The 243,988-nt window shown below is 46.2% G+C and overlaps 2 protein-coding genes across 2 annotated transcripts; both read left to right on the top strand.

Moving 5' to 3' along the window:
* The first annotated feature begins 14,846 nt into the window (after positions 1-14,846).
* On the top strand, positions 14,847-62,141 carry ARHGEF9 (Cdc42 guanine nucleotide exchange factor 9). Its single transcript, XM_034063619.1, is given in 9 exon segments — positions 14,847-15,038; positions 22,435-22,614; positions 24,560-24,792; positions 28,808-28,879; positions 28,881-28,939; positions 36,558-36,685; positions 47,794-48,037; positions 48,717-48,785; positions 58,219-62,141. Coding segments are annotated over 9 exon segments (1,242 nt in total). The 5' UTR covers positions 14,847-14,963; the 3' UTR covers positions 58,401-62,141.
* Positions 62,142-113,320: 51,179 nt separating this feature from the next.
* On the top strand, positions 113,321-237,327 carry LOC101878900 (vascular endothelial growth factor receptor kdr-like). The gene is made up of 30 exons (XM_005144879.3): positions 113,321-113,589; positions 146,210-146,306; positions 150,069-150,280; positions 160,972-161,099; positions 165,015-165,174; positions 166,567-166,703; positions 168,083-168,242; positions 169,623-169,740; positions 171,450-171,625; positions 182,475-182,625; positions 185,639-185,744; positions 194,406-194,514; positions 201,398-201,691; positions 203,634-203,780; positions 205,357-205,482; positions 205,593-205,699; positions 206,873-207,008; positions 208,326-208,430; positions 210,726-210,839; positions 212,952-213,040; positions 213,664-213,829; positions 214,372-214,469; positions 215,371-215,493; positions 215,602-215,713; positions 219,348-219,447; positions 220,030-220,135; positions 221,754-221,878; positions 222,122-222,200; positions 225,193-225,287; positions 232,184-237,327. Exons 1-30 carry the CDS (start codon positions 113,526-113,528, stop codon positions 232,386-232,388), a joined length of 3,945 nt encoding a protein of 1,314 aa, XP_005144936.2. The 5' UTR covers positions 113,321-113,525; the 3' UTR covers positions 232,389-237,327.
* Positions 237,328-243,988: the final 6,661 nt, after the last annotated feature.

Here is a 243,988-nt window from a genome sequence, read left to right as displayed (position 1 = left end):
CATGGCCAGGAAAGAAATAATCATGAATTCCAGAGTAGAACGACTACTTTTGCGCTCTTCCCTTATATTCCTTGGAAGCCCCCCTGTGACTTTAATGACAATCCCTCCCTTTGCTGAAGTCTTTGGAAAGCACAAGGCAAGGAGGAGACAGTCAGGTTCATTGGTTGGATGGGCATTTCTGAGCTTTCCCCACACTGGTGAGGACCATCGCAATGAGGTGAGCTCAGCAGAGGTTTTGCATTGATGTACCACGATGTGTTTGCTGTGGTGCATCCTTCAGCATCCCTGCCACAGCATCCATGGTGCACCAGAGGCAAGGGCTCTGGGCTGACAGACACTGATGGCTCTGCATTCGTGAGGTTGTGACTTGCAGAGTACTTTGAAACCCTTTTGTACTGGTTGTTGCTGTTGTCATTTTACTTTGACAGCACCCCTCATGTTATTCAGTATTTCCTGTTGCCATGTTTCATCCTGGAAATAACACCAGACTTGAAGAGAAGGGAAAATCCAGCCAGACCTTAAGTAGGAATGATTTAATTCCTTTCCACTAACTTGGCTTGCTCTTGTGAAGGCATTTACCCATTGTACATGAGTGTTAGGAGTATCTAAAATAAGCATCTTTAGAGTGAGGGTTTGTGACTGAATTATTGGAGGTTTACAGAGTGCTTTGGAAACCTTCAGTGGAAATCCCTGAAAGGCTGATGTGTGTGGTCCTGGGATCCAGTGATAATGCCCATGTTCTTAGTGTGTGTTCCAGAAATGTCAGTATAATGAGAGAGCACCATCTTTTTTCCTTTTCTTTTTTCCTCATTAAATCAATTTATTTATGGTGCTGGGACATAGAAGTGGTCCCTCATCTGTCTGTCCTGGTTCTTCCCTTTGGCCATGACCACGTGTTTGCTAGGAGGTGAAGAGGACCTGTGAGGAGCAGTGACTCTCGTCCCTAGACCATGGGCAACATCCCAGTAGTTCTTCTTACTTCCTGCCTACCGAGAGAGCTTTTCCTTCTCCCGAGAGTGGCTGGCAGTGCTCTGAGGTCTCCCATCAAACAGTACACATTATTCTCAGGTCTGTTGTTAAGAAATGCTCGTGGGCATTTCTTCTGCTCTGATGTTCCATGGTGAAAGCATCGAGGAACTTTCCTCTTTGCGCTCTTTAGTTTGAACAAACAACTGACAAGAATAATGGATTTTAATGGGAACTAGGACTCCCACCTGCAAGACAAGCAGCGTTCAGGGTATGTCAAAGCCAAATGTACATTATCACCTATTGCACTTTTCCTGTCTGCCTCCCTCTCCTCCTAAGACACTTTTTGCAAACCCTCATTGTTGTAAATTTACAAGGCTGTGATTTTGTGACTTGGGGTGAGCACAAAGAACATGATATTATTTACAGCAACCTTCGCATACTGAGAAACTGCTGTGTCTGGGAGGATGTGATTTAAGCTTGGACTATTCCTATTGTGATTATTATTGTTCAACCCAGCTCTTTGTTACCTCTTTTTAATGATGGCCAAATTGTAGCTGGGCTGAATGTGAGATGGTGGAATGTAAACTCCTGCATCACCTAATTAAACACAGAGAAATAGTCATTTCTGGGGCATGATTCACCTCACTTGAAGGTAGACAACTGAAATAGCCGAGGTGAATCATACTCCAGATGTGTCTCTTTCTCTTCACTGGTGATAAAGGAGTCCAGATGCTGTGTGGTACACATTTAATATTACAGGAGGCAAGTCCCTTTTGTGGTCTTTGTCTGAGTGTGTCTGACCACAGCGCTGAGGTGCAGATTTGAATCCAAGAGATGTGAACTTTCGGAGTGAAAAGCTCCTATCTTCAATTTGCTCAGAAATAATATTTCATCCTGACCTTTCTTAGCTGCTCATCTCTGGCTGCTGCCAGATGTCAGGTTCTGTCTCTCGTAACCCTGCCCTGCACGAGGCAGACGGCTCCACAGATGCTCAAGATGTCTTTGCAAACTAAATTAAACTGGATCTTTTATTTTAGGCTCTGACATTCTCTTCAATGGACCCAGCACGTGCAGTGGCTGGAACTCAGATTCTGCCATCCCACTGTCCTCCTTTCACAGGCTGAACTGTGTCTTTTGGAAGGCCAAGGCTTGCCTGCAGGCTTCTGGCATGTGGATCCCTTCCTTGGACTAAGAATGGACCAGCTGGAAAAGGCACTGGCTGAAGGGGCCTTTCTTCCTCTGCTGGCACTAGACAGTGAAAGCCAAGGACTTAGAGCCTTTTCTCCTTGAGTACCAAAAAGCATCTTGCAAAGCAAAGCCACTTCAGCTTCTGACCTCCATGGAGAGCATCTCCCAGGCCTCTGCTTTCCTGACTCTGTGAGTCCCTGCCAGCCCTTGCTGCTGGCTGAGCTGGGGTTTTGTGGCCTCAGGCTCGAAATGTGCTTTTGCAAAGTAGGCTCTGAAACACAGTCCCTCTGAAGCTGGGTCCCAGTGACGTTTCTGTGGCAGCTCGTCCCAGAACTGCCTGTGTGTGAAGTGACAGCAAAGTCTTATGTCAGCTGTGAAGCAGAAAACGTTAAATGTGGGCTTCTGCGTAATAGTGCTGTTCCTGGTTCATCACACTGGAAAATGGGCTAAAATGCCCCATGACATTAACAAAAGGACGAAGGTCAGCCCAACCTGATCTATTTTTTGACAGGAGCACTGATTTTCCAGACAAAGACTCTACCTCCTTTATTTAAATAAGCTAAATGCAAGATCACGTGAGCCACTGGTGGAGGTAGCTATGGGAAAAGGAAGGAGATGTTATGTATTACTGCAGGATTTCTGTGACACTGTAATACTACTTCACACTATCACAAATCTGTGGTAAGGTCTCTTTGGGAATAGCATTTGCTGTTCTGGTCATCTGTGTTCAAGCAAGATGCAGGTAAAATAACCAGCTGCTGAAAAGGGCGGTGAAATGCTCAGGGGAGGGAAGAGCTATCTGATGAGAGAGTGGCTGAAAGAGCAGGAGCTTGGTCACCCTGGGAAACCACAGGCTGGACCATGGCCATAAATACAGCAAGGGGAAACACTGGTGAAGGAGAAGAGCTCAGGTCTGGCCACAGAACAGATGACTGTTATCTGGTCTTGAATATATTTAAAGGTTTTTCTTCAGCTGTGGAATCTTTGTCCTTCAGATCCATCTTTGGGTTCTTTGTGGTTTAAACTGATTCTTTTTAATGAAAGCATCTAGAAACCTTGATTTAGAGCAATGGAATGTGCGAGGAAGCACACTGAACATCTCACAATATAAGGGGGGTCCCACACCATCTGACTTCAACTGCCACTGGTTTAGATGGGATCTTCTTGCACCCAGCTCCTTGCAGCTCTGTTTCAGAAGCCCGAACACGAGATAACCCCACAGTAGCTGCCATCTGCGATAAGTTTAGCTCATCAATCAGGTCCATTGCTTGACTCTTCAATGAGAGGTTGTTATTAACACGTGCCTCTGTTTTCTGTCTGCTGTTTGGTGATCTTGTGAGGCAAGAAGCCCTCCATATGATCCACAAAGAAGCCATGTTTCTTTTACAGCTCGTTTTGAATCAGAAAGATACTTGCAAAAATGGAAGTAGGAAACATGGTTTTACTTTACTGCAGGAGACAGAGTGGTCCATTTGAACTAGATAACATCTTGGCTTTGAGGATGAAAGTGGCACAAAGTGTCAAGTTAGGCTCTCTTAGATCTTGCTGCTTTATGTATAAACTGACTCTTCTGATTGAAGAGCTGAAACTGCAGCTGTAATTGTCACATAACCTGAGGAGCTTTGAGTTTCTTAAAGAAAACCCAGTTCAAGGGGAACAGTGAATCATGTCCTTTAATCTGTTGACTGAATTGCCTGTAGGGACTGAATGTTCTCACATGTTTATGCTCCAACCCTGCAGCAGTGCTAGAAGGTTTCCTGCAAGTTCTTACTGTGCAGGTAGCTATTAGCAGGCACTTCAGTAAACCAAGTCTTATAAAAGAGCTGTTAAGAGCTCTCTAACCATTCCCGCGCTTTTACACTTGCAAAACTGCTGTGATGGGTTATTGTCTTTATGCTTTGTATTGCTTGCCTAAATTGAATGGATTATCTGTGCTGTTAAAGTCTTGCCATGTGGAGGGTCTGTAATGGTTGCAGCGCTGAGCTCTTTCTTTGTGAGCTGAAATTTGGATTTGGAGGCGAGCCCAAGCACATATTCAGTGCGTCTCAGCAGAATTAATGAACAAGGTTCAGGATGGCTCTGACAAGCTCATAAGCATATGGGTAAAGTCTCTATTTGCTCGGGCAGTCTCACTGTTGAGTGCAGAATTCCTGTGGATGAATCACAAACACAGCTTATTATTCTGTGACAAACTATGTGCCTGTCATTCTGAGGAGCAGTGGGTGGCCTAGCACGGGTGGATGCTTTGTCCTGGGGATGCACAAGCACCAGTGTTTGGATGGGTCCTTCCTGCCAGTGTTAAGTGTGAGTTTGATGGATAGCAAACTGATGGCTCACAATGAAATGAGAACTGGTGAGGTCGTGCCATGGTGCTGGCCCAGCAATAAGGTGACCATATGCGTGGAGAGACGTTCAGGAGGTCCTGTCAGACACAGGTCTGAACTCAGTCATTTCTCGTGGGCAGGAATCTGCCCCTGGAACACTGTCAGGACAGCCAGTGCTGGAGGGTTTTGTGTGGGCAGAGTGATGTTTGAGCGTGCCACAGAGCTGGGCTGTGCTCCAGGTTGGGTCTGGAACAGGTCAGTGAGTGCCATGGGGACCTTTGTATCTGCTGGGTAGCTTGAAGGTTTCAGAAGCGAGGGATGTCAGTACATCACATCACCAGCACTGAATAAATATACAACTTCCAGTTTTAGAGAAAAATATTCTATATGTTGACAAACTTTGCTTGGATTTGCATGGAAACCCTTCTGAGCCTCGAGCTGAGATCTGAACCTTTAACTGAGCAACTTGTTCTGCATGAGAGATTCCCTTCCAGGACTCTGTCACTTGGTTTTGCCATGTTTGGGACCTCCCAGCTACCCATTACACTAACCAAATTGCATCTTAAAGCTGTGTGCTCTGGTAGATGTGCATGCTCATGACTGGTGGTGGCATTGGGGGGGGGGGCGTGCTGCTGTTCCCATGCATGGGGCAGGGGCCTGAGAGATCCCGAGCATCCACCTGCAATACTCACTTGTGTGGCATGGTTAGGAGCAGAACATAGGTCTGTAGATACTGTCACAGCCTGAATTCCATCACATGAGGGTGAAATGGTTCTGGATTGGAATGGAGGAATATTGTTTTCCTTTGGCTGAGCGCTCTTTCTGTGCTGCTGTTGTGCATGTGCTTGCTTTGGGGAACCGAGCTCTTACTGACTGCCGGTTTCTGTTTCCAAAGCTGATCAGTGGTGGTTCTATTGTAAGTGGCTGAGGCAGTATAGGGATCACGTCACCATGGCCAACAGGGGAGTTGGCGGTTTAAAGCAGGAGACGTTATCAAGGTCCTGGATGCTTCCAACAAGGACTGGTGGTGGGGTCAGATCGTGATGAAGAAGGATGGTTTCCCGCCAGCTTCGTGAGGGTGAGTGACTTTCTTCTTCTTACCACTACAGTGAATCATTGCTGAGGCTGCTCAGAACTGTCAGTGAATTGAACTGGTTCCTGTGCTTGTTATCACTGATGCTTGTTCCCAGTGTGTCTGTTTCCTGTGCAAAAATGGGGAGCAAAGGTTTCAGAAGTAATGGGTGTGGGGTAGAGGGGGATGGAATAGGTATTGGTGCAGCTTTTCATGCTGGTGGGATATGGAGTGGCTTTTGCTTTCTGTTGTAGCCTCTCTCCTTAAGCAGTTGTTTGGGGGAACAGTTTAATGTTGTGTGGATTATGAGTAGATCATTTGGTGGGGCCTACAAGTTCACATCAGCTCTCAGTGACCTGCATTTGGAAGAGCTTTAGCACAGGGATATGTGAGCCCCCCCCCTTGCCAAAAGCAGTGCTGCTTTCTGACGCTTCAGCACTTTGGGATATAAAATCACTTCACTGATTAATCCATGACCAGCTCTGGTTATTTTTGAAGGAGACAAGGCACCATTTGGCCGGGCTGTGTTTTCCTGCTGAAGCAGGTTTTGCTGTGCCCAGCCACCTCCAGTGGTGATCACAAATCACAAGGGTTTGAGCACTTGACTTCCTTTGCTCAGTTTGTGTTAAAAAGCCAAGGGATAAGAAGATGTCCTTTTTGCTGTCATCAGCTCCTGCCACATGATTTGGGCACTCTTGAGCCTTCCTCGGGCTTTGACCACGTGCATTTCCTTCTCCTTTCCCTTCTGTGCAGGATTTGATAGGTGGGATCAGAGGTTTAATTCCTTCTGTGCTGTGGAATAAGAAAATGACAATTTCTTTTGCCTTGTGAAACTGTGAAAGATGACTCTTTCCTCTGAGCCTTCCAGGCAGTTTGACAGGCTTCATAGTGTGAAGAGGAAGACTGTTCTCTCTGAAACACACACTGAAGACCGTGCTGCATCTCAAGGCGATGCTGTGTTTGCTTTGGGTCTCTGCCTGTCACTCGCCTTGTGTTGGGCAGCCCTGCGTCATCGGCATCCCTGTTTGGTTACATCATTTCATCTGGGAAACAGCCATAAGGATTAGTAAAATTGGGTTAAAATGCATCCCCCATGGTACCATGATGCAGCTCTTGTCTCTGTCCTAGATCTGACCAGAACTAAGAGTGATTCATCAGTGATTGGAACTGGAACCTGGGTTGCCTGTATGAAAAAGCTACGTAGTTATTCTGGCCCAGAATAACAAAGTGTATTTAGTGTTTAGTTGAATAGGACACTGTGAGTCTGACCCTGCAGCCAGTGGAGGCAACAAGTTTGGAAATGGATTTGTATCAGGTGTGATGCAGATGATAATCTCATTGCAGGAAATGCTCTCCCCAGTGTCTCTAGCACATCTCTGTGCTGCTGGCTGCAAAGGCTGAACTGGAAATGTCTGTGTCTTTATTTTTGCTTGATTTAAAAGCTGAAATATTCTGGGCCAGTTTAACTTTCCAGTGCATTGACCAGTGCTGTTTTGTTTGTGATTCTGGGGAAAAGATGTAGTATCCTTATTGTGTGATGTTGTAAACGTACTGTTCATGGTAGGTGATAACAGCTTTGTTTTGCACTGTCCTGTTTGCTAAATCCCCTACCAAACACCTAAACAAACAAGCCTGTTCACTGTGAGGCCCCAGACTGTGCATCATTCGTTTGGCTGAACTTCCCATCTCTCCCTACACTTTTCAAAGGCTGGGAGGAGGATTTTAGAAACTGGGGAAAACAAAGGAGAGGGATCAATGAATTTCAGATGTTTGTACACAAACATCTGAACAACATCCTGGAACAAACCTTGCTGCTTAGGATCATCAAGTTTCTTGCCCATTTTGTCTAATGCCACAATCCTGTGGCTTGACTTCATTCCAACAAAATCAGTCCTTCCATCAGCTCTGCAAGAGGCCAGCTTGGTTATTCCATCTCCCTCTGCCCTGGCACCAACTGATGCACTCCCAAAGGGGCAACCACATGGTTTTGATGCCATGAATGATAGTTAATACCTAACATTAAGTCCCAGGCATTGCAGCTGTCATGCAAGCAGAGTTCTGGCACCATTTGTCCACTGCTCTGCAAGGAAGGCTGAAGGGGACAATTTGCCACTAAGGTTTACACAGCAGAGCTGCTTTCCCCCCACAGCACTTGTGTGCTGCAGCCCACTCACTGGTTGTCCTGTGCTGAGAAAACAACTGCCATTTGGGCTGTCATGTTCTCCTCCCCTTGCTGGCTGAGGTCGTTTGCTTGCCTCTTCACTTCTATTCTTGCATATCCCCCCCTCACTGTCTGTCTTTCTCAGTAAGTTATTTGAACCAGATGCCTGCAGAGCCTTTAGGGAAGGTGCCTTTGACCCTTCTTTTACTTGCAGGACCATTGCTGCAGGTTTATGCTCCTTCAGGGTCCAGTCAAAGACCTTTTAACCTAAACCCTTTCCCTTTACTCTTCTCTGCAGTTTTCTCCCTTGTAGTACTTCTGCAGCTGATCACTCCTTCATAATGAGGAGGCTGGTTTGTTCTCTGTTGTACTTTGAGCCCTGCCTTTTTAAGACGATGCCAGAAAACTGCCTGATTTAGCCTGGGTGGTTCTAGTTTTACTTGCAAAAGAATTGCTTTCCTTTATATCTGTATTTCTCTTATGCAAGTACAGGAGGGAAGGGAACAACGTGTTACGTAGCAGAGGATGAAAAGCAGTTCAAGTGAGGGATGACAGGACAGACCAGGCTGGTATAGAATCAAACAGGATTCATTTCAGGCTGTTTTACACTCCAGGCCTCATGTAGGTCCGAACAGGGACCTAACAGAGCATGTCCCTGCTAACAGCAGCAGGTCACTGCAAAGTCAGATTCCTCTAAAAGTCATTTGGATCACTTCTAAGGACAAACCTGGGCTGGAAACCTACTTTGCACTGAGACGTCTGACGCTTCTTGCTCTCCAGCCAGATCATATGAAAATGTTTGGCAAAGCATTTGGCACTCACAAAATCTCATAGCAGGAAAAATTCACATTTGCAAGTGCAGAGGAAAACAGGAACCTGCTGATTCCCTTGGCCTCCTTTACACGCATGGTTGGGAAGGCTGCAAACAAAAACCATACTCGAGTTGCCTGCACGTACAGGAGCTGTTGTCTTTACGCGTGACACCTGCAGTTATCCTCTTAGTAGCTTGAGACTTGGCTAGAATAGTGGGGAGAGGGGAAAGCGATAGAGTTTGGGAGCATAGGAACTTTCACTGGATGATAGAACGATGCTTTCAGGGGAAGAGAAAAGGCACAACATAGGAGGAGTAGAATTAAGAGCTAGTAAGTGATGGGGAATGGTTTTCTGCTGGAAGCTGCTGCACTCAGTGAGAAAGTTACAAAAAGCCTGGTCATTAGAGAGGTGAATGAGAACCCCAGAACTAGGTTTAAGGCTGAATGATGAGCTGGGTTTAGGACAGATGAAGGTGTCTTGTATTTTAGCCCATGTTATCAAGTGAGCATGCTGGGCAGCCACAGGGTGCACCCATCAGTGTTGTGCTGCACAGTGTCTTTGAATGTCCTGTCAACTTCTAGGGGTCTGAGAGGGTGGGAGGTACAACTGGGGGAAGGAAATTAGCAGGGAATTTTAAAGAGGATTTACATATTCCGTAAGTAGTGAGTGCGATGCTTGTTTGCTCTTCTCTCCTTTGTGGATGGTACAGCCTTGGGCTGTCTTTACACGATAGAGTACAAATTCATTGGTGCATACCAGTGCTTTCCACATCCACTCAAAAACTACACTTAGTATTTGTAAGGATGAATTTAGAGCCCAGGATAATAGCCCAGTGCTGCACATGCATCGATTGTTGTACCTTAAGGTTTCCTTTAGAAAATACAGTAAGTCTTAAAAACAAAGTTTTGATTGCAGAGCCAGCATCACATCTCCAAATAGCGAGGCCCAAGTGAGATTCAAGCACTCCAAACAAAGGAAATCAAATGGCATCATGTTTGGGCTCTGGCATGTTTCCACTGAGAAAGAAATAAAACCATGAAAGCTTATGGATGTTTAGTGCTATGGAATCTTCCCCCAAAGACGTGGCAGAATGCACCCACCCTGGGCAGAGCAAGGGATTGATTTTGTTATAAAGCTCTCCTTAATCTCTTTGGATACCATGAGGCAGACAGAGTTCACCAGAATATATTTCTTCTCACCTCAACCTCCTCCTGCCTTATATTACTGAGCTAAGCTAACGGGCAGAGCTGGGGTTGAGAAGGTTTTCTGCAACTTCATGTGTTGCCCTTTGACTTGGTTGGCCATGAGAATGAAGGGCAATGATTCCCCTAAAAGCCTGAGTAAGATGGTGTATAATTCTATGCTCCATGCCTCTTACATAGGAGGAACTGCAGGGGTGGATCAGTGCAGCAATGCTCCTTGTTCTCTCTCATCGTTGCCAAGCTTTCCCCAAGTGTTGTAATTTTAGATTGATTTTCCTGCTGAAAAAGCTGCCTTTGACCCACTTTATTTTCTGATGCTGAAGGAGAAGTGCTAGATGGATTGGTGTAAGCTTTTAAGGCACTGTTCAGAAGCAGACTCTAACCCCAGGGTCTTGTCTTAGTGCCCAGCAGCTCATGCATTTTATTGGATAGGTGGGATTACCTTTTGTTTGTAGGAGTTGGCTACTCTGTATTGCAGGGGTAGCTCTGAGAACCAGCCACATCTTGCTGCCCATCAGCAAGGCAAAAAAAGGCCCTTTTTTTTTGCTTTTAAATCTCACTGCGTGCATAGGGAACTTGATACAACAGCACATCACTCACCTGCTTGTCCATCACTGCATCTACTGAGTGCCAATGGCAGCGGCATCAAGATGAGGTTTTCCAAAGAGAGGATGGGCTGAAGTGGCTGTTACCTGTGGGACAAGCAGGACAGTGTGTGCTGCAGTGTCTGCTGCAGTCACTGCCTTCCAAAGGAGATTTTATTCTCTCGTGGCAAATCCGGCATAAAAATAGCTGCTGGTAGAGGTATCATCCGCAGCGGAGCAGCAATCCAGGATGCGCTGCAGACAAACAGGGGCTTGTGTTGGGGTTTTAAAGTCAAGCAGCATTTTAGCATCCAAATGGGCTGATTGCAGATACCATTATCATGACAGCTCATGTCAGTCAGCTCAGCAGGCACCAGATCCCCAAAGGTTCAAGTGCTGGCACTGGGGCCCTTCCCCATATGGGCTGACTGCAGGTACAGAACCAATGTTTTGAGGCCATTCTTTGAAGCAGGCAAACTGGTCACAAATCTTCACAGCCCCATCCCTGTCCTCTGCCAAACTGGTCATGAATGAAGATCCAGCCTCTGGTGAGGTTCTGCAGGAGCTGCTGAGCTTCTGCTTGTCCCTGTTTTGCATCATACGTAGCATCACACAGTGAGGACTTTTGGGATTTAGGAAATAGGGCCCTAGCTCAGGTATTTTGGTGGTCATAGTGTATCCAGTTTATTGCAAGCAAGTTTTGCTACATGGTGGAACTCCAGCCCATGGGAGTCTGTACATTTAAACTGGAGGAAACAGGGAGCAAACACAGGTCAAGTTCTTTGGAGCTGTGTTCACCTTTCACAGATACAGAATGTGAAGCTGTCCCTATAGAGTCCCTGTTTTCTCCTTTTCCAGAAAGGAGTGAAGGGTATTTCTCATCTCAGATAAAGGGAACTTCTGAGGCTAGGAGCGAGGAGTTTTAGAGAGGAGAAGAGCTGGAAGTGGGTTTGCCTGAAGCTGGGGAGTTGTGGGAAGAGCAGAGAAGGTACCAAAGACCCTGTGAACTGGAGGGAAGTGAAGGATGGTGAGGCTGGAGCCAGATTACAGAGGAAGAAATTCAGGATGTTGGAGAAAACAGTGGTAGCACCACAGGAGGGAAAATCTACTTGCTTCAGCTTTCTTTCCTTCTGCTGCCAGATGTCCTGTTCCTTGTCCTGCAAGAGGGTACAGGGATTTTCTGTGTTTCACACCAAATGGAATCCCAGCCACAGTCCCACTCTTCCTCATGGAAAGGGCACACAGAAGGGCAGTGAGGCTGGGACTGGTCAGGGCAGGAGGACAGGCAGCATCCCCATGTGCCAGGTTCTCACCTCCTCTCTGATGACAGTGAAGGGAGAAGCATCTGCCCTTGGGCATTTGTAAAGCCCAGGACAGCCTGTGCTTCCTCCTGAGGGCAGAGAGAGGCTGTGCTGGATCACTGGAGAGACATGCGGAGACGGATGATGTTTTACTTATGCAAAGCTCTGCACCATGAGCCCTACTTGATTGCAAATAAGCAAGTGATCTTTTTAATCCAGTGCAGAGTCCAACAGAGCATGCATATAAAACAGTGCACGTGGCTGAAAGCAAGGGCACAGCACTAGAGAACCACCAGAAGAAGGGAGGGGATAAACCCTGCAGCTCATGGGGTGGCTCTGCTGAGCAGGAGTGGTTTGGTGGGTGAACCAGTCCCAAGGCAGAGTTATGGGAGTGACCACTGTTTGATAGCAGGTTCTGGTGAAGTTTGAGCTGCTCACATTGATATCTGTTATAAAGTCAATGGTGAGCAGAGATTCAGGGGAATGGCAGCAGCTCTGGAAGGATCTGCCAGTATCATTAATCTGCCACAGGATTTAATTGTGAGCTAGAATCCGGGATGGCACATTATCTGCTAGTTTTGTCCTTGTGAATATCCAATGGAAGGAGATTAATAATCCAGATGGCTGGTAAAATGTTTGTTTTATCATGCTTTGTGATTATTATGAGACTGTCAGCCCTCAGAGCCTATTCAAGTAAAATGTCCTCTATATACAGTGTGTGCATTCAGCAGTCTAAATATATAATAATTACAGGTCAGCTCATGTTGGAACGGTGCCATTTGGTGATTTTATGCACCATTTGGGGATAGCTGCAAGTTGATAAATCACATTTCTATAGCTTTTATATCATAGAATGGATGGGTTGGATGGGACCTTAAAGCTCATCCAGTTCCAACCCCTGCCACAGGCAGATACCTTCCACTAGAGTAGGTTGCTCCAAGCCCCATCCAATGTAGTGAACACCCTACTTAGAGGTGACTGTGGACTGGGCACCTAGGAACCTTTGCAGCATTGTCTGAATCAACTAAATATGACATTTAATGTTACTGGGAAAAACCAGTGTCACCCCCAGTTTGCCTCTTCCACCTTCCTGTCGCCTGCAGCATACCACCCTTGTGGTTTGAGCAAGCAGGTCAGTGAAGCAGAGAGGATCTGGCCTGGGGTGCTGGTGTTGGGTCAGGGGACACATTAACACTTCAGGTGCAGCCTTCCCTTGGCCCAAAGCAGCCCAGCTCCTTCTCAGCACAGGCACAAGAGGATTTGAGAGCTTGAAGCTGGAAAACCAACTATACTGTGTCACACCAAAGGTCTGTCTGGCCAAATTGTTGTTTATGGATCATGGAGTTATGGAATGGCTTAGGTTGGAAGGGACCTCAAAGCTCATCCAGTTCCAACCCCTACCACAGACAGGGACCCCTTCCACTAGAGCAGCTTTCTCCAAGCTCCTGTGTCCAACCTGGCCTTGAACACTGCCAGGGATGGGGCAGCCACAGCTTCTCTGGGCACCCTGTGCCAGCGCCTCAGCACCCTCACAGGGAAGAGCTTCCTGATATGAGTGCAGGAGTTTGGTGAGTTCAAAGTTATTCATGTAAGGCCATTTTTCAGGGTATGCATGAGCTTTCTGAGCCCTCCACTTGAACATAAAGTCTGCCAGGCTCAAAAATATTGATGACAAATGTCACTGTAAGGTGGATTATCCCCTTTAGAGATGCAGAGAACCTCCACCAGTTGAAGTGATTGGCCCAGGGTCAGCAGTGTTGCTGCCAAGATACCTCATCTCTGTGAGTCATGATCCAGACTTCAAGTGATCCCCTGAAGAATGATCCTCGCTTGAATTAGGTGGAATTTCAGAGGTTAAGACAGAAAGCAGGAGTGTTTGAGCAGCACAGTGGGATTAATCCTTTCAGCGGCTGAGGCTGCAGAGCATGGGGATGAAGCACGTTCAGCTTCTTCTGTTGCTGATAAAATTGCTGCGTTTGTTTTTAATCTAAAGTAGAAGTCATCTCGATTAGAACTGTGGGTTGGGAACATGAATCCTAGCAGGAAGGAGCGAAGATTTCATTAAGGAAATAAGCAGGTCTCCCGAGATTCCCAGATGTGGCAGTGGGGAGTGTTCCTGCAGTGCACGAAAGGCAAAAGAACTGAGGGTTTCAGAAATCATGACGTTTGTAAGCTTGCTGTTTGCCTTCAGGTTCCCAAGCCTGTAGGATTCCTGCTCTTGGGCATTTCCCTCTACTGTTCTTAGATCTGTCCTGCCTTATTTTGTAAATGAAAATGGAATTTTCTGTCATGATCACTTGACTCCAGGAGGTTAAGCTTTAAAAATCCCAGTTTTCTCTTAGTTTACAAGTTCATGTATGGTTTTTGTTTCATGATGGAAACTCAGTGTGCTGAAAATGCAGTGGTCCTTTTCAGGTATGTGGGGGGAATTTGTTCCAGTTTGGAGTGTTTGGTGCTTAGAGGTGCTTGGCACCCCATCCACAGCTGCCCTCAGCCCCCAGGTTTGAGGACACGTGTTCAGCCGCTCTGATCTCTGCGTGGTTCAGGGATCAGCACCTGAGGATGCTGAGATTGGGCATTTGCCCGAGTGGAAAGGCTCTTCATGTGAAATGATGAGGAAAGCTGCTGTGAAATGAAAATCAATGCTCATTCACAAATCCTGGCCTGGGAGGTTTACAGAAACAGCAGTGCCACAACCCAGTCAGCCTGGGCTGCCAATCACATTCCTGCAGGTTCTGAACCTTCTGAGATCAGTCACCTGCAAAGAGCTTATCCCTCCTCCCAGAGGTTTCCTCCTGGTTGGACAGACCCCAGCTGATGGTGTGTGGGAACTGGCCAAGCAGAGCTGTACCCCAGTAACTGCCATTTCCTTTTGGTTGCTCTGGTTTATGTGTGTACATCCTGGTTCAGACCACCTGACAGCATCCAACAGTCCAGTTACATTTCACATGATTATTTTACGTTTGGGGTCAAAACTGCCAATACTTGAAATCCACTTGCTTAGGAGAGGAGCTTGGCAGTGTGCAGGGAACCATTTGGGGCTGGTTGCACCAGTGTGAATGAAAAGGGACTGCCTGGGCTGAAGGCTACTGAGGACACCACTGGCAAGAGCATCGCTGTTGCTGTAAGGAGGAAGTTGGTCCAGTATCTCCCCGTGTCCTGCAGCCCAAGCCTTTCACTTGTTTGCTTCCTGATGCTTTAAGCCTGTTTCTCTCCCCTCTTCCCCTCACAGCTATGGGTAAACCAAGAAGATGGTGTGGAGGAGGGAACCAGCGACGTGCAGAATGGCCACTTGGATCCAAGCGCCGACTGTCTGTGTCTCGGCAGGACCGTCCAGAACCGAGACCAGATGAGAGCCAATGTCATCAATGAAATCATGAGTACGGAGCGCCACTACATCAAGCACCTCAAGGACATCTGTGAGGTACAGTGGGGGTTGTGGAGCTGGGGTCCTGCAGCAGGATGTGAGGTGGGCTGTTGAAAGCTTGAGGTCTGGGTTTGTCTTTGGGTGATGGGGGAAAAAGATGCAGTGGGTTTGAGTCCTGTGTCTAACAGAGAAGCAGCATCTGTCAGTATTGGTACACTGGATCTGATCATTACCTTGAGTTTGTGTTAACTGAAAGTACAATTTTCTGACCAGTTTTCCATACCTCTTTGACTAAACAATGATGAGGTTGACATCATTCAAGCGGTCTTCTTAATTAAAACCCAATGCTTTTGAACTTGTGATTGAGGAAATGAGGCTGTAATTAGACCAACCAGTTACCCATTTCTTCTGTGTCTTTCATACTGGGCTCAGTATGGGTTCAGTATTTCACCTGCCTCAGGATGGCCCCCACTTGCCTTTTATTATGGTGAGACTGAGAGCAAAATGTTCTCACCATGGGAAATGAAGTATGTTTTATCCAGTGTAGGGGGACCAGCAAGCAAATGGACTTTGGTGACTGACCCTCAACTTGGTTCTTCTTCATGATGTTACAATTAACCTCTACTACCCTTTACAGTCCTGCAGTATACAGAATTAGATCTGTGAGCTGAGCCCAAAGGACAGTGCATGTGGTGCTGGGTTTTCAGGAAGGGGAATGCATGGTGTTGCAGGACAGCTTGGGCTTCATGTGCAGGGGCTATACTTATCACTAAAGACAGAAGTTTGTTAGCACTAAAACTAAAGCCCGTGGCTTTCAGCTCATCCCTCTGAATGTCTGGGATTTAGTGAGGCTGTGCCTAGTCTTTGCAGAGTCAATGTGGTGAAGCCTCCTGGGAATTCTGCTTAGAAACATGTCTTCCTCCCTTCATACTGCTGCTTCCCTACTGACGAGGCAAAGCCATCCAAAACGCATCTGTGACGCTTTTCAAAGATGGAAGAGTCTTGGGATTTCAGTTTGGAAACAAATGAGCTTAATTTCACTGTGCTATTTCCGTCAGAGGGCTTTGCACTGAGGAAGGGAAGAACTGCAGGAACTTTTCCACATGTCATTTCTTTTCCTGTGTTTGCATTTTTCTGATGAAATAGAATCATAGAATCATAGAATAGTTAGGATTGGAAAGGACCTCAAGATCATCCAGTTCCAACCCCCCTGCCATGGGCAGGGACACCTCACACTAAACCATATCACCCAAGGCTTCATCCAACCTGGTCTGAAACTGCTAGGGATGAAGCATTCACAACTCCCTGGGCAACCCATTCCAGTACCTCACCACCCTACAGTAAAAGAATTTCTTCCTTATATCCAGTCTAAACCTCTGCTGTTTAAGTTTCAACCTATTACCCCCTTCCTATCACTACAGTCCCTAATGAATAGTCCTCCCCAGCATCCCTGTAGGCCCCCTTCAGATACTGGAAGGCTGCTATGAGGTCTCTACGCAGCCTTCTCTTCTCCAGGCTGAACAGCCCCAACTTTCTCAGCCTGTCTTCATACGGGAGGTGCTCCAGTCCCTGATCATCCTCGTGGCCTCCTCTGGACTTGTTTTAACAGTTCCATGTCCTTTTTATGTTGAGGACACCAGAACTACACACAATGCTCCAGGTGAGGTCTCCTGAGAGCAGAGTAGAGGGGCAGGATCACCTCCTTTGACCTGCTGGTCACGCTGCTGTTGATGCAGCCCAGGATACGGTTGCTTTCTGGGCTGTAAGCACACACTGCAGCCGGCTCATGTTCATTTTCTCATTGACCAACACCCCCAAGTCCTTCTCCACAGGACTACCATGAATTTCCTTTTTGCCCAACCTGTAGCTGTGCCTGGGATTGCTCCGACCCAGGTGTAGGACCTTGCACTTGGCATGGTTAAACTTCATGAGGTTGGCATCAGCCCACATCACAAGTGTGTCAAGGTCCCTCTGAATGGCATTCCTTCCCTCTAGCATATCAACATAACCACACAGCTTGGTGTCATCGGCACACTAAACAAGGTCCCTTCAAATTCTAACCATTGTATGATAAATAAACTTTAACATGCATTTCTGGCCATGTCAATCTGATTTTGCCAAATCAGATTCTCAGAAGGCACAGGTAGGTGTATCTGCAGTGATGTGTGTGGGGTAGCACTGGTTTACAGCACCTAATGATACGTCCCAGATAGGAAAGAGATCTCTTAAGGCTTGTTCTTTACTCTCTATGATGCAAAATAATGTTGAGGGGATAAATCTTACCTCCAGGTAGAGCACCAGGAAATGATTCAGCTGCTTCTCTTAAAGAAGGAAAAGGACTGACATGGGCATTCTCATCTGCAAAGTGATGGGCTGTCCCTTGCTGAAGAGAGCCTCATTGTGCTCAGTTTAATCAGAGCAATCCGTTTGCCTCGAGAAGGCTGGGAGACAGCTCAGTCATCTCAGGCACTTCAGCATTGCATGACATGACTGTTTCTGTTTGTGCTTGAGAGGAGGGGGGCTAGAGGTGGAGAGACAGGGGCTGGTTTGAGCTCCTCCCCCCACACTGCTGGCGGGATGTGTTGGAGGTGTTATTTGTGCTGAGGAAGAAGTGGACCGCTGACAGCCGCTGATGAACACAAGGGCTGGTGACAGTGCAAATTCCCGCTTCCCTTTGCTTTTTTATTATAAAGTTGTCAGGACAAACAGCAGCAGTATGACGTATTAGAGGGGATGAAAGAGGAGTTGTGGCTGGGTGGTGAAGGCTGAGCCTGATTTAGTGCTGAGTTTAGCAGTGAGCAGTTATGTTCTTGCTGCTGAGCTGTAATGAATAACAAATCCCAATACCATTGAGGCACCTTAAGATGTTGTCAGAGGACGCAGCCCTTGCTAGGTGATTAAGAGCCCTCCAATTGCTCTTTTCTGCTTCAAGATGTATTTCCACTATCTGCTACTATATTATTATAGACCATGTTATTATTCATAATACCCATAGTTCTCTGCCAAGTGAGGAGCTCATGAGCTTGCCAGCACCAGAATGAAATGACCTGTGCAAGCCAAGACCTGCATGAAGCAGCTGGCTTGGAGGGGACCTCCCTGTCACACAGAACGTCTGCCCTGAACAATGCTGCTGTGTCCTGGCTTCGAGTACAAAGGCCTGACTGCTGCTTGGTGAAAGATTCCCATGAAGATTCTTACTAGGGGTAAAAAGTGGGGTGTTTCCCAGGTTGCATTACTAGGAGTGGATGGATCAATGTTCTGAAATACAACCAAGAAGAAAAGAAAGAAAAAAGGATTTGGCCTTAAGGAAATATCCAGTAATAGGAGTTTTAGGCTTAGAGCTTAGGAAAATCATAGAATCCTAGAATGGTTGGGGACTGCAGAAAGCTCTTTGGATCAGTGGGGATAGACACACTCCATAGATCTATTCCTCAGTGTGCAATTTGTAGGTATCTCTCACTGCCTGTTTGTGCACACCCTGCTTTTGTGTTCTGAAGCTGCCTGCTTCTTGCCCTTTAGAGGACCAGGCTTGTGTTCCTGCTGGACTTGAGTTTACATTTTAGGTGAGCCCCAGGGCAATCACAGCGCCTGACATTCAGTGCTTGCTCTAGACCACTATTTGAACAAGTGCTTTAGAGTCCTGACAGCCCAGGACCAGACATGGCTGTAGTTTGCTTTTTCAATCCAAACAGATTCAGCTTTGTTCTTCTGCTTATTTCTGTTATGTGCATATCAGCACAGTGCTCACCTTGCTGCTGTGAGCACTGCTCTAGAGAGCAGTGTTTTTATAGCCCAGATGGTGCTGGTCCAAACCAAGGGGTGATCTACAGGACAGTATAAACAGCCCCAAATTGGCTCAGAGATGGCAACAAACTGGAGTATCATCACAGCTACCTTTGAAGGTAGAACCTGCAGTGGCTGTCTCCTTATTCTCTCCTTCACCTTGCTCTCAGCTGGACAAGAAGAAGATGGTTGGATTGGCCACCTCTCCTGACTGTCTCTAAACCCACTGTGCGGTGAAGAAAACTTAGCACTTAACCTCCTGCAAATACTTTCCAACTTTGGCCTGTACTTCAGGGACTACATGGAAAAGTACTTTAAAGAGAGACGGTTTGACAGCTATTTTTAGGTTTTCATTGAGCAAAATGCTCTCCAACATCTGCTCATCAGTCAGTTATCCCTTCTCTGAGCAAACCTGACGGGATGAGCAGAAGGAAGATGACATTGTTTTATGTAACAGAAGTAAATTTACTGGAAAAACTCTGCAGCAGCCTTCTAGCTGGCTCTTGCTGCCTGTTCTATATAAATCTTCAGTCTCCCCTTTGCTGGCTTGTGCTGGAAACCAGCCTTCCAAATGCACAAGCTGGATAGAGGATAAGACTTGGGAACTCTGTGAGTTTTCTTTTCCCTGTGGCTTTATAGGTGCCTGTTTGAAAATGTGCTTCTTCAGCTTCTCCAAAGCACATGGCTCGGATGGAGCAATGAACCAGCACAGGAGAATAGGGAATGTTCAAGGCAGTAGCTGCAGCCAATAGCAACCCCAGGGCTGAAAGATGTTCCCCTAAACCGTGCAGTGAGTGAGTTCACAGAGCAGCATGTGAGGGGGGAAGCTGCCTTGCAGGCAGCCTGCAGCAGGGCAAAGGTCCAACACAAACACCTCTGGAGGCACTCACTTAGTGTGCTGAGACACCAAAGCCAGTGTCAGAAAGAGCCTGGCCTCATGGGCAGGTGAACATCTGCTTTCTTTGTGTTTTATCTGTGATAAGCAGGTAAACATGAAAAACTGCATAGAAAAGATACTCTGCATTATTCCTTGCTATTTTGAATTTGTATTTGTCCTGCAACATGGGAACCAGCCTGCTCCCATTCCTCCTGGCCTTGAAAAATGAGAGGGAAACCCAGGAAAATGAGTCATCAAGGAGGGCTCCTGGAAGAAGAGAGACCTAGATTTAGTACATGCAGAATGTATTCCATAACCCAAGCTTCTCAGCTGAAAAAGCCAGGAATTTCAGGGTAGTGGCATTCCTTCTAGCAAAGCTGGACATCACAGAGGTTGGGTCTTTGCCAGGTCGGCTACAGTTGTATTTCTCATTCATCTCTGTGAGTTCTCCCTCCCAGGACCCACATGGTGAGACTGAAGGACAGTTTATTATAGCGTTCCAATAGTTTGCATTGTGGACCAGCAGCTGCATGTCACCAGCTGGCAGTTCCTCTGTGTGACTAAGCATCTAGAGTGCCCAAATATAGCCTTTTAACTGGAGCTGCTGGCATTTTTTTCTGCCTTTGTTTTCTTTTTCTCTTCCTATATAATAAAGGCAGCCAAAGTCATCTCATGATGCCTGCCTTGTTATTTCTCTTCAGTCAGAGGCACAGTCCTGACCAGGCCAACATCAGATACTTGCCTTGCAAAATCTGTAGTCTGAATGATGCAGGCAGGTGAAGCACAAGGGGGATAAGTGATGTGCTCCGTGTCACAGATGGTGGCAGAGCCACAAATTCAGCCCAGACACCAGAGCCTCCATGTATCACCCTCTGTGCTCAACCACTTGTGCTTCAGGCAAAGTGTGTTTGAAAAAGTCTCATGATTGAAGTCCTCAAAGGTGCTCCAAGGGCTGGAGCAGCTCTGCTCTGGAGCCAGGCTGGGAGAGCTGGGCTGGTTCAGCCTGGAGAAGAGAAGGCTCCTGAAGGGGAGACCTGAGAGCAGCTCCAGTGCCTAAAGGGGCTGCAGGAAACCTGGTGAGGGGCTTTGGACAAGGGCCTGTAGGGACAGGACAAGGGGAATGGCTTTAACCTGCCCGAGGGGAGACTGAGATGAGCTCTTAGACAGAAGCTCTTCCCTGTGAGGGTGCTGAGGAGCTGGCACAGGGTGCCCAGAGAAGCTGTGGCTGCCCCATCCCTGGCAGTGTTCAAGGCCAGGTTGGATAAGGGGGCTTGGAGCAGCTGCTCCAGTGGAAGGTGTCCCTGCCTGTGGCAGGGGTTGGAGCTGGATGAAATTTTAGCTGAAGCAAGGATGGTGAGTTCATGGATAAGGCAGGGTCAGCACAACAGGAGGCAGACACAACTTGCTGTGTTACCCTTTTTGCCAGAACATTGATCCCTTTGGTCTTTTTAGGTCAGGAAGTCTTCAGAGCAGTGCTCGCCTACCAGTTTGTGTTTGTGTGCTGTCCAGCTAAGCTCAGTCTCAGTGGGCATCGTGGGCTGTTGAAGAAGCAGCAAGGAGGATGTTTATTATTGCTCTGGACACTCTCTCCATGCAGGAGATCTGAATTGTTTCCAAACCTCCTGCAGGTTCATTCTGTGATTCTGGAGACTTTATTTAAACTCTCCACATCCTGGTTCTTTCTCTTTCTTTCTCCACTTGACTTTAATGTGTGTAGACTCAAGGGAGCCTGCTGTTTGTACAGAGAAGGGTACAAAGCCTTCTGTCCTACTGAAAAAGGGAAGAAAAGCAGTGAAAGATGATTTTTGAGAAAACAGGAGAAAAAAAACCTGCTTGTTTTGCATTGTTTGAAATAGCACATCTGCACTAAGGGAATAGAGGGTACAGAAAAATGCTGTTGCTTTCTTCTAGATGGCATTGATCATCAGCTCGGGCTGCTCCCCCTGGGCTCCCTTGCTTGGGCAAGCCAGAACTTCTACCCTCCTACTGCATCGCCTTTGGGGTTCCCAACCATCATAGGACAAAAGCCTTCCTGCTTTCATCTTGGACTCGGGAAGATGAATAATGTGGTGGGATAGTCCATGTTGGAATCAACAAGTCAAGTCAGGGAACACTTGAAGAGCATTTGCCTTCAGTATTTCACTTGGTGCTGAAGCAATGAGGATGGTGGCACCCTCCATACCTGCTTCCTAGACCAAGGGACATTAATAGACAGTCACACATTAACAGAATCCCAGCCTGGTTTGGTTGAAGGGACCTTAAAGCTCATCCAGTTCCAATCCCCTGCACTGGGCAGGGACACCTTCCACTAGACCAGGTTGCTCCAAGCCCCGTCCAACCTGGCCTTGAACACTGCCAGGCATGGGGCAGCCACAGCTTCTCTGGGCAATAGAGTGTTTCTCAGTGTGATCACAGAATCATAGAACTGTTTAGGTTGGAAAAGACCCCCAAGATCATGAAGTCCAACCACAGGCTATGAAGCCCTGGGTGTACTGGGTCTGGTGTGTCCTTAGCAAGAGCAGTGCTGTTGGTGTACTGTAGGATGCAGTAGGAACTTGCAAAGGAGATGCTGTCTATCAAAAACAGTACTCGTAGTGTCTCAAGGCAGGTTCTGTTTATTGCATGCTTACTGATAGAGAGGAGTTGATGGAGACTGTCATGTCATAGCAGTGGATTTTGTTTTCAGAGGCATCTTCTTGTGTTTAGTTGTTCCTTCCTCAAGAATAGTTTGGGAGCAGCCTCAGTGTGAATGTTTGGGCTATTTTATGGATTGTTCTTTCTTACTCCTTACAGGGTTACTTAAAGCAGTGCCGGAAGAGGAGGGATATGTTCAGTGATGAACAGCTAAAAATCATCTTTGGCAACATTGAAGATATCTACAGATTCCAGATGGGTTTTGTCCGGGACTTGGAGAAACAGTACAACAACGAGGACCCCCATCTCAGTGAAATTGGACCATGTTTCCTTGAACACGTGAGTGAATTGGGCATGTCTGTGGGGGAGTTTTGGGGTTGGTTTGGGGGGTTGGAAGGTGTAAGGGGGGAGTAACAGAAAAAGTCAGGAGGCAGGATCCACTCAGAATAACTTGTGCATCAATGCTGTTCTGGTTACATATCAGGGATTACTCCATGGCCCTCCATCTACTTCATGAGATGCAGAGGAGGGAAAATATGAAGTGAAGCAGTTGGATAACCCCCTAGAATATTTGAATCCCAGCACCTTTTAATATCCACCCTTAATCATGTCATGTAGGTGCTGTGTCCCTCACTCCCCACCCTCTTTTGCTCTTCAGAATATGACTTAAACCCACTCACAGGCCAGCCTAATCAGGTCATGGATGGCCAGAAGGTTGGAAGAGGTAAGAGAGTTCAGAGGAGTAAAAAGAGACCTTAGCTGTGCATTACACAGAAAAAGGAGAGGAGAGCAAACATCTGGGCTGTTCACTGTGGCACTGAGATGCACTTTCAAGGGCTGAAAACCCCATAGAGCTTCAGTTGCCTTCCCCTGCAAAGCTGTTGGGCTGGGTGGGGAGGTGCAGCTCAGGCTAAGTTCACACTGAACAGGATGTTTTAACTGACTATATAGCCCCGGAGGCTTGTGCCCAGCCCATTGTACTGTTCCATAGCCACATGCTACAGGAGCTGCTAAACTGACCAGTGCTGTAAATATGCCAGGAAATGTCAAGAAAATTACAGTTATGCAGTTCCAGACTTTCCTTTAGGGAGAATGAAGTGCTGTTACCAGAGCTCAGCTATGAGGTGCTCCAGCCCAGGAGGCAAGCCCTGCACTGTGCTACCTCATTACCTGCAGCCAGAGCTCAACTGGCAACAGTTTGCTTCTTATCAGAGAAATTTCTGATAGACATTCATGAAACTTCAGCAGGGCATCCCTGAACCTGCTCACAGCATCTCTTAAACATTGTTGATCTTCCAGTTGAAAAGCAGGTTTCTTGTTGAGAAGTTGCATGATGACATTAATATTGCTCATTGTTATCAGAGCCTGCCATCCCTGCTGCTTGCCTCCAAAGCAGTATCACATTCCATCTCTGTGCAAAAAAGATGCAGGGAATCTTGGTGAGAATCAGTAGCTGAAATTTCATGTCTTGAGGCTGTGCTGTCAATTTATGTAGAGTGACAATAGCAAGAATTACTGTGGTTATTCAGAGCAATATCTGACATTCCTCTGTCATCAAATATGGGCTGGAAGCTGGCTAATGAATTCCTGATAAATGAACCCTGTTTAGCCATTTGGGGGAACTGAGGGATGAGGACATTAAGATCCTGTTATGTGGATCTGCAAAGCATCTTGCTCCTTATCTCCTTCAGGAGGAGAAAAGTGTCAGCTCTTGGTCAGCTGTGGGGATGGGAAAGAAACCAGGCTCTGTTATTCCCAGGGAAGGCCCTCATGGGACTTAGAAATAAGAATTGCTGATCAGGTGCAACACAGTGGAACTTGAGTTCCCTGTTGGTAAAGGGAATTTCAAATATACCCAGCTCCTGAACACTTGCTAGTTGGAAAGGGCTCTAGAACTAACAAGGTTCTGGTCCTGTATTATCAAAGGCCAGAGCTCTGCTCTGTTCTACCTTAACCTTTTATAAGGTTGTCTTCTAGAAAGACAACCCCACTACACAATTTAACACTGAGAGCACCAACAACACTGCACAGGGCTTCACTTGAACACAGCCATTACAGAGACCTCAGCCACACGTCAATACACAGGTCCCTCTCTGCTTCCCTTTTTTACCAGTGCAAGCATGCAGCAGGAAAAGTCCTTCCTTTAGGATCATCACTTCCTCCTCCTGCTTAGGGTATTCTTTCTTCTTTAGTTGTAACATGTTCTTGTTGGCAATCTGGGTGATTGACTGCTCACAGCACTTGTCTGACATGTGCCCCCCTCTGTGTGTGTCCCTCTTCACAGCAAGATGGCTTCTGGATCTATTCGGAGTACTGTAACAACCATTTGGATGCATGCATGGAGCTTTCCAAGCTGATGAAAGACAGCAGGTACCAGCATTTCTTCGAAGCGTGTCGTCTGTTGCAGCAGATGATTGATATTGCCATAGATGGTTTCCTTCTGACACCAGTGCAGAAGATCTGCAAATACCCCCTGCAGCTCGCAGAGCTACTCAAGTACACTGCACAGGATCACAGGTATGCTGGTCTCCTGCTACACCAAAGGGTTCTGCTCACTGCTGCTTCATGTGGCCTCTGCGCACACACAGGGCTGGGTTTTTGCTGTCCAGCTCTTCTCCTCATGACATCTATTATAAATTGAAGCAGGGCAAAGGTTCAGCAGACAGTTAGAAAGCTTCTCAAAGCGCTGATTCTCAATGGAGCCAAACTCATCTCTGTTATAATCAGACATGTGAACTAATTACCCTTGGATGTACTTTCTGATGCTACCAGTTACACTTGAAAAATTGCCTAATTAGCATTCAGTGGTGAAAGGCTCCTTCCTTTGTCCTGAAGAGGACCTCAGCACACAGCAAATAGAGGGCCAGCACTCACAGCTCAAACCTGATTATGCTCAGATTTGGGGGGAATCCAGAACTTGCTCTGCCTTCAGCCTGACTCCACCTCTGGTTTTGCCACTGGGTTTAGGTTCAGAGGAGCACCAGCAGTTTGATTACTTCCCAACATTCCCAGGGTCTCTTGCTGCTGCTGAGGGCAATCAGGCTGACCCCCTGACTTAGTGTAAATCAGGAATAGTACCTGTGATATCACTTGAGATATACTGCTAAGAAAACAAAGTGAAAGAAGAATCAGGACCCCTAAGAGTGAATTTTCTCCTGCCTTTCCAATTAGCTTTCTTTTTTCCAAAATCCATTTAAAAGGAAGTGCTTTAGAGAACAAAAACAACCACGGATGTTTCAGAAACTTCTGCAACTATTTGGTTGGGTTTGTTTTTCCCCAAACTCAGCTCTGAAAGTGCAGAGAGATGTGATATAAGCGAAGAGATGCATTTGCTTTGACCTGATTCATGAGTTCGACTGATTCATGCTAGCTGAATACTCAGTTCAAAATCACCAACTTGGACAAGCATTTGGCCCCAGATCCAAATTCTGGTTTTTCTCTTCATAACAAGATCAAATCAGTCTTGGAGTGGATTCATGGGAACAAGGGTCTAAGAAAGCAGCTCTAGGATCCCAAATGTTGTGGCTTTTTGTCCTTACCAGCTATGTGATGTCCCCAACAGTATTTAGAGTGTGAATTCAGATGCGGCTTTACAATGAGAAGACATAAGGAGCCTCAGAGAGAAGAGATCTGTGTTTAAAGTGACTTTCTCTGAGCTATTTGGCAGCAATGCCAAAGGGGATGTGGACAGTGTGATTACACAGGGTTGAATTATTTGGAGAGTACATTCCTTTTTCCTTTGGGATGTTTTAAAAATGAAATGGGGTGGGTTGTACCACACTTCCCTGTGGTCTACCTCCTCCAATTCAAGTGTTCAAAGAGCCTGGGAGGGACTGATCCTTCAGGAAACCTATTTCACATCCCAGACAAGCTGAATGCAACAAAGAAGGAGAGTGAGACACACAGAATGTGTGATTCTGCACTGGGGCTGTGCAGAGAACCCAGGCTGCAGTGGTTGTCTGCTTGACATACAACTGTTTTTTGCTTTGGGACTGGGGCTAAGATAAGCAAAGCCTGAGGTGGGAAAAGCAAATAATCTTGGGGAGCATCATGATGTGACAATGTAAGACACTGGGAAAGCCATGTACCTGCAGGATGGGATACCATCAGGGTCAGCTATGAACAAAAGAAACTGAGAAGCCTCCCAGGGAGCTCAGGGGCCCGTTAACCAGGTGGTAAAATTGCCTTCATGCACTTGTAGTGTGACAGTGCTCATGGTGAGATTGAGAGTGGGAAACAGAAGCTAGAAAATTACAGATTAATACCATGAAGTCAGGCTCATCATTGGCTGAATTGGGAGTCTCTCAGGCATTCTGATTAGAATTTAGTGTGTAGAAAATACTGTTTGAATCAGTAAAACCATTTATGGAGTAAGGCAAAACTTGGAAAGGACGAGGAATTCTAATGAAAGCAAAGATGTCGGCTTCATCTGAGAGTGGGATATTGCATTCTGTTTCTTTTCTCTTTTCTTCTTCACTAACATCATACTTGGTAGAGCTGTGGATCTTCCCTGCACCAGTTCAGGACAGCAGAGCTGAAACAGGAAACCTGACCACTCTCCCCAACATTAGCATGTGATGTTTGGCAAGAGTCTAGGCTTGCATCCTGATTGAGCACTGGGAAGTGGTCATTCCAGCCCCAGTATAATTAACAGACCATGTCTACACCTTCATTTCATACTTAACGGCATCCCATCATTATTTCACTTGCTTCTGTTATTTTTCCTCTGAGTTTTTGCCACCTCTGCCACAAGCAGGGGCTAGGAGCCCAAAAAGTTCAGTCATGACTCTTCCTTCATTACTGCATGGGGTTTGCTCTTCAAACATAACATTAGAGTTAGTGAATTAGCATTACCAAGAAGAAAACCAGCTTGGCTGGCACTGACCCACCTCATGTGGAGGCAGGCACGGGGGTGTTTCAGAGCCTGGCTCCCTTCAGTTGCTGTTGTTTTGAGACTGGTTCATTGGAATGTTTCACAAAGCTGCATCTGTTCACCTCTTAGAGATTCACTCCAGCTTAATAGGAATTAAATATACGAAGGTCCGAAGTGCAGCTTCCTGGTGTCCTGAGCATCCCTACTGCAGAACTGAGCTGGAGTTAAGTGTGAGTGAACATGAGTGAGAAGGAGGAGATGCTGCTAAGGAGTGGACTGGCATTAACCTCCCTTCTCTGAAGGAGCATAATTGCTAGGAGATAATTAGTGACTGTCTTTAAGTCCTGCACATCTCCCTACCTCTACAGATCCTTTCTGACCATAGTGACTTACCTGTTCCCTACAAGAGCTCACAGACATTTTGAAGACCAGACTGATGTTTCTCTGGCATAGCTCTATTTCTCTGTTACACAACCAGGCACTCACTTCATACAGGTGGCCTTGCAAAGGAAGGCACAAGACAGCCCATCCTTTGTTCTTCTTTACTTTATTGAAGGACCAGTCCTGATGTTCTGGAATTTGTAGGAAGCTTTTTAAACCTCAGCTGGAATTTTGATGTGGGAATTGAATAAAAATTGAAAATGCATCTCCAGATTTCATCCAAGAAAGGGCAGCAAAATAGCAAATCATACTCTGTTGTATATCAGCTTGTGATTGTTTCTTAGTATTTATCCTGTTTGATTCACATGAGGAAAGGGATGTAATTGACAGCACTCACCCATTTGAGCTGTCACCAGCAATAATCAATAAAGCCATTCCCCCTGCAGCTGCCCAGGATGGCAGCTTTTCTCATTAGTCAGCAATCAATATCAACCCTTAAGTTAATAAATATTATGGTGGCATTATGGCAGCTGGCCTTGGCTGTTTCTTTCCAATTGAAACTAACATTAAGGTCCTTGGAATGGAAAAGAAGGCAGAGGGTGGAAATCAATAGCATTGATTTCAGTATCACTTTTTGAAAAGACTGATCATCATCTTTGCTGGCCCTGGCAGGAGGCTGGTTTCACTCTCCGTTATTACACTCACAGGCCCATCCAGGAATGAAAAAGAAAGAACTGCTTTGATTTGCTCACCTAAAGTCTGCACTAAGGCTGAAGGCTGTGGGATAAATGCCCTGTGGCACTCTTGGAGTTTTCCTATGGCTTGGAAGGTGCTTTGGCCTTGTGTCTGATTGAAAAGTAGTTCCTAATGTTCAATTCAAAGTGGAAAAGACCAGGTGCAAATGCAGAGGCTATAAAAATGTCCAGACTTTCCTTTAGGATGCTCTTTAGCTGAGGATCTGAAGACTTTAGAGAGCAATATTCATAACTGTCATACATTGTAGAGGCTCGACTGTACTCATTGAATGAGCTGAGGGGCTGGCTAGCTTCTCTGTCTTCTACACACCCAACTTCAGTTTCAAGCTGCTCTTTGTGGTGATCCAGAAAGACACTGTTGGTGGAAAAAGTACAGTAGCAATGATAGCAATGAGAAGCAAGTCCTACCTGCATTCCTTTCTGAAAGGATGGTGAGACTATGCTGCTGCTAATGCTAGGCCTGTGTGCACTTCCACTGCCCCTCACTGTGGAATTTCATGGACTTCCCTTTTGTGTTTGACAGTGACTACAGGTATGTGGCTGCTGCTCTCGCCGTCATGAGGAACGTGACTCTGCAGATCAACGAGCGGAAGCGAGGTGGAGAACATTGACAAGATAGCTCAGTGGCAGGCCTCTGTTCTGGACTGGAGGTACAGTAAATGCTCAGCCCTCATTTTGGTGCTATACGCCTGAAGAAGTGAATTCCAGCAGCTGGTGAATATCAAGACAGTGTAGTCATTTCACAAAACCTAGATTGGGATTAAGCTTGGGACAGAGAAGATGTTATATTAGGGACTTTAGAGATGGTACTTAACGTGTAAAACATGCATAGTACTCTGAAGAAAAATCTAGGGTCCAATTCCAATTTCATCAATAGAAATCTGGAGTAAGTTGGCAATTGTAATGCTGTTGTCTGGGAATTAAGTGAGATTTGGATCAAACTAGTGCATTCTGGCTCTGTGCTTTGTTTTTAGGGAAGAAGAAGGGAAAGGGATAGCAAAAAAAGCCTAGGAATTGTGACAGGGTTAAGAAAATAGAGGAAAACTCTTCTTGAAGCTGCTTTATGATTACAAGGCAAAACATGCTGAAGTTAGAGCTGCTATTTGCACATTTAAAATGAGTACCCACTCAAAGATATTTCTGAAGCAACCCTGTATGTACTGATCATGTATTAAGGAGCTGAGAAACACAGGCAAGGCAAAGTCAGCAGAGGATTCCTCACCAGCAGCCTCCAGTCTCTGGCATTTTTTGCCATGTGTTAACAAAAAAGGCATCCTAAAATTATGTTCTTTTGGTTTTTTCATCCTGATTTTGTAAAAGTCATTGTATGAATGTGATCTGTAAATAGGGCTTTGAAGCAGAGCAAGGACAAATGCTTTTGTAAATCCCTCTCTGTGTTATCACTCTATGTGTCTAGTAAGTAGATATTTAGAGTGATGAAACAACCTTTTTTCTTCCTCACAGTCATGAAGAACTCCCTATTCAGGTCAATGAGCTCATATTATGTAGATTAGTTTATGGGAAAGATGGATTAGTCCTTTAATTAGTATTTTTCCAGAAAAGACCTAGGAAGGCTGGAAGGAGAGGCAGGGAGATGCAGGTGGATCACCTTCTGATTGCATATCCTCCTTGACTGGATTAATTTAGTTGCTGTAATGAAGGTTGGATTCAGGCTGGGATCTCTTGCCGAAACCCATAAATGCAGCAGTCAGAGCTGTTTGTTAAGTCATGACTGGCTCTGGGAGCAGAGAATGAAGATGATTTGCGTGATTGTTTTATTGTTGTTTACCATGAAAAAACCTCTCGTATGCATGCAGGGTCATTTTCAGCATTAGAACTGCTCTCAAGGAGGCACGGGACCATCACATAAATATTCAGCCTTCAGAGTAGTCCATGTGATGAGCTGATGTGTGTCATTTGTAAGAAATACTGAGACCCTCATTGTAAATAAACCTAGATTAAGGATGGATCAATTCCAAGTCAGTGAATATTCATGTGTGAATGCAAAGCCAAGGTGGACCTCCACATGGATCTATGGAATAGCAGTTTCTTTTTCTATTCCATTAGTGAGTTGATAATTCATTTTTATTTTAGCCAATCCTCGATAATTCATTCAGCTTAGCAGTACCCATTCTTTAATCTCTATCATATCCTCAGGAACTTGCCAAATCATTCCTCCAGGCTTTTTTCAACTACTCCAAGTTTTAAGCACAATATTACAGCAACGTCTTCAGTCTCTCATAATCTAGAAAACACATTAGAGATCTGATGGGAATACAGCTACTGACCCTCATTCAAAGGAAAACAACCTTTTTTGCCATTTCTATTCTGATTTTGGATCAAGAAGAGTATAGAGTTGTGATGAGACTACTAAAGGAGAGAGCTGGTTCCAGCAGAGGACTTCACTGCTTCATTCTTTCTCCTCTAAAGTAACTTCTTGAATCATCACACACAGCCCCTACTTCACAGCTTCTGTGTAATGGTCAGAGGATGCACAAACCCCAAAATACTCAAGAGTTAACTGGTCTAATGTGGGGAGAAATCAAAAGCAGTGCCAGATGCTTAGATCTGTTCCTAGAATATGTCCTAGGACCTTTAGGCATTGCCAACCCAAGTGGCTAACTCCAGAAACTCCACTCAGCTGATGTTTATATATAGGACACGTTGTACCAGGACATAAACCATCAAGAATTGATATTTTATCCAGCCTGTAAGGGTTTGAAGCCCTTAATCTTCTACACATAGGCAGTTATGGAGTAGAAGGGATTTCCTGGTATGTCTCCCTGGCTTCTTCCAGTCTGTGGGGAAATCCTTTATTATCTGGGTCTAAGGGTAGAACCCACAGCATTTACTCTCCCCTCCTTTTGTGGCCTTATTCCTCTGATTAGAGTCTGTGCCCAAAAGTGCTCCTTTTCTGTTCCTTCTGTTTCAGTGAGCACTTAATAATACACAGGATGAGCATTTGCAGAAGCACAAAGCTGATGGCAGGTCACTTTGAATGGTGCCTCCAGCAAAGATGACCTGGGAATCGTGGCTTCTACTCTCTGATGGTGCACTTGGTGAATTATTTCAGCAGCAGAGACTAAAGGCATTAAGCACATTGAGATGTTTCACTCGTGCAATGTCTGGTTTTCCTCAATATCTCCAGACCAATTGTGTTGATTCTCTGATTAGAAAATGCATTTTCAACTCTAATTCACCTGTGTTTTGTGATGAGATGTTGGGAAAAGGCTTTTAAAGAAGAAAACCCCCAAAGACCAGGTTGGATGAAGCCTTGGGTGATATCTAGTGTGAGGTGTCCCTGCCCATGGCAGGGGGGTTGGAACTGGATGATCTTAAGGTCCTTTCCACCCCTAACTATTTATGATTCTATAAACCAAAAACAAATATGTAGTGATGGATATTGAGATGTCCTTGTATACAAAATGTGTGCACGCATTTTTTTGCAAGGAGAGGGTGTTATTGAGCTGTGTAAATATTGCTGATCTGAAATGAAACAAAGAGAAAAAGCAGGGGGAGGGGCATGTCCTAGCTAATTTAAGCAGAAGGGATTTTCCTGAATCCCATGGAGTTGTGCCTGTGTGTTTCAGGATTCATTTTTATCCCTCAAGATTTTCTGCATGGCCTCATGAAGGTGAATTTCAGGGTCAGTGTTTGAAAAATGTGAATATCCTTGAGTTAACCAAGGCCTGGGGGTGTGGGGGGGAGTCCCCAGAATGTCATATAGGCAGTGGCTGAAGGTTTAACTTGCCAATGGGACCCTGACTCTCATGGCACCCGATAAGCTGTGGCAGTCAGGGCATGAAGTCTTAAGGAATTATTGGCAGCTTTGGCAGCTTTATACAAGTAATGACTGAGCAGATTCTTAAGGGAAGATTCTGATCTCACTGACAGCTGTAAATGAGAAATAATCCCCATCACTTTGAAATGTGTTCCTGTATAATTCTTAGGAGCATGGTCCTGACCGAAAAGCCTGGCTTGGCCTGTTGCCACCTATGACTCACTTCTTGATTTTCTAACCTGAATTTCCAACACATAAACAGCCCTGGAGAGGTGCTCTCCCTGCCTACACTGAATTCTGTAGTGCCTTTTGTCCTTTCAGTTGTTAATGGCACAGAATGTAGGGCTTCCACCACCTCCCGCAGAGACCTTTCAGTGTCTGAGAGCTCTCCTTGTTATGAAGTGTTTCCTGATGTTCAACATCTATTTCCCTTCGCTCAGCATCATCCCCTTCCTTGTAGTTAAATACCCTCAGATCAAACCAGTGACATTTAAAGGCAGGCAGGCAAAACCAGCTCAAGAAGTTAGCTGGAATGGGTTCAGAACAGCCCACAAAGTCTCCTCTGGATCAGACTTCAAACAGGCCAGACAGAGCCCATCCTGGGCAGCCTTTACACACTCAGTCCCTCCTTGTGCTCTTGCCCTCTAAGAGAGAGTTACAGATCTCAAAGGTTACTGGGTAATATCTACATATGTATGCACACAACAGTTCTATAAAGAGGTGATTTCCACAAAGCCCATCATCATTTTGATGTTTGGCACAGGAGAAAGAGCCTTGTTCATTTTAACTTGCCATTAAAACGGCTTACTTTGGCTTATGTAGATACCCAGATATCTCTACTTGGAGATTCCCATGGGTTTCCACTGTGGCAGGTTTCAAGAGAATTGAATTTACATGGAGGGAAAAATACATATAATTGAGAACTACAGTGAACACTGTCCTTTTAAATGTCTTCCCATTCTTGTTATTTGTGGGGCTTTTCAATCAAGACTTGGTGCCCTTAATTACGTAATACATAACTGTGGGCCTCAGCCTAATGTTACGTTATTGAATCCAAGAATGACATGAGAGAAAGAGATACATGCAACCAAAGTAGTATTTTCAAAGGGAGGGCAGCCCGATGAGAAACCCTCCTGGGGAAAAATCACATCAGGGACTGAAACACATCCTTCTTTGCGTATCCTTCTTTTCTTTTTCCTTTCCCTCAGCAACAGAAGGTATCAAAAATGAGCCTGTTGAAAAGGACAACATTTCTCTTGCTTTCTCTGATCTTTGTGTAGCCCAGAGTGTTAATCAGCCTGTCAATCTCTAATTAAAGAACAGCAGTGGCAGGCAGAAGAGAGCCCCGCTTGCTGAATGTTAACTAGGAAAAGGGACTTTGTGCCCAGTGGTGACAGCACAGAGCCATGTCAGGAGGTGGGCTCAGGCACAGGAGAGCAGGTCCTGTGGCTGATGAGCATTTCTGAGCCTGGGACAGCATCTGCTCAGGGATTGCTCTTGGGAATGAGCAGAGCAGGTTGGGAAGTGCAGCCTGCTCCAGCTTGCAGGGCTGTGCCCTTCCTTGTTCGGTTGGTGCTCCCAACAGCCTTTTTTTTCATAACACCAGTAAAAACCCCTTTGATTCCCCCCAGTTCCTTGTTGCAGAAAGTGGAGGTCACCTATATCATAAACTGGGGAGCTGATGATGGGCAAATTCCATAGCAACAGAAGAGCCTGACCCTCTGCTTCAAGTTGTGATCAGCCCTCGGACTTTATGTGTCAAGCTCGAGGGAGCAGGAAGCATCCATCCAGCCTGTATCTAGATGACCTGTTCCCATTACTGCTCACTAAGTAGTTGGACTCTGCCTGTGACTGCATGAAGAAAAGAGGAGTCAGCTTTCTTTTTGCTGCCCTTCATATGTAGCAGGATGCAGAGTGAAACCCTTGATGCAGGCTTAGGATTTTTATTACAGGCTTATGCAAAAGAGACCTCAGGAGGCCATCTAGTCTTGGCCATTTTGCGGCTCTGCTCTGATGAAGCCAGGACATCTGCCAGTTCAGAGTAACTGAAAGTTCAGTCTCTTCCTTTTCCAGCAGTGTTTCTCTGAAATACAAGAGAATACAGATGATCCTTGCTAGGAGCTGGTTGGAAAACAAATGGAAAAGATTTTTCTTTTCCCTGTTTTGTATAGGATTGGAGGGATCCAGGCCCAGGCCTGTCTTTAGAGGAGGACTGGAGAGGCAGTGTGGAAAGCCTGCCTCAAGTCAGGACCCACTATTGAGGCATGCTGGGGTAGCCAGGATAGCAGTGGGACAGAAAAGCACTCCTCACCTTGCCCATCACCCTGCAACTGACCCTATGAGCTCCCTGGTAGGACCACTCCACCAGCAGCAGACAGTTCCTGCTGTTCAAAGAGGGGCTAGAACTGTGTTGAGGGGGAGAAAAATGCCTTTTGAGGTTCACTGCATCTTCTCTGGGAGGCTCCAGTGGCACAACCATGCTGGTGAATTGCTCTAGCAGCCAAGGGCTTGAGGAGCAGGCCAGGGAGATGCTACTGTCATGGGCTGCAGGCTGGCCAGCGTGTGCTATCCAAAACTGTTTGCAGTATCTCTTCCGGAATTTGCTAACCCAGAGTTGGAAATCATCTCTTTCCAGCCTACAGACTGTACATATAAACTGTTTTCCCAACATAAAAAATGCAATACAAATCCTATCGTTTCAGATCCGAGTTTTGTTGGGTTATATTGCTTGCAGGGACTACACAGTTTGGACTCAGCTAATCAAGTAGAAGTGTTTACAGAGCCCTCTGTCTGTCCTCGGGCTTGAGATGCTACCACAGGAGTAAAAGACAAAACTGGCTTTTCTATTTTTAGCATCCAGCCTCTTCTAGGGTCACCCCCTCTCATAAAAGCTCCCATCCATAGGCTTGTATGAATCTTCTTCACATAAGCTCATATTTAGCTCACAGTTTCTGGTGTGTTTCCTTCAGAGGCTCCTTATCTATGGATTAGCACATACCTGAGCTGTTGCAGCAGCACTCAGGTCTGCAGTTTCTGGCCAGGAGGCTGAAATCAGACCCTCACTCTTGAGACACTGCATGATGCACAGCCAGTCCCTTCTGGGAACGACCCTCCGTGTTCCCGGGAAGTTATCCCTAATGAGGCCATCAGATACCCGAGCCATAGAAGTGAGATAAATACCTCACTAAGGCGATTTGAAAGCCTGTGCTGCAGCGTGATGATGCAGAGACTTAATGAAGTTGCTGTTGTCACAGGGCCCAGGGACTCAGGCAGTCGCTTCCAATCAATGCTCAGAGGTTAATTACACATTCACCTGAGCAGCAGCCTGAAATCCTCACCAAGAAATTAGGAGTGGGGGTGACTCTGGGTTGCTTTGGCACCTACAAGTGTAAGCTCCACCAGAGAAGCTGATCTACATACCCTATAGCTGCTGAACCTTTACAAGCTGTTTGCTGAGATTTGGGGATGGTCTGGTCCCAGAAACTGGTTCTAGTTTGGCATCAAAGCCAGAACTGCAATAGTTTCAGAGCCAAAAAGGAGGGAAGAAAGATTTTCTCTCCCTTGCTCCTGCATCCTGCTCCTTACCTTTCAGCTGAAGTCACCCTGATTGTTCTGTGGTGGTTCAGAGCCACTGAGATGCCCACAGGGCCAGTGGGGGTGAATTCACCCTTTTTAATCCATACCTTTTAATTAACTTTTTAAGTAGTCCAGCTCATCCCAATTAGTGGAGGGTGAGTGCATTTGTTCCCTTGCAGAGTGGGAGAGCGGGCGCTGTGTTTGCAGGACCATCTGCTCATGAATCCTTAAAAAAACCTGGGAGAGGAAAACAAGTGTTAGCTGGAGGCAGAGGAAGGGTGAGGGCATCCTGGCAGCCGGCTGCGGGAGCCAGGCTGGTCCTCACAGCTTCTGGGAGATGGGGAGCTCTAATGAGCTATGGGAGAAGGGACTGGAGGAGCCTGAACGAGTGGGAAGAGGCAGCAATCTGGAGGGATGAGTTCTGGCAGCCACATGGCTGAGGGAATTGATAGCCCAGTGTCGATGACTTTGGGATTTCAGGAGGGGACGTGCCCTGGGATGCTGTTCTAAAGGGAGCAGGTGCCAGGGAATTTGCTACCCTGAGTACAAAGTGGCTCTGTTGTGGGCAGGAGGAAGGGGCTTTGCTCTCAAGATGCCACCAGCATCTGCAGTAACTGCCAGGGTCTGGGGTAGCTGGAGAGGAGGGAGCAGGGACAGTATCTGGAGCAGCAATTTCATCATTGCACTGTGAACCATAATGACCATGCTTTGAGTGTCTACGCTTCCCTTCCTTCAGAATTATCCCTCATCTCCAGTTTCTGGCCTGAAGTCAGATGGGGGATGGCTTTGAGAGCTTCAGAAGGGCCAAAATCTCACTTAATTGTTGCTTCTCCCCATGCTGCAAAGAGAACCGTGTCCTCTGCCCCAGCTGGGAGCAGAGGTTCACTCGGCCTCCTTCTCTGTGCCCTCCAGGGAGACGATATCTTGGACCGCAGCTCAGAGTTGATCTACACGGGGGAGATGTCCTGGATTTACCAGCCTTATGGACGGAACCAGCAGCGTGTTTTCTTTCTCTTTGATCACCAGTTGGTTCTCTGCAAGAAGGTAAGGACATCCAGGGGGAAGCAGCACGGCTAAGGACATACTGTGGGCAGGCTTTCCAGTCCAAAGTGGTTTGTAGGGCAAACTGGCTGCTTGCTTCATGTGCAGAAGAGGACATGGATGGCACTGAGGAAGGGCAAACCACATGCTAGAGGTACTGAGTTAGAGGATGGTGAGTATACTGTGACAGAGAGATGTTTATGCTCGTAGCAAATCCAGCCTCCACTTGTTCATTTCATGCCTTTTTCTCATGCATCCCTTGTTTGGCTTATTGCTTTACTTCTAGTTTGGAGTTTTGGTTGCTGTATATGATCTGGGAGTCGATAGTCCTGGAATTTCTGTATGAACTATGAAGCCTGGCTCTTGGGCAGACAGCTCAATTACTGCATCAAATGGTAATTGCTGTCTCTCAAAGAAGTCTCTCTCAGGCAGCAGCCTGGTCTGTGGCAGGGTGTGTGTGCTGTCACTTGGTGAGATGCATTTTAAAGCTCTGTAGCTGCTGTGTTGGATTTTACAGGGCATATCTCTGTCATGAAGGCAGAGGAAGGTAGTGAGGAGTGCTGATGCTAATGTGGTGTAGTATTAATAGCATCAGGTGAACTGTTTGGGAGCAGCTGTGTTAAACAGCAGCATCACAGCTGTACTGCTGTAGTCCTGCTAAGGTGATCCCAGCTCATTACTATCACAAGTGTATGACGTGAAGTGACAGAGCCCATAAGCCCTGGGTGCCTCTGACCAGGATTCACTGACATTCCCACTGCAGCCTTACAGATAACAGTGCTGAGGGAGTCCCCTGGCCGGGCTTCAAGTGGGAGCGAGGATGAGCTGCAGCCAAACGCACCGGGGCTGTGTTCCCGTCACATCTCATCTGCTAAGGACAGGTTGAGACCCAGCCAGGCGCATGGCAGCCCCTGGAGAAGAGCCGTGTCCCGCAGGAAGCGGCGTGGGCCGGGATGTGGGAGGCTCCTGAGTCACGGCAGCATCACTGCCCGCTGCCGCGGTGTGCAGCGCCGCGGCCAGTGCGCTTCAGTGGGTGGCACTTTCTGCTCCTGAGTCATGCTTGACTGAAATCTCGCCTTCTGGAATGCGGGTGCTTGTTTTTCCCTTCCTCGTTGCCTTTTGCTTCTTTCCTGGCTCTGTAAAAACAAAACCAGCCATAGAGCAACACTGGCCAAGTCAGATGTTCAGAGCACTGTCACAATGAGCCTGGCAGCATGCAGCTGGGGTGAGTTTTTAATCTTGACCTCCTACACTTTATTTGTCACCCTGAATTTCCAATTCCTAAGGTAGCATCCAGTTTGGCTTGTGCTGGGTCTGATCCAGAGAGGTATTGAATGTTCCCTTACCTCCCACTAAAATCAGAGCTGGGATTTCCATGGTCATCAGTATGACTGGAGAGCGTTCAGCAAGTCCCAGCAGCCTGCTCGGGCTCCAGGGGTTCTGTCTGTATGCAAACGGTTTTGGGGTAACACTCTCCTCTTCCCTTATTCAAAAGGCATGTGGCAGGGTGTGTGTGACAGGGCAGAGTGTGGTGACCCATCTGGTGAGCCTGACATGAGGGCACATGGTTCATACTTTGTAGTAGGTTCTCCTGCATCTCTTTTTCCAGCATCGAACTGCAGTTGTTACTTTTCAGTGTTGGGGTATGAGGGAGATGGGGTTGCAGCTGGATTTTCCCATCTTGATAATGTTTTCCATGGACATTATTAAGGGAGATTGAGCATGGAAACCAGAGGAGTGTGAGCTGACATTTTGGGATCACACACCCTGTATAAAATATATCTGAATGATTTATAGCCACTTCTGTCTTGACCCTTGTGTCAGACTTTGCTGTTACAGATCCCAGCAGGCAGCCATCTAGCAGGATAACCTCTGCTTTAGAGCCAGAGCACTGTATCCTGGGGCTATCTTTGGGAAGCACTTTTTATATCATGGTGCAGGAAGCTTTCCTTACCCCATGCTTTAAAGTTACTCTGAAGGATATGAAATATGCCCTGCACATCCCCAGGGACCAGGTCGACAGGGATCCTGGCCAAGGATGGGCAGAGCACCATGTCCTGGGATGTTTGCAGCACAGCCTGGTGCCAGGCACAGGACTTCAGGTGCTTGTGCAGGGCCTGTGCTCAGTGCTTTGATGTCCCACTTCAGCAAACCCTCAGGGAGTTGGAGTTGTCTGAATCCAGAAGGGAATGTCTGAGATTTCCAGGTCTCAGAGCTCAGACTGGCCCAGGGCCACCCCCTCCCCTGCCTCCTGTACAGGGAGAATTAAATCCTTTAGAGGTTTCCAAAGCAGGATCCGACCTTGGCATAGGCAGTGAGAAATTCATGGACAACCTGACCTGTTTTGCATGAGGTTTGTTTAGTCAATGAGCCTGATCAACATACCCAGCTTTGGGACCACTTAGAATGGACATTTCAGTGAATCTTCCTCTTCAGAACATCTGCATGTGTGGGTTTGCTTCAGATACAGTAAATTAATAGGTGTGATAACATCCTCAATCATGACACAGTCTCTTTGAGAATAAGTTTGGTTTTGAAGTATAAATGCTTGAATTTTACCTGTTTGTTGGTCTAAAGAGATTTTTAATAGAAATAAGGAACTAAACCTAGATCCTTAGTTAAATATATCACAGATAATTTAGTTTGATGGGAGTGTGTTAGATACCCTGAGAGCATCTAGAAGAAAAGCGTTTATTTCAAACACCTCCCACTCCTCCATCTCTTCATTGCAGTTACCTGCACATCATCCTCACCCCCATGACCTGTTGTCTCCCTGCTACGTGTCTGCACTGCAGCAGCTCTGTGCTGTTGAATCCCCTAGTAACACACATGGATTCTGTGGCAGACACTGATTTCATGAGTTGCTGGTGGACCAGATCCTGATCTTTGCATACCCCTTGTATCCTATTGCTCATTCATCTCCTAAAGGTGATCTAGACGCAGCAGATGGGTGGGATGGACTGAGAGCTACTGGTGGAGCAGCTTCTCCAACGTGTCCATGTTTTCTTTCCACTGGCTGCTACTCCTAGGATTTTGCCAAGGGTTTTTGCAGTGTGAGCTGAGCCAAGGGCCTGTCTTTGCCAATGGACGTACGGGCAGCTGGTGGTTACTGGGTTCATGGTTTGTTTGCATGCAGAGGGCTGGATATTAGGATAGTCATTAACATGTGATTGTCTTGAACTTTATGACTGTATTAATCTATGATGAACTAGTCCTTAATACAGTTCAGCTGTCAGGAAGGGTGTGATGGCACCGCTCGGATCCAGCCATCCCTGGTTGCAAGTGGAAGTTCTGCTGCCTCAGACTGAGAAATTCCAAATGCATTTCCATGGCCACCACGTCTGGGAGAGCTGACAGGACTTCAGACCTAGTTTGTGAAAATGAGTAATTATAAAGGGCCGCATTCAAATGTGCTGACAGATGTTACTGCTGCCAGAAAAGGTATATTTATGTCTCTCTTCCAAGCAGGAAACTTGCACTGAGGTTTATGAGGGCTGCATGAAGAGCAGTGGCAGCAGGTGGGGAAGCTGATATTACAGAAGCAGCTCTCCTCAGTGGCAGCCAGCTTCTAGGGGGAGAATTTCATGCATCAAAATGGATTTCTGAGCTTTACAGATCTCTTTGGTTAGACTTTGCCATTGGAGACAGCACTGGTTCCCTCTCAGTGTCACCACCAAGTGAGAAGTTTAATAACATGAAATGGTCATGTCGACCATTTCAGTCTTTAATAAAGTGAATGCTGAAATAGCAGAAGGTGCAGGTAGGTGCTGCAGAGCATTCCCAGACCCTGGCTCAGAAGGGGAGCACTGAGCTGGTTTGGATGTCTGCAGTCCCTGATAAAGAGCCACTGGGAGAGCTCATGATTTAGATCTTTGCAAAGCTGGGGAACTTTTAGCTATTGGATTAATGTCAGGCTCTGCTAATGAATTTTCTGCCTGTGTTTCCTGAACCAGAGCTGGGACATTGCAGTGTGCCTGAGGACAGAGTGGTGCTCTCTTCAAGAAAGGCTGTCACTTGGTTACCCTAATGCAAAAATGCCTCTTGGAAAGGAAGGGAATAAACTGTGTAGGAAGCAAGCACTGGCCTCAGCTTGACTTAACCATATGTCTGTAATCAGGAAAGAAGAATACATATTCCAGTATGCTAACCATAATTACCAAGAAATGAAGTCAAACCCTGATGATGGTAGCATTAAAAGCTGTTGCCTTAAAGCAACGGGGTCTACTTTTCTTATCACCCTCAAGTTGAGAGAGTTTGACACAGGCATGCTTTAAATTAGCAAATCACAGTACTTTACTTCCAGGCCTGTGACACACAGCATTAATTCTGATCATGGCTTGTTATGCTGGGGGATGCTCAAGGTGCACATTATGGAATAGATGAGGATCTTCCTTTTTCTCTTCTTGGATAATAATTCGGATTTTCCAATGGCTCAAGAGCGCTGTGGCACTGAGGCTGGAAATGATGGTATGAAGCATGGGGAGTTAACAGAGTTTCTGCATCAAATGATGCTTTTCGTTCACCAGTAGTGCAACAGCCCTTGATGGAGCTCTGTGTTTAGTGTTTTCTGACAGCGCAGGAAGATCAGTGACTATGAAACACATTTAGTTTTCATTTTCAGTTTTTATGTGTCTCTTGTAATCAAAAGGCAATGCAAACTCCAGCTTGTGGTTTATTGCTATTGCTGTCTTCCCTTGAGCTCTCAGAGCAAAGCAGGTTGGATGAGAAGCAAAATGAGAGCAGTTTAATAGCAATCGCCAGACAGTCAGCCAGAAATAGCACTGCTATAGGAGAGGGAGTAAATAAAATAATCCTGTCAAACCCCACTGCAGTTCAGGTTTCCAAATGGGAAGATAAAAGAGACATTTCTGAACCCTTTTAGTCTACTTCCCATATTGTTTCTGTTCAAAATATCGGGGATCTTTGCACCAAAACAAGGCCCTGCTTTTAGTACAGGCTAAATAGGTCTCTTGGGGCCAGCTGAGAGTCTTGTTTGCAAACACTGAGCAGCACGAGGACAATTCCTGTTACTTGAAGTGTTTTCTTGACCCACAAGGCACACTGGTTGACTCGTATAGCACATCCCACCCCTTCCCTTTCCCTACCAGTAGCACAGATCTCCACAAGCTGCCCTGGTTTGGGTCAGGCCTGGTTCCAGCCTGCAGCAGGGTGAGAATGGGCAAGGTATGAAAGCAAGTTTGTAGAGAACAGTGTCCCCACAGCCTGGGATGAGGCTTCCCACAACCTATTGATGATGGTGGCTGCAAACAAGGTTTGTGCGGGTGCAGACCATAGAGCACAGCAAACGTTTGATCTTCCCATTAGTCTCCTTGGCTAGCAGATAGCAGAACACAAAGGATGAATTCCAGCAATTGACAGGATATGTATTAGAAAAAGCACTTTAGCTTTCAGATACGGCATATTCAAGGAAAGAAGACATTCCTTTTCATGGGCAAAACAGCCCTGTGTGCTTTGCTCAGTGACCCTCAGTGGTGAAATCCAGAAAGGGTTGGATTTAGAGTCCTGCGCAGCCTGTGTTTTCTGGGTAGGGAACAGGTTCAGCCTACCCACAGAGCCACGCAAGAGGCAAGATGGTGTACAATACACTCTGTGCCTAGTTCATCGCTCCTGGGATTGCAGTGGGTGTCAGTTTGGCTCCCAAACCCAACCTCCAGAGCTGAATTTCTAACCCCTTCCTGCTGTGGCCTTGCAGCAGCACAAGTTGAAGCCCTGGGAGCAAACTGGCGAGACCAGAAGAGCTGAGTGGCTGCAGGAGGGTTCCCATCTCCTGTGATTAGTTCTTTGGGAACACACTTGACCTCACCAATGGGACTGAGCTTGAGGTGGAACAAGGCACCAAATGCCACTGATGTTCTACTAAATACATCGAGCAAAAATAGCATTTCCCCAGCAATGCTTTCAGCTCCAGTCCTCCCCCTCTGATCCCACACTGCAGCTTCATGGAGCTGGCAGGAATGAATCAAACATCTCTGCCCGGCTCAGGAGACAGACATTGCTGAATATTCCATCAGGAATGTGCCCAGCTCCCCCAGCACAGCTGTGCTTGGGTAAGGAGGAGTTACCTGAACAGCTATCACAGAGGTCTCAGGTCCCCTAGCCCCATGGCAGCCCTGGGGGTCTTGTACCAATGTGGCCTATCCTAGGAAGCTTGTGGTAGGAGGCAAGTGGCTGAGGTGGTGTCTGGGAGGTGTTGCTACATTCCCCGATCAAATAGGATCCATCCCTCAACCCATTTTTCTGGTTGTGCTGTGCAGACCCCATTTCCCTGCTCCTAAAGGCAGACTCATCCCAAACTGCTGTGTCCAGCAGTGATAGCAAAGCTCAGTTTGTGCCATCCAGACACAGCAGGGCTTAGATTTATTTCTGGTATCAGAAATGCAGCCTCTGAATCTGATGCTCTTGTGCATCAAAGGCTTCCAACGGGTCTTTCACTAAGGACTTATTTGCAGCTCCTATCTGCACTGTAAAATTAACCAGCATCATTATCCCATTACAGAGATGGGGAGGGACTGAGGGGGAAATTCCATTTCACCCAGAGACCTGCAGCCAGTCCCAGCCAACCTCAGGAGCTGTGCTGCAGAGCCTGGGACCCAGGGACTCGAGTGTGGAATTCCCCCCCAGGTCACTTTGAAACCACTCTGCCATGGGAATGCGTAGGATTTGATAACCAGGACCAATAACCTACATATGCAATGAGGAGCTTGTGTCAGATCATTCTGTGGTTGGCATCTTTTATATTGTCAGCTCGTAAAAGGGATCTGGTGACTCATGGCTGGAAACTGCTTTCTCCACTTGTGTTTTACAGATGGTTTGTTTCATGCATGAGAAGCAGTGTGTGACCCAGGATAGAGTAAACCACAGCCCTTGCAAAAATGTGTCATCCTAAGATCAAAGCCCTTGGATGAGGCCTCCCCATCCATCCTCACACATCACCCCCAGGAATAAATAGGAGCTGTTTCTGAAATGGGTGATGATGGCTGCACACAAAGCTAATGAGAACAAACTACCTGGGACCATCCTCTCCAGAACTTACCTGTGCCCCTTATGGAGGTGAAATTCCCTCCTCATGTGCTGTGTAAGCCATTAAATAGCTTTTAATTCTACTGCCATTTTGCACTAGCAGTTGGCTGCACAGGCACATTGCTGTCCTTGTGGTTAGTATCTAATTACCTCTGCAGCATCACGGGAGGGTTTGGCTCTTACAGGGACTCACACAACCACAGCCTGCAAGGAGGTGCCTGTGGCAGAAAGAGGGAATTGATTAAAGCTAGAGAGCAGGAGGAGAAAGCAGTGCTGAAGTCCAAGTCAATTTAATTGAACAGCCTGATTTACAGGGTAATCCTTTCTACAGATATCAATACCCACTGCAATAGTTTGGGGGTAGGTGCATAATTTATTGTGGAAGGCACACGCAGCTTCAGGTTTCCCAATGGAAGTTCAATCTTGGTTTCCTTCCAATGGGCACAAAGGAGATTTCTTTCTTCTAAGAACAGCTAGAAAAGGTCTCCCCCCTGCCCTGCCCTTCAGAGAAGGGACAATGAAATGGGGGTAGTTAAGCTGGAGTGAGAGCAGTAAATACCCCAAGCAGGTCATCCAGGCAAGTCCATCCCAGAGCACAGGCACTGCCTCAGCACCAGCACTTCAGCTGTAAGCCCCCAGCGCATGCAGGGAGCAGAGTGTGGTAGGTTTATATAATGTGTCAAACTTTGTTCTGTGCTCCCATCAAATTTGTCTTCATTGTTTCCTTATGAACCCTTCGTACCTATTACGTGAGCAGACTGCAGAGCTTTGTTCACAAGAGCTTAATTAACCTCAGCTAGGGAAAGAAAAGGAACTCACAGAAGCTGTAGGGTAAAAGAAGATCCTGTTTAGACAGATCAGTGCAGATGACCCAGATGCATCCATTTCCTTCCTGTGGATGCTGCCTGCACAGGCAGCAGGTCCATGTCGCTGCTCCTCGTGTCCTGCTCTGTGCCTCGTGGCTGCATCCCCAGGTCCCTCCAACCCCACCTGCTCTCACCCTGTGGTCTGCTCCATCTGTCACCTTTGCCAGAGACATCACCAAGGTGCAGCACTGGGAAGGCCCCAGGAGATCAGCCATTCCCTTTGCAGGGTTAAGTACACTCGGATCATCTCTGATGGATGCTTGTCTAACCTCATGTTTGACAGTCAGCTTGGAATGCCAGCCCAGGGCTGCCCTGTTTTGCCTGTTCTGGTGCGGAAGGACTCTTACAGCTTGAAACATCCTTTTCCAAGTATCTCATTCTCTCTCCCTTGTGGTAAATTAAACCAAGCCACAATTAAAATGGGGAATAATTGATCACCAGCCTCTGTAGAAGAGAAGCAGCTTTCACGTATTGGAATATCAATAGCACATTCCTTTTATTTATGGCCTTTCTAGATTAAACAACTCCATTTCTTTGGTCTTTCCCCACTGAGGAGGTTTGGAAAGTCTTTTTTTGTCTTTTTTATATTTTCTTGCTCTTATCTGCTTTAACTACAATAATTAATGTTGTGTGACACATTAGAACTGGCCAGTGTAAACCAGCCACTCGTGAGCCTGGCTTAGGTATGGGCAGGGTAAGATATAATGCTGTACTAACAGAGCCAGTATATAAAGGAGGGTGAATTTTATAGCTTAGTAACTTCTTCCTCATTCTCTTGTACATTATCCCTGGTAGCAGCAGCAGAGCTTGTTTGCTGTGTACCTCTCATGCAGCCTAGATGAATTCCTAAATGTAATTGAAAGCCAAGCACATTTGAAGATGCTTTGCTGAGGAGCTAAGCAGAGTCATAGAATCATGGAATGGTTTGGGTTGAGAAGGACCTTAAAGCTCATCCAGTTCCAACCTGTGCCACAGGCAGGGACACCTTCCACTAGACCAGGTTGCTTCAAGCTCCATCCAGCCTGGCCTTGTCATGTGTAAGTATGTAAATGTAATAATGTTACTTTTTAAGAGCTCTTGGAACATAAATGATAAAATACGGACCAAACAGTTATTATGCTTCCCACATTATGGGTTTCAAAATGTAGTCAGTTGGAAAATAATATCAATTCATTGAGCAGTAGGGAGAAGGGAATAGTGAGGCCACTAAGGGAATAGTGAGGCCACTAAGAAGGACATGGCCTGGGTACAGTTATTAGTCTGTGACATGGACTGAACTGTCTGGAAGCCAGGGAGCAGAGGGTGTCCCCATGTGCAGACATGTGCTGCTCACCCCACAGCCTGGTCAGGGGGTGGTCTGGGGGTGAGCAGCAGTGGGCAGAACAGTTTTAGAGGCCCAGAGTCTGTCTCATGGTGGTTCATGTTCTCTGGTAGATCCATGAGCAGCTTGGCTAAAAAATGATGATGTACCATTTAGTTTGCAAGCTTAATGTTTTGTTTAAACCAGTACCTGCAGCTTGGCTTTAGGAAACCTCACTGCTGCGTCTTACTTGAGTAAATAAAGACTATACATTGATTTTATGTTTCCCCTTAAATTAAATCTTTGACCTGGCATTTACCTTCAGGGCACCCACAAAAATAAAAAGGTATTTAAGTTAAACTAATGTAACAACCCTGAATTTTGAGAGTGGGCAGGACAAGGAAATCCTGATGGTGTGTTGCTAAAGTTGGCTTTTTAAAGCTGTGTAAGCCTTGTAACTTGGATCACCTGTGGCCATCCTGTGCTGTTAGTGTTAAATTTGTGATGATTGTTTTATATTAACTGTTCCTATAAAGACACAGGGATCTTTATAAGGACCAGGGCTCCTCCTACACCAGTATGGTAGCAATAGTCAATTGGGAGAGGAGATGGGGTTGAGAGGGTTTGGTTGTAAAGGTTGTGAACATCAAGAGAGGGAAAAGAAAAAATGTCAGCTGGATCAAGAGGTTAAATCCAGGAATAATGGGACAGAGACAGGTTGGGGGCTCTTTGACCTGAGAATCAGGGTGATTTGCTTGCCAGTGAGTTGTATATGAATGGGGAATGGTTCCAAGGGGAAGGGACCTGACTCTGTGAGAATGTGTTTGGAAAGCAGAGATGATCACTGCTCACTCTGCCAAAACAGGCCCCAGCTGGTTCCTCAGGATCTCCGCTTCTCTTCAACCTGGTTTGCAGCACAGGAACCCCATCAGGCCCTGTACTTCCTGGTGGCTCATCCTATGAAATAAGACTTCCCATTGTGGAACATGATGGAAGGACATTACCTGCTCAAAGACATGCAGAGAAGGACTTGGGGGTGTTGGTCGATGAGAAAATGAACATGAGCCGGCTGCAGTGTGTGCTTACAGCCCAGAAAGCAACTGTATCCTGGGCTGCATCAAAAGGAGCATGACCAGCAGGTCAAAGGAGGTGATCCTGCCCCTCTACTCTGCTCTCGTCAGACCTCACCTGGAGCATTGTGTGCAGTTCTGGTGTCCTCAACATAAAAAGGACATGGAACTGTTGGAACAAGTCCAGAGGAGGCCACGAGGATGGTCAGGGGCTGGAGCACCTCCTGTATGAAGACAGGCTGAGAAAGTTGGGGCTGTTCAGCCTGGAGAAGAGAAGGCTGCGTGGAGACCTCATAGCAGCCTTCCAGTGTCTGAAGGGAGCCTACAGGGATGCTGGTGAGGGACTGTTCATTAGGGACTGTAGTGACAGGACAAGGGGTAACGGGTTGAAACTTAAACAGCAGAGGTTTAGATTGGATATAAGGAAGAAATTGTTTACTGTGAGGGTGGTGAGGCACTGGAATGGGTTGCCCAGGGAGGTTGTGAATGCTCCATCCCTGGCAGTGTTCAAGGCCAGGCTGGACAGAGCCTTGGGTGATATGGTTTAGTGTGAGGTGTCCCTGCCCATGGCAGGGAGTTGGAACTGGATGATCTTAAGGTCCTTTCCAACCCTAACTGTTCTATGATTCTATGCCTGTGAGCAAAATTTGAAGTATGAGGATTTGTATTTTATTCCTCTGTGCCCATGATCTACCCTGTTTGTTTAGCCAGTAAGAAACATCATCACAGCAGGTGAGGCTTGAAGAATCTGACCAGGATTTGCCATGGATTCCCTGCTGAGTTCAAGCTCTGTAAGTATCTTATGATCAACCATCTCTCCTTTTCTCTTTGTAGGACCTGATAAGAAGAGATATTCTGTATTACAAAGGTCGCATAGACTTGGATAAATACGAAGTGGTGGATACAGAAGATGGGAGAGATGATGACTTCAATGTCAGCATGAAGAATGCCTTCAAGCTTCATAACAAGGAGACTGAGGAAATGCACTTATTCTTTACCAAGAAACTGGAGGATAAGTTACGATGGATTAGAGCTTTCAGAGAAGAAAGGAAGATGGTAAAAGAAGATGAAAAGATAGGTGAGGAATATAAAATGAATCTGAAAGGAGATTGTTGGTATTGCTTAGTTTAGCCCCAGCTGTTGGAGAAGCCCAATTTCTGGTACTAGAGTTACAGTTCAACCTTGTTCAGATGTCCTTGGTTGCTCTCACAGTCATCAGTAGGTCTCTTCCAGTTAGTTTTGGCCCTCAATAACACCCATAGCTTCAAGCCTGGACCACTGTGGGCAGTTTGGGAGGAGGAAATCCTTGGCCATCTGACCGTAGAGTCTCCTGGCTGCATCACTTCTACTTTTGTTAAGCACATCTCACACAGAGTAGGAGGGTGGCGATATCGGTGGTGTACCAGCCATGCCCTTCCTTCAGCATCAGCCCATGAGTTGACTGTAACCAGAGCCAGTTCAGGATCCATTTGTGCTGCTAAGCTGTAAAGCACTCGGCCTATTTATGATACTTCATAAAGAATAATGGGTCTCATCTTACTTTTCACACAGCCCCTGCACAAGTGAGGTTAGAAAGAGGCCTCTCCCTGCAAGGAAGATTTGCTGTTCAGACAAATGCACACAGCTCTGGGGGGCTGCTTGTCCTCCCTGGGCATTGTGTGTTTGCCAAAGAGTGCAGATCCTTTCCTCCCCTCCCCAAAGGACAGGGGCTTTATGAGCAACCTTCTGAATTGTGTTTGCCGTGTTCCCTCTTCCAGGCTTTGAGATTTCTGAGAATCAAAAGCGGCAAGCGGCAATGACAGTAAAGAAAGTCAGTAAGCAAAAAGGTAACCGGCAACACGCACCCTGCCTGGTGATGTGAGGGTGGAGCGGGCTGGGCTGAGTCCTGCTGGGTTAGGAGCCAGCATCCCCCTGAACTTCCCCCTCCCCGTTCTCTCTTTTTATATATCAAACACCGTTTGTGCTTTGTATCCTTTCTTAATGTATCTGTGGACCAAATTCATCTCTGGTCTGATGTGGCTGAAGCCAGTGGGATTGCAGCAGAGATGAATTTGATCTTGTGTCTCCAGTCTGGTGTCCAGAAGCTGTCCCTGGGGGCAGAAATCTCTCTCGGTTGTTTCTCTCAGGCTGCAATGGGAGTGAGTGTGGAGATGTGTAGGGGTTCTGCTAATTCCCAATGCCTCCTATTAGCAGGGAAAGAAGGATGGCTAAAATACTGGAGAAGGTGAGGGATCTACCCATGTCCTGCTTTTGGAAGGGGAAACTCATGTTTCCTTAGGCTACCTGTAACCTTTTAAGAACAGCACAATAGCATCAGCTCTAGGAAATAAAGTTTCTCAGTAAAGGCTTCATCTCTTTAATGTCAGATTCACCTTCCCACCCAGGCAGGCTACAGACAACTAATAAATGCCATGCTGGATACCACATAGAGAGTCTCAACCAGTGAAACAGCCAGTGTTCATGATCTCTGACAATAACTTGCAGGGTTTGGAATGCTAAATACAGAGGGGAAGTCAGGGGGGTCATTTTTCAGGTTGTCCAAAGCTTCACAAATCATAGACACATCAGTTCGTTACCAAATTCTCATGGCACACCTAAGCCTGCAAATGGGGTTTGAGGCAGCTCATCACTTCTTGGCTATAGGCAGTTCCAGACAGAGTTGTCCCTGCTCTGTCCAGGCAGTGGGATGGTTTTTGCAGGAGTTGTAGGAGCTCTTTGCTTTCTGCCTTGCCTTGTTGTTGTCTACAGGCTTTGCTGGTCCAGTAGTGGTTTGCTAGGCCAGCTGTGACCTCCTTGGTTTGCTGTGTCTCTCCATTGTCATGAGTCTTCTCCTCTCTACTGACTTCCTGTGTTGTGTTCTGAGGTGTCCTCCTGGCCAGATTCCCTGAGCTCCGAGCGTGCAGACGGGCACAGGGACAGTGTTGGGCAGTGCTCAGGGACCTGGGGCCGGAGCAGGCGCGGGCACAAACTTGGGTTTGCAGGTTCACCCCTCACCACTTGTGTGCTCATCCCTCAGCATGGCGGCAGCCACAGGGATGGTGGCAGCTGGAAAACAGAGTGTGATGTGCATGGTGACAAAACTAGATTACATTATTATTTGCTGTCAATTAATTATACTGTTAAGGTATTAATTAATAATTGTACTGTTCAGTCATTAAGGGACACAGTTCAGAGGTGCCTGAGCATGCCTACCAGTACTCCCACTTGAATCACTGGACTTGCATCGTAACAAGGACAATATGCCCAACTGTATTTACATCTTGTACAGCAATTGCTCTCTTGTTTTCTCTCTTTCTCTTTCTCTCTCTTTCTCTCTGAGATGAAAAGGAGGGGCTGTTATAGACTTCTCTGGCTATAAAATTAATTACCTCCTATAACATCAGTCAGCATTTCCTTTATGAAGAACAAGCTTATGCTGTAACACTGGCAGTTCTTTTCATGAGATTAAAACCTCAAGTCAGACAAGTTCCATCAGAACCCAAGCACCGAAGGAAGGGAAACCGGGTGGGTTTATGTACAAAGTGAAATCTGAAAACCAACCAATAGGGTCATTAGGTTAGTAGCTCTGTTGTCCTACACTGTGGTGATCATGGCCTGCTCTCACATTAATTAAAGTACAGGCACTGAATGTGTTGCTGCAAACTCAGTTTTCTTACTCTGTGGTTTGTCTTGAACCCAGACCCAGCTTGAGGCACGAGGCTACAGAGCAAGGGAGCTGGTGGTGTTGCTCAGAAGAGGGAGGTAGGAGGAAATTCCTCAGAGCTGGCTTTTAGTGGCTGAGGGTTTGAATCTCACCATCCATGGTACTTGCACTGCCAGCAGCTTTTTGCCAAGGATCTTGGCAGGCCCTTGGGGTTGCTGCTGAGGCTGAGGCGCAGCCATGGGGTGGGAGCAGGCTGATGGCTGAGCCTGTGCCAGGAGATCACTGCCTTTGCCCTCACCACACAGCCTCCAGCAGCAGGACAGTAGTGTTGGAAGGGGCTTTAAGTTGTTTTTGGAGCATCAGTTATACCTGGAGAGCACGGAAGCCCTTTAGGAGTAGGGATGCTCCCCTCTGTGTTCAGCGGAACTGTTTATTCATGGACTTTGCAGGAAGGTCTCTGGCTACAGCAGGGCTTGACAGCTCAACAGCTCAACCTGACACGGTGAGAGCCCTGCTCTGTGTCCAGGGATCCCTGTTATAGCCTTGTTTTTACATTATCTCAGTTGTTCCCTCCACCTCTTATGTGGGAAGCCATGGTAATTTCCCTGTCACAGGTACTTAAGGAGGAGAGAAAAGCTGTGAAGGAGGTGAAACGGAAAATGCAATCAACTTTGTTGGAGGTGAAGCAGAAAAACAGTTTTCAAATAGTATAAACTGCTGCTGATATCATGTGCTGTTGTACCACAGCTCCCAGAAGGATCGCTCAGGAGCTGCCTGGTGTGTGCTTGGAAAGGAAGCGAGTGAACTACCAAAGCTGCAGCAGGATAGGGAGAGGGGAGAGATCAGCTGATAGCAGGGAAGAAACCTTAGAACTGTGCTCTGTAAATCATGGGAACTATCAGGTGGTGAAGAGGGAACACAGCTCTCAGCGTGCTGAGAAGTTTTGATCCCAAATCACAGAATCACAGACTGGTTTGGAGCTGGAAGGGACCTTAAAGCTCATCCCGTTCCAAACCTCTGCCCTGGGCAGGGACACCTTCCACTAGAGCAGGTCTGGAGGGTCCTCTATGGGGCACAGGTAGCCTCTCCTCGTGCTCAGGTCTGTGCAGCTCCAGGCTCTCCTCCAGGGCAATATAATGATGCACAAGGTGAAGTTTCAGCATTACAGAAGGATTTGCACTCCTTATTGGATTGGGCAAAATGTAATGATATTAGAGCAGGTGCCTTAAGACAGCATTAAACCAATTTTTGCCTTTAAGTCCATTAAAGTAAAGGGGTAGTGCTGGCTCTGCACCTCACCAGCAGAGAGGGACAGGGGCTGGTGGTTGTGGGTGTTCTCTTTTTGCATTGATTGTTTCGGATGTTGCCTCTCGGTGACTGCCCTTTAGCTCCTCCCAGTGTCGGTGTGGTAACGGAGCAGAGCTCAGTGTGATGTCTCCTAGAGATAGTAAAGAAACAGAGGAATGTATTTGTCTTGACTTGCAGAAACGGCAATAGCCCCAGAGCCCCTGTAGGTGACAGCCGGTGGTGTCAGGGGTGGAGGCTCCAGTGCCAGGAAGCAGACCCTGTTCTGAAAGCACCGTTTCTCACTAACATTTCCTCTTGGAAGATGTAAAGAAGTGACCCTAGTGGGAGGTGGGAGGGTTTCCCACCCCAGGAGAGCTCTCCAGCCCTTTACCATGAGCCAGCTCCTTCTTGCCTTCTCTGTTATGTGCACTGTGCCACAGCTTCATCAAAGCAGATGCCCTCAGCCTAGATGAGTCTTTAGCCTCGTGGTCTGGGACTCACACGTTCAGTCAGCATCACCCCCAGCCCTCAGCTTAGAAGTTTGCAGTCCTTAAATCTGCCTGTGAACACTTGGCTATGCAAACCCAGCAGGGGTTAACTCATCAGCCAGCACAAGTGCTTTGGCCTGCAGTAAACCACCCTCTGAATCACTGCGTTTTCCTGCTGATTTCTTCCTTTCTGATCACTTGAGCTCACAGTGAGCTGTCATAAAGCCCTGACCCAAACACCCAGCAGCTTTTCTCTGACTTCTCACGCTCTGCGCTGCAAGCTCTGCCCCAGCAAGGCTGCAGAGGCCAATGAGATGAGTGTTAGTGTACTTGTGCTGGCTCCAGCCAGCTGGCCAGGGCAGGTCTTAGCAGGTAAATGGAGCGTGTAGGTGCCTCCCATGGTTCTCCTGAGTGCTGAAGCCTATTTATTGCATCTTCCTTGCTAACCTGATTGATGTGGCTCTGACAGTTTCCCTGTCCTCTTCCCACATGTAGGCATAGCCTCATGGAGATCAAAAGAGACTGAGCAACACAGGGACTAACCACTTTAAAACAGGGGCAGTTGCATCTTCAGATAATATGGGTCACTTCCCTTTGACAGAGAGCTTTGGGCCCACGGGCACTAGTCTCACTGGTGGTATCTCATAGGTAGATGGCTTCTCACTCAAGGCATTAGTAGCCCAACTGGAGCCTGTAGTATCATCTGGGATCCAGTCAGATACACTATGGGCTAGGGCAAATTGTGAATAAGTTCTTGTCTGTAAGACCTCCCAGGATGGTACCAGTGCCTGGACAAGGGGCACTGGGAGAGTTTGTTGGCAGGATGTGAAATGAGCCTCTTGGGTTTTCCACTGGCCCTCGTTGGAAGAGCCAAGTTTGTCAGCCCAGGTCCTCCTGCACTTTTATCCTGGGGACGTGTTTGAGGTGAGGGGCTGCATCCCAGGGCAGCCATGGATGAACTGATCTCTTCTGTCAGTGGAAGCAGCACAGCATGATCTTTGCTGTCAGTGCATGGTGCTGGAGGCGATGGGATACATTAGTTCTCACCTGGCTGTGATTGATAAAGCCCTGGTATCATTTATTCATCTTGCCTCGCTTAGCTTTTGCTTATCATAGGAGGGATCATTATCTCAATGTCTGGGCTAATGACATCAGGCTGCAGGAACAGACTTGATAAATAGGCTCAGGAAGGTCGAGTTACCTCAGTGTTTGTGGCTCCTGTGCCTGGCTGTGGAGGAGCCAGGACACAAGATAAGTCGTTTTCCTGTGCTGCATTTCTCAAGCTGTCTCCTGTCTACCCGCTGCCACCCCACCTCGTGCTGCACAAAGAAAGCCTGTAGTCAGGGAGCAGAACTAAGATCAGACCCAGCACAGTTTGCTACCTGGAAACAGAGCAGCAACCCAGTGACCAGCAGTGAGGTGCTTTGAGATCCTCTGTTGAAATGTGCTGAAGAAGGGCAAAGGGCTGTACCCGCTCAGTCATTACTGCTGATTTCTGGAACCAAAACTTGTTGCTATTGCAGGAGTTACAACAATTAATGTCCTTGAGGAATGGTCCCGGCTACCCTGTATTGTGTATGGGTTGGGATATTCAGGAGGAAATGGGATTTATGGGATTTCTGAGCATGGCTCCTGAAGGATGCAGGTTGTCTTAGGTGCTGCTGGGCTCAGAGACAGATGGAGGCTCAGAGCACAGTGCTGCTTCCCTTCCTACAGGCACCTCCAGAGAAAGCAGGTGTTGAGATCCAATTGTCTCCCACTCAGCTCTGGCTAATGACAGCACTGGTATCTAGACAGCTCGGTGGAAGAAAAGCCTATGAAATAAATAGCTCCTGATCAAGTATAAGCTAAAGTCTTAAAGGTTGAGGGTGGAGTAAACAGGTTGTAAGGCAAGTTCCTGTGGTTATATATAGGGAACTCTGAGTGTGTTCTCTGTGTGCTGTGTACTGACCCTGGAAAGGTGCAGTGTTACCGTGTGTCCCGCTGTGTCCTGCCTGGGTCTGTCTGCACGTGTCCATGTGGACTGCCTGTGTGCTCATAGTGTGCTCCCAAAGCTCCCAGTGCTACTGGAGACATGCGGTAGCCTCAGATAAAACACCTGAAAGGGATAAAAGAGACAGGTTTAAATCCTGGTAATTGTTTTCCTCCGAGCTGAGAGATCCGGAAGGTTCCCGATGATGTTGCCCAGTGCTAAAAGCCGCAGTGACTGAACTGACAGCGCAGCATCTCTCACTTCTGTCACACCAAATTATAAACCCTGGAGTCTTCTTGTTCTCATTGTGAGCATTTCCACAGCCCCACCCTGCTGAAGGATCTGTCAGTGCAGAGTTAGGCAGGAGCCAGCAGAAGGAGCTCCAAGGCTGGTCTTCCCAAGGCCTTGGGAAGGCAGCGGCAGCTGTGCCTAGAAACCATTGCATCTCTATCGATCCTTCCCCTTGGCACTTCAAATGCCGTTCCCCAAGCAGCCCACGGCAGCATTGGATAACAGCTTTGCTGGAATTGTACTGGAGTTATGGCTTTGCATATTAAAACTAATCCCTCGAGAGACAACTTTGCACCACGGCCCTGAGTTCTGATGAGGGAGCAAATGGCTCCAGAGCAGAACAGCAAAATACCTGCCATGCTTCTTCCCAGAAATGCCATTTCTTGGGGTTTGAAGATGTGTGAATTAGGTGAATTCCCCCCATCCCATTCCTGTGTTGCACCTTGTCTAGAATGTGGGTATGTCCCTCCATAAAAGCCATTCTTGAGGCACCTGAAGCTATTACTAAGTGCTGTATCCCAGTTTCACACAAAGATGTATCCTATGGAATGCTCAGCCTTACTTGCCAGAGCACAGACATATCTCTCTGCATGCCCACAAGCACCTGGTCATTGCACACCACTGGGAGCCTCAGTTTGTGTCGCTAAGGCCAGGGAGGCACTTGACAAATAGGATGGATATGATAAATATGCACAAACCTTCAGCTACTTGCTCATGTAGAACCAGGCAGGAGCTTGGGATACGGGTCCAGCTCAGATGTTAATGCCAATGGCCCAGTGGGCAGACATTTCCTTAGGAGTCTGGACCAAAAAGGCTGTTTTAGGAGAGAACAGGAGGGGGTTGCTGGTGATCTGGCCAGGGGAGTCTGCCTTGTTCTCTTTTGGAGAAGACAGGCTATGGATTGCATTCTTTGCAGTGGCAGTGGACCTGAGCCAGACTGTGCTTTCTCTACTTCCTTAGGTTTCCAAATGCATAACATTTTGCTGATCCAGACTTATTAGCATTTCTGCATCATGATTAGAATACATCAGTTCACCTTCACAAATTGGTTTAGAGACAGGAAAGAGCTTGACTGGTGCATCACAAGGCTGGTGGCTACTCTGCAGCCACAGGATGCGAAAGACTTTGGGCTGTGTCATTAAAGCAGTGTGGGTTTAGACCTCCAAAGCTAGGAACAACTGCTCTATGTCCCTTAACAGCAGCTTTAGGGTCACAGCTCTTCTGTGGTTAGTGATTTTGTGTGGTTAGTAATCCTGGTGGCACAAGGACTTACTGCCTTTGAAGTAATTCCTATAGATCCTAAAGCTCCTCACCAGTCTCTGTTGGGAAAAGTGGCCAAGGCACTAAAGGCTGGTGGCCTCCAGGAGAATGTGTGTGCTCCTGTACAGGTTCAGGGCTGGAGTTTGCCCTCCAGAACAGACTGCCCACACACTGACGTGCTTTCCAGCCAGGTGCCCTGGAGCAGGACAGTGGGAGAAGGGATGGAAGTGGTAGGGCAGGGATGAGCTCAAGGCCATGCTCTGCCCTTATGGAATGTCGCTGGCTTAAGTCACAGAGTGTGATAAGTTTGACAGCTGGGGCCTGTCAATGAGGATGCTATAGAAGCTGTGTCAGGTATCCTAGAACTGACCCTGTCCACGTTTGACACAAGGGCTCTGGGGCCGTATCCTGCTCTGCAGGTTTCCTGTGGGAGAGAGGAGCTTGGGAAAGAGGAGAAAGCTTGTTGATCAGTAACCCTACTCCAGCATGCAGATGCAAACACAGAACATCTCCAGGTTGTGCTTTTCAAATGAGTTTGAAGTACTAACTATGGTGAGCGTGTTAGCTGATAGGTATGAATCATGGAACTGGTTTTGTCCAGTGTAAGGGAAGATCTTGGTTGCTCCCTGCAGTGGACACAGCTGCATGATTTGATGGTATTTGCTGTGAAGGAGAAATCGGTTAGACATAGTCAAGGTGGTGTCTCCATTTGGCCTGAACCTTTTGCTGACTAAACCCTTGAGATTGGTAAATTCTATAGCAGGGGAAGTGAATTAATCATCTTTCCTACACCCATACTAAAACCTTAGCTTCGTATACAAAAGAGATCCTGAATTAGAATGCAGTAAGGTATAGAAGCTGTCCAATGAGCTCCATGAGTGCACTTTGTGAGGCTTTTTCCCTTGTCTGTAAGTACCCAACTGTGTGCAGCCTCCCCGTGCCGGGCTGGTCCCATGAAGCATGTGTCTGTGTGTGGGCAGGAACCATGAACTGAATGCAAAGTCGCATTTCTTTGACACACGTTGCTGTGGTACCTGGGTGCTAATGACCATATTTTGCCTTCTCTAGCACCTTCCCAGCCGAGGATCTCAAAGTGTTTTACAATCATTAATTAATTTAGCTTCACAACCCTCGTGTGAGGTAGGTGGGTGATGCCATCCCGCTTTCCAGATGAGGACACCGATCTGCTCGGTGGCTAAAGCCAGGGGAGGCCATGGCCTGGCGATGGCCCTGGGAAGCCTCCACCCGCAGAAGGAAGAGCAGTTCTGCGTGCGGCAGAGGGGATCCAGAGATGGCCAGAGCTTACAGCAACTGCTCCAGAGCCCTGCTCCTCCCTCCTTCCTGCCCTTCTCTGGACTTGTGGTTCCAGCCCATCACGCTGCCCTGAGGCTGAAGGAGGGATTCTCCCTCATCAGTGGTGCTGTGGGAAGGGAATACAGAAGTAGCTGTAATGCTGTTCCCTGTAGCCTACACTGGTGGTGACATGCACCCCTTCTGCTCCGCTTCATTCACCCTTTCTACACCATCCTTTACAGCAGGGTGTGTAGGTCCCAGCTTGCTGAAGCTCCCCTTTTCCCCAATCCTGTGCAGGAGCTGTGCCGCACAGACGTGGGAATTGCGTGTCTAGAACCTGGAAGTGTAGCCTTGCCAGTTTGGATTGAGCAGAATCAGCCTTTTCTGTGTTGCAGCCAGTTTTTGCTGAACCCAAACTGGGAAATTTAAAACTAACCCTATGGAAAAGTCCTACAGACTCCTACAGGGAACAGTGAATTGCCCATTGTGTAGGCAGACAGCGCTGGGCAGTGCAGGTCCTGCAGGACAGCACTTCCTCCAAAGCAGCTCCGCTCCATCCTGGAGCAGGAACCAGTGGGTGCTCCTGAAGGTCACTGGTTGGGACAGAACCACTCTGGAAGCACAGCAGGGTGGGAGGGTAAAGCCACACTTGGAAACAGCCAGTGTTAGATGTGAGCGGGGTGAAGGATGCGATTGTCTGCCTCTGTCTGACCAGACTGATGCTGCATGTGGCCTGGCTGGGTCTGGGCCTCCTTATGTCACACAGGACTTTTCCATGAGGGCAGCAATACAAAAGTAACGGACCTTTTCCAAGCCTTCAACACATGGTCTAGTGTAGGGAACCTCCGAGCTGAGCTTGAGGCAGCCACTGCCTTCCTCTGTAGGTTTGCCGTCTCTAGCACGTCTCCCTGGTGTTTGGAACCCTGTTATTAAGCGATAAGAAGCGATAGCATGACGAAGAAAGACTACTGACCCAATTGCACTTTGACTGATCTGTTTCTTTTTCCCCCCAATCATCGATGCAGGTGTGAGCTACTCCAAGTCGGTTCCTCCAGCCTACCCACCACCCCAGGATCCATTAAATCAGGGACAATACATGGTGACAGATGGCATATCCCAGTCCCAGGTCTTCGAGTTCACCGAACCCAGACGCAGCCAGGCACCATTCTGGCAAAACTTCAGCAGGTTAACACCATTCAAAAAATAATACCTAGAGAGATGGAGAATTTTAACTTAAAAGAACTAAAACTTAAAAAATAAAAATAAATAAAATTATATTTATAGATGGACCTTTTTTCGGAGAAGCACTGTTGCAACTAAATATATATACATATATATATATGTACCCCCGTTTTAAAAATAATAATATATATACATATATGTATATATATAGAAGGACCAAAAACTTTTTTTGTTGTTTTTGGGAAGCAATCTGCTACTAGATACTAGGAAGCACCAATGATTTCTGACCATGTGACCTGTTTTATTTTACTCCATTGGTTGGACATGTTTTGTTTTGTTTCTTTTTCTCTTCTTCATTCCCATCCGAGTCGTCACTGGCATCCCAGAATGCTTTCTCGCTTGTGTGAATTCCTCATGGAAGTTCCTCATGGACTACATTGGTGTATATTTCATTTGATTTTATTTATGGGGGGTTGTTTGGTTTTTGGAGTGCCGGGAGGTCTCCGCTCCCTCTCCCTCCCTCTCCGTCCCTTCCTTGGCTGTCCCCGGAGTTGCCATTTCAGCGATGAGCATCGACCCGCTCCCCGTCCCGTCCTGCATCCTCTGGTCTGCCTCGTGCCTGTCTGGATGTGCTCCCTTGTGCACCATGCTCTGCTGCGCAGTATTTCTCTGGCTTTAACTGTTGTGTTGTGGCAGGTGAAAACCAGCAGAAAGGGTTTCAGCTCTTTAGGAAGCGAGAGATGGGTTTTCCTCAGTGAGTTTTTGCATTCTTTTTAAGCACTCTCTTTTTCTCGATTCAGTGTGATCTGGTCACACTCAGAGCAAGACTGAGAAAAGAATATCAGGGGCTTTTATTGATTTCTTTTGCATTCAGCTTCCTTTCTTTGGGGTTTGATTTGTTTTCCTTTTAAGCTGAGACACGACTCTGAAAAGCCCACTCCTATCTTTGTTCTCCCTGCAAAGATAAAAGCTGAACAACTGATGGCTTCACGCCCTCCATCCAGCTGAGGAAAATTGGCTATTGGGCTCCAGCAAATGGCCAGTTTTCTTTCTTTCTTCAGGAACTAAGGTCCCATCCTGTTGGCCACAGTCTCACCCACATTAATTAGTGTTAATGAACCGCTGATTGCCATTTCCAGGAGCAGTGATCCCACCAGTGAGGAGGACTATGGCTGCACTCATTGCCTGCTCCCCTCTGTTGCATACAAGATCCCTGGCTTTGTTTGGGCACTGACCTAAACCCCAAGCTGCCAGCAGTGACCTGGTAGCAGAAGGATCATTGCCCAAGTCATTGGAAGTACTTACTGATGCCGAGTTGAGAACTGCCTGTCAGGAAAGAGATGGATGTGACTTGAGGAGTTCAGCAAGGTTTAACCTATGCCCGTGATTATGTGGCCTAATTTAAATCAGAGATCAGTTCAATCTAACCCCATCAGTGGCTCAGCAGAGGGGTATCCCTGTCAGTGGCTCTGGAGGGATTAGCTGAACTCTCCAGGTCCCTTTCCATCTTTTTCTCCCTCTGGAGGTTCATAGCTCTATTCTCAAAGACACTTCCTACAGTTTCAGCCTTAAGTACGTTTGTTTGCAAGCACAAAGCTTGTGTTTAAGCTTGTAAAACAAATCCTTGTGCACTAGGATGATTTTTTTCTCCTAGTGCAAATGAGTCTGTTTAACCAGATTTAGAAGAGGAAGCTAAAACCTTTGCAGAGCTGTTCTGCAAGCTCCTTTGTAATGTGGGATGAAGTGATTGATCACAGAATATACCATTTTCTTTTGAACCTGATACACCACAGAAGCACCCCAGGCCATGCAGGGAGCTAGAGGTGTTTTCTCCCCTAGTACAAGTGAATGGGAAGAGCAGAGGTGATTTCATTATTTCCACGGAGCCTGTTTTATTTCAGGGCATATTCCAAGGCAGTGGCTATGGGGTTTATTTTAAGTACAAAACTAATCTCTCTTGCACTTTTTAGTCATTTAGAAACTCTGGAGAACCAGCAAAGGCAGGTCAGTGTTTGGGAGAGGAAAAGCAACCCCTCTGTGCCAGTGGGAAGGGAATCACAAGTAGGAAGCAACGCAATTTTGTATCAGAAGTTATTTTTGTGCTCTTTTGTATCTGCATTTTGATGGTCAGGTTTGGATATTGAATATGCAGCAAATCTTATTTAGTTTAATTGAGAGGATGGGTTTTTAAAGGCACGGATGAGGTGGGTTCTCAGGAGTTAAATGTACTATTTCTGAGTGGCTGGAGAGATGCGCAGAGAGAGAGAGAAAGAGAGAGATGATTACAAGCTGTTGTCAACGTGATGAAAATTTCACTTATTCCTTTTGCCTTTTTAATTGCTTAGGGGGAAAAAAAAGTAACAAGCACATTAGTTAAGCCTGTTCATTTACTGTTTTGTGCCTCAGAGAGTGAGAATGAGACATCCATAATTTTTATGAGAAGATGCTTCCTAAATATTCAGCACTAGGAAAAACGAAACACCACCGCCACACCATTATTTGCATCATAAATCAAGACTCGCTTGATCTGACAAGGCCACTTGTTGGACTCGCAGCTTCTTTCTTAACTGGAAAGCCAAACCAAACTCGCATTGCTCGTGCTTGCCGAGGCCGGCGGCAGGCAAAGCACATGCGGGCCTTTGTTCCAGAGGGAAGAGGGGCTTGGCTCTCAGGCAATGGCGTGCAAGAAAGCTCTTCCCCTCCATAAATTGCCACGGTGCTGCAAGAGATGGAGCATTGTCACAAAGAAGAACCAGCACTGGGTCCCACTGTCACTGCCTGCTGTGGCCTCCCCATAGGGAGCAGGGTCGGGCTGCTCGTGTGCCCGGGAGCAGCGCAGACGCAGATTTGGGGTGATTTTGACTGAGCATCCGATAGAGACTTTCATTTCAATGCCAGACAGGAGGAACCCACTTCCCATTCCATGTGCAGGAACGAGAGTTGTAACAAACTGACATGTTTACGGTATTTCTCTGGCTGAACCTATATATATATATAAAGAATAAAAATACCCTCTTCCCTAGGTAAATGACATGCATTACCCCTTGACCTAGACACTAGAACAGAGGATCTAAATTCAAGCCTTCCGCCTCCCCACCCTCTCCAAAAAGCTCAAACAAGAACCAACCTAGGTGCATCTAACAGTTGTAAATAGAAAAATACTACATAGAGAAATATATTTGAAATCTGTTTCAGTTTCTGGATGGTCACTGGCTGTCCCCTGCAATGTTATTGATAGTACACTGTGGTGCTTTGGGTTTCTGGTTTTGTTCTCTTTATGCTCTGTCATCTTTTCATTGCAGCTACATTTCAGGGAACATGTATATTTAGTAGCTATTGTAAGTTCTGCATGGCATCACCAAGCTTATTTTTCCTTAAGAAGAACAGAAGAGGCTGTAGGAGTTTCAAGGCACTATTGACGACAGGGACTTGTAGCAGAGAATTTAACACAAAAAAAATATATAAAAAAAAAGGTTTTTAAAATTCTAGTTTGAAGCCAAATACCTGATATTTTAGTGCTTTTGGGGTTTTATCAGTAAGAGCAAAAAATATAAAAAAAAAGGAAAAAAAAAAGGATTTTGGTAACGCAGCTGAATCCGCACTTGCCAGTTTTATTATTTTGTTTCTATTGGACTGTTTGACCCTGTCAAACAAGTGTCAAAGTTGTGTGTATAAAACAAAAGAAAAAGTGTTTAAAGAAGTGTTGTAAAGACACTGAGCCTTATGAAAATATTTATGGAATTAAATAAAAAGAAGTGAAAAGGCATCTGAAGGCATTTTACATCATTTCCCTCAGAGCGGGCTCCCTTCTCCTGCAGGCTGGGGGGGCTCCGGCAGAGCAGCCACTAAGACATTGGTCTGCACCCAAGACATAGGTTTGTTGGGGGCTTACCCTGCTTTGTGTCTCCATCTGAACCCAGTGCAGTGATTAATGAGTAGCTGGAGGTCCAGCCCTGGCAGAGCATCGCTGAGTGCTGGCAGGGGTTGCTCTAAGTGCAGCTCAGAGCAAGGCTGCTGCAAACGTGGCTTGAAAGCACTTTTTGTTCCTGCACTTTGCTCAGTTCCAGCCCAAGCATGAAGAGAGCTGCATCCTCCATAGACAGCTGATCCCAAACACGTTGTGAGCCGTTTCAGAGCATGTGGAGGTAGAGCAGGGGGTGGGCTTTGGAGGGGAGGGAGCCTGACCCTGTGCTGTTCCATTGGACCTGGGGAGAGAGGAGCAGGTTCCTGCCCTGGTTTTTGCCTTGGCAAGTGCCTGCAGGGAGGAGCTGGGTTCTTCACCCCTGAAAGGTAAAGTGCTCTCTGCAGAAACCCAGTGGCCTTTTCCAGGTAAGACAGTCCTGTATTTCTAGGTAGCCTGAAATACAGTTACACCCAAGAAAACAGGTTACAGCATCACAGTATCCGGACCCAGCAGTGCTTGGGAACAATGCCTTGGTGTTGTGTGGAGAAGCACAGGCACACGTACCGAGTTACAGTCAATGACTGCAGCCAAAGAGGTAGGTTTCCCTGACTTTCTGCTTGTTCCTACCTGTCCTGCAGGTGCCTGCCTGGGTGAGCAATGCCACTTTGCTGGCACGTGGACTGACCACATTGAAGCTAGATTAGGAAACAAGTCAGACAAGGAAACAAAACCCAAGGCAGCTCTGCTGTGGGGGAGAGAGAGTAGAGGGGCAAAGACACGAGCACGAGGGCTTCTGTGGGGCCAGAGTTAGAGCAGGTTCAGGCACCGGCTCACCCAAACCTCAAACATCTCAGCTTCACATTTGCCTCCTGCTTCAGCAATACCCCAAGCTGTTTTGCTTACCTTATTGCTTGCAGTGGAGAGCTGGTGCTGTGCTGTCCAGATGATCCTGGTCCTTTTGTCACTTGGGAGGTTCCAAAGTGTGCTGCCGGGAGAGCAGACCCAAAATGTGGTTATGTACAAAACCTCCCTTGAAGAAGCCCTCTCCTACCCCCACCACCTTCTTTGCAGGCCAAAAGAGTTGTGTGCCAGAATTGCTCCACGTTTGCAAATGGGAGCTGTGGGGAAGGAGGGATTGCAGGCAGGGAGCTGTACACATTGCCCAAGATGTGTAATGGACCAAGAAAAGCCCTCACAGGGAATGGGGAAGAAACCTGATCACTCAGCATGTGTGCTGGGAGCAAAAGCAGCACCGAAGCTGGCTCAAGCAATAACTGAACTCCGTGCCTGTGCCCTGGCTTGCTTTGCTGGTGGTGGCTGGAGAGAAGAGCGCTCCATGGCCACAAAGGCCTTGTAGGTGACAGCACCTTAGGTATGTCATTTAATAACAGTGTTTGGTTGGTTTTAACCCTCTCCAGCCACCCAGCATTCAGCTACTAAGAACTCTGGCTGCATGAAACCAAAACCAAAGGAACCCAGTTTCAAATCCATTTGTCTCAGGGCACTAAGTTCATCAGGCCATTAATTTTGGGTAACAGCCCAAAACAACCAAGAAGGTAGCAGCAGGGACTCACCAGCTGGTGCCTGAGCCCTCGGTTAGAAACTCACTTCAATACATGCTCAAGTCCACCATTTTGCACCAAAGATGTTACTCCATTCACAGCAAAGTGCAGAATTCAGCCCTCGGTGAATGGTGATGGGTAGGGAAATGACTTTAACTTACCATGTGTGTTACTGTGCCTGTTGTTGGTCTGTCGTGGTGCTTCACCTGCTGCCTGTGTGGTTGTGTAGCTATTGTGCAGCATCCATGGGAAAGCCTCCATGGGCAGAGCCAGGCCTTGGCTCTGCTTGGGAACTGCAATAGAAGGGGTAAAGCTTTTAGGCTGGTATGTCCGTGACATGACTGGAATGTTGTATGAATGACTCTGTACGTCAAAGCCATCTCTGTGTTATCCGTGTGTGTATATCTGTGGTATCCCAGCTGAGCTTCTGCTTTTTAAGGAATCAGGCTTTCAATCTGACTGATGGTGCTGGGATTACAGATCCCAGTCTTCCCAAACAATACATTTTCTTGCTATTCTGTAGCTAAGAAGCACACAGGTTTTGCACTAAGTACAGCAGGAGGTCAGCATCCTCCAAAGCGTGTAATGCACCATCTGTGCTGGGGTTCTAAAGAGCAAACTGGAATTGCACATTGCTGGGGATGCAGCAGGAATAACTGGCATTTTCAAGAGCATTTCTAAGTGCTGTCCGTCGAGGGTTTCACAATCCTTCCCTGCCAAGGAAGGACAGGAGCTGTTGAACTGCAAGTATAACCCCCCAAAACTGAACTGTGCTCATTTGTTTGAACCTCTTTGCTATGGAAACGAGCTACATGGTATTTCTTAAATGCTTTTAATGTTCACATCCTTTTTTTTTCCAGCTCCCTCCAGGCAAAATGCATCCTGGTGAAGATTTGCACCTTTCTCATTTCAGAGCCACAGTAATTTGTCACCTCTTGCAGGTTTGACAGGGCCTCTGTGCTCGGCCCTTTCCGCACACTGGGCTGAGCAGCAGCAATGGCTCAAAACTGTTCCCCCCATTCCAACCATTCCCAAACCTCCCCCCAGCACCTCACTGGCCACACACCAGCCAAAGCCGGTCTGCATATTGTCTGAGAGCCACAGAGCACTTTCTTCTTTCATTATTGGTTACAGCAGCAACAAATGGTCCCCAAGCACAACCACTGTGGGGATTGTGTTTTTCATTTAGGAGAGGATGTAAAGAAGTGAAACCCTTGCAGAGACGTTTGCCTCATAAAGACAACATCAGTGCTTTCAGAAGTGCTTGGGCCGAGGCACTGTCAGTGCAGCTGCCTCTGCTGGTAACCACGTTCTGAGTGGAGATGGGGCTGTGCACACACAGGGCTACACTCGCCTGTTCTCCTGCCCTTCTGCTGTAATAGCAGAGAGCTGTAGCAGTGTGGCTGGAGCCTGCCTGGCTGTTGCACCCATTGTACAGCTGGAGGGGAACACGCACACGGTTCTGCTTGGATCTGGCTTTTCCAGAACAAACCCTGGTACTAAATTGCTTCATAAATTACCTCTGAGAATTGAGGCTCCAAGGGGCTTCCTGACTGCTCCTGGAAGGCAGGAGAAGCTCTCTCCGGGAGAGGTTTGTTGTGGTTTTCCATGTGGAGAAGCAATAAGAGGATATGTTGGTACATTCGCTTCTCTTCTCAGCTCACTTTCATGCAGCAGTGACCTGGAGGGTGTGCAGGTTTGCATTCAAGCCTTTGCAGGTTTACAGGACATCAGAGAGCAGGAGGCCCTTACTCACAGCATGATGGGGGTGATGCCAAAAGAGTAATGGCCATTATCCAAGCACAGGGTCAGGGCTCCTCTTACCTGTACAGAAACCATGAGAGACTCCTTTGAACCAGTGGGTTTTTTCCCTAGAGCTGTGTAACTGAGGTGAATAAGAATAAGAATCCCATTCCTAACTGTTGTCTGCACTGATACAAACTGGAACAACCTCAGTGACCTATCACAGACTTACTTCTTGCAGGTGTAACTGAAAGCAGGGCTTGATCCAAGAGGTTAGTGACTGGACTGATCCAGACTGGAAATGCTTGGCAATAGTTTACCCTTTCCTCCTAAAGACAGGTTTTATCTAGGCTGGGCTGATACCAAATCACATTCACTGCAGAACACTCCCGAAGTGTGAAGAGTGCAGCAGGTTTGAACAAATAAGTCATTTACAGAATGAAGTCCCTGCTGTTATCTCAGCAAGTCCTTTGTCATTGGCTCTTTCTCCACCCAGGCAAGCGCTGGCCTGTCAGGATGAATGGGCTTTGTTGAGCCATATTGCCCAGGTTGGTTTAATACCCCTTTGGTGCCAGCTGACCTGGCCATAGGAAAGCTTTGCCACCATCAATCACTCCTGTGCAGGGCTTCTTTGGAGTCTTAAGGTATTTTAGCCCATCTTAAAGTGGAATTTAGCTTTCAGTTTGGCTGAAACACTGTGGTGTTGGTGTCCATGACCAGCTGTCCCCCTGCACTCCAGGGGACACCCAAGTAAGTGACACAAAGCCTGTGGCAGTCACCAAGTGCCCAGCTCCGATAGGCAAAAGCACTGTTCCATGGGTGGGTGCTGTGTGGGTCAGGGTTAATGTCTCATCCTGCCAAGGGCAGCTGTAACACTGCCACGAGCCTTAACAGAGCCCTTATCCTGCAGGCTGATGTTGTGAGGGAATATGTGACCAATGCACTGATTGCCTCAAAGTTTCACTCCCCCACAGATACGGGGCAGCAAGAGAGGAGTCCCTGGCCAGCCCTGCTGCTGCGGTGGTTTCACGCTATACAAAGGAAATCCAGAGTCTTTGGACCAGGAAAAGAAACTAGGAGCAAACACAATATATACTCGTAGCCCAGCTGAGATGGGTGATGTGGTCTCTGGTTCTGCTCCCGAGATGGTTTGTGCCCATTCCCTAAGGACATTGAGTGTGCAGGCTCCCTACAAAGCCGACTCGCCGCCTGAAGGCATCTGCTGTTTGCTGGTGACAGTAAAGGTGACTGCAGAGGTGATGCTGAAGGGGCTTTGACACACAAGGTACGTATCCAGGCAGGATACCTGCCCCGGCCTGGATCCTGGTTGCTCCTCAGGTGTGGGCAGGATCATTGGAAGCAAAAGGAAATGGATGGAGAAAAGCAAGAACCTTGTGCTGCAGAGCAGGGGCTGACTAACGGTGTGGGGCCGGCTGTGTGTGCAGCCAGGATGTGTCATGCTGCTGTTATCCGTGTTGCTGGTGCCGTTACTGGCCTGGTTTTTACTGTCTGGATGTACCATTAAACAAGTTTCATTTTGTTGCCTGATTACAGATGAGTGGTTTCAGCCTCACATAGAACTTAGTGCTACCCAGGGCCTCTGTTAATGACGTCCCTGGACAGGGAGAAGCAGGTTGGTTGTTGTGTGTGAATACAACATGGGTTTATACTGTTTTGGGTAATAACAACACTTACCTGGCAACAGGAACCAAAGGGCTGGGTTTTCCCATCCACTTCTTGCACCTTAGCCATGCTGATCCTGCTCAAACACATGGGATACTGGGCTGTGTACAAGCTGACTCCTGTGGGGAGCGAAGAAGAAGTCAGAGCACATACTCACTGTTAAAGTGTTCACTGTTAAAGTGTTCCTTCACACTCCCCAGACAGACCCACATTGAGTTTGCAGGGTCAGGAGCAATTGGGAATGGTTTACAGTTAGGGAATAACAGGTCCCCAAAGAGCCAGAGGTAACAACCCCAGGGAAGAGCAATGCGGACACTGCTCAGTGCTGGCTTTGCCCTGGCTCTGGAATTCTTTCATCTTCTCATTAAAAGGCATGTTAGCAATACTCAATTGTGCATGTTCTGCACCAAGCACAAACAGAAAGCTTCTGCTGGAAGAGAAAGGCTGATATAAACTGCTGTAGAAATGCAGCTTGAATTCCACCCCCTGCGCTCTAATTCCTGCGCTATTCCCAGGCTGGAGGATGAGAAATTCAGAGAGGGCAGCACAAAAAGGGCACTACTTATACCTGCACCAAGGTGGTGGTCACAGCAGGGGCCATTCACTCTGATCTGCTAACACATACAACCGCTGCCAGGTGTGCAAAGAGTCTGAAGACCAACAGCAATACTGTGATGGGTTATCTCCATGCCAATGGCAACAGGTGGGTTCAATAAATAACCCTGTCTCTGCAGTGATCCTGCCCAAGCACTGCAGCCCAGACCCTTCAAGTGAAACTAAGCATAAAGAACCAGCCAGCAGAGCAGCTCAGGGTCACTGTCCCTGCCTGGTGTAGCGGAGCGGTGGGAGCTAACAGCAGGCAGATTGCAGGGCAAGTGGGCTGTGAAATGGCTTAGCAAAGGAAGGCAGTATTGATGACAGAGCACTGCTTGTCTAAGGAAAATGCACTGATTTTAAAGGGTGCTTTTTAGTTGTTCCTCTTGACTTACGGCTGGTATCAACTTAAAGCTGCTCTTGCAGAAGTGCTGTTGTTGTTTGGCTCCTGAGAACCAGTGCTAAAGCCAGAGATGGATTGGACTAAGGTGGTGGGAAGGGGGTGACACCATCACCCTGCTCTGCAGAAGCAATGGGTGGTTTAGATTTAGTCCTGGAGAGGCTGACCCACAGTGGGCCCCAAAGAGCAGCTGGTGCCCAGCACCCTGTGTCCCCATGGCCCCACAGCCTGGGGTGATGTCTGAAGCCATGTTCTCCACCTGCCTTCCTGTTTTACATCCTTGTCCCATAGCCCATCAACCTGTGTCCTCTTGCTGGGCACAGAGTCACAGCATCACAGACTGGGTTGGGTTGGAAGGGATATCAAAGACCATCCCTGCCACCCTGTGCAGTGTGTCTGAATGGACCCAGCCAAGTCCCATGCAGCCTCCCCTTCCCCATAGGGGAGCACTGGACTGGCCAACCTGTAGCTTTAAACTAACAAAGCCATGTATTTCTTCCCTTCTTCTTTCAGTTTCTTCTTTTCCTTTCCTCCCTCTCTTTTAGCTCCTCTCCTTCCTTTCTTCCCTTGCCTTTCCTCTTTGCTTTTTGATTTCCTTAGATATCTAACCCATTGTCCTCCTGCACTTCTGCCATCACCCTGTGCTCCCCTGCTCTGACCAGCACTGGGAGCTGTAAACCCTTCAGCACTGAGGTGATTCACAATCAATCTCCCCACTTTCTACTTGTGACTTTTAACACGTGCTGCAATTCATGGGCAGAAATTCCTCTTCCTCCCCAGCCCGATGCCATTACACAAATGGAGCTCAGGGTGTGCATTCGGCTGTGACAAGGATGTTGCTGTATGTTAGTGCCTGGCCATTAGCTGCAGCAGCAGAAACAAAGCAGCATTTCTCCCAGTGACACTATTCCCTGTTATCCATGCAGTGCTGAACAGGAGCCCAGCATGGATTGGGAAAGCACCATGTGCACACACCCTGCACCCCTTCATCTCAGCAGTGAGGAAAACCAGCACACCAAGGTGTGAGGTGCCCTGGCACTGCCTGCCCCACGGAGCACATCACAGCTTCTGAGTTCACCCCTTATGTCCCCCCAGGCCCCTCTTCACCTTGCCCCTGCCCCAGTGGTACAGTACAAGCTGGTAAGGTTGCACCTGGGTTAAGGACACCCCTAGCATCAGCTGTTTGGGTTTCATGGTGTGATTCAAATGCAATGGAAGGGCAGTAAATGGCATGATCAGAGCTCTTTTAAATTCAGAATCAGTGTGATGGAGCCTAGATCCCAATGGGAACAATGCACTGCTCGGAGCAGGCAGTGCCAGCCCTGCTCCACAGCCTGCTCATCTCACCTCTCACTGGAGAAAGCAGTGTGATAAGAGGCCCTTTGGTTTGCAGGGCTTTTGGCTTCCACTTGCAAACTCCTTTCCAGCCCAAGCCCTGCTAACTATCATCTCATATCCTGCATCAATCACTGCCAGTCTCCATTTCCAACTGGAACCTGGTGCTTCCCCACAGCCGGTTCTCAAGCATTCCTCTGTGCACATCCCTCCAGACCTGGAGCAGGTTTCCATAAGGATCTGCAAGGCTCCCTCCCTCGAAACCATCTCTTGCTGTGTACAGAGGGTGTTCCCTCTCTGCTGCTTTTCATCCTGAGCATTTTCTCTCTCTCTACTCTCACTGTAGCTGAGTTTCCATTAAGCAGTGCCAGGCAAACCAGCAGTGAGCCAGGCACAGAGTGAAGACTGCTCTGCTGATGGTGGGAAAAGGCTCCATGTGGAGCAGGATGGATGCGCTGGCACCCGGAGATACCGAGCTGCTGACATGTGGTGCCTTGTGAAAGACGTTTGTAACTCATAGGGGCTCAGTGAGCAGCACCGAGCGATCCGTTAGGAACTGACAACAAATGACAGCAGTGAGAGGAAAAAGTGTCCCTCAAAGTAGACTGCAAGCAGGAACTCCCTTAGGATAACATAGGGATGAGCAAACCTCTCATGAGCTGCAGAGAACCAGCCCAATGGTAGAGTCATTTAGGGTGGAAAGGCCTCTAAGATCAAGCCTGTGGCCCTGGCCTATCTCCCCTCATCCTTGGGCTCATGCCCACACTTCTTCCATGCCAAGGTTTCTGTTAGCAGTGACACAGCCAGGTCCTATGGCCAGAGAGAGATACCATGAAGGCCTTGATGGCTGCAGCTGTGAGGTGAGCCCTGACCTCAGGAAAGGGGCTGGAGCTTCATTCTCACCAGGCAAAGCCCCACTGAGGATGACCTGAGCCAAAGCTGTCAGCAGCAGCAGAGGAAGAGGCTCCTTCACAGCATCCCCATGTCCATGTGGAATGTTCCTCTGAATTAACCAGGCAAACACCAGGATCTGACCTCGGTGCTGTCACCCACATTACAAACTGTGCTCAGTTTGACTCTCCTGCACAAACCACATGGTTTCATTGCAGACTTCCCTCCTTCCTTTCACCACGATCCAGCCAAATCCCCCCAGGCACAAGCCCTGGTAAAGTCACTCGGGATGCAGAGGGATGGATCCACCCTCACCTCCGGCATCCCAGCTTCACTCGGAGCTGAAAAGCAGGGGACAAGCAGGGAGCGAGTGCATTGAGCTTCTGCATCCTCCCCAGTGAGAAGCGAGGCAGGGATTTGTCCCTTGTGGATGTGCTGCACCCACAGGTTCCCAGTTTTATCCAGGTTATAAACCAGCTCCCCCCTTCATCCTCCCCTCAATGGGGTCGCTCAGGGTTTTACTGCTGACTTGCAGCATTTCAGCCTTTCTCAGGAAATAAAACTCCAGTCCAAGCAGCGAATGTGTTTCAGAGCAGCTTTAGTCCCTGTTAGGGAAAGAAGCCCCAACAGCCTGCATCAGATGCTGCAGGAAGAGCACGGTTGCTCAGGCAGCAGCATGGCTGCCGGGGCAGGATGGGATCACAGGTGTACTCTATCCAGCTACAAAATGAGTTCATTAAAGGAAAACAAAGCCTGCATCCAACAAGGATGTGAGAAGCACAATGGCAAAGAGATGACTCCCCAAGGGAACAGGGGGAAGCCCCTTTGCTCAGCTGTGTGCTGAAACCACTGAAGGGGTGAGGCTCTGCTGCTGAGGAATACAAGGGGTTTAGGAACTGAGCGCATTATAAAGAATATAGAATCACAGAATAGTTAGGGTTGGAAAGGACCTTAAGATCATCCAGTTCCAACCCCCCTGCCATGGGCAGGGACACCTCACACTAAACCATATCACCCAAGGCTTCATCCAACCTGGTCTTGAACACTGCTAGGGATGGAGCATTCACAACCTCCCTGGGCAACCCATTCCAGTGCCTCACCACCCTACCAGTAAAGAATTTCTTCCTTATATCCAGTCTAAACCTCTGCTGTTTAAGTTTCAACCCATTACCCCTTGTCCTGTCACTACAGTCCCTAATGAACAGTCCCTCCCCAGCTCAAGAAACCCTGGCCTACAGCAAAGCTCACGTCATTACCACACAGAATTCAAAGAAAGGGCTACATCAGATGAGCCTTACTCAGGGTTGTACTAAATCCTTACACAATTGAGCCTCATGCCTGGGACTGCTCCTCCTCCTGTGCTTAAGCCAAGCTGTCCCACACTCGCCCAGCGAGGCACATCTAAACTTAGCCCCATTGGCTGGGTAAGAGTTGCACAATCCAGCCACAAATTAGCAGATCCAATGGATGATGCTTGACATTGTCCAAAATGCCTTAGTTCCCACTCAAAAATAAAGCTGGTCTGGAGACTAGGACTTGGCAGAAGAACAAGTGAAGCCTCAAAATAGCCCATGGCTGTGTGCTCGCAGTACTGCAAGTGCTCAGTGATTGAATGAGCCTGTGCTGGTGAAAAGCAAGTTTTTAGTACTCCTCCAAACGTTCATCTTGCCAAATGTGAAGATAATGCATTTCCAGATGCCTGAACTCTTCCTAAGCCCCAAATAGCATCACAATAGCAATAATCACAAGTGTCAGTACTTCACAGTCCTTCTGTCTTCACCAATGCAGGTTGTCCTCTGACACTGCTCAGAGAAGCCCATGTTGAAAAGCAATGGGAAGAAACAGCCTTGGCCCATGGCTCATGGTTGCCATTTACTTTGTGCTCGGATAGAAGGACCCTTAACACCATGAATGCAGCCCTGTTTCAGCCTCAGATGCTTTTCAGAATCAAAGCTTTACATGGGGATGACCCAAACTGGCCAGGGCTGTGCCTGCTCACCCAGCCTTGCTGCCCTCTGAAGTGAGGGACAACACATCCCTTCCACCCAGCAACACTGTCATTAAACCCCATCTCCACTTCAAATAAAATGGGAGAAAACAATTGTTTTCTTCCAAACGGAGCAATCTGCACTTCTTTTTCCTTCTGTAGGAGCATCACTCTTACCTCCTGGATGTGCATTAGACTTTCACAGAGGAACTGGGGGAAGATGGGTTCTTCTCACCTGAGAGCAACAACATGATTGGCTATTTGGACCAAGATGTCCAGGCAAAGATGCTGAGGAAGTAATGCCAGCCCATTACAATGGGTGAATCTTTGAAGCTGTTCCCTTTGCTCCCTGCATTGCTGATTTGATTTCTCAACTCCACATCTGTGTTCACACAAACACCTGCAAGATTCTCTCCAGAGAAGCATTCATGCCAAATGAGGACCCATATTGTAGCCAGGGCTGCTTGAAATCAATACAAACAAACACATACCATTAGAAGTGGTTTTGAAAGGAGACACACTTTGTATGACAACAAATCCATTTCATTTCTAAGCCCCAATTTGCTCACTATCATTCATCGGTGACAACAGATTGATGAGAGGCTTTTTGACAGAAATATACATTCACCAACTGGGTTGCTCCCTGTTATTCCATTGCCCCTTAGGTGCCTGCTGTTAATGGGGAAACAGATTGCCCTTTTCTTCTTCCCAGAGTCCTGGAAATGCAGAGTTTGTCTTTTTGATGCACTCCAAGTTCAGCAGAACAGGAAAGAATTGGGGTTCTGCTTTCAGGCAATGTGTCTGTATCAGTATCTTCATTTCTCTGTGCAAGTGGCAGCCTTGTCTTTCATATTTATGCCTTGTACTTGCAGTTCATATAAAGCAGAGAACAGAGGCTGCCTGAAGTGCCTGCAAACATGAATTAGCACATTAATGAATTAAAGAGTGTTACTACTTCACATTGCTTCTCCTTATAATGCCAAGCAGTTGAATCAGTTTGTTAGCACTGTGAGCTTTGGGAACCATTTATCTTTGTTGTCCCAGGAACCGGCCACCAAACAGTGGTGTCTGATACACCACATGTATGAAATACTTGGCCAAATCTAGGGAAAAAGGGGTCCAGATGGGAACCAACATACCAGTTCCTTCCTGAGCCCTGTTAATGCTCAAGGATGCTCAAGAAAAGCAGCTGAGGAGCAGGAGGGAAGGAGGAGGACTGACCTGGGAGGAAAGGCAAAGCATCTGTCTGGTGCTCACCTAAGGTATCATTGTCACAGTAATGAATTCTACATTGAGTAAGTCAGAGGTGAAAAGGAAGAAGGGAGCTAAGCAGAAGGAGGGATGAAGAATCCCTAACCCAAACCCAGCCCTTTCACATACTCAGTTTTCTAACAACAAGGCTGGAAAATACCTGGTCAATCGGAATTCCCTTCACTTTCCATTTGACTCTACAGCCTCCCTCCATGCACTGCATTGCTAGGGGGGAGCAGAGGTGCCAGGGAACCAGACTTAGATGGAAGGTTATGGCTTCATGATTCTTACAGACATGTGAGTTTGGGATTCTGGGGGATGGGATTGTCTTCTCCTGCTTGGGAATTAAAATAAGTGGATAAAAACTATTCCAGTGCTTAGAAAAGAGTTGTTTCCACATGAGTACCCCCATTGAACACATCCACAAATGTATTTCAGCTGGAAGGATGATACAGAGAATCCAGAGGGATTTCACCACATAGCATTTTCATTTCAGTGGACACATACATCATATCTATCATATACTTAGAAGTATCAGTCTCTTTATGGCATGAGGATACTTCCAAGAGTCAATGGCCAAGCAGCTGCAGAGACCTCCAGAATAAGCACACAACTCTTAGCGCAGTAACACAACAGCTTTGTCCATCCCAGAGTCAAGAATCAGAGTACATACAGACATTAAAGTGTCTGAATTCCCTTCTCCATCCAAGCATTCCCATAGGTCCCCATCTTTGCTGAATGCTTGACTCAGAGGAGCTGTCACCCAAGGCTCTGTCCAATCTGACCTTGAACACTAGGAATGCTAGGGATGGAGCATTCACAACCTCCCTGGGCAACCCATTCCAGTGCCTCAACACCCTAACAGGAAAGAATTTCTTCCTTATATCCAATCTAAACTTCCCCTGTTTAAGTTTCAACCCATTACCCCTTGTCCTATCACTACAGTCCCTAATGAACAGTCCCTCCCCAGCATCCCTATAGGCCCCCTTCAGATACTGGAAGCTGCTATGAGGTCTCCACGCAGCCTTCTCTTCTCCAGGCTGAACAGCCCCAGCTCTCAGCCTGTCTCCATACAGGAGCTGCTCCAGTCCCTGATCATCCTCGTGGCCTCCTCTGGACTTGTTCCAACAGTTCCATGTCCTTTTTATGCTGAGGACACCAGAACTGCACACAATGCTCCAGGTGAGGTCTCATGCTCAGATTCTGATCAACCAACACCCCCAAGTCCTTCTCTTTGGGCTGCTCTGAATCTCTTCTCTGCCCAACCTGCAGCTGTGCCTGGGATTGCTCCGACCCAGCTGTAGGACCTTGCACTTGGCATAGTTATGTTCTTAGGATTTTAGATTACAGAATGAAATTTCAAATGTTCACATATCAAGAATATCAGCAAAATTACTTCAGGATAACATGCCAGAAATAAGGATCCGAAGGTCACAATTTATAACCTATCCCATTGTTTTGTGGTACCAAGTTCAGTAAGCCAATAATAAGCACTTCTCCCCTATCCACACTGCAGCCATTTGTACCTGCAGGAGCACAGAAAGCCAGAGAATCTTCAAGACACTGCCCATGCAGTAGACACAAGAGGCTGGATGTGGGTGGGAGGGACACACACTGTCCTTTGCAGCACAGGAGCAGCACACAGCAGAGCAGAGGGCAGCAGCAAACAACACATTGGCCTGGCTGGGCTGTTTAAGGAACATAAGCTGTCAATACTGCCATGATGCAGAAAACAGAACATAGCTACAAACATAGCTATAAATAGCAAAATACAATGAAATGAAGATACCATGTAGTTGGGCTGATAAAGGTAGGAAGGTGTTATAGAGATCAGGGAACACACTGGCTGCCTGTGGTCACAGCAGGACCATGCTGAGTGTGCTGGGCTCCTGCTCCTGGTGAGCACCAGCTTTTGAAGCTGCCGGGGTGCCTCTGTGGGATGGAACACAGCACATGGAGCACACCGAGCTCACAATGTACAGCTGCATCCCAGCAGGTCATTCCCCCCCGGCAAGCATGGAGCCAGGCATGGAGGGCTGGAGCAGAGAGCTCCTGCCTGGCTATTTTGATCCCTGCGGCAGATGGAGGAGACAGGTTGTACTTTGTCAGGAAACACACTTCAGCAATGAGAGGAAGGGTGTGATCCTGACTTACAGAGCAAGGAGCTATTCCTGAGGTGTGTAAACAAGGAGCAAGGCACCATCCTTTAGCTGTTAAACCTTTCTTACCATTGCCCAGATTGACCTTTCCAAGTGAGCTAACACCAAACTGCTCTCTAGCAGGGGCTCAGAAGTCACAGGGTTAGCACAGGCCTACTCTGACACGTGCCATAGACAATAGAATTGTGTCTAGCATCTTTAAAGGTTAGTGGTGAATGGGATGGACTCAGCACCACGGTGACCAGGGAGCAGCAGTTACACATCAGGGAAGGGGTTTCCAAGCTCCCAGAAAGCTCAGGTTTGAAGCAGTCTGCAATAAAAGGCCATTTATTTATACAGACAGAACTACAACAGCCCCAGAGGGATTTTCACATCCCTATAATGTAATACAGGAGCATAAAACCGGACCGATGGGGAGGGAGAGGAACCCAGATGTTCCTGTGGTGGGGAGGACCCATTGTGTGTGCAGAGGATTCCTCCTCTCCGTTATCCTCTTTGAAAGCTACCTTAACATCATGCTCAGCTGCTCCCCCACTAGCAGTTTAGCTTAGCAAGGAGAAAATGTACAAAAAGTGTGAGAAACAGTTAATTAAATTTCAACTTAATTCATTAAAAATGAGCTCTGAAAGCAAAATTGTGTCAATTACCCCAGAGTTCCTGTAGGCTGAATGCAGTGCTACAGCCAGACAGGCACGAGCTCTCATGGAAACTGGTGAGGAAAGGCCAGATCCTGCCCTTCACTGCCTGGGAGGAGCACTGGGGTAGGAATGCCTGTGCACATACAGGTACAGTGGAGCAGGACAGCAGCAAACACCCTTTGCAGGGCTTAGGGCCACACAACACAGGCAGCCAGCAGGAAGACACTGGGAATGTTTGCCAGGATACCCCCAAAGGGAAATCTGCTTGTTTGAGGTCAGAATCATTTATTTATCCTTCAAAAGAGCAACTATCCGAGAGGAAGGCACTGCTGGAAAGGGACACATAATGATCACAAAGGGTCCGCAGTGCATCAGATAGAGCCAAGATAACACAAGGGTACATGGGGCTCTCTGAGAGCAGGTTGCAAAGGCTGCTGTGAGAGGGGTTTTGTTTGCTTTATTGCCTTATATCCTAGTTTATGTCTGGTTTATATCCTAAAGGCATGTAAGTGTCCTGTGCTAGATGTCAGCCATGTTTGCACACGGGTGACAGGGGGACAAGGCCAGATCACAGGCCTGCTCATGCACACAGAGATCATTGCTATGCCCATACCAAAGATGTTTCCCAAGAAACAAAGGATAGAAAAGGGTTATAAATAAAACCAAAAGGAAACCAAAGAGCAACCACCTAGAGAAGAACTTTAAGATCCATTCCAAAGCCCTCAATGCAAGAGGAACACTTTGGTCTCACCTTTGGACAGGTTTCACTTCCCTTTGCAACCCAAACCAACCCAATTGTGGAGCTCTCTGGGCTGTCACAACAGAGCCCTCAAGTCTCACTGATGTGCATCTGGCTTTTCACCAGGTGAAAGCTGCCATGAGAGAAGGCTGGAGCTGGTTCCACAGGCTCCTCTTCCACAGCTTCCTCCCAGTTGCACGTACGATGCTCCATCTATTGTCAAGGCTCTTATTAATAACCCAGCCCTGCTCCAAGGCTGTACAGCAGTGTACCCATCTGAGCTTTTGTTGTCTCAGCCCCTTAGGGCTCATTAAGGTCTGAATTAGCTGCCTGTCCATGGCCCTAATTAGTGCTTCAGTTCTCCAGGAAGCAGCCGGGGGGGGGTTTAACCATTGCTCCTCACCCATAGCATCAGCTCCCTTCTGTGATCTGGAGCGTGCAATCTGCAACAGCTTTGAACCTAACTGAGACAGGCATTTATCCCCCTGCTGCTCTGCTCTGCTTTTAACTGTTCTTAATCATACTGGCAAACCCTGGCAAGTGCCCAGGGAGGGGGCACTGGGGGACAGCATGGAAATGCAACTTGGTTTTGGTCAGGAGGCTGTTCTCCCAAAGAGCAGAGGGAGGCTGTTGTGTACAAATACCTGGTGTGATGCTTTATGGTGGGCAGGGTGAAATACAGGAAAGGCTCCACACCAGAGTGTATCCATGTGTAAATCTGGTCCTTGCTAACCTGGAGAAAGAAGTATTTGATCTGTCATTTCTTGTGGGTTTGGTGGAAAAAGCAGGGGCCCCATCCCTCTTGTATCTCCACTGCCACAACCTGGGCACATGCTGTCTTCCTCAACAACATGCGGCAGGAATGCAGAGCACTACAAAGAGGGCTATGCTGGAGGCATGCAGGAGCTCTGGGTCACTCATCAGATCCAAAGGGATGACAGACACAAGCAAGGTAGCGTTCTTACAGTACTATGGAAAACCCCACTTTGTGCTGCTTGCAAGAAGGGAATGGGCTGATGGTATCATAACATCCAGACCCAACAGGAGCCATGTGTGCTCCCTGCTTGTGCTCAGTTGAAAACAGACACCCACCACGGTACTAGCAGAACTTCCCCTTGGGATACAAAGCTTGACTGGGGAGCTGAGCTGATTCTAACCCTGGGGTCATCTATTTGGGTACCTGGCACCATTGGCTCTGATGACAACACACTGCAGCGCTGTCAGACTGATGACTGCTTCCTACCAGTGCTGCTGGAAAGGCAGCCAAGAACAGGCCCAGGCTGCATTGCATTTAGTAATTAGGATACAAAACCTCTCCAGTCTCGCCTGCATCACTGCTGCAGGCAGTGACCTCATGGTGCACTTGGCAGCCTCCCCACGGCACAGATCAGCTTCGCTTGCAAGCTGTCAATCCAAGTGCAAGGATGCGCTGAGCGCTCCAGGATCAGTGCAATGCTCTGTCCCCAGCTCTTAGCAGCCGTCAATGAAACAAATGGCTCCTCTACTTAAAAGCTTTCCAAGCTTATTCTTAAGGAAGAAGTCTCCCAGAGTGCCTTAATTAGACAGTGATCCAGCCTTGTAACTGCAGGAAACAACAGTGGAGCACTCACGCCTATCACTGCAAGGCAAAGTGTGCCCCTCTGAGCACTTCCAGACTGGTAGGAAGTCAGAATATTCCATACATCCTCCATAAACTTGAGACAAGCTCTGCTGCAAATGCTATTTCAGCAGGAGTAAGACTGGCCTGAACTTGCATTTGTATCTTCATGACACAGCTTTGTCATTCACACCAGGGATGACAAGCTGAACTTCCAGGAAGAGTGGTGCAATATCCAAGATGATGGTCAGGTCCTGCTGGGTTCATGAACTTCACCAAGAAGTCACAGTAGCTTTTATTCCATAGCAGATGCAAGTATGAAAGGAGACCTACACCTGCAGTACCCATTTCTACAGCAGCACTGAGAAATGCTGGGAAATGATTTGGGACCAGCACTTTGCTTCTTTTGGCTCTAACACCAAGGTGAAGAAAGCCATACAAAACAGAGGTGCAGACCTTCTCCCGTCAGTGCTTATACTCCTGCCAGCAGCTACACGGACATCATCACTTCACAGCTGCCTTCAAAAGAAAACAGGTATATTTGGTTTGGAAAACAGCCTTGGAGTCAAAGCTTTGTGTCCTGCGAGGACACAGGATCCCTGCATCTGTCCCACCAGCTTGGCAATCAGCCTCTTCCTTTTCACTCCCTTGTAGTGGAGAGCTGAAGATGGGGACACAAGTAAAGCAAATCAGGCATGTGTCTCTCTGTTAACCCCACTTTGGGTCATGGACTCACTGCTTCTTACAGTAACTCTCCAAGACAGGAATGGATTTTCAGTGCAGTGCTTGCAGGACCTCGTGAGCTCAGGTCCCATCTGCGGTGCAGGCTCGTGGCATTAGCAGAGGTCAGAACAGATTCTGGACGCAGCTTGCAGCAGTGATGGGCTCACATTATGCATACAGCTCTGATTAGCACAGGAGTACAGAGGCCTCCTGCAATCAGGCCAGCTCATGGCTTTAGGCTTCCCTCTTCAAGTTAAAAATAGTTGGCCTTTGTTTTACTGAAAGCTTGGGCAGTGCTGACCTTTTGTGTCTGTGGAGCATCTCCTGCGACATTCCCTTAACATTTAGAACATGCGGCTCTCAGCTCCACAAGCTGCTCTCACTCTGCTCTATGATGGGTTTAGCTTGCGGGATTCTCTTGAGGAACAGCCCTGCTCTGGAGCACCAAGTAGCTCGGGCAGACACTGGTGAGTTCAAGCCAGGCAGAGGTGAGCACCCAGGACAGGCACCTCAGTAAAGAGCTGCAGACATCCCTCAGTCCCTGGTGTAAGGTTCACTCTTGCTCACCTACCACCAACCAAAGATCTCCCTCATGGGAATCTTCAGGTCTTTAACCTCAAGAGCTGCCATGCAGAGAATATTCCTTATGGTGGCTGGGAATGTTTACAGATGCTGCTAAACTTTCTTCTACAAGGGCACTGCAGCACACCAGGTTTCACTATCAATGCATGTACTTTTGGTGGCAGCACTAAAAGCAGAGGAGCTGTCCCTGGAGGCAGCAGGAAAAGCTGTGGTCTCAGACCTTGCAGGGAGCCAGATGGAGAACATGAACAGGAAGAAATGGAACCAAAATACAACAATCCTCTATTTTTATTGACCACAGAAAGTAGTGAAAGGCACAGCACAGAAACTGCAGATTAACACCAGCCACAACAGTAGCAGACGCTTTAATTTTCTCATTTTAGCACATCTGTTTGCAAGAAGCATTTCCCCAAAGAACCCAAGTCAGAGCTTAAGAGAGCAAAAAATGCCAAGACAACTTCAACATGTCCACATGTTCAAACTTCCCACCCGCTTGCATCTACACAAAATAGTAATAGGCAGTGGAGACTGAGACACACTAAGGCTTCATGTCCTGGAGCAATCCAGTCTATGGCTACAGTGGGTCCTGCTTTGAACAGCAGGACAGATAAGCTTCAGAGGTCCCTTCCAACCTGACACTTTTACCTGGTGAGGCTATTAGAAACTCTATTTCTTGCTATTTCAAAATGTGTTTGCCATATATTCTCTTGTTTCTTCTGTCTCTGCCCTATTGACAATACCAATAACCCCAGAGTGCTGTTTCCAAGCAGCTCATCTTCTTGGCCTCCCATTTGTGAGAGCCATCAGAGAGAGATGGATGTGCTGCATCACTGTCCTTCAGAGGGGTTTTAACTGAGTGTCCCAAGACACATGGAACATGAGCATCGGAACCTCCATGGGCAGGCTCCTGATGGAGCAGATAACCAACCTGCCCCAGCCAGCATCCCCAGTCACCTGTGCACAAGGGGAAGGTCTCAGCTGTGGGTCTGGGACAGATACAAACAGCCTGTGGCCTTCAGGAAAGGATCCCTCTGAGCACTGCAGCTGGGATATGGGCTGGGATATGGGCTCTCATCCCGAGCCCATAAAACATCTGTTGCTGCAGTACTTATGACTCAAAGTAAATGGGAATAACTGGGAGAAGGATTGTGACTGGCTGCAAATGAACTGAGTTTGCTGAAGACTGTTTAGCTTCCCTGGGCCTGTGAATCTCCTCTGTGATTAAATGTGCTGCAGAGCAGCTCACACAATCTTTATGGCAGGTTGAACCCAAATGATTCTGTATGTTTAAACTGCCCTTGAGTGTGGTGCTGAGAACAACAGTGAGGGAAATGCATCAACAATTGAAGATAATTCCTTCCAAAGAATAAGAGTCATTTCAGGTTGTGGAACAAGCACAGAAATCATTTTCTGTGGAGGAAAATGGACACCAATATTTACTGCTATTGGTGGCGAAGAATTCCCTCAATTACCCATCCTGCATGTCAGACAGCAAACAACATGCACACAGACGTGTTTCTGTCAGAACTCCGAAGGATAAAACCACCTTTTTTTCTCTATGAAGTACTGAGAAGATGTAAAAAATGACAATGCATCGATCAGAGAAAATAAGTGGCACAGAACAGCAACAAAAGACAAAGGGGCAAACTGAACAGGGGTTCACTGTGGTGGTGCAGACTGGTTCTCAACCGTGCCCAGATTCTCTGCCATAGCCCAGATTCAATCCCTTCCACAGGGATGAAAAGGGATAAAACAGAAACTATGTGGTGTTCTGACCTCTGCTGCAACGTTCAACCCTGCCTGAAGACCAGCCCTGGTCAGCATCTGAGGAAAGCTTCATTGATCTCTGAAAACAGAAGGAGGGCTGAGAGGTTCACAAGCTGCACGAATGCTCTCCTGATAGCATGTATGGGTTAGCACAGCACACTGGACCTGGGGGCAAGGGAACTTCAGGTCAAAGCATGAAGAAATGATGCATGAAGCTGTACAGAACCAGAAGGCAATGCCTGCAAAGGGTAGGTCCCTTAACATGCAGCACAGTCTGTTTGGGCCTTCCCTGGGCATCACCTGCTGGTTGCAGCAGTGCTGGCTCCCAAGACCAAGGCCATCCTCTCCTGTCCCTGCAAGGGACATGTTTTCACATAGGGAGATGGATGTAAAGGCAGGTTATGGTCTCCAGTCCTTCACACACATCTGAGGCACAGTTTCCCTTCAAGCATCAACTACAAAGCACGGAGCCCTTCAGCTCATTGCCCTGTTAGTGAAGATCTCACTCTCTTTTATAAGCCAATATAATGATTTTTGGAAATAGCTGGTCTGGGAAAGCTTGAGGTGGACAATACTGCATTAAACACCAAATGCTGTTAAAAGCCTCAGCACAAATGAGTGCACTCTGTTAAAACAACAAGCACTATTAACTGGTTTCTTCACCCCTGGTTACCTACCAAACAGCTAGATTATACAAATCAGCCACTGAAATGACCAATCTCCTGTAGCAAATACATGTATAGGACTCAAAAGCAGTGAGGGGAAAACATCTCCTTACATACATCCTCTGAAACATGTTCAGTTTGCCCTCAAGTTCCCTAAGGACACAGCACAAGAGATAAATATTCAATTGTGCTCCTCTCAGAACCCCTTCTTTCTACCTAACCCTTTGCTCTACCCATATCTATTTGCAGTTGACAATGGTTTACTTACCTTATTGCAATAGCTGTCTACTGTAAGCACATGTTACCTGTTGCCTTGGGAATTCTTGAGCTCTCACTACACTCTGTTTACCAGGACAGGACATCACTCCTAGGCTGGTTAACAGATGAATCTTCCTTTCTTTTCTCCCCATAGGTGACTGGTAAACACATACTCTGCTATCTGTTGGCTGGATTGGGAAGAATTCCTTAATTCTGATCCCAAAACCTGAAACCACTGCCAGCAGAAAGGAATTCTTGGAGTTTTTATCCCATTCCTGTTGGTCATTTTGCAGGAATAAAAGCTGTGCTCCCCTTGACCCCTGCATGAGACCCCCTGAGGTGCAGAGCCACCCCATGCTGCAGTCAATGAGGTTCTTTCTGCTTCACAGTGGTTTAATGATGAGCAAAATGGGTTGATTTAAAGTGGTCTCAGGCTGCACTGTTCCAGGAACACCTCAGTGACCTGCCATGCAATGTCATCGAGTAATAGAGACCTCTGGTCACAGGCTGCCTGCATGTGTCTATACACAATCCACTCAGCAGTTGATTTAGTAAAGTAACAGATTGAATTTCTTTTACAGCTGGCCATGTTTTCCTGGAACATGTCCCTCTTACATGGATTAACTTAAAGTATAACTTGGAGTCATGGCAGGACTTTTCACTCTTATCATGCCCTCACCTTCCCTCTTCCATTTTCTCAGGAACAAAGCTGTGCTGAAAGCTATATTCTATGTTAAAGGATGGTTTGTTTTGTTCCAAGTGGGTATGAGAGTCATTCGCTTTGTCATTAATCAAGATGGTTTTACACATCTCACTGCACTTCTTTTCAAAGAGGGGTAGCTATGGTTACAGTGGTATGGTAATGGTCATTTCAGGTTAGGGCTGCTAGCTGCAATTCCCCTTCCTCCTGAACATCACAGCTTTCTCATTTCAACAGCACCTCACTTGACTCTTTAATGAAAGACATGGCAATGCCAACTGCTTTCTCCTCTTTGGCCTTTGCCCTGATCCACACTGATGAATGTCATCACGTTCTGTTCTGTCATTGCGTTTTTATATCATCAACTGTTCTTTTCTAAAGGAACAGACCAGAGCTTGGTATAAAAAGATGGACCAAGCTCTGGATTTGAATCTGAATTAGCCAGAAGCACCTGAAAGCAGCAGCAGGGTTCAGTTCTGCTGAGTGTTAGTGGGATTTCCATGGGGATCCTTACATTCCTGCATGTAATGGTGTGGTTCAGAGGTCAGATCATGGTTATCAGGATTCTTGAGCTTGCACATCTTGGATTTAGACATCCTCTTGAACAGCAGGCCTGGCTAGTGAGTCATGACCACTAATTTTCCTACTCATCCTTTAAATCCACCCATTAATCTGAGAGCTGTTAGTTCTGGTTTGAACTCACCTTATCCCATCTTTACTAAAGATGATTTCTTAGTATAATGCTTAAACACACAACTGTGGCACATTCTGCAGCTTCCGACATATAAGCACATTACATATAACATATACATTGTCCAGACCAGTTCAACCTACTGATTCTTAACAGAATTTGTGATATTTGTTCTGATATGTGTTCCCATTTCCATGTGTTTTTCCTAGTGGGGAATAAAGAAACTTCCTTGAAAACAGCAAACAACTTAAAACCCAATGGGAAATGACAGAGGCAGTCTATCAAGCTAGAAACACTGTTTTGCAGCATCATCTGCACAACTTTCCTGACACAGCTACTGAACACCAGAGCCATTTTTACACAGTTCCTACATAAATCTCTTATTTGGCCTACTGGAGGAAACGACACGGAAGAGGCCAAAACATAAGGTAAGACTAACAGCATACCAGTAAGCACAGTGTTAGATGAACAGCTCTCTGGTGGGCTGGAAACAGCCTCCACTGGGATTCTGAGCACACTGCAGGACCTTAGCACACAGAAGCCATGAGACTCAACTCTTTCAAGTTATGTAGAAAAACATGGCAGAAGCCAGATGAAAACACAAGCTGCAAGCTCCTAAACTCTGAATGTAGGTGCCCCCCAGCACCATGCTGTCAGTGAAAAGATGGATGTCAGCAAACCACCTTAGTCCATCAAATGTCTGAATCCCCCCCGCAGGTGCACATCTCTCTGGGGTGCCTCAGTTAGGTACCTACACTTAGATAGGAGGAACCTGGACCTTAGTAAATCAACCTGCTCACAACCAGCCTGCAGGAAAAGTAGCCACAGGCCATGAAAGTCAATCCTGTTGCAGCAACCAACTGGAGCTAGCTGGATTAAACCCAGTATAGATTTGTCTATATTTCACTGCTCACACAATGACTGCATAGCAAATGCCTCACTGTAGAGCACCTCACTACACCCTCCCAGGGCAGGGTCAACCATGCAGACCTGTTTCAGAGACGAGGAAACAAGGCTTAAAAGGGAAGTCCTCAGGACAGCCATGATTCCTCTCCTGGATCTCCAAGCCTGAAGCTAATGTCCACTGGCTCCTCTTTGAGGTGTCTGTGATGTCCAAGTTTCTGAACCCCCCCATAAAGTGACACAGGGCAGCCCACAGCAGAGCAGGAGCAGAACAGACCCTGGTCCTGCTCATTGCTCAGGCAGGAGCACCAGCCTTGGCTCCTTCTCCAAAATCTGCCTTGAGGGGAGTAATTCAAGGTGAAACTGTAGAACACTGTTCTTCACAGCTCAAAAGAGGTTTTCTTTATTAATGCAATGCAGAACTGTACCCTGAGTGCTTGTTATTTGTTGAATTTTGAATCAAACACTTAAGACATCAATGTTCAGCCTCTAAATTGGGTAACAGAATGTGTATACCCAGAGAAACCCCTGTGGAGACATACAGCAAATGTGTGCAGCACCTGACATTTCCAGTGCAGCAACTGGTGATGTGAATGGATCTGGCATTCCACATGGAGCCTCAAGTAACAGCAGAAAACCTCCTGAGCAGTAATGTCTCCATTTCAAACAATGCACTGTTCACCCACTAATAGTTTCTAGCAGAAAGTGGTTTTAAATTGTAAGGGGTAGAGCCTGGAGATAGAGCAGAGGTACACTTTAGTAGCCTACAGAAAGGCAATGATGCACTGAGGGTCTGATTCAGGTTCATCGGAATATAAAGGGGTATTTGTGCCTGTCAATCTGCCCCATGCTTCTTAAACAGGGGACGTTTAGATTGGATATAAAGAGGAAACTCTTTACTGTGAGGGTGGTGAGGCACTGCAATGGGTTGCCCAGGGAGGTTGTGAATGCTCCATCCCTGGCAGTGTTCAAGGCCAGGTTGGATGAAGCCTTGTGTGCCATGGTTTAGTGTGAGGTGTCCCTGCCCATGGCAGGAGGGTTGGAACTGAATGATCTCAAGGTCCTTTCCAGCCCAAACTATTCTGAGATTCTATGCTGAGAGAGTGTAAGGGCAGGGGGAGTAGACTGTGTGGTTCTGATTTACTGCCTGGGTTTAAACCATGACAGAGAGGAGCATCTGTAGCAAATCTTCTAAGCAAAACTAGATTTGGGCCCAGTACAACACAGAGGGTCAGCATGCCTTTGCAGGTATACAGAAATATGTACCAGTGATTGAGATCTGTCTGCTACAACTCTTTTTCTGATAGGAAGCTGTTTCTTCAAAGCTGTCTGACATTTTGGGTGTATTATTTACTTCAAACAAGATTTAATTCATGTAGATTTGGGTATCTAAAAATGAGGTTTTCCATCTAGGCTGGTTATCTAAGCTTGCTCTCTAGAGAGGGCAATGGCAAAGTGAAGGTCTGTGCTCAGAGACATTCTGCTAATGAAGCAGCATTCCCCTGAATGTTGCTTCAGATTCTTGTATTTGGTGGGTTTAAAATTAGAAGTAAGAAAGCAGCACATCAGATATCTGCCACAGCAGCTCAGAATGGTGCTGAGGTCAATCCATAGCTGTTCCTTTGCCTTCTCAATTCATTCCTGACCAGTGCTGGAGAGGACAAGAAGACGAACAGAAACTAGAGGACATCTGAAGTCAAGTCTGGGGCTCAGCACCGTGTGTATTTGCACTCGGTCAGAGAATAGAAATGTGTGACCTAAGCCTCGATATTAGCCACCACAGCAGAAAACCTAAATATAGAACTGAGCAAGGCAGGGCTGAGAATTACTCATAAAACTTATCTGATGAATAACTAGCACCTCCCAGGAAAGAATGGGGGTATTGGAGAGAACTGCACGCTGCTCACAAGGCATTGGAAAGCAGAAACAAAGAGGCAAAGTCACTGAGCAAACTATTCACTCAACCTCTGACTGCATTGCTTGCACTGATGCAAAACTGGATCCAAATGTGAAGTCAATGTTAATTGTATTCCATTTTCTAGCTTTGCTTTACATTTTGCTAAGAAATTAAATGTCAGAATGTCCCTGAATGTGCTGTCTGAGAAATGAAGCTCTCTTGAAGTCTTTTTAAATTCCTAATCTTATTGTGCTTAAATGTTATTCCCCCAACCGAATGAATAATTTAATGCAATACAGTGTATTTCAGGGCGGCACATCAAAAATGTCTGTTTCACCAATCTCTTCTTTTATCACATCAATTTTCTAGTCTATCTTATGGGGACACTGAAAGTTCATCTTGCTAAGCCTCATGTAACTGCTGTCAGAAATCAGTTCTAAAGCTGCTCAGCTTCTGGTTTACTTGATATCTTTGCAATCAAACACCAGCATCTGAAACATTTCACCCCTGACAAACCACCGAGTGCAGAGACAAAAATGGTTTCTCTTTTTTGCCAATGTCCCTGGATACCATCAGAATACATTCATCTTCAAAGCGTCTGTGCCAAAGGACTGGTACCCAAACCAGATGCAGGCTGCGTGTCTGTATGGGGTGTCATACTGATGAACAACACCCCAACTAACTGAAGGATGGGAAACTTGCTCTTACATTGACATCAACCTGGCTTCAAAGCCTCCAGATCAGGCTTGGGCTTCCATGGCCCATGGGAAAACACAGTGTCTATTTGTGCCACTGGTGGGGCTAGTGGTCCTGTGGTAGATCTCTCTCTATGTGTATGTGTGTGTATATATATATATGTATATATATATATATATATATATACACACATTCCCCACTAAAATAATTATAAAATATTAATATTTAAATACTCACTGCAAACTGCCCACCTGGAATTATTAGGAACATCAGTTCTGTGTCATTCCTTCAGTGTTACATGGCTTATGATCAAGCCAGATGTGATTACTGCTAGGAGTATTTAAAGTTAAACAAAGAATGGAGAAAACCCCATTTTCTTTATTTATCTCATTTTTTACATCTGTTCAATTTTTCCAACTTAAATAACCACAGCAGAATGCCAGGGACCTGCCTCCAGCAACTCATTTGTACACTGCAGCTTTTATCCCCCACCTCTTCTCTGCTCCTCAGGACAGATCATTACCATGGAATGGAGAACACAGGCCTGCAACCCCACATCATTCACTCAGAGAGAGCAATTCTTTCTAGTCTGATTTGCTGCTCTCGAGCAGGTCAGGACCAGATGGTTCCAGGAACCACTGGGCACAGGAAGGTGCTGGGATTCATTCACCAGCTGCTCAGCTCCACTCCTGAGTGCTGCATCCCACTGGAGTGGGGGCACGTTTTCAGTTGGTGCTCAGCAAACCTCAGCTTTCCTGCAGCATCTCCAGTACCAGGGAGCTTCATGGTCTCCTACCCCATGGGTGGGAAAACTGAGGCACAAAAGGCTTAAATCATGCAGGGTCTGGCAGCTGTGCACGCTGTGCTATCCATGCCCCATGTCTTGCTGTCTGACTCTTTTGAGACAAGGTGATGGGCTATCAATTACCAACATCAGTCAGGAGAGAGCAGGACAGATGCTGAGGAGTAAAAGATGAGCTAAAAGCAGTTTCCTAATGATCTGTGTCCTCCATGGTACAGGATATCTCTGCAAGATGCAAGTACAAGGAAGTGATCAATTGTGCTACAGCCCCAACTGCAGATTAATGGGGGCAATACTGGCCAGTGCCTGCAAGTGCATGGGAATCACTTGGGATGAGAAGTGCTTTGTTTAAAGAGCTCAGTGTGACTCACTGATTGTTACTTACAATTACTAACTATTGTTATCTTACTCCAAGTTCCCACATTACTGTTGTCATAATTAGGGCAGAAATTCACATTACCCTTCAAGAGGCAGAAAATCATTAACAAATGTGAGCAAAAAGCCCAAAACTGCATGGAAGCCTCTGGTTCTGCCCAGTGGAAATATGACCATGCTGCAACTCCTGTATCCCTCAGGATTTCCTGGGATAAGGGGAACACACAATGTCCTTTAGCTCCTTATGACCGCTCCATGGGAGGAGGTTCTGTTTTAGATGATGGTGCTGCCAAAGCCCAGCAGCCTGTGGTGAGTCAGGGTATCCCCATGCAATGAAGCATCAGAGAGCAGTCCCAAGGCAGGGGAAAGGCAGCAATGACCTTTCTGTTCCTACTTAAGAGCTCAAGAACTACATAGCAGGAGTGCTAAAGGCCATAGGAAACTTGGCCTTTCAGAGCTAAGTGTTCTGCACCCACATCCCTGCCCAGTTACCTCTGCATTTACCCTTCCTCACAGTGCCAAATGCCCCATGGTGTCAGCCAAGGCTGCAGCCGCTGCCTGTTAGCAGCAGACTCCCCTTCCCACCCTCCTGCCCCTGCTTCCCTCCGGATTCTCCAAGTTCATCTGTAAAGTATTCCATGCATTTCTTGGGCAGCCTCCACCCCGTCCCCGTTTCCTTCAGAGCCACAACGGAGCCGTCCCACAGCCCGTGGAAGGAAACTGGCAGCTTCACAATGAAGCTTTATCAGCCCCGGACATGTAAATATTTCTCATTAGACGTGACCTGATGTCTGTTCCCACACAGTGCTGTTTGGGACCACACTCACCTTCCCTGAGCCCATCCAGGGGGGATTTTGGGTCCATCGACCACCCAAAGGGGCCTAACAAGCCCCTAACAAGTGAGTGTAAGGCACAGACTAACAGAGCACCCCTGGTTACTTTATCCAGCCATGAAGAGACAAGGGAAAATGTTGGTTGGTGAAACAAAGATGAGTGAGATCTTAAATTCATACCCACACACCCCCTGCGCACAAGGGGATGGGAAGACTTCTGCTGGCAGCTCTCAGCCAGCTGGACCCACCACCACATCCCCAGCATGCAATGCCAGGTCCATCTGGGGCAGAGCCCATATCACTGCTGTGGAAACGGACAGCTGTCAGAGGAACCCAGAATCAAGGGGACGACTCAATATGAGTTACACATCTTGTTTGCTTTATTGATCACAATCGCCTATATTTATGCAGTTATTGATAGCTCATGTGCTACTAAACACTCTTTCATTGGCTACATTAGTTTGTCCACCTGCCTATCTATACATAGCTATTGGCTGAGTTAGAATTTCCATGTTAGTCTCTGTGTCTGCTTACAGTGGCTCAGTGTATTACACTTTGATACGTACACAACAACTGGCTGTATTATGATTGGATACATAATCAATAGCTTGCTGTATTAGTGAATACATGTACAGTGTAGCACACAGCAACTAAGATACAATTGATTACATTAAGCAGATGAGAGCCTGGTCTCTGAAACTTGCTCACAGTTCACTATTGTGTCTTAACATACCCCAGTTTCCTCTCATCTTGCTTGCACTGCTACTTTTGCTTCTTTACCCACAGCTTTCTTCATCCTCAGTTCATGTCAAGCTCCACGTAGGCACTTGCTGACTTGGGATTGTGGCCTGCACTTCTCATAAACGCCATCATCTAATGCTAAAACATTGGGATTGGGCACAAGATGCCCACTGCTTTGCAGCCAGTCCATAACAGTTCACTGGCATTCACTCAGGTTCAAGCCTGGGTTGTGCAAGTCAAAATCAGGGATTATTCAGCCCTTCACAATTCGCATGCCCACACTCCAACAGCCATTGTTCCATGGACAGCAAGGGACACCAAAGCTGGAGAAGGCCCATGTCAGGCTCCTGCTTCAATCCCTACCCCTCCTCTCTCACAACAGGAGCTGAACCTCAGCACAGATTCAGGTCCTCCCCTCCAAAAGCAGCACAGACATCGCCAAGTACTCTCATTTGACAGCGCTTCAAATCATTTCCTTCTGTGTTCAATGAAACTCATGGTCCTTAAGCACAAAATTCACTCAGACAAGACTGACCCTGGTGTTCCTTCTTGCTGGTAGACAGGGATGCACCTGGTGGCACAGTGATGGAAATTGCCAGACAAGTAGGAACAGTTCTCATCACTCCAATAACCTAGCACTACTAGCAGCACGGGTAGAGATACATTTAAAATGTAATTTTACCCTAATGGCATCCTATCAGAGAACTCATTTTTCCTGAGGCTGATCAGTAGAGAAAGGATTTGGGTTTCCTTGACTACCTTATAATTTTCCTTTATTAGCTGGTTTCATTGGTTATTACAAGTAAAATAACACATCCTCAGCCCTGTTAACAGTCTGTATGCTGGTGGCCTCCCCACCCTCAGTCTCTTCTCCCACAGCTGGGGAGAATATTCCTGCTTTCTGTGGTTTCCTCCTCCCCATGCTCCTCTCCCCCCACATTTTGAACCAGGAAATATTCATTCATGTACAGAAAGGAAGGAGAAAACAAACCAGCCTACCTGCCCAGCAGGGCTCAGGTGATGCGCAGCAGAACAGTCCTCAAGTAGCTGGATGAGGCCTCATCACATATCCTGTAAGAGAAGTGGTTACACTTCAGATGGAGCTGGCCTGACCTGAGTGATGGCTAAAACAGGTGGCCTCAGACCTGAGCTCCCTCCCAGCCTAATTGTGCTGTAATCCAATGATTGGTCCCAGCCTATAAAGCCACTGCATCCTACTTACCTCCACTCACTGCTTGCATGGTGCTCATGCATCACAGGGGGCTTGGCTCTATTTTCAAAGCTTTTGGGGCAATTTTTATGATTTTGATGTTTCAGGACTCTCAGATGCATGTGTCAATAGGGAAATACAACATTTTGGGTTCTGTGTTATTCTCCATTGCCTTCCATCTCCCCCAAAGTGAATGGCTGTTTGGCATTCAGTCTCTCAATACCCAGGATCCTAAATCATTTGAGAAGCCCCACTTGGCTCCTGAAATCTGGTTGCTTTTGACATGACAATCTGCAACAGCTTAAAAGCAATGCTGCTTGAAGACTTGCCTCGAGGAGCAAAGGGAAAGTGTCCTCTGCCATCACTGGTGTGACTGATAACAAGAAAAGGGGAAGATGCAATGCTCTGTGTCCTCTTGACACATATTGAGCTAATCCAAAAATATCACTGTCCATATTGGAATACAAAAGTATAATTTATTTTTTGATGCTGTTTTCAGCTGCAATAGTTTTAAATAAACATTATTATTGCCCTATAAATAATCATTATGTCTGGCACTAAATAAAGCTGCAGAACAACACAGGGGACATTCAGAGACTGGACACGGAGAGAAACACATTCACCCCTAACTGCTGGTTGAAGTTACCCATCCCAGCCCTGCTCAGACAGGCTGTGCTCACAGGCCAAGCCAGCAGGTAGACTGCAACAAACCCCCATATGGGGCAGAACACTTAGTTTTGCCCTTCAGCCTGTGGAACAGAACCTATAGGTTCACTGAAAATGACTTCTCAGAGAGTCAGGCATCAAAATTCCTGATGTTTTGTCCATTTGGAGGGCTGGAAGCAAACACTGGGTTTGTGTGTGCTCTGCCAATGCCAATGTGCTCCTCCACTGTGAAAATCCACTGCTGTCTAAGAAGACCATTCCTGCAGTTGCTATCAACTCCTGCCATATTTCAAGTGGATGAGAAGTGACTGCCATTGCTTTCCACTGGTCATGCTGGCTCTTCCGGCCCCTGTACACCTCATGGTCCCTGTTCAAGCATGAATATTCCAGTTTGTTTCTCTAAATAACTTCTTTGTCCCTCATCTCGGGCTCCAGGGACTCCCAAACCCTCTTTATTTCTGCAGATACCTATAAAAAGGTGCTGGTTTGCTCACAAAGTGGCTGGATTGTCCAGGCTCACACCAATTCCCAGCACAATCCTACCCTTGCCATGGCATTTAAAACCAGTTATTTATAAACAACACACAAATGTAGCCATTTCTTAAATACTTGTTCCACAACAGTTAGTGATGAATCAACATTCCCCATCCTTCCCCTTCCAGTAAGTGTCCTAGATAAGAACATGCTGCCCTTCCTGCTGGAAATCCTGTCGTGCCTTTGGAGACCTTGTCTTCTCCCTTCCTCTGCAAAGATCCACCAAGAAGGAAGGAAAGGTTGTCAGGATAATGAGATAGGTTTTCATTTGTATAGGGGCTATAGTTTAAACTTCAAACAGCCTTAAGCCAGATCTATTGAGGGGTTTGTGCCATGCTATGGAGCAAAAGACATGGATGTTTCCTACTGAAGTGAATAGTGGCATCACTTTGACATCCTCTGCCTGTAGGTCACATCTGGTAAGAAGATGAAGCTTGGATACCATCTAGTGAAACTTTGGGACCCCCTGACCTGCTCCTGGTCATGTATCCCCTCACTTCACACAACTCACTTGGCAAGAGCACATCATCACACCTCGGCAGTGTTTATACATGCAAGGAGGAAAACTGCAGAACTGAATCACTGTATTTGGGGGTGGATTTGCTTAGTCTAAGAGCACTTTAGCTGTCAGAGGACTCTCCTCAAAGGCCTATATGGCACATTTTCTACTGCAGTCAAAAGCACTTCATACTGATTGCAGTAGCACTGGGATGATCCCACAGGAATCACAAGATTGGGAAACTATAACTCAAAACCTGATTATTAAAAGCAAACGTGATACAGACACAAGTGGAAGTAAATACAGGCAGATTTCAAGGCAAAGGTAAAGGTCAAGTGCAGGCAGATTTCAAGCCAAAGGTGAAGATCAGTGAAGGAACTGCCATGGACTTGTTTTTATTAAGCTTTTCCATGCAGGAAGCCCTCACGTTTGCCTTCAGTTGCAAAGGCAACTGAAAACAGGGGTTGCAAAGTGCATTATAGCTTGCGTAGGACTGTATCACCCTTGGATAGGGAGCAGGTATGAATGCAGATTATTCTTTTTTGCAATTCTAGGATGATGCAGCACAATCATGCATTTGGTTCTGCCTTTTTAAGCTTCCTGAGATACTTTATTGAGCCTGCACTGAAACACTATTCAGTTCCATTTGACCTGGTGTCACTGTATTGTCACATAAACTGGGAATAAATCTGATCTACTTCAACTGTTTCACAACAGCCTCTGCTTTCTAAGCCTGCAATACCTCTGCTAGGTGATAAACCATCACGCTGCAATCCGTGTTGATTCTGTTTCAGGGTGATTTGATGCAGATGACCTGACATGCAGTATTTCAAGCTGTGTATTCTATGGCCTGTCACCCAGGCTCCTCTCTGCAACTGTGATGGCTGGAAACTTCATTTAGCAGTAAATGAAAAGTGAGACTCTTGTGCAACCCCAGCCCTGCAGAAATTGTCACTACCAGAAACCCACAGATTATCATGAGGCCATAGAATAAAAGAGATCATTGACAGCAATGTGCTTCCTCATCAGTTCCACACTGAGGGTTTGATTGGCAATGAAAGCAAACAGAAACAGAGAGAAGAAATCCTTATTACAGCTGTTGGCTCCCCAGGTTTATTCACTGGAGCTCTGCAGTCTCCTAGAAGAGAGGGGGGGCAGGTACAAAGCTGGTTTGGAGGCCATGACACTTTCTGTGGTTACTTCACCCACCAGCTGAACACACAGGAGCTAGTCCCATTCTCTCAATCATGCATCCTTCCAGTTTGTTGTAGGGAGAGGAATCCCATCTCTGGGCTGCCCATCTTCTTCTGGGTCTCTTTAATTATACCTCTGTGACTGGCAGGCTCACTGTCAATGATCACAGAGGAAGTCATTTTCACAGAAGGAGGAAATCCATTCCTGTGGTAAGCACAGAGGCAACAGAGCCAAAAGTTTTATGTACTCTTCCAAATTGCACTATCCATACATTCCCTTTCTGCAGGGCAAATCATTTAACCTCTCTACCTGTTTGTCCTCATCTCTAAAATGAGGAAGGCAGAGCTGACCCACTTCTAATGTCCAATGTCAACGGTTTCAAAGCATTCTGAAGTCATTAAATAAAAGGCATTACAAAAGGACTGTGCATTGCTCCTGCCACGCTGCTATGTAACACATAACAAGAGGTAAAGTATGAAATCACAAGAGGTAAAATAGGAAATCAAGAGAAAGCTTAAATCCCTCCTGAAGCTTATAAAGGTTAATGCTCTGCCTCCAGATTCAGATGCCAGAACTGCCCTGGACATGCTACACATATTTAGGATGAAGAAGCAATCGAGCTGACAAAAGCAGTTGCTTGTCTCTCTGCCTGCAGAAGCTTTAACACTACAACAACAGCTTTTGCCTTAGTGATAAACAGCCACACACACACTGGGATACTTGTAGGTTTGGCTCCTTTTACGAAGCCTACGTCAGGTGAGGATCTGGCTCAAGTCCTTGTTCTACTTTTTCTTCTTCCGCCTCCTGTTACAAGTGAAACTGTTTGACCATAGAGCTATTAATGCTTCCAGAGGGAAGGGTGGTGACGAAAAAGCAGTCCTGAGGCACAGAGGATGTAATTCAGCTCTTGGACATCAGAGCAGAAATCACATGCGTTTCCTTTAGAGGGCCATCGGCTGCTCCATCGGCTGCTCCATCATGCAGGCACCACAGCCATGGACACCTCATGCTCTCTTGGTTCAGCCCCATCTGCCTTCCTTAATCTTAGAATAAGGCATTACTGTTGCCACTAGATATTAATTTAGGGATGCATGAGTACTCATGGGTCTGAGTGTGACACGAGGTCACTGCCTCGTGTGCATGGAACACCCGTGGAAGAGCTGGTAGGAGTTTGCCAAGAGAAGCAACCCCAAGAGCCAGATTTTAACCTGAGAATGAAATGAAATCGTGTGTGTTCAAATAAAGACCCTGAAATTCAGGGTCAGAGGCCACAGATATTGAACTGCTAAGCCCTGAAAAGAAACAGAATGCACAGACTTATTCTGGAAGCATTTCACAGGGGGGGAAAAGCCAATCCTAAGATGTGGAGTTTGTTCCTGCAGACATCGGTGGGGATTTTGCTGTGATTGCACATAGGAACTATAGTTCTGACACACAGGTCAGACTTGGAGCTCAGAGTCCAACACTTACCTTCGGCATGGAGAGGAATGCCAACCACGGGAAAGTTCACAGGACTACTTCTGTTGACTGTGTCAATACACCTGATATTCACCCTGACCACCCTGGCACCACACCCTGCACGTGGCACAAACCAACCTGCCTGGCAACCCCAACCACTGACCTGGTGATGCAGCACCGCGGGTTGGGTCCTGCTGACAAGGTCCCGCATGCAAGGTAGGAGGTTTAGGATGTGTCCTGTCACATATTCCTGCAACAGCCCTGACTTTTCCTGGGGGTCTCTACCAGTCTGCAGTGTGGGGCTCCTGTCAGTAGTACACTCATGTACTTCTGTGAGATGACAGTAAGATAATAACAGGCTTTATTTGGGGTCTGCCCTCTCCCTGCTCCCCTCCCCGCACAATCTCTCCTTGATCCTCATGAAATCTCCTGCTTGTTTCTTAAACAGGGATAGATTCAGGATAAAAGGATTTTTACTACTTATCATAAGCTGACTTGAACCAAATGGTCAGAGAAAGACTCAAAACAAACTTGAGTGTGTGAGGATGAGAAGGAAACTTAGGATGTATGATTGAATGCAGGGGGATCCTGGATACCTCTCTTCAGGGCTTGGAGTTGGCCAAGCTCTGCTCAGCATGGAATCTGCATGGAGATGCAAAAGGACAAAACTTCTTCCAAATGCCCCAAAGACAGCCTGTAGCCCGAGCACATCGTCCACATGGACAGAGCTTCACCCTCTGGCCCTTATACAGCTGTTTCTAGGTGTATTTAGTTCTGTGGGATTTACATTTTCAACACAGTTCATTGTTCTCCTGCCAGAGGTGAGATTTCTATCAGTTATCACTGAGCCCCACAAAAACAACTGTCCCAAAGACAATTAAATGCATTGCTGATGCTGCTCATCTACATTTTTCCCAGAGAAACTTTATCTATATCCATGAACATGAGGCACATTTTGTATTCATGTCCTAAAGCCAAGCCTAGGATTTCATCCTTTCTCAAAGTGTTCCCTCTTCTTTCACTTCCCCCCTCCCATTCCCATTTATCAGACAATGTCTTGGATAGTAAAACATGGTTTATAGGATTCTCTTTTTATTTTCTGGGAGAGGAAGGCAGGACAATTCTGACTGTCTATCCAAGATTAAAAGCGTTTCCTGTGTATCCCTGTATTTAGCTCACAGGAGCCTGTTTTGTTTAGGCTTTGGTGGTTTGTTCCAGGATGTTCTGTCTGTCACCAGGGAATCTTGCAGCCTGTGGATCACGCAGTTTGGGTGCTCTGAAAGTGGAACTGGGGTCCCTTGGTTCAAACCAGGGGAGTTGCTTTATCCGTTGCTGAAAGGATGCAGCATATATTTAGAACCACTCAGTGCAGCAGCGATCCCCACCCTGTTCCCATCAGTAAACACGGAACATGGGCAGTTTACCAAACAGGACCTGCCAAAAAAGAACCACAGGGATGAGTACCTCAACACTGTTTTCCATGGGAATTTAGCACAGGACTGGGGTTCACAGGCTGGTGCTCCCTCTCCATGGCAAGTTCTGGTTAACCTGTTTGAGACAGGGCAGGGCTGTGTTTGGAGGTGAATGGGGATAGCCAAGGTACTGGGATGAGGGTATCTGCAGACTGCAGCAAGCAATGGACCCTGTATCTACTTAGAGGGGTTCCCTGGGCAATTGTAACTTATGTTCAAAATCACTTTGATGGACAACACTTTGGGGCTTTTTTTAGCCTAAATGACTATTAAATTGTTAGGACAAAGTGAGCCAAGAATCTCAGATTACATTCCTGGGAGCTGGGCATCCTCTTGGCAGCTGGGAATTTGGCTTCTTCCCGTTAAGTGTCAAAGCCCAATACTTATTTAGAGCCAGGCTTTAGAGTGCTTTTTATTGTAGTTAGGATATTTTCTCCCAGTCTGAGGGAAGCTGCCAACTCATCTTAGCTGAATATGACTCCTGCAACCTAAAATTATTGCTTCATCCCATTCAGCCCATTTCTGGGGACTGAATTAGGAACATATTGACTGATTTATACACGGCAGAGCTTGCCAGCTATCAGCCAGGGTTGATAAGTTGCTCTGTCCACAAGTGCTAACAGAGTCATCTATGCTCAGCCAAAATTAAGACAGAGCTCTATGAGGAATCAGAAGCAGCTTCACTACACCCAGGGGAGGTGACGCCTGAGGCTGTCTGAGACACACAGGATGCCCACCCACAGCTGTGAGCTTGTCCTGTCAACCCCCACCCCATGGGATGATGGAGGATCAGTGCTCAGTGTTCAGGATCAGTGTTCAGTGAGGAACACAACTCCCACAGCTCTGTGAAGGAGATGGATTATTACTGCTCGGTTTAGTGCATCTGAGTCTGCATTAATTCCAGGAACTGATCTATTAATCAATAAGCAATAGCCAACAGTGATGGTGGTTTCTTGTTCTTGGTGGCTAATGGGGAAGACTAGAAGACATTAGTACAATGTACATTAGTACAATGCTGGATGTACAGTAGAAAACAGATCTCAGCGTGTGTTCAAACAGCAGAGCAGGTTGGTGGGTGAGATGTGAGCAATCTCTTAGAACAGACTATTCCTGACAGCAGTCAATCAAACCACAGGCCCTGCCGTAAAACCAGCAACTGAGCTTGATGATTGCTTGGGTAACTGCCTGATCACCAATACTGCCTTCTGGTTTTGCACTCCATAGTCCCACACAGACATACAGACACACAAATACATACAAAGGCTAGAATCTACCTTGAGAAAAACCCCAAAGCCTGGCAGCAGCAGCTGGAACATCCATGTCATTCCAAGAGCTTGGCCTTTAAGGGGAATGCGCTCTAGATGCCAGAGTCACTAACCCTTGAACTTCAGCTCTCACCCACCAGTGTGAGCTGCCCAGACAAATCAATACTCGAGGTCTCATAACACAAACCCTGTCCTGTCCCTCATGCTGCTGTGAAGCCTCACAGCAGCTTCTGTCATGCATCACATCTTCCCAGCTCCTTGTAAAGCTGTAGGTAGAGAAGGCTTTAACAAGTGTGAGAGTTTGAGTTGCAGCCACTTGCTGTCACTGTGCAAAGGAAAGAATCATCTTTATGCCTGCTAATCTGCAGAACTCATTACCATGAACTGTCATCCAAGTCAAGGGCTTCACAGTGCTGTGTGCACAAGGGGAGGACCCAGAGCTGCACAGAACTGTAGTGATACAGGAATGTTGTGCTGCAAGGTACCCACCAACTGGCATTTGGCTCAGGAAGCAGATTGGCTTAGAGAGCAAAGCCCATTACAGGCAGATGCCTCCACAATTTTTACTTAATGGAGTTGTTCTTTTCCTCCAAAGAACTGTTAGGATATACCGATAAAGGCAAACACTGGATTTGATATTGATCCCAGCCACTACAGAAATCCCTTTGTTTCTGTGTCTCAACCAGAATGGCTGCGTACATCATTGGAAGAGTATCTCCTTTATTTATTTCCCATCTCTTTGTCCCCACTCTCCATTTTTATAGAGGCATTGGCGCAGGAGTTGGATGCTTCAGCAAATGAGGTTAACCTCTGACCATGAATTACTGCTCCCTCAGGAGGAAGTGGTAATAAAAAGGGAAACTGCCACAACTACAGCAAAGGCACGGACCAAGGGTTGTACAAATTACAAAACCACCAGCCCCTGAAGCCCATACCAGGGCCAGCCATGCAAATAATGAAGCATGATATAAACACACACAAAACTGGACTCACTTTGGCCAGAACAATCATTCCTATGCCAAGAAAAATAAGCAGCTTTCCCATTTTCCCTGGAGTTTCCCATATAACGGCTCTCAGGGCCTCTGTCACATCAGAGACAACACGTGGCAATAGACCACAGGCAGCTGAAAACATAAATGATCAAATCATCTCTAGCATTGCCTTTAACTATCATATCATGCAAGAATAGAGGGCAAGATAGTCCTTGGTGACAGTGCTGTGTCCAGATAAATCAGAGTGAATGCACTGTCCAGTGCACTATCAGATATCCATTGTGATTTCCATACAGAGACTGCAGGCTTACTCCAGTCTATGGCTGGGATTTACATGCTCATATCTTGAGGCTTCTTAAAAGAATGAGAAGGAAATAAACACCTTTATGATTAACTCCCCTCTGAGGCACCTCAGGTTGAGCTGCTGAGCCTGGAGGGACCCTAAAACCACTGTCATGTAGGGGAAAGTGGCACAGGTCAGTCATGAGGAGGGAAAGCAAAGAGAATGAATTGCAGCAGGGCTGTGGTTAGGGGAGGTGGTGCTTCTGAATGAGGGGGATATGGTCTTTGTTTGGGGGTGTCGTGCTGGAAGATGTTTCTGCATGCACCTTGCAGACAGGCGACGGAAAACCTTGTTGTGGATATTAAATGCATCTATGCCCTCAAGAAGAGAGTGCTAAGGTTATAGCAAACACACCAAGAGTTATTAAGCAAAAAGACACTACCTCTCAGTCAGCATGTGCCCAGATGGTTGGAGGCTGGGAAACTAACCTTGGAAAAGATTATTTCCTTACTGCCTTCTTACATACCTCTAATTTGAGCCACTATCAGACAAGATGATGGAGAAGATGAATCTCTGATATGAAAATACTACTGATGGTCTTATGTTCTTCAATGTTTTTGTGCTAAATGAGGAACATTACAGGAAGCTGCTTCTCCCTCACCTATTCCTTCATGTTGTTCCCAACTGAGTCTTCTTTCTTACCAGCATCCTGAGATACATGCTGCCTGTCTGCAAGCATCCCACAGGCCTTAAACCTGCCTCTCTTCTCTGAGAAAAGCAGAAGGAATGTCTGAGGTCACAGAAAGCTTTGCTGCTTTTCTGCTCAGAGCAGCACAGTCCTTGCAGCCATGACAGCAGCCCCATGCTATGGTGTGTGGGTCGGCTGCTGGAGCACATAGGGAGCTGGCTGCTCCCATCCTGCTGGCTCTCCTCCTCATTTCCAGCTGCTAAAATGCACTAAAAGAAGCCAGGATTGGAACTGAACAACATGACTTTTCAGTTTAAGCAACTACCATCATTTTCAGGGGGACATGGCCCATGGAAAGGAGGAAGCCAAGATACTCACCCAGGGGAAAGGAAGTGTTCAGTGGGCACTTGCTGTTAAAGTGAGATCCATGGTTTTTCTCCCTTTCTCAAGCATTTTCCCTATCTTGCTTCTTGTTTGGAGAGTGTGGAGGACTGACATCAACACTGCTACAAGACTGAAGCAGTAAATAATTCTTCATCACCATAACATGCAAATCATTGCAAAATCTCTATTGTTTTCCAGGCCAGCACTCGTAACAAGCTACTGCCAAACTGAATGGCAAAAAGCAAGTATTAGCAGCTGACCCTGGAATGTTTTCCTTGTCATTCAGGGGCATTGCTTTTCTGACTCAAGGAAGAGGATAGAGAACAGTCAAATCACACAGAATTGAGTTAATATTACAGCCGTAAGAATGTCACGACATTACTTGTCAAAGTGACATCTAAACTTCAGCTCAGGTTTCTGGGGCTAGGAGAAGGGATTTGAAGCTTGCTATTATTCAGCCATCAAGCTGCAGCATTATTTTGATGTCCATGGGACGAAAAGAAGGCTCTGCCAGGAGAATGCTACATGCTTTAGCACTGGCTAATCATTTCAGTCTACAATTTGTGACCATACCCCAACAATCTATGGCAGACAACTCATTTGTTACTTAATGATATGGCACAGAAAGGCAGTGCACAGCAGCAGAGCTCTATTGATTCTGCCAATGTACACTAATAGAAGATGCAGCTTATATATTTAAACAATTTCTATAAAAGTGTTGGATTTCTTGGTCATTTCATGCCTATTGAATTTTAATACAGTGCATAAAACTGGCAGAATGTACCTTCTGAAATGCTCTTTGGTACATCCCTGGATCAGTTTCCATCCGCAAGACTGTGACTTTGGTGCATTTTGAATAGTCCCTTACTCAGGAGATAGCCCCACTGACAGTGATGGATCTTCTGAGCCCACTGTAATGTACCTCTAACAGAGTAACAAAAAACCCTTGAAGTGGAGAATAAAGCCAATATAGCTGGGGAAGACAAGGATGTGCTGAACCCCCACAGGTGCACCAATGGAATTACATGTCTCCTTGGAAAGGGATCCTGCACCTCACTTCTTTCCACATGAACTCTCATCACTATCTCATCAAGGAAAGTGGGAATGATACCATTAGCAAAAGCACATTCCATCCAGCCTGCCCAAGGTCAAACCTGCTATTCCCTGGAACAGGGTGGTGCAGTCCACATCAACCAGAGTAACACAATGCTCATGATGAAACCCAAGGAGTGCAGAGCAATAGTGGCACTGTGCAGGGGCACTGGGACAGCACAGTAGTTAGGCATAGACTAGTGGCATAACTGTCCAAACAGGCAATGAAGGTGAAAGTATGGCACTACCAGTAACACTATGGGAAAGGCTGATGGGTAGGACAGGTAGGTGAGGGTCTTGCAAAAGCAGATGAAAGAAAACAAAATGCTATGACTGAAGGAGATGCACGAGAGCTGAGGGGAAGATCTGAAAACATGGAATGAGGTCATGGGATGCTGCAGGAGAAATGAGAGCTCAAAAGCCTGTTTGCTTTTGGCTGATGTGAAAGCAACAGTGATATCTTGCTAAGGAGGCTCTGCTGTTAGTGTTGGTGCTCATGCCTGTTGGCTCCAACAAGCAGCATTTGGCAGGTGGAAATAGGAAGTTTGGCTATGAATCCATAAGGAATGGACAGCTGCTTTCCTTAGTGCTCTGGGATAATGCTGGGAAGGAAGAGGCAGCTCTTGGCTTTGCAACACCCCCAGCAAGCCATTGGTGCTGGCAGGATACCACAATGGCTCATGAGCCAAGGCTGCCCCTTCCTTCAAAAGAAGCTCCTGCAGGCTAAAGATGTCATGAGTAAAATCCCCATTTCACCTGCACCGTGCCAGTTTATGGACTGTTAAGTCCATAAGTTGGCTCCTTTAAAAGCCATTTATGATCTGTAGGAATGTTAGATGAGTGCACAACGGCATGGAGTAAGGGTGACACACTGTGTGGACAGAGAGAAGTGCAATTCCTCCCCTCCTTCCCAACTGGTTTTGAGAGATTTGGTCCTTTGGTTTTGAAATCCGAGCCTGGACTGAGGCAAACCCAAAGCAGAAGCAATGGAGCTCTCCTCTGGCCCCTTCCTGCATGGTGGCTGTTGCAGCAGCACAACTTGCCTTCACACCTTGGATTTAGCCAGTAGCAAGGAGCAATAAATCTGAGGCTGTCCCTGGACTCTGAAGAAGAGAAAGTTTTCTATGTCCTACCAATCATTGCACAATCATATGAGTAACCAAGAGACAGCTTCAGAGCAAACATGCCGTTAGCTGCAGATGGCAGTTTCTCCAGCAGTGAGTGTGGACTCTGTGCTCTGTGGAGCAATGGGCAAGTCTGGCTGTAGGAGCTTGAAGTGAAGAGAATGAAAAATGAAGCAGCAGTTTCATGTTTGGTTTCATTTTTAGAAGAGACTGAGTTTAACCCTCACCTGAAGCAGGTACCACCTGACACACAGCTGAGGAGGTTGCTGAGATCAGAGACCTCAGTCCTAATTGCCCAACACACCAACCAAGAGACTAAGACAAAGAAATGCTAAGAGATAGAGATGAGAAATGCACAAGCCAACCTTCAGAGCCCACCTAGCTGCTCTCTAAATCCTTGCTTTTCCTATTGAAAGCCCTTGTTGTTCCCACCTCTGCTGTTTCATGTACAAAATCCCTGCAGCATTTCTCATTCTTCCTGATGCCCAGAAGACAAAGAACCTCTACAGAAGAAAAAGCCTTGTGGTGTTGCTAGGGATATTAAGGCTGTTCAAAAGAACTGCTTTGTTCTTTAAATGTTAGGCTGTGAGATGGCAGGTGCCTGGCCCCAGAAAACACTAAGTTCTGGGGGTTTTATAAGGGAGGAGCAGTGGGTTATTTCACTTGTAAGCTTCACCCGTTACTGATCCCATGGGCAGAGACAAGCAGAGCTCACCTGCCATGGGACACAGGCTTTACTGCACTGCAGTTTCAATTCAGCTTCCCAGGACCAGTCTCATCCCACACCATGGTGCCATGGGAGGCTGCAGTGATACCCCTCTCCCATTCAACCCCAAAGCACACTCTCACCTTGCTAGTGTCTAACCAGGCTGAAACTCCTTGTTCAGGATAACTACAGTAGTCAGTGGCTGGTGTTCCTGCAGAGTCTGAAGCACAACTTTCATGAGAACCCTGTGTCTTTGGGATATATCCTTAACCCAGCTTCCCAGATGTGGAACAGGACAGAGAGATCCAGTGGCTTTTCCAGGAACATACAGGTGGGCTTTGGCAGAGAAACAGCTTGAATCACACTGTCAAACCAGAGGCTAATGCCCTGATCATTCCTTCCACCTAATGTCTGACACCCCACTGAGTTTAAGAGACTGCTAATGGAGAAACTTGGCGGAGGAAAAGCACGAAACAGAAAGAACCTATCTGACTTCATTTACAGGCAAACCAGCAGAATGCAGTGGCTTGAGCTGCTAGGTCTTGCTGGCTTTTTCCTACAGGAAACAGCATGCAAGAAGTGTTATGCTTTATCACTGAATTCATGGCACGGACTGCGCTGAAACAAGGGCCTGAGCTGGCCTCCCTGGCCCGGATGGGAGACAAAGGAGAGCCTGTTGTCTCCAGCTCCACAAAGCCATGCTGGTCCTGAGTGCTATTCCTGGCCTTGCACTGACTCACTCGGTGACCTTGCTGAGAAAGACTCTTACATCCAAGTCTGCCAGGCTGTAAAAGCCATCATGGTCTCCTAATTTGAAGCATAGACGAGGAACAAAGATGAAATACTTCTGCTTTCCTTCAACACCCACCCTCTGGGGTGAGCAGGCACTGGACAGAGATGAATCTGCCCTGTAAGGTCTCTCTGCACCTCCTTCCTTAGTTTACAACTAACCATGCTCATGAGTCTTGGTTTTGCAGTGCCCCAGGGCTGTACCAAGTCCTTCCATCATAAGGACACACTGCAGCCTTGAGGAAGGTGCTTATTTCTTGAAGTACTTTCTGTTTCTATTGATGGCTGCTCCCAGTTGCCCTCTGTCCTCTCCAGCATGGCACCTCTTCCTTTCCAGGTAACAGTGGCTGGCCTTGGGGACAGGATGCCAAAGCTGCTAACATAAAGGTGGAAGAGAGGCTTTCTACTGGGTGTTTCTGCTTTGAGTTTCCAGCTCCTGTTCCTACCCTGGTCGAGGACAACATAAGGAGCTTAGATATGTTGTTCAGGGTGGGACATAGCCACCTTCTGAGAAACCCATGCACCATAAATGGATTCTCTTTGTCATTTTTCTAACACCACTCTGCTCTGTTAAAGGTGAAAGGATTTTTAGAATCCAGTTTATTCCTTGCCAGTTATGTTTCTTCATCTAGGTTTAGAGCCAAAAACTCATTAAAGGCAGTGGGAATCTTCCCATTCACTTCTATTGGCTTCAGCTCAAGCTTTTATTCAGTCCCTCTTGGCTTGGACAATGAAGATCAGTGATGGCAGTTTCACTATCAGTGTCTTTGTGCCACCATGTCTCGTTTCTAAAACCTCCAGCACAATGTCCATTTGTCTTTAGCAACTGCTTCCTTTCAGATTTCCACAATAAATAAGTCCATGGAAGAAACATTTCTTTTGGCTCTGCACTGGCCAAAAGCTCATTTGCAGACATTTTAATTTTGGTAGACAATGTCTCTTTGATTCTTTCCATCATCTCAGCACACCAGCCTGCTATTTTTGCCTCACAAGCTTGGCTGCACTGAGTCTGCAGCTCTCTCTGGTTTACTTTGGAGCTAGTGTAACCAGTGATAATCTCAATGCTCTCCTATGGAGACAAGAAGCATTTGCTTGTGAAATCTAACAGAAAGATGGCAGCTCAGTGAAAGGAGGGCTGAGCAAATCCTTCAGCATACACAACAGGAATCAAAAATAGTGTCATGATTAATGACATTCACATCACTGGAAGAGGACCACACACTCTCCAGCTGATGGCTGGATTGCAGAGCTTTGCTGGATGGCTTACTCAGAGAGTGGGACATCTGGGGCTGTCCTGGCCTCTTCCCATCAGGCTTCCAGGTCAGCGCTGAAGGGAACATCTCACATTGCTCCAGAGGCTGCAATCACTACGAGGTAATAAACAGGGTGAGAAAATAGGGCAGGACAGGCTGATCCTAAACTCCCACTGAAGGTTGCACTAGGCAGCATGAGTAGGGAAAGGCTGGAGTGGGTGTAGCAGCTATAACACAGCTTTTAAAAGTCTTTGGAGTAAGCCCTGAAACATTTTAAGACTTAAGTGATAAACTGGGGCACAGTGTCCCTCTGGTGCCAGTTAAAAAGCTCACAGTATAGGATCCCAGCCCTGTGCTGTCGGTTGAATTAACCCTAACACTTTAGTGATCAATGTGGCTAGTGTCTTGATTAATGCGAGTGCTCTGGAAACACCAGTGCTGTTCTGCCTTGCCACTTGTCAAGGCCTATCTGTGCTTTTTCTTCCTCTAAGGCTTTTCCCCCTCCACTCCAGTTATTTGAATCAGACAGTTCTAATTGGTGAACATGCTTTGAAGACGTGAGCAGAAACCTTCAGTGTAAAGGGAATGTCTTCCGAGTACCATGGAAATGAAACACATTTCTTAGCCTAAGTGCTAAGAAAATCCTGGTTTATTCCCAAAGAGAGAGAAAGAGGGAATTAGAATCCAAAGAAAAATAAATAAAAAGAGCATTCTTGGTCGCTCACTCCATGACCTACGGTTGGATAAAACCCATTTTTCTCACACTTTGAAGTTCATATTCTGGCGAAGGAAAACCTTTCACATGGAATCTGGCCTCTAACTGAGAAAGGTCCCTGCAGGGAGAAGATCTGGATGAAGGAACCTTAAAAGACATGGAATATTTTGCCTACCTGAAATACTGTGTACAGATGAAACCTGGCTTATGAGCTCCTCCTTCATTAGGGAACCTTTGTCTCTCTGCCACAAACTCTAGCAGAACAAGCTATCAAATCCTGTGCCTGCCTCCTTTTGTCGCTGGCCATTTGTTTTCCCCACCATTTCTCCTGTTTTGTCCTCTTGGCTCACAAGTCTGTCTCCTGCTCCAAACCAGTTAATTCTTCCTATGAGGCATATGGGCCCTGGGCCTAGATTCTATTTATAAGCTGTAAGGATCTCCCCAGGCAGACTCGGTTATAAAGGAGTCAAGTCAAACAACTACAAGGAGATGCTCAAAAACAGCCTTGGAGAGGAAACACAAAGAGATGGAACATCACATATTCCTCCCATGTTAAACCTTAAAAAACCAGATTACGGTTCAAAGCAGCATATAATGGGATGAATAGTCTTTACCCTTTAACCTCCCATGTTTTAGCAGAAGGATGAGGTGTTCTGTGTAGGAACACACATGTTTAAGAACTTTCAGGCAGGTCCCCAATGGTTTTGCACTAGTGCAAGAAAGACTGTGTAAGGGAAGATCAGGCTGGGAATGGCAGTGACAAGCCCCAACCAGCCAGAGAGGAAAGAACCCACCAGGATGGTAGCAGGGATGGATAAAAGGTCGCACCAGAGGAAAACTCCTCATTTCTGACAGTTTTCAAGACAAAAATGGCTTGCAGTGTATTGTTTTACTTACACTTTTGCTTTGTTGTTGACTGACAGGCTTCTTCCAGCTTTGCTTCGTGCCTTTGGGTGATTCATTAAACCTTTTGTCCTGTTTCCCCTTGTATAAAGAAGAAAGTTGCACAGAGACTGTTAATGACTGCGTGTGCTTCCTGTCCTTCCCTCTGAAGCTGCCATCCCACAGAGGAGCAGCAAGTCACCAGAAACGTGCCCGCGGCTCTGCTGGCCCCACATCTCTGGCTATTGGGCTTCTAATCGCCTGTGCAGGACTGTGTATTTGAACAAAGCTGTGCAGGAAATGTTTTTCCCAGCTAGAGAAACATTTTGTTCCCATTCTGTGTTTGAAGCAAATGGGGTTTTCTTGAGGCCTTTTTTTTATCCCTGTATTTTTCAAAACAAAGGGATAAGGAAGCAAACGTGCCTGCAAGAAGCTGCATGAAACAGCCACAGGAGAGCTGATGGACTTGCTGTGCAGAGGACTCCTGTTAGATGTATGAGTACAGTTTTCCTACCTAATTCAGGCTTGTGTCCTGAAACCAGACCTTGCACCCACAGGAGATCACCAAGCTGCAGGCAGGGCTGGGATGGTGCTTTCTTTCCCTAGGAACTGCATCCCTAGCTGAAGTTCCTCCAAACTGAGACTTCCCACAGAAGGTTTCTGTTTTCATAACATGCCATTTTCCAGTGAACAATGCTTTCATCACAACGTTCCACACCCTGTTTGCTCACAGACTGCCAATGTGAACTTGTCTTTTGATCCCCAAGGGACTGGAGGATGTGTGTGCATAAAAGACAGCCTGAGCAGATTGTGGAGAGAGGCACACCCAGTGATGGCTTTGCAGCTCTCCACAGGATTAAGGCAGCTACTGTGGCAATGCTACTGTCTGGGTGAGGGATGCAGGACTGGGAATAGACTACATGTCCTACAAAGTGATGGCTTTAGTTCTGTCTACTGGCTTAGAGACCTATATGTAGCCAGCACCTCACCTGTCCTGGAGGTTAGCATATGCCTCCTAGGCACCCTATACATCAAATAAATAATAGCCAAATTCATAGGACGTGCCCTGTTTTATCCCAGAGCAATGCAATAAACTGCAAGGCACATTAGCAGAGTGTGTTTCCACCACCACTTCTGGGGACTGGAATTTACAGGGCATTGAATGCTGTCCATCCAAAAGGTGCTCTAGGTCCTCTCTGGAAAATGGTAAAGAACTCGATACAGCAGTGAAAATCTATGGGCCTGCCAACTTGCTGTCCTTAGTCACTACCCTTCTTCTCTCCTACTGCAGATCACCAACACAGAAAAACACTAACACAGTCTTTCAATCCCTTACCCTGTTCTCCTTTCTTCTCTTTCCATTGGCGAAGCTCAGCTCTGGCAGCCCAAGCCAGCACTCACTAGCATAGCACACAGTTGTGAATATCAGCACTCTGCAAGTGAAAGGGCAAGAGCTGCTTTGGAGAATAGCTCCATCCTGCAGAACGTGCCTCTGGTCAGGATTGTCTCCACAAAGCTCACAGGAAAGGATGTCTTTGTGTCTAAGTACCTCTACCTGAGGACACAGGGCAGAATTACCCACATCAGATTTAGATATATAGGCTAAACTTGTCTGTTCCCTCAACTCCTGAGGGAGGCAAACAGGCATGTCCCAAAGGTTTGTAAACCTTTGCACAGATGGGATGAGTCAGAAGAGTCCATCTCTGCAGCCACAAAGCACAGCAGCCCAGATCAGACCCCCAGCATTCAGACAGCTGCATTTAGGTTGGACACATTTTACCTTTGGCCAAAGCTAAACACAGCACAGTGGAGGATGCAACTCCAGGCCCTGCTCTGATCAACAGCCATTCCCTCTGCTGCACTTCCTACACACATGACTACTTGTGGTGAACACCAACAGAGAAGCAAGACAAAGCAAAGGGTTTCCCAGCCCTTTGTTCCCTGCCAGGTTGCTAGAAGGGACTAACACGTGTAATCCTCCATGTCAGGCCAATGCCATAAGAGATGGAAGATACTCCAGGGGAACGCCAGGCATCTCCCTGGGGCAGTCTCTAGTTAGTCTCTAGTCTTGTAGACTACACTGCTTTGGTCCTACAAAACACACAGTGCTTCACAATGCACAAGGCCATAGCCCCGATACTGATAAGGCCAAGCTCTTACAGGTTATTTCTCTCCATCCCAGTTGCCTGGTATTTCCATCAGACACAGTAACCTCCATCTCCTCACTGTTATTATTCTACTTAGATAACAAATACTGCCAGGTGCCTTTGCAAAGCTAAAAGCATTTCATTTGGAAATGAAATGACCTTTTCTAGCCTTATTTCAATTCCCATGAGCATTGTGAGGCTAAGACATTTGTTAATATTAGTAAAGAACTTTGAGTTCCTTGGCTGTAACAACTGTCGTGGCAAAATGAGTTGTATTATGATGAAGAGGTTCTAGTCCAGTTTGAAAGTTGTTTCTCTCATCTCTATGAACAGACCATGCTGCTGTGTCAGGGAAGTCTGTTAGGACTGGGAAAAAACTCCAAGAGGCTGCCACAGGCACATGAAGATGCTCAGGAACGAACTGGGCCATTCCTACAACTGTACTTCTCCTTTTGTGTATTTTGAGGGAGAAAATCAAGAACTAAAAAGGGTTCCCAGGTCCACTGGGCCAGGTTCTCACACAGAGACCCTGGTGAAACTACACACCAGAGGCACTTCATCTCAACTAAAAGTTAAGTTATCAGCGGATAAGAGATTATGTGGGGCGTTACCCAACCATAACGTGGTTTGCCAGCAGCTGGTCACTGACCTCCAATGAATTCTTAAACACCTCTATGTAGATGAAAAATAAATGACAGTTCTATAGAATCACAGAATAGTTTGGGTTGGAAAGGACCTTAAGATCATCCAGTTCCAACCCCCCTGCCATGGGCAGGGACACCTCACACTAAACCATATCACCCAAGGCTTCATCCAACCCGGCCTTGAACACTGCCAGGGATGGAGCATTCACAACCTCCCTGGGCAACCCATTCCAGTGCCTCAGCACCCTCACAGTAAAGAATTTCTTTCTTATATTCAATCTAAACTTCCCCTGTTTAAGTTTGAACCCATTACCCCTTGTCCTGTCACTACAGTCCCTAATGAATAGTCCCTCCCCAGCATCCCTGTAGGCCCCCTTCAGATACTGGAAGCTGCTATGAGGTCTCCACGCAGCCTTCTCTTCTCCAGGCTGAACAGCCCCAACTTTCTCAGCCTGTCTTCATACAGGAGGTGCTCCAGTCCCTGATCATCCTCGTGGCCTCCTCTGGACTTGTTCCAACAGTTCCATGTCCTTTTTATGTTGAGGACACCAGAACTGCACACAATGCTCCAGGTGAGGTCTCACGAGAGCAGAGTATAAGGTAGGATTTTTATTCCCCAGCTAAGCTCCCTGTAAGACTGGGCTTTGCTTAACTACTTGGAAGTCCATTACTGTAATACACATCTGGGGGAAGCTGTATGTTTTACAACCTGATTTTAGGGGTAGGAAATGCATTTATCATCTTAGAATGATCTGAGCAGTTGTATGGAAATATATGTCATTAACAGGTGGCATCACGTGGTGCTGAGAGAAGTGTTCCTGATTTAACACTATGCATGAGAAGTGATGCCTCTTGTTCACAGAACTGAAATACCTGAGGCTACTCCGTGTGCAATTCACTGTTTGAATCTGGGACATTTCTACACCAGCTATTAATTCTGACCCTCTATCCTGCAAGGATAACATATGGATTTGTACTCACAGAACCATACTTATGTCTCTCTTTGCTCTAATGCATTTTATAGCACACATATTTGTTATGTGTATTAACAATTTAGAAGTGTATAATAGAGGCATGAAAAACTTCATTCCCTGGTCACAGCCCAGTTTCACTGGAACTCTTGGTACACACACAGGTAAGGTGTAATCTTTCTCTTGAACACAAACTGAGCAAGAGAACAAAACCATGCAAACAAACCCCGTCATTCAGTCACTGGGACTGACAGTGCTTTACTGTAAGGTTTAATAGGTCATTTAACCCCTGTGTCTCATCTGTGGCATGACTGGGAATGACAACCTGTGTGAGGAGCCATAGAACTTCCAGCACTCTCCTAATCAGCACAGGGCAGTGGTTTGTGAGCCATATACCTGGCACATGCACTGCAGTAGCACAAAATCAGTCCCTCCCCATCACACCTGAGTGCTGGCTGCATTTCCACAGGTGCCCCATAAGTGCATCAGGACAACTTCCAAGGTACCTAGCATCAATCAGGCCCCATTTATGACCCTCACAGCTTGGGCTGCTCTGGCCCAAGAGGCACTTATGGCTGGAGCAGCCCTGAACCAGGAAAAGACTGAGCTCTCCCAGGGCACAGGAGAAAGGGGGAGCATGTGTGTCCCCTGCCAAAACCACACTGTCCTCACCAGCATGGGAGTGCTCCCCCCTGCTGAAATCATGCAAAGGTATGGACTGGCTGGAAGCCTGCACACGTGGGTGGATCTGTCGACACCCAAATGCATGGAGATAATGCTTAGGTGACACAGAAGCAGCTGCTGTGAGAGATGAGGAAAGCATCTGTGCTATATAACACCATCAGGGCTGCCTGAGATAGCCTATTCACACAAGAAACTTTCTCTGTGCTGCAAGAGATGCCCAACAGTGGCTTGCCACAAAAAGTACAGGGAGGACAGAAGTGGCATTCCAGCAGGATACACTGAGTGGCATAAAGGGAATCACAAAGTACTAAATAACCAGGGGAGTGGGGTAAAGACAATGCTCCTGCAAGAGAGCCTGATTCTCAGGTGCTGTCCTCTGTACTCCCCTTCCCCTGGAGCCCCAAGGAGATGCCACCACCTTTGGGATAAGCAGGAACAGGACCGAGGGAAGGTGTTGCCACCTGATGCTCACGCAGCTCCGGCTGTGCAGGGACAGGCAATGCAGGGGAACAGCAGGGAACAACTCGGCTCATTTCTTTGCCCCATCCCAGGCAGCAGCAACAGGAAATCCAGGAGCTCTGTGCAATGACAGGGAGGGAGGCAGAGCGAGTGAAGTCCCCTTGCCTCGGCTCGTGACGTCTCTCCTTCCTCCTTTTTTTTCTTTCCTGTCCCTATAAAGTATCTCGGAACCGCATCAAACTTCCCAGCGAAAGCAAACCGAGCCCAGCAGGGTGGGGGCAGGCAGAGGAGAACACCTTAGGTGGGCATTGGCCATGCCCAAGCCCCGCTGGATGCCGGCTGCCGGCCCCGGGCGCTGCGGGGTGGCCCCCGGCAGGTAGCCAGGAAGGGGGGAACGTGGGGCTGCCTCTCGTCCTGAAGTGGAGAGCTCTGCTCTAACTGCGATCCCTGCGGCACCTGCACCTCGCTGGAGGCACAGAGCGAAGGGAAGGCTCTGCAATACTTCCGAACTCCAGGCAAAGGACTGCTGGGAGCAGCGGCTCGCTGACTGCGGGAGGAAAGTTTGTGCCAAACTTTTGTGGTGCTTGTGCTCTGCTTTTGAACCCCTCGGGTTACTCAGGCTGCAAACCACTGCCGCTGGCACCTCGGGAAATAGAGAACGAGGAATAAAGTTATTGTGAAAGGCGGGGGAAAAGGGTAAAACCTCGGGAAGAAACAAAATCCGCAGCCCAAGGATGAAGCAGTGAATGGAAAGAAGGATTTAACTGGGATCAACAAGTGGGATCTCTGCACGCCTCGTCCTTCCCTTCCCTCCCCGCTCCAGCGCGCAGCCCTCCACTAACTTGTTGCTGGACAGAAAACTTCCTCCCGGCTTGCGGACCTCTCATCCGACTCCTCGCAAGGGAATACCGCAGTCACCGGCGATGCTGCCCGGCCCGAGCGCCGCCCTGGCCGTCTGCGCCCTTCAGGGGCTGCTGCTGGTGCACGGTAAGCCCCGTTCACACCGTGATTCCGCTGTTACCTCGGGGGTGACGGGGAGCTCCCCGTCTGCCGCCGGCACCGGCGCGGCCGCCCCGCTCCGCTCCGCACCTCAGGGCCAGTGGCGCACGGTGGACGCTAGGGGGAGCCGAGGAGCGGCGGGCAAGGGGGGACCGCACCCGGTGGGAGCGCTGATGGGGATGGAGCGGCTCCGGGAGCGGTGGGGATAGGGTGATGGATGGGAGCTGATGGGGATGGAGCGGTGGGGATGGGATGATGGAGCCGTGCGGGGACCGGCGCTGTGAGGCTGCAGCCCTCGCAGGAAGCGCCCACCTTTCATAGCTCAGTGCCTAACTCACTCCCCGTGCAGCTCTGTCCCCTCCTCGGCCCAGGCGCTGGGTCAGGTTCTCGGTTCTCCGGTAGTCCTTCACCCCACTCCAAGTGCGCTGTGTCCCCCTGGAGTTACTCCCGGGTTTATATCTGAAAAAGCCAAGAGGCAGGTTAATGAGATTTAGAAGAGCTTTTCCATCTGCCGTATGAGTTTTCATTATCTCATTAAGCGTAAGCTATTCATTCAGGACACTGCACATGGTGTAAGAGAGATGGTCTGTTATTTACTGGGGAATTCCTTATGACAGTAATGGTTATTTCTTTTACATATATACATAGTGAATGTATTTCACAGCACCAGACTCTGGCTTCTTTAGCATATTGTAATCTTCTTGTAGTTTAATATCAAGAGGATAGCTTCTGGAAACACTATGAAGCATCGCTGTTCTTCATTTTCTTGCATTCATTCAGGGATTTAACATATTCCTTCTGCAGAAAGGAACTGATTTGCAAGCACTAGCCCTACTGAATTCCACATGTTCCCTAGAGTACCTTCCCCACAGTTACCTACATAATAAAGAGCTAAGCCTGAGGTTGTGCTCCAAAGGGCTCATCCAGATTAAAAACCGAAGTAGTAAACAGTATGGGTAGAAAGGAGCTGCTCTACCATAGAAACCCTGCTAGTGATGCCTGAGCTAACCCAGAGGAGACATACCACAGAGTCCCATACCACACTGTGCACACACCGGTACCCACACCTTGAGCTGCACCTGGAGCAGTGCAGGAAGCCCATACAGCCCTGGGATAATTCCCATGGCATGCTCCATCTGCCGACACGTGTGTGAGCAGCCAGCTGCACGCTGCCTTAGGTTCAGTGTCAGAGTAGCCTGGAAAAGCTCTCTACAGAAAGCGTATTAGCAGAAAGGCAGTGTAAATTCCACAAAGGTGTAAATCACTGCATCGCTTTCACGCATCACAGAGAGATAATGACAAGTAGTTGGGAGAGAGGCGGAAAATTGCTTTGCCACAAGTGTTCCTGAGGCTCTGGGATGAAGGGGAGCACAGTGCAATTAGAAGAGCCAGGTGAAAAGCCTGGCTGGAGATGCTGCCCACGTTTCAGGGCTGAGTTGGATCCTCACTTACCAGTTACCTTCCTAATCATTTTGGTCTTACTAATTTTGGAATTTGGTCCAGATGAATTTTCCTATCAGTGCCAGGCACAGAGAAAGCAATGCCTGCATCCTGTGACAAGGAAAGGAAGGCAAGCACATCGCTAGCTGTCCCTGTAGGCAAAAGCTGATGATGGATTTGGAAGCAGTATTATGGATGTCAGACCTTTGTCCATCATTAGGAAAAGATAATATGTTAGCACAGTCTCAGTGTGCCCTAATTAGGCTGGAAGCCAAAGTGAAACCGGGCCAGGAAGTCAGAGGATTCTGGATAGCTCTGATATTATTGAGGTATTAACTCCTCAGCCACCTTTCCCCCAAAGTTCATCTCCAGCAATGAATTCAGCTATACTCTGTTTGACCTCCCAAGGCACAGATCTATTCTGCAGGCTGTAGGTTAATCCTGCTCCGAGATCTTTGGGGTCAAAATTGGGCAGAGTTGCACTGAAGAACCTGACTGATTCAAAGCCAAACAACCTCCTCTGCAATGAAGACAGGTTTCACAAGTGTAAAGGACACTCAGTACCTGAGGTGCTATGGGAGGGCAGTGAGGTGCAGGGGATCCATCCCCTGTTAGGACCTTGCAGGTCCCCAAAACTCAGCTCAACCCAAACCTCAGCACAGGAATCTGAGCATCCTTTCCTCCTGTAGTAGCAGCTGATTGCAACCTCTGTGTCCATATGTTCTGCATGCTGCTCAGCGGCTGGCCAAGGCTGCCTAGGTGTGCCAGGGGTGCCAGAGGACAGAAGTTAACCATAGCCCTCAAATTCATCCAGATCAAAGGATGAATTTGGATGAAAAGGATGAAGTTCTCTAAAGGTCTCCTGACCTCCTGGTCCTCTAAAGAACTCCTGACACTGTGCTTTCAGTCCTTGTGGGTATTTAACAGGGTGAAGAGACCTGCAGATATCATCCCAATAATTTCCTGCCTTGTTATAAAACACAGCTTCAAAATCTTTTATTCACCTTTAAATTTACTAAGACAGTTACACACTTATCGTTACATTTCCACTTTCTTTTCTGCTTATGACACAGCTTATGTTACTCCTTAGAGTAACAGTTAGGATCTTTCTTCTCAGACCTTACGATGTAGTAATTACTGTGCACAGCTGGCACATGTTTTGGTTATGGAGTGAGTTGGTTAAAAAGCAGCCCTTTAAACAACAGTCTGCAAAGACTTTTTACACTAGCAACACCTTGTATCTTGCATCCAAAATTTAGTATCTTTTACCCCCTAATGTTATCATTAAGAAGATTTTAATATATGAGCAATCCAAATAACTGTTCAGGTGTAATTTCAGTGATTTAATACTGGAAAATGAACAAGATTAAAGAATAGAACTTAGGTCCTGCCTGATGAAAGCATGTTTTAAATTGACTCTTCTTTCAGTTTGCAACCTCTTCTACACATAGAGTAGAACGGGCAGTTTGCCTTGCTATCATACATGGTACAAGTGAAATGTGTATCAGTAACTGAGTCAAAAGCTTCAGGAGCTCCAGCTTTCCCAGTTTGCCGGCCGGGATGCTCGCTGTGCTGTCGCAGGGCTGGAGGCTCCAGTCAGTGCTGGGAGGCTGAGGACTGGCCAGCTGACAATCCTGGCTGTTCATCGCTTCCAGCAAACCAGAAATGTGTCTCCTAATTGGTGTTATTCCTAAACATTTGCTTTACTGTGGGAAAATGTTATAAAAAGCAGAGGAGCCTTTTTTCAGGCTGTGATATATGAGCCTCCTGCCTGAAGCTGCCACACTGGAAACCGACTGGAGATCTCCTTGCACTAATTCATCCATTTAAGGCAAGGAAAAAAATGTCAAGTATTTCTGAATACTCCCTGACTTCTGAAACACAGCACTGTACCCAAAGGATACTGGGAATACAAACCAGGCTGTCTGGGGAAGGTTGCTGTTATAACAACTTACAGTATATTCTTTAACCAATATTTATCTGCACACGTGTCCCCATAGGTCTGCTAATAGGTGTCTAAGTGGGAGCAAGGGGTGCATTTGAGTTATCTCTGCCCTTTCGTACATCCTTTGAACTGTTCAATTTATGATGAATTATTTGTATAAAGCAATAGCTCAGTCTACTCCAGTTTGAAGTCATGTATCGACTTGGGCTGGATATCAGAGTCATAGAATAGTTAGGGTTGGAAAGGACCTTAAGATCATCCAGTTCCAACCCCCTGCCATGGGCAGGGACACCTCACACTAAACCAGGTCCAACCTGGTCTTGAACACTGCCAGGGATGGAGCATTCACAACCTCCCTGGGCAACCCATTCCAGTGCCTCAGCACCCTAATATATAATACTTCTGTAGGTTTATGCACAAGGGCAAGAGGTTTCCCGTCACAAGAGATTTCTTAGGTGGTCTGTGTTTTTCCTATGTTTGCCTTCCCAACTGACAATGTGGTCTGAAGGAGGCTGAAGATGCCCTATGCCATATATGTTCAGAGATGAAACATGCCTTTTGCTCCTAAAGACATGTGCAAAGTGTATGCAGGAAGGGTCACTTGACCAGCAGCACAGGAGGGGATGAACAGAGAAGCTGCTCTCAGTTTATACACTGCAGAACAGCAACAGCAAGCTGCAGGTTTTAACGCTACATAGGAGATTGCCAGGAGGCAGAGTCTGACTTTCAGAGTGAGCATGAGAAGGACACTGAAGCTTAGCCCTGCCTGCTTCGTTTGATATTTCCTCTGCTCAGCCTTGCTCCACCTTCCCTTTCTTCTCCTAACCGGCCTGATGCCACTGGAATGGGAATTACAAGTGGAAGTAATTAAAAGATGTTTGGAGTGTCTAACCAACAGCTAGGAACAAAATAGATGTGTCCCTAGTGTTTTCCTTCAGACACCAGCTCAGATGACTGACAGGATATGAAGGCTTCTGAGTGCTAATCAAGACATTCCTGTGCCTCCAGTCCTCACCTTCGGGCACAGCATCTAAGTGTACTCAGTCACATCAACCCGGAAAGTTGGCTACCTAAATAAGCTGGCATGAAATGTGTGTAATAGAGAGCTGATCTCCCCACCAAGTTAGACGCTTTCATTTTCTTTTTAAGGCCACAGAGAAAATAGTAGAAGCTGCCAAAATCCCCCGGCCAAAGTTATTATCTGGAAATGGCATTTAATATTAGCACATGCTTGAAGTTTGCTCCAGGGAGCACAACTTCAGCAGCAGAGAGCTTGCAATCAGCAGCAGCAAGGCAAGATTAGAACAACTCATGTGAAGCAAGGTTCTCTGTATGACAGGTATGACCTTAGAGCCTTGTCCATGAGCTGCTCCCTCAAGCGGGAAAGGAGGGAGGCTCGGATAGGGAATGTGATCTCATGGGGCTGTGATGAGCAAAACTGATGGCTGCTCACCTTGTTCAAATGTGGGGAGCCCCAGCTCACCTGCAACCAGATAGTGACATACATTGAGCACTGAACTAGGCAAATCTTGTGGCTGCTTTTACCAGCTGATCCTATCTCCTACATTCACCAATAACTGGAATACAAAAAGGAAAGAATCTCTTGGATCAATTCAGTCCCCACCTCACAGAGGTCAGTATGGTGTCAGGGTGTGTTTCTTTGCCATAGCCAAGACGGGGCTTGAAGCAGTGCAGCCATCACTGGCATTACACCTCGTGTACCCCAGGGGCTGTCTCGGTTCCCTGCTTTCAAAGGCTCTGGAAATGTAAGCACTGAATTCACAGTCTAAGGGAGCTGAGCCCTGTGCAAATGTTGTTAACTTCTGCATTCGGCTGTTACTAACAGTGTAATACAAGTATGCACTCTGATGAAGGGTAAGTCTGCGGACTGCTTTAGGAGGCAGTCCAACACCCTCATCTCCAAGTCCTTGGATTACTCTGTCTCTGCAGCACATACTTTTTTGTCCCCACTACAATCCTACATCCCTCTCCTGCTCCCCTCCCCTTTCCTGGATGTCTCCTAAACTCCCCTCAGGCCTCAGGATTCCTTGAATTTTTACATTAGACGAAGCCAAAAGGAATTTCTCAGCCCTTACACAAGAGGGGTCTGCTCAGTCTCTCTTCCCAGTACCAAACTGATTCTTTCCTTTACAATTGTGCCTGATTTGGCAAACCAAAGACCTGCAGCTGAACCTCTTGTTTGCTGCCAGCAGATGCACCAAGTGTTCCTGCTGTACTGGATTCCACAAGAAGCAGCTCTGCAAGCCCTCCTCCTCGGTGTCTAGAAATGCAGGAGGAGGGGGGTGTGGGACCAGTGGTCAGGGCTTTTGCTGTGGCTCTAAGCAGTAAAGCTTCTAGCACTGAGCAAGGGAAGAACCCCATCTAACTCTCTGAATGATGAAAGGCTGAACAAGGCAGTTTTCCTTTGTGCCCTACCGGGAATGGTAAAAGCATATGGCCCTCAAGATTTCAGCATTCAGCCAAAAACTACACTCGGGCCCAGAATGTAAAGGAAATATATGGACCAGCCTTCTATTTTCAGATCACTTGCCTTTGTCTTCTGCATTTCCACATAGGTTTCCTTAGATCTTCCTGTGTTTTTCTGAACTGTGGGAACATGATTGCCAAGGAAGTAGAGAGGGGAGTTTGCAGCCCTGCTGGGATTGTTCTTGATTTGAGGGTCAAGGAAGCCTGACCTCCTCATTACCTGTTCCATTTTTTACAACATCACCACGAATCTAAACCACCTCAGCCAAAACGTTTGCTTCCTTAGAGCCCACAGCTCACAGACTGCACACCTTGGATTCTTCCTACAGATACACTGAGGTCAGCTTGCAGGAAAAGCACCAACCACCATGGGGCTACTTTGCCTGCTCCTCTATAGCTGTGAGTCAAACAGGACTGTTCATAGGACACGCCATACAAATACACATGCTGTAAAGCATTCATCCTGTTTGCTGTTAACTTGTATCTCATTAACTGAAATCAGTGCTGAATACAATGATTTCAGAGTTAAAGCGATTTCCTCCCCATAGAAGCCTGCAGTGAGTGATGTGAGTGTGGGGCCTCCCAGAATCCCAGTTCCCATCCTCAATTCCCTCACTTTGGCCCTTTGTAGCCATAAGGATCATCCCTCAAACTGATACTGAGCCTGGACTTCCCAACCTTCTGGGTTGGGCTGTGCAGGGGTCAGTGTTTCAGACCTTCAGTGTGCTGATACCTACTACAGGGTGTGCTCCACACAGGAGTTATAAAAGGTGTTATTCCCCTCTGCTGCTTCACTTCCTCTTCCAGCTGCATGAAGCCAGCTCCCTGAGGAGCCATCCCACATGCCCACACAGGAGCATTTGGAAGCCCTTCGTGTGGGCAATCCTAATTACAATACGCCTCCATACAGGAAATGGCTGTTGAAAGAGATTGCCCAGAGCCCCTAACAGGAAAACTGTGTTTGAAAGGAGGGAAGTAAAGCACTGTGGATTATCAGTTGCAAACCTCAAGGTCTCTGTCTCTCCTTGCAGACAAATAAATCCCCCAGGTGCCTTGTTGTCCAGCACTGGGGCACTGAGTACATCCCCATCTCCCCTCAGGGAAGGGTACCCCCTCCATTCACTGCTCCTCCGCTCTGAATTAATACCATAGCTGCTAAAGAGCTTCATGAGCATTCACTCCTTAAAAGCACAGGTACTGCTTTGCTCCTTAACCCATGAGGAACATCAGAAGAAAGAATAATGCAGAGCCCAGGTATGGGGGCAAATGCCTGTCCCAGATCTCCTTCTGGATGCATAGGAGGCAAGGCAGTGGCATCAGCTCTTGCTGCATGACACAGTGGGACGGAACTGCACAGCAAATTTGGCATGTTTAAAGGGTTTTGTGTTACATTCACTGGAATCATCCTTTAATTGTAAACAATGATGTCACCCTGAGAACCTTTTAAACACAATTTAAGCTCTGACATGGTGTGAAGCAGCATCAGGTAACCTTTTGGCAGGCATCATTCTTTTCTCTATGCATGGATGATGTCTGGATTACTTTCATTTCATGTTCCTGCGCTTGGGACAAGCTTTCCTCTCAGTTACACTGGTTTAAAGCTGTCACTTGGCTGAAGACAACAGCCTGTCATTGAATTTCCCTTTGTGTGACAGAACATTTAGTTTATTATGGTTCTTGACATGTTTTGTGGTAGAATCTGAGTGAGGAAAGCACTGCCTGAGAGCTGCTCCCTCGCTGCACGCTTTAGAAAGGTAGAGATTTTCCTATCTTGCTGGAAAATCCTAATTTGTTTTAGAAGTGAAAACTCACTGGGAGAACACAAAGTAACCTGCTTACATTCCTGCACCGAAGGAAAGCCAGTGCAGGCAAGAGAACAGGGCTTGGTCCAATAGGAATTACCAGAGTGAGTGATTAATCCCCAGAATCCTATGTCAGCATGAGAGGAGCATGGGATGGGTTCCCTGGGGCAGAGCCTCCCCTGGCAGTGATCTCAGTGCAGTTGGACCATGTCACCTTGCCGGAATTGGGTGTTTCTCACAGCTCATCGTCCCACTCAGTGTTGACTTCTCCAAGTATAATGATACCAGTTGTTACAGTGAAGGTGCTGATCATCCTGTTAACAGTTTTATTACTTACTCCACTTAAACATCAGGTTCTGACTTCATCCATGCAGGAGATAAACCAAGTCTTCATTTTGATGTATTGATAGGTTTGGAGCTGCTGTGGGGCTTCTAGGCTGTGCTCCCATTTGGACTGTTTTCTCAAGTTGCTTCATCCTCTGGGTCAATTTAGGCAATAGAACCCTGGCCTGATGAGAGAGAAGTGTGGCTCAAACTAAAGACCCAGTAGGACATGACTGTTGGGATGAAGGAACAAGGTGAATTCAGGAAGGTGTCAGGCTGCAGGAAACCTTGCCATTAAATTTGAGAGAGGATATACATAGGGCTGATTTCTTCTTCTCAGCATTATGGAGCGAGGGGATTGTTCTGATCTATAGACTTCCCAACCAGAAAGACTGGTTTATATGCCCTGGCTTATTTCAGAAGAGTATTGTTAGACTGGGAAGAGGAGCTACAAAACCCCCAAGAGAAAGCTGGGGTTTCCCACTATATTAATTGGACTGTGATCTTTATACAAAGGATAAAAGATTTGGTACAAATTACCCCTGTACTTTGCCTGCTTTTATTGCTGTCTGCCTTGCATTTGAAATGTTATGTTCAAACCTACGTGGTGAAATGCTATTATTAATTTAATAAATCATGAAGTAGATTGCCTTCTTCTGGTTGCTGAAGTTGATATCTATTTAATGTGTACATAACTGTGGTTCTTATATTGTTATTAAAAATAAATGACTAACCTCCTTTCCTAATGCACTCTCCTGCATGTCAGAGCTGGTACAATGTCATCTAGGGCAGGCATCCACAAACAGGCACCACGACATCCTGCAAGTCTATGAGCACAGGCTAATGCTCCCAAGAGAAAGGCTCTCCTTTTCCCTACCCAGCAATATGTGCACAATATGGTTTAACCTTTTTCATGACAGCACCTTCAGCTTTCTGGAGAGCTTCTTGCAGAAGGACAAAAGGAGAGGAAAGGAGATGGTTTTGTCTGGGTATAAATCTCCTGTGTTGCACTTGGGAGACAATCAGGGCAGGAAAGCTGAAAAGTCTGTGCTCAGAGTGGGATTAGTGGGAAAGCTAAAACGGAGCTAGTTTTGATTTCCATGGAGTGGAGGTTGCAGAGCTGCATTCAAGCTATTCCACTGTACACTTACCACAGTGTCACTCTAATTTAAACATTAATCTAGACTGTTAAATACTACATGGACGTGTGGCCTGGCACTAAGCAGTGCAACTGTGACATTCTGCCTTTCTGACCAGGTAGGATCAGTTTGGACAGAAGTATGAGACACAAAGCTGAAAGCATAGATCTCTTACCAGCATAAATCAGACACATTTGCAAATACAATTGGGTCTGAAGGCCTTGCATCGTCTGTGCAATACTGCAGGATGTTCTTTAGGGGTTTGCTGCATTAAAACAGCCACTACCGATGTGCAGAGAGGGCATAAAGGGATGTGGGTTCAAATACCAGCAGGGCTGCCAGTAATCCTTCTCCTCCTGTGGCTGCTTCTTCCTGTATCACACCTTGTAAGTGACAAGGTGCAAATCACCTTGTGAATGACCTTTTCCGGAGCAAAAGACAAGGTGTAATCTTGAATCAGAGTCTAATGCTGGACAACCTGCAGGAGGGGTATACTGAAGGCTTTATTCTGCATCTCTGGGATTGCTATTACAGGTTCTGGACATCTCTGACACACGAGTTAAACTCTTTCTCTGTATTTCCTTTGCATCCTTGGAGCAACAGTGGTAGTTAATGTTGGTCATTAAAGCTATCACCATTATGGCTCAGGATAAACACCTTGATGGATCAGGTAGTTAATGCTGTGAACAGCCATTGTTTTGGGCTGCTGATTCTTTAATTCCCAGACTGACTGATACATCTGGTCTTGTCTGGCGTCACCATACGCAGTCTCCTCAAATTTAGAGTTAGGTTAACCAGACTTGAAATGGGATAGTAAAAAGTGTTAAAGAGCATCATTAGGAGAGCCCAGAACAGCCTAAGTCCTGTAGTCAACTTTCCTGCTTATCAGGAAAGACATTTCTGGTTATCTTGGTTGTGGGCTTGACATCTGCTGTAGTGAAAGCAAAGCAGTGACACTTGGGCATGGTTGGATCCCTTACCCTGATCTTGCAGTGTATATGATAAAGGAATTGAGAGGAATTCCCAGCATACATAGGGCAAAGATCTTTCTCTCATGCTCCTTCATTTAATGGTCAAAGCTTTGCTTTTAGTGTATTGTACTGCAGGCTTTGAAAGGCTGTGGTTTTGTTTTGATTCTATATTGTTCTAAGTTAAATAGTAGGAAAAGAGAAATCTCTGCCACCATAACATTCTCTTATAGGTCTATTCATTATAGATCCCAAGAGGAAACTGACAGTTTCCCTGGACAATGGCCTGATATACAAACGAGCATACATTAACTTTCTGTGGTTGTATAGTTCATTTGGGCTGCATTTCCTTTCCATTCTTAGGAACATGAATTCAGGCATCATTTGGTTTGATGTCTTCCTTTGCCTTGAACTGCTCTCTTGTTAGACATGCTGCACGTTGAGCAGCCTCTCTTTGAGCCCTGAAGTGAAGGTGCTTCAGTAGAGGTGTTGATGCACTTATGGATGTGTTTGAAGTTAGTGGTAGGGGCAGGACCCAAGGAGCCCAGGCCAGGTCTGTGGGGTGTCCTCTCAGCTGGATGGGGGATGCTGGGGCAGCTGCTGGCCAGATGCTGTGCTCCAAAGCAGCAAGGACATCAGGTGGGTTGGACATGAGCCACGATGTTTAAGTAACTCAACTTCAGTCCCTTTTCCTTTGACAAACAACTTATGGAGCTGGCTTGGAGCACATCTGCAATGGCTTTGGCAGCAGTAATCCCAGAAGAGGGCCTGCAGCAGGGTATGACACAGGAACACCCTTAATCTCTGGATGGGAATGGCTGATGCAATTACAGCTGTGTTAACTCCACTGATTAACACGGACACTTTGCTCAGGACCACAGCTCAGTGGCTGCATGACCTTCACTATTCAGTTTGTAGGTACCCATTCAGGTCTCCAGGCTTTGGGCACTTTGGCATTGTATTCTTCTCTGCAGCTTTTGTGCCTCTCTGCTCCTCCCCTGTAAATCAGGGGGATTACCACTTCCTTCCTCCCTGGAGGGATGGGGTGATAGACGTTTTGAAAAGAAGCAGGAGCTCAGGAACTGCAGCAGATTTGCTTCATCCTTCACTTCCACCACCAGCGAAAAAGCCACTGGAAGTTATATGGAGGCATTTAAGGTTGCAAGCATCAGGACTGGGATATTGTGATAGGCACGGCCTGAACTGTCAGAAATGAATCTCTCCTGCTCCCCAGACAGGCTTCTATAGAATTTGGGTTTGGCTGTTGCTCTTTTGCCCTGACATGTCACACTCTCACTTACTTTGCATGGGAACAGAGCCAAGCAGATGAAAAAGATTAAAGACTAGATCAGTCATTGTTCCCCAGCCTTTTGTAAACAGCCCTGCACAGTCTGCACAGTGACGCCTGCTCCTCACATGCTGCCTCTCCCATCCAAAAGGTGTGTCCTGTCCTACAGACTGCTCCCTGCTCTGGCTGGCTCCCAGCGCCTGCTCACATGGCTGGGTACCATCAGGGCTTGCAAGGCTGCAGTTTTGCTTTCATTCTTGTAATGGAGCAGATCCCTCAGCCTCTAAGCCCACACAGATGCAGCAGGTTGCTACTTCCCTCTGTGGAATAAAGTAGCACGCATACACACACATGCATAGGTGCAAATGGATGCACCATCACTCCAACTGCAGCTGTATTCCAAAAAGCCTCTTGGTTTACATTTGGACTGTGTCTCCTGGCACAGAGAAATTTGCAAAGCTAATTTTCAGCTCCTGTTTAATGGATTCCCCTGCTGAGTGTCTGTTACAGTTAAAGGATTCCAGATTGAGAGTTTGTTCTCATCTCCCCTGTGCACATCTATGTCGGAGGTACTTCTTGGAGAGCTGGTTAATGAGCTTGGAGTGCGACTGAGTGTTTGTGCTGAGGTTCAGGAGGACTTTCCCCTCCTCCTTGGCTGAAGGCAGCCCTCATACCCTTATAGCTCATTTGGTTTTTTTACTGCTTCCACCCCATTAGAGATAAGGTAATTATAGATATCAGACTGCACAAGGGAATATTGCATTTAGCAAAGTTGAGAAGCAAAAGGAGAAAACCCCCTCACGAAGAGCTCACTTCTGGGGAGGAGGAAAGAGCTGCAGTTGAGCAGCAAGGTTCAAAATACACTGCTGTCCTCTATTGCTCCCTTGCCCCCCTGTACCTGCCCCACTGGCCACCCTCAGAGGAGAGGGCACTGCTGTCCACACCAGACAGTCACTAGGGCCAGCTCCCTCCAGCTCCTGCAGAACCAAAGAGCCTTTCCCTGGATAACCCTACAGCTCAGCACAGAACTCAGAGCCAATTTACTTGAGCTCTAATTCCTGCTATGCTGCAGGCTTCCTGTATGACCTTAGGTAAGATACTTATCTTATCTGTCTTCACTTTCCAGCAGCAGTATATAATAGCAATTACGTGCCAACCTGACAAACATGTTGCAAGGTTAAATCCCTTTGTAAGCCATCTTGCAACTAATCTTAGAAATGCAGACTGTTATGATTATTACCATTATTATTGTTATTGCTGTTTTGGTGCTGTCCTTTCTCAGCCATGGATGTTTTGATATGGCATCTGCACCTCTCCAAACCTACAGCTAAGGTTTAAGTATCAGCTTCCACAAAAGATCTTCGCTCCCAAAGGCTCTTAGAGGGTAGACACAGCCATGCAGAAAACAGAATATGAGTGGGACATATACATACAAACAAGATAACCTATTTCACACATCTCATACCTGGACACCAAACCTTCAGGTTTAAATGAATTAAAATAATACTTGTTTTAATATTTGTTAAAGGACAAAAAGAGACACTGTTCCTCTTTGGAAAGCATCCTGGTCTTCCCAAGCAGACGACCAGGCAGATCTTTAAGTATTTAAGTAGACATTTCTGTCTCCAGCAGGCATAAAGATATCTCTGAAGGGACATCTTGGCAGGACAAAAGGAGTCTGGGGTGTCAGGGTTGTACCTGGGCACGGTGCAAGGTTAAGCATATGTTCAGGGTAGGGGCTAGGATTAGGAGAGAGAAGCTCTCAAGGATTAGGATCAATGTGTGCTGGCCACACCTAGTTGCTGAGGGAGAAGCCTGCCCCACAGAATGGCTATCAGACACCTCTCAGTGCCAAAGACCAGGGATCAGATGGGTTTATTGACCATCATCATGAATTTCTCACTTACCCTGTAGCAAAGCAGGTTGTGAAGCCAGCCTGGAAAGGCTCCTGAACATGTAGCACTCATTCAGCCACTGCTTTGGATATACATGACCAATTTGGATATACAATGACAGATTATTATCTGTCTCTTTTCAGGTGTAGTTAAGCCATCTAAAAAGGGTCAAATGATGTTAGAGTTAAGAAGTTGATCCTGACATCAGGGCTAAGCCAGAATTACAATTGCTTCATCTCTTACCGAGTGGTTTCTCTCACTTAAAAGAGATCAACATAAATGAGTTTTCACTGGAATATGCTTTCCTGGCATTTAAATTAAGATGAAAATAGAGAAGTAAACCAAAATACCTGGCCACTATCAGTTTTCATGGCTATTACTCTATTTGTCAGCTGGGGCTGTGTGAACTGCAGTGCTAAGGGTACGGTATCTTTGTGCTTGAGAGGAACATATTCCCAAGCATGTTGTCTTTGGCATGGCCAATATTTGATCTGCCAGAGCCAACATTAATGAAAAATTCCTGAAAAATTCCACATTTCAACACAGCACCACTCGGATGGGAATAACAATCTCTGCTGACCTCGTTCAAAAGCAGATAGCAAGCAGGATACAAAGGAGGGAGGGATTCCTGAGCCCTGCTAACCAGGACTTTGGGTGCTTTGTGCTCTGTGATGCCTGCCTGCCTTTGTAAAGGATATCAGCACTGTCTGGTTGTGTACTCCCCATAGGACCTGCATCCAAAATCAGCATTCCTTGGAATACACATGCACACAGTCAGAAACACTGGGCTGGCAAAGGGAAGAACTGCCTCTAGTGTTGTTGCACAACAGTCTCATCTCTTTGAAACAGTGACGCAGTAATTGCATAATGACAATGTGTCTGTATGGAACTGGGTTTCCCTACTGGGACAATGCTGATTTAAGCCATGAATCTTTTTGACATGGGGGGTAAGAATATTTGTGCTCATTACAGTCAACATTAGCCTGGATGATTTATAATATTCAGGCTTCTCTCCTCATTGCATTGGAGAGTCTGGAAAACTAAACCATCAGAGCTGAGAAATAAAAGCCCAGTCACGACTATGGTGGCCTTAAATCACTGTCACTGACTGCAAAGTGACAGAGCAGAGACATTTAAGGGACTAGTTCACTCTGATTTGCATGAATTGCATTCACACAGCTTGGCATTTCCCTTAGGAGCTCAGAGCATCCTGTACTTGTGTTGGAAGCAGGACAGCAGGAGAGGCTGACTGCCCTGTGGGCTGTGCCACAATGAAATCACTGACTTTTGTGTTCTATGCAGACATTGTGAATCAGAACACAGAAGGCAAAGGAAAATCAAGACTTACAACTAACAGGCATCCAAAGTCAGCTTATTACACACAGACCCACACCTGACAAAGGGCAGGGCAAGCACTGCAATTTATTCCTCCCTGTTGTCAGTCTATGACAGCATCTACTATCAACAACTGTCTGTCATGCCCCAGAGACAGGAGCAAGGCTGACAGCCATCAGATAAGAGCAGGTGCCGATTTGATGCTGTGATCCAGCACACAGACACAATGCTGTGGAAATGCTCTGCTTTCAGCCCCTGGAAGAACTTCTCTTGCCAAATTCTCCCCTCCTTTGGAGACTTTCTAAATGACAGATGCAAGAGCACACAATGTTCCTCCTGCATAGATGGGATCTCTGATGTGCTCATCCTCTGAGCTGCTACCTTTATTTCAGTGGTAAGGGGATGCAAAGGAAGGGACAGGTTTGTGCCAATCACAGACTTGCCTAAATATTTATCTCTGCTAAAAACAGTTTAGTTTCTGGATTTAGCCCAGGGTTGATTCTGATGAGAGACATCAAACACAATACACATGAATCAGGAACAGCACATCTGGCATCGCCTGTGTGCTGCAGGAATATAAATAAAGGAGCCAGTAAACTCCAGCTGGCGAGTTATTTGTACTGCAACAAGGCTGTCAGCTTTCTAATCCCACCACCCAGGGAAAAGAGGGTGCTATGAATCACTTGGAGCTGCTCTGTGGTCATAACCCCTTTCTGGAGCCTGGTTTGCCAGAGCAGCGAGCCAGACCAGCGGCGCTGCCAACATTTAGAACGTTTCTGCACCATGATGATATTTTATTTTTGGAAGTATCCAATACAAATGTTCTTTTCCTGGAAAGATTCCTCCTCCTGCCCTCCTCCCCCGCCTCCCCACGCTGCTGGGGCCAATATTCCTGTTGCAACTTCCTTGCTCCTACTTGTTTCCTACTACAGATTCCCTCCCTTCTCTCTTGGAGCTGATGGTCCAGGTTGCATCCTGCACTGTTCTGTTGGCTGCAAGGAGGTAAAATCAGTGCCTGATGGAGAGGCACCTTGGGATGGTGGTGGGCAACCCTGGAGGCTTCTGGATCATGCTATGGATGGGCACAAGTAATCATGGAGATGCTCTGTATGTGCCAGCCCTGGGAGGGTGTCTTAGATAGACACAGGAGCCCCCAGTCTTCTCCATAGTGTGAACAGAACACATTACAGTGCTGCAAGGCCTGGTGGGTGCAGGGAACATCAGAGCTCCGGATCCATGTGCATGGGGACACTTAAGTATATGTTGCCCCTAACTCTTTTCTATCCCCTCATCCAAGGGGAGCACTGTCCTCGGGATTGATAGTGTCCATTACTGTCTTTAACTCCATCTCTCTGCAAGCTGATGATGACCTTTAGTTGGGCAGAATTTGGCATGGAGACACGAACGGAAGCCTTGGGGCTGGGGATTACACACACTGCAATGCCCAAAGAGCCGCTTTAAACAGCATCATCACACAGAGCAGCCGTGAAGGGACATTTATCACACTACTTCCCTGATTAGGCCGGGACACCAATTTTAGGTACTGTAAAAACAGTGAAGGTCAAATTTACTATGGAGGGCAAAGCCCAGTGATTCATTTTTCCTTATTCTTTATAGCCCCTTTTCACCTTGAAGAACAAAAGGGCCTAAAGTCAGAGAACGTTTGTTCTTGAGTCTTGCCAAAGCCTCTTTTGCTTTTTTTGATAAACCATCATTAAAATCCGGGCCCATTGCCTTGACAAAGGAAAAGAATAGATTTGTGTACACTTAAGAAACGGGAAAGGGCCTGTGCGCCAGGCCTTGTCACAGATAAAGGAATTCCGGACATTATTCCTTGTGCTCCTAGGGGTTGTGACATGGGATTTCCTTTCCAAGCGGTAAATAGCCCCACAGTTGTTGTAGGACAGGGTGGGGTGATGGCTGCGTTCTTTAAAAGCAGGAGAGATGAAAGGACATTATGAGAAGGAAGCCAGGCTGGGTACAATGAACCCCTGTGAGTGGGGTGAGGGGGCACCTTCACCCCACCCAGAGCACCAGCTCAAAGCTTTGCCCTCATGAGCTTCCCATGGGTTCCAGGTGCCACCAGCTGATCTCTGCCTTGGGAGGAGCAGCTCATGTCATGGGGAAAGAGATTTAATGCCTAAGAGGGAGCCAAGATCTTGGGGCTTGTCAGCACCTTACTTCCTCCTGGATCTGCAGGAGAGTGATGGAACTGGTGGGGAACCAGGATTATCTGAGGGTAACTCCTGATGCTTCCTGCCTGCTCTCAAAGCCAGGCAGCCTCTCACTGTGCACTGTGGGACATGGACTGCTCGTCCTGGCCATGGGATGGGAACAGAGAAGGTGGCAGGGTGGGAGCTGTGAGCTTCAGGAGGAGCCTCTGTGTTTTGAATTATAGCTGAGGTCTTTCCTAATACAAAGCACCTTTCTCCTTTGCTGTATTCTGCACAGGACTGGTGTGAGCAGTCTTTAAGTGCTAAAGCTATAGATCTTATCCTTTTCCATTTTAAATAGAAAATCATCCAACTTTGTACTTGGATTACTTCTGCTGGACTCTGCACTGGGGACTCACCAAAGCGCACTGAGTTTGCAGTGCTGGGTGAAGTTGCAGGGGGAAGGAACGTGACTCACAGGGTGAGGGAGAAAAGAAGATCAAGCTGACTTTATATTTGGATCTGAATACAGAACCATTTCCTTTCCTCCCTCTTCCTGTGCCTGTCCTGGGGGTCAGTAGAGACTGCAGATCCTAAACCTCGCTGTTAAAGCAGGGCTTGATGAGAAGGGGAAAGAAGATTTGCATGATACTATTCTCCAGATCCTCAGGATTCAGGTCTCCAATAATAAATGTTCACTTAAGGAATCATCAGTGGAAGAGATAAATTAGCATATTGCAGAAGTTTGCAGGTGGAAGAATCCTACATGAGCCTTCTTCCTGCCTTCTGTTTTATTGCTAGATAGCTCCATAATCTTTCTATCATGTAACAACACACCCACAGATGTGTTTTCCCTTTAAACTACAATGAGAGGATAGGGAAGTACATGATAAAATTGTAAAATCCAGCTTGCAAACTTCATGCAAAGTGGGAATGTCCAAGAAGTTGAACTGCTGCTTCCAGTGGAAGAGTCAGTTTGGAGCTGCTGGGAAGGTTCCTGCTCCACTAGTGAATAAGATACATGGGAAGGGTTAGAGATTCAAGTCATAGCTACACTCAGTCCCAACTGCAACTCACTGGCTTAATAGATGGTGTCAGGAAGGTCCAAGTCCATGCAGGACACGTGGAGGATTCTAAGTAAGTTCAGAACTGGAGACTTCAAAGGAAAAATGACAACTTTTCCTTCTTTCTCTTTGCCTCCTTCCTCACATCCCACATTTTTCTGAGAACCAGGGAAAAGAGAAAGTTCCCTTGTTCACTACAGGAATACAGTAACTCTCTGGAATAGTTGTGTGGCTGGTCTGATCTCAATGGATCATACAGAGAATTACTCAGTCAGTAAAGAGGCCATGCTGAGCACTGCTCACTTACCACCATTCCAGGCTACACAGGCGATGTTGCTGCCCCATGTATCTGAAGAGATCAGGAGAAAAGCTGCTGGTGAAGAGCAGTAAAACTGATCTGAATCTGGGATTGCACCTCTGCCATGTGGGCATGGGGCTATGTGGCAGTCACACATCAGGAGACTATCACTCCACTTGCATGACTTGGGGCATGTTTTCCAAGCCCCATCACAGACTGTTGTATCATGCTTTTTTGATATCCTGATACAATCACATCAAACCTCGTAAGATTAAGATTGTCCCATCCCTCACAGTGTTCAAGGCCAGGCTGGATGGGCTTGGAGTAACCTGCTCTAGTGGAAGGTGTCCCTGCCCACGACAGGTGATTGGAATTGGATGAGCTTCAAGGTCCCTCCAACCCAAACCATTCTGTGATTCTAAAATAAACTCTATTTTCATGGGCAAAAGTAAAACAAACAAAACTCTCTGAAAAATGAACACAGAGAACCCTTTAGAAGGGTTTTTAAAAAGCCAAACACTTCTAATACTTGGTTTAGGGACTTGTAATTCCAAAATAGCTGTAATACATTCTGAATATCAAAACTGATTCTCTGTCCTTCCCGGTGGGGATGTGAGCACATGAGAGTTTGTTTCCTCACAGTGGAAACTGCTTCGAATTATGGTGCCATTTCCCAGTGTGATGATGTCTACCTGGCACTGCAAGGTGGAGTCAGCCCAGGCTCAGAGGACTATTCCCACTGGAGAATCCTATCAACTCACCAGCTCTTGTGAAGAAGCGGTGCAGGATTGGTGCTCGACATGCAGCTCTTGTTGCTCTCAAACAATGTTCTTTTTTCCTCCCAAAGCTGCTTACATCCTATGACCTTGCACTGCAGCCCAAATGAAATGCCTCACAATTTTCCTAAATACTATCTTTATTCTTATGGCTCCTGTATGAACCACTGCTATGCAGTTAATGCTCTGCAGTTCTTTCTACCCTAAGACCTTTTAGCCAAGGGTTTACAATTTGGCATCTGAGGTCTGAGCCTGAAAATTCATCTCTGTTTTTGTACTCTCCCCAAGAGCCTGTTTTAAATTGATATAAACATTTCGATAGCTTAAGAGTGCAACAGAATGGTCAGATTCCCTTTCCAGCTGGAAAACAAGCATGTTTCCCCAAGACAAAGTCTGCCATGTGGTTGGCTGGACTAGTGGCTGGTCTCATCTTGACTTGGCCATGCAGATCCAGGCATCTGTGTAGCCTTATGGGACAGCCAGAGGAAAATAAACCCCACCTTTAGTTGTCTGTGCAATACTTGCCCTTTCAATGCATCTGTTTCTCCGCAGTGGTGCTTCTTCCCCCTGTTCCCCTGATACATGCCATGCACAAATACCACCATACTCAGCAAGAGGCCCTAGGAACCTGCTGCTTTTCTTCAGCATGTGATGAAATCCCTCAGTGACACAGTTCACATCTGCCAGACCAAAATGCTGTACTAAAAACTACACTGACTGACCATGACAAGAGGGAGCAGAGCCCTGGAAGAAGCAAGTAGGAGGCCAGCAAATGCTTGCTGTACCTTGATAAGCTGTTGGCTCATTCTGCAGTGCCTCAGATCTGGATTTCATTACTGGGATTAGCTCTCTGGAATCTTAGTGCAGCAGATCCAGGCTGTATGTGTGGAGTCAGGATGGGAAGGGACCTCATTAATTGCCTGTATGATTTGCATTACTCTTTCATCTCCTGCCTTAGTACTTTACTCCTCCTGAACCCAAATGGAGACGTTTTCTTTCTTGGTGACATAAAGTTTTCACTTTGCTTTAATTCAGCACTCACTTAACTTTCACAATTCTCTTTTCTCTTAGTCATGTTTGTACAGTTCTGTATTTCTTACCAGGGCTCCTGTTACAAGAGGGAGTCAAGAGAGAGCTCCAAACCCAGGAGCTGCTTTCCTTGTGTAATTACTTTTTGAGTCATATTTACTGATTTGTTAACTATCCAGCACAATAATCTTACTGTTCAAAGGGCAACTACATGTTTTGCTGTCTATAGGAACTGCAATAAACTCTTGGGCTGAAGAGGTGAGCTATTTAGGGAAAGAAAACAGCAGTGAGCTTTTCAAACAGGGCTCAGCTCTGCTTGAAACCAACCGAGAAACCAGAACAGTCTCATTCTCATTACAAGATGACACGGTGGCACAACTCTGCATAGAAAGTGGCCAGGTTAGATGCAGTTTTCCGGGACAAGCTATCCAGCCAGGATGGTGTTTCTGGTCATAACCCTACAATGCCATGACCTTGTCACTGAGCTGTGTGCGTAGGATGCTGGAGACACCACGTTCCTCGGTGGAATCAAGCCTCTGAATCTGTGTCTCCCACTACTGGGGGCTGCCCTAAATATCTGGCTATTTTTAGATGAGTCTTTTTCTGGTGCTGCTTTTCATAATAAGGAAAACCTTTGAAGGATTTGTGCTTTATCCCTATGCACAACAGGAATTAAAATAAATAAATAGGTCTTAAATATTTAGACATGAAGAGAGAAGAATTTCCTGCCCAGCTTTTGCTGAGTGGCGTAGGTGGCTTTAATGCAAACTGGGTCCGCTCCTGGATGCCCATCAGTGTTTTCTTTGCTTGGAAGTGACTGCAGTAAAGCACCTTTAAAAGCAGGACACTACAAAGGAAATCTGCTGTTTCCAATGTCTCTGTGCGATTATCTCCCCCATGCCATAGTTTTTCCAGACAATGAACCGATCTGCTGCAACAGAAGATCTAGTAAAAGGCAGGGACCCCTTCCACTGGAGCAGCTGCTCCAAGCCCCTGTGTCCAACCTGGCCTTGAGCACTGCCAGGGATGGGGCAGCCACAGCTTCTCTGGGCACCCTGTGCCAGCGCCTCAGCACCCTCACAGGGAAGAGCTGCTGCCTAAGAGCTCATCTCAGTCTCCCCTCTGGCAGGTTAAAGTCATTCCCCTTGTCCTGTCCCTACAGGCCCTTGTCCCAAGCCCCTCTCCAGGTTTCTTGTTGGCCCCTTTAAGCACTGGCACTGCTCTAAGGTCTTCCCTTAAGTCCTTTAGGTGTCTGACTCCGCACAGAGCCCCCCAAAGTAACCCCCAATGTCAGGATCTGGCTCTGAAGAAGCCAGCTCTGCCCTGGGAATCACACCTATGGTATCACCCACCTGCTGCCCCTTCCCTGGGCTTCTGGGAGGCTGTGCCCAGACGCCAGCAACTGCTTTTCCTCCATCCTCGTAAGGTTAAGTGAGCTGATGTGGGAACCTGCAGGGGATAGAGGAAGGGACTTGTGTCAACAGGCAGCCATGCTATGTAGACTTGATAAATATGTGCAGTGCTAATTCGAAGCAGATTCCTGCTTTGCCACAAGCAGACTTCCTCCAAACCCTGCCATCAAAAACATTATGTCACAGCTGCCTAACAAACAGGGGAGAAGCTGGGGTCATGTCAGGGTAACAGTGCGGTGGAGGCTGTAAGGAAGTGATTGAAGCCCTGTTCCATGGCCTGATGGAGTTTGTCATTAAGAAGGATTTCACAAGTGATTTGCAGCCAATTCCCTGGGTCCGATTGGTACTTTCCAGCTTAATGCAAACCAGTGAGGAAACCAGCTCCCAGACCTAGTTAGGCCAAACTACCCAGGGAGGTTACAGGCAAGAGATAACATAACATTGCCTGGGGCTGCGGAAATGTAACTGAAACTGGGACTGGGTTTGAAAGGGATCGTTTGGTTCTCCGCTCCCCATCCCCAGCAAACAGCTTTTATCTTGTCTCCCAAAATAGCAACCTTCAAAACAAACAAAAAAGAGGAAACCCTCCTGAGACAGGCGCACAGACAGAAGTGGAACACAGAGCTGATCGAAACCAGATTCCGGCATCCAGTCCAAAGTCGGTTTCAGCCCATTTCTTCTTAATGGGTAAAGTTAAGAAACTGAGAAAACAAAGTAACTACCCACCACGCAGATCTCACTGACACTAAGCTTACACATGTCTGACACGTTCTGATGATCAAATCCATCTCTGGTTAGTGTGGAGCATCCATTGAGCTGATCTCAGGAGGCTTTGGCTCATTTGCTTCTGGATTTATAGCTCAAGGAAAATGATAAAACAAGGCTAATGGGGGTGAGCTTTTGTTCTGCTTCACTCTGACCATCCACCTTCCCCATTCTCCATCCCTCTTGTGGCCTTCCCTTGGCCTGCTCCTTCTGCAGGTCAGTGATTCATCACACAGGAGGATACAGATGTTCTTTACAAAGAAGTATTTCCAGGCAAGCTCACAGTTTAACTAGTAAAGAAGGCTGGGGATGAAGAATGAGATGGGGAGGAGGAAGTCACCACTGTGCAAAGGGTCAGGGAATCACCCAGTTTCCACTAGAGTCAGTACGATGCTGCCTATAGGACACAGCAGCACCCGCAGGAGCAGGGCTGACTGCTGGATTCACACCGGCAAGGATCCAAGTAGGAAACCTTGGGGCATGTGGCTGTCTCTGAGCAGCTAATCCATAAGCATCTGGTGGGCAGTGGGCAGTCATGTTTGATGGCTACACTAGGATTTAGCTGTGGAGCATGTTCAGAGGTTGTTTTGCAAACCACCCTCTTATCATTCAGTAGAACCTCATCCAAATTCCTCCGTCAGCTCTTGTGTTTCCTAGAAAACAGTTGTTGTCCTCTTCTGAGGTCTGGTTTGTGGACACTTCTGAGCCCAAAGCTGACAACACCCACAGTGCCTTTGAATCCCAGCAGTGCTGAGGTAGCATCAAAGAAGTCTACAAAGGGAAGAGACTTGGACCCCAGGTCAGGCCCAGGTAGGCTGCCTCAGCAAAACATCGTGACCCCCGTACTGCCTAAATGTGGCAGCTGAAACTCTAAGAGATTACTCCATATAGGTCACCAGCAAATGTTTTCTGAAGGACATCTCCTAACACATTATCAAATCTAATTTTAAATATTCCTAAAGATAGGGCTGGCATCATTGCTTCCTTTGGGAGATGAATGACACAGGCTGCTCTAACTCAGCCTTGCAAAGATATTCTTTTCTCTCCCTAGACTGTTTAACAGTTGCAACAGAAAAAGCAGATAAACAGTTGCCCTTGGTACCAGTTCTCCCATTATTCCAGTATCGGATCTCCCATGATTCCAACCTCTCCAGTTAAACACTCCAATCTACAAAATCACCGTAGCATCTAAAGACCCATTACAGTGTGTGCTGTGCAAGAGAGAAGCATCACATCTATCGAAAGGGCTCTTGGTCTGCAGGCAAAATAATGTGTCAAATAACCAGGTCAGCAGCAAAAGGGATGGGGGTTTAAACCATCCTGACATTTTGCTTGAGATGCAGAAAACTGTCAGAACATGATGATATTGAGTCAAAATTGTCTATAAAAGTGTCTTTGATACCTGAGGTGTCACAGTTAAGCTAAATACTCACAGAAGGGAGATGGAGATGAGCTCTTAGGCAGAAGCTGTTCCCTGTGAGGGTGCTGAGGTGCTGGCACAGGGTGCCCAGAGAAGCTGTGGCTGCCCCATCCCTGGCAGTGCTCAAGGCCAGGTTGGACACAGGGGCTTGGAGCAACCTGCTCTAGTGGAAGGTGTCCCTGCCTGTGGCAGGGGTTTGAACTGGGTGAGGTCCCTTCCAACACAAACCAGTCTGGGATTCTATGAAAACTGAGATCTGGTTGTATTATTTAGTATCTTAACTGTTCCCCTGCTTAGGTTTGGGCTACTGTTCATTGACAGAATATCACAGAAGACAGATAAAATGATACTCTAAAATAGTAATTTGCAACCCACACCTTTTGCTAAACCAGTCATTCCATAACTTCTCACTCTTCTCTGGTCATTTTAATGTCTCTCTAAGTGTATCCATCTCATACTTTTCCAAAGTCTTTTCCTTAGGATTCATTATCATCATATATCATTGTCCAAGGAGTAAGCTGACACACAGTACAATAATTTAACTGACTCAAGTGCTTTGAAATACTGTGTCACTTGTTAAAACCACCTCATGTCAAACACAGAGCGTCTATGTTAATGCATGTTCTGGCTAAGAGCTGAAATAGCCAGGCGAGGTGAACCGCAACGTTATCACCCCCAACAGCTACATAAATACACGTCTACATAGAAAGTGGGATTGTACTTGGGGTTAATGCTGCCAGGGCTTCCATTTGTGTGGTATGGCCAAGTGGAATGGAATTTCCCAACTTCTCCTTTTCATTTCTTTGCTTTTCATTTACGTGAGTGTTACTTGCCAAGCCCTTGGTACCAAAGCTGCCGCTCAGGAACAGGTCTGACTGATCTGAATTATTATTATTGATAGCTGTTTCATGATTACACTATATGGATGATGGGGTAGATCAGCTCTATGGCTCTAACAGTCTGCTCCAGATGCCTGCACAGCCCAATACCACAACAGGCTTTCAACACGTGTGAAACCAGCATTATTTTAATGAATCCTGGCAAAAACTCCATTTCACCATGGATGGCCGCTGCTGACAGCAACTTTTATGGAAACACAAGAGAAAACCCTCCTCTGTGTTGTTTTCTGCCAGCTTAAAGTCCGACCTCTACTGGCAGTCGGGATGAATTCTATGTGGATGCATGGATGGGTATTGCCTGAACACTGAACCAAAGGGAACTTCTTGCCTATGGAAAACCAAACCTCACCACATCCTCCCTGCCTTCTGCCTTGCGAGTGGACTGACCTGTGTGCAGCTTTAATAGTGCCTTGGTGCAGTCCATCCGAAGTGCCACCATGGGACAGAACCACCAGGTGTATTTACAGTGTGCCATAGAGTGCTCAGCAATGTTGTGATCAACAAGTAAAAAGATAAAATAGAATAAATTACCATTATTATATCCACACAGAAAACTGTGTTGGCTACTGACATTTCAACAGGAAAAGATGAGACTGGCATAAAATTGTACAGAGGAGAAGACCTATTGAAAACCTTTCTACTACTGCTCTAACTTAAAGAAGTCCATTATCTTTAACAAAACACCCAGCTGAAGAGCTTTACTCTTACACTATGTGTAGGCAGCCCCTTTATTCCAGGTTAAAAGTCCAAAGTCCAGTATAAATGTTAAAACTGGGTAGGAGCAAGAGAGACATCCCTTGTGCATCCACAGAGATTATTACCTGTGGTCCTGGCTCCTATCAAGCAAGACTTCAATAGTGATGTGTCCATTTATTGCACAAGAGCAGGCTGGGAACGGGTCTTGGAATAGAGTCAGCACAACAATTGCTTTCATTATTTGCAGCTGTACAAAACAAATCAGTTTGAGAAAAAGAGAGAGAAGTGTCAAATGTGATCCCATTGATGTGTGAGTGAACACAGAGATTGGTGCTGCACTGCGGCACACATGAAGCCTGTGAATTACTGCTGTTGACTTAGCAGCCTTACATGTCACCTGTGATAAATGAGCTACTTTGGTGATAGCTACTCAGAATAATGCAGTCATTTGGTTAGAAGAGTTTTAAAGCACTCCTTCCTTAGCATCCCAAACTTTGAGAGTTACTACTCACTGTGTACAAACCATCCTACACAGAGCAATTCTGATTAAAGGGAGCTGAATGCAGGGTTGGACAGGCTGGAATCATAACTTGATCCATGGGTCTACTGCCTGCAGCTATGAGCAACTGATACCTAGATACCTATCCATCAGTACACAGACAGGCTCCCAGGAGCTCACCTGTGGGGACAGTTCTGAGTTGACAGAGGGACACAGGGATGCATGGATAGAACCTACTGGAGGCAGATGTACACAGCCTTTTACTATCCCATTTTCCTACCCAGTGCTCTGGAGAAAGGGGAGAAACCTCATCTACGTTCACTTCCAGATAAATGCTATATCTGAAGACTGAGTAGCAGTTAGTCCTTATTTGTTGAGCCACAGAATCATAAGCTAAACAGAATTCCAGACTGGTTTGGGTTGGAAGGGATCTCAAAGCTCATCCATTTCCAACCCCTGCCATGGGCAAGGACACCTTCCACTGGAGCAGCTGCTCCAAGCCCCTGTGTCCAGCCTGGCCTTGAGCACTGCCAGGGATGGGGCAGCCACAGCTTCTCTGGGCACCCTGTGCCAGCGCCTCAGCACCCTCACAGGGAACAGCTTCTGCCTAAGAGCTCATCTCAATCTCCCCTATGTCAGGTTAAAGCCATTCCCCTTGGCCTGTCCCAAGCCCCTCTCCAGGTTTTCTGTACCCCTTTTAGGCACTGGAGCTGCTCTAAGATCTCCCCTTTAGGATCCTTCTCTTCTCCAGGCTGATGCAGCCCAGTTCTCTCAGCCTGGTTCCAGAGCAGAGCTGCTCCAGCCCTCAGAGCCCTCTGGGAGGCAGTGAAGGGCAGGATGAATGCGCTGTGGTGGGTGAGCCCTGGGGCCAAGGCCACCAGCAGAGAGGTGCATCAGGCTTGCAGAGGGGCTGCTCCCCATGGTGCCTCATCCTAAGACCCACGTGTGCCCCTGTTCCTGTTCTCACTTGGTGCCTTGACTGAGGAATGTGCCCTCTCCTCAGGATGGTCAAGTCAAGAAGAATGAAAGCTATGTCTGGAGCGCCTATGAAGTAATCCTGTCTGGGAATCATTGGAAATGCATCTGCAACCCTAAAGCATCCCTCAGGAGACCATGTTGGAGAGAGGCAAAGACAGTTTCATACCTCACATGTTTTGGTTTTTCCCCTGAAGTCCTTAGCACAGAGCGTGGTCTCTTTGTGTGTGCGTCTCGTTCCCACTGGGTCTGCATGTTTGCTAAGCATGGAGATGTGCCAGATCTTTTCTTTCCCAGAGGAATTGCCATCATTTGGATCAAGAAATAACAACATTCCCAGCCTTTTTTTTCCCATCGTCATGAGATTATTGCATTTCCTAAATACTTGAAACTCTGCTTGAGTGCATGGCAGATGACTGCAGATGTTGCCACCTCCTTTCCCACATTTCATGTTTATTTTATGGCTGTGGATGGAAGTTCTCAACTTGTCATCCAGTTACAAAGCAAGGACGTGTCCCCTCACTCCATAACTCAGCATAAGCACAGGGTGGTGATATCTCTGTCATTCCTTAGGGCTCTACACTCTGCAGTGTCAGAGGGAAAACAATGGCTCTGATTAATGAGCTGCTGCTGCCGAAGACCAAACAGCTTTGACCTCGAGTGGCTTTCTGTGACCTCTTTCCATAAATCTGCAACTGATCCAGTGATCCATATCATGGACAGCTGGGAAAGCACAGGGCAGGGGAGGTGCAGGGCGTTGCCTTTGGCTAGGTGTAGTGGAGCTCCAATGGTTGGGGTTTGATCATAGGAACACCTGAGAACAGCTCCTGTCGGTTGACCCAGGGGGTTGTAAGCACTGAGGTGGCCTTGCTGAAGGGTTTCTGCTGATTCCAGGAGGAAACCAGAGCAGGTGCCACTTCATCAGGAAGTGCTGATGCATCTATGGGTGAGGAAAAGCTTTGTGGGAACAAATCCCAAGAGCAGGGCCAATGTCTTATCTTATCTTTAAACACTTGTCCTACGGAGCAGTTGGGTTTGCTGTGCTGTGTTGATGTCTCCTCCCCCTGAAGACTAATGATTTAGTTTTTTGTTGTCACCGGGATCATTTACACCCAAACTACTGTCTCTGGCTGAGCTACACAAGCTCCTATTTGTGGCAGGCAGAGAAGAAGGGCTCTGAACTACTCCCCTTTCCCATGAGTCAGCTAAACAAATGCTGGTTTCTCTGGCTTGGAAAACCAGGGAAAACATGAAGCCTGTTGCTCTGCCAGCAGATACTCCTGGGTTAACACGAGTCTGAAAGAATCTTACCCTGTCTCTCTGGATGACATTGTGATTGCTCATTGAATGTTGGATGAACTTGTGCAGCTTCTGTAGGGATGGAAGCTCTGCCTCTGGCCTGCATGTTGCTCGTTCTGTGCCCACACAGACCATTTCCATTGCAGGACCATGCTGGGGATTCCTGCTTGTTTCTAGGTGGCCCACAGAAGTGAGTGTCTCCAATGTACTGCCAGCAATGCACAAACCAGGTTTTAAACGTTGTGGTATGTGCCTCTGCTAAAATCAGCTCTCAGACTCTGCCTTCCAGTCCTTTCTAATGGGACCTGATATGTCCTAGGGCCCAGATCTATGCAGAAGAGTAACTTTACACACATGTATAGTCCCTGAAGTTCAACCATGTGCAAACAGCTCTTTGTGAGCCCAAGTCCCTGTGGAGTTAGTCTAACCTGCTTCATTCAGCTGTCAACACAGTCGTCTCTGGTTTGCCTTGCAATTATTTCTTTGTCACCTGATGCAGAGGTCAGTGCTCTTTGATACTGTTCCTTCAGCTTTCCCTTCCACCATGCACTGCACTGCCCAAAAGGGGTATGTGGATCCCTTACTCAGATATCATACTGATGTTAGCTGTCTCTATGCACGACACCTTCAATCTCACATGCATTTGTAAGTGCTCCCTTAGGGATAGCCACTGGGTAGTTACAGTGCCTGGAGGATGCTTGAAGGAAGACAGTTACAATAAGAAACAAGAGATTAAAACCAGGTTTTATCTGTGTGCACTGATGGTCCCAGCATGAACAAACAGGCATTTGCTTAGTGCAGGAGGGATCTCCCTCAGCCAAGTGAGATAGAGTTAGAAATCATCTGACAGAGAGGTGAGGGAGGTCACACATTACCCTCTGCCTGGGGACCCTCCCTTGTTTAATGTTGGCTGTGCTGCTACATCAGATTACCCAGGAAAAGCAGTTTTCAATATACTTTTCTTCCCTGGACAATGTATCAGCCTTTCACATCTCACTCCCAAGGATCTGTGTGGTTGTGCTGTGTTTGGGGTTTTCACTGTCAACAGCAGGATGTTAAAGTCCAAACTGAAGGTAAAAACAAACTCTCAGCAAAAGAAACGGTGCAGAGAGGCTCTGGACAGGTCTGTCCTGACTTGGGGCTCATTCTAGGGGCTGTCTTTAGCCTAGTGATGCTCTCAAGTCTTGCTGTAGTCAACTTGTGTTAGCAACAAGTAAGTGAGGGCAGGCACATTAGGTACCCTATGTCATTTCCCAGAGGAGCCTGGCTTTCTCCTTTGGTTTACAGAGGGGATGCTGTGTTAAGACCTGTTTGAAGCTCTGTAAGAGGCAACTTAGCCTGAACCGTTCCAGAAGTTGCCCAGAGAAGCTGTGGCTGCCCCATCCCTGGCAGTGCTCAAGGCCAGGTTGGACACAGGGGCTTGGAGCAAGATGCTCCAGTGGAAAGTGTCCCTGCCCATGGCAGGGGGTTGGAACCGGATGAGCTTTAAAGTCCCTCCAACACAAACCAGTTTGGGATCTAAGGAAGGATGCTGGTTCCTCACCCGAACCAGGCAGCAGTGTTAGCTTCACAGAGAAATGGCAGGGACAGCCATGGGACCAGAGCTGTTTCCTGGGCCTTCACACATGGAAGCTGTCTGTTCCCCTGTAGGGCTTTGCTATGGTAATCACAAGGCTGGCACAGGTATTTGGCTTTAATTTTATGACCCCTGTAGCTGTAAAGCAGGCCCAGAATTATTTAGCAGAGAAAAGGAGAATGTTAGTTTAGGCCTGGACATTGTAATTGGAGATGTGCAATCAAAGCACGTTGGCTTTCAGCAAGGGTGTGCACCACCAGGCTTGGTACAGCATGCCTGCTCTCCCTGCAGGAAGCCTAAGCAGCATCCTAATGCCTTCCAAAAGCCATGAGCTCCTTAAATATATAAACCCAATATGAAAGTGGATTAGATCCATTTCCTCACATCCAACATGCCCCAGGGCAAAGATGTACTCTGCTTTGCCCCCCAAAAATGAAGTCTAGCTCTAAAGGGACCAGGGAAGGTTAAAAACATGAGGCATTGTCCTGCCAGGCCCAGCACTGATGTGTCCTGATGCAGCCCAGCCCAACCTCTTCCTTCACTGCTCTCCCAGTTTTGTCCTCAAACCTGGCTTTTCCAGCCCTGTTATTCCAGAAAGGGTACAGGCTGTGTTTATATAAACCCTCTGGCACCTGGCAGCAGGCACCAGATGTGTGTGTGGCACAGGCATTTCTCCTCCTGTCCTCCATGGGCTAGGAAAGCACTGAAATTACACTTTGCTTATTCTTTTCTTCAGCTCCCCAAGCCAAAATAAACTTTGGGAAAGAAGCAGCTCAGAAGAATAAACAGAATAATTGAAAAATACCTTTTCTTTCAGCTAAAACAGTCTCAAATATTACAAACCCCAAGGACTGCATTTGCACTCTGGTCCCAACAGCAGCTCAGGTCTGGTGCCAGCTCCCTAACCCTGCACTCCAGACCCAACTGACAGCATCACACTTGCGCAGGAGAGGTGACATTCAGGCCTGTGCAAAGGCCAGCTTGAGACACCCACTAAGCCCCTCTGAGCCCTAAGAATAACTGCAGGCACAAGAGGAAAGAAGGAAAGGATTATTTCAAACCCCAGGATTTTCTAAGTCAAAGAGGTACCTGGTTGAAGCTAGTGTGACCATCCCAGAGCAGAGCATGGTGGTGGCTATGTCCTGGGAGAGCCTCCCAGGACACAAACATGCCTCAGCCAGCAAATGCCATTTGGCAAACACAGACAAAGACAGGTTTTGGATAGATTTTGCAAGGCACATGAGCTTAACAGACTGAAATCCCTCAGTGCCATGAAATTACATGAGCCAGAGCTCAGCCTATGTGTGGTGAGAATGGTTGTTTCTAGAAACAGGTGGGGACTTGAAGTGCCTGCCTTGTAGTGTCTCCTCCTGTGTAATCTATGGCTTTTCCTATTGATTCTTTCCTAATGTGGTGCTGCAGCCTGCATGTCACCCTGGATGTGTTTAGGAATAATGGTACATCTTAGAAGAAAGGGGGACTGCAGGGCTGGAACCCACTGGCTGTTTTGCTTCCACAGCACTACATGTAATAACAGTTCTAAGTAGGGCCATGCTAAATAATGTCACACACACCCCCTGGATGGGTTTGTGTTGTCCAGAGTCCAACTTCTTACTCTGCAAAGGACTTTGGAGATACAGTCATGCAAAACTGGAGGGGGTGTCTCTGGTGCTGGGGCAATGGCCAGGACTAGGTCAAAGTCTCAGCTAGAGGTCTACAGGAAGGATCAGGATGCCTTCCAGGGGAGCCCATCACCGTGCTGTCTGGGCATAAGCCCCTGATGGAAGGATTCTGTGGTGCTGAGATTAGCTGGCCTCCGCTGAGTTACTGATGGGAATTTGAATGGCACACATGGGAGAAGTCAGGCTCTCCAAGTGGGAGTGATTCACTCTCCATGCTGAGGGAATATGCCAGGCTAAGAGCATTTTACTTGAATTCAGCAAAAAAGAGATGAGAGCTGGGAGGTGGGAGGCAGGAAAATCACTGTTTCATCCAGTTGAAAAGTTAAACCCCAATGTTTCTCTTTTTGGTAGATATGTTACCTTCACTTTTCTGCTGAATAATGAATAATGCCTCTGTTGTTATAAGCCCAGCTAAAGATTTCTGGCTTATCAAGTTCAAGGCAAAGGAGAAGATAGAGATTTGAAAAGCAGGAGGAGAAAGAAAACATACAGCTTTAATGCCAGAGCTTTGGAAATTGAGATACTTATCTAAGTCTGTTTTCTCCTTCCCTTGATTATGTTACTTTGAATTTGGACAAAGAATCAAGCCTGGCCAACTTCATTTCTGTTTCTTCTCAGTTTCACTTTCTGACAATTCTATCATCGTGATGTACACTCAGATATGTGTGAGGACAGCTTCACATTCAGAGGACATTTCTTGGGCCTGGAGATAATGATGAGAGAGACCTTTATCACTACTGTCATTAAAGACTGTTGTCATCAGAGGCCTGACAGACCTTGTCACACCAGCAATGATGCGGTCCCAGACCCAGATGTGCAGATGTCCCTTGTACACCCATGTTTGAGGGCCACGCTGCCCTCAAAGCCAGCAGCTCCCTGTATAGTTCATATGCAGCATTCATAGATGGTGCTCTGGGAAAGAGCAGGAGTTTGATTCACTTTCAATACAGCAGATGCTGCACAGTTGTGAGTCAGAGCTGCTCCCCAGCATTATTTTCTCTACTCTTACTGATTAAAACATAACGTATGAGCTCTCCCATCAAATGATTTCCCAAAGACCTGGCCCCTTATGTCTTTCTATGGGGGTAAAATCCTTTTGAAAGCAATCTGTTCTCCTCTATCTGCAATAACTCAATTATAACTGATAGTAGTAACTCCTCTATCTGCAATAACTCAGAAAGCCAGGTCTAAATAAAGTGAGAAAAAGACTATTGGCAAAAATGCAGGTGCTCAGTGTTAGAAAACAGATAAATAAAGGAAACTACCAACAAATCAAGGGGATCTCACACTAACTCCACACTCAACTGAATTGCATTAGTATAAACCAGTCACTGTTTGGGCCCCCGAATTAGGAACTATTTCCAAAACAGAAAGCTGCCTGCACTGTATTGTGCTTGTTCTAATGTTCTCCCTAATGATGGTTTCCTCTTTATTTGGGTCAGGTCTGGCTGAGGAAGAATCTTTTGAGAAACCAACGCTAAGCATTGCCAAAGACCACATTGTCATCCTACCAGGAGACACCCTAAAGATAAAATGCAGGTAAGGATTGCTCCGGTGATGCTGGATTTCCTTTGCTGTACTGATTACCTCGGCACAGGACAGCTTCTGGGTAGGATGGATGCTGCATAGCCAGCTGGGGACCAGTGCTCTTCATGCATTTCTCCATGCGGAAGATTTGATGGGCTGTAATAGAGCAGGGAGGAAAGTCCCACGTCAGCATTTGGCTTGACCTGATTCTTCATGTTGTAAAAGGGGCCCAAGTGACATCCTAAGTCAGCACATGGGAAAGCTTATGGAAGGGGGATGTACCATGGTTAAGGACATGGCTGGGAAATCCTCATCTGAAAATAGGTTCAGATTCAGCAACGCTGCAGCTCAAATCTCTCCTTCACTCCCTGTCCATAAGTAAATGACAAACGAGATCACCAGGGCATGTCACTACCTCTTTACATGTATTTACAAGAGCTTAAACTTCCTAACCTCAAATACCATCTAGCCTATGACAGTTAAATAAACAGCAGTTAGTATGTGTACATTCAAAGCCTTGACCTGTTTAAACATAACATGTTCCTTAAATCAAAGATAACCAAGACTAGTAAAAACCAGACTGCTGATATTGTGTAAATTATGGCAACTCCTCAGTTCTTGGCAGCATGTGTAAAAACAACAAAGAAACAAGTAAAACTGTGGTAATGACTTGCATTTACAGGGAGATGATCCTCTGGAAATGGGGGATATGGGGTTTGGACACAGCTAACTGGCAAATACAGAGTCAGAGCACTTTCTGCTGTGTGGGAACATACATTAACTTGCTTGGTCACAGAGAGGTCTCTGACTGGGGTGTGTGTAGGTGTCACTCGGGCTGAGTGTGACTGATTTGCTAAACCACTGTGAAAGGTGGGGCTTTAATTTCTTCCAAGCATGCTGTAGGAGGGAAGGCTTCAGGTAATACAAACTACCACAGCTTCTGTCACGCACACACACTATTTTACACCTTCTTGCAAAGCCCCCTTGACTGTAGCTGCTGCAGTTACTGAAATCAGTATGAAAAAGCAGTGGGAAGGTAAATCTATGCTGCAGTGTATGCTAACACATAGGTCCCTTCTGATCTTTGTCCTGTATTTAATTCATTGTTATAATGAAAGGTAAATCGACTCACACTGTATAAATCTGTGATGTCTTCTGGAGCATAAGGCAGGTTTCCCCCCATACCTCCAGCTAGCCATGTGGCTTGTGAGGTCAGAACAACCTGACAGTGGTAATTTTAGCTTGGCAAGCAGCAAGCATGACGGCAATGAAGTTACAACAGTCCTTTAAAATATAGATGCAGCACTTCATAAAACACATTACGTGGGCATGAGCTCGGTGTAGTGCTCCAGGCCAATTCCATCAATACTTTTCAGCAGTTCTCCATCCACTGCCTTTTTAATCTATAGGAACATCCTGTTTTTCTCATACCACCAGATGAATAAATAGGTGAAGAGATTATTAGCATCCAGTCCCAAACTGCATTATGAATGCAAAGCCATAAATCCACATGATGGGTCTGAGAAGTAGAAAAGCAGGATGCCAGAAGCCTGGAGCACCTCACTTCCTTGACTCAGGTCATGCAAGAGCTGGGAATAGACGAGAGAAGTGTGATTTCTGCACTTGGGTGCAAGATGCTCTGTACCAGGTCTTCTGTGGGTGTCTGTCATACTGCCTCCTCTGGCATACTCACAGATGAGCCCTGGACTGGCCTGAAGGTTGCTCTGGAGCCCTTCATACTTCAGGGAGCATTAGGGTGTGTGGAGGACAGCAGGAGACAGGAGGCCAAGCAGGCGACACTATGGTTACTCTGTGTGAACATCCCTTCTCCCTTAAACTCCATTCATTTGAGGTTCTTGGCCAGGATTTCCTGATTTTTGGCAGCCTGGCCAAAGCTACTGCTGCAACTTCCTTTTGCCAGACTTGTGAAAATCCCAAAGCAATAGCCAAAGCCTTCATCTTTCACCAGGATAAAATAGGGGAGGAAAAAGTAGGCACATGTAAGGAAGCACAAGTGTGTGAAATCCCTGACCTGCTCCTCTGAGCCACTGGTGCAGGTTTCCAGCCCTGATGGACACCAGACTGGATGACGGCAAAGGGGCAGGGACACGATGACATGCTGGGAGTTGACTGCTTGAATTGTTCCATATTCCCAGCCTGGAGTCCCATTTCTTGACTGAGGTGGTCATTACATCACTAATGACGTCCGTAAGGTAGGGAAAGAACAGCAGGGAGGAATCTCTGCATCTAGGAATCATTCAGTGCTCTGAAGGACAGGAAGCTGCTGTGACGGATGAGGTGGGGTTGTCCAAATCAACAGTGCATCCAAAAAGGAGGGTATCCACCAGAGAGGATATTCACACTTTTCCCAGTGCTCTTGTTCAGCTCTGTGCTGGGAACAGCCTCAAGAGTTCAGGCCCATGTCCACATCATCTTCAGGAAGGCGACAAAAGGATGGGCAGAAGCAGGAGCCAAGAGGATGTTTGTTTAAGTGTCACTGAATTAGCTGGCAAACTCACTCCCTTATTGCACCTACTGCACCACGACAAAGCCACTGGCACAGGAAGAGCAGTTAGTTCTCAGCTAACTGGAAACTTCACACAGTTTGCTTGTTAGATGTGTTTGGTCTGTGTGTCTAGACCGGATTTCTCCCTGGCCACACTCAGCTGGGGAAATCCAGAGGTTCTTACTCCTTCCTCAGCTCAGCAAATGCCATAGGGTCAAAGGGAATTCAGTGAGTGAGAAGGGGTGAGTCAAGTCGCTGCCCACCTCTGCTATCACAGACACAACCACTTCCTAATGCTAACTTCTTCCCCAGAAAAATCCAAGGACAATCACCCCCACACCACACCAGTTCCCACACTGACCACCAACACCCAGTCTAGCACCAAAAACCATCACCTTCACCTCACACACATGTACTAGTACACCACCAGAGCCCTCAAGTGCAGCCCAAGCAGAAGAGAGCTCTGAGAGCTCTTACTGCCATGGTGTGTGTGGCCTCCTGTTTCCAGTGCAACCAGTGCCTGCTACCAAGCCAGCTCTGACCAGTTGAAAGCTCTCTCAAGGTCCTGCAATGGGTTATAAAAAGACCTTGCTTTTTGTTGGTGAACTATGCACAACTGCATCTGACATTGGCTATGGTCACCGATAAGACAAGGAGGGTGAGGTGGTGTCTCAGCTGCCCTGCTTGATGTTCTGACTGCTGCAACAGGGTAAACTGGGGAGAAAAATGTGTCTTGAGCAGATATTCCAAGATCTGTAGCATGATTAGTTCCAGCCCCTTCACAGAAATCAACACTGAGACACTGCTGATTAAGCAGGAAAGGTGATGGGAAGTTACATAAATGTCCTCCTCATTCCAGGCAGCCTTAGAATAAGAAAATATAAGTTAATTTAGCTCTAAAAATATGCAAAGTCCTCAGCTTGGAAGAAACATACAATTTTATCTGGAGCTTTCTAATGTTTGAAGTGGCTAAAATATAGTGTTGTAAAAACAAACTCATGCTCAGGAAGCCTGAAAATGCAGTTTTCCTCCAGGACCGAGCTTGCTACAGTTCCCACAGCCTACTTCAGGAATCTCCCTTGCTCTGGGGAACAAGGGGGGGTGATCCACCTTCATTTCTGATGGTTGAAATGCAAACACCCAACAACCTCCATCACTCATCAGCAAATGGAGTAGGAACACTGGGAACACTGGCAAGGGCCAGAAGGATGCCTAAGTTCTGTCTGAAGTCATGACTCCACCTTTAATCCTGGTGTGATGTGTTACAGGGGAGCACCTTCCGTAAGCTGGCTGTTGAGGGGGGACCAGAAGGAAGACCCTCGGGTGCACATAAGCAGTTGCCGCAACAGCACGAGGCAAAGCTGCAGCATGCTTGTGATGAGGAGAGTCACAGCCAACGACACCGGGTACTTCACCTGCATCCATGATGACTTCCCCATGGATGAGGATCTCATGGCCAGGATTTATGTGTTTGTTAAAGGTAAGAATTTCACTCTGGGTTTTGCTAGTGCTCTTTGCCAATACAAGCTGTGCTCAGGGTGGGATCTGTGCTAGGCAGAAGAGCAACCCAATCCAGGTGCTTCCACAAATCCCACCTCCCACTGGCCCAGTACTGGCTTTGACATGCTGAAGAGGCTGGATATACTTGGATTTTCATGCCAGCTGGATTCACAGGGACACAGATGTGAGAACCAGAAATTACCTATCTCGTTCAGTTCCAGGACTTGAAAACTAGATTGTCCCATCTAGTTTTGTGTTCCAAATAACGGATACACTGATTCCTTTAAACCTCTTGTCCTTTTCTTTTCCTTTTATGACTAAATTCTTTTATCCTGAAGGGTTTTATTATCCCGGTGCCTTTCCTAACATTCATCCTGAATACCCAGGTCCTCTCTCTTTTCGTTCCTCCCCAGGCATGAAACTCCCCAACAACGTTCTTTATAATTCCTCTCTCCTACACGTTTGTATGCAGTTTTGTCCCTCTGTGAGACACACTCAGCAAAGCTGGATGACTGCATTAGACATATTATATTGTACAAAATGGCCCATTGCTCATTTTCGTTCTCTTTGAGCTGCCTCTGCCCCGTGTGTCAGAATCACTGAGTTCACATCAAATACCAAATGGGAGCAGAAACATCAGAGGAGCGTGGTCCTCTGTGGTTAGGTGAATATATCACATTGAACAGCCATTTCAGTAATACAGATTCTTGTTAGAAGAATATTGCCCCAAAATGCTGGTAGATTTTTTTCAGTTCTACTTGACAAATGCATTACTAAGCCACTGAATCATCTTGGATCTTCCAAGCTGAAATTGTTGAGCAGTCAGATAAAGGAGCTGACTTCTAGTGTCGTGAATAGGGGATGACATGGTGCTGAGTAGGCTCAGTAGTCAGTTCCCCACAAATACTCTTGAAAGGGAATGATTTCGTTTCTCTAGTAAATGTGATTCTTTGATTCCTCTTCCTAAAACAAATGCTAGAGGGACAATGAGTTTAACACTATTGCAATAGTTCAGCAAACTTACAGAAAACACGTACCTGCTGGGCAGCTCTGATAGCACCATGATACTGGTAACGATGGTGACACCCTCTCAAGGTGTGACTTCCATCCCCAGGGGCCTGTGACCTACCCACACAGCTAAACTGGGTGAACACCCCTGTTTGGTTCATGGGGGTGATATTTTCCTGTCTCTTTTTGTCTGCTGAACACTGCCCCTTTCCACCCTCATCCTGCTTTCCCAGCAAGTCTTCCTCTTATCGGAAAGTACCTCTCTGGTGCTAGTTGGTAGTTCCTGCAGTCATTTCTTTCTTAAATCCCTTTTAATTTCCTTTTTCTGATTTTCTCCTATTATTCTAAGCCCTGGTTGCTTCATCCACCCCAGTTCTTGTGCTGAGCTGTTTCCTTTTCTCATTACACACTGCTCAGATGCCCCACATCTCACATTGTTAACTCAGCCCAGTGCCTATGCTGCAGGAAACAGTGCATTGAAAACTCCATTCTCCCTCCTGATTCATGCCCTGGCTGCCTACCCAGGCCTTCATCACTCTAAGGCAGGAGCACGTGCAGGAAATGTTATGGATCTTTTGGGACTGCCTGAGGATTTTCTCTAAGAAAACATCTCACGTTATGAAACACTTGTCAGGGATGCACTTGGAACAGGGCTAAGCTGAAAGAAAGGGCAGGATGTCCTCTGGCTTGAGCCAACAGTGCCAAGGTTCTCCGGGTAAACAGCATTGCATGGCTCTTGTCTCTCAATCACCCTTCAAGATTGGCCTTACTCAGATGCAAGTTCATTGTGTCATATGCCCTCCCTGCTCCAAAAGCTCTTACTCATAGAATCAATCATAGAATCACAGAACAGTTTGGGTTGGAAGAGACCTTAAAGCTCATCCAGTTCCAACCCCTGCAATGAGCAGAGACATCTTCAACTAGATCAGCTTGCTCAGAACCACATCCAACCTGGTCTCCAGGGATGCTGCATCCATCACCCCTCTGAGCAACCAGTGCCAGGATTTTACCACCCTCACTGTAAAACATTTCTTGCTCACATTTAGCTTGAATCTCCCTTCACTTAAAGCCATCACCCCTCATCCTATTGCAACAGGCCCTGACCAAAAGTCTCTTCCCATCTTTCTTATAGGCCCCTTTTAAGTACTGAAAGGCCACAATACGGCCTCCCTGGAGTTTTCCCCAGGCTAAACAACCCCAACTCTCTCAGTCTTTCCTCACAGGAGAGATACTCCATCCCTCTGACCACTTCTGCAGCCCTCCTGTGCTTTAAAAGTGAATGAAGGAAAAGTAGGTGGAAAACAAACCAGCTTGTACTACACTTTCCATGGGTGAAGCAGAGAGGCAAGTGAGCAGGGATCACTTGCATCCAGGTCCTAGCTGTTACAATCCCAAGCTGTTCCATCCCCAAGCAGATGCAAGTGCCTGCTGGGATCTGGCTGCCAGGCTAAGGAAGCTGCCTGGCCCTTGTGAAATGAAGCTATTTATATCTTGGTATGGATGCTGCACTCAAGGCATACTCTTCCATTCAACTCCTGTGTATGTTTGTTGAAAGCCAGTGGGCTCTTTTAGAGACAAGAAAGCTGTTCTTCACTCCACTTAACAATGTACAGTTAAGCAAAGCATTCAGAACCTACCTATGACTTCCTTCCCTATTTAAACATGCCTTCTTAAGGGAACTGCTCTGATGCTTGGACATCACTGAGAAACCCATCTCCAAGCAAAGAAACTCTCAGTTCCCAGAGTACCAGACCAGGGTGAGGTCCAAAAGCCATCTCACCAGGCGTCTTGTGAGAGAGCAAGTGCTCAGCAGTGTGTTTATGAGACCGAGCCAGATGGAGTGAGAAAATGTAGAGCTAGACCCTGAAGGCTGGAGATTCCTCTGAGGTTATGAGCCATTATTGCCAAAAAAGGAATGGGAATGGTATTTTTTCCCTTCATTCCTGGCCTGCTGTTTGACACTGAAATGAGAACATGATTGTATCGGAAGCGCTGCTTATGGGTTATTATTTCCTGTGCTTGCTTCTGTTTTTACAGCCTCCCTGGTGGAGCTTCTACGCTCTGTCAGGACCTGGCATTCAGCAGCTCTCCCCTTGGTGCAATTGAGCTGTGACCCTGCACATCAGCCCCATCATGAGGGACCCGGAGGTGGCAGGGTCAGCCTCCATGCACCAGCCATCTGGGGGGAGAGCTCAGGATCTAATCCTGAATAACTGTTCCCGGGGCTTTTTCTGCTTCCCACTGCAGCTGCAAGTCCCAAGGATCATAATTAAAGAGCAAGACAACCCCCTTCTTCCATTGCCCATCTCCTTGCTGGAAACACAAAGCAGCTTTGGGCTGAACAGAACTAGCTGGGTGGTTTTTGACTGCCTGGGTTAGCTTCATTGCAACTTGATGGGATAATCTCTGCAGGGAAAGGCTGAATGGGAAGAGCAGCCAAGGAACTCTCTGGTGGCTGCTGTCAGAGCACAGGGAGAATGGTGGAAGCCCACCCTCCATCCACAGAGTATCCTGTCTCTGCTGAGCCGTCTTGTGTGGATGGCACTTCCATTGCAAACCTTCCCAAGCCAGCTCCCCAGTGTCATTTGCTCCTGGCTCTCTTCTGCAATCACCCTTCTCTACCAAACAGATACTTCCCTGTGAGGAACATCTTCATCTATCTCAGCCTTTGGGATCTCTGTCCAAAGCAAAGGGCAGGCTGTCTATTCTATGTTAAAATACAGAAAGCCTCTCTGGAGTGTTTCTGAGGGCACACATAAAATCTAACATAGAATCACAGAATAGTTAGGGTTGGAAAGAACCTTAAGATCATCCAGTTCCAATTCCCCTGACATGGGCAGGGACACCTCACACTAAACCATATCACCCAAGGCTTCATCCAACCTGGCCTTGAACACTGCCAGTGGTGGAGCATTCACAACCTCCCTGGGCAACCCATTTCTTCCTTATATCCAATCTAAACCTCCCCTGTTTAAGTTTTAACCCATTTAACATGGCTTAGATAAGGAGGCAAAAAAGACAAACCAAGGAAAGATTCACTCCACTTTCCCAAAGGGCTCTCCCGGCCCCCAGCCTAGAGAGAAGTCAGGACTTGCAGCTCTCAGCGGTTTGAAATACTGTTATATCAGCCAAGCAACTGCCTTAAAGTATGATAGTCCTCGGAGTGTCAGCAGGAAGAGCTCTGCACCAGCTGAAAGGTGGCCTCAGCTTTTGCAGTGGTTTCCCCCTGCAGCCCTCAGCTCCATGCAGCAGTGAGGAATTTGCTCTCTCTCTTTGTACCACTCAGTCAATGCACCAGGAGGAAGGAGCATGAGCTCAAGTCTATTTTGCTTCCTTCCATCAGCATAAGTCCTGTTAAGGCCATTCTGAAGGAAAAGGGGGATGCATCCAAGCAGCTTGTTCTGTTGGAGCATGCAGCTCTTCCATGCTCCCAGGGAAGGCTATGAGCTCCCCCAGCCATCCCCAGCGAAGGGTATGAGCTCTCCCTTGCTATTTCCAAGAATGAGGAGAAGTGGTACAAGTGCTGCAGCAGGACAAAGTGTTACATCAACCACAGTCTCTTCTTTATCAAGCTACAGCCCAGAGATGTGAAGCCCCATCTTCTTCATTCCTTCCCCCCCAAAAGCAATCTAAAGAGGATGGAAGCACATGAAAGCACCCTTCACATGAGATCATGTTTTGGTTGTGATGTTCTTTGAAGCTGATTTCTGCCTCCTTAATTCTCTTGACAGTTCACAGAGATAACGTGAACGTGAGAAGCAGAATTGCAGGGCCAGGGTGACAGCCCTCACTTGGCTTTGGCTTGCCTTCCAGAAGATATTACCAGTGAGGACAGGGCTGGAGCTGCATTCCTTCTTTCTTTCACACTGGAGACACTGAGACAGCTACACTTGATGCCAGACACTCAGCAAGCTGAGATAGGCAAATGCTGTGCTGTCTGCTGGGTGCAGAGCCCACCAGATAAGCCCCCTGCCTCGCAGACTGGTGGAAGCGTTTGGCACCATAACCTACTTAACAGTGTTTAGGGACACAGGAGATGGAAACATAGGCTATGTCACTGTGCAGAACCCACTCTGCTGCTCCACAAGCATTAGGGCTGGATCCAAGGGAAAAGAAAGATGTTTTCAGTACCGAAACAAGACATTCAGTATCTTCAAATCACATCCTAGAGGGTCACTTGTAAGTGGAGGAGCCTTGTAAGATAGGATGTTGAGCGAGCAGCATAAGTTCCTGGCACTAAGTCAGTGACAGCACTTGACAGCCCAGCAGGAAGAGGTAACAATCCCCTTGCTCATTGATAAGGAATTTCTAAATGAAAGCCTGACAGCCAAAATCTCACACAATTTCTCCCACTTCTTCCTTCCCATTTCATGTCCCCTCAGTAAGTGCTAATGGCTGAGCCATACCCAAGCTCTGCAGCTGGGAGCAGCTAATGCAGGAGACCTGTTCCCAATGATGGGGCTGCAGGACTCTGTGTGCCTGAAATCTGGTGTTGTGGGGAGTCAGAACTTGTGAATTCTTCTGGTTCTGGAAACATAATTCCAGCCACAGGATGGAGATTTTTGTTTTCAATGACCCTTTCCATGTTGGCTCTTATTTCTTTGGCAGTTCCTTTTTGCTTCCATGCTTTTTGAAGCACCACTTTTGAAAGTCCTTTTTTTCTCTGCAACTATTCCTGTGTTTCTAACAGGAATCTCCAGGGGAAGAATTTGACCAAACCAGAATGTTTCATATTGACTCAGGATGGCTTCTGGGGGGTTTGCAGTCACTTTTGTTTGGCCTAAAGAGAAAATGCTCTGCTTTCTGCTGGACCTGAACGTTCCAGCACCAATCCTTTTCCCTGAGCTGCCAGACTGAAAAGTCCTTTCTTTGCAAAGATCCAGTTTCAAACCGAGTGACTTTACAGAAGTTACTCCTGTGCCTAGAAGCAGCTTCGGTCCATTGAGCAGACCAGGCAACTTCCTTGTGAAGCTTTCCAAAGCGTCTCCTAGCTGCTAATGCTCCTGTTAGCCTAAAGAACAGATTAGAAACCTCCTCTCAGTGCTTTTGACCTTGACGAAGGCAAACTTCATGGGGATTATGTCAATACATGAACTTAAAGAACCTGTGAAACTCTGCCCAGGCCTCCCAGTGAAGGTAGGACCGAATGAAGAAAACAGTGAGGGGGAGAGAATTATCTTTAGCAGGAACAAAACAGGAATTTCACAGACATGAACAGCCCTGGATGGCTGTCCTCAAAGGCCATTTCATGCTTATCAGCTCTGTGGGCTGATGGAATAGTGTCTGAAGGGAGAGGTGATGTTATCTCCACAGCTTTAGATATGATACAAATATCAAGAGACAAATTGCAGTCACAGTGTATGAAACGTGAGCAGAAAGGAAAAGCACCTGAAGCCTTGTACAGAATCCTGTGTGTGCCTCAGGAGGATGTCTCCAACACACAGGCAGGTGACAGGATGCTCTAAGGTAAAGAGCTGCAGGAGTATATGACATGCTGAGCTCCTGGGGTGCAGTGGTGAGGGCACTGAAGTCCCGCAGCATCCTCAGCTGGCAGGACAGGGCCATGAACTCTCTACAAAGTGGGATTCAAATGCCAAGTGAGCATGACCTAATTCCAGCCCTCCGTCACTTCCTGTAGATAGTCACCTCTGCTCCAGATAGCACTGAACAGCAGGACCGATGTCACTGTCAGGGGAAGGGGTCCTGGATCAATGCTCATACACTGTCACTGCAGGGTCTGGGGAGGGAGCTGCACGTTCCCCAGGCAGCTGCTATTACCCCCCTGAGCTCACAGGACCCTTCCCCAAGCACATCTCAAGCATCAATTGATCTCTTTCCCTAAAGAGAATTTAAACACTGCTGTGGGTTGAAGGGTTTCACTGCCTGGACGTGAACAATGTTCCTGTAGGCACTTGACCTCTGAGCTGCTTTGTGTTTGATACTGCTGCCTGGCTGCTCCCCATGGCTGGACCGCAGGCCCCTTCCCCTCCACCATCCCGCTGCCTTTGCTTCCTTCACTTGGTGTTTGTGTTCCCTCTTGAGCCCTGCTGGGTAAACAGTAACACCCTGGCCGGGCTGCAGCTTCCTGCAAACTTCCACTGACCTGGAGAGCCAGCCAGTCTGAGACCGAAGGGAAGGGGCCTTTCCCTTGCCTTGGACCTGGTGCTGCAGCTGATAAACCCCCAGTGAGCTGCAGCTCTTGTCTTTCTTCACATGCAATGAGCTTTGCAGCCCACGGTAAATTATTCTCTTTATTTATCCTATGGGAACTGATGGGTGTTTCTTTATGGGTGAGATTCACAGGGCACGTTATTCCCCAGCTCAGGAGGAACAGATGTGCCAAGCTACAGGGAAAGACTCTATTTTCATCAAGTGTTTCTTTGCTGACAACTTCCCCCTTCAGAGTTCAGTGCTGGGAACTGAAAGAGGATGACACCTGCATTTCCCATGCCACGGCTCTCCACATTGCAGCACTTGAGTGCAACTGATTTCTGCCATCTGGAATTGGAGATCTTCCTTGAGGCTCAGGTTATCATTTTGAAGGAAAAGTAATGCTGTTCCTTTTGCTCCAAGAAGTTCTGTCTCTGAGAGACTTTGCTACAAGCAGTTAACTGGGTGCTGATGAACTTGGGGTGGTGGATGCGTTTGGGAAGCTGACAGTGACACTCCTGATGTTCCAGCAGATCATTTTTCCATGCCACAGCCTAAACTACTTGGGAGTTTCCTGATGGACTCAGTTTTTTGTCTGCACAAACCATAACGAAGGTATCAGCTGGCAGTTGATTAGTTCCCTATTCAGTATGTATTCTTTGTCACTTTGTTAAGATCCAAAGCTGAGCCACTTTCTATTTGCTTATCTCTTCAGGGAACAGCCTGGGAAGTGCTCAGTGTCTCCTTCCCAACCCCAGTGGGGTCGGTCGCTTGCTCCTGTTTACATGGGATTTAGAGCTGCTGGAGCAAAGCACACACAGGCTGCAGTGGGTTCTGGGGCTTGTGTCCTGGTACTCTTTAGTGCTTGATGATATTAGGTTTTCTTTTGCACAGAGGATTCCAGTTAGGGAGCTGAAAAAACCTCCCTGACATACCCAGGGTTATACAGTGAGTGCTTCACCTCCACCTGCAACTGCCTTTTCCTCTCGTTCCAGGATCCCATTCCCCGATGGCCAAAGATGGTTAAGCTCTCATGTCAAAACTGTAGTAGTTTAGCACTGCAAGTAGGTGCCATATTAGCATCTTCACACTGGGAGCTGCTCCACTCATTCACACAAGTATCCCACTCTGTTCAGGAGCTCCAGTACTGATGCTGAAATAGGGAGAAAAGGAGGTCCTTGGTAGACAGAGAACTCTTCAGGCTAAAGCTATACACTGGATAAAGCACAGAGATAACACAAATTACAGCCATCTGCCCACTGCACAGGGCTCTAGGAAACCTCACTGTAGGAAAGGGAGGGACCCATAAAACACAAAACCTTTTCCTCCTTTTCAGAACAGCAAGAATAATGCCCTCAAGACCTGGCATCCACTAGTGATCAACAATCAATAACAGCTCAAGCCAGCCTTTCCTTTTCCAACCCCATCTTTATAACCCCAGCCTGCCTTGTGCTGTTGTTAATTGCACAGGGATTTATAAACACTGTCTAGATTCCACAGACTGATGCTAGAAGGCTAGATTTATGTATTTTGGCTTCACACTGTAGCTTATGATCTGGGACAGTGTAATTCTAGCTGCTGGCTACACATACAGCAATTCAGGTGCAGGCTGCTATTAAAATCAATTAGGAATGAAATACAGCTTCTGTAAATTCACGCTTCCCATTCTTCAGTCATTTAATGGCACCATGATGAGCATCTGCCCTACTTACAGCTGGAAACAGATGACTTTGGGGTCTATGCTGAATCTGCACCGTTGGTTGAGGTCAGTGCTGGAGGCAGGGAGAGGTGATGGAGGAGAATGGGGTTAAGTCATTATTTCTTTTCCCTGAACAGGAAATATGGTTGAGAAATTGTATTCCCTTTGACTAAGACATTTCAATCACTGCATAGTTCAATATTTTCTGACATTTTAGGACTGTTTAACATTTGCTTAGCTGCTGCCTTGTGATTTATGTTACTTTTTAAACAAACAGTGCTGCTCTGAAATTCCCTCTATAAAAGTACTGGCAGGAATAGTTTCAAATGCAGAGTTCCATCTTTCCAGTCAAAGCAATCAGTCAAAACTTGATCCAGGTTTGTGAAGTTTGCTATCAAGAAGCTCTTTTCTTCACAGCAAGTTTCCTCTGGCCCTTATTCTTGTCCTGACACGTGTGACATGGCACATCAGTTGTCCTAGATAGTTTATCGCTTTCTAGAAATAGATAGGAATACCGTTCCCCACACTCTTATTTGCACTCTGCTTGTTGTGAATACACAAAAAATCTTCTTTCTCTGCTTCTCCTATAATGAATAATCCAAGGATCAACTTCTAATAATCCAGGATCTTACCGATCCAGACTGAGTATAAATATTTCCTATTAGCTTTAGGGATTGGGATCAGCTACAGAGTTGTGGTCTGGAGACCGCAGGTTCCTCAGCTTAAGGCTTGATTAGGGTTTAATTTCCTCATAGCACATCCTTTTTGAAAGTACTATCACAATACCTTAGAGCATATTTTTGCAACCCAGATTGTTCACAAACCTGAACATGTCAGCTACTTCCCATGTTTTAGGTGAACCCATTGGCAAACTGTAATTGAGTGTGTGAAGGCAGGTCCCAAGCTAAGGATAAGCAGGTTGAGGTTATTGTCCAGGGAGCACATCCTTTCCTATCAGCAGTATAATCCAACCCAAAAAGTGGCTGATCGCCTATACCCTATGGTGCTGTTGGTATAGCATGGGCTGAAGGGTATTTGCCACTTTGTACCATATCATAGAAGAATCTTGAAGGGTTTAGGATTTCATAAACATGATTTTAATTTTCTAATGACTTTCAACGTATTCATACAATGAAAAATCAGTGAAGGACACTCAGGAGTTTTATCAACTTATACTGCTTTGGACTTTTATGTATTTCTATTGTATGTGCAGTCTGATTTATTGTGGCACAAACATGTGTCCACATGTATGTGGCTCCCAAGAGTGTGACCAGGTCCCTTCACTGTTGGATTACACATCAGTCTTTCCTGGCTTTGTCTATCCTGGGTCTACAGCCCCTTTTTGCATGCCTTCTGCAGTACTCTGGAGATCCTCACTTACAGAAAGCAGCTTTTCAGTTGCTTTACATTTACTTCTGTAAACCCATTGTAACAATTGCTGTGGAATTCAGAAGTGTTGCAGGGTGATACCACCTATGAAAGAAATTCAGAGCACTGGGGGAAGAACTACCTCCAGCTCCATGGAGACCTGTGGAGCTGATTTATGAACTCATTTTTGCAGATGGAGAATAGATAAGGAGATTTTATAAGATTACACTGGTAAAATAGGGTTAGGAATTGGGTATTCTCATTCTTGGCCATTGGCTATAATCCCTCGATGACACTGGCATCTGCAAAGAACCAAGACGTGACTGAGTGTCCTGTCACACGCCACATGAACCATCTATGGGCAGTTTACCACTACATTACCCTGCCCTTATGGTCACTAAGGAGTAAAGGAGCAGTTTTGCAAACCAGTGTTCTTTTCCCTGCAGACTACAGAAATCCATTTGTGGAGATTCACCCAGAACATCCCGAAATCATCTACATTTTAGATGCTAAGAAAACAGTTGTTGTCCCTTGCCGAGTCACCTCGCCAGATATCAAACCCAAGCTCACCCAGGTGAGTGTTGAAGAGAATCAGTTCAGGGGCTGGGATGCCAGCACAGTAGGCAAAATACAGACTACAATGGATGAAGCTGGCTAGTGTATTGCTATTGAGCTGTATATTGTTATTGACCTGTGTTATTGCTATTGAGCTGTGTATTGCTATTGAGCTGTGTATTGCTATTGAGCTGTGCTATTGCTATTGAGCTGTCTATTGCTATTGACCTGTGTTATTGCTATTGAGCTGTGTATTGCTATTGAGCTGTGTATTGCTATTGAGCTGTGTTATTGCTATTGAGCTGTGTATTGCTATTGAGCTGTGTTATTGCTATTGAGCTGTCTATTGCTATTGAGCTGCGTTATTGCTATTGAGCTGTGTACAAGGGTGTTCTGGGGGATAGGCTGAGTTTATCACATATTTATCTCATCTTGTGGCTTGATGTTCCTCCATAAATTGGCAAAGATAGGAATGCTCAGTTCTTCTTCAGAATTCTCAGTGTGACCCCTGGCTCTTTGCTATCCTCTTTGAAAACTTCTCTCTTTTGTACCTTGAACCTTCTCAGAGCTGTTTGCTCAATTTTAATCGACTTCATGGATTTAAAGCAAGTTTCAGCCTTGGGAATAAATGGCTGCAGCATCCATCTCTTGGGCAGCAGTTCCAGCTGAATGTTAAGGTTACAGAACAGTCTATGGAGGCCAAGGCCATTTTGTGTAATAAAAATGGAAATTGAAGATCTGGGCTTCCTCAATTGATGGAGGTCTGGTCACTCATTTGAAGGGCTTTAGAACTGATCTGTAGAGAAGCATGCCACAGAGTGAGGAACAGAACGTAGGTCTCCTGCCTCCCACCCTGGCTTTATCTGATAGATGTCCTTTCTGTTCCCCCGCTTGAGCTGTCCCAATGGGAACAACAGCTCTGCCTCTGCCTGTTCTCTACAGGGTGTTCTGGAGGGGCTGGGAGATGAGGCTGTTCTGCTGGATGGAGTGTGCCAGAGGAGCACAGGCAGATAGGCTGATGCATCTCTGCTCCTCTTAGCAGCTGGATGTCTTAGTTATTAGACATCTCCTTCTCTTGGGAGACAGCACATGAGATCACAGAGGCTTGAGAGAGTGCTCTGGCTCCTGCTGAGCCCAATGGCACATTTCCAGGAGACGTGCCGAGGGACAGCACTGGCCTTATGGCTTTAACAGAGCTCTGCTTAAAAGTTGTCAGTAGTGGCTAAAAGGGGAGGAATAAGGCTCCTCTCCAGCTATAGCTTAGCCCTTTAGCCTGGATAAGTGTTATCACCTTCTCCTTCTCAGCTATAAAAATGAAACATCCCCATCTTGTTTTAGCATCCTTCAACCAAATTCATTGCAGGGGTTCTGCTGCCAGCACAGTCATGTGAGTCTAAATGTGCTCCTGGACCCTGGAACAAGCAGACCTCCGCATTTATGCCCTTATTTATAGGCAGCCCTGCTTGCCAGATAAATTCCCTCCTTGTAATGAGTTCAAACCCAAACTTGAAGTCATAGAATCATCTAGAATAGCTTGGGTTGAAAGGGACCTTCAAAGCTCATCTCATCCAACCCCTTGCAATGAGTAGGGAGACTTTCAACTAAATCAGGTTGCCCAGAACCACATCCAGCCTGGCCCTGAATGTCTCCAGGGATGGTGCATCCACCACCTCTCTGGGCAACCTGTGCCAGCCTTTCACCACCCTTGCTGTAAAGAATTTCTTCCTCAAGCCCTTTACCTTGCTGCAAGCTGCTGCCGGAATGAAATCTTCGGGAAGCAGCACTGGCTTCAGGAGCCACCAGCCCCAGGTCCATCTATGGAAAGTCAGCGCTTGTTTCACCCAGTATGGGAATGTCGTAGCACTGTGTGGAGCCAAGGTGGCGGCTTCCCGTGCGAAGAGGAAGCAGGACGGGAGAGGGGTGGAGGTGAGGATGGGGGGGAACAGGGCGATCAGACAGATTTAGAACATCCTCTTCTTCCAAATTTAATCCACAGCAGACAAGGCACTTCAAAGGGAGGAAGGCCACTGCGGTTTCCTTCGAGCACCATTGACGCTTATGGTTTGATTGTTTAAATATATATTTTTGCATATTTTATGAAGATGTTTCATGGTGGGTAGTGTTGAAAAGGGCCTCCTGAGCAGGGTTATTTTTGCCTTCCCCTTGCCATCAGGGAGCAGAGCTGCCAAACGATGAAGTTTAGCTTTATCACATTTTATTATTCTTGTAGAAAATGTACTTTTTTCTCTCCTAAATGAGGTTCCTCGTGTTACCATTATACTTTAAAATCATCACACCCTCTGGTCTTTAAATATGTATGGGGAAAGGTACCTCTTGCTAATACTAAACAGATCCCAACTAATTCTGTGTTATTAATAAACCCTTGCTAAGGCACACAGTTCAAACTTTTAATGTTGCTTAACATGGTTTTAATTGTAGGCAAAAAAAAGCCCTTTCAGCCCTGTCAGATCTGGTTAGTCACCAATGTGTTTCAATGTGCGTTTGCCACTTACAGCTTTGACCTTCATGGGTGTTAAAGCACGACTAAGCCTCAGGTCTCAGATCTCTTGCTGTAATTTCCCTGAGTTTCCCTAATGGTTCTGTGCACAAATGCCACACTTTGATTACTTCAAGAGTATTTACATGAAATCCATGTTACCTATGACTGCCAGAAGAGAATTGCTTTTCCCAAAGAAAGCTCCTGTCTTGCTGTGCCTCCTCCTCCCCCCAGCAGCATCACCAGTCACTGTCCCACAGTCCTAATTCCTTTGTCTTTGCTCTGTGCTGGGAATGTAATAACAAGCGACCTAAATCAGTGCCAGCCTGTGTCTATACAAGGAGTATGAGTATCAGCTCACAAAGCCTGAAGCTGAAATTTCTTTGGAACAGGAGTGTTATTTAAACTGAATCCTATTTAAACTGCACTGCCATAGAGGATGGGTGTTTATTTGTAGACAGGAAAATAAACTGCATGCTGCATAACAAGAAGAATAAAGGCAGAAGTGCTATATATTCTCATGCTTTTCCCTGTGAGGGTGCTGAGGTGCTGGCACAGGGTGCCCAGAGAAGCTGTGGCTGCCCCATCCCTGGCAGTGTTCAAGCCCAGGCTGGACAGGGCTTGGAGCAACCTGCTCCAGTGGAAGGTGTCCCTGTCCATGGCCGGGTTTGGAACTGGATAAGCTTTGAGGTCCCTTTCTTCCCCATAAGCAGAACTTGCAGACACCATTTTTTTCAGAACATTATAAGTATTTCTGAATTTAGGACCAAAAATATCTATGTTATTAAATTTCCTTATTCCTGCATCCTGTGATTTCCACCGTAAGTCATCCAGGCTGCTTCCTTCTGTGCCTCCTGGACATCAATAGGCTGCTTTGAAAGCACCTCACCCCTTTCTGTGCTATAGAGAGAACCTGATGACTAGCCATAGCCCATAGCTTATAAGTGACTGCTGTCAGGTGAGTTAGTGACATGAATATTTCTCTTTTTCCTAAATGTTTTTAAAGTACTATGAGATCCCAGGAGAACATGTAGCACTAGAAGCAGCAAATTTTGCTCTTAAGCACTTCCAGAAGGATTACTCAACAGAATTAATACAAGATAGCTGTAATATTTTCCAGGAAAGAGATGAGGGACATGCTTCCTACAATGGGTAGCATGGTATTTTGCCTAAGATCAGAAAGGACCGGTGCTACGGAATCAAAAGGCCCAGTTACAGTGTCCAAGTTTTGGATTTCAAAGACAGTCCTACCTTAGGGAGGGCTTTTCTATTTGCTTATGTTGATGTTGCTTAAGATATGTGTGGAATGAGACCACCAACCACTCGGAAAGGTCAAACAGCCACCCTGCCTGCAAAGAAGAACAGCCTTGGCTGGTTGCCTCTGTGGTCTGAAGGGAAGGGGAATGTCTCACAAGCCTTCCATCTGTTCTCTTTCAGTATCCTTATTCTGTAGAGATGAACTTCAAGAGGATGGTGTGGGACCCAAGAAGAGGATTTGTCATCCCCTCTCATGCTTTCATTTATTCTGGTGTCCTCACATGCACTGCAACAGTGAATGGAAGCGTGTTCACCTCCTACTACCTAGCACAGAGGTTGGGTGAGTGATGGCCGCACACCACAAGGTTTCTGTTTCATAGCTAAGCCCCTGGGTATTATTTCTTGGTTAGCCTCAATTCTATTTGATATATCTAATTGGCATGGATTTGTAGTAAGTCCAAGCAAACTCATTCTTCCCCTTTTTCCTATTCATTGGAACTTGGTTTTGATCCATTCCTGGGTTTGAAAAATGACCAAGCATTGAGGTGGTACAAACTGGGAGCATTTTATTCAACCCCCACCAAGGCTTTGTTTGCTTGCATGGAGCTGTATTTACATTAAAACAACTGCTGGTTTAGGAGAAACCAAACAGTAACATTCTCTTTGCTCATTAAACACACAAGATCATGATATAAAAAGCCCATTAAACTGCTAATTGAGACCTTTGCACTGTTTTATAGTTTCTCAAGGTTATTTATTGTACCCTCTCCCTTGTATTCACAGCTGAGCTTAACTCAGAATTAAAACCTAGGTTTGAAGCAAGTAGACATGACAGTTTTGATTACTGGGAGTTTATATACAGCCCGTTAGGATTTATTTTTCCTTTGTTTTTGATGTATGTTCTTTCTCTTCTCATATATTATATTTCTGACAGGGGAGGGTTTATTGTGACTTCATTCCCATTAGGTCATGGCATCCTTCTATACAATTAGCTCTCAGCTTTGAACAACAGGCTTGTAAATTTGAATGGCAGCCAAATAAACCCTGCAAATCTCCCTCTTTCTCTTCATTATTGGAGTAATTATTTTTTAGTAGAATCATGAATGCAAAGCTACAAAGCCCATTAGATCATCTCTTTGCAGCCCAGGACCCAGCAATACCTTACTCTAGAGCATATATAGTGGTCAGATGTTTGTTTAGTGTGGGCCACCATAAACTTGATGCAGGCTTATTTCACAGTTGACCTATCTGAGGAATAAACAAATATATAAGGCCAAGATTTGGGGGTCCCATTCAGAAAGAAAAGGTTGTTGGTCATCAGAGGGCATGAGAAACACGTTTCATGTTTTACAGAGATGAATCCTCTTGCAGATAGGCAGATGTTGAGGCACTCAAAAGGATGAGTTGGCTTTGAAAACCCTTTCGAGGATGGCTATGGAGTGATGAATGAGGGTTGGAACCGAACCTGGCACATGCAAGAGAAGTAATTAATGAATTACTGAGTCCATGTGATCAGTTTGATTAGCTGGTATCAGGCATTTATACAACTGACCTCATGTTTGCATTGTGGGGGCATTTCCCCCTATTTCCATAGAAGCAAGACAAGAAGATGAGATGTTTCGGAACTTGGGAAAGGAGCAGGTGTTGGAGAGGCAGTTGGAGTGCAGATTCCCTCCCAACTGTGATTGATACAGAGCGCTGACTGGTGATAGCTTTGGTTTTTTCATTGCAGAAGGCAGAGTACAGAACCTGGCCCTGAAAGCAACTCCCAGGAAACTGCTGGTTGGAGAAACTCTCTATTTGGAATGCCGAGCAGAAACCTTCATCAATGGACGAATTGAGCTCATATGGACAAGTCCCAGTGGGAAAGTGAGTTGATGAAAACTCTGTATTCTGCTTTCACAGTCTCCCCTTACCCAAAAGGAAGGTCTCTGCACAGGGTTGAGTAAACTACTTATTCTGAGATACATCCAACCACTTGCAAGCCTACAATTGATTGTATTTGTAGTCTGAATCAATCCAAAACTTCTCTGATCATCTTGAGCCTGCAAATTAAACTGCAAATCTCAGGCTAAATCTCAGCTCACAGTGGCAGCCACGAAGGTTCACGCTGTCAGTGTGCTCATATGTCCTGGTGTTTATGAAGTAGGAATAAGTGAAACAAAAGCCAAATGTATCTGCTGAGATCTCCACCAAAGAATGACATTAAAATCCCGAGTGCAGGCTCCTGAGCTTTCTGTGGAATGTAAGACAAAAATGCCAGATTGGAAGTAGAATCCTGCAAGAGACTGAGCATTTGCTTTGATGGACTGAAGCCTTTCAGTTCTCCTAAGGAAAACCAGAGGGAAGATGGAGTATTTTCCAAATCAGTTCATTTATCTGAGATACTACTCATGGTTCTGTTTGATGCTTAGAATTAAAATGATTGCTTGTTTTCTTTTTAGTGCAACAAAACACACATTTCAAAGCAGCATCCACACCTCTTGGGAAGGGTAAAATGTGAATCCTAAAACTTGATTATTTTGGATTCATTTTCTTAACTTTAAAGAACGATTCAGTTTTGGTGGAGAAGCTACAGGAAACACAACACAGAATTTATAGAGTGCAAGCAATATGGTGTTCCTGAAGTTTGTTCCTTCAACCCCATATGATGGGAGTTGTTCTTCCATGAACCCTCCTTAGATTTCTAACATTATACATGTGAAACTTCTTGGCCAAATCTCTGGGATCAAAAAATCCTCTCGGAAGCAATAATGCTTTCTGAAAGTCTTCAGGAATTTGCATTGGCACTTGATTGTCATAATATATTGTATTTCTGTCATAATATATTTCTTTGTGAAAGAAGGAGTTTTTAAAGATAGGAAAATACTGACTGTAACCAAAAACCCCAAAACCTCACAAAACCACAAAGCACAACCCTGACCTGACAATGCCAGCAGCACTTTTTGCACTGAGAGCCCTGGGATGTGGTCCCTGAGAAGGGTTGACCTGTGACACATCCCTGTACTGACCTTCCTGCCCAGATTTCAGCAGTTCCACTCTGCTTCTCTCTCTTATTAGACTTGATAATGAAACCTCACACAAGGGCTCTTCCTGCTGGTTTGTCTTTCATATTATTTATTTCAGCGATGGGAGATATGATAATTTGGATATGAATCACTGCTTTTCTTTACTGGCAGGCTTTGAAAGGATGAGCAAAATAATCCACTTTATGCTGCTTTTTTGACCCCTCTTTATCTGTTTTCCAGCACCCTTATCCTAGGAGAACCATCGACCAGAGTGGTATGGTGAATAAGGTTGCCAGCAGCCTGACAATTGAAAATATCACTATGCAAGACGGAGGCCTCTATGTGTGCAAGACATTCAACGTGACACGGCTGGAGGCCAATGTCACAGTTACAGTGTATGGTGAGTTCTGCAGATGAAGCAGAAAACCCAAGAATGAAGATTGTTAAGCTTAAAGAAGGGAGAATGGAAACTAGTTAGGAATTAATCATCTATAATCTCTAATCAATCTGTGGGGGAGCAGCACCCAGCACTGTGTGTTCAAAGAGAGTTTAAGACTGAGATGTGACAGAGGGGAGATGAGCTCTTAGGCAGGAGCTCTTCCCTGTGAGGGTGCTGAGGCGCTGGCACAGGGTGCCCAGAGAAGCTGTGGCTGCCCCATCCCTGGCAGTGTTCAAGGCCAGGTTGGACACAGGGGCTTGGAGCAGCTGCTCCAGTGGAAGGTGTCCCTGCCTGTGGCAGGGGTTGGAGCTGGGTGAGCTTTAAGGTCCCTTCCAACCCAAACCAGTCTGGGATCCTCTGTGATTTTATAACACGGATTAACTGGGAGTTGCACTGCTTTGAAAAAACTCGTTGCTGATGCCCTGGAAACTCAGACCTGCTCCACTGGGTGAGAGGTACCTCAGGCATTATAGAATCATCACAGAATCATAGAATAGTTCGGGTTGGAAAGGACCTTAAGATCATCCAGTTCCAACCCCCTGCCATGGGCAGGGACACCTCACACTAAACCATATCACTCAAGACTTCATCCAGCCTGGCTTTGAACACTGCCAGGGATGGAGCATTCACAACCTCCCTGGGCAACCCATTCCAGTGCCTCACCACCCTCACAGGAAAGAATTTCTTCCTTATATCCAGTCTAAACCTCTGCTGTTTAAGTTTCAACCCATTACCCCTTGTCCTATCACTACAGTCCCTAATGAAGAGTCCCTCCCCAGCATCCCTGTAGGCCCCCTTCAGATACTGGAAGGTGCTATGAGATCTCCACGCAGCCTTCTCTTCTCCAGGCTGAACAGCCCCAATTTTCTCAGCCTGTCTTCATATGGGAGGTGCTCCAGTCCCTGATCATCCTCGTGGCCTCCTCTGGACTTGTTCCAACAGTTCCATGTCCTTTTTATGTTGAGGACACCAGAACTGCACACAATACTCCAAGTGAGGTCTCATGACAGCAGAGCAGAGGGGCAGGATCACCTCCTTCGACCTGCTGGGCACGTCCTGTTGATGCAGCCCAGGATACAGTTGTACACACTACTCAAGCAGCAATGCAGATGTGTATTCCTTTCTTTAAATATCAGGTCCTTCATTTGGAGATAGACCTTCTCTGGCTGTGGCTGAGCTTTGCAGGGGAACTGTGGTAACAGCTGGTGAGCCTATTAGGTTGTCTGCAGCTTCTGCAGGTCTCTATTGCTAAATCTCCAGGGCAGACACAACACAACCCAAAGATGTGAGCACTGTGTAGCACATCTCCATTACTGTCTTTCTGTTCCTTTCTCTTTCCAGACAAACCTTTCATTACGGTTTCACATAAGAAAGGGCCTTACTATGAGATTACATCAGGACACAAGTCACTGAAACTGGCTGCAAAGGTGGATGCCTTTCCTCGCCCAACCGTCACCTGGTGAGTACCATCAACTGGAGCAAAATCAGGGATACTCGACCTTCCTTTGGACTCCTGTCTAGAGCAGATTTCACTGTCCCTATCACACAGATAAAGATGAGAATTGGGAATGCTCATAGCTGTGCTCTCACAGGTCAGCTATGAAGATTTGACTCCTTCCCATGTTGTCTTAGCTCTGTGAAGCTGGGGGACCCATACTTCTTGCCCAGGCTCTTTTTCTCTCCTGTCATGCAGAAAAGATCCCTACAAGGAAAATGGGGTTTTCATTTACCCTGGACACAGAACTGTTTGGAAGATTCAAGTAGGAAGCTATTGGGGAAGGGTTGCCAGTCTGCAAGGAAGCAGCAGATAACAGAAAGCTGCAGGACACATTTTCAGCATCAGAAATTGTTTCTCTTCATGGCTTTTAAATAATGCTCTCCAACCTGTACCACCAGCAATGTCAGATCCTTGCAGACAATGCAGTTAATCCTCCCAGGCAAACTAATGGCTCCGCCAGGACTGTAATAGATCAGCTTAATAGGAAGGGGAATGTGTTGTGGAAGTTGTGGCTGCCCCATCCCTGGCATGTTCAAGGCCATGTTGGATGCAACTTGGAGCAACCCACTCTAGAGGAAGGTGCCCTGCCCATGGCAGTCAGCAAAGGAATGCTCAGGGATGGGTTTACTGCATGTTTTTAGCAGTACAATAACATGTCATTCTCTAATACTCATTCCCATCAGTGCAAGCAGTGCTGCCAGGAGGTGTTTTGTTGCTGTTATTTAGGAGATGGAAATGTTTTTGAGTTGAAGTGGGGTCCGTCCCCTCTCCTCTGCCAAGGCTTTGTTCCCAGGGCTCAGCGTGGAGCTGGTTGGGAGCCGCCTGGGACCACCAGAGCTGCCTCCTCTGCGTGTTCGAAGCCACAGCTGTTGATGTTGGAGCTCTCTCAGTACAGTTGTTTAAACGGCTGTAAAGGAGGTTTCCAGCATTCTCAAGCAGAAGGCCTTGGTGCCTCAGCTTCTCCTTGCCCCAAGCCTAAAACTCAGTGTGTGGCAAAGTGTGGCCTATTCCATAATCATAACCCAAATCTGCATATTGGAAATGAATTCCTCACTGACCTTTCTATTGACTGTAAATTCTCCAGGTCACAGACTCCAGCTTTTACAGCAACAAGAAAGGGTCATACATACATATAGAAAGACATTTTTGCCTCATTAATATATTGTTTCAAAATTGATCACATGAATTTTGGCTAATCCATTATTTCCTGCACTTAGCATTGCACATTCAGCATAATTTGAGGGCATCTAGATGGACATTTCTGATCACAGTTGAGCATGTGAGGGGCACTGCTCATCCAGATCTATTAAAATGCTTTTTTTCCTGTCTGCTGGATGAAGCCAACCCATAGCACTGCAGACATCACCCAGTTTTAGTGTGGAAAGGTAAAAGGAATAGATGTCCAGTTCAAGCAGTGGTCATAAATCATAGAACCCTAGAATCCCAGACTGGTTTGGGTTGGAAGGGACCTTAAAGCTCATCCAGTTCCAACCCCCTGCCACAGGCAGGGACACCTTCCACTAGAGCAGCTTGCTCCAAGCCCCTGTGTCCAACCTTTGCTGTTTTGAATGATGACTCTTTACCCCTGCTAACCTGGGCAGCAGTTGGGTTTCCTGATGGCTGACATGCACACCAGTATATGATGAGCTTTGATGGGACTTTCAAAACAGGTACAAAGATGGCAAACTGATCAAGGACAACCACACGTGCTATGAGCCAGAGCCACTCAAGTACAGACTGGGGATAAGAGACGTGAGACCAAAGCATGCTGGAAACTACACCATTGTCCTGAGCAATGCAAAGTATGGCCTCTACAAGAATCTCACCATGCAGCTGGTAGTGACAGGTAAGGACTTGATGTTTATAATGACTTCTACTGTGTTCTGCCTCATTTTTTGTGTGGTCCTACTTTACCTGCCAGCAGGAATGGGTGATGTCTGCCCATGTTTAGCTGAGAGGAGCTGATACAGCACTGTGCATAGACTATCATCTCACTTAGGAACCATTTGAGGTCTACCTCATTTTACCACATGTTAAACCAAAGGCACAGAACAGAGAGATGCTCTGAGGAGTTAGTCTGAAACTAGGATGATTTGTACCTCAGAAGCAGCATCTTTGTGCTGGGACAGGGTCTCCACGGAGGGAAGCAGAAATGGCTTGAAAGTGAACAGGACTAAAGTTTTAATAGGAGCCTGGGAGGAGATATCCTAGTGAGGTCCAGAGCTAGGGGCATGGTTTCCCAAGAGAAGTGATGAAGTTTTATCCCATGAGATTAAGAACTAGCTTGGGCAAAGCACTGGAGAACATCTGCTGGGACAGGAAAGGTCCTAGCAGAGCTGACGGAAGGAACTAGATAAGCTGCCCCATCTTTTATGTCTATCCATCATCCTGTATGAAATACCTTCTAAGTCTGTATTTTAGGTATTGTCATTTATCTGCTGGGAGCACTTGAGGGACAGGTTCATCTTCATGGGAGTCTGGGGAAACCTGAAGTAAACTGTGCTGTGCACTGAGGCAGGTTCACTTGACATAGAGGAAAATAGATACTGGCATCACTTTTATTAATCTCCCTTGCTGGATAATGGAAGGCAGAGCCACATTGTCTCTCTGCACATCCACTGCCTCTTTTAATCCATTGAATTTGGCAACAGGGATCGAATCATGAAGCCAAGTAGGAGTTCAGCAAAAGTTAGCCCTGCTTCCCATTGCACTTCCTGAGGTCCACTCAGGCACTGAGATAGATGAAGTTCTTGAGATAGGTTTGTTGTCTTTTGTGTGGTTAATCCCTTTCTCCTTACCCTCTTTACACCTAAAAATGTTTTCAGTTGTCCTGTTTTGTATGGTTATGTACCAATGCAACACATAACTTCCAACATTGGTGTTTCTCTCATTTCACCTTTCAGAAATAACACCTATCAAATGGAGAACTTGTCACTTAGGCACATTTTGCTGATTAAAAATGCTAAATAAGGTATAGCATCTTTAATCCCCTTAAGCATCACATAAAGTAATGTGTGACTGAGGCGTGGAGGGAGCTGAGGATATGAGGTTCTGAGCTCAGCTGATGAGCAGGGCTGTGCTAAGCTGCAGGAGTTTGTTCACTTGAGATTGTTTCTCCATACAATGGTTCTGCCATCCTGTTAAGAGAACGGAAACGTTCAAAGGAAGAGAAAATTAAGAATGATAATAAACTATCTTGTCAAGGTAAATACTGGTGCTTGCATGCAAGAGAGAATGTTTACTTGAAGAGCAGCCATTCCCCAAATAGGCATATGAAAAACAAACAGACCTTGTTACTATCAGCGAGATGCTATTTCAGGATTAAAGCATCCCATGCTCTGAAGTACAGTACAAGCCTTTCATCTTTACTGTATGTACATGTGGTATTGTGTCTCTCACACAGTGCATGCCTAGCGTGGTGCTCATGTTAACCTTTCTGAGAGATCAGCCCAACAAAGACTTCAAGCAGGAGTAATTAGTGAGTTGCCAACCCACCATTTCTCAAGAGGCTGCAAAGTCCAGGAGCTGCAGGGATGGTACAGGCTGAAGGAGGTGTTGCATGGTGAAGTAGAGGGCAAATGAGCAGCAAGTGCTTCTTTTGTGGTAATAGAAAGTCATCCTAGAAATGAGAGCAAGCAAAACAAAAGAGAGCAAGCAAAGGGAAATACCTGCCAAAGAATGCCACTGCTTTTAAGCCAAAGGCTGCAAACAATGTGGATATCTGCCTCGATCACAGACAGGCTGACACAAAGCACCCAGGAAACCTCTGGTGCCTTTGCCAGGCTCCTCTCTGCAGCACTAACCTGGCACACTATGGAGCACTCAGCCTAAGGAGGGGGTTGTTTCTGAGCTGCATGGGGGCAGAGACAGAAACAGGCAAATTTTGCTGTTGAAGCTTATCCAACAGCAGCACACACTGCCTTCTTGCTTTGCTTTCAGTTCCACTAAAGGGACTGCTTTTTCAGAGCTGGACATCATCTGCTTTACTTTCAAAGCTCCAAGCTGAATGCAGATTTGTTTTCCCCTTAACTCCCCAACAACCAACTTGACACTTTATCTCCAGTCATCATGACTGATATCCTGGGATTGCACCTGAATAGATTAAATTGCTTGGAGTCTGAGCAGACACTTAGGCATGGAAAAGGAGGCAAAATGCCCTTTCTAGCCATTTTTGGCAGGGATACCTAAGAGGTGGAGCCTGAGTGAGTTCAGCACCTGATCCTGATGAGTACATAACCAAGTACCAGCTCCCTAGTTAGGGGACCTAACTAGTTACTCCTCCTACTGAGGAGTAACACCTTTGCTTGAGTAAGAGCATTGCTCCCCAAAAGGTACAGCCAGTCTTTTAAATGTCAGAGCTGTATCTGTGCAGGTGAGTGAGTTCTTATCTATACTATTAAAGAGAAGATGTAAAATTATTTAAATAAGACTTTTGAATGAGTAGATAAATGCCATTTGAATATGTTCTCCTTTTGCTGCAAGGGCACACGGCACTGAAGGAATGATAAGTAAGGATACAGCCCCCTCTCCTGTGAGTCTCTACAATATAACACCTTGCTGATGCTCCTTAGCACCACAGAGTACAACTGGCAGTGAGCGTGCTGTGACAAACCCATCAGCTGTGAATCTGAACTCTGTCTAGAGGAGGTTTGAAGTTAAGAGTGTTGTGAACTGTTGTTCACAAACACAGATTAAATAGCAGCAGGGCTCATTTGACAAATTGCAACGTATTAATTTTTGCAGTGTGTTTTCTTCCATAATAATGGCAGCAGAAGAGAACCCTTTAAGCAGTTTGAGAACAAGAGCAGAAGCCATCTGCTTGAGCCCTGCAGGTCAGGAGCTGTATGCAGTCCATCTCCTGACCTGCAAGAGGACCAGCACAAGGAAAGCTGGATGCTTTCCTTGGAGTCACCTCCTGTATACTTCACTGGCAGCAATCAGAGTAGTTCTGACATAAAACATGCACAGCCTGTGCAAAGTATTTCACTCCATGGCAATGAGTCAAATATTAGAAGCTATTCCCCCCCGCAGGTTTGATAAGGCCATAAAATCAATGAGTATCTGCAGATTTCAGAGGGATCCATCATCTCAGCTCCACAGAGGCAAGAAGGAGCAAAATGGGCAGAGAATAGCAGTATGGGAATGACAGAAATGCCATCCTGTATGGCTCCTGGATGCTTGGCCTGGGTGAGAACCATGTGGCTACTCAAAAATGTCTCTTTAAGAAGTGTTTTCCCTGTGCCTCTGGTCACCAGTGCTCCTGCTGCAGCTGGAATTTAATCCTGCAGGAGCACACATCTCCCTTGCGGAGTCACCTTGGCTCATGGTAGGCCTCAAGTCCCCAGGAGGTAGCTGACTGCATTTTCCAAACACTCCTTCTTTACATATTTACACATCAAACAGTGTCCAAGAAGCGGCGGGTTGCCGTGGGCTTGTTTGGTTTGATTAAATTCTTATTGAGGAAAGCTTCAACAAAATAATGTCCCCAAGAATTTGGAGGGGAAGGAGCAAGGAACAATGGCAGCAAACAGCTGGCGGCTGCACATCTGAGCCAGCCGAGGAGGAGAAATGTGGGAGAGAAGAGTTATTGCAGGATGGAGAGCAAAGCAGCTTCAGAACAAAACACAAACAAAACCCCCTCAAATCTATTTCTGGGCAAGCAGACTGTGTTTCATTCTCACCCTTGTACGAGTCATCTGCATGGATCAGGGCTCCTGCTGAGCCCTTCTGGAGCAGTCAGCAGGCTCTGACCACCGCGTTCTGAGTGGAGATTGGACTGAAGCAAACGTTAATTCAACAATGGAGGGAACAACCTCCTGCAGCACTTTGCCTTTCTCTTGTGTCCCAAAGTTTCTCTCCTATAGTCCCTTCCAGCTCTTCCAACAAATATCGCTTTGGGTTCCAGCTGCTCTCGTCAATTGAAATTACCTTCCCTCGTGGAGTCCTTGATCCCAAAGCTCTTGTGTTGCATATATAAGAAACACAGGATTAAGTGCTAGAAAAAGCCTGTACCAGAAGCAGCAGTAATTCACAGGCTCCTTATGAATTCCCTCTCTCCAGGGCAAGGACTGGAATAAAAGGGGTGCATGGAGAATTCACATGTGTTGCCATGTGCTCCTTGTTAGGTCAGTGAGGTGACCAGTTACACCTCGCTTTGTTACTGGGGAGAATTAGCTCCAGAGCACTTCGTGATGCACGTTGCCCCACTCTGCAGTCAGGCCAGCTCTTCATATTTGGGTTAATATCAAAGGCAAAGGGAGTTCTGTGCCTGACCTTCTTTGGCTTGGAAGGGATGAGTTGATATCAAAGGAGTCCCCAGTGATCTCTATAAAAGTTGATAAACATGCAGTGATCCATATGAACAATAACCCATCACCTCAACCAGACCCAGAAACAGTCTGGAGAGGGAAATGAGCCTTTGGGATGAGGTTAATATATTTGTGCTATGCCAGTTCAGAGAAAAAGAGCTCTTGGAGTGAGGCATCTCAGCTAAAGCCAGTTGAAGCCAGACTCCCAGAGCCTTTTGGGCACGGAAGGGCCACTGAAACCTCTAAGGTGAACACTATTGCACTGTGAGAAACATAAATGCCTTTGGATTATTAGTGCAACTCAACTGATGTCTAGGTTAAAGGACTAAGCCAGATATGAGAAGCAGGGCTCTATAAAACGATCTACCTTCATCTTGCCTGCACGCATCTGTATCCTGCCAGGCCTGGTTTACTTTGTGTATCACATCCATCCCCTGCACAGCTCCTTGGGGGATGACCCAGTCAGGAAAAGTCAAAATAGAAAATCTAACTTTCCACCTCCAGGGCCAGCCAAACAAACCAGAAAGGTCAAAATAAAGCACAGCCTGTCTCCATCCCACTGCTACTCCAGTGTGTTCCTCCCCGAGCCCATTGCTTTGCTCTCCTCATGGGCTGTGGCCAGTGCTTCGGGTGGGCAGGACACACAGATGAGAAGGGCAAAGGTAAAGAGATACAGAGCTCCAGCCTATCCTTCAGGTCTTATTTACCAGACACAGGCTGCAGAGAAACAACTGTCTCCTCCGGGGGGTTATATGAAAGTGAAGATGCAGCAGCACAAACAGACTGCAGTGTGGGCCTCTCCAGCAAGCTATATTAGCAAATAAGGAAGACTTTTCTCAGCAGCATCATGCAAACCCTGCACACTTGCAGCTCCACAGTCCAGCCCCTGTGTGCTCCCAGGAGAGCCCCTGATGACAAAGTCAGATGAGCTATTTCCCTGCTGTTGGAAGTAGCCAAAGTGATTTTCGGAAGAGGAAGGTGGGGTCCTGCTGGAGTGTGCCAGAAAACTCCAGAGCATTCAGCTCACGTCCCTGCAGAGCAGCAACCTCCCTCTGACAGCCCTTAAAGCCAGAGGGCTGGGGGGAAGGCAGAGAAGGGCAGCCTGTGGTTCCACACTGCCTCTGGGCCAAGCCTGCAGGTAGAGGAGCTGTTGGGTTTCTCTTCTGAACAGCAGGCAAAGGGGGCAGAGAAAAACCTGGAGAAGTGCCTGCTCTGCTAGAAATTATCCCATTCATTGCAATGCAGTTGCTTGTGAACTCTGTTTACTAACAGGAAATGAGATGGGGGATATAGATGAGAGAAACCCCTGTTTTTCCCCCAAAGCTTGGCTGCATTGGGGTTGAATGACAAATCTGGGAAAGGTGGTACAGGACTGGAAAAGAGCTTTCTTCCTACAAGGTGAAGATGGGCACATCCAAAAGTGACAGTGCAAGGTCAGAAGCAGCAGCAAGCTGCACTGCCATTTTAACATCATTCCCTGTAGGGTAGGTCGAGTGATTTCTCTTCATATCTGCTCATACAGTACCCAGCTGCATGGCTACTCATCCATTCCCTTCCACCCTGCTGGCATTCCCAGCCTGGAACAGCGGGTGACAATGGAGCAGCGGGGTGTGTGCACTAGAGATTAGGCAGGCGACCGATAATTGGTGCCTGTGATTCTATTCCTGGCCGTGGGATTGACTCCTGGGGAGATTCTGGCCACTCATTTCATCTTGGCATCTGCTTCCTCCAAGGTCCCATAGGGACAATGCTGTGCCCCCACTTCAGAGCCACCTTGTGAGCAGTGCTACACAAAGTAGAACAGAATGGAAGGGACCCAACCCCCCGGGCAAGAATGAGCTGGGGTCAAACACAATGTTGTGTTCAGCCTGAAACAAAAGTGTTGGTTTCAGGTTAACTCATTTATTTTCTTTCTTTCTTTTAACAAAAGAAAGAAAAACATCCAAACCACCCAAACCACTGAGCTCACTCCTAAGAACACAAAGTGGTTTTACTTTGGGGGAGATTTCATCCTCTTTTTCCCAGTCCAAACTTAGGTCCTGTGTTTCCAATGCACCTTACAGAGCAGAGCTGATACTGCCATGAAGTACTGTACAAACGTGAGATGAAAGACACTAAAGTGCACATTCTTTTTTGCTTTGGGGAAATAGAAGAGGCTGAATAGAAAACAAGTTGCCACTCTATCATAGTTTTCATGAAGCCTCACATCCAGCCAAGGACATAAGTTTGACTAAATGCTTCATTGGACCACTCTGTTATTTTAATGATGTGCTTAATGTGAAAAGAGTTTTGAAACCCAGTTGAAAAGGCAGAGGGAAGGTACATAAAGAGCAGGTCAGTCAGAGGGCACTAAAGTAAAGCAAAGTTCTCTAAGAAAGGCAGGGAAACTTTAAAGTGCTGTCCTCTATATTTGGATGCTCCTTTAGGGAACAAATGTGCAACCCCAGAATAACATCTGCAATGAATTTAGAGACAGGAGAGTCTCCTGCAGCAGAGATAATGCCAGAGGGTAAATGTCCCAGTCCTTATGCATATTATTGGCTCCTAATGCCACAAACCAGAGATAACACTAGAAAGTGAGGTGAGATTTACATAATGCTGATCAATTTGAAATGTACAGTAAGCAGAACTGCTTTTTGATTGCATTTCACAGTGCAGAGGCAGCCAAGTCTTTAGTTATTCAGGTCAGCTCTCACACCAGCAATTGCACCTCTGCAAAGTGAGTTGGGGATACAATCACACTTCAAGCCAGAGAGGACAAAAACCCATTTATTTTGACACATTTAAAGGCATCTGAACATTGTGTGATCCAATTGCAGACAGAGATGAGAAAGCTTTTAAGGTATGTTTGGCTTTTGCCTGAGAAATCTCAGCCGGGATGGTGATGGTGGAGGGATGGATAAGGAACTGAGGCAGGTCTGCATGCAGGGGGTAGCAATGGATGCTTCAGGTCAGGAATGAGGTGTATTTAAAGATCACTTCTCCTGTAGCAGGCAGGATCAGTGGCTGGGCACAAGGCTTTATGGGAAGGTGTTTGGATTCATAGCCCAAGCCTTCCCCACACCTCAACACCAGCAAAGATAAAGCGTTTGTGCATAATCCCCTGTGCTGCTTAGTAACCAAACATGAAAGACGGAGCAAAGCACTGTTTGAAGGAGGGGAAGTGTTATCTGAGGAATACACTACTAGGTGTACCTTAGATAATCACTGGCTTTAGGCTAAAAACTCCTCAACACCCTAAGGGGGAGCCTTTTTGCTGTGGGACTGGTACAGATACAAGCCCACTGAGCTGGATCCCCAGCTATAGGCTGAGCAGATCTAAAAGGCCAGAACCCATCACAGAAGGCAGTGAACTTGTTTCTGTCACTGATGAAGGCAACTTCTGTGAAGAGGACTTGGCCCAGTGGTGAGCAAAGTGAAGGGAGAGGCTTCAGTTGCTTTCTGGGGGCATGGTAAGAGGTAAAATGGCCATGATAATGCATACAGAATCATAGAATCACAGAATGGTTTGGGTTGAAGGGACCTTAAAGCTCATCCAGTTCCAAACCCCTGCCATGGACAGGGACACCTTCCAATGGAGCAGCTGGCTCCAAGCCCCGTCCAGCCTGGCCTGTGGAAGAAGGGATGGGGAAGTTTTCTTAGCCAGCCCCTCAAGTACTAAGAAAAGAATTGCCTAAGCCTCATAAATAATAATTATTTCAATTGATGAATCATTTTGACTCATTTTGGGTCTCAAGTAATATTTAATAGTGCTGTGCAGTAAAGTAATTGTGGAATTAAGAATTCATTCGTCACTGCTGTATGTTCTTATTTGAATTAAGTTAAAAGTTTTAGAAGTATAATTTAAATGACAGTCAATGTGTTCATCATTTCACCAAGAGTACATAAAAACCTAATACTAAAAGACTGTAATCAAACCTTGTCCCCCCTTCACACACACAAACCCACACAAACATAACTGTCTCCCTCCCCAAGTGCATAAAGCTTAGTTCTTAGAGGCCAGAAAACACAACACTTGAGTAACCTTTCACATAACACTTGAGTAACCTTTCACACTGAACTTAGAATCTCTTTCTCCAAGCAAAAATCAGGCTTTTGAGGTCAGCCCAGACATGCCAAACACAGGATTTGAGCCTGAAAAGAAAAATGGCCAAGATAATGAAAAATGTGCTTCTCTCTCCAGGGAGTTTTACAGAATTACTTTTATGATCAGAAATAATTTACTGATGGGAAATGAGATGCCAGTTACAAGGAAATTCAACATTAGTCCCAGCAATTTGTCCTGTGAATTGCTCTCAAATCTCCAAGCACTCATTCAGTACAATGCAGTACATTGCTTAACGCAAGCAATGCGATGCAGGAAACCCTGTGTCCATCCTACAGATGGGGATGAATCTGAGAGACCTGAAGTGCTCTCCCATCTACTCCCTTCGTCCTCTTCTCCTTCACAAAAAGCCAACTCCTCTACCCTGGGTGAAGGGACAAAGGAGTGGATCTTTGGAGCTTGACAGAACATCATCTGGAGGCAGACAGGGAAACAGGACTCAGCCAAAGGGAATCAAAAAGCAAAAGGGAACACAAGAGCAAAGCCAAGCCAGGCCTGTCATTTGGGTTTTTCAAGTGAAATGTTAGTCAGGACCTAACAAGGGTTCTTTAAAGCAGCTCATGCTTTACTATTGGAGTATAGTGAACTACTAAGATACAGGAGTTAGGATATGGCTGAATCAACTGCAGCCAATACTCTTTCCGAGTGCTGGAGAAGGAAATGCTGATGTGTTTGCAAGCAATGATGAGGTCAGATCTTTCCAAGTCTGACCTGGCAGCCAGGAGAAATGGAAAGTGAGGACCCCACCAATACACAGGACCTGGTAGGTCCTCTTGTAGGAGCAGAGGGCTGGAAGGGGAAAAAAGCTATTAAGAAAGAAGTGGGGAAGGGCTGAAGATGGATGAGGTGGGCAGTGGCTCATGGTTACAGATCGGGGGCCTCCCTGACAGCACAAAAACTAAGTTAACCCGAAAAATAGGAATCTAATCTACATTCACTTCCCAACTTGTCAAAAGCCCTCAGTGCAAAGCAGCCCCACTTGGCTGCACAGAGGTGTCCACAGAGGGACCCCGACCAATAAATCTGTTTGATTTCCTGTTATGAGAAGCAGACAAAGAGATATGGCCAGGGATGGGCAGAGCTGTCTGCATAAGGGAAGAGCCTGTGCTCTCACCCCCAACTCAAACCCACCCTCGCTGAGGTTAGGAAAAGTTCAGTTCACTTTGAGGACTTTTAAGCATTATTCCTCATCTTCGTGTGTTCCTGTGGGAGCTGGAAGGAGATGGGGCAAAGCATTCCTTCCCTGCTGGCAGCAAGCAGCCCTCAACGTGTCACACATAAGTTTGCTCTTGAGAGATTTCCAGCCCAAGGGTGTGATCTTGCAGCCCCTCCAGATGTGAATAATGCAGTGACATTTCTAATGGTGAGAATTCCTTGGCATTACTCTACATGTGTTTTCTCCCCACCACTTCCTCTTTGTTTTCTTCACCCCTTCATCCAGTGCACAGGACACACAAATAGAAAAGGAAAGCAAAGTTTTCAGATCAAAAAAGGACTGTTTTTTCCCAAAACCCTGGGGAGAACCTGCACAATGGTAACAGCACTGCAGAACCACAGCTGTGTGATAAGGTTCCTCTCAGGAGGTGACATCAGAAGTTGAATGCTGTTTTGCCCACAGTCTATAGACTAAGAGCTTGATCCTGCAGTCCCCAACTGGTGTTTCATGGCATAAGTTTTCCAGAAGGATAGCAGGTCAGTGACAACGTCTGAAAGCAATAAGGATGAATGTGGTAGTATTTCAGCATATTTTCTGACACACCATAACTAATACCCATTTTGAGGAGGGCCCCTTCCAGTGTCTAAAGGGGCTACAAGAAACCTGGAGAGGGGCTTTGGACAAGGACTTGTTGGGACAGGACAAGGGGAATGGCTTTAACCTGACAGAACAGGGGAGACTGAGCTGAGCTCTTAGGCAGAAGCTCTTCCCTGTGAGGGTGCTGAGGCGCTGGCACAGGGTGCCCAGAGAAGCTGTGGCTGCCCCATCCCTGGCAGTGTTCAAGGCCAGGTTGGACACAGGGGCTTGGAGCAGCTGCTCCAGTGGAAGGTGTCCCTGACCTTTGAGGTCCCTTCCAACCCAAACCAGTCTGGGGTTCTTTGTTTCTGCCAATGTATACTTTCAGTACTGCTGGTAACCCCCTACAACTTCCCCTCACTTAATCGCTGCCCAGTGACCACAGCAAAATGTGTCTAAACCTTTAACAGAACCAGGACCATGACCATGACTGTGGGTGTAAATCTGCTCATTTGCATTTATTTTTTGTCTTCTTTCTTTCTTTCCTTAGAGAGGCCCAAAATCTATGAAAAGGAAACTGACTTCGATAAGATTGAGCGGGTGGAGTTAAGAAGCAAACACAAAATCCAGTGCACCGTAAGTGGGAATCCTGATCCGAAGATCGAGTGGAAGTGGCAGCCCTGCAGCCTCACAGACACGCTGTAAGTGGACATTCCTATGGGCGAACATGGTGCAGAATAGTCTGGTAGTTTCAAGTCAGTTTTGCCTTACTTATCTTAGTTAAAAATCCCAAGCAGTGAATCCCCACCTCCAGGTGTCGGGTGTTATGAACCCATTATGAATGGGTTATGAAGCCATTGAGTTGTGTGTGATCTCAGAGTTACGAGCACCTTTGATGTTATCAGAATTGTGTCAGTGAGTTTAAAGTGACTAAACATCAGGCTTGAGTTTTCTTTAACTTGACTAGCAATGTCCCTCTTACCATGCTTTCGTGTAGAGGTAACACTCTTTCTTCCCCTGCAAGAGCTATTGTAAGTCAAACCTGCTGAAGGCTTGGCTTCAGTTAGGTGCCATATGGAATTTATGCTGCTTCCTAAGGGCTGTCTTCACCAGTACATACTAAGCTGCATTGCAGAAGCTGGAAGCAGTAACGGGGCCTTCACACCTCACTGAGGGCCCTTCCTGGCTCTGGTCTGGAGACAGCCTGAAGTGGAGACACAGAAGCAAGCCACTGGGTCAAAACTGTCAGAGAGGAGTGAGACAAGATAAACACAAGATGCCTTTTGAGATTTGCCTTATTCAAGCAGACATCTTCTTTGCTCCTGCTCTTTTATGAGCAGGATGATCTATACAGTGAGGTTTTGGCTGAGGTCTGAATGCTTCCTCCTGTACTCCCAGGAGACATGCAGGAGGCACATAAAACAATTCTGACTGCACTTCAGCTCTTCCCTGTTAGTGAGAGTGATAAAGTCAGGTTTTCCACCCATAAAAAGATGAAGGCAGGTCTAGGAAGCAAGAAAATTCCTGGATGGCTCCTTGTTTTCTCTAAGCTGTCAATGGCAAGCCACAAATGAGGCAAAAAATCACAAGCAGAAGTTCCTTCCCCAGGTTCCCTGCTGCAGCAGTTGCAGTGATGTTGGGTGATCCAGTCTCAGGCTGGGTCTAAACCATGACCTTGTGTCCTTCCACGAGGGAAATAGCCCATTACCTCATTTAGGTAGCTATACAGGAATATGCTATGCAGGAATAGAGCAGCAGAGAGCTGTAGGCTTAGGTAGGGCTGCTGGCATTGCAGCTCAGCTTCAGAGGTGTTCAACGAGAGCAGAATGGGAACATCATAAAGAAACAGGTTATGCATTCTGTAGTAAAGCCAAAGAGATGACCTGAAATCTTTTCCAGACCTTTCTATGCAAGGAGAGGGAATTGGTCATGAATGCTGAATTAAGCCAGATTTGAACAAGTGACCTGGTGGCAAAAGACCTCATATAACCCTTGTTCCAGCTCTCTGATCTTATCAATTTAAATACAATTGCAGAGTGGCGTCCACCTCTCCCAGCCTCCGGGGCAGCCTTATCTTTTTCCAGCAGAAGCTGTAGGAGGATTCCTGTGGGAAATGACACAGACCCCATTTCCTTCTGTTGTCTCACTTCCTCTCTCTCTCTCTTTCTCTCCCCCTCCTCAGTGGTGCACTCTGAATCCCAGAACACTATCATTGTTCCTTAGAGCTGTGATGTGATTTGCTTCCTCTGATTTTTTTCCCTTCATCCTCAAGGCAGAATTGTGCCTTGCAGGAAGCCACTCAAGACATCTTTTAATTAGGCTCTTTGGAGAGCTATAAACCCTCCCTTGACCCAGGGTGTTGCCCATGTGCCTTGTGTGGACTTGGCAAAGGCACAGCTGATTTATGGAGCAGTTTTCTGCAGCATCAGCCCTTGGCCATCATGTATAAAAGTCCCTATTCATTTTAACTCCTATAATCCTAATCTGCTGTGGTGGGCTCGGATGGGACCAGCCATGGGAAATGCAGGGCCTCTGCTCAGGCAGAAGGCACCTTCCTGTTATGCACCTTTATAAATTGCAGCTGGTTGAGGAACTAAACTCATTTTGACTTCATTAAGTTGCCATCCCATAGTCACAGCTTGTAACCCCTCGCCATGCTGGACTGGAGCTGAGAGGAAAAAGCCTCAAGTTGTGCCAGGGGAGGTTTAGACGAGATATTAGGAAACATTTCTCCACCAAAAGGGCTGTCAAGTGCTAGAACAGGCTGCCCAGGGCAGCGGTGCAGTCACCATCCCTGGAGGTGTTTAGATGTGTGGATGTGGTACTGAGGGACATGGTTTAATGGTAACCCAGCAGCGCTGGGTTCCTGTTGGACTCAGTGATCTGAAAGGTCTCTTCCAACTATTACATGACTGTGGTTCTATGAACTTTAAAATGAAAGCCCTCCTCGAGCTGCAGAGCTGGCAGCACCCTCAGCCAGGAGCACTGCTGAAGCCTGTGTGCTCTCAAGCATAAGGTGGTCTCTGCCTCTGCCATTTATTCCAAGGGTTGTAGTTACAGAAGACAAAAGCCTTTTGCTTTTGGTGCACTTACACATTTTCTGTGTGATGTGCTACATACACTTCTCTGCCCACAATCCAGGAATGAAGACTGATCACAGACGGACAGATGGCTGTCTGCTGGGGAATATGCAATAGCAAAGGAGCCTCCTGCTATCATTATCCCAGTATTTATCCATTCTACTCCCTCAGCCTGCACTTCACATTGGAAAGCTGAGCAGACACAGTGACATTCACCTCCCCACAGTTCTCACTGACTGGCATTTGGAATCCTGAAATGCACTGCAAGTGCTAAGAGAGCACTTCCAAAGCCACAACTGCACTGAGCTGGAGCGAAACTCCTCTCAGCCACATTAAACCCACAGGACTTCAGTAGCTGCCCACTGTTTGCTGTTTTCAGTCTCCAGGAACTTGGGTGTTTCCTTGCTGGTCACGTACTGATCTTGCTCCATCTCTATTGAGGTGCTTCAGAAGGAAATGTGAAATGTTGTGATGAAGGAATGCAGTAGTTTCACAGAGGTCCAGCAGCAATAGCTTTTAGGAGGTTTAAGACCTAAGACTATTGAATAAGAATGACATCCTGTGTCTTTCATAACACAGGATTATCTTCTGTGACTTGGGTTCCTGAACTCCACCTTTGCTTTTCTACCCCCAGATGCATCCCTGAAGGACAAAAAATGGTGGTTCATGAGAACATGGTCGTAGGCAACAAGATCAGAAGCATTGAGAACATAACCCTGAGGCATGGGGACAAAAGAAAGGTATGTGTCTGGTGGAAGCCTGAGCCATGATGTCATGGAATAGCAGAGGGGACACTGCGCTCACACGGAGCTCTCCCTCACTTCCCAAGCTTCGAGGGTTGTTGGCATGCTTCACATTCCACAGCCCTGGGATCATTCTCAGATCCCTGCTGTTTACAGATGCCAGGATTCTGGCAATGATGTCACATGCCCTGGTTAAAACTCTCCAAAGAGTTTTGGGTCAAAACCCTCTGTCTCACTCAGTCTTGAGACAGTGTAATGGTGGTGCAGTGCAGGAGGGGTCCTGTGAAGTGTACACAACTGATAAGGACCATGAGCTCATTCAAATGCTTTAGCATTAGAGAGCACTTGGTGCTGCCTGGCCTTGCCCACTCTCCAGCTGCAGGAGTTCAACAGCTGTGGAATTTAAGAGGTCTACAGTGGCCTCATTTGCAGAGCCTGGAGTTGTCAATGTTTCTTTACCCATTTGAGTTGCCAACCATGTTACCAAGACAATGAAGGTGGGAAGATTTCCTGCTTTCTGCACTTCCCTACCTGCTTCCCCTTCCAAACAGCACTGGGAGCACACTTCCTGCGTGGATTGCAATGATCCCAGCCATGGATCATCTGTTAATGCCTGCAGGGTACCTGTGGCAATAGTGAGTTGAGGCCAAGTTGGATGGAGCTTGGAGCAACCTGCTCTAGTGGAAGGTGTCCCTGCCTGTGGCAAGGGTTGGAATTGGATGAGCTTTAAGGTCCCTTCCAACACAAACCAGGCTGGGATTCTCTGATTCTGTGATAATCCTTGAGAAATTGCTGCATCTGATTCACAGACTTCTTGGAGAAGATGCTGTGGTCTGGCTCAGACAGTTGTTTTATCCCTTTTGGTCTTATAGAGGTTTGTGGCTTTAGGAGTGGTTTTGAGGTGGATGCTCATACAGTTTAGTGCCTATTCCTGCAAGGTGCTGAACGCTGCAGCTTGCATCCTAGAATACCTTTAAGCATATGATAATTCTTGGGCTACTCCCATGCTTAAAGTTAAGCACAAAGCTTAAGTGCTCTTCTGGATTGGGTCCAGCCTAAATCAGCATCTGGCAGGATCAGTGCCTTAACCATCTGCTCTTTCTCATGGAGCTTTCCAGCTCTGAACATAATCTAAACCAGAGCTCGGAAAACATGGAGGTTGGGCTGGGAAGGAGAAAATCACTGTTCACATTTCATTGCTGAGCTTTCCTCTGGCTGGAAGATATTTATAAATTGGATTTATTTATATGGCATAGTGCCCCATAAGCTCTGGTTTTAATGTGTTCTCTAAGAGCATTAAAAGCACTTACCTACAAAGTGCTAATTACTTGTAAAAAGGGAGGTTGGTGACATGTACCTACAGAATTTCTCCATGGGCTGGCAAGAGTTTTGTGGCTCTCATGAGTACTGTTCCTCTCCATACACACCATCTGTCTAAATCTGGTGTCCAGGAGCTTAGTCTGTATCTGATGATCAGTCTTAAAGTTATGTTAGTGCCCATATAGAAGTGCAGGGTTTCACAATTGATGTGACTCAAAAGCTGTCTGTTGGGACAGTGAGAAACCTTCACCACACAACATTAGAATCTTTGGTTTATGCATAGGTACAGCACTCACATTTCTTCCTTTATCAACTTTGCTGAGGTAAATATGCAACTGGTTGGAGTTTTAGTCTGGTAGTGGACTTAAGATGAGATTTGGCTGCAGTCTCTGCATGAGGTGTTTTACGAGTGCCATGGAGCTCCTGGATCCAGTGGGGCACTCCAAACACATCCTCAGTCTATACTGGTGCATCATTGGTGACTTCCCAGATTCCCCCTATCACCTATTTTCCCTAGAAAGAAAAGGTGCAGCAATCTCCAGGTACAGCAATCAGAGGGGATATAGAGCTCCACTCCCACAGAGGAGTCCTCAGCACCCACCCACAGCTCAGTCCTGACACCCCCATGTCCTGCTTGCAAAACATAGAATCATAGAATCATAGAATAGTTTGGGTTGGAAAGGACCTTAAGATCATCCAGTTCCAACCCCCCTGCCATGGGCAGGGACACTTCACACTAAACCATATCACCCAAGGCTTCATACAACCTGGCCTTGAACACTGCCAGGGATGGAGCACTCACAACCTCCCTGGGCAACCCATTCCAGTGCCTCACCACCCTCACAGTAAAGAATTTCTTCCTTATATCCAATCTAAACCTCTGCTGTTTAAGTTTCAACCCGTTACCCCTTGTCCTATCACTACAGTCCCTAATGAACAGTCCCTCCCCAGCATCCCTGTAGGCTCCCTTCAGACACTGGAAGGCTGCTATGAGGTCTCCACGCAGCCTTCTCTTCTCCAGGCTGAACAGCCCCAACCTTCTCAGCCTGTCTTCATATGGGAGGTGCTCCAGTCCCCTGATCACCAGAGTGCCTGGAGAAGGGGTGTGCAACTCTGTGATGGAAATGAGGACCATGAGGGAACCTCAGCACAAAGACCCCAAAGCTGTTCCTAGAAGGGCTCCTCTTGTTCCCTAAAAGGTTTGCTGCTGCTGATATGTTGGGTACCACAAGGAGCCCGAGGCTGCCCCTCGCTCTGCCCTGCACAGCCATCTCTGTAGGCTCCAGGCATCCTGCAGCATTTATTTGTCAGACACGTTCAAAAGCTCAGCCTACAACCCTTTACCTTGAGCTTTTACATATTTCATTACTAAAGTTTCATAAAAGTACTGCCTTACAAGCTACATAATTGTACAATTTATGGCATCTTCATTATTTCCATCTCCTGCTGATCCACTGGTTGAAAAAACATTCTGAGGTGTCTCCTAATAACTTTTATGTCCTGATTTAGATTTATTCAGATTAATAAAACGAGACTTTATGCATCTCAGGTTTCAGCACTCTGTCTCCCTGCTTACATTAGCAGACAATTCCTCTCCTTCCCCCTTTCTGAAGTCCAAGGCTATCTGGGTTAAGTCTTTGGTCTTTAGATAATAGAATATAATTCAAAGAGAGACACTGATGAAAACTCATAGTCTTCAGCCTTCTCCTTGTGTTTTATCAGTCGTTATTCCCACCACAAATGGAATAGACAGGAAACAGCCCAATCCATTCCCACCATGTCTTAGCAAGTAATTCATCTGCATTGACTAGCCAGATGAAATAATAAAGATGTTGGAGTCTGAGCGTGGCTTTTATTGACTGTGGAATGAAGCTGGGATTAGCTAAAATGGGTTATTTTTCCTGTGTGGGTTGAGCCAGCCCAGTGATAGCTGGAGCCTCAGAGCAGAAGGTGGAATTTACCTTGTCTCCAAGATTTCTCAGCATCCCTACAGTTCACCCTTGGAGAACTGTAGCCGTACGTGCTGGTCCACTAACCTAGCTAAAAATGCATTAACTTTATAGAGCTGCTGAGAATATGGGAACAATCCACCAGATCCAGACCCTTGCTCCAAAGCCAGCAGGGCAGCAAGCATGGATTTTTCCAGCAGACCAGTGATGCTTGATAAGATCTTTAGACATCTATGTGACAAAAGTGGCATATAAACCTGAGAGGTCCCTTGCCATCTGCACCATAATGATTATTCCACTATTCTTCCACAGATAGAGAAGTGAATTTCACCCCCTCCTGTATTCTTAAGGCTGAGCCTAATTCCTAAGGAAAAGCATGTGGTTATCATTAACATTATGATGTACTTTGCTGAGGTTTTGGTCAAATAGTGGTTGAGGCAATTGTATCGTGCTAGTTTTAATTTTCCTGATGATTTTGAGTCAATATTGAACCTTTCCCTTTGTGATGTAAACTCCTATGTAGTTACACCTAAAGACTACTTTTTAACACCAGATGAAACATGCCTGATTGCCTGAACTGCCTCAGTTTCCTCTTTGAGTCACAAGGAGCTAGGGTGCTATTTTATTCCCTATTAGTAAATGGGACATACTGCTCTGAACTTGGGAGAATGGGACATAGCAGAAAAGGACAGAAATCCATAACCACTCAAGAAAATTGCCCCAAAAATGCCAAGTTTAAACCTCAGGAGCAAAAGGAGGAGATTGGAGTAGTGGGATGTGTTTAAATGTGTGAGCATCACAGTAGAGCTGTTTAAATTGTCCCCCTGGGTGGAAGCACATCCTAGGAAGCTCCTATGGGCATTGTCATGTTAGTGTGTGGCAGGGGAAAGGATGGCCAGAGAGATATCGGTCCATCCGTACTAGAAACGTGTACCAGTTCCTCCAGTATTCCATTTCCTGCCCATACAGCACCTTTCCTGATCACACAGCACTACCATCCACTCTGATGTTCTCCATGAGGGAAGCAAGGATTGTTCCCATTTTACAGGGAGAGAAACACCCACTGCCAGAGATGAGAGCAAACCCTCCAAGTTCCCACTCAACTCCCAGACTTCTATTATCGCTTGTTCTCAGTCCATCCTTTAGCATGTTTTGAATGAATGAACTAAGCTCATGGATCAGAATTGTCAGGCTATAAAAATAAGTGTTATGCTGTGCCATTCAAGTAGATGGATTGGGAGCTAGCTGAGTATTCTCTTTGCGGGGTCTCTGGTGAAGTTCCTATAATTCCACCTCCTCCCCAGCTCTGGCAGAGTTACACAGCTGAGAAGTTTCCCACCCACATCTTCTACTCCTCATCCTCACCCACACAGAGCTAACGAAGTGCAAGAGAGAGCTGTTAACTAAAGCTGTTGGAGAGGGGGCTTAGACAAAGCAAAGAGAGAGCAAGAAATAACCAGATATATTAATTCATGCTGGCTCCAGCTTAAAAAGTCTTGCTGCTCTGTCCTTACTACAAGATGTCTTCAGACACTCATGGTACATGGCTGTGGAATGTTTTTTGGCTGCTTCCAGAATGCCTTTTTTTATCACTTCAGGAACATTACAGGGCAAGACATATGGACTGTATTGAACTGTTCTGTTGCAAGTTTTCCCAGCAGCAATGTCTAGTTACTTGTCAAAGCTGTTCATCAGAGATCAGTCATTTTATTCCTTTTCTTACCAAGTCTAAAACTTCATGTATTCTTTTATAGTAATTACTTATTAGCTAATCATCCCCTCTTCAGGGTCACAATATTGGGTGGCCTTCATGTTAAGCAATAGGAAATGGAGCCCTTTACTTCCAAATTCAACCCAGGCAATCAAAGCCAGCCCAAAGGATGTTTGGTGAACTCTCAGGACCCTGCTCCAGCTCCACAGATCTTCCTAGTGGAATATATCATCCTGCTCCAAGCCCCTGCCACAGGCAGGGACACCTTCCACTGGAGCAGCTGCTCCAAGCCCCTGTGTCCAACCTGGCCTTGAACACTGCCAGGGATGGGGCAGCCACAGCTTCTCTGGGCACCCTGTGCCAGCGCCTCAGCACCCTCACAGGGAAGAGCTTCTGCCTAAGACCTCAGCTCAGTCTCCCCTCTGGCAGGTTAAAGCCATTCCCCTTGGCCTGTCCCTACAGGCCCTTGTCCAAAGCCCCTCTCCAGGTTTCCTGCAGCCGCTTTAGGCACTGGAGCTGCTCTAAGGTCTCTCCTTCAGGAGCCTTCTCTTCTCCAGGCTGCCCCAGCCCAGCTCTCTCAGCCTGGCTCCAGAGCAGAGCTGCTCCAGCCCTCGCAGCATCTCCATGGCCTCCTCTGGACTCACTCCAACAGGTCCCAAACTTTTCTCTCCTGGCTCTGATTCCAGAAATGGAAAACACTTTGCCAGGTGCATGGACCAAGAACACAAAGTAGATCAGCCCCTCTGAATTTTTTCCTCTCTATCCTACAGGTTCCCAAACACTGGGACTGTGCCACTCCACAGAGAGACAACTCTGTGAACAGTTGTCACTGTTATGAATGGGAACAGATTCCTGTGTTTGGTTCTAACCATTTTCTCATTCAACTACTTTTGCAGACTTGAAATGGCTGCATTGAAAGTATGGGGATGGCATTTAAGGGAACAACATCCTTATCCCTACCAGCCAGATACTTTGAAAGCAGATACCACTGCTAGATTCCTAAAGGTTTCCTTCAGGTTCCTTTTGGTAAAAGACAAAACTATGTGGTCTTGTAGAGGGAAGAAGGATTTGGACACCCTTTGGTATAGCGTGATAATGTTCCAAAGCATCACACGGTTGAGGACTAAACCGGGATTAGATTTGTTTGGCAACTGAGAACTTTATGCAAGATGTTGGATAGATAACTGGCTTCCCATCTGGGGGATTTACACAGGAGCACCCAGCTAGAGTGAGAAGCTGATGCATACTGATTTCAAGGGATTCATCTCATTACAAGAAAATCACTTGAAATCCTTATTTTCAGCTCTGAAATCACATCTATTTCTCTGCTGGATGGGGCTGGTCTAAAGTCACGTTTTGGAGGACTCTGGGTGGTGCTAGTTCTAAGACAAGGCAGTTAAAGTGTGTTATCTTTTGTGCTCAGGTGTGTAGCAAAGTGGTATCCAAGTGCTTAACAGTGATTTGGAGCATTCAGACAAGAAAATGACTTTCTCTCTTTTCCTCAGTCATTTTCTCCCAAGAGTTTGTTCCCAGATTGTTTCCCACCATAATTTTAACATCTTTTACCTTCACAGGCAGACACAAGGGGGATTAGCTAAGATGCCATCTCTGTACAGCTATGTGCTCTGGTTTCCCCCCACTGCCATGTCAGACTTTTCCTGGGTTATGCAGTTGGAGACATTGGCATCTCTGTGTGTTCACAATCATGTGTGTCTGCATTCACAATGTGGCCACCAAATGAACCTTAAGGCACTGCATCAGCTTTTAGTAGAGTCACGGTGTCAGCCCCAATACTTTGGCCATATTCCAACATGGATGATTACATTCCCTGTACAAGTTTAACTGGCTCTACAGTATTTCCCTCAACTTCCCATCTACAGCTGTCACTCCACAAGACTAATAGCCATTAAATAGCTGTCCAAATTTATCCCCTTCTGTCCTCAGCATGTACATTTACATTGGCCTTTTCTACTCCCAGATATACAATTCTAAGACCACTAATCATGAGAAAGATGCTGGTCCTGATGCAGCAGTAATTCAGAAGGCAGGGGCAGCACTCTCAGCATGTGCTTTGTAACAACCTGTGGCATTAGGCTCACTGCAACAGGTATAGAAAGAGGAGGAGGAGAAGACAGGTTCTCTGGGTGATTTTATCTCCAAGTTAAAGCTATTTTGACATCATAAAGAAGTCAGAAGTGTACAGCTCTTTCTTTGGTGGACACCAGAGGGAGCTGGGTCCTGTTTTCACCCCCAAATTGTCCCTATTCTCTGTTAATTTCTGTGCTTGGTGCCCATGAAAAGTAGATATTTTTCCACTTACCTATTATTCTGCTGAAAATGTTCCCCATTAGACTGTAAAATGCACATGGGATCAAAACCTTTGAAACTCATTTCCCTACAGGATTTAAAGTGCCAAAGCTCAGCAAATCTTAAATAACTCTCTGAAAATACATCCTGCACAGCTACAGACACATTCATGGTGCAGGTTTATGAGGAGAAAAGGAATGTCTTGTATGAGTTTAGCTTAGGATATTAAAAAGAAAGTCCAGAGATGCCTTTGTGCACTTCAAAGTAAGCACTCTCTGTAGATAAGGACAAAGGGCCTGAGGGTGGTTTAAGTTCTGACTCTCTAAGTCAGAGAGGATGGCAAAGAAAGTGGTATTTGTCCCAAATGTGAGGGCTCAGAGTTCCTCAGGTGAATGGCTGCAGGGGAAGCAGAGTAATCCTGCCAGAACATCTCTGTGTTGGTGGGTTAGATGCTGCTTTCTTGCCAGCAGCCCAAAGGAAGCAGTAGAAATAATAAAAGCCATGACCTGTGGGAAGTCCTCCATCAGCTTGAGATGTTGCATGATGACAGGGACAGGGGAGTGCTGGCTCCTCTTTAAGAAGGTCCTAGACAGAAGCAAAGCTGAGGATGTTTGAGGAGCACAAGTTCTTAAGGATCTGTTTGAGTTCAGCCCCTCGAATAACTGAACCACTTCCTTTCTCTATGTGGTAAAGCTTAGAACAAGAGCTCCTTCCTTCTCCTTCACAACCCTCCCTTCCCTTCTGCATCTGCCAAGTGTCATAGCACAGGCAGCTTCTCCAGAGCTTCCTTACTTACCACGCAAGTTCTGGGGAAGGGTTATGGGAACAAGGGGCTTCTAAGCACAATTTATAAGAGTAAGCTAGGGCCCAATGGGACCACATCACTCCCTCCTTTCTCTGGGGTTACAGCAAAGCAAAATCCTTTATACCACATCCCTAGGAATGACCTGCTTCCCATGCACATGTGGTGTCCTGTTACCCATGGAAAACACAACTGAGAAGCAGAAAAGAACATAAGATAGATGTGGGGCTGCATTCCCAGTGGATATGAATCTTCCAGGTCCTTCACTCCAGCTTTTTGCTTATGCTGTCACACACAACCTGCAGTGTTGTGGCACAGGGAAACTCTTTCACATGGGGGACAGGAATAAAAGAATGGAAAGGTTTAGAAATGAAGAAGGAAGAGAATTAACTGGGCTGAGGTGACGTGAGATGAGAGACTAAAAGCCTTACAGAAGCACTTGTCTGTGAGCATCACTCATTACTAGAAACTACTTTGTCAACCGTTTCTCTATCAGAAAACATACAATTACTCTCCAGCCTCTCTGTAAAGCCTCCAGTATACTCAAAGCCTTTTCTCTGTGCTTGCAGATTGTGAGCACACTGACTATGGAAAACAGCAGTGCATCAGGAATCTATTACTGTGTGGCTTCAAACAAGATCGGAGAAGAAGAGAGGAGCATTGAGTTCTATGTTTCAGGTAAGCCACACAAAAGGCACTACGCAAAAACTAGATTCTGATGATCTGATTTACCCAAAGGTTTCATGTGGCTGGTGAGTGCTCATTAAAACTGCAGCATGGTGTGTTCTTGGAGCACTCCCAGACTCTTCACCACGTGTGAGGCTGGATCCTGGGTCCTGGGTCAGTGCACAGAAGAGTTTGACATGTCCAGCATCAGATCTGAAGCCTCCTTTGCCCTTTTCAAGCTGCAGATGCAGGCTCTGAGTCTCACTGCTTGTGTTTTAAAGCACCACTCATGACATCTGAGCACTGTCCTCATGAAACCTCCAGCAAAAGCAAAGTCTTTTATAGGCTTCCAGAGGCCTGAAGCCTCTCCCTGACTCAGGAGAACGCTTGGTCTCTGATTCAGTCAGCAGACACAGCAAAGGTGAGCAAGGCCAATACTGAGACCTAATCCAGGGCTGATATCACTGGGAGCTGTTGTGACATTGGATCCTGTCTCAGCAATTAGCCTTTGCAGTGCCCTTTAAGGAGGGAGGAGGTGGACATGCTATTTCTCCAAAGAACACAAATCCAAACAAATATCTGCTTAACCTTTCAACACACAAATTCTTTAGTACTGAGATCAAGACCTGCAATAATGCTTTTAGGAGAGATGGGAGTTTAAAAGGAGAAAAGAGTCCAGGGACAGCCTTGTTCAAGTGCTTAAGCAGAACAAACTGAATCATTTCTGTGCTCACTTTCTGGATGAGTGCATGTTGGCTCTTAGAATTTGCATCAAAATAACAAGTTTTAGAACAAAGAGTGCAGAAGTGTCTTGGAAAGTAAATGTCTCATTCTCACTCCTTGGTTTCTTCTCCATGAAACAAGTTCTGAGGACAAACAAAGCTCCCTCCTGGCAGTGCTCTGCACTCCTCTGCCTCTCCTGTGTCCTGTGTTGGTTGACCCAATTGCTCTAAAGCAATTGAGCACATTTCAAAATCAGGCTGGCTCCCAAAGAAGGGCTCACCAAACATTGTTCCCATTCCTGGTGCACAGAAGTGCTAATATGAAAATGTCACCCAATGATAATGAAGCTGGTGCCATATGGGGGAAAGATTTTACCTCCATTTACAGCTTCTTTTACAAGAATCACAGACTGGTTTGGGTTGGAAGGGACCTTAAAGCTCATCCAGTTCCAACCCCTGCCATGGGCAGAGACACTTTCCACTAGAGCAGCTTGCTCCAAGCCCCATCCAGCCTGGCCTTGAGCACTGCTTTAGGGAGACAGAAGAGGGTTAAAGCCTCCAAAAGACATTTTCCAAAGCCCTAACTCTTACTGACTTACAAAACCACCCTTCAAGGGGCACATCTGGGAGATACAGCTCAGACACAGGGAGGTCCTCAAGATGTCCAAGGCAGGCTGAAGACCAGCTATTAATTTCACACTTCACCACCTCCAGATGTTGAGTGTTCACATGGGTTTGCTGCTGCTCTGAACTGTGCCAGCTGCTGCGTTTGGATGGGTTACCCAAAGCTGTATGTTCCCAAGATATTCCCAGGACTTTGCAACACCTGGTGATTAAAACCAATGCTGCAGCAACTAAATAAGCACCTCACTTATGCACATTCAAAGGGTTACATCCATCCACGTATTGTTCACAACTCTGTTTTATTTTAGTGCTGAGGATATGTAGCATTTTTCCCCACACAGTGAGTTAATACTTCAGATTTGTTATTTTAAGCTCAATCTAGCAATGTTTTGAAACCCAATTGCTTTAATCATAAAATTCTGATGATGAAGGAAATGAATCACTGGACAAAAATTACTGACAGTGGTTATGGTGGAAATGTTTCCACCAAAACAGACCAGAAGGTGAACAGGGCTTGGCAAGACAGAGCTATTCTTGCTTGTGAAGAAAAGACTGTCAGTCTGTGCCATTCTGGGGAAGAGGCAGATGCTGAACGAGCATGAAAGCCTTATAAAAGTGCTGTGTTTAAAAATAGTGGTGTTTGTGGATTAGAAAGAAATGCAATCTTTCTAAATGTGGCCATTCTGATCCTAAAGTAGGTCATGATGCAGGGGAAAATAGCAGCAGAGTGACCTGCTGCTGGGTTCCTTTATGTGATGGTCCTCTGCTGAGTAATGCATGTTGCTGCAATGAGTGGCCGGGCTGCTGTAAGAGCTGCTGCTCCAGGTCTGCCTTCTGGGTGGGAAACAAGCACTTGCCTTCTGCTGGGTGCACTTGGAGGAGGTAAAGCAACCACTGGGTTACTCCCACCAGCAGCTTCCTTGCTCTCAGTGCTGGAGGGAATGTTTGCGAGGTACCAAACAGCATAATGCCCTAAGCAGGCCACTTTACAACTGTGGGTTAGATGTATGCAAGGTGAAGCTGGAAGCTGAGATAAAGGCTGAGTTGGAGCCTGAGAGCACATAAACAACGTGTGGGCTTTGGGGACAATGTCTAGCAAATGTCTGCAGCACTTCACAGAGCTCTGTTCCCTGCCAAGCAGCTGCTGGCTGTGGGACTCCACAACTAAGGCAGCAATTGATGTATTTGAAAGCCCTATCTCCCATTATCTCCTACTGGCAAACAAGCTGGTGGATCCTGAGCTGCTTTCAAATGTCCTGGATGAATTGGGCTCAATTAACCTCTCCCTGGTAAGAGTCTGATGGTGATACAGAGCTAAGCTCTTTTTCCCTCAAAACCTGTTCCCTGCCTTAGTGTCAGGGTTGAATATTTGGTCGGGACACAGCAGAGGGACACAGGGAAATGCCATAGAAGCTGTCTGGGTTGCACCTGCTTTCTGGGACATGTCTTGCTTCAGCCTGGTGTTCTCATCTCAGAAACATGTATTTATCCCAGTGGGACAATGTCAACAGCCATTTTGTTCTTCTAGTGCAGAGCCCCCACACAAACTCCCACAGACACCACAAATAGCACTGGGGCCTATTTTTAAACCATTCCTTTGCCAGCAGAATTCATTGCAGTGAAGGGTCAGCAGGGTTTGAGATCACACTCAAACCAAGCCATATAAGGGGGCCAACGTGATGAGAAACTCTATCATCCAGCCCTGAAGCCTTTCTGAGCTCCTTCTGCAGATGTCCTGACTGTCAATGTCCCGCTGAAGCTCTCCTAAAGCCCTTCATGGCACCAGGAACTCCCATGGCAGTGCAGTAGCAGTGTTACCCACTCTGCCCTGGCATAACTCTTATTCATAGAATCATAGAGGATCACAGAGTGGTTTAGGCTGGAAAGGACCTTAAAGCTCATCCAGCTCCAACCCCTGCCACAGGCAGGGACACCTTCCACTGGAGCAGCTGCTCCAAGCCCCTGTGTCCAACCTGGCCTTGAGCACTGCCAGGGATGGGGCAGCCACAGCTTCTCTGGGCACCCTGTGCCAGCGCCTCAGCACCCTCACAGGGAAGAATTCCAGTGGTTTTGTTTTGTGTAGATCTCATTACTGTTCCTTGTGGAAGCAGAACCTGTCTCTGGCCTCTTCTGCATACCACAGTCTTGACAGGACTGCCCCCATCTAAGGCAGATGACATTTTGTCACAGCCATCAGCTGCTCAGAACTGTCTCACATCAGTGCCCACCACCCACTAACACATCAAAGGACACTCCTGTCAGACTGCAACCTTCCCAGGGCAGTGTAAAGCTGACCTGATGTCTCCTGGAGGTATTCTCTGACATGAACAAGTATAATTTACCTTCTAATCTCTGGTCTGTACCTTGTAAAGAGCAACTATATATTACTGTAGGTCCACACTAAATCAAATTATAGCCTTTGTATGACTGTACTGCATATGACAAAATGGGATCCCACCCAGATGAAACCTCTGAATGTTCTTGGGATAGAAATGAATTATGATAAGAATAACAAATTATAACAAAAGCCCTTTTTCATGGGCTTATCTCATTGCAAAAACTACTCTGTAAAATGCAGTTAAAGATTTCTACCCAGAAGAAAGTGTTATACCTCAAACACGAGATAAAGATCAGCTCTTAGATACCAGAACAATGCATGAACTGGGCTGTTGTACAACTGCTTGCCACTCTTAATTTGCTTACCCCTGACAGGTTCAGAGGCTTTATGCAGAGCTCTGTGTTGTCTCCAATGGTAGGGCTCACCCTTTCTTCTTCTCACCCTCCCTACATGCCCAGGCCTGATGGCAAACCCCCACCCTGCCAGGCCCAGGGATGGGATTTGGGAAGGAGCAGAAGTTTTGAGTTACAGAGATTATTGTGTAAAGCACAGGAAATTAAAAACAATTAATTCCTTGTAAATAAGAATGGAGCCAGACTTTCTTTTGATTTATGCTGACTTCTTACCTTCCCCCAGTGGCTTATTTCCCTATTCTGCCCTGGAATCCCGCACGGTTGAGAGCGAGATTCGCGGCTACTACACTGTAATACAATATGAAAGACAAATGTTTGGTGACTGCTGATAAAAGCAAAAAGGCCCCATGGTGCATTCTTTTAGCCAACTTATTAGGAGGCTTATAAAACACTGTATCTGTTCAGAGAGAGGAAGTTAATCACTGCTCAGGTTCAAGATTGTGTAAGCAAAGTAGTCGAAGAGATGAACTGACTTCTAATGTGCTCTGAAAGCTGCAGCTACTCCCCAGATAATCCGGGTAGGAGGAGAAAAGATTGAGGAGAGCAGGAGAGACTTCTGTTTTCTCACTCTTTGCCTTCCACTGTAATGAAAATCAATGAATATTCTATTGGAGCTGGAAGAGCCTTTTGAAAGGCTCCAAGATGGAAGAGAATAGCACAGGTTCCAGCTAAAAATATTCAGAATGCTAAATAAAAAATGTCAGTAGAAGGAATGAAAGGAAAACCAAGGCAGCCCTCTGCTCCTGGAATGTGAAGGTGGTCAGAAACCCTCTGCACTGATGCCACATGCAAGCCAGTGCCTGTCCCCAGAGAGGCAGCATTTCCCCTGCAGAACAAATGAGGCTGCAGGAGTTGGAAGCAGAAATTCACCTGCAGAAGAAGCTTCCTGAGAGGCAGCAGCAGGGGCAAACGGGGCTGCCTGCCCCACTGCTTACAGCCAAAGGCTGGCTTGCCCTGAGACCTGCAGGGGTTCACTGGGCTTTACCCAGGGTGGTGTGACCAGACTCCTACCAACTGCTTTACCAGGAATTCCTTGGTACTTCCACTGAAATGCAGCACGTAGGATCAGAGAATGCAGGGTGGAGGGGATCTCAGGAGGTCTCCCACATCACTTAGCTTACTGAAGGACTGAGCTGACTAAAGATCCATCTACCTTAGCACTGTAACTCCTGCTGGAGCAAGCAGCAAATGCTTAGAGGGGAAGCTAAGAAAAAGGCACATTATGAGGGTGCTTCTTCCCTGTTTTGGTCTCACAGGTTGAGGGGAGATGTTGAGACGCTGCATGTGCCACATCCCGTGTTTTCTCTTTAATTCTTCCTGTTTAAAGAAGCTCTGCTAGCCTCAGACATCCGCCCCTTTATAATAAGCATCGTCTTGACATGTTGGAACCACAGGACATCTGTTGTGAGGAATGGATGTACCACACAAGTCAGTTTGAGCATACAGCTAGCACTAAGCAAGAGAACAACTGAGCCTAACAAAACACTGCATAAAGTAAACTGAAATTCCATGAAAAGAAAAATAGCAGTTTCCACAGCTGTGGCCTGAGGGATCTCTTCCCTTTTTGGATCTTTCATAAAGCATTTCTGATGCCAGTCTTTAAAAACCATGAAGCAAAGCTCATTGGTTCTATTCCAGATGACTTGTGAAGAAGAGAGACTTTTAATCATATCTGAAAGCTCCTTCAGGGCTCTCTATTTTATATAATCTATGCTTTATTATAAGACAGATCAGTTATTTCAACAGCTTTGCTATTTATGCTCAACTGTAGCTTCAGCAGAACTCCTTGCAAGAGTCTGCAGTGTGAGCCCCTGGCCAGATTCCAGTTCCCATGTGGAATTTGTCCAATTGCAAGTGCAATGCATTCATGCTCCCCTTGTCCTTCTCAAAGTACCATCCATTTCATCCCAACTTGAGAAAGCATCTTACCAACAGCTCGGTATTGAAGCAGTGATCTATCAGATCTATTGCAAACACTGCTCATGTTCAGAAGGTCCAGAGCAAGTCTCCCACCCTGAACTATGCCTGGTAAAATTCATTAGGGGTTCCTCAGGACTCTCAGCTGCTTGAAAATCCTGGCCAGAAGAATAACTCCAGGTCACTGTGGTTCTCAATGCACTTTCATTCAAGTCTGCTGGGTGGACAGATGATGGAAACTAGCAGAATAAAAAGGGAAAAGAATATCTTTCAGTCACAACTTAATTGTGAGTCTCTGGTGGCTAATGCAGTGATAGGGCTGTGTCTGTAGGTCAGGCTCTGGGTAGATGGGACTCATGCCTCAAAGTATTTCTCTGCTAAATATAAAGGCCTCAAGGTCTTACACATCACTGGATCCGTTAATCCATTCAGTGACCAGGTAAGTATCCACCGAGGCACGTGGTGGATATAAACCTTGCCATAGTTGGAGTAAGAGAGAATTGGGAAGATTGTTCAGTGGTGAAAAGAGTGTTACTTCTGAGAAATGGGAACAGGGTTCTTTATTCTTATGCAATTATACCTTCAAGCACTGATTGCAGATAGAAAGGGAAGAGCTCACGAACACATCTGCCTACCTGCATAGAAATCTCTCTTGATTAAACTCTCTTAGACCATTAACTGCTTCTGTTTATAATCTTTCAGTTCAATACTTGAAAATGTAATGATTACATTACTGAGGGCTGGACTACCACAGGTCAGCCCCGGGATGTGAGAGGTACCCGATTCACATAAGTCCCATTAAAACTGGCTCATTCCATCAGGTTGCAACCAGGGATGTCCTCAGCTGTGACATGACTGTAAAGATGCTTTTTCCCTTTCAGATGTGCCATTTGGGTTGCAGACAGCCCCACAAGTGACAACCATCGTGGGGAACGACGTCCAGCTGACCTGCCGGGCCTCCAAGTACATCTACAGCCACCTGGGCTGGTATTCCCCCTCCTTGGAGGCAGCTCCCGCTGAATCACTCATCAGGAACACCAACAACTATTCCATTTCTTTGACACTGGTCATCACTAATGTCACCAAGGAACAAAGTGGCCTCTACAGATGCAGAGCCCAGAACCAGCACAACAGCACTGACACGCTGGAACAGCACACTCAGCTCCTCGTCAGAGGTATGTCCTGCCACTGGAAGGTGGCAATGGGATGTGGTGGGGTTCTGCTGCATCTGCTGCTCCCCTGGATGCCTTTCAAACATCACTGCATGTGGATTCACACCTATTACTCATCCAGACACTGCTGGGTTTGTACAAAATATTTCCCCTACACATAAAGGTGAATTCAGCTGCATTTTATCTTCCTAACGCCATGCTGGGTGCAGGTATAGTGTTGATTCAAGAGGAAAGCATCCCCCACCACATTACTAACAGCATAACTCTATCACTTGGGACTGTCACCCCAGATCTCCATGACTTTGGTGGAAGATTCCACCCACTTGCAGCTGCCAGGCACTGAAATAGATTTGAACCCAGCAGATTTAATCACAAATGTCACTGGCCAAGCATATAATAAGTCTGGGTAAGTGGGAAGCACTTCATTGTCATAACAATATTTTCTTACTTATATCCACCCCGCAACTCTTTTATTTTCATAAACCCAGTAACACTACAGGTCCTGCAGCCTATTTCTTTAGCTATGTCACTATAAAGGGCAGGACACAGTAGAAGTCACTGAGAATCAGCGAAGTTTCTTCTGCTTCATAGTGAAGAGAGTGAGTGAGTGAGTGAGTGGCTCTAATCCTCCTAAGCCCCCTCAGAAAAAGTGCTGCTGGAATGGGTGAATTTATTGGGTATCTTCCAACAGTGAAGAAAATCCCAAAGCACAGAACTGGAGTGGAACTGCAACGAGCAGCAGCAAGCCAGGGAGCAGGAGGCAGAGTCCATCAGAAGCTGCATTCTCAAACAGTGATTTTCAAATTTGCTTCTCCACTTACATCAATGGCTAAAGAAGCACTGAAAGGACAGCTATGCTGCCACAAGCACTTGTCACTTGGGTGTGAACCAAGTTGTGCTGTGATGGCTTTGTCCCTGTTGAAGCACAGGAGCACATTTCCCATCCAGTCTCCTGCCCTGTGTATCCCACAACACTCTGGCACAGGGGGAGATGCTCACCTACAGCACAGCTCTGATACCAGAGCGGGCAGGAAATGGGATGAGTACCTGCCTCTTCCTGAGGTGTGGAGGAAGGGAAGAATCTCCCCCTGGTGTTACAGAGGGCTGGGGCTTGGCTTGGTCCATGTTCTGAAGGGAGGCACTGCTCTTCCTCTGCTCTCTGCATTCAGGCAATTCACTTTTCTCTCCCCTGGCAGATATTTTTACTCATTTAGTCAAATTTCCACCTACACAGACACCTCCACATGATGGCTATGGGAAAAACACAGCTGAGCTGGGAATACATCCATGGGAGAACTGGAACCTTGATCACATTCCTCTGAGGATTACTGGGGTCTGTTATTTGTCTGGCACATCAGAGAGGCAATTCTGCTGGAAAACATGTGCCCTCCTTCCCCCAGTCCTCCTTCCCCCATGCAAAGAGGGTGTTTTAAATGTACTAACACCCACCAGCTACTGTCCTTATTGCAGGTTTTATGTGGTTTTATGCTGTGCTTGTGATGTTATTCACTGCTTTCCTGTACCTTTTGTAAAGGAACAGAACATGGAGGTTAATGTGCTTAGTAGTAAGCAGGTAACTGCACTCATGATGGAGGACACAGGATCCTTAGAACTGTTTCCTCTTTGCCTCCTCCTCTCCTTTTTTTGTATTCGCTCTGCGTTTGCTCTACCCACTCACTGTCCTCTGTTCTCTTCAGAGGATGAGAAGCTCAAAGAAGATTGAGCTGGATCTGAATCTAAGCTTAGTCAGTTTGGAAACAGACCAAATACACTCACCCACTCCTCCCATAATCTTCTAGGGGCTTTTTGCCACCACTCATCAACCAAATCTTTGCCACTTCCAGCCCAGAGAGGCCATGTGCGAGGCTAAAGGAGAGGAGATAGCAGAGCTGAGGGAGATACCTTCTCAAGCCTCACTGTGTCCTGTTTTCCCTTGTCACTGTAGCAAAGGCAGCACCGTACGTGATACAGAACCTCACAGACCTGGAGGTTAACATCAGTGGCAAGATCATTCTGGAGTGCAAAGTTGGTGGGACACCAGAACCTCAGATCACGTGGAGGAAGAATGGCTACCCCATTTCAGCAGCATCAGGTGAGGCTTGCTCCCCAAGCACACTGATGCTGTGCATAACATAGGATAATGGACTTGCAAACATAGGACCTACAACTCTGTGGCTACTCTGAGCATGGCTGAGTCAGGATCATGTCCCCAGCCACAGGAAACACACACACAAATCCAAACCTATCAGACCACTGCAGCAGTCTCCAACTGAGACTCTGAGGTCAAAGCTGCCTGTGGTTGCAACCCACTGTGTGCTGATGCAGGCTGCCTTCTGCAGCATTTGTGTCTGCAGTCAGCTAGGTAGTGTGCATGCATTAGCATGGCATTAGTACATCAAGGAGTACAGTGTGCTGTACAGCTCTGCAGTCTGCTCTGTGACAACCACTCGTGTACAAAACCAAGATGCAGAATGTACCTGCTTGCCAGGTGGGTCCAAATACACCAGATCAGAATATATGAGTGCATGTTGTGGGCAGCACCCATCAGCCAGCCCAGGGCATCCCATGGCATGTTACATATCCTGTTCTTGTCTCCTATGGCACAGTGATGAGAAGGGGCTCTCAGCTCAGCTGGTAGAGAGGAGGACAGGGACAATGGACTCCCTTACCTGGGCCTCAGCTCTCTGTCCTGAGATCTCCTATAAATCCCCTGTTGGCAGCTGCTCCTGTGACTTTAATTTTGCATCCTGGACTAGGTAGGAAGTCTCGGATCATCCATAATTCACATCAGGCTGTTCGGAGAGAAACTCTTTATAGCTACTGAAATTCTATAAATAATTCTGGAGGGACAAGCATGTAACTCATCCAACCAATGGAAACATAAATAAAATATTGGGAAAAAACACCTCAGGGTAAGTATTTCAGCACAGAGCATGGCGAGTGCTGTGCAGTACTCTTGTTAACAACAGGATTCATGGGCAGAACACCCAGAAACTCAAAACGTCCTTCCCTTTTGGATTCAAAGCCTGAGCTGCTTCCCCATTTCTGCCCCAGATATCTCTGTTTTGAGATGGTCTCTCAGTTTTGTGCCATAAATGAGGAAAAATCCAATGTGGAAAATGAATGAGGAAAATTAAATGGAGAAAAACCTCACATAGGTCACATCCAGTCAAACTCCACCTCTAGCCCGAGCTCCCTGTGAATACAGGACTTCACACAGTGATTTTCCTGGATGCGCATAACCTGATTCCTGTTTTCCACATGTTAGTATTCCCATAACTTCCTACAGCCCTCCAAGACAATGGCTTTCTCCAATAATTTCACCAAGTTCCCTTTTTTCCCAGTGCATCTTGTTGCTATCAGAAACTCTATCTTCCCATCACTTCCCTAGAAGCTTTCTCAGGCTCTTTGCTCATAGCAAACTTACAGCCACATTTGCTGTTGGTTAAATGATCCCTGAGGGATTTACACAGGTATTGAGGAGAAAAAAGTGCCAGGGAAAGGCAGCTGCCTGACCACAATGAGGAGCACAGCATTTAAATACCTCCTGACAACTGCACGTACCAGGCCTGCTTGGATGGGAGCTGACTTTCAGTTCCCTGTCTCCTAAAAGCATTCATAGGCATGTAAGTTACTGTGATAATAGTAACTGCAATCCTTTCTAACAGGAATTTCCATGGAAAATAATACCCTGGTCATTGAGCGAGTGAAAAAGGATGATGAAGGGCTCTATGAATGCAAAGCATCCAACGACATGGGCCAGGACAGCACGTCAGCCTTCATTAAGATACAAGGTGAGGGCTAAGTTAGGCTGAAACACATGGATTGTGTTGGAATGAAGAGAACTATGTCTCAGTCACGGACTTTGGCTACATTTAGACTTGGTTGTACATTTAACCTACAGGTTCTGAGGAGAAATCCAACATTGAAGTTATCATTTTGGTCTGCACTGGTCTGGCTGCTACTCTCTTCTGGCTTCTTCTGACTCTCTTCATTCGGAAGCTGAGAAAAGTAAGAGAGGTTCCATACTGCAGAAAGGGGTTGGGACTGGGCTTCAGATGAAGCATCAGGGTTTGGGGATGAGTGGCTGGGACAGATGTTGGAAGAACCATGCAAAATGTTCCTGTAAAGTTTCAGTCCAAGATTTCTGCTGACAGTCCTTTAAGTTCTCAAGAGATCACTCACACTTGTGGGATTCCTACTGCTTCCATGGTACCATTAAATAGGCTCCTCTCTCCTTATGAGCCAAACTGGCTTGCGAGATTAGGAAACTAAAAGCAAATCCAAAATCCCCTCAAATGAGGGTTTGATGTCAGCACTTGTCTCAGAAACATGGGTATTAAAGGGGGTCCTGTTTTAAGAAAGATCCTGGGATGTTTGCTCTAGAAATGAGCTCAAACCACACTGATTTTGTCTCCAAGTCGCTATGCTTTTACCCCCCCTTTTATGACCCAAAAAAGTAAAGTTCCAAGGAATTTAGGTCAGGTTTTCCTAAAACAAACAGCAAACAGAAAAGCAACCACAGCCTCTGCTCTGTAACTCACCAAAACACAGTCCCAGGGCTGATCCCTAGTACTTGAGTAAAACTTCCCCTTCTATTGCATATACAGTGATTAAATTCATGTTTTCCCCCCTGACCTCAGTTTAACAGTGTTGTGACAACAGTGAATTCCCTATTACACTTTGCCCTGTACAAGTCTGCTCACAGGACCCACCAAGTCACAACTTCTCACTACAAGGAGCAGCTTTCATCAGCTTTTGATCCATTTTAAATGGTAAGAAGCAATAGCCATGAGGTGGATAACAATGGAGAAGCAAGACTGATTCTCACCACCACAATGAAAATGCCTGAATGCTCCCTACTGCACCAGGAAGTGCAGTTCCCATAGGAAAACACTGATTTCCTTTAACAGATACAGGTAGAAGACAGTGACAGATTTTGTGTCCTCAGGGTGTTTACCACCATCAATCAGTGACTCTTCCCAACACCCATGAGTGGCAGACATACATAAACATTTATTTCTCAGGCATAAAAATAAGAGAGGCAGGAAGCTGAAGTGATGCATTCATGGTCTGCAATACATTTCAGAGCTAAGCCTGGAATTCAGGATGCTCCCAGCCAGCAACTCTCTCCCATTAGAACTGCAGGGTAAATAGTGTGATTTCTCCCCTTCCTGTTTTTAGCCTGATGCCACAGACATTAAAACAGGATACCTGTCAATTATAATGGATCCAGAGGAAATGCCTCTTGATGAACAGTGCGACCGTCTTCCCTATGACAGCAGTAAATGGGAGTTCCCAAGAGACAGACTGCGGCTGGGTGAGTGCTTGGGGGGGTTGTTACAGTGAAGAGTGATGGTTTCTAAGGCTCCCCTATTTCAATGGGTATGTTGGATAACCCAGGAAGCAGCCTATCAGTTAGTGTCCATGTACTACTGTCCTGAGGGGGGACTGGCAGTGAGTCACAGGATACAGGATCATCCTTAATGGGGGAGGAAACAAGGGATTTGGTAAGAAAGCAAAGATGCTGTCACTCTCAAAACAGCTATCACCTCCTTTTCTTCCTTGGAGAAGTGAAGCCAAACTCTTGGTAGGGAAGGAAGGTACCTCCAGGTACTGTTCCTGCCAAAAGTATGGCTTCACATCCATAGAGGAAAAGGGAAAGAGCAGTCAACCTGAAAGGTGACAGCCTTCCAGTGAATTTTGTTTTGAAGGAATCTGTCAATTCACCAATCAATTCCTTACCCATCATTTGAATTTGGCTTTGAGTTGTAGAAGAACTATAACGAAGAAATAAACCGAGTTTCATTCAACAGCTCAGCTCACAGGATGATGGAGCAAGCAGATGTAAAAAGTAGGTTGTGTTTGTGTAGAGAAACACCAACATCTGTGTGCAATGATGAGTGTAGGGAATCTACCTGTATTTGTGTGTGCTCTTGGTGCTTTAGCTGGAAAACATGGAACGAGGAGGAAGACAGACAAAAATAACAAAAACTGAGATGATGGTGGGATATAGGGTCAAACTAGAACCAGAAACCTGACCACGATGCCCCGTGTACTCTGCTGAAGTTTGGGGCAGAGCACACTGTGTAACACAGGCATAAAGCTTTAAATGAAGGGGAAGATAAAGAAAGATTATCGTCTTCAATTCCATTTGGTACAGCTTTTATGTCAAATAAATGTCAATAAGTGAAGGGCTAAAGGGTTCTGACCGCCTGAATGGCTTAGCTGGCTACCTCTCCACACTGTGATTTATGAGAGATGAGGGTTCCACAATTCTATGTTCAACCCAAACGCTGACTTTCCTGGCCTTCAGGATGACTACACGTAATGTTTTTACCCTTAAGCCACATATATGTATTCAGCCTTGCCTGCAGCTGAATGCAGATTGATTTATTCTACTCTGTTCTATCACATACTGTATTGCATTAAAGCCATATGGATATAAATCACACTGGTTATATCCATATGCTGCAAATATGTGATACAGGCTTCTGTTGACTGTCGGTCTACATCTACGTTGTGCCTGGGCACTGGAGCCTTGTGTGTCTTGCAGAGCTGAGAATGCATGATTCCCTCTTATCTGGTGCAGACTGTCAAGTCCCCCTTAGCTCACTCTTGACTCTTGCTTCTCTAGGTAAAACACTGGGTCATGGTGCTTTTGGGAAGGTGGTGGAAGCGTCTGCTTTTGGCATTGATAAATCTTCAACCTGCAAAACAGTTGCCGTAAAAATGCTTAAAGGTACATATATCCCTCTGAGATTCACCCGAGATTCCTCAGGGAACCTGTGGGCAATGAGGTTTCCAGTTCTCAGCTCCAAACCAGTCCCAAGTTCATTGTGTTCAGGAGGGAGTGGGTTTGTCATGGGGGAGCAATTAGTCATTATACAGTGGATGTTAAAGTGTAGGAAACGATGAGCGGGCTCCATGCTGTGCTGCTCATTAAGTCTTGTATTCCTAGAGGAGGAAAACAGCAGCTTCCAGGTCTGTGGGGTGAGGAGGGAAACAGATTACAGAATGTAATTACATTAGATAGTCTGCAATTGGATCCAAGCCTTCGATCACAGCCCTTCCAGATGCAGAACAGTTCAAGGGGTTGGAAAAAGCAATGCCAAGGGAGTGAATTAAAGACACTTGCTTGCAATTATTGAAATTAAGGAAAGCTTTTACCATTCCATGGTGGGGAATGAGGGAACCTGGAGACTTCTCTTTCCTGTAATATCTACATACAAAGCCTCTGCAGACAGCTAATGAATAAATGCATCAGCCCTACACTGCCTCACGGGTTGGAGGTTTTTAACTGTTCACTTGGATGTTTTCAGAGGTACAATGCATGCTCACATGGAGCTTTTCACAGCCACATTGCTCTGCATTGCTGCTGCATGACAGTATTAACCCTGCAATGCCATGATTCAGGAACCTCTCTCATGGAATCTGGCTTCTGTTTCTGGCTGTCTCCTGGTGCTCTGCTACCTCCCATCTCTCTCAAAGCTCAAACCCATCCATTCACCACCAGTCTGGACCTCCTCCTAATGTGGTCCTTTTCCTCTGCATTAGTCAGTGGTTCTTCAGATCATCTTCTCTCCTCCTATGGTTTCTTCTGTTCCATGCCCATCTCCAGATCCCTGAAATATCCTAGAACCCCTGATCCAGACAGTCCCTTCTCCATTCAAAACTTGCTGCCATGGATAGCTCAGCGGTTTCATTCACTTCCACACTGTGCTTCCCAACTGATCCTCATGTCAGCTCTACCATCCTGCACATATCCAACAAACCATTTGACAGTTCCCTCATCATTTTACACCTTCCTCCTTGAGCTGAGGCAGCAGCCTCCTCCCAACTAACATGCCCATAATTCATCACATTCCTGGATAAAGATTCTCTAGTGTGAGTCAATGCATTCAGGAAAGAAAAAAGAGGCTCTGGAGATGTCTTCACTTCTGTAATTCCAGCACTATCTGTCAATTCCATGAAGCAGGCTGGTATAGTTCTGGGGTGAAGGCTAAAAGTTAATGTGCAAGACTACCTTGAAACACTTCCAGAGACTGTCCTGTCTGGATTTTGCCAGGCATGTTCCAGCTCATGCCAGGGTAAACCAGGAGTAAAACCACCCATGTACACACCCAGCTGCAAACACTGTGGGCTTGGAGTAGCTCCTTCTTTCTGACACAGTTTGGTGACAGATGTGTTTATGGAGAAGTCTACAGACACAAAAAGAGGTTATATTTGTCACACAAGATGCAAAGGCAAAACCAGAGGAAACAGGACACAGCCCTTTTGTTAAAATACATCAGAAAAGCTTTGGAATAAGGTGGAGGAAATAAGGCAGCATCTGAACAACGTCCTGGTCTGAGGCTGTCTTCCTTAGCTTTGGCAGCCAAAGAGAATGAAACTACAGTATCACTGGCTGACCACTGTCACGTTCAGGGTTCACACACAAATATGGGCCCTTCTGCTTTGCTGGGAAAGGTATTTCTTGGGTGGATGAGATCTCCCACGGTGAGGCTCAGTAATGCTGTACATTCTGCAGTACATTTTGGGACCCAACTTACAGATGGGTTGGATTCCTCCATCCCCTGCAGTGGAGAGTTGCTCACTACTGTGGAAAAACATATTCTGAGGTATTGTAAAGAAGTCATAGCAGACTGCACATCACCCTCAGAGATGGAGGAACACATTGTGTGTTGTTGTTGCTTGGAGAGGTTGGTGGTTCCTTTGCTGAGCTTGCAGAATTCAGTCCTTGCAAAGGCTCTCTGGTATCTCATTTGGGGGGAGGGTTCTCCTACAGGACAATCACCCTCTGTAACCCATGCCACAGAAAGGAAGAGTCACCCAAAAGATAAAGTGTAACTCCACTTCATAAAGGTCAACAGACAATGAAAGGGATGAATTATGATCTGTTTGAGAGTCTGAAAAGCAAAGATACTGCAAGGAACCAGGGTGGGTTTTGTTTCCAAGTGTAAACAGGATCTGGCTGTGTCCTGTTCAAAATATCCTGTTGTGTAAAGATGATTTTTTTCCTGTTTATCTTAAGCAGAATGTGCAACTACTAACGAATGCAAGGCTTTAATGTCTGAACTGAAGATCCTCATCCACATAGGCCATCACCTGAATGTAGTTAACCTGCTGGGAGCTTGCACCAAGGCTGGAGGTGAGAAGTCCTCAGTAAATAAGCAGCAAAGAAGAAACCCTTTGCAGCTACAATGGTGTTTGGATGTATCTGTGGTGGAGTCCAACTCTCATGCACATCCAGTTAATGCAAACATGAACATTTCTACCCCTATGCTCATAGGAGAGCTTCTGCTACTGCAGAACCCATCTCATCAATGGGTTTGGAACATCTCCCAGTCAGTGGTGTCACTTCTCTGTTTTCCTTTTCTCTGTCCTTTGTAAACTTGCTTACAAAATGGATTATGGGCTGAAGGGAGGCAGCATCCTTAATGGCAGTTTGGTCCCCAGTTCCTCCAAATCAGGCACTAAGCATCGTTTCAAAGGTTCTTCTCCCTCTTCTCTCCAGCCTTATCAGAAGGATGCACCAGGCTGAGCACACACTTACTTGAGGCCTCCTCCTTCCCCAGGCACTTCACTCTTGCTGGGCAGTCACATTTCTTGTGCAGTAGACAGGAAACCTGAAGCAGACCAAAGCTGACTGCAGCAACAGCAAGGGCTGCCAAGGGGCTGAGCTGACACCACCGGCTCTACATCATACAAAGAATCTGCTGCAAAGTGCAGACTTAAACAAAGGATTCCATAAATCTTGGACCTTTGTCACTAAAACAGCTCTCAAAGATGCCTCTTTACTGCTTGCAATGCACCTTCTAACAATTCCCAAAGGACAAATTTAGGAGAGCTGACGAAAACCAAACCAAACCAAAAAACCAACAGAGTAAAAGAAATGAAGGGGAAAGAGTGAGAGAGCTGGTGCACACATCTGCTGTCATCCGAGACTCCAAAGCTATCATTTTCCCAAAGAACTTCCCAAACTTCACCAGTCACAGTGGAAAAAAGAAAACCTCAGTGAGGTGGATGTGGTGGGATGCCAGGAAAGAGATCTTCCCTCCAGCAGGATACTCCCAGCTCCTCAGGAGCAGTCAGCAACCAGTAACCACAGATGCTGCTGTAACCTGGGAGCCATGGAAGGGGAACTCACAGGAGCTGCTGTAGCACTGCAGAGCCCATGGGAAGATGGCCAGCTTTAGGAGGAGGGTTTGAACATTAGGATGCACAAGCAAGTAGCCTTTGCTTGGGACTGTGAGTAAAGGGGAAGTAGCATTATGAATGCTGGTGATTCTTCTCCCCTGTCAAGTCAATGAAGTAGCTTAAGACAAAGAGGTGCCTAAAAAGTGGCAGCATTACTAAGAGGTCAGTAGTTCTTAACCAAAGTTAAGTACCCAATGTATTATCAGCAAGCAATTGGTTATGATTGCTGCAATTCACCATCTCCCTTTCACTGGGACAATCTGCTTCCAAACAGTACCCATCATCCAGCCTCAGAAAGGCTGCAGCAACCAGAATCTCTAAGTTCACTCTTCCCTCCTGGACCCCTCTGCTCCTCCTCAGAGCCCTGCTCTCAGCCTTTTCACTCAGTATGTACTCCTCAGAGCAGCCAAGGGGCAGGCTGCAGCACAAGCCCTTCTGACAGAGCCAGGCAGAAGCACTGCTCAGCTGCCTCCTTCCCAACAGCCAAGTGCAGCTCTCAGCACTTTTCTCCTTTCAAGTTCACACTGCTCAGTCTGAAGCACAGACCTTCCAGACAGAGCACGTTGTCTGGACGTGGAAGTCTGGTTGCTTAGGACTGATAGTAATACATGTTTATATGCACTCTAGTCCCATTGTTTCACTTTATCTTACATGTGATGGTTATAAAGCACAGTGATTATACTAAAGATATAGAATGCAGCTTCTCCCTTGCCTAATAGAATACACCAAACGTAAAAGCATCTTAAACATATGCATAGTTGGATAAAAGCAACAATTGCACTGAACTCTATGGCAGTTTGCACAGAAATGGAAGACATTGATAGGACTTCTCAGGCTTTTCCACTGTTACCACCTAATGGGGAAAACTGAGTTCTGTATTCCCTCCTCTCTGTACCCACTACTGACTGTGCTTCTGCAGTGTCACTTCTCTGTTACCAAATTTACTCTTCTGTATAATAGGAGTGACAGCGTTTACTTACTCTGAAGAGTATTTGTGAGGCTAAGACAGTATTAAGTGCTTTGCAGTGCTTCAAAACTCATCTGACTTTCACTGTCTTTTTAGGTCCTTTGATGGTCATAGTAGAATACTGCAAATATGGAAATCTGTCCAACTATCTCAGAGGGAAACGAGGGGATTTCATTGCATACAAGGTAAAAACCTGGCAGGATTCTCATGGCCACAAGGCAGAGGGTTGACAACCACTGACCACAACTTGGATTCTTTTCCACACTGGCACTTAGACAGTTTGGCATTTAGATAGGTGCTTGATAGCCTCACCACATTTCAAATTGCATGAGCAAGAAAAGGAGCCCTTTTTCCCTGTAGGGTCTCCTTTCTGTCCTCTTCTTTCCTAGCACCTCCTAAGGAATTAGCTGCAAATACCCAAGCACTCCAGTGCATTTGCAAGAGAGAGGGAATGATTTGTGAGATACTATCCAGCACAAAGGGAGCAACAATGTCATAGTGAAAAACTGGTATTAACTGAGCTAGGAAAAGATGAACCCTCCCCCAAAATTACAATGTCTCTCTACTGATCTATTAGTCTCCCCCAGCCAGCTTCCTGTTAATTTTATGGTGGAATATTGCTACCAGTAACATAGGGGGGTTCTGTATTGATAAACGGGAAACCAGGCTTCATTAGCTGTGCTATTCAGGAAACATCACATTCAGACCTGGTTTGAGCTCACCTTCAGAGGACACTGTCTCCCTGTGCTGTTGAATCCCCAGGCACTGCTTCAGCCAAAGCTAAAAATCAGGTTTATACCATTTCTAGTCGCAGGAAAACTCTGACCAAGCAGAGAAGAGTCTGGATGAGTCCAACAGTGATTTGACTGAACTGATCAAGAGGCGCCTGGAGAGCGTAGCCAGCACGGGAAGCTCTGCCAGCTCTGGGTTTATTGAAGATAAGAGTTACAGCGATTCAGAAGATGATGAAGAAGGTAAAAGAAACCTCCTTCATGCCAGGTCTTTTATTGTCAAGATTTCTGTTGCTTGGCTCGTACCACCCACAGCCCCACACTTTACAAGCCTGTGCACAGCCTGGCTTGTCCCTGAAATCACAAATCCTTTCTCTTGCCTGTGCCCCACTCCAGCTTTCTCACAAAAGGAGATTTGCAATGATGTGTGCATATAAAAGCTGCTCCTGCTGCGTAAGAGGAGTAATAGCTGTATTTTACCAGATCTGTGGGGCCAGTCTGTCCCCAGTCCCATCACTCGCTCACTATAAATAGTTTCCCTCACTTTTATCCCCAGACGTTGTTTTCCCTGTAACAAAATGACATGATTAATGTTGGATGGAACGTTTTTCATCATCTGACCTCCTGCCTCTAGGTCAGTGGTTTCTAAACCAGAGCTGTAGCGCAGAACTCATGCAACAACACTCAGCTGCAGGGCTGGGCTCGCCAGCGTGCAAGTGGCACCCATGCCTAAGAAGGATGGAGCTGCTGCTCCAGTGTTTTGCTCTGTCTGTGATCTCTTGTAGATGCTGAGGATCTGTACAAGAGGCCCCTGACTTTGGAGGACCTGATCTGCTACAGCTTCCAAGTGGCCAAAGGCATGGAGTTTCTCGCCTCCCGAAAAGTGAGCTCACTAGAACGGCAGGGCTGACCTTCGTTCACAGAGCCATGAGTATCTGATAAGAGGAAATCCAAATATACGCTTATGCCTGAGTGATCTGCCTTTTGCTCATATTATAGTGTTGGAGATCACATTCCTCTGGTGGTTAAGCAATAAGTAGCACTGAAGGAGTTGTGAAGGAATATCCATCATGTTCTTGGCTGCAAGGACTGGCATCTGTAACATGAGAGTTTAGATAGAAGGAGTGTGTACAGATCCTAAGACAATTCATGGAACTGTCCCATAAATAAATGCAGAAAAGGCTTCTCATAAAGATCCTTCTGGTATGGCCAACAAAGGAACTACTGAAAAATGAAGAGGGAGTAGCCAGCTACTTATTTAGCTTGTCAGCAGTGTTGGAACCTTTTGGATACAAAAAGAAGTATGTTTGTAGCCTGTGTGGTGCCTGCTTTTCAAGTAGATTGAATGCAATACACAGGCCAAAGTACGCACAACACAGAGCACTCGCACCTACTGTCCAGCTCCCAGGGCAGCAGAGGCAGAGCCACACACATATTCATGGCACTGCATTTGGAAATGGATCTGCAGCTGCTGTTTGACCTCTCCCAAATTTCCCACAGAAGAATTAGCTGGAGAATGGCCCTCCCTTTAGCTCACCATACTGTGAAGGTTATTTCACATAGAAAACGATGTGTGACATTGGTTTGTCCCCTCAGTCGTTGTCCCTTCTGCACATGACAGCACATTTCAGCACACTCCCACAGTTAGTTTCCTTCTCTAACCTGTTCACGCTGGAAGTTCATTTATCTTTCCATTTCCCAAGCAGGTCTCATGCTTCCTGATCTAGCAGGAGCTCCTTGTCCAGGCAAAGTCTCTGATCTCACTTGTCCTCATTCCTTTGCAGTGCATCCATCGGGATTTGGCAGCAAGGAACATCCTTCTGTCAGAGAACAATGTGGTTAAAATCTGTGACTTTGGGCTAGCCAGGGATATTTATAAAGACCCCGACTATGTGCGGAAAGGAGATGTAAGTGGAAGAAACCTGGAACGTTCACCTTGGGGGTTCATTCCTCATGGGCTTGGGCAGATCAATCACAACAGGTCTGGCAACTCATTGTGTCCTTTTCATTCCCAGGCCAGGCTCCCACTCAAATGGATGGCTCCAGAAGCTATTTTTGACAAAATCTACACGACACAGAGTGACGTGTGGTCTTTTGGAGTGCTGCTCTGGGAAATATTTTCTCTAGGTAAGAGTGGTTTAAAACCCATTTTCCCCCTTAACTTATGGCTCTATTGTTAAGAGAAGCTTTTAAGGAAAGGTGATAACGTGGTGTTGTGTTTCTACTTCACTTGGTGCAAGTGCACAGTGCAGATCAGGTGTAAAATACAGACATGGGACTGAGGTCAGCAAGAATCCCTCCTGGCAACACTAGGAAATACTGGGGAGGGGGAACAAAACACAATCCAGACCCTGGACCCACCACCTGTGATAACTGAAAGCATCAGAGCACAGAGCTAACCAACAATCTGCTGCTTGGAACTGAAATACTTCTGTGACAGCAATGAAGAAGTTTCCCTGTCAAAGCATATTTTTAAGTGGCCCAAACTGCTTCAGGAATCCACACAGCTCCATGGCTGCAGAGGATTACGCTGCTGCTGACACAGTGGCAGCCCCTGGAACACAAGGGAATCTGCCCACATGACATTCCAGCCAGCTTGATTATCTTCCCCACAAAATCTAAGTAAGATTGTCTAAGTAAGAACAATGTATTGGCAGCAGCAGCAGCATCCAACAGGTTGATAGGAGAACCAGTGCTAGACTCTGTGTAAGTCATTCTGGCAGAGAGGGGTAGAAGGTGCTCTTCTGGCAGTATCATTTACAAGCCAGAAGGAGTACTAATGGTGTTCTGTATGCATTAGACATTTCACCTCATGGTGCTGTTGGAAATCTCAGCCTCACTGACATCTGGTTACTGTCCAGCAGATAAAGGCCTGAACCTGAGACACGCAGTCTTGCAGACAGTCGGACTTTGCTGCTCTCACATTCACTTTGCAGAGTGGCAAGTGCTGTTTTCCTGAGGGAATTTAGGAATGTCAGCTCTGGCTTTCTAATCAGCACTCGCAGACAAAAGAAAACAAGCACCATTGTCAACTTAAGCTGATGAATTTTAAAGTGAACTCTCTAATCTTCTGCTATCTCTGATTCATGGATCAGTTGAAACTGAGCTCTAGATGCCAAGTCCAGATCTGGATGCAAAGTCTGGAGCTGTTTCTAGCCTAAACTTTCTTTGGGGCTGGCTGCAAAGATCCCAACCTGATTGCAGTCCAAGTCTCTAGTTTGTATCAGCATGCAAAAGAAGAGAGTTCACACTCAAATGGTTGACACAAGTGGCAGTTATCGCCTTCTCCAGCATCCAGCCCCGTTTATTTAGAGTCCTGTTCTTTGGCTGCACCACCTCCATGGCTCTGTAACAGCATCACCTGCTGAGTGTCTTGGAACACCACAGAAGGATGAGGCTCCAGAAGTATGGGCAATGCCTCAGTTCCAATAGATTATTCCAGCAGATATATTAGCATTAGCATGCAGAGACACACTCAAGGGGACAGCCTCTCCATTGAGCATCTCCAAGGAACCAAATGAACTGAATACTGATGATGGCAAGGACCATTGCAGAGGGCAAACTGGTTGTATTATTCCCAAAGGTCCTGACAGGGCTTAACAGATGTGAACTTTTAGGGTCATTTGGCCTTTAATACTGAAGACTAAAAATTAAAATTAAATTTAATTTAATGCAATTTAATTTAAAAATTAAAATACAGTCACTTAAATTAATCTCTATTTTTAACTGTTTCAATGAAATTTATCTGGTTTAATTTGAGATAGTCTCAAATTAAATAGCCTCTTAATGGAGGTGCTTACTTGGAGCAACAGACTGTCCTCTTCTGAATTCAAAGGAATCTACCACACTTCTCCACAGAGCCAGCCCCTGCCCTCACTATGACATAGATCCCAAACTGCTTTCCTCAACTCATGGCACAGATTCAAAGCAGTCCTCTTGGCTAAGAGGGTTTTCATACAGCTCACCCAGGCATGCCTGTGGCTTGGCACTACTCACATCTGCAGCTCTCCTGATAAATATTTAATTAAGGATTTGTGTCACTGATTGAATTCTCTTATATAAAAGTTTTACAGATCATTGGGAGCCAAGGGATGGAAGTTATTTGTCATTGCTGCAGGGTATGTCTGGGCTCCCATCTGCAAGTGCTGCTTTTTACTGGGTCCCACACACTTAGCACCCTCTAATAAAGGAACAAGGACTGACTAGTAAAACGCACTTTAGTTCAGCCATGGGTCCTTCCAGGGTCAGATGAATGAAGCAGGATGGCTGCTTCCAGAAGGGCTGGCAGAATGTATCTATTATGGCGATACACAGGGAAATCAGGACTTCAGAGACTGTTAATTTGCATTGAGCTCTGGGATATTGAAATGGGCTGAGCACAACTCAGGTCAGGTAATGGTAGCAACGTTTAATACATCTTGAAATCACTTACATGGTGCATTACAGAGTGTCAGTGTCTCCTGCAATTTGAATGTGCACTGTTCACAAAGCAATCAGAGACAATTCTGTAAACAAGCACTGCCTGGTAGCATAACATCAGCATCTTATTATCCTCCTAAAATAAAACCAAGATCAAAAGAGTGCTACCATATCCAGTGTGTGCCACAGCTTGGAGCATTCTGGAAGAGATTTCCCCTATGGAAAATGTCATGTAGACCTTGCCACATGTTGGAGCCTCAGCATCCCAAATCCAAGTTACTGAGCTTATCACATAGTCCCCTTGGTCACAATGTAACTCTGGGAAAGGGACACCACAGGTTTTATCCATCTACTTACTCAGAGAGATCCTGTGAGTTGACAGAAGCCTGTTTTGAGATCTTTGGCTAATGGGAGACGCCATGTGAGCTGAACATTTAATTACCAGGGTATTATGATCATAACGACAGGCCAAAGGCAAAACTAGGAAGGAAAATCAAGATACAAACCAGAAATGATGCTACTGACTATTTCCAACCTACATAACTCCAGGAAACACTCTTAATACTGATACCTGCTACTTGCACATCAAGGGAATTCTGATGTTCTGTAGCTAAGTGTCCCTGAGCTTTGAACATCAGCAGAGCCTACCTGCTGTGGGGAGATGCCCTCTTAGGAGGTTGCCAGGATCTTTGCTCCTCAGTGCACAGTTTTGCAGATTGAGTGGTCAGATTCACAGAGTAGAACAACTCTGGCACCAGCCACACTTTGGCACCCTCTTCACTGCTTTACTCCAGCAGATTTCTGCTGTTCTTGTGCCCCCAAGTGCACAGCACAGGACGGTATTTCCAAACAGGAGGGAAGAAAAGCAGGAATGTTATAGTTGCTACTTCATACGTGGATGGATACAGATCTAGATTCCATTCAATCCCCAGTGTTAAGACTTGATTAAATTCTTTCTGAATTCACCATCCAGCCTCTAGGTTGCCAAAACGTGCAAATGTTGTACAAGAAAGATCACAACCTTCAAGGCACACACACATTTACACAAGTCATTCCTCTGAAGACAACCATTCCCACCGGGAAGGGAAATAAGCCTCACTCCTTCACTTGACGACTGCTAGGCTAACTTGTGTGCAAGTTAATAGAATACTCTCAATCCCTTTACAGCAGTCTACATCTCAAAAGCAATTACAGTTGCTATGAACTGAACCTCCCAGGTTTCACACTAACAACTGAGTGGCCCAAAAATAAGCAGCAGAAATATCTGATGAGTGTTGATGCCACCGCACTGGGAAACAGGGATTGTGCCATTCTGGAGCCTCCTCCTCATTTGTCCCCACAGGTGCCTCACCATACCCTGGAGTGCAGATAGATGAGGACTTCTGCCGACGGCTCAAAGAAGGCACCCGGATGAGATCTCCAGAGTACTCCACTCCAGAAGTGTAAGAGCTCCTGGTTTTGTACTGAGAGCTGACACGTGTCACTTAAGTGTTACACAAGAGACTGTCCTGAGGTGTGGAGGGGAAGGAGACCTCAGGGGACGACAGCTATGTATTTTGTTGTCTGTTTTCAGTAAATGTTGTAGTTGTGAGTATCTTGGGTGTCCTGATACCACAGATAATACTACAGACAGACAGAGTCAGCTTGCCCTTTGCTGACCAGATTAAAAGATCTCCCCATGTCAGCTGCAGTTCATGAATCTCAGCTCAGGAGACTGCTGTGTTGGCCTTGATTTCCAACTGTGTGACAGAAACTAGGCAGCCATAACTATTGACTTATTCCAGCAATATCAATGGGGCCCAGAAGTTAAATCCTAAGTTATGTGACACAAAAAGCCTACAGGCTCAGCTGGGACAGGACTATAGAAGGAAAAAGCATCCCACATGGGAAGTAGAACAGAATTCCAACACGGAGATTTGTGCCTTTCTTAATCCAAAACTATGACCAAAGCAAGCAAGAATGAAACAATTCGGAAGCAAAACTCCTGTCCTTTTCCTTCCTTAATACCTGTGGTTTTTATCTAGCTACCAGACAATGCTGGATTGTTGGCACGGCGTTCCCACTGAGAGACCTACTTTCACAGAGCTTGTGGAGCGCTTAGGAGACCTTCTGCAAGCCAATGTCCAGCAGGTACAGTGGTACAAACTGTTCCTCAACAAATGCCTACCTATGGGGAGGGGGAGAAGGGGAAGGTACATGCATTCCTGTGCACAGGTAAGGACTATGTCGAGCAGCAGTATTAGATTTGCCCTCATAGCAGGAAAATGGCTACTGGGATGAGTAAAGAAAACGTTAACTATTCAAAGGGGATTAGAGTTCAAAACTAGATGTTTACCCATCCATAATAAGTAGAAACTTACAGTAATTAAAAAAAGGCTCAGTTGCCCCTTAGAGGAACAACAGGGCTTTATCTCACAAACAGTTTTAATTGCATTCCAGCACAGTGAGCTGCTGTGGTGGGCTGACCCGGGCTGGGTGCCAGGCACCCACCAAGCTGCTCTATCGCTGCTCTCCTCAGCTGGACAGGGGAGAGGAAATAGAACAAAAGGCTCCTAGGTTGGGATAAGGACAGGGAGATCACCAGGCAATTACTATCATGGGCAAAACAGATTCAACTTGGGGAAATCAGCTTCATTTATTACTAATCAAATCAAAGCAGGATAATAAGAAAGAAAACCTTATCCTAAAACACCTTCCCCTTACCCCTTCCTGCTTCCCAGGCTCAACTTCACCCCTGATTTCTCTACCTCCTCCCCTGAGCACTGCAGGGGATGGAGAATGGGAATGGCTCCATCGGACACAGGGGAAGCTTCTGGCAGCTTCTCACAAGAACCATCCCTGTAGCCCCTCTGCTATCTAAACCTGGCTACACAAACCCAATACAACTGCTAGTAGTTGGTCTGAACTTCCTGCCTCATTTTCTGAGCCTATGGTCACCTGTGCTCTTCGGAGCTTTAAAACGATGCAGTTTAAAGCTCAGAAAGTCAATTACAGAATTATTAAATTCACAACAGTTAAATCAGTTGTTTTCTTCTTCAGTAAAAACACCCAGAGCCATTATGTAGCAATCTAATTTAAGAAGAAATCAAACACTCTCCTGCAGCTCCTGCCAGTTTGTAAACACGTTCAGTGAAGCTAAGTTGAAGAGGACTCAGTTTGCAATATGAGGAGCTTGTGAGTTTTACCCTATAACCAAAGGAAATGAAGGAGACAAAAATCCTGATAAGGGAATAGGGCCCTTCACTGCCTCTTAAAATTAAGAGAAAAATCAAGCAAAGGCAAATTTGGACAAATAGTTTTTAGGACTTGAAGGGAGAGCAATTTCTGAAGGTTACTGCAGGGGTGTAATGACAATCCAGAGCTTACCAAGATGTGCAGCATCAATTCCCTGTAAGGACAAGAAACCAAATGCTCTAAGGCTGCCATTTGAAGGACTGGCTCTTCCTAAACTGCAACTCCTTAAGCTGAACACAAGCAAAAGGTCTATTCCAAAATCTGTTAAGAGTCGTATCGGCCATAGAGCTTTTGCGGCTTCATGCTGCTCCCTCCCTTCTCCCAAACACATTGGATGAGACTGGTCCCTTGGAATTCCCAAAGAATAGGGGATGCAATGACAGAATCACAGAATGGTTTGGATTGGAATGGACTTCAGTGTAAAGCTCTACAGAATACAGTAACCTTATATGTCTGACATGCAGTACAAATGACCTTTATCAGCTTCATGTTCTCTCTGTTATTAACTATATAGGATGGTAAAGACTACATCCCACTGAACATCACCTTGTGTCCTGACGGAGAATCTAACCCCAAAACTTGCCCTGTGGAAGAAAACTCAAACAACTGTGTTAATCGCTGGAGTGCAGTGGAAACTGGGTAAGGAAAATGTATGCAGGGGTGGGAGGGAAGGAAGATTTCACAGAGGTGGGCCCTGTTTGTGGTCCTCTCTCAGCACGGCTGTTCTAAAGGAACTGGGCAGCCAAATGTGTGAGGATGTTGTTCCTTAGTTACAAGAGATGAAAAAAGGAAGCTGGGCTGTGCTGGGGTGTTAACTGAGCTACTCACTGGTGCAGCATCTGCTCGGGTTTCACGCTGACCCCTCCACTCTCTTGCTTTCAGTAACAACAGCAAGAAGCGACCACTGAGTGTGAAGACGTTTGATGAGGTGCCAGTGGAAAAGGAGAAAGTGATGCATGAGGTGAGTGAGGTGATTGCATCCTTCTGAACTGGGTTCACAGATCACTTCTCACAAGCACCACAAGCACTTATTAGAGCTTTTGAAATCTGTTTGGTAAGAAAAAGCCTCACATCAAGTAGAAGATTTAGCCTGAGCATCTCACACACAGGTTTGTGTGACAACAAAAAGGGACCTGCATTTAGCTTAATAAATAAAGAGAAGCTCATTCTTGATGACCTGGCTTTGATCAGGCTAAGGAGCTTTATACTACATATTTCAATTGTATTTTCCCACCGTAAGAAAATGACAGCTCATTGAAATGGAGCCTTTGGAAGAAAATGTGTCCAGAACACATTCTGGCTGCCTGAGACAGCCAAACACTTGGTGCTGGTGAGGGTGTTCAGTTCTGGATAGCCAAAACCAAGATTTGAGTTCCTGCTCTACTTGATTCACACAAAGGGCTTTTCCTCACCCTAAGTGAATGCATTTATTGCTAGTTCAGTGGCACTGCAAGGTGAGAGCATGGTGGAACGTTTCATTTTCATTCCAGTGGAAAACAAAAGCTCGTTTTGTTACAGAATGATGGTTCTGCTTTTGGCTTCCTTTGAAATTACAGGTTCCAAGGGTGGGAGGTGGCAGATCAAAGTTTAAGGAGGAGGCATGAAGAGGAAAAGGGCAAGCATCAGATAGATGGGTAGGAGCAGTAAAAGGAGAGAAGGATGTATGCAGTTTACAGAAACAAGCAGTCTGTCCCCCCTGCTCCAGCTAAACCATTCCTCACGCCAGCTCTCTTGGGAAGAATCAAGCATCCATATTTCATGTCCCTGACAAATACAGTGTATTTCTCACCTGCTCTCCTGTTACCATGCACCATTATTCCCTAGTATTTTGCCAGATGTAATTTCTGTGCCTTTATCAGCACATCTTAGGGATTAGAAGGCTTAGAATTTGCTCTGACTCCTGCAACTTTCCACTTGCAGGATAAAAATCTGTCCCTCTGAATCACACAAAGACATTTACTAGATAGATCTGGCATCAGTAAGAGATAACTGCTGCCAGCATGAGCACTACTTTCCTAAATGCTTCCTGTTCGTGCCATTTTAAAGTAAGTCCTAATACATTAAGAGATCAGAAATAAATGTGTTATTTCAATGAGGATCTTCTAAAGCAAAACGATGGCGTGATCTGCTTTTGGACAAAGTAAGTGCACTTGGCTTACTAAAATTATCCTAAATATCAAGACATTAATGCTGATGAGATCTTTATTCCAATTAGTTGCCCAGGAACTCTTAAAAGTGCTCCCCCACCTCCCTGCAATTGTGCTGCTTAAATGGAGTCTCTGTTGATATTCTTGTAGCAGTTCTTCTGTAAGCAAAATGCAAAGCAGCTGGGGGTTTGACAGACCTAATCCATTTAGGACTTGACTTTCTGCTTTGAAAACCAGTTTCTAGACTGATCTGACTAGCAACTGATGTATTACCAAAGCATTTATGAAAAGGCTTTGGCTTTTTGCTTATTGTTTTCTGGGACTGTTTTTTTCTGTTATACTATATAAAACTGATTATATTTTCAATCCATTTGACTCATAAGACTAAATATTGAAGTCTTTTGCTCTCTTGGTTTTGACTGACAGACAGACATGCGACTTTCCAGTATCAGAGAATCATAGAATAGTCAGGGTTGGAAAAGACATAAAGCTCATCCAGTTCCAACCCCCAGCTACAGGCAGGGACACCTTCCACTAGACCATGTCACCCAAAGCTCAGTCCAACCTGGCCTCGAACACTACCAGGCACGGGGCATTTACCACTTCCCTGTGTCATCACCTCACCACCCTCACAGTGAAGAACTTCCTTATATCTAACCTGAACTTCCCCTAAGTCTGAACCCATCACCCCTTGTCCACAAAAGGTTTCAAATGCAAAGGAACCCCCCAGAACTTTTCATGTTGTTAAACCACTTAAAACAAGGGTTGTGCACGTCTGGGAACCTGTGGAGTGCTCAGCACAGTGACAGCTTGATCTTAATTGTAACCTGGAGACTCAGCTTTAAGTGCAGCTCAATCACAGCCTCAATTTTAAACCAAATCAAGACAGTTTTGTTGGACATCTCATAAAAAATCCATAACCAAAGTACAATGAGCTTTTTAGGGTACAGATCTTTGCAAAACACTTGAATTTACCTAAATGATGCTGAACTGCACTTTTTAATATTTCAATGTTTCTAATAGCATATTTATAGTAAGTATTTTTCTGAGAGGAGCCAGCATTACTGGATATGCCCTTTATGAATTCCTGTCTATTCATATACCAGCTTCCCTACCTCGATGGTATCCATATGCCATGCTTGATATCAATTTCAAGTTTGAAAATGTCAAATTATTTTGTGATACGTTCATTTTAAAGGGCACTCTTTCAGAACACAGATCAAAAACCTGATCCTCGCAGATGTTCTCAGGCTAAACAGCAGCATTACCAGGAAAAGCTGGATAAGAACTGATCATGGAGCTGCTGAATAGAGAATAACCTGAAGAATGGGCTTAATGTCATATACCAGTGAGACATCGCCGTGTGCTAAACTCTTTACTGAACAGCACAGAATTGAGGGTTTTGATGTGAACATTTGCCCTCTGGGTTGCTAGTTGGAATCTTGTGATCACACAGAATAGCTGGTAGCTCTTACATCAGTAAGCAGTGTCAGTATCCAACGCAAAGCAAAACATCTACAGACGGCAACCTTGATGGCAGAGAGACAGGGATCCCCAACCTCTACAGCCCACAGTGAAGAAGTTGGATTCTCCTGCCCTTGTTCTGTCTGCTCTGCAGCTGCAGACAGCTGTGTAAGGTGAAACTCTACCAACTCGCCTAAAAGCATCATCATCACTTCCCTCCTCTGCTGAATTTAATGTGTTCAGTGTGACTCTTCTCCCACAGAGCCATTTCTAATGTAAAAGCCTCTGTGCTGTCACTATCCCTTGGGCCTCTGTTGATGCTCTCTTCCTTTTGCCCCTCAGGAGTCGGACAGTGGGATGGTGTTGACGTCAGATGAGATAAAAAGCCCAAAGAGGCTGGAAATTCGCTCCTGGCCCTACGGGATCATGGCTTTGGCGTGAGTACTTTGGGCTACTTCTTTTGAAGACAGTTTCTTATGCAGGAAAAAGCTTCTTTGTTTCTGATGCTGAGCTCTGGAGTTTCCTCTGTGATCTATTGATGAGATTTCTGTTAGTTTCCTCTGTATTAAACCCAGTGATGTTTCCCACCAGTTTGTTCTATATCATGTCACAGTTTCCTCTGTATTAAACCCAGTGATGTTTCCCACCAGTTTGTTCTATATCATGTCACCATTTTTTTACATTAAAAGAAATGATAGATGAGAAAAAGCAAGTGCAATTTCTGCAGAGAATGGGAGACCTCACATGAGAGTGCACAGCCAGAACCAAAGAGAACCTCACAAGGTATAACACCCTCACTCAGAGAGAAGAGCAACGTTCAAGGAGTTTGCTGCATCTTTTCAGGCCTTAAACCTATAAACTCCTGGTTGTTTGAAGGCAGGAGAGAAATAGAAAGTGGGAAAGGGAAAAGGTTACCTAAGGAAGGCCGGAGAGCCTGGCAGCACTACCAGGGAGCACTCAAATGCTACAGATTCCATAGGATAGGACTGTGATCTCAGGAATACCATTGTTCAGCAGTAGCTCTGCTGCAGCACTGTCCCAGTGTTGTACCTGTTGGCCGATTTGCAGAGATCTGGACACAGTTCCATGGTTTTATCCTGTGCACAAGCTGAGGATTTCTGCCCAGCACTGTGCATTGCTATGGAGACAAAATGGCACCAGCTCTAAGAAAAGGAGCTCGAATGTCAGAACTGCATTACAGTGACACTTCACCTGAACTGACTCACCTCCCAAACTGCATGATGGCATGCTGACACAAACCCACCACAGACACACACACACAGCATCCCAACAGGACTTATCCTCCAAATGATTTCTGTCAGTCACCTCTGACAGCTGTTTCCCTACCGCATCTCTCCTGTTTGGATAAATAGTTGGCAGAGGAAGGTCCTCTCTCCCCATTCCAGGCTTTCTGCTGAAAACCAACATCCAGACAGATGTAGAAACACCAGAATTCCATAACAGCTTGTTTTTTGAGACTTCCAGGAAAACCTCCTGCACTGCTCTCAGTCCTCTGGGATGAACGGGAAGTACCACAGCTCAGCTGGCTCTGAGCATCCCTGCCTGACCCACACAGCTGGGGCTCTCCCAGTTACAGGCCACACTTCCACAGGGATTCCATTCATTGCAAGAGGTCTGATACGTTCTGTGCCAGCCACACCATGAAGGACCATCTTAACAGAGCTCTGCTAGAAAAGCAAAGCCTGCAGCAAGCAGGGTTTGTTACGTCCTAATTCCCAGGCCCCCAAGTCCCACTGAACAGACAGAAGTGTGCTTTTTCTTGCCCACAGCCTTCAACGAGTGGTTCAGGTCCAGCTGAGATAGATATCTGATCAGCTGCTTTTCTGCTTTTTAATCTTACAGACTATCATTGGCCCAAATAATACTTTTAATGTAGCGGCAGAGCATCCTGATGCTCTTCCATTTGGGAACATGACTCCTCTTGGCACTCGTGCACTAACTTTTACAAACAAGCCTCAAAAGCCTATAGAATAGTCCAGGAGAGGTCAGAAGGGAGTGCTGGTTTAATAGGGGAGATAAAGTCACCCTTGTTAATTGTGTATCTCTACCAAAAACATTTACCCTGGATCCTTTTCAAGCAGCCTTTCTTTCCTAAAACAAAACTGTTCAAAGCTTAGCATGTTTTATAAGCAGGGTGGCTGCATTTATGATTTCTGCCCAACCCCTTGCTGTTTATTTATCCTGCATTCATTTCTCTGTGGAGTTTAAAATTTGCCAACACTATGCCCCACAGAGTGTCAGTGTCAAGAGTTTAGTGAAGATGAATTTGATACTCTGGGCCTGGCACCACTGTTGCACTGTACCCATTTCTGAGCCTTAAGCATTTTATGCTGCTGAAAGTCACAATTGCTGTAGTGAGAGACAGAAAGATTGACTGGGATAATGACACTGGAGTCAGCATTCAGGGAAGCACATTCAAATCAGAGGGGATTTAATGATGGGATGACTCTGGTGTCAGGTCGCATCTCAGAATATTAACAGAGTACTGCCAAGCACTGCCTTAAAATGCTCCCAGAGACTCTATAATCAAGTTACTGCTTAAGATTATAATAGGTTTGGTATCAGCTCAGTTGTCCTCCCTCCCTCTCCCTTCTGCCCCCCAAAAGCAATTATCCTGAGCTGCTCTGAAATAACTTCCCCAGTTCTGGCCAAGTCCCATGGCACCAGCTGACAGGCTCAGCTGATAACGCTCTAGGCTGTCAATGCTGCATCCAGACCCCATCACTGAGGGCTCTGCCAAAGCTGAAGTCCATAATACTGGAATAAACTGATTTTGCTCAGGAGCATCAGGCATTCGTGTCCAGTGCAAGGTGCCCAAAGGAAACATGTTTGCTCCCCAGCAGGACTCAGTCTCAGAAGGTTTTTGTTCTGTGATGAACACACTGAGTTTGCACATGTACTTAACTGTTGTGTCACGCAGCACCTTGCACTATGACCTCACTTGAGCTCTCTGAAATAGAAGCAACTTTGAATGAGTAACTACTCAGGAGTTATGTAAGCCACTTCTAAGATTATACTATATGCTTCGAGTGGCAAGGACTCCAAGGAGAGTGTGAAAGGCTGCAGTGCCCAGCCTGGTTTTGATGGCAGTGCTTTCATCTCACTGAGGCAGTGAAGGGACAGGTGACCCACTTTGCCCCATACCAGGGGACACACACTCACTGAGGACCATAGGAGGTTCCACGTTAACATCCGGAAGAACTTCTTTATTGTAAGAGTGCCAGAGCACTGGAACAGGTTGCCCAGGGGTTTGTGGAGTCTCCTACGTTGGAGATGTTCAAGGCCCACCTGGACAAGTTCCTGTGTGATGTACTCTAGGTTACCCTGCTCTTGCAGGGGGGTTGGACTGGATGACCTTTTGAGGTCCCTTCCATTGGGATTCTGTGACTGGCTTTGGGTTGCTGGAACTTTATGTTAGCTGAACTTTGCATTAGAAGTGTTTCAAAACAGTGAATTCTTGACTCCAGCCCCCTGAGCTCTCTGTGCCAGTAGACTACTGATGCACTGATACTGCCTGGGAGGAAGCCAGGATTTAATTCCTTCAGCCCAGCACCCCATCTAAAACATATTAAAGCAAACTGTGAATCAGCCATAACGATCAGGAGGAAAAATAACCCTTTTATTTCTTTTATTGTAGACAAATTTAAAAATATTCATCATCTTACTCTGTGCCTCATTAAACACCTGTGAAAGCTGCAGCAAAGCCCTGGAGCTCCTACATGTTATTAGGAGCAGACAAACTGCTCCACTTGGCAATGCTCAGCCCAATTCTTCATTTTTCCCTAAACAGAGCCTCTGAACAAGGCCTGGAATTCTATGTGGAATCACAGAATCCCAGACTGGTTTGTGTTGGAAGGGACCTTAAAGCTCATCCAGTTCCAACCCCCTGCCACAGGCAGGGACACCTTCCACTGGAGCAGCTTGCTCCAAGCCCCATCCAACCTGGCCTTGAGCACTGCCAGGGATGGGGCAAGTGTGGACACAGTAGCTACCTGTTTTTCCTATTGAGGGCATCTTACTGCAAAGCAGTAAGAGCTGCTCCACAGCACTGGGAATAAGCGCTACACTTGGCACTCCAGTCCCTCACTGAAAGGGTGATTTTCTTACAGTCATCTCTCTTTCTCCACATTCCTCTTCAAGTCATTGACCCTGAGATTCAGGCTAATAGAAACTGGCTCCCTCTCACATAAAATCAACAGCTCCAGTAATGATTTCCCAGCTCTCAGTGGTTTTCTACCTCTAACCAAAACTCCTGGTTCATACAGTAGGATGAAGAAGTCTCATTAGGTCATTTGGGCCTTCCAGCTATCACAGGATTACCCTGTGGTATCTTCTAAGCAGCTCTGACACCTCTCCAGAAAACTTAAAAAAGACTGAAAGATGACTTCATATTCAGGCTAAAATTCTCTTCATTTAGTTTAATTCCTTGACTTTTCAGCTTCATCGGACAGAGCACAGTAAAAATGGGAACTGATAACAGCCCTCACTACCCACAGTACCACACTGAACCACACTTGTTCAAGCTTGTGTCCAAGACCTCCTAGCTATATTGTGTCCCCACACAGCCACAAACACAGTGGCAGTGTTCAGATTCTCATCTTTCCCTTTATCCTGCCCCAAATGTACATATTCATGCAAGGACAAATGAGTTTTCAGGTTGGTTGTTGTCCAAAATATGACCAGTTTGGGTCAGTGAGCAGTTGAATGTCACACTACTCACATGCCTGATGTTCAGTATTGTGCCATGCTGAGAACACGAACAGCCACTGGTATTCTCTGTAGGACTGGGATGAGAAACTCGTGATTATGAGCAGATTTATCAAAACTGAACCTCTCCTTTATCACCTCCTGCAGCTGCAGTACTCACAAGTCAGGCAGAGGCAAATCAGTAAAGGAATACCTTTCGGGGCAGTGGAGAAGCACTGAAGCAAGCCATGGCCTGCTTTTAATGAAATTAGTTAATTACACAACCACTATGAACTTCTGGAGCTGCATAATTGTGTGATTAATCACATCTAATGCCCTCAGTCAGGGAGTGTTTATCAGTGGGGTTCAGGGAGAATTCTTCTCTCTTATATGGGTGGTACAACTGGCTCAGAGCATAGAGGTTTGCTTCGCTCTGGAGCATCAAGTGCTGGCCATCAGCGCAGGCCAGGCTGGTGCCTGATTCAGTGTGGCTGTGTCTAGGTAGCAAATGAGATTTCAAGGACAGACAGAAAAGGGATGCTGCAGTCTCATTTTCCAATGTACAGTCTAAGCATATATACATTTCTCTGTAGCTGAGCATGAATAGAGTAGACTGAAGTACCAGTAATACAGAGCATTGAAGGGAAAATTGCAAGGACCCCTGGATAGCTTTAATTTAGGAAATGCATTTAGATGAAAGGAATAGCTCTGGCAGTTAATTGCATTTTGGTCTGCCATGACCTAATGACAAAACTTGATTCTGACCTAACTCATCAGCTTTCTGTCTTCAGAGCAAATATTAGATGTCAGCATTTAAGAATCCTTCTTCAAACACCAGCCTGATTTCAGGGATAGGCAGTTATTCCCAGATATACAGTCCCCTGACCTACAGGGGCAGAGACCTAACAGGAACACTTGCTGGGAGTCTAGATGGGTCTGAACATTTCCCATTGTGTGCCCAACCTAAACCCTAATAACATTTCTCCCTCCCCAGCACCATGAGATATGCAGGCTGGGGGCCAAGTTAAACAGATACTTTCAAGCTCCTCAGTCTCCACTAACAACTTTAATACCTGGCAAATGCGAAGCCAGAGCATCCATGGAATTGTCTGACACGAGTCAATAGAACTGAGCAACAAAAAGAGAAATACATAAATAAACAGTGAATCAAAGCTGTGGTTCGGTTGCTCGTGCCAGGGGAGAATTTATCTACAGAGAAACTGTGTGTGTATAGAAAGGGAGAGCTGCCAAATGTACAGTGTACAGAAGAAGTTTCCACTCCCATTCTTCTCTGGATGAAGAGGCAAAGTCTAAATGGTGACTGCAAAGCAGAATGTGCCACATTTGTGATGAAGTTCTCTTCCCCTTCCTCCACCTGCTGTATCTGTGTCCTAGCTATTGTTTGGTTTCCTGGAGCAGGAACTTTGCTTTCTTTCTAAAGCACCACACTCTGAATCCACCATCAAGTGTTGGGGAATTAAGCACTGCAGCAGTACAAATAAAATCAGTGTAATGAATTATACAACTATTTGGTGAAGTGCTGATTGTTCAGATTAGGTTGGGGTCATTAGAACATGTATGAAATACACATAAAGCGCCTGATTTTAAACTCTCCCAGGCACACTGTAAGTCACTGAAGTGAGACCTGAACTCTGCCACCATCAGCCCATAAGGCTGGTTCCAAAGAGATGCTTGTTAAAGGGTCCTGAGCAAAGTGGAGAAGCTCAAAAGCCATTCTCACACTGGGATCCTTGAGAACCAGCCTTAAACTATCCAGATCTCTTCCAATTAATTCCTCTGATTGAAGAAACCAGGCTTAACAGAACAGTACTTCTAGGCAGTCTATGACAGAAAGTACCTTTTTATGTCTCCACAACACTTGCTGCTCCTCAAGGTCACCTTGTGATACAAATCCCCTCCAGGCTTCTCCTACTTTTAACATTGAGGTTGCTCCATGTGATGGAAGTTGCTGCTCTCCCACTGCCTTCATCACCTATAATAAGGGAAGACAGCAGAAAATGAAAGCTGGCTCTGTAACAGCATCAGTCACAGGCCAGCAGCTGAGATGCTGGAAAGTGCTGCCCTCTGCTACTGTACTGCTCAGTTATGTTAAAGGCATAGAGGATATAAGAGAGATTTTGCCCTACCCCGCAACAGAGTGCTCAGCACACTCTTGCTTTCGGTATCATTTTAAATTAGAGTCTGTCATAGATGATTTCATCCTTTATTATACTTCAAGAAAAGTCATAGCCTTCAGTTCTGCTTTCAGAAAAGTCAAATTTCTACTGACCTGTGTCAGAACAATGACAGAGAATATCAGTGTATGTACAGGACAGGTGCATTTATATCTAAGATATATATGTAGTGCACTGGAATGTGGTAAGCTAAACAGACAGGGCAACTGGACTTCTGGATTTACTCTTAAATCTACTTTTACAACTCTGAGTTATTTGAATTACCTAATTCAGTTCCCTTATTCATCTGTAAAATGTCGCTGTCTTACAGGATGCTGCAAAGGTAACTTGAAATGCTTTATATATTTAATAATAATTTTGACCATAAATTATGCATAGAGACAAAACCCTATGGAGACAGGGTCCATATATCTACTGTTTGTTCCCAACAGGAGGAGAGCTGTCAGCAAGAGCAAAGAATCCATTTTATCTGACCACGAGGCTGTCAAATACCAGCCAGCAGTGCAGGTAGAAGAGGACACCATGGACTTCACACTGGAAGACTCTGTTCTCCTCCCTATGGATCCAAACCTGGAATGCCACAGCCCACCTCCAGATTACAATTCTGTCGTTCACTACTCGGCCCCTCCAGTGTAACCAGCCCAACTCAGGGCATCTTGCTCCTCACTCACATTGGATTCTTTCCTGCCTCCATGCCTGGATAAAGAGGCTGAGTAAAACCAGGAGGGAAATCTGACAGGACAATGGTTCATATGTTTCTTCAGGCACATCTCTGATGTGAAGAGAAACATTTTAAGAGCATCTTCTTTCCTATCTTCAAAGGCCTATTGCAACATATGCAGTAAATTAACATTCTATCAGAATCATAAGAGGAGCTGTAACCCAAAACTGCTTCTGCTCCTTCCTGCCCTAGCTGGGACTGCTCACTGGCATCTGCACATTTACAAGTTCCTTCATTCACATTTTACTCCATAAGGGTCACCAAGAGTCACATCAAGCTTGTGGTGAAAACCAGATTCATCCTCCTGGTCCTGCATACTTCCTGCAGGGATTGTTTTGTATAATGGTGTAAAGGATTGAAGGAAAACAACAGCCAGTTTGGGGAGAAAATCCAAACCTGAAGCATCATCCTTGACTTGAGATCTCAGCTTCTGGAAATGTTACTGAAATATTTTGAAATCCCAAATATTTTGATTATAATTTGTGATTTAATAATTTCCATTGCTTATAGGATGTATACCTGAAAATGCTATAGCACTGAGAAAGCAGACAGCACTCATGTATCAAGAAGGAGACTGGTCTTTTGGGCCACCAGGGAATACAATGTGGTTCAATCTGTTTCCCTGTGTTTTCTCCTTGTTCATACAGCAATTTATTTAGCATACATGCAATAGGGCACCTTGATGGAGATGTATGTGTAATGATTGCAAGGCAAAATCACTGCCTTAAGAAAGAACCTTCTTAAGCTTAAATGGCCAGAATTTCCCAATGCACATGCATGTGTCTGTGTGAATGTGCATAAGCATAAATGCACAGTCACCCTTGGCACCAGCAGGGCAGCAGCGTTTTTGTTTCCTTTCTACACACACACCATTTACTAATAAAACAAATTAAGTTAAAGAAAAAGGGATTTCCTTTGGATTCTGTGGCATATCCCAACAGCGTGACCCTGGCAATGCTAGCCCATGCTAAACTGCAAGCCTTGGTCCCATGCAGACCCCATGCATACTCACAAGTACATCAAAAGTAAGCAGATAACCCTTGTCATTTAAACCACAACACAAAAAAGTTGACTTTAGAAGTCGAGGAAGGGAAGAAGTTTCTAGGTTGCAAGCAAAGATGGAGAGATGCTCATCGACAGTCACAGCTATAACCTCCTAAGCCATAAACCCGGATCTATGAATGACTGTACAGTTTCTTCCAAGCTCTTTGCAGCTTTTTGCTTTTCTTCTTATATTTGACACTGTTTCAACTTCTTCAGAGAAAAAGAATTTTTCTTCATTATTCCAAAATACAGGAAAAAAAACCCCAACAACACTTGCAAAACAATTCTGTTCCCTTGGCAAAGAGAACACTTCTGGATGATGGGTTACAGTTGGCTACACTGAAGTAAACACTAACAAGCCTCAGGTATTATAAAAAGGGGAAGCAAATCTCCAAACCCCATTCCATGTTAACTGTGAACACTACAGCACCTGAAGCAGGGGTCGTTGGACACTGCACTTCTCCTGCTCCTTACCTTCAGAAAATGTGTATTAAGGAAATCACTTGCAGTAACTCACTTGTTCATAGTGGACCTGCTCTGTACTTGCTTTATGGTCGTTTTTGCACTTCTTTGTATTTCAATACCTATATATTAGTAGAAGTGGTTGTGTAACAGAAGAAACTACTGGGAAGGAATTCATGTGATGAGCCCCATTGAGCTCACTGGATCAGTTTTTCATCAAGCAGAAACTGAACGATCTATAGCTCTGATCAAAGAATCAATCGCTTCCTGTGGGAATAATTTATTCATATGGCAAAAAGCAAAGAGGTGCAGACAGTCTGTCTGGCTCTATTGGTAATGGCAGTAGTGTGAGAGGGTTTGTTATTGTGCCTTCTTCTGCAGGAGAAGAAAATGACGTCTAAAAACCTTCACTTATAAACTCTAAGTACATACAGGGAAAAACCCTGCAAGTATGCTCTGTGTTTGGAAAAGCAATTGGAGACACTGCTGGGTGAATGGTCTGCTTCTGAGACCTTAAGAGCAAGTGTCACCTCTCCACTTCATCAAGGATGGAAAGTAGATGCTTCTCCAAGACCAGAAGAACACAGAGCATGCTTCCTGAATGGGACCCAAGCACATGCAGCCAGGGCCCCTTCTGCCTCTCAGCAGCATGCATCAGCATGCTGAGTGATGACATGAAAACAGAGCTCAAGGGCTCAGGTTTAACACACTAGTGGCATTGGCAGACCCCTGAACACTCAGGGCTCCTCTGCAGTGGCAAAATCATCTTGACCTGTATCAACGGCCACTTCTTCAGAGAACAAAGACACCCCTGAACCCACCACAATGGCCTTTGGGTGCTCTGGAGATGGCCAATGACTGATGTTTGGGGAGCTCTGTTTCTAATGTTTGAGTGGAAGATTTTTTTCCCCTCCTTATAGCAAATGTAACAAGCGAAAGTATTGCCTGAAAAGTATTACTGAACATATGTCTTCTATTTTATTTACTAATATTTTGTTTGTCCTTTTCTCTCCTCCCTTAATTTAATTATGGTTCTTTTCTTACAATGATGTATATAGTTTACCCAGTAGGAACAGATATAATGATTCATTTATACAGGAAAATTTGTAACAGTTTAGTCAAAAGAGATACACCTAACAGAGGTAAGTATTGTTACTAAACATTTCACTAATGCTTGCAGGCCAGGCGCCAGTTTACAGTACCTACTAGTGCCATTTTATAGCAGTTCTCCCCTTGGCTGTGAGTATCTCCAGCTCTCACTTACTCTCCATGTTAGTTTCAGTTAGGAAACAGGGATCTGGAGGAATCTGGCAGGTTTATCTCATTCCTGGAAGTGTCACCATGCAGCTCATGGTAAGGGTGAGGAGGTTCCACTGTCTCTGTTCTAGCTGGTGTATGGGCCAGAGAAGGGGCAGGTTGTTTAAATGATGTGATGTTTATTATTTTTGCAGACTTCTCAGGGATTCTTACCCCACTCCTGCTTTATCTAACCTGAGCTCAGTGCTGCCTGGCATTAACACGTACCTTTGTGGTCTTAAATGGTGCCTACTCCTACTGGTTTTATCCTCTTGTAACCCCAGAGAACTGGGGCAGAGGAACTCAGAGCTCACACAAATGTGCTGTCTCCTCTCCAGCAATCCTCTGCCATGTAAGTGTCCCAGGGTAAGTGCCTTCACCTCTATGGTATTGCTCAGGCTGGTGGTTTTTGCAGTTTCTTACCACCTCTTTTCATCTATTTCTTGATATTTGTTCTTCACAGTTCCTTTGGATTCCCTTCCTCTGCCTTTAAAGTAAGATCAGCTGTAGGACTCACTTCACTCTCCTCTTTCCTGTATGTTCTGTGCTTGCAGAGGCTGAACTAGATAATCTAAAGGAAACTTTTTTCACAAGGAAAAGTAGTTGATACAGGTTTGTCTGGAATCTCTCAGTATCCTTCCCTGAATGAGAGAAGCTTTTTCATCTACTGATTTTTCAATAGTGGTATCTGGAGCAAAACGAAGGTTGGTGACTGACTATGTGAATCTTACCTCCCTCCTAGTTCTTTCTTAGTGAGGTTCTTCCTGGTTATCCTCCCAAGAAAGGGCTCTTAACCAGGATGCTGGCCCCAAACCATCTACTCAGGGTATCAAGGAAGGTCAGAGAAAAATCTAAAGTCTGAGTAACAGTCTCAAACAAAACCACTGAATGCTGAAGATGGATACCTTTAGGTCTGCCTGCAGCCATGAACTTTCTCTGCTGAAAACATCCCACTAATCCAAACCCTACTCCTCAGCTGACCTGCTTGGCAAAGGCCCAGGATAACCCAGAGCATCCAGGCACTTCTCTCCTTGTATTTATACTCTCATATACATAGGAATGTTTGCAAGCCTGTAACTAGCCAGTCATCAGTTTGTGAGTTGTCTTCTCAATGATCCTTCATGTTGAGTGTTGGCACTGCCCTATCATGTCCTACCTGCTTTACACATTTGGTCTGGCCCTGTCAGGATGTGGTTTCAGGTCAATGGTCTCTGGCTCACACCAGCACCAACTGGACACCACCAGGAAATGTGTGCAGGGAAACATCACTAGCAAGTAACTACACAAGGTTAAAGCATTATTGGTTTTCCTGAACACAGGAGACAGATGGGATCTGTATCCCACTCAGAGATCAGCCAATGATTTTTCTCTTGCCATAAAGTGAAAATACAAAAGGTAGCAATAGCTTGTTTGTCCCTTCCTGCAAACAGTAATGGCCATACCCTGGGAATCATTTTCCTGCTTTTATACTACATTACAAGGATACAGAATTTTGCCAAAGAATAACACCAGCATCATCTTACACATGTAAACTGCAGGGAGGGCTCTGGGTTCAACCCCATCAGGAGTCAGCTGCTGTATAGGTGACCATGCAAGTGTTGAGCCCAAGTCCTGGCTTGTTTGTTTGATGTATGTTGTTTCATACTATGCTATCATAGAAAGCTTGCTGGCCTGAGTCATGTGGTCCCCAAGCAAATATGATTCCATAGGGCCATGGTTACAGGAAGAGTAGTGTGGCATGTGCTGAGTAGTGTCCCCTTGTCCTGCCCAGCAATCCTGTGCCACAACAGCCAGCACATCCTAATTACTCAATTCATATTCCCTTAGACCTTGAGTTGTCAAAGCAGTTAAGGAAAACTGGGAAAACCCAGTAACCTGGGACTTAAATATAAACTAAGGGTCATGTAATACCCAAAACACTATGGAATGTCTGTCTGCCATGTTCCTGTCTGTCTGAAGAATGTATGCACTGAAAACAACGCTTCCTTATGTAGTCAAAAAGTGTACTGTATCTATTAACCAAAAAAATAAAAAGATTCTATATTTATACAGCCCAAGGCTCCTTTGTGTCATCTCTTGGCTCGAAAAGTGTTGTCCTTGAAGCACAATATAAATAAATAATGCAACAGTTTTGAGAGATTTTTACAAGGCAAAGATCTCATTAATACCTACAGGGGTTCAACACTTGGGCCGTAACCTGCCCCAGTGTCATTGCTCAAAGGGATCCAACCACTGCATTTGCTTTAAAGACTCAGAAAATGAGGGGGTGCTTTGCTGGAGTTATCCTCAAACAGCCCATGAAACACAGAGATTGGTGCCTGGGTACATTCAAAACACACAAAGAAATGGGACTGACAGAAAACAGAAACAGAATTCTGCATTCTAAAAAAGATGTTCCAAAGCACCCACACCTGTGAAGATGATTTGAAGAACACAGAATCCCAGCCTGGTTTGGGTTGAAGGGACCTCAAAGCCCATCCAGTTCCAACCCCTGCCACAGGCAGGGACACCTTCCACTGGAGCAGCTGCTCCAAGCCCGTGTCCAACCTGGCCTTGAACACTGCCAGGGATGGGGCAGCCACAGCTTCTCTGGGCACCCTGTGCCAGCGCCTCAGCACCCTCACAGGGAACAGCTTCTGCCTAAGAGCTCAGCTCAGTCTCCCCTCGGGTAGGTTAAAGCCATTCCCTTGTCCTGTCTTCTGGACCCTACAGGCCCAAAGTCCCTCCACACATGACAGCATTTGATGATAAGATTCAAAACTCCAGAAACGGTGTTTCATTTAGTTTAGCACATTTAGTTTAGCAATGCAAATAAGGATTTCCCAATACACAGCCACGATGATGTTATTGATTCTCACTTGAATAACTCCACACTGTTGAAATATGGAAAATTCCATGCTCTGATTTTGTAGTTAAGGTCTAATATTGAGATAGCTGAGGAAAACATCATCTCCCACCAGCAGCCAAGTGCACTAAGATGCCATTCTCCTGACCAGTTGGCTCATCTTTTGGACATACTGTTCCCCATTCCTCTTCCCATTTTGGAGGCACAGCAGGTAACTACTGGCAGAAAACAGTATGAGATCTTTGCAGATTTTTACAGTCTAACAAATACCAGTTTCTACTTATGGCTTAAAATACATACTGTTATTAGGGGAAAAAAAGTGTGTTGGAGGTTTAAAGCCATTCTTCCATTAGCACAGTCTTAAAAGATAGTGGTCTGTGTATTTTGCAAGTCACATTAAAAACTATGAAGCACTCAAATCACTTCAAACATTTTTAGTTTCTCTTCATTCCCTGCTCCAAACAGTCCTAGAAATAAGTGCCTAAATTATACATGTCATTTGAAATGCAGCGATCTCCTTTCATCCACATAATGAGCAAGAACATGCTTCTCTGTAAACTATAAAATGCTTTAGTTACTTATATAAGGCATGAGTCATTGCACGCGCGGCAACACAGAGACTCCTGCACGGAGAAACTCATGTAGTAAATGGTGGAAGGAAAATATACAAAATTAACTCTGATTTGCTTTTAGCACAAACTGTGAATTATTAATCACACACAGCTTGAGCTATGCTTATGGCAGGTGCTCTCTGGCATGGAAAAGGATTTGGGGGAAAAAAGTGTAACATTAGGAATCAAGAAATGTAAGTTTACTCTTAGTTCTCGGCCAGGGTATGTGGCTTCTCTGTCCCTTCCTTTTGGTGTACCACGTGTATGATGTAAAAGGTATTTGTTTTTACAGCAGCAGCGTGTAGAGATGCAAGACCAGGAAATCTCAGTTTAAACTATTGGAATTTGGTGGTTTGAGGTGATAAAAATCCAAGAAAACGGACTAGAAAAAGACAGATTTCTAAGTAAAATAAACAGATGTTGTGATGGCCACATTTGAAAGCTGATTTCCAGCCACGTCCTTTTTCCTTCCTCCCATAATGAGACTTAACTTATGAGGGTCTGTGAAGTGCAAAGGCTTTGAAAGAGTGGAAAACACTGTCAATTTTATATCCTTTTGTGCACAGTGAAGCCTCAAAACCTGTGCAGTAACCCCTGACTTTCCTGTGATCTCAGTGTACTGAGGACAGTTAGGATGAGTGGCCTGATGAATGAGCATTCATTAACACTTAGAGGAGAAATGACTCTGTTTAAACCACTTCCTTCAACAGGAACATAGGAAACAATGCAGGAAATCATATTTCTGGTGCTTCACTTCATCCTTCCTCATCCACACTGATGCACCAAGTCAGACCTGTCTGTTCTTTCCACATTGCAGAGTCAAGGAATACTTACTCCTTACCTGCACAAACCACAAAGGCAGAGTAACATGGCCTCTGTATATTCCCATTCCAGATTTCTTTAAGTGGCCTTTAAGACAGGGCTGTTGCTCCCAGGAAGTGATAGGACTGAAGGGTATTTTAGAATATAAGTTGTCACAGTACCAAATGCCAAATGTCAAGGTAATGAAATTCATGAGGAGAGCCTTCCATATTCCTTCTGTGCACTTGTCACTGCTGATACTTGCAAATCAAGCAGGAATTTTACTTCCTCCAGGTCACACTGGGGAAGAAGGACCATGCATCTGTCAATAAGACAATTCTCCTTGCCTGAGTCAGATCTGATAAGAGTGCTTCTCCTTTTGCCACATATCCTTCTTTTCCCAGTTGTTTGTAATGTATAATAGCAGTTCTCTTTTGCCTTTCTTTCTTCCACTACAACACTGCTAAAGAACAACTCAAACCTGGGAGCAGGTAAGATCAGAGAGACCAACAGCATAATGAAGCCCCTGTTTTCCTGCAGAGCTAACAGAAGGGTGAGGCTCACCACTGTGGGTGAGCAGGGTTAGCATCACTTGTTAAAGCCCGGGCTACACACTTGGTGGTCCTCAGGCCCAGCAGAACAAACCTGGTCATCTCCGAACACTCTACTTGGAGAAGCAGCTGTTATTTTTAAGCTCGAGCATTGTCACAGTGAATTCCTCAAACCCCCAAAGGTTAAATTGCTTTTCATAACTATGTATTTAAAAAAAGGAAGAACAAACCCACAAAAACAAAACCCCAAGAACTTTGTTCCTTCCTGGAAGAGTTTTGACCTTTTATTCACGTATATTTTTCAAATCCTGCCTTCCACTGTTTATGCCCCCAGCTAGAATGTCACAAGCCATCTTAGCATAGAGCGCAACTAGAGACAAGCAGGGGTAAGGCAAGGATAGCAGGTGGAAGGGGGTGAGAACCCTGAATGTGGTGGATCAAGGTAATGGGCTTCCTTAAGCAGGTCTACTAAGACATCTGGGATGTACAGAATTACTGTCCTCTTTCCCCAAAGCTTCTGCAACAAGCCACAAACCACCTTCAGGATACAATGTTAAGACAGAAGCGAGATGTGACTTTATAACCCCGTGACTGAAGCCAAGATGTTATCTCCCCAAGCACTGAAACAGCCAGATCAAAATCTGAACATCATGACTGATTTCTTTGATCTGATGGATTGATCCTGAACTTCAAACTGCGCTGGAGGTTCCATCAGTAATTCCTCCCATTGTCCTGATGACTCATGAATGGATCAGGCCATTGCTCTGACACCTATTGACTCAGCATCCCTCCCCTGCTGAGTGAGATCAGTCTGTGCTGATGCAACACTCTCTTGCCTTGATGCTAATCTTTGTAAGATCCCAGATGCCTTCATGATTTTGTAATAAATGGGACATACCAATGGACTGCAAAAAGAAAATGAAGTTGTCCTTCATCTTCATCTTCATTCCTTCCCTTTTTACCATTATTTCCTTCCAGAAGGAAAAAGCTGGGAATTGAGAAGAAAATATGTGCTCTTCTAATGATGCCAAGGCCAATTTTGGGGCTGGCCATGATGCACGGCTGCTCTCTGGTTTGGGAGTAAAGGACCTGGCTCTTCCTGGTGCCAGGTTCTGCACTGCTGCATCAAACTTCCTTAAGGGAACTCCCACTCAGACACAGAGCATCAGTTCTCTACTCTGTGTCTCCGATAGCCAACATACAATTCAATCAAGGGAAGAAAGAACATCCTCAGTTGGTAAAGACAAAAGTAGATTCCAGATGTACCCAAGATTTTACTTGTTCAGAGTACAGCCAGAATCTCCTCCAGACGTGAGCAAACCACAGCTCTTAAAGTGAAAGAGGCGATGTAACACTACCCTAAATCTGCTAACTAATGCCTCCTCCAAACACTATCTCAGGGGTGGTACAATGAATGATGATCTATTTCCTAAGACTTCACTTAGTATTCAGGTGTCAGGGAGTTTTTTATTTAAGCAAGACTAAAGCCCATCTTTTTTTACTGTTTTAGCTTCATTCAGTAAAGAGGAGTATTTTTAATAGGCTTAAATACTTGAGTAGTCCTTAAGGAAAAAGGGAAACGGAACAGAGTACACAAACCCTATTCATGCTTCCTATTCCAATGTGATATAATGGGAAAAGACCTGCAAAGAGAAAGTAAGTACTTGAGGTAGCTGGAAAATCTATGCAGAGGCAGAAGAATCTTGGTACTGAGACACTAATAACTTTTGCTTGCATCAAGGACTTAGTGAACCTCCCAACACCTACCAGGCTGAGCTGCACTAGTGCAGCTGCATTAGTGCACAGTCACACCTCTTAATCCTCTCAGGGACAATGTGCCCTTCAGATCACTCTGTTTCTGTGCACAGTGCTCAGCAGCAGTGCTACAGGAGGGATGACATCAGAAGTGAACACGAGAAACATCTCCCATGATTTCATCAGATGAGTGTTCCCTTCTTGTTTGGTCCTGCTTTTCAATCAGCAGCGCCTTCAACTTAAACTGATGGCCAAGGACAGTGAGAAGTGCTTGAAAAGTGGTTCACAAGAGCACATGCATGAACAGAACCAGAGCAATGTTCTTGTTGGACTGTGGGATTTTGTTTCTAATTTCTTTAAATGACATATAAACACTATTCTCATGCGTATGTCCATTCACACTGAGTGCAACAAGAGACACGGTAAGATTAGACAGTCCTTTACAAGGTACTATTTCTTCTCTTTCCCAACATATAACATGTATATATTCTTGTTTGGATAATGAATAACTAAGTTTTGGGTTGTTCTGTAGAATACTTTTCTCCCAGAATGTAAATCATCCAACCACATCATGCTACTATCAAGACAAAATAATGAACAAAGGTTTAAGGGAGATTTATAAAGCTCTGTCAGGGATGAACCCTATCATCCCCCAAGTAAATAGGATCCCTGTTATGTAGCATAACTTCATAACAAAGAAGCTTAAACTCCATCTCTGCCTGGCTGTATTTTGTACATTCAAATAATGGAAGAGCAAGTACCTGATGGCAGTATCTGAGCAATATCCATCAAGGAGAGCTCTGCCTCCAAAAAGAGAATACAAAACTAGTTTTGCAGTTATTTCTGTCTCTGAAACTGCCAGCATATGGAAAAGGCAAGCTAAGGCTGGTGTGCATATCGGTTCCTAGATCTCTTTGCTAGTGTTGTTACTGGTTCTGGGAGGTTACCGCATGGCCAACATCACAACTGGAAGAAGACTAAAAACATCAAAACAAAGCACACCATTAGTCCATTTCATTACTCTGTATTCAGGGTTTAGCAAATTCAAACCCAATGACCATGGAGGGAGGATACTTGATTTGTTTTAAAGACAAAAGCTGCGAATCTTTCTGTAAGCACAGTACAAGTTATGTCAAAATATGTGAAAACTGTCCAGCAAAGGACAGTGTAAATCCCAAGCGGGATTCAAGACCCTCCCTTTGGTTTTGAACTCTTCAATGGGAGCCTGAAATCTGGGAAGAAGCACTGCACAGGCTGCATTTCATGGGAGCTTATTTGCTGGTGTTTATATTCCCACACCGCTGATATCATGTCGGCATTCCCAGTCACCCCATTTGGGTTGGGCTAAGTCTTAGATGTTGCTCTAGAGGGATCAGACATATTTTTGGTTATTACTAATAGCTAAAAGATTCTCCCCTCATTTGTGCTGGTATTTCAAGCAAGTAAACTATGTGTAATACATCAACAACACAAAACAAATCCAAATCCAGGCACAGAAAAGTTTAGGAGATTAGAAAAGACCTAGACCAAGGGCAATCCATCCCTAGCATGGGTGGCCTTTGGAGCAGGTGTAAACCAACCTTCCAAAACACTGTCACTTCTAATGTGCAAGGAAGTTAAAACACCTGAGAGCCTCCACAAAAGCAATGAACCACCAAAACCCTTTCAGTCTAGAAGAGCCCCAAGTTGAAGAGCCAGAAGGTGAAATCACACCTGAGCGGTGCTGCTGTTCCAAAGCAGGACAGCAGGACAAAGAGTAATGACTATGAGGAGGCTTCTAGCAACGTGTCCAGCACTTGTGCAGCTGGGTGATTCTTTCCACCACCATCCAGATGTTATTATGAAGTCACACCAGAATGAAATGATGAAAATGATATTACAAGAAGACAACTGGAATCAGGTTGGCAAACCCAGTGCTTACATACAGACAGTAAAACTAGGTAACACTAGAATGTTTTGGCATGGGATGACAAAGCTGTAAAGGATAGTGTTCTTTTTCCAGCATGGTTATATACTTATGGGGCAATGAGCATAAGATATATTCCAGATAAAGAAAAACTCCCATAAGGGGAAGAACTCCTTACATCTGAGTCCCAAGAAGTGAAGCATCATGAAGCATCCATAGTATGAAATATCTCTATTATGAAACT

This window comes from Melopsittacus undulatus, chromosome 6 (assembly GCF_012275295.1).
Source record: "Melopsittacus undulatus isolate bMelUnd1 chromosome 6, bMelUnd1.mat.Z, whole genome shotgun sequence".
NCBI lineage: Eukaryota > Metazoa > Chordata > Aves > Psittaciformes > Psittaculidae > Melopsittacus > Melopsittacus undulatus.
Note: the sequence above shows the minus strand (reverse complement) of the source record. Positions and strands in the feature narration are given on the sequence as shown.

Bases quoted from the DNA above. Each gene is read 5' to 3' on its own strand.
- LOC101878900 (XM_005144879.3), top strand. From the start codon at position 113,526: ATGCTGCCCGGCCCGAGCGCCGCCCTGGCCGTCTGCGCCCTTCAGGGG. The intron at 213,830-214,371 runs GTAAAAGAAACC...GATCTCTTGTAG, and splicing joins TTCAGAAGATGATGAAGAAG to ATGCTGAGGATCTGTACAAG. The intron at 215,714-219,347 runs GTAAGAGTGGTT...TTGTCCCCACAG, and splicing joins CTGGGAAATATTTTCTCTAG to GTGCCTCACCATACCCTGGA.